Genomic DNA, 281,269 nt, shown 5'->3' on the forward strand with positions numbered 1-281,269 from the left:
TATATGTGGAATCTTAAAAAAAAAGGATACAAATGAACTTATTTACAAAACAGAAACAGACTCACAGTCTTCGAAAACAAACTTATGGTTACCAAAGGGGAAAGGTGGGGGGAAGGGATAAATTGGGGGTTTGGGATTAACAGATACACACTACTGTATTTAAAATAGATAACCAGCAAGGACCTACTGCATAGCACAGGGAACTCTGCTCAGTATTCTGTAATAACCTAAATGGGAAAAGAATTTGAAAAACAATAGATACATGTATATGTATAACTGAATCACTTTGCTGTACACCTAAAACTAACACAACATTGTAAATCAACTATACTCCAATATAAAATAAAACGTTAAAAAAAAAAAAAGCTACCCTTAAAAAAGCCAGGGATATTTTCTTTGTACACGGTCAAAATAGAAAACTCCCCACCGTCCATCAATGAGGGTAATTAAATTCATTGAACTCCAGCCATGTGATGGCTGTGTGTGCAGCCGCTAGATTGATGCTGACAAACGGTGCTTAAAGACACAAGAGATGCTTTGTATATACCAGTAAAAGGGAGAAAAAATATAAAAACCATAGGTACGGTATGATCCCAATTTCATACGTACATATTGATTCATAGTGTTTTAATATATACACACAGAGAAAAACAGACTGGAAGAAATACAACAATGTTTAGCCCTGGGTGGTGGAATTTGGGGGAATACTTATTTTCAACTTTATATTTCTACATAGTTTCACATTTTCTACAATGAGCCTATATTAGGATGGTAACCTGAAAACTACAGTGAATATTAAAATAAAGCACTTGACAGCACTTGAGAAAGTGCCGGAAGGAGAGACAAGAAGTTGTTTCATGTTTTCTGCAAGGTCCAGGGCTCCAAGCGCCCACAGAGGCCACGTCAGGCCAGAGCTGACCATTCGTACAGCCCAGTGAGCACAAGGCTCACCCTGCTGATGATACAGGAGAAAAAAGCCACAGGCTGAGATTCCTGGGCCCAGGAAGCCCCCCAGAGTGCGCAGAAGTAGCCTTCCCTCCCTCTGCGTCCACTCACCTCCATCAATTCCACCTCCCACCAGATCTTGGGAGTTTCCTCCCCAAGACAAAGAGGCAGCCAAGCCCCCGGAAGAGCGCTGGTATTGAAGCCAACCCCACACAGGCAACTCCCTGAGAGCCCCTCAGACTCAGGGAGTTTGGCACGTGGGAGGTTAATTCTCTTATCAAAACTGTACAAAATCCTAATTTTGCAGAGTGGCAATTTGGGGGAAAAAAACCCAGCAATGGGAAAATGTTGGTTATGCAGCACTAGACGTTCAGTTCTCAGGGGATCAATTATAAAAACACTCATTCAGCTATTTCTATTCAAATGAACACCTGAAGAGGAGGCCTCAATGGTTTTAAAAGTGTGTGGATATTACTGGATAAATGTTAGTCCAATAAAAGAGATCATCATCTGCTATTTGTGTACATTTAAGTTGACACCAAAAAGATCTTTGTGGAGGATCGCTGCGGCTGCTTCTTTTCCTGCATGCATCTTTTAATCTCCTACTCCCTTAACACTTTAGGGACTGAAGAAAACAGACCAAATGCGGCTGGGTCATGGGTTTGGGTGTTTTTTTTCCCTCCTTCTTCTTCCCCCAAGATTAAAGGGACCAGGGTGCTGCGACGGCCATACCTGAAGTGGGGAGCTGAGGTCCGTCACACTGATGAATATGCAATGTCCTGCTCGGAGGCACAGTCACCATCTCTAATAAGAATTCACGAGCCTGTGTTTGAAAACAGACATTTGCATTTGCCCTGCGGTCACAGTACATGGACCATTCTTATTCAAAAATTTATTTTTCTTCTTTTTTTAAGGCCTGGAAATATTCCTTGCCCTCACTCCCCACCAACACACGCGTCCTTCGTTCTGTGTTCCCTTTAAACAGAAATTAAGAGAAGGGAGCCCAGAGACCCCGCAGCCCCTTCCCCTGAAGCTGCCGGACCTGGGGGAGGGCTCCAGCTCCCAGGAAGGGACCCCCTAAAGCCTGATTCCAGCAGATATACATACATTTTTCACGTCCAGCACGTTTCTCAGGCCGGAATGAAAGGCAGAATTAAAAGGAAGGGGAGCAAAACAAATGGGGAGGGATTTGGGGGTTCAACCAGCCCCCCTATGAGAAGTCAGGGTGGGATTCTCTGGCCGCGCCTGGGTACCCGGCCGTGTCCAGTGGTGGCCGGTATTTCACAGCCAGTGCAGGACAGGATGCCCAGGGCGCTGTGGTTTCTGAGTTAAAAGTCCCTGGAAAAACAGCACCCAGCGGGTTGTTTTGAAAACCGGACTTTTAAAAGGGGGTCTTTTTCATCCAGATCCATTAACTTGTTGGCAGTATCTGACAGGGGGCGGATGCCACCGCTTGGGCACAAGGAGCCAGCCTGAACACCCCGTCGCTCTCTGGGTCTCTCCTCCCTTGCTGCTTCCTCGGCGAAGGGAAAGGCGCTTGGCCTCCAAGGCGACCCCGGCCCCGTCCGCGCCGGTCGCGTGGCTGCGACCCCCGAGGCGACCCCGACCATCCGCGCCGACCGCATGGACGCGGCAGCGTGCGGCCTCCCGCGGACCGAGCGCTGGTCCCGCCCGGCACCCACTCTCGAATCAGCGTCCCGGCTGGTCCTCGGCGTACCCCCGCCGCGCCCCCCTCCTTCCTGCGATGTCGGCCGAGGTCAAGGGCTGGGCCCAGGAACACCGAGCTTTGCGCCTTCCCCCTCACTGCGGGCGCTCGGAGCCGTGGGCTCGCCGTGTGAGCGCGGCGCCTCCGCGGGGCCCGGACTGTGCGGGATCATCGGTCCTGTCTCCGCTCCACCCAGGGGCGCGGCCGGGGACAGGGCGGCGGGGGAGGATGGGCGCCGCGCGGTTCTGGGCCGAGCCCGCTGGCCGGAGAGGGCAGGTTCCTTTGTGGGCCGGCCTGGGGCCCGCGAGCCGAGCCCCCATTTCAGGGCTAACAGTGACACCTGCAGTTTAACCCGCCACATGTCACGCCGCGGGACAGCCGCCCGGGAGAGGCTGGGCCTCCGGGCTCCACCGCATCGCCCACCTGGGGCCAAAGGGGCCAGGGTGGCCAGGGATCCCCAGGGAGGGGGCCAGGCGACTCAGCCCTCTGGGCCCGATGAAGGATCCAGGGAGGCGGGGGCCCCACCTGCTGCCCCCGGTCTGCAGCTGGGAGCCTCCAGGATCAAGGACCTGGCTGGGCTGCTCTGCCCCGACCAGGGCCCCATGGAGCAGCCCTCCGGCCACCAGCTTGGGCCAGACGAGCCCAGGGGTCCTTACTGGGAGGAGGCGGGGCTGTGCAGCGCTTCCTCACCCGCTCCCTGGTCCTCCCGGACCCCACTCAGCGACGGAGACGACCAAGTCCAATGCCCTCATTTTACAGATCAGGAGACAGGACCACAGAGGGAAGCAGCTTGCTCACGGTCACCCAGGACTGCCACGGGCCCCTTCCTGGCATGGCCATCATGGGGAAGTGCAACTCAACTTTTCCATAGAGGGTCCCCTCTCCGCCACAGTCCACCCTCACACCCGCATGCGCGCGCGCGCGCGCACACACACACACACACACACACACACACACACACGCGCGCGCGCACACGGTGTGAGGGCAGCAGGTCAAAGCTGAGCTCTTCTCTGAATTCAGTGCCGGGTCCTGAGGCTGGTTTCAACAGCATCAGGCCTACTTCCTCCCGGTAGCAAGTTCACAGAAGTCTGAGAGCCAGGGCTCAGGGAGGTGGGAATGAAGATGAACCGACAAGAAGATTTCTTTATAACTCTGCTCAGTGTTCTGCTGATTGCTAGCGCAGTAGCAGATGTGGTATGCCTAATGATGCAAAGACGAGAAGCAGCCCCTAATCCCTAAATGAACTTATCTCTAAATATATACAGGGGAGGCTATATAAACTCCATTGAGCCCCTCTGCTGTCCCTTCTGGCTACCCGAATTGAGGAGTGACAGGAGGGAGAGGGCGCCTAGGAGAGAGCTGGCAGGGGCACGAGAAGGGCAGGGAGGGGAGGGTGGCCACCCACCACGCGCACCCCGTCGGTCACGTGACCAAGCCGGCCGGGCAGACAGGCAGCCCAACTTCCTCCCCATTCCCGCAGCGGGATCTGAGGGCCTTCCTCTCCAGGAGCCTACAGTGCCAGCCCTGCAACAACCGGCACTCTCTCCATGTAGCTGCTTCCCATTAAAGGTACCGAAACAACCCCCTCAGATTGGCTTTTCTTCCCAGTCTTGGTCTCTGCAAAATACTTCTGTGGCAAAAATCAGCAAGGTTTTCAAACTGCATTTTTGATAAAGGAGGTTAAAAGGGCATCAGCCCTGGGCCTTCTGTACTGTGTGCAGGCTCTGGGCCGGGGCCAAGGAGGGCCCAGCGGCCAGCGGGGACAGATATGAGTCCCAAGTGCAGGTGTGTGCCAGAGGTAGACCACTGGGCTCTGGAAACACAGACTGGATGGACTCTGCATCCTCCTCTCTGCCCCGGGCCCTGCAGGAGTGCCAGGGAGAGGGCAGAAGAAACAGCCAGTGCAAAGGCTCCAAGGCAAGAGAGGCCTGGCCCGGTTCGGAGCTGGCAGGTAAGTCTGGAGGATGGAGGGCGGGGGTGACAGGGAGCCTGGGAGCAGCCGGGGTAGGGCCTCCAATGCCAGGAAAGGAGCTTGATCTTTATCCTGCAGGAGGTGAAGGGGATCCTCGGTTCCCTCAGGTTGCTGCTGACAAATAAAGGCTCTTGCTGCCATGCTGAGTGGGTGGGCAGGAGGGTGGGTCCCAGTTCAAGACTCAAGTCCCAGAGATCTCAAGACCCCAGTCAAGCCACTTCAAATAGCTGTTTAGCCCAGATGGCCTGCTCATCTTGAAGGAAACCCAAGGAAGCACAAAGACACACAGTGGAACAGAGAGTGAAATCACACTCCGCCCAGCCCCTAGCCAAAGGAGAGCTTATGCATATGCAATGTGGGCCCACTCGGAAAGCTTTCCATTAGCCGCGTGGAGAAGCCGAGGCCGGGCCAGGGAATCTATATTTCACCTTACGTTGCACACAGCTGGGTTCAGACTGGCACCAGTGCTAATATGCAAAAAAGGCAGTATCTGTATTCATCAGGACTCTCCCTGAGAAGCCAGGAGGGGCTGGGCTTCTCTTGCAGAGCCAGCAAACAAAGAGAGGTGGGTGGGGCATGCCAGGGGGGGTCAGGCTGGCAGGCTAGAGCCAGGAGGGTCAGAGGCCACTGGAACGGCAGGAGAGACCAAGTCTTTGTCAAATCACAGATTTCAGGGGGGAAAAACATTCTTGATCAAACTGGAGACTTAGAACCCAAAGGAGCTTGGAGCTGGAAGCACCTCCAGGAACCCCCTGTCAATTGGCCTCATTTTATTGATGGAAAAATTGAGGCCCAGAGAGAAGAAATAATTTTCTGAGAGACACACAGCCAATTGTGATTTTTCTTTTTTTGGTTAATATGCAAATACTGTTGTGTTTAATTTTTGTTCATATAGACAAAGAAGATCCAGGAGATGCTTCGAAGGTCAGTCCTCTCCAGGCCATGCTAATATTCTGCTACGCACTGTGCGGAGAAAGAAAGAGCTGAAGGTATGATCCTTGCCTTCAAGATGCGTACATACTGTTGAGAATAAAAAGCCCAGCTCCTATGCAGAACACTTAGCAAACAAGAAAAAGCAAACTGTAATAAGAACTTAAAGTATGGGGCTGTCTGCGGCCTCGGAAAACGTCGTAAGAGGTACACACGGACGATCTATGGACCACCAGCCTGCTCGCAGGAGTCCCCTGGGTCGGCATCGCATCAGAGGGTGCGGTTCGAACGTATCCTCCAACTTGTATGTTTTTTTCACTTCACTCTGAGCCCACTCTTGACTCCCCTTCCCCAAACCCCTTCTTTAGGGTTTTCTGGGAGAAATGTAAAAATCTCACCAGTCTGTATAGAGGGAGGGAGAGAATGCGTCTCAGTTTGGATTTCTTGATGAAATATTAATTATCTGTGGTGTTAATCTTCAAAGTCAGATTCAAATTGCACACCTTCCAGGAATCCTTCCTTAACTCCATACCTGTCAGCATTTATATATGTATTTACAAGAAAGATTAAGTCAGGCACGGTCTCGTGACTTGACATTTTTCAGTGTATATTGGGTTGATCCGGTAGAACTGAAATGTTTTCCAAAAGTAAAACCTTGTCTTTCATTGTCATACCTTCTCGATCTCAAGGAGTTGAATGGGAGAGGAATAAGGTAAGATAAAGGTATGTCCCTCAAAACACTAAGAAAAGACGCAGCCCCAATGGTTCAAAGTGTGCATTTCTTAAAAAGTCGCTGCTTTGTGACCACCAAGAGGGGTGGGATAGGGAGGGTGGGGGGGAAAGAGACGCAAGAGGGAAGAGATATGGGGACATATGTGTACGTATAACTGATTCACTTTGTTATAAAGCAGAAACTAACACACCATTGTAAAGCAATTATACTCCAATAAAGAAGTTAAAAAAAAAAAGTCAACTGAGGCTAAAAGGCAGCCTTCCTTCCCTCCCCCGGCACAATTAGCAAATCGATGAGCAAAGCAGGTGTCTATGCCAGACTTAGGCATCTTACAAGCTGGACACCTCTTATCTGAACTAGTTTCCTGATCTGTAAAATGCAGTTAACAGGGCCTACTTCACAAGCTCTTTGTGAGGAGTACAGGGGATCAGGTAGGTGACATTTAACCGGGGATACATGAAGCCTGCTGAAGTTAAAGGCATCTAGGATAATCTGGTTCGAGCTGTGAAAACAGATACACAAGCATGTCCACAAATTCGTACCCACGAATGATCCGCAAGGTAGCCACGAAGAGCCTTGCTAGGCACCTGAAGAGGCAGGGCGCAGCCCCGGTGATGGGTGTGTGACGTTCTTCCCAGAGCTCGGAAGCCTTTTCTGCGCACTGCTTGGTTCAGAGATTTAGGGCTGAGTTCCAGAGGAACAGTGTCAGCTAGCCAGACGACCAGATAAATAGGCTTTCACTGGTAGCCTAGATCGCCTGCCCTCCTTCCTGAGCCTTCCCTTTTTTTATGCCAACTCCTTTTGTGATGATCGCAGGGATTACTCTAAAATCAGCCCGTGCTCCTCAGAAGGACAGACAGTTAAGGCTGAATGGGAATCTGGCCTTGCTCTCTCTTGAATGCTCTTAGCATCCATTTAAAGAAATGGGAATTGGGGCAGTGATATCATATTCATTTTTTTACTACAATGACTCATAAGCCAAGATTGGGGTTTTTGGAAATCACTTAAGTTACAGCTTGAGTTCCTTTACCAGCACTGGTCCAGAGCTATGCCACATTTTCTCTGGCCATTCTCAGGAATCTGCTTAGCCCCTGTCATTTTACTCTGCAAGACCTGCCACAGCCAGGGAGGTGATGACCTGGAAGACTTTGGGTAACCAGCAATTAGTCCTAATCCAAGGAAAGGGTTTGACAGTGACCCCTGAGATCTATAAGGACCTTCTAGTTCCAACCCACATCCCCATTAGCTGGGCTCCCCGTCATGGTTTATTCAGTAAATGACGACAAGATTTGTCATGTCAGAGTCTCTTCCCAGTAAGGGGGAGAGACCACAGGCAGAAAGAGCTCCTGCCTTGAGGAACCCCCTTGGCCATCAGGGTCCTCTCTTCAGTGTCTGTCTGCTTAGGGCTGGTCAGAGGGTCTGAACTCCCACGTGACTGCTTTCTGGCTGGTGCCCTTGAACAAGTCACTGAGTCTCTCTGAATTCTTAGGTTCCAGGCAACAACACTACTCCCACAGGGCTGTTTTGAGAACTGAGTGAGAGATGCAGAGAGTGCCAAACAGAACCTGGTACACAGTCAGGGGCCCCTGTCCTCCAATCCATCGCCCTAAACATTCCCGTCATAGCGATTGGCTCCATCATCTAGAAGCTGTGGGACCCTGGACAAGCAGGTAACTGCTCTGGGCCTCAGTTTCATCAGCTATAAAATGGGAACCATAATATTTATCTGCTTAAAGGATTGTTGATTCAATGAGATCATCCATGTAGGACATTTAGCACAGCACCTGCTACATCAAGTCTTAATAAATGTTAGCTGGTGCACGCTCCCTCACGCCACCCCCGGGACATCAGAGCTCCTCGGAGCAGGAATTGGTCAATCCTTCATTCCCTGAACTTATACTGGCAAGCATCTACCACATGTCGTGGGCTGTGGCTCTAGGTGTGTATCAAGACACGGCCCCAGCTTTCAAAGAGCTCAGCTCCCAGGAGGGGTGAAAAGGAATAAGGCAGATGCTAAGAGACGGAGTCACAGATTGCTTCAGGAGTGGAGGGGTCTAACCCAGCCTGAGGGATCCAAAGACTTCTCGGAGAAGGTGATATCTAAGCCACAACCTGCAGGAGTGAAAGCCAGCCAAGCCCAAAGGGCATGGAGAGTGGCCGGTCAGGAGGGGGCCTGCTCTACCGCCTACATCTGACCCACCCAGAGCTCGCGCCAGCACCTGGGGCTTGGGAAGTGCTGACAGAGTGATGCCCCAGCCTGCTGCACAGTCAATGCCCTCCTCACATCTGGCTCACGGCCTCTCCCACCGAGGAGCAAGTGGGTAGCTGTGGTCCTGCACCGCTGGGTGTGCCAGGCCGGGCTGCTCCAGAAAAGCCTCACAGACCCCTGGGGAGCTGCTCACACACCCAGGTCCTCAGGTCCCCAGTCAGAGATGCGGGTCAGGGCCTCAAGCTGTGCTGCGGAGTGGCTTGGGTTTTGGAACCAAGGTTCAGGGCGAGGCTGTCCAGGGGTCAAGCAGCAGGGGCCGTGAGGTGTGTGTCACACCTCGGGCCACACGCCCCTGGCCTCTTTCTAGCAAAGGTCCCCAAAGATCTGTCCTCATTTCTCCTCTCCGTGCCTCCCCCTCGGCGCCCCCAACCCTCAGATTTCCCTTCCCAGCTGAGAGATGTTTATTGCTGGCTACTACCCTCCCCTCCAGCCTTCAGTGGAGGCTGCAATTAGTAGCAGCAGACAGACAGCTGCGTCAGGACGGCACTGCCCCAAATCCTGTTGGGCTGTCTTCACCAGTGTCTCCCACTTGGGTCACGAGGTGCCTTGGGACTGGAGTGCCCTTTGGTCAAACTGTAGCATCTCCCGTCAGTGGTGGTAGCAATGCCTCCCACCTCCCCTCCACGACCTGGGGGCACTGAGAGCGATCCAGCCTTGACCGCTGACTGCTGGGTGGATGGGCGCTGGAGTCCTGAGGGCAGCCGGCAGTGCAGCAGGAAGCGGGGGAAGCAGCGAGCCCGGGCCGCACCCGGCCGTGGGCTGTGACTGGGAGGTGGCAGTGAAGGCAAGTAGGGGCGGCTGCGTTATCAACGAACATACGCAGAGCCATTTCCAGCCTTAATGAAGACTCACAGATATTCGGCTTAGCAAAGCTGAGCCCCCACAGTGACGGATGTCAGGGACTAAAAGGCTTTCTGGGGGAGGACCCTGCAGAGACGTGGGCCGCTGTCTTCCTAGGTCCCGTCACGGCACCCACACAAGTGTCGCAAGGAAAAGGGCACACTGCTCACGGCCTCGGCTGGCCTCAGTGACGTACCTCAAGCCCCGTGAACTTGCTTCAGGGACCACAGCAGCCATGAGAAAAGTGCCACTAGCACAGACCTGGGTGTCGTAACCAAGTGGCCAAGGCAAGGGGCAGGATGGCCGCGCTGGAGGGGGTGACCCAGCGCATGGAACGAACCAGTGTCCAGCTGCAGGTGCCATGGCTCCGTGCTGAGCCCCAGCGCACGGAATGAACCACGTTTTCAGTCAGGACCACGGGATTTGGAATATCTCCTTCGTGGGGTTGGAAGGATCATATGAGGTGGGGTCGACAGAGCACCTACTGCAAGCCTGGCACTCAAAAAGGTTGGTGTTATTCCATCTTACAGGGCAGGGTGGTCTGTCCCCAAACCCCCAGATCAGGGAGGAAGAGAGGGCAGGGGAAACCTGAGAGTACTAAGTAGTTGTCACAGACTATGGGTGAACAAGAGCGAGATGAAGGGCTCCAACCTGGATCTGGAACGAACTGAGGAGCAAGGGCAAGGGCAGGACAGCGAGAGGGTCCGAGATGTCCCAGTGCGGGCTGGGCACTGGCAAAGGACGGTTTCTCCTGGCCTCCCGCTGACCCTAAGCGCAACACAAGCACAGAGCGAGTGCCTGGAAGCAGGGTCTGATGCAAGGTCGAGAGGGGCTGAACCCCGCCTTTTGCATTCAGTTTGTGCTCCACGCACCACCACCCCCGCCCCGCCCATCCCCACTGTAACCCACCAAGAGCTTGGGCCACGTCATGGTCACGTTCACAACACAGGTGCGACATCTCTTTCTGGTTACCCTACCATGACTGCTTCCCAGCCACGCCACACACAAACCCCGCCGTGCCTTCCCGTCAGTGCCTCCGCCTGGAACGCTGTCCCCTGCCCCCGCCAACCCCTTCTGGCCCTGTTATCACACCGTGACACATCTGGGCACTTCTCTCTCAGCCCCAGCTCCTGTGCATCCTACTTCACAAAACTCTGCCACCTTCCTGCTCCACTGAAGTCACCAAACTCCTTGTTGCTTCAGAGAAGTGCTGCCCCCTCTCACCGTGCACCTGCCTCACTGGAAGCCTGTCTGCTATAAAAGAGAGCTCCTGCCCTTTTGGAAGCACTGGGTTCTTTTTCTTCAGAGCCTTCTAGTGGTCTGTAATTCGTCTGTTTTGTGGGCCATCCTTACTCCCTGTGAACTATAAGCTTTCCTAAGGACAGCGGCTATTGCCAGTTGCGCTGACCGTGGACACCCAGGGCCTCTACACAACTGCTGAATGAATGAGCCAGTGTCTCAAAACAGAAAGGGACTGGGCTTTGGAAACAGACAGGTTCAACCCATTACTGACTCCACTGCTTGTTAACTACCACATAGAGCTGTCACTGCTGCTAAGGGTGGTGACACCAAGTGCCCAGCACAATGCTAACACTCAGTCTCAGCTCCTGGGCCCTGCTTGCCTGATTCGCTCTCACTGCGACAGCACCCAGCAGGGTAGGATCAGTGACCGCTGGTTAAGTGAATGAACATTCTGAGGCACAACTGTATCCATCAGAATTACACTACTGCACCATAAAAATAAGAGGGGGGTAGAATCGGGTGGAAAGACCTGGCTAAATTAAGACTTTCTGAACTTGTTTGTTCTAACCATCTGATGGGGTGTTCATTTCAACATAAAGCCAATCATCACAGCGAACCACCAGAATTCTATCCTCTCCCTAAGAATTTCAGGGAGGACTTCCCTGGTGGTGCAGTGGTTAAGTCCGCCTGCCAATGCAGGGGACATGGGTTCCAGCCCTGGTCTGGGAAGACCCCACATGCCGCGGAGCAACTAAGCTCGTGCACCACAACTACTGAGCCTGTGCTCTAGAACCCACGAGCCACAACTACTGAGCCCACGCGCCTAGAGCCCGTGCTCCACAAGAGAAGACACCGCAATGAGAAGCCCACGCACCGCAACAGAGTAGCCCCCGCTCGCCGCGACTAGAGAAAGTCTGCACGCAGCAATGAAGACCCAACGCGGCCAAACATACATACATACATACATACATACATACATACATACATAAATTTATTTAAAAAAAAAAGAATTTCAGTAAGTCTTTGACCACCACACAGCCTGTTCCCCCTCTCATCTACCCCTCCTGGGTCCAGACACCACCACGTTTCTCCAAGGCCACACTCCAAAGGGTGGTTCATTAGGACACAAGGTATTCTTGGGTTCTTCACTACACCTACTCAACAGCCATGACAATTTGTACGGAAAATGCTTATGACATAAAACTGCTTAGCTAGTATCGTGTTAAAAAAAAACAAAAAGGGCACGAGAGACAACATATATGAAGAGATCTTAAAAACTAACTTTAAGAGGCAGGATTATGGATAATTTTTATTTTCTTCTTTATAGTTTTTTGCATTTTTCAAGTATTACAGTGAATATGTATTCCTATTATAACCAGAAAAAAATCAACCAATTCTAGGTAGCATAAAATGTGCCTAAACTCAATTCACCTAATAACGAATTTGCCAAATGACATATTCACCCACAATCCACATTGTAGATAACGAATGACAGTCATGGCATTTTATATACAATATAATGGACAAAGCCTTCCCTACAAAAAATGTTTTCAGATACCAATTTGTGTTTTTACCTCTTTTTTTTAACATTAAGTATGGTTTTAATTTAATTCCTCTAAGGGCACATCTGCCTTATTTTTATGTTTTTAATAACAACTTATCAAATGAGTATCTTCAGACATGATACAACAGTTACAGCACCTCCTGAGCAAGCTCTAAGGTCACTGTTGATGTTTTTATTCTACTCTGAAGCAGTTTAAAAATTTTTAGCACTTCTTGCAGGTACTATTCTGTCTTAATTGGCTAAAAAAGAAAAATATTTATAAGAAATCATCTTAATATGGAAAGTTAACATTTTTTTTAAAAAATCCTAATTTAAGACAAACCAATTGTTAAGAGAATTGGGTGTGAATATAGATCAGTTCACCCAAACTAGCAAGAGCCTGATCCTCCCCAGCACTAATAAACACACATTCATTTCCTCTAGAGTCTTTGAGGTTCATCTCCCACTGCAGCCTGTCTTTGCATCACCTGTCTTTGCAGATTTCCATCCCTCTCACCTTCAGTAGGCCAGCTGCAGGGGCATCCAAATAGCAGAAATGCATTTGCGCTGTTCTGAAACTAGAAGCTTATGCAAAAAAAGAGCTAATAATCCTGGCCTTCCCTAATGATACCCAAAGAAATACACTAAAAAGCAACATTGTCGAGTGGGAAAACACGAGGTCATGTTTCAGGATTAAGTCCTTAGAATAAAGCAGGTTGGAATCCCAACTGACTGACCGCGGGCAAGGTGTTTCACAGACTAAGCCTGTTCTCCTCATCTGTAAACGGTGGCGCCATTAGCTATGTCAGGAACAACCTCATAGTTTGCTCTAACAATTAGACCTACGGCTTTGACACCATTCACTGTCAGAAATTTTTCCCAGGTCCATTTGCTGTGTCTGAACCCTCAGCCAGGAGCAGGCAGGCATGCTCTGTGTCCTCTGAAGCTGTGTGCTGCATCGCTCTTGGCACTAAGGCAGAGGAAAGTCTTCCGATGAAGAGGCCAATCTGCCCCCACCCCACAAAAATCTAAAAGAAGAAAAGAAAAAGGGCTTTACCTGACTCAACTTTTTTCTCCCTACCTTGGTCCTGCCCAAATTTCACATCAGGAAAACAACTCTGGGAATTAGGAGCGGTGGTTTTCCAGATATTCCTTTGCCGACTACAACTGGCCTTTGTGCCTGCTCTCTAACAAATCCAAATTAGGTTTAACAAAACACTTAAAAATCTGTGATTCTCTAAACGTGTTATTTACCTGTTAATCCACATTGAATTCCAAAAAGAAATAAAAGACATAAAGAGTCATGTTTTACTCAGAAACTGAAAGGAAAGCTTTAAACAACTTGCACAGGGTCACCAGGCTCTGGTGGACAGGATAGGATTAGTACTTCCTGAAGGCCTGGGCTTTTTGTTAACTGGTGACAGTAATTGGCTGAAATAATAATTTACAAAAAAAATCCAGCCTCAGGTTGATCTGACACAAAGTTTAAACTTTAACAGAATCTCAAATATTCAACCTCTTTCCAGTGTTAAGATTCCCTAAGTCCTACCTTGGATCAAAGCTCAAACTGCCAGAGACCATTTCGGCTATAACCCAACGAAGAACTAAAACTGTCAAAACTTTAAGGCCAGTGAGTGTTCAGGGTGAAAGTCTCATGTTAAAGGAAGTACAGATTGGTCAGAATCTGCTTCTAAAGGCAACGGTAAGATGACTGCAGATCAAGGAAATCACTATGAGCCCAATCTAAAATTTTAAATACTGCCCAGCAATGGAGATGATGAAATATGGACTCCTCCATCAACAGAAATGGATAAGCCTGTCACAGATACGATGAACTAGATGTCTCATTAGGTTCCTTCTAATTTTGAGATTTTATGAACATGTTTTTTAAAAATTTTAAGCCTTATGATAGATACACATACACATACTTCCAATCCAACCATGTTTGCAGAGGCAAAGACCATACTTGCAAAATTAACTTTTTCAAAAATTTTCATTGTTAAGAAACTAAAGTGTCCACATTTGGGTCATTTATTTAACAAGACAAAGGCCACAATAATACAGTAGTTTCCTTAAAAGAGAAAGCTGTCCAAGACAGTCTCATATTCAAGAAAAATAAAGTAGAATACATGTAACCTAGAATGGTTTAAAACAATCATAGGCAGAATCTCTATCTTTAAAGCAGTGTTTATTAGAGAGTGCCAGAAATTCTTGTGGACTATCAGGGAGACCACACAAAACAGCGAACAGCTTAACCGAATGCCAGTCACCCAAGCTTACTAGCAGTGATAGATGAAAAATATATACAATGATAATCATTATGACCATGATACGTACGTAACACCCCGTGACCAGTACTTACTGCAGCCAATGCTTATTCTCGAGGCCGTCAGACTTGACTCCCGTAAGACTCTAAGGAGACCGCTCAACTTAGGCTTTCTATAAGAACTGTAATATTTTCTAAATAAAACTTAACTTTACTAAACCAAATCAGAATGAATTATGAGTGCTTTTAAGAATGTGCAAAAATAATTATTTTACAGTTGGGAAATGTGTCATACTCGCAAATGTATTTGTCCTGAGCATTCCACAAACTAGATAAAAAATGGCAATGTGAGAGACCAAGCTTAAATTACAGAGCTGTAGCGGCCTAGCAGTACACTAGCGCTCCTTCTAACAGTCCTGGCACAGGGTCCAGGCATGGCCGGCTCTCTGCTGGGGGCGGCTTTCTCGACTGTGAAGGCAGATCGTGCCCTCTGTCACTCACGGGGAGCAGTTCTGCCCAACTGTCTCCTTTCCACAACTTTATCATCAATCTCTTTATTAACAGCTCCGCTGCAGTCAGAAAACGCAAACAAGGAGCAATTTTCATGCCAGACTTCTGGAAAGCGCACAGCGCCAGGTCCCACACAGTGTGAAAGCGTGTAGGGGCTGTTCTGCCGAGGGAGAGACAGCCTCCACGAGGAACAAGCACAAGGCTGGGACATTTTACATTCTTATACTAAAACACATCTACCCACTTTCTTACGCCTAAAATCTGAAAAGAACCCAAATATTCACACGTGTGTGTGCGTGGCGACTGGAGAGGGGCACAGCAGTAGAACAAGATCATTTTACTCTCCAGAGATGACTGTATTATTTTGCATTTCCATAAAATGTATCATATCCCCTGAAAATATCTTTAAGGACTATATGACATTAGAAAACATACAAGGCTGAGATAAATGTCTGCAATGACCTGAAACCCATAAAACTGAAATTTTGAATTATTCAAAATACATATTTTCGGATTGAAATCTGTTGGTCAAAAAATAGCATCTTACAAAATAATGAAAGGAAATGCTTCTAAAAAGCTTGCAAAGAATTTGTAAGGGACTTAAATATTTTTTTTAATTGGGTCATAATCACATGACTAATATGAAATTTAAAACATCCAAGTGAAGTAAAAACTGAGTATACTGTCTAGATAGTTCCAAATACTGAGATGCACGGTACTTAGAGTGATACTTTATCATTGCAACTGTTAATTACATTACACTCAGCCCAAGACTTAAACCCACCATAGGGCAGAATTTACCTTTAATGGGTTTCCCTTTAATCTGTTTTGTATTTCAATCTATTGATGTGATTGTTTGAAAAATATTCCGTATCTATAAGTAAAACAAATTTTTATGTTTTTCAAGATTCTGATACTATACAACTGAATTTACACTGTTCTAAATAATGCATTTTGCTGTAGTGCGTCTTAGGTAAACTATCTGAGGGCTGTGATGTCTGTGCTCAGGTGGAAAAGGACCTGCTATGATCAAAGTGGTAGTGTTAAGTTGAAGGCCAGGGTCAATCAGCTCTGGGGCTTCTAGACCTCAGTTTATTCTACAATGTGAAACAAAACCAACACACCCTTAGGCTTTCCCTGGTCAATGCTGGAACCCATAAGATGGACTGTGGAGGGTTTAGCATAAATCCATTCTCCCCACTAAAAAACAAAAACAACACTTAAACAAAATCTCTAAGCTGGGTGGCAAGGAGGAGACTATTTTTGATTAAAGGCATTATCCTTTACCTTAGAAATATCATAGCAAAAACTATAAAGCTTTGATTGGAGCACACACAGAGACTGTTCTGTTCTTCATTTCACCTACTAGTGAAATTTAAAGATAACCCAAAACAGGAAAAAAGTGTCTTATTTACATTATGTTAAAGTAAGAATATTTTCAACATTAACATTTTAAATATCAGGTGGTTAAACTCTATAAACCCTAAACAATACTATGCCCTTTGTAGATATGATGTTTAGCTATCTGAAAATGTGAAGTATTTAAAAAGGTGATAACTGGAGAATAAAGTACAATTACAGTCACAACCCTTCACGAAACAATGTGAGCTTTCTGAAATGTAAACTTGAGTACAGCCTCAATTCTACCCTTTCAAGGAAAGTCCTGTGAATTGGGAGGCGGTGAGGAAAGGAACAATGCACTTAAAGTTCAATCCTTTTCAACAAATATGTGTATGGTTTGATCAGCTGCAATGATGTTCCCAGAACATTAAGACAAAAGCATGTCTCTAAGGAAGAAAAGCAGAAATTTAAATGACTTCCCAAGTATATGAAATCACTTCTAGAATTAAGTACATACGATCACTTCCAAAATACATGGCTCAGAAATATTGATGCCATCTTTCTTGGCGCCAATAAAGCTATATAAAATGTCACAAGAATTTTTAAACTGATGAGTACGGAGAAAGGATGAATAAACTGATTCTACAAATGAGAAACATATCACACAGAATTAAACAGACCACTTCTCTCTATATGACTGAAGGTCATGTTTATTATAGAACACGCTTAGTATTTCACTTGCCAAGTTCAGGTCTGCACTGAGACAGCATCCATTTGTGAGTTTGGTTTGAAGAAAAGCTAACAGAAAAGAAACAGAGTGGAGAATTTTTTTAAAAAAGCAAAACATACAATTCAGGCTAAAAGGTAACTAACTTTCCTTGTACTATTCTTTTATTAGAATTAAAATAGGCAAAAGTATAACCGAAGGATTGTTCAATGCCATTTTAGGTAAACAGTTTATCTTTTTGTTTGAATGCACTGAAGTGCACTAACAGTTAATATTTTCAGGGCTTGGTCTACGAGTTTGTGTGTGTTAATGATTTATCCTTTCATATATCAATTACTATTTGGAGCTGCTGATCATTTATCGCCACCTTGAGTGCAGCCAGAATTAATACTACGCAGAGCTCTAAAACATTTTCTGTGTGGAGAAAAAAAGAGGTGTTAATTAGAAAAATACAAACTTTATTCCAGAATATACCCAAAGCCACAAAACACAACTTTCAATTATCATTTTACTAATTCAGCAAGAACCATGAAATGCCAAAAGTCTATGTGGGTGATAGAACTCAGAAAGCTGTGATATTCATCCCCATGTTTAGGTGTCTGTCAAAGTAGAGGAAGTATGGCAAGCTCTATCCTGTAGGTGTTAACAATGGCATCGAGGGTAATTTTTACAATATTTTCCCTCTTACTAAATAGTCCCAAAAGTTAAGTGTTATTTTAATAAAAGGTTATTCTGCATTGCTGTCATATATTTTTACATATACTAAAGGTATTAGAATTTGGAATTTCAGGAAAGAAAATATGCACAATTGCATGTCCCTTGAAATAACCTAACATAAGGAGGTCCATCCCTCCATTCAAAGCATTTAAGATAACCATACTCAAAAGCTGGCCATCACATGCATACAGAGCAGTTCATTCCTAACCCTGCTAACCCACAGTTAAGTATGTTGACCATTTAAGGGTTTAAGAAATGTAGAATCTGATTTGCGTTTAGTAAAATGAGAAACAGAGGATCCTAAATTCACTGAAAAACAACAGTGCCACCTGCTGACATTGGAGATAAAGCACCAACTGCTTTGAAAACCACCAGCTCTGAAAAGGAAGCATATCAACAGCACACTGTCTACATGCATGGAATAAATACAAAGAAAAGATACAGTGTCTATATAAACAGAATAAATATTTTGAAGAGTGGGTCAGTTACAAGTTAATTATTAAGTACTACATTCATGTTTTCCTCCCTAATGATCAATTATATGAAAAACAAATACCTGATTATGTGAGATATCAATTAACACTAGGCTGCTGCTAACGGCACAATTAACCAGATATAGATCTTTTCTAAATGTAACCAAAGTAAATTCTTTCGCAAATCTTCACTTAGAGCTATAACTTACAAGTAGAAATAATAATATCACTGAAAAAACCAAAAACAGTCAAAAGAAACCAGCCAACTGTGGGATTGTGCTGTTTTTTTTTTTTTATTGTGTTTTCAATGGAGAAATACATCATCTGTTTACAAAATAGCTCTTGAAAAATACAAGGAGTACAGATACTATAAAACAAAGCAAACTCCAGTCATGAGACACTACGTACATCATGCGAAAGCAACAGTCTGATCTCCAAGTTATGAAAACTAGAATTAAAAAGTCACTACACAGAAAAGGTCCAAGTTCCCAGCTTGGCAAAACTTGGGTTCAGTTACATGAAACATTTAATAAACTGAATTCTTTTTCCCCAATGTGTAAACAAAATGACAAGACTAAATCTGTGCCTGGCAATTTCAATCTAACTCTGAAGCTACACAGAACACACAGACACCTTGTAGACTTCACCTGTTAGTCTGACCATCTTTTCTTCTTAGGTGGTAGGAGGAAGGGCAAGGTGACTGTGCAGAGCAAAGATGTGGGAAGTAGAAATACTGTATACTAGACATTACAAAGTATGGTGAAAAGAAAGCCTCAATTAATGCATAGCCTAAGGGGGAAAAGACTACACTCCAACTTCGGAAAATTAATTTAGAAGGATAGGGGAAGAGTTTAAGTAATTGCAGTTTAACATGAAAAATGCACGTGTGATAGAATGGAGCACAATGGAGGATTCATAAAACATGCTCATCAGAAAAATCTGTTAGGTTTGCTTTGTCCAGATTAAGAAAGAATAACTAAGCTTATCAACATCTGGCATCCCTCATATCCTGTAAAGATGAATGCTCTGCTGCTTAATTATGTGGAATTATTTATTGATAGGATAAAACAAAACGAAAAAAGGAGTAGAGAGCTGACTAGATGTCAAGTGCTTGCTAGAAATGATTTTTAAATGTTTCTACATGTAAAATTTACTGACAAATTTTGGTCAACCATTTAAAAATAAAAATTTGTTTAAAATTCTTGGAGAAAATGCCTTTTTGCCCACATGTTTAAAATTGAAAATCAACTTTACTATGGTCAGGAGTTCTGTGGAGTGTACAAAATTCCTCATATTTAGAGATCAAATGGCCGTCCAAGATAGATATCATGTTTCACAGGCATTATTTTTAGTCACCCTAAAATTTCAGCCATGGGACCAAAATTTAGTGTTCTGTGCCATGTGGCCACAGGGTCACTGGTTTCACACCATGGCTTAAGAAAATACTGGCATTTTGTTTTTTATGAAAGAAGTCCTACCTTATGCATACAAGCAGAAAGGGGAAAAGAAAAAGAATGGGGAGGGAGCGAAACCTTTGTTTCAAAGACAAGATACTGAAGGCAAAAGAATACGGAGCTTTAACAAGCTCAAAGAAAAATATTCGTTGGCTGATCGCTGATTTGTATGCACTCTAAACAATTCTATAAATAAAACCAATATAGCATTTCTTAATCATGACCCCCATCAAAACGAAGTATCTCCTAATTATTCTTTCAATGTCAAATATATACCCTAGAGTCGACATTTCATTTTTAAAGGTTACAGCTACCTCATAGATGTACTCTTATCCTTTCTCTGAAGCATAACAGTACACCACTGCACAGTGGCATCCAATTTGAAGACTAATGGTAAAGGAAATTCTTCAGGAAAAAGTGAAAATCCATCAAGCTGAAAATCTAAAATTAGTTCTACTTTCTAATAAAAAAAAATACATAAAAGTGCATCATCACAATAAGGAATTCTTATGCCAGTTTGTATTGCAAATTTTCCAAACAATGCAGCAAACATAAACCCAGTCCAGATGTCAATTATGAATACAAATATAGCTTGAGGTTTTTTTTTTTTTTAAAGGCAGTAATTTTTTGAAATAGTTAATGTAACTGTTGCTAACACAATAATAATAGTACTCCTGGCTTCACATACTAACCTGGACTTCCGATCAAGTGCTGATTAGCCCAGTAAGGGAGGTCACAAAAAAAACCTAAATCCATTTTCAGCCGTGTCTAGTCTTGTACCCTCCATTCTCCTTTCTTAGCATTTGAAGACAACAGGTTGAGTTGGCAGATATTGTTTATGGACCCCTGAGGTTGTTTTTACCGATTCAATCTCAGTTTTATTGAATTCTTGATAACAGGAATAGGATTTGCAGGGAGAGCAGGGATATCAGAAAGGTCTGTACTGGATGTTTTCTGAGAATAAAAGCAAAGAACACAACATTGTTCAAAGTACTATAACTTAACAATGAGATCTACTTCCCACTGCTTTACTTCCTAAGAAATAGATAGGACCTTAACATAACTATTAAAAATTTAAAGAAAAACACTCCAAAATGTTTTCAAAATGGAGTGTAAATAAACATGCCTATTACTATGAAATTGTTTGTTCTAACACTTGTAGAAATTTTCAAGTAAGTAGCAATATTTTAGTAATATTTTAGCAATATACAAAAACTAATTTCAAATACAGCTTTAATAAACACACTCCTCCAACAACCACCTATAATATACTTATTAAGTTCATGTTAAGTTACGTTTACTTGTAATAACACTAACAGCTGTAATATTAACTGGCATCGGAGCACCCCCATGTGGGAGAATACTTAAAGTTCACCTTACACACAGGAGCAGCAGTAGCAGTTAACAGTAGGGAATGTATTATTTTCTGACCCTGTAAATTAAAAATTAAATCTATACAACTGAGCAATAATTTGATTATTCAAAGTTTAGGGAGGTTTTATTATGTTAAAAACAATTAAATCACAAAGCCTTCTTTAACATCCAAAAACATAGAGATGGCATTTTTAAGTGTTTTATTATGGAAAATTCCAAACATACACAAAAATAAGAGCATTATATAACGAACATCTATGTATTCATTATCCAACTTCATCAACTGTCAAATCAAAGCCAATCCACAGTCCTCACACCTTCACTCCCAGATTATTCTGAAGCAAATCCCAGAGATCCTATCATTTCATTTGTAAATATTTCAAGTTTATCTCAAAACAAGGATTCACTGTTAGACACAGTCACAATATTATAATCACCTCCCCAGAAATAAATATGACCCTTATATCACCAAATATAGGGATGTATTTTTTAAAAACTTTTAAAATCAATATAATCATTCCTTTTATATTATATAACTGGGTGATTTTTCTCTCAATGGCTCTAGGGATCTTTTCATTAGAAAGAAAATTCTAATTCCTTATAAAAATATCTAAAAGGCAAACACCCACGGGTACGAATCATGATAGTGATGAAGTCAATAAGACAAACTATGAAAACAGTTCCCTAGAGATTAATGTGGCAAACCAAAAGGCATGCAATTATAACCACAGAACTTAAGTTTGACAAACAAGTTTGTCCATGTATCAGTATTAAGCACAACACTTCCTAATGTTGTTGGGAGTTACTCCACCCCACAAAATTTTTATTTGGTAAAGGCTATGAAAATAAAAGACATTTCAGAAAGTAGTCATAATATTTATATCACTAGGGACTATGAATGTTAACAGCCAGCAAAAACATGTTGTAAAATGATCACATTAAAATAACTCTGAACCACAAAGCAGCACAGCATCACTGTATCATCAGTTCAGCAGCATCACTGGGCGGCAGTTGTCATCTCAGTTATTTTGTAACCAGTCTAATGTCTACTTAAAGAAAATATTTCCTTTATGTCAGAGTTTGACCTAGACTTTGGAGTGTATTTAATTTGAAAGGATTCAAGAAGAAAACAATTATTTCACAAACAAAATGAAGGTTCACAAATCAATGAAAAGAGTCCAGATGCCTACTGTATGCAAGGGACTGTCACAAGTAGAATTTCTAGGACAAATGAAAAAATAATTTTAAAGAACTATGGATTACACTAAATTAATAATTGAAAATCGGAGGTGAAAAGTGAGGCAGAAGCACATTTTGAAAATTAAAAGGTATGTTTTTAAAAACCCATGAAGAATGGTTTTAAGTTCTAACTTAAATTTCACTCTCTGACCTATGAACAAAACCTCTACGTGAAGACTACACATTGTGCAGTGACAATTTAAATGATCTGCAATATCAAACAGCATGTAAGGGGAGGAGTTAGCATCCTGACAGTGCGGAAGAACGGTTCCATCATATCCACCGCTCTACCTCTGAATACAATAAATACATCTGCAGGCTGGCAATTACTTTCACAAAGATAACTTTATTCAACTTCTGGATATGCTCATTTTAATTCATTATACAACACTAATCTTAACAACATTTATAAAATTCTCCTTGCTTTTTGCACTTAGTACCTGAGAGGCCAACAGGGAAGCCGCTGTCTGAATGGTTTCTGATTGAGTTGTACTTGTCTCTGTATCAAGTTGTTCCTGTGAGACAAAGAGGACGGGGGAGGAAAGAGACTTAAAAAAGGATAAAAGAACATAACTGGGTTTGGTGGCTAATAAAAAAGACAAATTGGAAGACAGGAGGGATCAAGAGAAAGATGTGACTACATTACAAAATCATCTATCATCATCAAAGGGTTAATCATCAAAAAAAGCCTTGTAGGTTACTTAACCATTTCAGATACACATAAATGTCTATCTGCCTACTTAAACCTTATAAGGCATGGTCAAAATATCTCATGACTTTTCCAACCAACTCCAACTTGGACATTGTAAACAAGCACTAATTAAAGACACGTACATGCATATTATAAAACGTTGCCCAGACAATAATTAACAGAATATAAACCCAAGCTCAGCTTTAGCTATGTGAAAAAAAATAAAACTCATTCAGTATTATTAAATAAAACTACCCAGAAGCACAAAAACAGCTCCCAGGCCTTTAATTAAAAGTAGAAAATGTCTCTAAAACATTCCTCCTTCCTTTTGGTTTCTCTTGCCCTTCTCAATAACCAATGCACTGATTCTACTCTAAGAATCATCAGAAAATACAGGGTGAACTGTTGTCATTCCACTGCTCTAACCTTTTTTAAAGCAGTGCCCAAAAATAATACATATACACACACACACAAATGAAAATAAACATACAAAAATTTGAATTTCTATAAAACTATATAATAATAATACAATGAAATACCAAATTTCTCCTATGAAATTGAAAAGGGTAAACAGTGTACTAGAAATGGAAGACTGCAGTCTCTCTGAAGCACAACTTAGCAATACATACTAAGTTTTAAAAGCATCTATTTGTCCCAGTAATTCCTCTTTCATTAATTTATCCTAATAAAATAAACATAAATGGATGGCAGGTATTTAGCTACAGCCAACATTACAGTAGAAAAGGGCAACTTCCTTTTTTAACAGAAACAACTGCTAACAATAGGGAACTGGTTGAATAAAATATGGTAACAGCCTTAAGACAGCATTCCATGCAGCTATTAGTAATATTTGTCGATTATTCAATAGCATGAACAATTTTTCTTGGTTTACAGAGTGAATAAAGATTTGAAAGCAAAACGCACTGGTATATATATGCACACACAAAATCTATAAAGACACCAAAAGAATACTTGCTAAAATATCTATCATGGAAATCAGGATAATTTGGGGAAAGGAGGAAGATTTCCAGTTTTTCTACAACAAGGACAAAAAAGTTAGAAGTCTTCAGTACATTTCAGTTTCTGAAAAAATGACGTTCAAAGTCTAATACGTTGGCTAAACCAATCTTTCCTACCCCATTTACCTTGATTCAAGCCCCTTGCGCCACAGCTTCTAGCCAGAACTGTGTGCCAAAAACTGGTTCTCTAAACATACCACACTCTTACCCCAATAGTGAGATGAACTTCTCATCCTGTCCTACCCCAAATCCTCTGTATCCTTCAAGGACTACCCCAAATCCTATGTTTTCCTTCTATGAAGCCTTTACTAATTCTGCAGTCTTGCCTCTCACCACCCCCACCATCCTCAATTACTTTTTCTCTGATAACGTAATTAACCACTTCTACCCCTTATCTTCTCTACTTAAATATAAGTTCCATTGAAAACAGGAACATCTCACTCATCACTCTATTCCATTTGGTATCCACCAGATAAGCCCGCATCTAGTAGGACCTCATACACTTGAGGAATTAAATTTCAGTGCTACAAATTAACACTAAAAAGGGACAAACACTTCTCTAAAAACAATACTGAAAACCTAAAACCTATAGAACGAAATACAGTGCAATATTATAGACATATCTATCACATCTCTGTACTCTTAATTGTGTATGTATTCCAAGGCTAAATTAGTATACCTTTGTTTCTGTTTTATCATGTCCACTCAAAGCAAGACAGTTAGCATCTTCACTTGTTTCATCCTGTTTTTAAAAAAAAAAGCTTTATTCTCTAAAATGAAAATTTAGATTATTTGCCAATCAATGCTTTAATTTATAAAATTTTTTAAAGTATAAAAATAATTAACCTGTAAGATCGATCAAGTATGTCCTTAAAATAGGTTACTGGTTCACTTAAATTTTTTTTTTCATTTTAACCAATTTGGCTTCAGTTTCTACCAAAATTTTAAAAAAGAACACGAGGAAAACTGTTATTGTTGATCATCACCACCTGAAGTATATTCCCCAAACCACTAAGTTCATAAAATATTTTTTGTAAGGAAGAGAAAAAAAAGAGTTCCTTAATCAAACAACTTAGGAACTTGGAATACTATCACCCCCTTTCTGGGAGATTCACACACATTAGCACATAAAAGGTTCTGAGAAGTTCTAGAAAGAATCTTTTAACTTTCCTAAACTTAACCACAGAATCCCCTGGCTTAGTATGTCTTATTAACATCCTGAAGGAGGTCTGAAAAATGTTCTCCTCAGGTCTTATTTTTTTGATTTATTATAATGCTATTTAAAACAAACAACATATTTTTTTGGTAAAGAGGGAAAATGGGAAACCAAAAATGGTTATACTTTCCCATTCCTGCAGTGACTTGCAATAAACATCACTTTCTTAAGAAAAACAATTTCGGCACTAATTTCTCTGCTCTCTTTACTAGGTAGAACTAAAATTTAATTTTAAATGTGGCTTTAAAACAAGACATAGAAACCACGGCTAACCTACAGAGTAGAAAAGATTTAACACCAATATCAACGAATTCCCATAAGAACTTTATTTGTATCCTGCAAACATACAAACTTAAAAAATACTAACGTAAGTTACAACTGGGCAAATTTCAATACCGACTGGATATGTGACACTATGGAATCATTATTAATATCGGTACATATACTGATCGGTGTATACATACACCGATCAGTATATGTACCGATATATATATCACACACAAATATATATGGTGATAATATACTATAGATGTGTTTTTGAAATATTTATGGTTGAAATGACATGCCTGGGATTTGCTTCATAACAATGGGAAAGGGAGTAGATTTACAGATGAAAGAAGACTGGCCTTGAGTTGTTAACCATTAAAGCTAAGTGATGTAAATATAACTTGTTCATTACAATTTTGTACATGTTTGAAATATTCCATAACTTTAAATATATATATATATACATATAACATCATTTAGCCATATAATTCAGGTGACAAGGCAAACTTTTTTGCTATTTTTATTTTACATTTCTACCATCTATATGTATTTGAAAAGCTTTAGTATGTGATAAAAATTAAGTAGAACTAAAGTACTTGACAATACCTGAAACTCTCCTATCTGTATACATGTTAGTATATTATTAATTGAGTAGGACCAGTGTTTCTTTCTGGTTTACTAGAATTTCTAATACCAAATACTCATTAACGGAGAATGAACGACCCACTAGGAGACCTTCAAAATCAGAATATTTGTAATAATCTTCTTCAACTTTAGCACCATGAGATTTAGGCCTGGGTTCTAATCCTGGCTCTGACTTTAATTAGCTTTGTAAACAAGAAAGCTATTGAACCTCCAGTTCTTCTGGGAAAGGAGATTAGTCTATGAGATAACCTAAAGTCCTAAGATCCCTTACATATCTTGAAATGCTATTTTTGTTAGTCAACTCCATGGAGCTGCCATAAGCAGGACTCAAACTGTGAGAAAATACATAGCACAGAAGATTGCTGGGGGCAGGGGGCAGGGAGTGATGAACCTATATTTTTAAAGATACTTAAGAAACATGAATCAAGGATCTTAATTTACTTACAGATTTGAACAAATAAAAACTATTAAAAAAAAAAAGCAATGACATAATCAGGGACATTTGAGCCCTGACTAGATATTTGATATTAATGAATTGTTCACTTTTTTAGGTGGGTTTACTTTGTTTATTCTTTTCTCTTTGTAATTATTATCTTTTAGATACACGATTTTAAAAATACTAAGGAAATGATATGACTGAAGTCTGGATTTTGCATCTAAATAATGCAAGTACAGGGAAAATGGAAAGGAAAAATAATTAAGGGTATAGTGGCTGAATTCACTATACCTGAAATTGCATGATGGGTACATGGGTACATGAAATGATTCTCTTGTGTATATTTAAATTTTTCTGTACTAAGTTAAAAAATCCTATATTCCTATTGCCTCTCTAAACTAGACATGACACATGAGTGTTTTCTACCAAGGTAAGTGCTAACGAAATTATAAGCATTGTACTGATATATATTTTGGAACTCTCACAGGGTAAGGAATGAAGCCATTAACATTAAGGAAACAGAATGACACGTATCTAGAGTTATGCTTACATATACCTTACTAAGGCAAAAAGAAACGTGAATTCTGAAATGCTCTGACAACTCCCAACAAATATCAATAAACAGAAAGTGGCATTACACCAAAACTACATTCTTAGGTTGCTGTACAACACAATCATGTAGAATGGGGGCTTTTAATAAAAGATTACTAGGCCTGGAGAGTCTGATTCAGTGTATCTGGAGGAGGCCCTAAAATCTGTATTTTATAAAACAAAAACAAGGGCTTCCCTGGTGGCGGAGTGGTTGAGAATCCGCCTGCCAATGCAGGGGACACGGGTTCGTGCCCCGGTCAGGGAAGATCCCACATGCCGCGGAGCGGCTGGGCCCGTGAGCCACGGCCGCTGGGCCTGCGCGTCCGGAGCCTGTGCTCCGCAACGGGAGAGGCCACAACAGTGAGAGGCCCGCATACCGCAAAAAACAAAAAGCAAAAACAAAAACAAAAGAAAAACAAAACAACAAACCCTGAAAAACTAATTCTGATGTACAACTGAGGTTGAAAATCACTGCCTTAAGAGATAATTACAGAGACAAATGTATTTCAGAATACATGGTGTAAGATATGATATACTATGCCCATTTTTCATTTGCATTTAGCATCATCAGAGTGACAAAATTCATTAAATTATTCATGTGTAGTTAACAGTGACTGTTTCCAAAAATCTAAAACAAAAGGATTCAGAATAAGCTAGGAGTAATACTTATAAAGACAATAATCTTTCACTATTAAAAATCAAAACACTGCATAAGATACCTAGTTTTTTCCACCATTCTAAAGAAACCTTCATGTAATGCACAAATTCCTAAATAAAAAATTATCAACCAAAAATCACAACAAAATTGGTGTTTTTTGGGCTATCATCTCTTGGACAATGGTGAAAGTTTAATTAATAGAAAAACACAATGAGAGTGACTCCAGGGAACAATGAAAGTGTGTTATAAGGCTACTTCTATTTTAACACAAACATCAAAATCAGTGTACACTTTTAATGGTTTTCCTAAAACTATCTGAGACTTTGACAAGGTAAACCAGCCACTATAAAAAGTGGAAGTATTGTTAGAAAATTTCCTGAAGGGCTGGAGGACACAATCATTCAAGGTACCAAAACTAATCTGACTTCGCAGCTTATGGTCAGTCATTCAATAAGAATTCCCTGAGAACCTCTCATATTCAGTGACCCCGTAATATCAAGTACAGTGTAGAGGCTCCAAAACTCCACCTGGATCAAAGAAGCAGAAAACTGTGTCCAAAGGGGCCACCAAAGAATTGGTACACATGAAACATACAGTTATGAGAGAATAATAAATTAAGATGAGATGTAAATCCATGCTAAGTTGTGTTACAGCCTAGACATGCTACAGAAATTTAAACAAGAAACACAGCTTTATGAAAGAGTTAGACACTGAAAAGAGTAGAAAAGGGCGAAAAGAACTCTGGCACTAAAGCACTACCTAAAAATAATCTAAAAGCTTTCCTCCATGCTGCCTCTCAACTTGGGCTCACAAAGGTTTTCTTCCACTGGATTTTAAAACAGGTAAGGTGGTATTCCCATGGCTAACTAACATATAGATACCTCTTCTGTTTTGGTTTTCTTGGGACTCTCCTCTTTATGAGGTGAGGATGTCCTCTTGACTCCTACTATAGGACTAGGTGTCTTTGTTGCTGCATTTCCTGAAGGTCTTGGTGGTGGGTTTACCAGACGTGTTGAAGAAACAACTCTGGAGACCGTAGGCTTTGGTGGTGACGAAATGGCTGGTTGTGTGGCAGTTTGAGGAATGCTTTCACTCGATGTACCTAAGTAGTAAGTACATAAATACATAAAAGTTAAATCACATCGACATCAAGTTACAAGTAAAGCTTTTTTATTTTATTCATAAGTTTACAGGTAAATAATAAAATGGTATTAAAAAACTGAATTCAAGCTACTTAACTAACGAAGCCATCTTTCAAAATGAAGGCTAAAACCAAATATAATGCAAGTATTTTCAAATCTGTCAATCTCCTTACCCCCTGAGCTTTCACTGGAATTTACTTGTGGCACAGAAACTTCAGTAGCCTGTATGTTGGTCACAGATGCTGCTGTTACAGCTGGAGCAGGACTGTTTCTGCTAAAAATGGGGAAAAAATTAAAAAGTGAAAAAAGCAAAGAGAGATGTATAAAATTCAATAATAAAATGTAGTATGTGCAGAAGTTATTCTCTAAAGTAAATGATTCTTTAGTTTTACTTCTCATACATATATATACATCAGTAACTAACTTTATTTCATAAAATATAATCAACAATCAAAAACACAGGAACATTCTAAAGCAGTGCTAGTCAACAGAACTTCCTGTAACTATGACCTATATACCTACGCTACCCAATATGGTGGCCACTATATAGATGTAGCTACTCTACACTTGAAACAGAACTAGTGGGAAATGGAATGTTTAATTTCATTTAATATTAATTAAGTTTAAACTGCCGCATGTGGCTAGTGACTAACGTATTTGACAGAACAGCTAAAAAAAATCTGTTCTTATTTGACTTGGGGTAACTGACTTAAATGATTTGGGGTATAAGAAAATACGATCAAAATCTGTGAAGAAGAAAATGGTCTGAGAATTAGAAATAAGTTTCTGCATACAAAACGTAAAGGTTCATGAAACACTAAAAGCCCATCCAGTGGCCCATATAAACAACAAAGGATCTCAAAACCCAATCCCTCCTTCAATGTTCTGGATCCCACTCACTCCTGTCATCTCAGGAAACTCAAATCACCCCTCCTTCACTGTCCTATCCATTCAACTTTTCTGTCTCAAATAAATCCTATACATTAGCGTTTAAATAATCTCATTTTTATTATCTCCTGAAAGAAAAAAGCGAAAAGTCCTCTGTGGTTATTCAGTCTCCTTCAACTACAGCTTATTCAACTCCCAACTGTTGAATGATGATGCCATGAAAAGGTGGGCAAAGCTAGAGGACTTAGACTTTTGGTGCATACATGACATTCACAAAGCTCCACAGAGCTTTGGAGCTCTCTGGTATATGGAAGTAAATGAGGTCAAGAGAGTGGGTGATGCCACACCCCCAATAATACAAAGAAGGCATAAAGGACTAACGAGAGAGCCCCGAAAGGCACAAATATCTAACGATTAAACAGAAAAGAAGAACTGGTCAGAGAACCACCACAGATTCAGGAGAAAACCTGAAATAGCAAAGCGGCTAGTACATAATAAATACTCAGTATTTGTTGAGCAAATACACATCCATTTTACATTCATGTGCACAAACTCAAAAGTACAGAAAGGCTTTTATATAACTCCCAAAATTCTTGTTAAAATTTTTGCTTCACTCAAAAAAAAGATGATGAAACCATTAAAAATAAAAACCTGGAAGCTAATGCTGTACAAATGAAGAATTGTTTTAAAACTACAAGATTTAGGGGCCACGTTGATGCCTAAAGTCTTCGGGTTACATATGACTGGTCTAAAAACATATCACACATTCAAAGTCCAAGAGAATAAAACTAAATTCATCATCTACTGCACCTCGGCATGTTCTATTTCATACGAATCCAAAGATTCATCCCAACCTTCATCTTTGCCATTGGTTATACTTTAACAATCCAATTTTTAAAACTGCTTTTTTCAAAACATTAAAATATAACATGCATTCATAAAGTGTTCATGGTTTAAGTATCAACTCATTGAACAAAGGGATGGGCATAACCGTCACAATTTAAAATAATAGCAGTACCACCAGAATCTATAATAAACAGCTCCCTTTGAAAATACAGTAGTGTATCCATTAAAAAATAAATCTGCAATGATTTATGGAAGTTAAAGATAAATATGGCTTTTTGTGTTTTAATTTTTGCCAACATAGGCCATGTTTTTCTTTCGAAATAAAAATGTTTAGCTCCTTTAAATGTTCCTAAAAAGACACTTAATTCTTCAAAAGAAATTTCCACTAAAACCAGCCCACATAAATCTCACCTTCTTTAGAAGACCCCTAATATTTTTCATAGATATTTTCCCCCTGCTACACAGGTAATAAGCATCTCCAGGACAGAAACGTGATCTTGTCCCTCTTGTCTGGTTCTCCTTAGCACACCATACAGTTCACCACAGGCAGTAGGTATTTCAACATATGAAACTGGAAGGGTTATTCAAACCGCCACTCCACTTCCTTTCCCTTTTTCCTTACCCCTGAGAGCTGCCAGAACTGTTCAATGGACTGGTCTTCATAGCACTGGTAGGTGAAGGCACAGACATGCTGTTATCACTGTCCATAGACAAGTCGAGGCTGCTGTCATTCAGAGGTGTCAACCTGACACCTTCTGTTGAATGCTGCAATTAATAAAATATTTAATCAAATATACCTTTATTTTATCTAGACCTTTTAAAACATAAACATCTTTTACTTAACTGATAAATGATTTCTACTAAAGAGCACAAATCAATATGTTTATGATAATCAGAAGTGTCATGCTGACTATAAAAGGTGAAGAGTTGGGACACACATACTTCCTGACTTCTAAGGATGCTCAACTTAACTACCGTTCTTCAGTGGGAGAAAAAGCGAGAAAAAAATGCTATAATAAACCTACACACTGAATGTAAAATACACTGCAAATTAAAAAGCACTTTAATATGAAAACACATGTATCTTAAATCAGAGGACCATTAATACATACACACACTCACGTATATATATTAGAAAAAAAGTCAATGGTAAAACACGATAGTAACAATGAGTATCTCTGGCCAGTCGGATTAGAAGTAATTTTTTGTTTATAGATTTCAAATTGTTTTACAATGAAGATAAAAATGTGTAATTTCTAAAAAAACTATCATGTAGGTACAATTTAGTGCCACTCCTAGCTATTTGTATGAGTCTCTCAAAAGCAAGAGATTTCCAGTGCTCTATCTGCAACTTAGGATTTTAACATGGTACATTTAATAGTGTTAACTATCCTGTTAGAATAAAAGCAAAACTAATTTTCTGAAAACTAAACTTCATGACCACATACAAATCCTAATGTTGGTCCTGCTTCTTAAAAATCAAAGCACTCAAAAACAGCTACATGGTGCAGGAAAAACCAAAAGCTAAAAAACTATAAATGGTGCTATGGGATAAAAGTTGATTTCTAAATTGACCCAAGTTTCTGTTTTTGCAATCAATGCTATTATAACATCAAATTGATCTCTTCAGCTTTTTTTTTCAGAACACTTTTAGTTTCAAGTGTTCGCTTACCTACAAAAACATTTTAATGGAAATAATTTGCATTATTAATAAAAACCCATACCCCGTGTGTGTGTGTGTGTGTGTGTGTGTGTGTGTGTGTGTGTGCACGTATACACCCACACTCCAATTCCCCAAATGACAAGATAATCTAAATCTTTGAGTTAGCACTACAGAGACACCACCTGTGTACATAAATCAATATTAATCAAATGGGGAAGATGAGATTTGGGAGAAGGGAGAGGAGAGAAAGGAATGCCTTTCGTCTATGAAGTCAGCTGTAAAACGAGTTTTCTTAATATTGTAAAATAAGCATCTTTCCTATGCAAAAAGCTACCACTCTCTCTCCCTACCAGACAAAAAATTTGTTCAGTGAGTAAATTACACTCCATTTCACACAGTTACCTGCCTGACCAGGTGATCAAAAAATAACCTGTGAAGTAACAAGCCAGTGTTGGGGATGATCAGTGAACATGAAGGTTTTAACTGGTTGGTCTGAACACATAACCTTCAAGCTGCTTTGCTTTGCCTCTGTGTCTATATCAAGTTTGGCACAAGAGACTTCAATGCCACAAAATCATAAATATTCTATCAAACTTTCTAATAAAAACAAACAAAGACAGAACATACTACAGAGAAACAAAGACACATTCTTTGCATGCAGACTTAGGTCCAATTCACATCTCATAGTACATGACCCTGGGCAAATGTTTGAATCACTCTGTTTCTTCTATAATAGAGACAATAGCTACAGGTTACTGTATCATTAAATATAGAATACCCATCTTCTTTACTGGTACAGTGCTTTGCAAATAGCAGTTAATAAAAGGAAACTATTAATAAGAGTGCAAAGAAAAGATAAGAGTGCAAAGAAAAGAGCATTTAGTGTGTGCCAGGCACCCATCTAAACTACCTCTTACACGCACTGGCTCATTTTAACCTCACAAAATACATAACGAGGTAGGTAAAATTAGAATTGTGATTTTAAGGCAAATCAAGAACATGATATTTGTAATACAACTTGCCAAAGTCTCACAGCTAGGATGCAATGGAACCTGAACCTGAACCAGGTAGTCTACTGCAAAATCCTTGCCCTTGATTTAGCTACTTTTGTATCATAATATATTCTATGTTTTAAGAAACAAAACATTATGAAGTTATATTAACTTCATTCCTCTCCTCCCAATCCCAGCCCCAGATAATGAACCATCATCGCAGAATGCAGCAGTTTTCATGCTCTAATGCATACTTGTATTTCATATTCTATCTTAAAAGATATATTGTAAACTTTATATAAAAGTATCAAATGATATATATTTATCTGTACTTTTTTTTTTTTTTTTTTGCGGTACGCGGGCCTCTCACTGTTGTGGCCTCTCCCGTTGCGGAGCACAGGCTCTGGATGCGCAGGCTCAGCGGCCATGGCTCACGGGCCCAGCCGCTCCACGGCATGTGGGATCTTCCCGGACTGGAGCACGAACCCGCGTCCCCTGCATCGGCAAGCGGACTCTCAACCACTGCGCCACCAGGGAAGCCCTATCTGTACTTTTTAACCCAATACATTCATATATGTATCTCTAACTCATGTATTTTCACTGATCTAAGTATTCCATTTTAAGAATAAGCCACTTTTTCGGGTTCAAGCCCTGGTCCGGGAAGATCCCACATGCCACGGAGCAACTAAGCCCATACGCCACAACTACTGAGCCTGCACTCCAGAGCCCGTGAGCCACAACTCCTGAAGCCCAGGCTCCTAGAGCCCGTGCTCTGCAACAAGAGAAGCCACAGCAATGAGAAGCCCGTGCACCGCAACGAAGAGCAGCCCCTGCTCACCACAACTAGAGAAAGCCCACGCAGAGCAACAAAGACCCAATGCAGCCAACAATAAATAAATAAAAGAAATAATTTTTTAAAGTTATAAAGAATAAGCCACTTTTGAAACCACTTAAAGTAAAAATATTATTGTTATTATTTATTTCTGCACTAAAATCTCAATACAATTTCAAATTTAAAAGTCCAAATAAGAAAATCATGGCTAATAAGTTCTACAACAGGAAGCATCAACACCAGAACATCATACTTGAGGTTACCACTGTCAGTGATCTTATAGCCAATAACTTTTAATTTTTAAATAATATACGTGTATAATCCTTATGAAACGAAAATGATTTTCATTTAAAAAGTCACACAACTTACTTGATCCACATATTACCTAATTTAACTTTCTTTACCTTTAAAAGGAAAGGAAATTACATACTGATGTGGGCTATTAAATGGATACCAATAAGAGACATTGAAAAGAGAATATAAATATATATAAATTAAGGATATGAAGCGTTGCCACTAATCTGAAGTCTGAAGGAAGTGTGTGCAAGAAACCTGATTAGGAGCAAGGTTTCACATAATGGAATTTCTCCATGTAATAGGTTTTCAAAATGCTGTGATCTATTTCAAATATGACTTATTAACTCAGCCTAAATTCTGAAACACTGATAGGCTGGATACATAAAACATTATGTTAGTAATGCTTTCTAAAGTACTTTCTCAATTTACCTTTTTCTTTTTCTGAAGCACATGATTAGGCAGTAGTTGATGGAGTTGCTTTCTTCTTACATGCATTGCAGCAATTTTCATGTCAACCTCAAACATCTTGCTGTTTATTGCTTGCCTATAAACTATACAATTAGGAAATTGTTACAAGAAATAGAAACATCTTCATAAAGGCAGTTAAACTAACCCAGGAGAAGCTATTCTAAAGTACGGATCCGTTTTCCATCAATATTGCCTATCTATAAAATTATCAGGTCAAAACCTATCTCACAAGTGTCTCTTACCACAAGGTGTACATAACGAATAAGAACACATAGTATATTAATTCTTCCAGTGTAAAAACTCTTGAAGTAATAAAAGAGTTAACTCCTTAAGAAATGACAGAACTGGAGGGCTTCCCTGGTGGCGCAGTGGCTGAGAGTCCGCCTGCCAATGCAGGGAACACGGGTTCGTGCCCCGGTCTGGGAAGATCCCACATGCCGCGGAGTGGCTGGGCCCGTGAGCCATGGCCGCTGAGCCTGCGCGTCCGCAGCCTGTGCTCCGCAATGGCAGAGGCCACAACAGTGAGAGGCCCGCGTACCAAAAAAAAAAAAAAAAAAAAAAAGAAATGACAGAACTGGACAAAAGGGGTTTCTTAAATTCATACTTATTTATGCTACCAGTATAATTTAAAATTCTAGCTCGAGTATGTAACAACCACAGCAAAACAACAAAGTGGAAAATTTCATTCACTCAGTCATAAAACGGTTTACTGGGCACCTATACTGTATCACATGTTCTAGACGTGGGGGATATAGCAGGAAATAAGAGATCAAAAACTTCAGAGTCCACATTCTAGGGGAGAAACACAACAGAAAAAAAGGTAAAATATATTTCATATCAGATCGGTGATAAGAGCTATGGAGAAAAAATTTGAGTAGGGAAGACGACAGGAAGCTCAGCCTGGAAACTGAGATTACAATTGAGTGAAGACTCAAATTAAAGTGAGTAAATAAACTGTGAGTACCTGGTGGAATCTACTCTTAGGAAGAGCAAACATCAAGGACGAAAGGTCCCAAGCATGCCTGGGATGTTTGAGGAGTAACAAAAAGGCCACGGGGAGAAGGGAAAGTAGAAGATCCATAATCCCTTATCTGCAACTGTAAAATCCCCAAAGCTCCCCAAAATAGAAGTTTTTCCTAAGACTGGCACCAAACCTCAACTGGCAACAAACCCTGATTTGAACTATTTGTAGCTATTTAATCTCTCTACCTATACCTTATGTAAATATCTTACAGAAATGTTACGGCCTTTGACTACCAAATGTCACTCCAGACCCCACTGGGAATATTATTTACTAACTTTGTTACCTTACTGGCCTCAAGACATATGGATAAAGGATTCTGAACTTATTAAGTTTTATATATGTCTATATATTTCTTATTATCAATATAAGAAATGAGGTCAGAGACATAATAAGACGACTAGATCACATAAAGGCTTGCAAACCACAGTAAAGATCTGGACTGATCCAGAGTGAGATGGGTAGCCATCATAGGTTTTAAGCAGGTGAGACATGATTTGGCTTAATGTCATTTTGGATGCTGACTAAGAACAGCTGAAGGCAGAACAAGAAAACTACAGAAATGACAGTAATCCAAAAGACCAGTGATAAGTGGCTTGGACTAGGGGTATAAACAGCAATTGGTAGCAGAAATCTCAACATACTCTGAAAGTAGGGACAGGAGGATTTTTTAATAGATTAATACCAAGTATGGGGAAAACAGGATTCAAGGAAGACTGCAAGACTTCTAGCTTGAGCAACTACAAGGACACAGCTGTCACTGCCTGAGATCAAAAAGATTTGAAGAGAAGCTAGAGGAGACCGGGAGTAAGAACTTTGAGTTTTCAACATGTTAAATATGTTTTATTAGAAAATCCCACAAAGTATTCCATTAAAATGTTTCAAGATACAGGACAACTAAATATTTCCTTCCCCAAATATCTGAAAGTTGCTTTAAAATCTTGATGGTTCATTAGCACAATCTTTGATAAGCAGTTCAATTAGGTATAATGTCCCAAACAAATTTTCTAGTCTAAATATCTCTACATGATTTGTTAGTTCATAAATAGTTTAAGTTGACATCAGAATTTTTACTTTGGAAAAAACCGCTACTCTGGTGTTCAGCAAGTGGAGTTTTCACACTCCAAATCACATCCTATAAAATCTGTATAAGTGCTTTTGTTGTCATAATGATTAAGGGCTACTACATGATAGGGACACTAAATATCCTTGAACGTGGACAGTTCTTTGCAATGCACTGTACCACGTCCTACTTACATTCCTAAAGATGAAAAACCTACTTTATCAATTATTTGAATAAGAACTCAACTCAATTTTACATAAAAACAAAGTATTTTTAAGCTGAATTTTCTAGGAAAATTCATGTCACCAATGGCAATGCTGCTGATGGTCTCTGAATCACAACAGGTAACACCTGTATCATAGGAATTCCGCTACCACACTGCTAGTGATTCTACATATAGCTGCAATTACCTCCTTAGGTATGTCTTCTAGTCACTGTACCTAAGCATTTACATACTGAAATACATTCTTTTCCTTTTATTTCTCCTTTACATTTAGTGTATGATACTGACATTTAAAAAAAATGTACCGACTTTTGTCTCTCCTTCTCCAAGGAGGTAAAAAACTTTTACTGTTACGTCTGAATGTCCTTAGGTGAAGACTCCTTATTGTGGGCAGGTGAGAAAAACACACACTAAAATTTTTTTAAATGGAAAGGAGAGATGTACGAAAGAAAAAATAATTAGTCCCTAAAGAAGACGCACATTCATCGTTGTCGTTAAGTACATTCACCATTCCCTTGAAAATTTGCGTATCTACATAGAGTCTTAGCTTCTGTCAACTATATCCACCAGATGGTCTTTAGTTAAAACATACTACCTTGTATCTCAGGGTACAGGTCAATCCAAAATGAAGCCTTCATCATTGTATTTCCCACCCATGAATTAACATTTGAGTCTATAAATGACATAGAGGATAAATTTTCTCATGTCACCAGAAGTTTAGCTTCACAAATTTCTAAGGTTCAAGATTATTAAGGCAATCAGACACAGATTCAGTCTTTTAAGACAATCAAATATTCAGGTGGTTTCTAATTTCATAAGTAATCGTGGGCAAATTAAAGTGGTTCAACCATTTAACTTTAGGTCTACCATAAGAGGAAAAAAATCATTTATATATTAGACATGACTGAAACTAATAACTAATCCAAAAATATTAAGGTAATTTTGATGATCATTGTAAAATATTCCCAAGTAATTTTAACAGTTATTGCAAATTCCACTATGGTACACATGAAGACAAATTCAAATATGCAAGTACATGTTTTGATTATCTAAGTAGAGATATACCTGTATCTGTGAAAGACTGAATATCGTAGGTGAGATCAACACTGAGATTTTCAGAGTTTTCTGTTTTTTTAAACACTAACCCAATCACCCACATTGTGCGAAATTCTTCCCTGTAAAATAAGAAGCGTATTACTATAGTTTATCAGGATTTCATGAAAACAGTTATCAATGTGGTTGACAACCTGAGATACATGGAAATACTCAGAATACAAATATATAAACAAACTAAGTTCTAAACCAAACTGCATCAAAACTCAAATTCCTCCTCCATACCTGCCCTCTATATTCCTATTGCTATATAAAAAACTGGAGTCCTAGGACAAATATACTCTTCATTATCTATGTACTGACAGCCAATATTCTTAATGATAATCCTAAGTACCAAAGGCACTGCAGAGAAAAATTATGTTCATACTAATGAATGACATGTTTTACAAAAATTTGAAACAAAGAAAAGTAGTGTAGATATAAAAATTTAACTAGACCTTAACATACATTCCTTAAACTTTTAAACTCAAATGAAAAGGCCACATGTACAGAAATCTGACCGCAGCATAATAATGGGTGATTCAGCTACTTTTCAACATTTAATGATATATCTACTGAATGGATCAGTCTTTTAGTAATTTAGATCGCAGCAACAAAAAAATTTATAAAAAGCTCAAATGCCAACTCTTTTACATGAATGCAAAATGAAATAATCTGTAGAATCAGAGAAATAGCTATTCTATTACAGCACAATCTTAAATGATCCATTCACTAATATTGTTCAATCTTTAATGCTACTGCATTTTTTTGAAAAAGCTCACTATTAAAACTCCCCTCACCCTCTAAATAAACCCAAGTGGTTATAGGCAAAGTAGAATTTCATATAGGTAATAACACAGCAACAATCAAACCAGAAATTGACCTACAAAAAGATCCTTAAAAGAATAAGGCAAGGCAGCTTTTAATAACGTATCTTCTCAATGTTCCAGAACCTATCACAAATCAAATTTCTGCAAGGTCATATCAAAGCATGTTTTCTTTTTCAAAAAATTAAGATAAAAAGCAAAGATCCATGTTTGATATAGCAGCTATCCTGAAAACCACTCTACAAAAAAGGGGACGTGTGTTCAGAAATGCTAAAGTGCAGACCTACAGAATCTGAACTCAAATTAGTTAATAGGCACCTCATCATTACAACTTATTTCAGGGGTGATTTTTTGCAAAAAAACAGTGTTTCTCTTCAGTGTTTCTGATCAGGAAACCCTAAACCATAAATTTCAACTTGGTCTGACCCATATGTAATCAACAGAATAGTAACTTGAGTTAATAAAAATTGCCTATAAAACTTCCATGAGCAAAAGCTGAAAAGGGGATGAGGAAACTGGATTAAATTAGAGGACTGCTTACTTGTCAGGATTTTCTTTGGGTGCTGGAAATGACTGGGGATTCACATGAGCCAGTGTAATAAATTCATTCTTCTCCAAACTTCCAACCAGGATTCGGATTTTTGATTCCACCAAGCCCACCCTGAACAAATGTCACTCATTATTAATGAAAATTCTGGTTAATTTTAAAAATAAAATAAAATGCAGAAAATCAAGTATGTTTGTGTAAAGCTGTAATATGAAGATCATAAAACACACATATGAGGGCAGTTCAACTGTCTAAACTCCCATAGATAAAACGAAAGGCTTATGTTCTACCCCAAAAATGAAGTGAAAACTGCTGGAAGAAGAGAATCAACCCACATTTCAAGCCAGGAAGGTTACAAAAGACAACCCCACAAATATTTAAAGAAAAAAAATCAGTAAACTAAAACAAAGCACTTTAAATACACAGTTAAGAAACAATACATGGATCTCTATAAGGCAAATAAAAACAATTGTACATATGGATCTCCAAATTCCTACGCTTCCATTACAAGTAGTAAAGCTCCATTTATGAACAAAACCAAACGTGCTGTTTTAAGGACTTCCACCTCCTACTGTGTGCTGTGGCTATCTGATTCATTTTGAAGTTTTGTTTTTGTTGTTTTTTGTTTTGTAAAATCTAATCTTATACTCACCATTCTAGGCGTTGTTTTTCAGTTGGTGCACTTGCTAGAAGTACAATATAATGCCTTTGAAGATAAAGACAACATGCTATTTATTTCATTTAAGTGCTTTGTGCTGGATATTAACACCATAATGTAATAAGCTTTTTGACAGTTACAGATCAATTTAGCAAGAGAGAACTGAAATCTCAGTTTGCACATAAAATCATAAATGCTAAATTCCACAAGTTTCTAACTACTGGCAAGTTTAATTCTTCTGAAAAAGATAGTAATTTTATGAATAATTACCCAAAAAGAAGCTTAATTCAAAAACGATGACTAAATATCAACTGATAACTTGGTTCAATGGTTCTGGTGGAGTGCTTTTTCTATAAAGAGCTACCTCACTAAAATATAACCTATTAAAGCAAAATTGCTTTGATGGAAATAAAGCATCAAGGCTTTAGCCACAAAAACAGGGTCACTAAATATACATACATCAGTAACTTAAAAAATAGTATCAAACACATCATGCTTTTTAATTCAAAGGTAGCAAAAATTAAACTGAATACTTAAGTTAGGCCTCATGATTTTTTTCAAGCAACAGTATGAACTTCTATAACAAAGATGCAGACATCATTAATGTGAGAGCAACAAAGAAATGTGATTTCTATGCAGAATCCAATTCCATTCAAATTAGAGCAAAATCAAGTTTTCATTTCAGAAAAACACCATCATGACCGACTATTTTAAATCTTTTTAAAACAAACTATTTACAACTAAAGAATTTCGTAAGACTAAAAAAAAAAAGTCCAATCCAACATACTTTTCTACAAAATCCATTTTAGAAGTGATAGAAATCAAACTTCTCACCAGAAACTTTACCTCAAAAAGCAAACTGATAGTAGGTGGAAAAGTCAGAATTATGACTAAGAATTTTAAATTAACTTCAAGTATTTATAAACTTAAGGTAACAGAGGTAATATACATAAATATGAAAACACGTAGACAGAAAAGTAAATGTGCAGTCCAAATCCATACAGACCAACCAATACTTCGTTTCCTTTACCAGTTTAATCTGTTCAGCAATTATTTAGAGCAAACCAAATATACAGAACAAACACAGCCCAAATAAATAAAAGTTAATAAAAGCACTAAAAGCTCATGCATTTTACATATACAGAAAACGCTCTTGGGGCCCTAAACTCTCTTATAAATCAAACAAAATCCTAATAAGCTCAGTAACCTGATTTCCAGTTCCCTGGGAGTTTGAAAATGGACAACAGATTTTAAAAGGGGGGGGCGGAGAGGGGATGGAGAAAAAACTCTGACTAAAATATAACAACTTATAAGAGGATAAGACAAAGTATAAAAAGCAGGCATGCACACAAAAACTCAAAACAGCAAAGCTGTCTGGGTTCACCTAATATCAGGACAAAACTCAAGTCTCTAAATCACTCTTTTAGAGAAATGGATACTCTTAATGACCACCTGAGTCTTGAACAAAAACTTAAATGATAGATAATGTTCTCTACTTATGCAAAATATAAAATCCATTTGAACATAATCTTGTTGGTAACTCAAAGTTTAGTTTTAAAGCTTAGAGTTCAACTTTGGTTCTTACTGAAATCCAGTGGAAAGGGGGGGGGTGTCTACTCTGCACATCGTTTATAATAAAGGCACCTGTTTAAATAAAGCTCAAAGTGTTAAACAGCTTAGCAAGTATGTATGAGAAGTCAAATGTCCTTCACTCAGCCAAATTTAAGCAAATGTGAAATGAGACAAAATACAGTAATCATGTTTAACAGAAATAACCTGTCATTAATTCTTAAGTTACCTATCAGAGCACAGAGACCAAGCAGAAATAGGTCTAAATTTAGACTATTTTGTTGCTGCTCCAAAAAACGCCATCCCCTACTTTACAGTGCCACTATCGTGCTTCAGGTACTCAAATGCCTTCATGAAACACTGAAGCCAATTAAATAATGATTAACTTTCCCCAAAATTTAAAGATTATCAGTTTCCAATAAAAAAAATTTAACTATAAAAATGTACCACAGTTGAATTAAAACCTCTTTAAAAGCTTCTAAAAACACTTAATTTAGTTGCTATTATTACCTCACAAATATTTACTCCAAAAAAGCATTTTGTAAGTAGGTTTCCTGGCCATTTCATCACATTAATATTTTTCCCTGGGTAGGTAACAGCTCAGATATGTGCACCGAAAATCTAATTATCTTAAACAAAAATCCTTGCAATTCCATCTTCAAGTAACTCAGGTCCAAGAATTACAGTTCACTATTTTTAAAGCCTTTAAAACATTATGAGGCTAAATTATTCTATACATACATACTCCTTGAAATTATAAATTATTAATCCTATTCCTGAGAACATGTGGCTTTTTTCCCTAATACCTTTGCTTCCTCGTTTCCTAAGGAAATGGAACATCTGAAATAAGTATTCGCATTTCCTATGTCAATAATGATTTATTTTACTGCTGGTTACTTACTTATGTGAGCTTGAATATATTAAAGGTAAAACATGAAAAATATTTTCTTAGAACTATAAAATTTCACAAGGCAGTGTTCTCCCTTTTTCACAAGAACACTGATATCTTCTGAAACATGGTCTGCTTTCTAAGACAACTGAAATTTCCTTCACGGCTTCTTCCCTTCCAAGAAAGGCAGGCAGGTATACTATATGACTTAAAATATTTCACATAACAAACACAATACTTTCAGGATATACTTGAAATAAGCTTAACCAACTCTGACTCAAGGCAAAACTAAGGATTTCAGTTCAGTTGTACAGCTAATCTTTGGAGTAATTCATATGTTAAAAGAAAAATTCAAATCTGGGAATACTTGAGTATAATGATAGCAATCACTAATTCTTTAACAGGAAAAATGTTTGAAATAAGTTAAAAACATAAGTAGAATTTGGTATAGGTAAAATTAGCTCATTGTTGTCACGTTTTCAAATCCTTTTTCGCAGGAGTCACAGCTGAAATTTAAATTTTCCTGATATAATTTCCTCTATTTGTTGCTACATCCTCATATCTAATTATGTTTAAAGTTGTTTTTAATAACCTAAAATAATTTGATTGTTTCAAGAGAATTCAGTAAAGACAGTAATCTATAAATCTTTTCATCAGTCAACTGAAGACCTTATAGGTACTATTTGGCATAGACTGAAGGACAGCCTAAAAGTTTTAAAAGAAAGATTTAAGCAAGTTAAAAAAAAAAAAAAAAACTTCCAAGTTCTAGTTAATACAAATTTATTCAAATAGATGACATTATCAAGGTTTCTTCAATTTCAACACTAGTCTTTCTTAAAGTGAAAGAAACCAGTTAAGTGGGTACTTAGAACTTCATTCTACCCACCTCTTACTCCTACAAGAAAGTGAGACAGGAAAAATTATCTAGCTTCCTCTTGGATTCTCGGGGATTAAGAGATGCTGGCACTTTTCTATGAGACCAATTTCTTTATTCTCCTTACAAGTAATCATGTACTCTTTCATGATGTAGTTTTTAAAGCATCAGAATATGTATTTATTAGTTTAAATGTTCAAAGGTACTTCCTCAACAGTGGTTAAAATAAAAAACAATGGAAAATTATCTGCCAAATGGAAAAGCACAACTTATGGGGAATAAGTAATAAACAAGAACATTCAATGTTATGCTATTTAAATTTTTACTGACAATGCAGTGCTCCCAGAACACAACAATTAAGCTGGCTCCATTATTGCTTTTTCATGCAAAAGATACAGAAACAAAACACAGAGACATCATGAAGGTCATCATTCTTGTTTTTAATTGGGGAAATAGCATAGAGCAATCTTGCTTAGATTATTACAAAACACAATCCAACACAAGATCAAATGGTCAGGAAAATTTCAAGCATTAAAGAAAAAAAATTTTTTTAAGTGGGACTTTGGCAAGTTTTCAGCTCAGGGCAAATAAAAGTGCAAGTCCATTTTTTTAAAAGTAAGATTTATTATAACTTACAGTTTTCATCAAAACCAACACAATCAGGCTATTAACCTGTACTACGGTATTAAACCATTATACTAAAACCATTAGTAAAAAAATATTACACCCACTGAGATTCCATGAAAATTATCTGTAGAAATATTTGAAGGGGATTTATTAACATTAGGGGGAAATGGTAGGCCAATCATGTGCTATAACTACTGAAAACATTTTACTGACTACATACACTGACATTTTATTAGCTTTGCCTATGTTATAGAGAATCTTAATGATAAATCAGTTTCCAGAACTGGCTGAAAATACTTACTTAACAGACACTATTAACTACAGATTTTAACAGTTCACTCCTTTGCCAAGGTATACAGATTTAGAGTTTTGGGGATGACTAACAAGCCTTCAGAACTGATGTTGCTACAAGTGTAGAAATTCGGTTACATCAGGCAGCAAAACTGTATGGACTACACTTTACCTTGATAAAGAAATAATAAGGGGTTTACTAAAAACAGTATGCCCTTTGTGACAGGAAGAAAACTTGTATAGAAGATGTTTAAAGGAAAATTCAAGACTACATTAGTCTAGCAAAAAGAGATGTCACGTATGCTACCATTAAACCATTACTTAAGAGAGCAACATGTCCGACATGCCTTAAAATACATACTTGTACTTTTGAAAGAAGTTTGGAGCTTCAAAAAGTTTGGACCACTCTGCCTTACTCAGCAAAATTTCATCTGTGATAGCAAGACCTAAATTAAAAACATATTAAAATGTTTGCATGCTTCAGTCTAAGAATCTATAATTTTAAAGATCTTAAATATACCACATGCATTCACTATATTCCTAAAATCATAATTTTAACATAGCAAGTTTAGTCTATGACTCTAGAGCATACAGATTCTTACATACACTCTTTTCAAAAAACCTGGAGGGTTCCTTTCAGATCCAGTTTTCTGGCAAATTGCCATTACTCTAAAATGCCATGCTCATAGAATGACTCTCTCCTAAAACTGAAGCACTGGAGTTACCCAAGAAAGAAAACTTTCCCATAAGCTTTGCTTCCTGCCTTTCTAAAAAAACAAGTTTCCCATAAAAGGATAGCGACATCTTCCCATGAAGAGCCCCTGTAGACTACAGAAAAGAACTTTACACTTCTGAGTTTGACGCTGGCAGTCATACAGCTGATTCTATTTCCTTGACTTGTGTCAAATTAAACAATCCAGTTCTAGCTACTCCCCTTAAAGACCATTTAGCAATAGCTACTCCTTCAAATTAGCAGTACTACTGGGATTCAGAAGTTTAGAGGTTATTCCAAAACAGTGGGCAGTTTGGTCAAAATCCTGCTCAAAGCTCTTTTCAAGTATACTGCCTGCTAAAAGCCTCTCATGTCACCCACTAGAGAGAAACTATGACATCATTTAAAATTTCACATGGCAATAGTATGGAACTAAACCATAAAGGCCCAGCTAAGGATACAATTTTCAATTTTGGTTAATCTTCCAATATATAATCAAAAATAAATTGCTTAAAAGAAATTAAACTGAGTTTTCCAAGTTAATTCTCAAATATAATCTGTAATCAATAAATAAACACCAAAATCCACTTCGGTGAATGCTTTCTCCAATTTAATTGAATACCCGACTACGGGGTGTACAATGGTATGTAAATCCTTTGTGTATAAAGGAGAGCATAAGGATAAACACTTACCTTGTTTAAACTCCTCAACCATGACCATCCGTGTTGAAACGGACACATTGTACGTGGAGTTCTGTTGTGGGTATGCTGGTGTAATTATAGGCATAAGATGGTACCTATCACTGGGGTTTACCTACATACAACAACAGCCAATCAGTTTCTTCAAGTACATATGCAACAGATACTTGGACTTTTTACCCCTTGTTAAACTGAACCAATGATTAAATTTTATTTCATTTCACAGCTGGAGTTGAGAAAGAAAAACCATGTAAAGAGACACTGTTTTTACAGGAATTCTTTACAGAATCTGTGATTTGGTCTAATGTTTTGTTTCAATCATTTGGGCATGACTGTTTGGGCAATCTTACTAGAAATAGTGTGCCTGTCAAGCAAAAAAAGGTTCTAATTGGGCATCTACTGATGTTTAGTTTTTCTTTTTTCTACAACAGAAATAGGGATGTACACACAATTACACTTTTGAGAAATGTCATAGTATGTTCTGTGTAAAACGAATTTTAAACTTAGTTTTTAATATACCCTTAATTTATCAGGAGTAGAAGCTTATTAACACATGGTAAAACTACTTTATCCATGTTGGTATCATTTTAAGGTATAATGAAATGATTAATAACTATTAATTTTAATCTGTATACTAATGATAAAAGTGGCATATTTCCACAGAGGAAATTGTAAATTCATATCCCTCCAAAATTAAATGTCTTGAGGTTCAGAAAACTTAAAAAATTCACAGCTTGATGTCATTAACAAAGCTTAAAACTGACAAAATTTTTGATGTTGTAATAAAATAGCAAATTAATGTAGAAAAATAGAATTTTATAAACCTAGAAAGCCTTATTCAAACCTAAATTTATTTTATCAATTAATAAAGTGCATGTTAAACATTTAAACTGAGTAAGCAGTAAAGGTCGTAACTTCCAAAGAAGCAGAATGGAAGCTCCTCTTCAGCCCAACCATGCTTTTGTAATCTGAATTAACCAAACCAATTTTTACAATTACATCACAGTAATTAAAGTGATATTCCTTAGAAGTTATCTGCCACGGTTAAACATTAAGCAACAGTTTTCCTACAATAACCCAATTTTAACAGAATATTTAGATCAAACAAAAAAAAATACAGGGATTTTTAGTATCCTTTTATTTTTTCTTTTAAGCACAAATGCCCACACAACTTTGACTTACAAGGTAGTTCTATATAGAATAAATTAAAATTAGTGATCTTGATATTATAAACTATGTACAATTAAATGTAGTTTACAGGGTACATAATTATGCTTCTCACATCAGAGGAAAATTATAGTTGAGATTAAAAAGAAAGTGTAATACGAACATGTCCACTCATACGTAACAGGATGGGAAGTCTCCCTGAAGTTTATGCAGATGATTTTTACTTGTTATTGCACAGTGTGAATTTGTAGGGGAAAAAATAATACACTAACCCTTGGGTCCCATACAGGCAAATTAAGATTGCATTCTTCAGGCTGTTTCAATAGGACTGGATTTGGCCATTCCCTGTTTAAAAAGATTGTAGCACTTGATAAGACTATTGGATATTACCATCTACACGTATTTTGTTAAACATACAGCATTTGTGAATGTGATCCTTCTTCATTCATTTTGCACTCTTGGTATATATAATCTTTTATTCCTTTATTCCTTTCTGTCGACGTTAGACTACTTGAATTACATTTCCTCTATGAAAGTAACTTAAACCATTTGGTAGCTTTCTCAGACTGAAGTCAAATATCTTCTCTGCCTCGCAGAGAAGAACTGATAAAGCACTATTCAAATTTAAAAGTACTATTCCGAGACATCTGATGTGTTCACCGCAAACTTGAACAGGATAAAATCTCCCTTGAAAAGACAAAGATCCTGTCTTTAATTCATTATAGGCAAAGGAGCATGAATAATTATAAAAATTGATTAGGAAAATTTTTCTCTATCTCATGACAAAGGTTATTAATGTGAATATGTGTAATGATGTGAACACACTGTTTTCAAGATATGTTTTGTGAGTTAGCTACTTCAGTCCTTTATAGAAGAGATTAAAAACTGGAAAACATTTGCCATCTTTAGTATCAAGGTTAGCTTCTTAAATATATTACTTGCCATGTATGTGTAGCATTAAGAGAAATTCTGACATTTTTCTCATCAAACCTGGTTATATATAATTAAGTGCTATCAAATCCATAATTACAGAATGTGTATTGAAAAGTGTGGCACAGTTCTAAATTATAAATTGTCTCCAATAACTCTAATTTTTATAAAATAACTAAAACTCTTTTTTCAGAGGGAGGAGGTACAGAGGTTGGCACAAATAGGGAAGACAAATCTTTCAGATCAATTTGATTAAAAACCAAGAACTCTAACCTTTTGGGCCAAAGCAACTAATGTGAAATAGCAATCTTTTATATTACTTAAAAGAAATAATGGTTGACAAATGTGACCAGGCTGAAATGAAGGAGAGCATTAAAAAAAAATCTCTCCTGGGTTAATGACTAATCTCAAAGGGATGCTCAATTGCTTTCCAAGCACTTACAGTTATCCTTAAAAGCTTTATATACATTTACATCCTTAACATTCTACCAAAGATAAATGGGCAGCTGAAAGCAAAAAACAACCACAGGAAACTAATGGCCTATAGATCTAGAAGAATTCAAAGAGTAAATTAAAAGAGGTGGTATATATAAAGCTTTATCCAAAGTAACTGATATCCCAACCTACCAACTCATTGGATTTTAGCAGACATTATAGCTAAAATTCAGTTTATTTAGAGAGTAAGTTTACGCATGGAAGTACAAACAGCACCTGCCTTGCTATCCTGGGAAAGCTAGGGAAAAGGAATGGAATTTAGGTTTGCCATTTTATACACAACATGATCTCCCCAAGGCTACCTATACTGCTACATCATGAACTAAAATTTGAATCTGAGACCAGCTGCAGAAATGTCATAGAAATAAGACTAAACTTCAGTGTCTACAATCAATTTTATTTTAATATAATCTAAACACATACCATTTAGAAAATACCAAGAAAAATTTATGTACAAGAGTTGATGCTATTGCATTTGGATAAAGCTGGCAAGTTCTTGCTACTAGCATAGCCCAGGAAACACCACCGAGGAAACCTAATATATTGGAATAGATGTTGTGGCCTGTTGATAAGGGAAAAGCAAAAAGAAAAGTTAGTGTTGAACAAAAGCTTAAACATTTTTAATAAGCTAGCCAACAAATTCGGAACTCACGTTTGGCCCACAGTTTGATAGCTCTCAGGGTTAACCTGAAGTTGTCAATGTTTGGTACTAGATGTAAAATTTCATCGGTTACCCTGCAACCTGATTAATAGGAGTAAAGAAAAAAAAAAAACAGAACATTAAATTATCAAAAGTTTAATGATAATATTTCTTTTAAATTTTCTGAGACTAATGTCAAATTAAATAAAAATTTACTGTGTAAAATCAGTAATGTTAATAAAGAGGCAAATAAAAAATATAAAACTTTTACCTTCTATCACAAACACTACTCTAAAACCAAATAATCTGAACTGTAATCTGCTTTATTTCAAAAACTTTCAACCCATAATTAAAATGTGCTCCAGTTCAGAGATGGTGAATAGGGCTTGATCCATTTAAGTTTCCAGGAATTGTTCTTCAAGAGCATATTAACAAAACAATGCTAAAATAAGTGTTCAAATGTAACCCTTTTAAAAGCACAACAGTTGAAAATGTTACAAAGGTTATCAGGATCAAAATTAATAGAGTTACAAGGTGAAACCTGAGCCACTAGCAATAGAGTACAAACGTCAGACAGTATTTAAACATCCCAGGAAGAAAAGAAATAATAATGCAAGATACCAATGATTTAACAAATTACTAAATGCTCCACTGCAGTCTAACTATTAAGCAAAAAGTTCATTTTATTTGACTCACTATGGATAAACAATATGGCCATTAAAAGCTTCATTATGAAGCTTGAGTTAAAAACTATTTCATATTTGACCAAAACTGCTACTATGCAAAAGGAAGTAGGTTTTTACATACCGTTAAGACTTCTTATGCATCTTATATCTAAATTTTTAAGCAGACTGTCATCTCTTAAGTCCAAGTCTTCTGGAATAGTCTGCAGTGCTAATCTTGCAAACAAAATATCAATCTAAAACAAAAACAAAACAAAACATTCCATGTCTGCCTATTTTTAAGGCATTTCTTTAAAAAAGAAAACACTATTAACTCCTTAAGACCAGGATCTTCTCATCAGCTGTTAACATGACAACACCTCCAAAAGTTCAAACAAAATTCTTACCACAGGTATTTTAACCAGATGTTAAAACATGGTAATACTAAATAAACAGAACTTGTATAAATAGCTACTTGTCATTTTAATCATACTAAGTTTAATATACTAAGTTTGCTAAATGCAGATATACTGGATTACTTAAAACTAACTGTTTAGTTCTCCACCTATATGAACTGTGAATTATATCCTAAAAGGTGCTCAAATATAAGGCCAATATAGTTATATGTAGCCCAAATATACCTGTCGTAAAAAGGGAACTTCTTATATTTAAGAACTTATGTATCTATAATATTCCAGTCTGTTTCTCCAACTTAGTTTTGACTAAATAGAAACAAAACAAAAACTGGCTAATTTTGAAGACTTATAGAATGTAACTGACAAAATTTTTTTTTTCAAGGAAAGGCTGGGGGCAAAAGAAATTTGGCACAGATTCGGTAATTATTCCTGAGGGTCTGATTTCATGGTTCCAACCTTTGAATGCTGCTAGAGAAACAAGCCTTTTATAAGATCACTTTAGAAATCAGTATTTTATATTTGCAAACGAAGCAACTGACAATGGATTAATAAAACATAAATAAAATATACAAGCAGCTCAATGCAGTTCAATATCAAAAAAACTGTACAGCTACATGTAAAAGAATGAAATTAGAACACTCCCTAACACCATACACAAAAATAAACTCAAAATGGATTAAAGACCTAAATGTAAGGCCAGACACTTATCAAACTCTTAGAGGAAAGCATAGGCAGAACACTCTATGACATAAATCACAGCAAGATCCTTTTTGACCCACCTCCTAGAGAAATGGAAACAAAAACAAAAATAAACAAATGGGACCTAATGAGACTTAAAGGCTTTTGCACAGCAAAGGAAACCATAAACAAGAGGAAAAGACAACCCTCAGAATGGGAGAAAATATTTGCAAATGAAGCAACTGACAAAGGATTAATCTCCAAAATATACAAGCAGCTCATGCAGCTCAATATCAAAAAAACAAACAACCCAATCCAAAAATGGGCAGAAGACCTAAACAGACATTTCTCCAAAGAAGATATACAGATCACTAATCATTAGAAAAAGGGAAATCAAAACCACAATGAGATATCACCTCACACTGGTCAGAATGGCCATCATCAACAAATCTACAAACAATAAATGCTGGAGAGGGTGTGGAGAAAAGGGAACCCTCTTGCACTGTTGGTGGGAATGTAAACTGATACAGCCACTATAGAGAACAGTATCGAGGTTCCTTAAAAAACTAAAACTAGAACTACCATACGATCCAGCAATCCCACTGCTGGGCATAAACCCTGAGAAAACCATAATTCAAAAAGAGTCATGTACCAGTGTTCACTGCAGCACTATTCACAATAGCCAGGACATGGAAGCAACCTAAGTGTCCATCAACGGATGAATGGATAAAGAAGATGTGGCACATATGTACAATGGAATATTACTCAGCCATAAAAAGAAATGAAATTGAGTTATTTGTAGTGAGGTGGATGGACCTGGAGTCTGTCATACAGAGTGAAGTAAGTCAGAAAGAGAAAAACACTGTATGCTAACACATATATATGGAAAAAAAAAGGTTCTGAAGAACCTAAGGGCAGGACAGGAACAAAGACGCAGACGTAGAGAATGAACTTGAGGATACCTGGAGGGGGAAGGGTAACCTGAGACGAAGTGAGAGAGTGGCATGGACATATATACACTACCAAATGTAAAACAGATATCTAGTGGGAAGGAGCCGCATAGCACAGGGAGATCAACTGGGTGCTTTGTGAACACTATAGGGGTGGGATAGGGAGGGTGGGAGGGAGACACAAGAGGGAGGAGATAGGGGGATATATGTATATGTATAGCTGACTCACTTTGTTATACAGCAGAAACTAACACACCATTGTAAAGCAATTATACTCCAATAAAGACGTTAAAAAAAATCTGTATTTTAAGAGCTTGCTGTGAAAAATCATTTAAACATGCACCTATAAGACAGGAAAAGATTGTACATTTACACAAATAAGTACCTGTGGTATAGCCTAAATTTTCCAATGATACACATTCCAAAATCCAGCATCGCCCCTAATTTAGACAGAAATAAAGACTATATGCTCACAGGAAAAAAAAAAAAAAACCCAGGTAACTCAAAAAGCAACTCAGTAATAACAAGCACATTAAATATTTCTAGTAACCATTTGACTTTTATCTCCATCCTGAAAAGTTTACACAATTAAGTTGGTTCTCCACCCCAAAAAATCTCCCCTTTGTTGGTTAATGTTCTTTCGGGGAAAAAAAGGCATCACCTACATTATGGTTGTTTTATATTTATTTAAACACTGACAGTAAATCAAAGCTGCCTGAACTTGATAATCCTTTACTAAATTTAACATCTTATGTCTACTTATTAAGATTACTCATATTTCATAGAAGATAGAGTTGGGCACCTTATGCAACAATTATAGAAACCACTTTTTTTTGCAGAACAATGAAGTATTATTCTTCCATTTCTGAAATTTTATAACCGTCATTATTACTATGAGTGACTTTCCAGCACCATTATGTATGGCAGAAGTAACATAAATAACTAAAGTTGCTTCAGGGTCAGCTTTGTTACAACTACTTTCATCACACACATTGAAAACATCAAAGAGAACTGCACATCATCTCAAGAACCTGAACTCAGAGCTTCCCTGGTGGTGGCATGGTGGTTAAAAATCAGCCTGCCAAAAAAAAGAATCCGCCTGCCAATGCAGGGGACACGGGTTCAAGCCCCTCGTCCGGGAAGATCCCACATGCCGCAGAGCAACTAAGTCCGTGTGCCACAACTACTGAGCCCGCATGCCCCAACTACTGAGCCTGTATGCCACAACTACTAAAGCCTGCATGTGGAGTCCGTGCTCCACAACAAGAGAAGCCACTGCACCGCCCCTGCTTGCCACAACTAGAGAAAGCCCACACGCAGCAACAAAGACCCAAAGCAGCCAAAAATAAAAACAAATAAATAAATAAATAAATTTATAAATAAATTAAAAAAAAAGAATCTGAGCTCATATATCCTTCCCTATCAGAAAATATTTCAGCATACATGACATCAGGTCACAATTTTCTCTCAACTCTAAATATTTAATTTAAATGAAGCCAAAGTTCCACTTGCAAAAATATAGTTATATTACCTTAAGGAGACTAAAAGCATATAAAATCTGCCTATGGAAAAACTATCAATTAAGCTGTTCTGTAGCAGCCATTTCACAGTCAGTACATTTCTGTCTATATTTTAACTCCTGGTTTCACTAGGCTCTTTTTTAAAAGAGACTACAAAGAATAGGCTGTCACTTCCATTTCAAAAAAAACTTAATTCGTATTAATATCATACCAACTCACCAATGATAAACCTTTGAAATAAATCAAATTTTTAACCTACACCTATCAAAATAACACACAGTAAGAACTGTCTATTTGAACCTTACCTCTATCCCATCAAAACACAGTTTGATAACTGGTACAAATGCCTCTTCAACAGCCTGTGGGAAAATTTAAAAATCAGTGTCTCTGAAAGTATACCTTAGGGCTACACTAGCTTTAGTGCTCTTAAATGAATGCAGTACTGACATAGCTTAAATATAATTTACCACAACACCTGACACAGACTAGGTTCTCAGTAAACAGGTTTAAGACTCGAGAATCCTAAGTCGCACCAGCCTAGGTTCAAATTCTTGATCTCTGCCACTCAGATATGTGATGGTGGCCAAGTTCCTTAATATTTACTTTGTTTGCCTCATTTCCTACTCTGTACATGAGATTACAGATTTATGATTTTAGACTGCTGTAAAGAATAAAATGCAAGCATACACATTAAGCTTAAAAGGGTCTGGCAAATTGCAAGAGTTCAATAAATTAATGGCTATACCATAAAACTCACTCAATTGACTAAACTGATTTTTATAACTCCTCCCCTTTCACTCTGAACATTTACGCACTCTTAAATCTTTTACTTCTTCCTGTAATTTCAACTTATCATAGAACGAGGTGAAAAAGTCACTTCGATCAACATGTCTTGGTGCAACACACAACGCATCAATATCGGCACCTAAAAAAAAAATTAAGCCCATCAACCACTAGTTACCATTACAAGAAAATTATTTTGCATCTTATCATGGCAGTATTTGATGTTGAAAACCTGTTAATGTTACACTGATGAGCCTCTAAATGCACCCCTCTCCTTAAAAATAAAATTACCTGTCAGTATAAGAAAAACATGACCCTAATCGATGGGATATATTTTTTCCTGCAGCATCTTCTATTTGTAGTGGCCCAGGTGAACTGGGAGTCAAAGAAAGGTGACTCAGATAGGAACTCTTATGGTAAGAGAGGCAATTATGCAAGAATACACCCAACATCTTGGTGTCCTTAGTCACAGCCATGTTCATTAGTGAAACAAAAAAATACAGTTATCATTTATACATTGTGACTGGTGCTTCCAGGCTCCTACCTGCACCTAAATGGGACCTATGCACTTCAAGAAGGACCAATGGCAAGAATCCAAAGAGGCAGACCATGGTAAGAACAGTTGTTATTAATTTAGTGCTTGATAGGAGGACAGCACTGACTACATAGGGAGAGCACAAAAAAGATGATTAAAATCAATAACTGGGATCATAAAAAGAAGAGATCAATACGGAATCTGGTCAACATAATCATTTTCCTAAAAGACTCAATACCTGAGGCACTAACTCTGAAGGCTGTTTATCTGGCATATTCATGAAGGGGGAGAAGGGCATACAGTTCACAGGACACATCAAAAGCAAATGTACTACTTCCAGCACAGAGTAGTGGGAGATGGGCAGAAGGAATAATGCCACAACAGAGAGAACCAGAGACCGGCAGATACTTTTAACAGAGGCTAGTGGCTAATGGTTGAAGAGTACAGCCTCAGACTGCCAGTTAGAATCCTAGCTCTGCCAAGAGATGGCTGGGAGCAACCGTTCAAGCTGTATTGCCTTTTTAAGTCTCAGACTCCTCTGTTACATAAGAATCAATAAGATTATGAAGACCAAAAGATTACTAACTATGCTCAGTAAAAAAGAAAGAGTTCAATAATATTCTCTGCCATGATAACATTCTTATTGTATATTTATTTACACAGGGGAAAAAACCTACAAATGTAACTAAGAAAGTATTATTAGTGATTGTTACTGTGTTGCAGATACACATTTTTTTTGGTTTGTTTTTTCCTTAACTATATTTCACGACTATAATACAGATTTTTTGCAAGCTTTAATTCATTTTTCTTCTGATTTCCAGAAGATATCATTATTTTAATATCATTTTCTTCTGATATTCTTCAGGTAGAGGAAATGATATACAGAGCAGCACTGTCCAAAACAACTCCCCAAGGGGAAAAGTGTACTTCATGCGCACTTTCCAGTACGGTAGCCACTAAGCATATGTGATTATTTAACAATGAAAATGTGGCTACTACTACTGAGAAACTGAATTTTTTATTTTACTTAATACTGCACTGGAGGGCACAGGTATGAAAGGTATCATTTTATATCTTTCTTCTTTTACCAAATTTAGGCTCCCTGAAGTCATCTCTTCCCTGCAAACCTAAGCTGTATAATACACTGCAAATAACTGAGATGGATGTGTCATTATAATTTTTAAAAAATTAAAGAAGTATTCCTTCTCAAGATAATTAAAACAATATAAACAATATTTACCTTTTGTATGTACTCCTAATCTATAAGATCCAAATGTAAATATTTTTCCACCAACATTTTCAATTACAGATTGTGGAAGATTCTGTTGAAGCAAACAAAAAATAGTTATTTTGCCAGTGGAGCACAAAGGTAACTATTTCAAATAACACTACATTTAAAAAAAAAAAAAAACCAAGTAAGATTTCTATGCAAATTTATACAGAGGGTAAACAAACTATAAGCTGTACAAAATACCAGCCCTTCACAGATCAACCTAACTTGAAATTTAAGCAATTTTCAACTTTCAATTAGTGTTAGAATTTTGCCACATTTTTGGAAACTGCTACAAAGACTGTGGTAGAGGAAATCATGTGATTCCACAGAAGCAATGTTAGAATCAGAAATTTTATTCATGATAAGGTGCTGCATAAATCATGAATGTTAGAATATAACAAAAACACATTCTGATTGCTTAAAAGACTGTATTCAGTGATTATACCAAATATGTCGCAGTACATTAGACTATAATTTTACTGTATCAAAAGTGACTTTAAGGCCAATAAGGCTACGTTTAATAGTTTAGGAGGCTTCAGTGGGATGATTTTGAGCAGAACTAAACTTATTGATGATTTCTTAGAGTAAAAACACCAGGAATGAGGAGAAAGGAAAGCACTTAGAAATCATCTGACCCTGGTATGACTATAAAGTACTATGGAGAATATGTTTAACCACCCTTGGTGGTAAGGATAATGTCTGTCCACAAAAAAAAAACACCAAATCTTAATGTGTGCTAGATCAATGTTTCTCTTTACTTTCTAATTCCTCAGTAAAGTCTTACTCAGTAGCAGAACATAAAAGAGACCACTCTTCCCCACCACCCTCCCAAAGTGACATAAATTGTTACTTCATATTCCAACAACCCTAAAAATAAATTGTAAAAGGCTCAGGGGATTCCCTTGTTTTTTAAGGGCACACTTAATCATCACTTATAGAAAACAGGCAATCTAAATGTGTAGTATTACATTTTTTAAAAGGAGACACCACCATCTCTTCCTATGTTTAGATATTTTAAAAACCACTTGTACAGTTGGCTTGGTTATTTAAGTTAAGCCAGCAAGGTGTGTACAGAAATATGCCTACAAAGGAAGATAGGAAAAAACTACCTGAGAACAATGTTCTGTGGACATCTCTAGTAAAATACAAATCTTTCGGATAAGCGCTCTCCAGGAGAACTGTCCAATACAGTAGGCACTAGCTATATTTCACTACCACTTGAAATGTAGCTAGGGTGGCTGAGGAGCTGAATGTTTAATTTTAGTTAATTTAAACTGAAATGGCCGAGTGTGGCTGGTGGCTACTGTATTAGACATTAGTATGTTTATAGCTATTACAGTTGTAATCCAGAAATTAAGATTTATTAATTAACATCACAGAAGAACTTTTCAATTGCAAATATTTTTTAAGTCTCAGGATATTAGAGGGCAAACAAATCAAACAACTTAAATAAAATTCATATTGTATATAAATTTTCCCCAAAATATTATAAATTAATTGTAACTATACATCAAAAACCAGTGGTTCTTGGGACTTTCCTGGTGGTGCAGTGGTTAAGATTCCATGCTTCCACTGTAGGGGGTGCGGGTTCAATCCCTGGTCAGGGAACTAAGATCCCACATGCTACCCCCAAAAAAATCAGTGGTTTGCTACTGATTTAACTGGAGATATTTTTGGTTGTCACAATCTGGGGAGACCAGACAGGCAGTGCATCTAGTTGGAAGAGTGCTGCTTAACAGCTTCCAGGACAGTCCCTAAAAAAGAAATATGTGAGGAATTCCCTGGTGATCCAGTGGTTAGGACTCCACACTTTCACTGCCGAGGACGCGGTTTCAATTCCCTGGTCAGGGAACTTAAGATCCCACAAGCCAAGCGGCGTGGCCAGAAATGAAAAAAATACGTGGTCCCAAAATATCAATAGTGTCAACATCAAGACATCCTGTATCAGGTCTTAAAACCAAGCAGCTTAGGAAGAAATTCTCCCTAGGAAAACAGATATGAAAGATCGAACTTGTAGGGCTTCCCTGGTGGCGCAGTGGTTGAGAGTCCGCCTGCCGATTCAGGGGACAGGGGTTCGTGCCCCAATCCGGGAGGATCCCGCATGCCGCGGAACGGCTGGGCCCATGAGCCATGGCCGCTGAGCCTGCACGTCCGGAGCCTGTGCTCCGCAACGGGAGAGGCCACAGCAGTGAGAGGCCCGCGTACCGCCAAAAAAAAAAAAAAAAAAAAAAAAAAAGATCAAACTTGTAAAGCCCCTGAAGTCCCACTCTCTAACCAATTTACTACCTCCAGAGTTAGGCTACAGAGAAAAGAACACTGACAAATTTGATTAGGAATGAGCATTAATTTCATTAATCCAAATAATTTTTCTTACCCTCAAGAAAACCAGCAGGAAGAACTGTATCAAGAGTTACCAGATAGGGCTTCCTTGGTGGCGCAGAGGTTACGAATCCGCCTGCCAATGCAGGGGACACGGGTTCGAGCCCTGGTCCAGGAAGATTCCACTTGCCGTGGAGCAACTAAGCCCGTGTGCCACAACTACTGAGCCTGCGCTCTAGAGTCCGTGAGCCACAACTGCTGAAGCCCGCACACCTAGAGCCCGTGCTCCGCAACAAGAGAAGCCACCGCAATGAGAAGCCCACGCACCGCAAGGAAGAGTAGCCCCCGCTTGCCGCAACTACAGAAAACCCACACGCAGCAACGAAGACCCAACACAGCCAATTAATTAATTAATTATTAAAAATACAATTACCAGTTAAAGAAACTAACCAGGCACTCAATTACTGAAACAAAACTATCAATGAGACAGTACTCGTTTCACATTAAATAAATCTAAGTTCTGGCCTTATAACAGTTTTCAACTTAAATGTCTAAGAAAAAGCCATTAAAAACAAAGCTGTGTTTCCTATGCAAGATTAAAGAATCACTAAGTTCAATAAATGAGTAAAAATACTTAAACCTGGACATCCTTTGCTCAGCTCAAAAAGAAATCCTTTGCAAAATATCATTTTTATCAAAATTCTATCAATGACAAACATGTAGTATACATGGAGTCCCCAGTTTAGAATATTCTGGCTGCTGAAGTTTTAATCAGTTGCTTTGAAATATATATACACTGCTTTAAGAAAACAGTATTATAAATTTGACTAAAGCCAGAAGACTTTAACTTACTTTTCTTCTACCTTGATACCTTCTCTCAGGTTTTCTTCTACCTTTGGTTCTCTTACCATCAATTTTTCAGCTGTATTATAGACTAAATACGCATTTTGTACTACCCTGGAAAAATGACCACTATTTACAGAGTTTTTAAAAAATAGCTTCTAAACACAACTTTACGAATACATTTCCAGAGAACAAACATATGGACACCAAGGGGAGAAAGTGGCTGGGGTGGGGGTGAATTGGGAGATTGGGAATGACATATATACACTAATAAGTATAAAATACATAACTAATAAGAACCTGCTGTATAAAAAAATAAATAAAATAAAATTCAAAAAAAACACAAAAAACTACATTTCCTTTACCAGAAGCCTATTCATGGATTCAACAGTTGTATGATATTCTTTTAAAAAGTTATTAGAAACTCAAAGAATATTATTATAAAAAACTGAATAAATAATTCAGTTTGAGTCTAACATCTGAAGGCCTAAAAAATGCTCATCGTTGCAGAATTCCTTAAAAGGTAACAAGATTCTCAAATACTTAATAAACATGTTTAATACATTTTTTTTCCTAAGTGAAGCAAACATTTTATCGAAATCAATTGTCAAACCACAATTTATCCGAATGACAATGCTACATTGTTCTTAAAAGAGTGGGCACAAATATGGCACAGACACAATCCAGCATCTATCAAAAAGCATCTGTAAAGAACCTGACTTATTTCGTGCTGTGTGTGAATGTGGTCCAGCATATAAGGTAGACTCAAAACCAGTCAATTTTTTTTCTTGATAACATGAAAAACATTTCACTATTTTGCCTCAAAATTAAGCACACTCATCTGTCTGTAACAACCGTGTTTAATACATTTTTTAAAGCACCTTTTGTGGGAAACATTATTTCTGTAAAGCGTGTAAGTAATTACTGAGCTTTGAAGTGTTACAACCAAAAGTATTTATAAAATCACTGAATTCAGTTCAGTTTTTCCTGCTTTCAAAATAGCTAGGTACCGGGACCTTCCTGGCGGTCCAGTGGTTAAGACTCTGCCCAATGCAGAGGACTCGAGTTTGATCCCTGGCTGGGGGACTAAGATCCCACATGCTGCACGGTATGGCCAAAAAAAACCCCCAAAAAAGCTAGATACCAAATACAAATTCTGCTGTCAACAGTCTAAAACACCTTCCGCATTCAAGACTCTAAATAGTTATATAAGATAATTGCTGCATTCAGCTGGCAAATTACTTCCTAGACAATTAAGTCACCTTACCTTGATTTCACTGATTTCTCGTATCCACTCTTTTACCAGGTTATTTAATTTTCCCAAAATTAAAATCCTGTTGATAGAGCAAATATCAATCAAGTATCAAGTTGTTTGTTATTCTAGATCACTACTAATTAAAATGAAAAAGCTTTAATAGGTGGCTTCCTAAATTTTAACCAGTCTTTAAGTTATCAGAAAGGAAGTTTATAGTATTAGCTATATGTAGGCACTGTTACACTGGGTGAGGCATTCCTCTAGCTTACCAAGGCATTCCCCTTTCTCCTGACAATGCTGTAATACTATACTAACCAAAAGTATCACAAATCAAAATTAAGGGAATAGAACTTTATATAGACGAAAAGTTTTTTCTAGGTATCACTCTTGTTTGAAACAGACATATATTGGGGAGAATAATTCTGACTTGCTGAGTTCCTCAAAACTAGTTTATTATGTTAATAAAAAATTGTAACTTAAAAAAAGATATACATATACACTAATACGTATAAAATGAATAACTAATAAGAACCTGCTGTATAAAAAAATAAAATAAAATAAAATTCAAAAAAAGAAAGATATATACACACACTGACCTGCGCTGCAGTTCCTCTTCCTCTTCAAAAACGCCAAAAGGCTTCAGAGTCTCAATTAGTTTCTGGGTAAGTAGGCAGTCAGTCTCCTTGGGGGCTGCTAAGCTGATGGGAGAGGTAATGCCATAGTGCTTCTGTGGTGGCTGTGTTTGCTGTGATCCCTGCGTTGTAACTGGACTGCAAACAGAACTGGATAAAATTACTGTCAAAAAATTTCTACAATTTAAAACTAATCAGATGACTAGAAAAAAATGCTTTAGTAAAATGCATTTCTAAACATAGTTGGTTCCCTGCCTTACCCCAAAAAACTTTCAATACATTTTGTTCGTTTTAAAACAAAAAGTAACACAAAAATTAAGTGATGAAAACATTAGTTCTCCTCCCACTCCAAGGATTTTAACTTTGTCACTATCTAAATATCTAAATAAACTATAAATAAGAATCCAGATCAGGGAATTCCCTGGTGGCGAAGTGGTTAAGAATCCGCCTGCCAACGCAGGGGACACAGGTTGAGCCCTGGTCCGGGAAGATCCCACATGCTGAGAAGCAATTAAGGCCGTGCGCCACAACTACTGAAGCCCACATGCCTAGAGCCTGTGCTCCGCAGCAAGAGAAGCCACTGCAATGAGAAGCCTGCGCACCACAACGAAGAGTAGCCCCCCCGCTTGCCACAACTAGAGAAAACCCACACGCAGCAACAAAGACCCAATGCAGACCCAAAAAAAAAAAATCCAGATCAAATAAATTGCTAGAGAAAATGCAATCTAGGATATAGTGGACTTCTGAGAAATTTTACTTACTCCTTACTTCTTGAAAAGGAGCCAAAGTCTATTAAATTGTTATTTCTAAAGAGATGAGGATATATATAAAAGCACTATTTTACCAATACAACAGACTCCCCAAATGGAATTTCACATCTGACTTGCAATGAATAAAACTCTAGATAATGAGGCAAATAACATAAACATAACTTGGAGGGGAAGAACTATATTCACACTAAGCTTGTTACAGAATTTTTGGTAAGAGATTTACACTTCAACAATGACTAATCAAAAGTTTTTCTGTTTTAAGAGCAATTCCTGATTTTTACAACCAAGAGTGTTTTAATATAACTGGTAAAAAGGTATGGCATGCTCTAAAGAAAGGTTTTAGGAAATTAATCTGACTCAATTATTTTTTGGTGAAACCAATTCTTGTTTTCTTTTTCTCCCTTTTTAAATCAATGGACAGGGACTCTAAAGATAAGCAGCACAATTATTAACTAAAAACTACCTGGTCAAATAACATACAGAACCAGGTAAGGACTAAGGAAGAAGCTAACATCTGAATCAGTTATTTGCCCCAAATTCTGTTCCTTAAGAAATAATTTATACACACACACCCCTACTTTTTTTCAAGTTCTAAATATATATATATATATATATATATATATATATATATATATATATATATATATATATATACACTTTTAATTAAAGTGCAATAATCTACTAAAGCAATAAGATGCCAGAATCCCATGGCAGGTAAGTCCCATTATGTATTTACTACCTATCCCTGGGTTCTGGTTTATACTATGACTGCAGGACTACGTTTTATATTGTCTTCTGATATCAACAGAAAACCTAAGAATGCCAGGAAGCCCATAGTGTTTGTTACTAATTAGTCACTAGGCTGTATAGCATTTAATCAATGCTTCCTAAACTAGTTATACATTGTCTCAATTTTAATTCAGATTTTATAGTAACATTTGCTGAATCAATATGAGTCAGATTTATCATCTCTTACAGCAATTAACTTATGTCTCATCACTTCCTCCTACTACTTTAAATTGCACAGCTATACAAGGCTATGGTGTTAATTCAGAGCTGTGGATCCACATGAGCACCAAGCATCCTCAAAGACTAAATATCTTAATGTTCTATTTTTCAAATTTATGTAGCATCTCCCATGGTTAGAATATACAAATTAACATTAAGTGTAAATGCATTCATAATATCTTGGTTAATACATATTTTCGTCAATCAACAAATAGTTATCATCAGGTTCCACCAAGCTGACACCAAAAAGGTGGCCCTCAAAACTGCCTACCATTTCTTCACACCATGCTCTAATAGATTCCAGATAAATTATGTATTGTTTAAAAAAATACACTTAACACATATCTTAGTATAATTATATTTTCTTGCATTGTTCATTGCTTCATGTGAGTTTCTCCAAGTAAACTATAGCCCTTCATGACCACCCCAGGATTATGAATACTTTTTATAAATGATTTTAACATAAGTAGAGCCAGATATGAAAACAAGTGTAAAATCCTTTCTAGCTAGACTTGGTTCATGCAAGGAGAGCTTTCAAGTCAAATGTAAATTGAATTCATGTTTTCCTACCTTAAAATAATAAACCTCTATTGGATTGTTTTGTTTTGAGCAAACATCTGCATTCTTTTCCTTTCTGAAGGGGCTAAATTCATTACCAGTTGAGTTTGGATGATCACCAAAATGACTGCCCATTCTCTGTGGGGTTAAGCTTTCTTGCAGATTCCCATTTTTTCTTTCTCAAATATTCAGGTTCTTCATTGTCATACAAAAATCAATGCTTGGAAAGATCCTTGTCTACTTCACCTGTATTACCAGAATATTGGATATAGACTCAGATTGCTTTCTTTTTTAAAAAAATCTATTTATTTATTTATTTTTGGCTGCATTGGGTCTTTGTTGCTGTGTGTGGGCTTTCTCTAGCTGCAGTAAGCAGGGTCTACTCTTCGTTGCGGTGCGCGGGCTTCTCATTGCGGTGGTTTCTCTTGTTGCAGAGCACAGGCTCTAGGCGCACAGGCTTCAGCAGTTGTGGCACAAGGCCTCAGCAGTTGTGGCTCACAGGCTCTAGAGTGCAGGCTCAGTAGTTGTGGCGCACGGGCTTAGTTGCTCCACGGCATGTGGGATCTTCCCGGACCAGGGCTCGAACCCATGTCCCCTGCACTGGCCACCAGGGAAGTCCTAGACTCAGATTTCTAAATTCACACCAAGTTTGTCTACTTTAATTTGAAAAAGAAAAATTGATGTCTACATTAGTTTCCACATGAACATTTTGATGGGGAAACAAATCATACTCCAGTTGTAAATGTTTATTTATTCAAAATGTAGTCACATCATATAAAACCACATTTACTTGTCCCATCTAATTCAAAATAGAACATTATAGGGGGGCGTTCCTGGTGGTCCAGTGGTTGAGAATCCGTCTTGCAATGCAGGGGACGCCAGTTCGATCCCTAGTGGGGGAACTAAGATCCCACATGCCTCAGGGCAACTAAGCCTGCACACCGCAACTACTGAGCGCACGTGCCACAACTAATGAGCCCACATGCCACGACTACAGAGAAGCCCATGAGCTGCAAGGAAAGATCCCGCCTGCCGCAACTAAAAAAAAAAAAAAAAGAAAGAAAGAACATATGTATCACATATCTCTGTATGTATACATATCTAATACAAATTACATATAGAACATATACTAATTCAAGAACACATATGAAAAGAAATAAAAGTAAATCACAACCAAATGAAAGGAAAGAAACAAATACATGTTTTGAAAGGTACAAGATACCTGTGTCTCCAATAGAAATGGCTTAATCTTACGCTAAATGGCTAGACTAGGAATTCTAGGCTGCCAGATGCTCTGAATGTCCAAAATGTAGAAATATTAGCTATGATTGAGCTTTAAATGGAAGAAGTCAAAATTTTCCATTTAATTTTTCATATTAGAAATTAAGTAGAGTGATAAAACAATTTAAGGATCTTTTTGTTGCTGTTCTGTTTCTAACAAAACAAATATACACACTCCAATATCAGGTAATGTGAAGGACTCTGCTTTACAGACTTTCTCCTGGAACTATACACCAGACAGCTAGCTATCAATCCCAAGAATGCAAAGCTCTCCCTCAAATTTCTGAACACATGAAACACCTGCCCATGTCCGTCACTTTCTAAAGACATTTTTACCAGTATTTAGTTTTCTTCAGACATGATTTTAAAAATAACTTCTACAATTATATAAAACAATGAGAAAAAAAACTAGATACGGAGCCACAGTATTTGTGATCCACTGAAATTTCTTTCTGGTTTTCAATTTAAATATCAAGTGTGCTTTTCCTGAGTAACTGGCTCATTTTCATCTCATGAACATATCTGTACTTACCTTTAGGCTACTGCCTGAATTCTTAGAGCAAAACTGGTGGCCACCCAGCAAGTTCTCTACAAAAATCCAAAAATCACTGTACTTCTGTAAGAACTGTTTTAGTACCCTAATTTCTTGCTGTTTTATATCTCTATCCGGATTCTCCCTTGTCATCCACCTTTAATGCAAACACCGTGCTAGTTTTAAAATGTGACTAAAGCATTCTTAAAAGTCTCAGTCCTTTCTGGGTCAGAGCAAGATATAAATACCTATACATACAGTACATATACGAATCTTGCCCCCCTCCAAAATTACAAAAGACAGCCAAACACTCTTCCCCCCACCCCACTTTTTTGGGAGTAAGGAGGGAGAAACGAAGAGGGCACAATACTAAAGATTTTCAGAATTCTTCTCTCTCTTAGAACATAAGGCATTTTCTTTATAATATTTAAAATAATTTTCATCAAGGCAAAGCTTACCCAGGACATATACCCACCTTTCCTTTTTTATTATTATTTTTAATTTCAACAACATTCTATATAACAAATCCATTCCAACTACACTTGTTCTGCCTCTTGGCATCTTGGTCCCACCCTTTCTACTCCCCTGCTATGCCAGACTACCATTCATACTGCTACCAAGTGCTACCTTCCTAACACACAGCTTCCTTAAAAACCCACATGACTTCTAGTACTGGCATTCAAAACTCTGTCCACAAAAACTGCTCTCAACCCAGAAGCAATCTGAAAAGAGACAAAGCAGGCCTGATTTCACTTCTACTAGTTATACCACTCTGGTTTCACTTCTGCCACTAGTTATGTGATGCTTGTTAAGTTGTAACTCTATGGATTTACCTTAGAATTTATTATATCTCTTCTCTACTCTGGATGGCAAACTAGAAATTTAAATACTATAACATGTTTATGACATGAAAGTCCAGTTCCCAAACACAAAGTTTTTAAACCAATACTCAAAAGAAAGGTCCATCCTTTCCTCATGCTAGGCTAAGACCTAACTCTAATTAGTATAAATATTTTGGTACTCAGAAATGGCAACATTTTTGTGAAACTAGCATATGACTGTAGGCTGCTTATTTTGGCCAGATACTTGTTTCAAAAGTTTAGGCATCCAATTTAACCAATACATGTGCTCTGAAATATCAAGAACCACTTTGATTACAGTAACTATAAAGCTAACTCAAATAGTGCAAGTTCCTATGATTTGTAAACTATAGTTTAGTAGCCCTACATTCAAATAGTCGAAGTATGATCAATCTTTGGATGTATCATATTGACGACCACTTCAAGTCAGTGAGGAAAGTTAAGGAATACTCAAATGAAAGACCTATATTAGTACCTGTTTTCACTAAGTGAATGAAATCCAAAGAGGACTTTCACTTTTACGAAAAAAAGGCAAAAAGCAAAAGCACTCTTCGTTTGTTTTGCAAGCGGTTTCAGAGGCAGCGTGCGCCCTGAGTAGCAAGAGCGACACTAACAAGCTTCTTCCCCAGGATATACGTATATTCAGCATCAAACTACCATAGCCTGGAACTGTGTCTGTGAGCAGCAATGCTTTATCTCAATTTATTCTATGCATCTGTTAGCGAGATGTGTATAAGGTAGTTGCTTCTTCATTTTATGCCGTTTTGGCTTACAAAAGCTTTCACAGGACCTTTCTACTTTTGGATAGGGAGGGAAACCTGTATTCTTAATATGTTCTTAAATCAACTTTTAAAAGTTTCACTGCAAATCAAGGAAGCACATTAAGACGATCACTTTTTCTGTCAGACTGGAGAAAAACAAAGCTGATGTACATCTGGTAAAAAATGAAAGACTTATTATAAACCTCCAAAAATGAGCACTCTCAGCCATCACAAAGGATGTGAACATGGTATATCATTTTAAAAAGCAATCTGGCAATATTCATCAAATTTTTTTTAAAGCTTATGTCTAGCAACTTCATCTCTAGCAATCTCTTACAGAAATACTAGGACACAAGGACTCAAACTGAAGGTCCTGATGTTGGAAGACATAGCCTCTTTAATTTACAACACATTTTTAGTATATTAAATGTGTACATTAAAGCACAAATTTCTACTGCTCCTGGGGTACGAATACAATGGCTTAGAAGACAGGCCAAATACGGGCCCAAAATCCTGTTCAGCAACAATAAGCTTGAAATGAACAATGTCTACCCCAGCATTATACTTTATAGAGGGAGCATGCTTGGTATTTGTAAATAAATACCTCTCTTGACCCTACAGATTCTGGAATTTGACCCTTCTTATAGGAATAATACAAAAGATACCCAAGGTTGTTCACTGGAGCACTGTATACAATGCACCAACAAACTGGAAACCACCTAAATATCCATTAATATGATATAGGACTGGCGAATTACAGTACATTCTTACAACTTAATACTATGCTATACAAAAAGAATGAGGTCGTTATCCCATGTAGTAGCATGGAAACATGGCCACAATATGTCAGGTGAAAGAAGTTGTAGAATATAATTATGATAATAGCTAATATTTACTGAAATCTCAACATATTCCAGTTAGTGTGGCAAGCACTTTACATTATTCCTGACTATTCCAACGACTCTATTCACTGGGTCAGGATATGATCTCAGGCATCTGACTATAATCATAAGCCTCTATACATCTTTCACAACATACAGTCTTGTACCTTTAAAAGTTATTTGTGTATTATGTCTATACATGCATAGAAACACACGAAGCAAAACTGACTGTTGGAAGAATTCCATCTTCTAGGATTTTGTTTCCATTTGTTAAAGTACTTTTAAAGATAAATATTAATGAAGTCATACAAAAGTTGAAAATCATCTAATTCTACTATTCACCATTAAGCTTGTGATAGTAAAGAGACTAAAACCACCCCCTAAAATCATTCCCCAACAGCAAGGGACAGCAAACAAATGTTCAATTTAAATCAATAATTAGCTTTTTGATTATTAGCTTTGTAGTTTATGCTAATCAAAATGTTATTTTAAAGAACTGAAAAACCTTAAAATGGATTTTTCAGTATAACGCTTTGTGATTAGAAAATTAAATACAAAGCAAATCATGATTTACAGCTCTAGAAAACTGGTAAAGCACCAAAGCTATCTATCAAACTTCATCAATCCAATTTTCCTAAAAGCACCTTTTCCTCATTTAAGTTATTTTTCCCAGAAAGTATTTTATTAGGCTGAAATTTACTGAACTAGGATCCTAAATATGTATGAAAGACAATGCTAAAATCAGGAATACAAAAATAGTCTCTAACCTCAGTGACAATCTCAAATTTGGTCTGGGATTCAGATCTTTAAACAACAGATCAGTGCAAAGTAAAAGCTTAAAATAAACATTACAGAAACAAAGAATCAAGGATATACCAAAGGAAAAGGTTAAGGAGGTATGCACTCTAAATGACTTGCAGAAGGGGAAAGGAGCAGCCTCTGCAGATGACTAACACACAAAGGAAAGGACAACAAATCACCAATGGTGTTTTCTGAAATAGTTAATATTTAACAACTTTCTTCCCAATTTAAACAAAGCTCATGCTACTGATGAATCTCTGCCTCCTCACATTGGGCGTATGGAATTGGTGGCACGTAGTACTAAAAGGGTCAATTGCCTCAAAATATATAGATCCTAGCCAACAGAAAACACTGTCATTTCTTGCTAGTTTTAGTCAGTGAAGTTAAAACTGAAAGCTTAACTTACTTGATATTCTTCTTTAGAAGTAATCAGATAAATCACAGTAACACTTAATGGGTACATCCCAGGTGGTCCAGTAGTTAAGAATCCATCTTGCAATGCAGGGGATGCCGGTTCAATCCCTGGTCCGGGAACTAAGAACCCACATGCCACAGAGCAGCCAAGCCCACGCTCAGCAACTACTGAGCCCATGCACTGCAACTACTGAGCCCGCACGCCACAACTACAGAGCCCACGCGCCACAACTAGAGAGAAGCCTGTGCACCGCAACAAAGAGACGGCGCACAGCAACAAAAGATCCCACATGCCACAACTAAGACCCAACATAGCCAAAAAATAAATATTTTTTTAAAAACCACAGTATGTAATTTGCTGTTTAAAGGCCTTAACCTTAAACGTAATGTGCCCATTCAAATTAAGCAGGAAAAAAGGACATTGAACAGAATAGGAATATGGGATCTCTCTAAAGTATTTGAATACACATTAAATATTAATTCTTGGCAGAAATAATACAATCTCCTCTTTCACAAGAAGTTTAACACATATTTAAATTTTACCTGTAGCTTAGAAGTCAAGCATATAGTCCAGACAACGTATTTGCTCACTAAGACATTATTCTAAGGATGGCTAATTCACCTGCCATCCTGTGTAACTGGTACTAAACATAGTTAGAACCTAACTATAGTCTTAAAATATGTATTCCAGGTGGATCATCCAGCCAATATTTAGTAAGCAGCAGCAAAGGCTCAAGTATAGATGAAGCAATAGTTTACGCTCAAGGGGAATAAATTATGATGAATCCCAACGCCAAACTTTGGAAATAAAAGGTTGATTATACAGAGAAAGGGTACTTGTTACCGAATTGTAACAATGGCCAGGTTATTTTTCCTTCCTTCCTAAGGGCACTTCCAACTGTCCCTCTGCCCTCTCTCCAAGAGGGGCTAGAAGCAAAAACAAAAAACAGCCAAACCACAGCATTCCTGCATCAGTATTTGTCAAGCACAATTTGAAAATGAAAGAAATGTAAGTAGAGAATCTAAAAAGTACAAAAATGTATCAGAAAAAATAGTCAAAAATATATTAAATCATAGTATTATAAACAGGAAATGCAATTTAGATGTTTCTGATAACCAAAATGACAGGAACACTATTCTTAAGTAAAAACTTATTTAAAACTATAAAGACTACTGTAAAATGCAAGAAGCTGGTTTCTGAACGAAATATAGAGGGAACAGAAATGTGAGACAATTCTGTGACAGAAGAGGAATAAAAATATCAAATTTAAACTCCTACATTTTTTTCTTCTGCAAATCCTTAAATTTGCAAGTGAGAATGCTATAAAATTCTGCAGACCTGCAATCCAACGACTAAAAAACAACTATCTTCCACACAACTTGATCTTGAAAATTAAGTATACTTAAGACATACAAACAGACTCCCACTGAGCTGATGAAACATAGTTCTCAACAAGATACACAGTAAATGGCACAGTACTAGAATGAGAATGAAACATGGAACCCAGAGTTGAATTCGGCTGCAGTCTATAACTTAGCACCCTTAAGACCTTAGAGGAGTGACGACTTTGAGCCTCACTTTACAAGAACTAATATCTCCTGCAATGGTGCTGTTTTATGAATCATAGACTCAGATTGTACACTTATTTAAAAGCTGCTGAATAATCAGAACGATGAACATACCAAATAAAAGACATGCCTCTTCCACCAACCAAAAATGAAATATAGCTAGGACTCCAACTGGCCTCATTTTGCCAAAGAGTAGCTTTTATAAACCTGCCTAGATGCAACTCAAGGTGAAATTTAATTGTAATGTTAACTTGAAGTAGCTTAGTTACCAAGAAATGGAATATTCTGATGAATCAAAAGTTATATGTTTTCAAGCCAGAAGGCTTTGGGGGGTTGAGGGAGGGGGTGTCAGGGAGTGGGAACTGACTTACAAATTCACTCAAATCCAATTATCTTCCCTCCCAACTTCTCCATCAAAAAGCATGAACCGACAACATGCTTAAAGTAAAATACCACATTTCAAAACCATAACTTTTATTAAGCAGCAAGAAATTCATTACAAAATCTCTACATCTTAAAATCTGAGAATCAAAATCTCTCAGTTAGAAGTTACCTTTCAAAGGTTATCTAATACATTGTTTTTCATTGACAACAAAAAATATCTTTAAATCATGTGTGTGTCCATTCCTCCAGACCATTCAAAAACCACCAGAGATGCTGCACAGACACCACCACTGGAAACAGCGCAGCTTGGGGCAGCTGTCAGTTGTTACTATACATCAGTTTCTCGAACTTTTCGGTCTTAGGACCCTTTCACAACTCTTAAAATTTATTGAGGACTCCAATGACCTTTTGTTTATATGGATTATGTCTGCCATTATTTACTACATTAGAAACTACAACAGGGAAATTTTTGTAGAGTAACAAGAAATCTATTACATGTTAACACAAATGACTTTTTTAAAAATAACTGGTTTCCAAAACAAAAAACTTAGTGAGAAGAACAGCACTATTTTACATTTTTGCAGATCTCTAACTCTGGCTTAATCAAAAATAGCTGGTTCCCGGGCTTCCCTGGTGGCGCAGTGGTTGAGGGTCCGCCTGCCCATGCAGGGGACACGGGTTCGTGCCCCGGTCCGGGAAGATCCCACATGCCGCGGAGCGGCTGGGCCCGTGAGCCATGGCCGCTGAGCCTGCGCGTCCGGAGCCTGTGCTGCGCAACGGGAGAGGCCACAACAGTGAGAAGCCCGTGTACCGCAAAAAAAAAAAAAAAAGCTGGTTCCCATATCTGCTTCTGCATGCAATCCCTTTTGATAACTTGTTTTGGTAGATGCACAGGAATAAAACCTGGCATTACACCATTATAACTAGAAAACAGTGTTCTAATAGCCTTTTCAAATAACTTTGGATGTTGTTCTTTGATATTACACCAAAATGCCGCAAGTGGTAATTTCTTAGAGACTACAGTATGAAAGCAGAAACTACAGCAATAAACCCTTTGCACTCTTGCATTAAAATCGACTGGTCCACCTTGCACTTTAAATGTACCTTTACCCATGCATGATTTTATTACATCATGATTGGTGGTTTGGAAAATGTGGGTTCACTTAAGATATGCATATCTTCCAAATGTTGGCACATTATTATACAAAATCAAAAAAAGTTCACTAATATCACCATCGATCAAATCAGAAACATTTTTAATTACTGGGAGGCTGTCAAGCTCACAATGACAGAAACAAGCATTCTAAAATTCTAATTTTTGCTTGAAAGCTCAAATTTTATCACTGGCCACAAACACTGTCAGTTGTTCTTAAAGAGACAGGCTCCATTTTTCAAGTAAATGCTAACTAGTCAAGTATGAACATCATTAGTTCATCAATTGTTCTTTCAGGTAAAAACAGAGCTCAATGAGAAAAGCACTAGCTTAGCTCACAAATCAATCATACATGTGCTCTTCGCAAAACAACCATCCTACTTTTTAGCATACAGCTTTAAGTGTCCTTCCCATTTTATCACAACATACTCAAAAAACTCAAGGGTCAAGACTTAATAAAATTAACATTTTTTACTGCTTCATCAAGGACTTTTTTTTCAAACTGTGTGTGTTTGTGTGCATGTGTAGTGAAGTAATACAATGACAACTAGTAGAATACAGTGCCTCTGCCTTGATTCTTCCTAAAGCATCACTACCCACCACTGCTTTTGCACCACTGGTGCAAATGTCAACAGACTAAAAAGACGTAACATCTCAATATGATGAAAAGTTTGGATTTTATGTACTCCCTAAAAGGATCTCAAGGACCCCCAACATCCAGGCTTCTACAAATCACACTCTGAGAACCACTGCTACACGATATTACTACCCACCAAAAGGTCTCAGTTCTACCTCTTATCACTACATGAAACTACTCCACTTCCCTCTTTTTTTGTGACAACCCCAAAAATATGGAAGAAAAGCTATTGTCTCCCCCAAGTCTTGCTAAATATCTCTTCCAATAACATTCTACAAATGTGCCATGAATGCTAAGTCACTGATAATGTTTACTCCCCTTAAAGTCTTTTTTATTACCAGTGTGATAACTAGAACTGAGCTGATGCAAATAATGATCTGACCAGCACAGAGTAAGGCAGAAACTGGAATATAGTTCTCATACAGGTCTTATACACTGTATTAATGCAGTAGTTGTCAACAAGATGTTGGCCCCCAAGGTACATCTGGCAATATCTGGACACACTTTTGATTGTCATTACCAGGACATGGGGGGTGGGACTCCCACAATCTAGTAGGTAGAAGTCAGGCATGCTGTTAAACACCCTGCAATACACAGGACAGAATTATCAGCCTAAAATGTGAATAGTACCACCATGAGAAATCTGGTATTAACGGATCCTAAGACTACCAAAATTTTGGAAGCTTAATCACCATGGCTCTTAAACCATACCAGCTTTTCAAAACTATATGTGCAATTACATATGCTTTTGGACAATATATGGAGACCTGCTCACAATGTTTTCTAACCACGTAACTTCAGTAATCTGTTTTGATTTCATCCATTCTGACAATTTACCTATACCTTAACCCCCCCATCCACACACAAAGACTTAACAGCCACACCAAACAGGAAAGTGGAAGTCAAACACAATACAGTCTGGAAATCACAACTCAAAACATCAAAGAAATAAAATTAATGACACCAGAACATGAAAAACAAAGAAAGCAAACTAATGAAAAAAAAGGCCTACTTAACTAGGCAGTCTATGGTCTTTTAGTTTACTTTAAAAGGACTATAGTACACATAGGGTTAACAATAAGAGAAAAGCTAATGAAAAACTGGCCATATTGTTCACATTTCAAGAAACACACTAGAAAGACAATATCCGTGTGTGAGAATCTGCTGCCTTCACTTTGTCTTCCATTTTAAACATCTGCACTAACTTCCAAAGAATGTGAAGCACTTAGGTCTTTAAAGGAAAGGTATACCTCCCTTCCTCAAAGCATGTTGGGAAAAAGCAGGTATAAAAGAACTTTTAATTTCTAAAAAGACAAATTATTTCTTCATTAAAGCCCTTTAAGGCATACATTTCCTATTACTGATCAATTTTAATACTGACATGATTATCAGAAACAGCAATAAAATGTGAGCTAACACAAAGAAGTCACATGGCATTACTGCAAACATTTAGGTTTACTTTAATTGCTGCTGAATTGAAAAATGCCACAAAAATCTTGCTTAGACTCGGTTCTCCTAGTAACCCTTTTCATTGTTCCATAAAAGTATGATTCAATTAACAGGGACCTTGCATCTTATAAGATTTTAGGTCTGCTATATTTAATTAAAATTAACAAATATCCTCATTACAGAAATAATATGTTGATAGGCCTCTTAACAAAATGACTAGAGTGGGTGAGAAGGAAGGAGCATGAAATTCCTTTTTAAAATATCGTGTAAAATGGGACAGATGTCTTTAAAGCCTGTTTCAAACTTAGAGCCTCACCTGTAAACAGAGACATACACACATATACACATACATAAATAAAACTGTAAAACTATAATCAGTGATATTTGCAGAAAATAAGGTGTTTTTACTTAAAAAAAAAAAAAGCGTAAGGTGACCGTTAGGTGTCTAGAAACCCCAAAATCTTTATTCTGCGTTCAAGTAAAACTTCAAGGGTCAATTACATGCTTCGGGGCTACAAAGAGAACTCGGCCCCCCATCTCTCACCCTTGAATCTTCAAAAATGGAAGAAATGCAGTCTCACGATTTAGGCCTCTACTCTGCTGTATACACGCAGGAAAAAAGGCTGTAATCTTTCGATCAACAATGAGTTCTCAAGTTACATCCCATTCTTTGAGAGAAAAAAGAAAAGGAAAACTTCTTTAAAAAACCCAACAAGGGGAAAAAAGTATAAGATACAGGCCTAGTGAGATTAGAAGGCACAGATGGACTACAATAAGAAAAAGTCTACCATCAGAAGAACAGAAAGTATCACTGCACATGGAAAGACGGAAGCAAGATGAAATCCGGCGACCCTATCGAAACAAAACCAGGAGAGCAACACGTAACGCAACGCCTTTCGACGGGGGGCACCCGGGAAAGTGCCCCTCTCCTGGCAGCCGAAAGGCTGGAGGGAACGGAGGCGGGGGGAGGGGATGTTCGAACAGCTGGACTCGACGCTCAAAACTGGGCTTTTAACTCGCGCTCAGGCAGGCGGGGACGCGGAAGTGGGTTAACACTGGCGTACGAAGTGGGCATCTACGAAACGTGAGGGAGAGCTAGGCCGGGAACAGAAGCAGCGAAACGAGCCCGAACCCCGTGTGCAGACCCCGCGAGGAGCAGGGCCTTCCTCCCCGGCAGCTGGGCACCGGGTCCCCCCCCCCCTTTCTTTTATCGGACGAGGCGGAGGAGCGGGAGCACTAAGGTTAGAAGCTCCTCCGGCCCTTCCGGAAGGGGAAGGCCCCCGGCCCGGCAGCCGCCGAAGCCAGGAAGGGGTGGGGGGAAGCGGGAACCGAACACAAGGGGAAGTGCGGCGGCGAGTGGGAGAGGAAACAGGAAGAGCCCCAGTCCCGCCCGCCTCCCCTCGGGGCGAGGGCCCGGCTCGCGCGCCCCCCTCCCCCCTCCCCTCCCCCGACGCCCCCAAGGCCCCGCCGGCGTGCGAGAGAAAACAGAATACAAATCACTTACAACGGCATCGTCTCCGGCGCCGGCACCGCCCAGTCACTTCCCCCCCGCAACCGCCGCCGCTGCCGCCCTGGGCATGATCCACTGAGGCGGGAGGGAGGGGGGGGGCCTGCCTCAGCCCTGGGTCCAACCCCACTCCCGCACCCGCTCCCGCCGCTTTAAGCGCTTCTCCTCCTTCCCCTTCGTCCTAACATGGCGCCCGAGCGCTACCACAGCAACGTTCTAGAACCGCTGACGCCGCTACACACGCTATGCGTGCGCCTGCGCAGCAGCCGCCCGGCCCGCCGCGAAGCCTCACGGGAAGGGTAGTTCGTGCGCCGGCAGGCGCTCCGGCGGCTTCCGCCGCAGTTGTGTCCGGCTTCCGCGGCACACGTAGCGGGTATGGGAGGTATCCGATTGGGAGGCTCTGGGCTCGGGGGTGTCCCTCCTGCCGGGCCGCTCTTGTCGCCGATGGGGGCGATGCAGCCCGGACGGCGCGAGGAAGGCCCTGGAGAGGCGCCGCTTCCGGTGCATTGTGAGGTCCCGCCGTTCTCTCCGCCCGAGGTCGCGGCGGCTGCGCTTCCCCTCGGACCGCGTCGGTGGAGGCGCTTGGAGGGGACCGAGGCGCCCACGCGTGACCCGGGCGCTGGGCTCAGCACGGGGACACTGGGTTGTAACAGGTTACTCAACCTCTTATTTTTTGCAAAGTGAGAGTAATGCCTGCTTCCTAGGGTAGTGGCGCCTATTTAATGTGATAATGCAATAAGGGTGCTTGGCACTAAGGGGGACAGAGGGCGCAGAGACGTCACTAGGACTCCCGCCTTACCCGCTAGACTCGGTTCCCCCGGTACGGAGCTTTGGAGTTGTTCTGTCCACTGAGGTGTACACAGGCGCTCAGGAAATATCTGTTGAATGAATAAATTTGCTGGATAGGATTGTGATGACAGCAGATTCGAGAACAGGAGCTAAATTTATTTCTAACAGTTGGTACACTGGAACTCACTGTAAAGCTGTCATTCAGTAGAAACGTAGGTGGCAGTAAGCCTTGGGATAATAGCAAAGGCCGTTTCGCCCATAGTTTCCCTGAGGTTGTGTTTTGCAACCCCTTCTCTCCGTGGGGTGGGACCTGGGAGTCACCTGCACACCTCCAGCAAAAGTTGAATAAAGAATACCTGAGACTGACTTGACTCTGATATTCTTTCCCTCTTCGAATATAGAACGCGTTCCAAAGTGTCACACAGAAGATTAATGGAGGGAAAGGGGGCCATCACATATGGGAAAGTTAAAGTTCTAAATTCTTTAAATATGCACTTGTAACTCTTCAGGAAATTTGACAAAAGATTTCCATTTTTTCACAGAAAGTCTAGTGGGATTAGCGTTCTAGGACTAATGAGGGGCTCAGTGGGAAAAGCACAGGATCCAAACCCGCATTGTCCAATAAGGTAGCCATTTGTCACATGCGGCTTGCCGGCACTTGAAATGAGGCTCGTTCATTTAAGATGTAAGTTCAAATCACGCGCACATTTCAGAGATCTTACTATGAACAAAAGAATGAAATACCTCACTGACAATTTTTTTATATTGTGTTTTGGATATAGTGCATTAAAGAAAATGTGAAAATTTCAACTGTTTCTTTTTACTTTTTAAAATGTGGCTACTAGAAAAATTTTAATTATGTATGTGCCCATCATTTCTACGGAACAGCAATGATCTGGAGACAGACTTGTATTTGATTCTCAATTCTACTTATTCCCTTACCCTCTTGTGGCTTTAGGTGGGGGCCCAGCAATAGACCTGTCAAAATTTTTGAAAATCTGAGGTCCAGTGGAATCAATAAAATATTAAAGCTATGGTCTTAAAAATTGCTCATAAAGATAGGCACTGATGATTGTCAAATACCAACACTGTCCCACTTAGATTCTGTGGGGTGGGAGCAGATAGACACCTGAAGAGGTAAGGGAATTATAGATTGTAATAAGAACCATGAATAAAGTAAATCAGATGATAAAATTACGGGGCAGTTTAGATAGGGTGGTCAAACTAGGCCTCTCAGAGGAGCTGATCTTTGACCTGAGACCTGAAGCCTTTCTGAGAGATTTGGATTTTATCTTTTTGTGAATGGGGAAGACATTGGAAGTTTTAAAACGGGAAGATTACATTGATATTTGTGGGAAGATAAAAGGGTAGGGAATCAATTTGAACTTCCCAGACAGGATCTTCCCTGGTGGCGCAGTGGTTAAGAATCCGACTGCCAATGCAGGGGACACGGTTTGAGCCCTGGTCCAGGAAGATTCCCACATGCCGCGGAGCAACTATACCCTTACGCCACAACTACTGAAGCCGGCGCACTCTAGAGCCCGTGCTCCGCAACAAGAGAAGCCACCGCAACAAAGGGTAGCCCACACACCGCAACGAAGAGTAGCCCCCGCTCTCCACAACTAGAGAAAGCCCGCATGCAACAACGAAGACCCAACGCAGCCAAAAATAAATAAAACAAAAGATAATTTTTTAAAAAATATGCTGTGAACTGCCAGACGTTTTGAAGTTGGAGGAAAGATGAGGTGGCTCTTGCCATATTCAGGTAAGAGATGCTGAAGCTTGAAATAAAAAAGAAGGGACCAATTGGAGAGAGATTTAGGCGATGTGGTTAATCCTAGTTTCAAGAGGGGAGGGGAGGAAGAAGACAAAGATGATTACGAAGGTTCTGGCCGGGGTGGGGGGGTATTAAATGAAATAGGAAACAAGAGGATAACGGGGCACGGGGATGAGGTTGTGAGAGTGGTTTGATATGGGTTGATCCTGAAGTGCTTGTGGGACCTTCCGAAAAGTCTCTGAGGCTATTGAAAACATACTCCAGGAGCTGAGGATGGAAGTCAGGGCTGGAAACAGAGATTCTAAACTCCGAAAGCAACTTGCTCATATTTCGGAATCCTGTTTCAGTTCTGGAAGGGCCTTACATACACCTGGCCACTACAATCTGACCCAACTCCTGTTTCACAAATGAGTAACGAGCTAGGTGGTCACAAATCCCCAACGTTTAGAACCCAATTAAGGATGTAATTCGAGCCAAGGAAAGTGGAGAGTGAAATAAAGCCAGTTACCAGTGTTTTGGTTAAGACACTATCCACGTTGTGGTAGCCTTGCCGTACATGTTCTTAGAGTCCCTGCCCACTCCCTCCAGCTGCTGCTGAGGCTGCTTTATAGCTGCAGACTTTGCCTTGCCCCAGGGCCTGCTTTCCACCAGCAGCTAAGAGAAGGGGCAGATGTTTTCTACCGATATTTGAAGTATTCAGATTGCATTTTCCACACAACAATGTCATAAATGGTGGGAAGATTTCTAGACTGGTTCTCTTAGGACCACAGTGCATGCAAATCACAAAAATGTACAGAAAATATTTTTGAATCTCTTCACATATTGGGAACTACCTGGATTGTTTCAGTGTCATTTAGGAGGTGATCGTTGGAGATACTGTACGATATGGAGATTTTTATCCGAATAATAAACTATAATGACTCATTTGGCTACTAATGGTGCATACTTTTTAAAAATGTCAATCAGGGACTTCCCTCGTGGTCCAGTGGTTAAGATTCTGTGCGTCCACTGCAGCGGGGGTGGGTTTGATCCCTGGTGGGGGAACTAAGATCCCGCATGCTGTCTGGTGTGGCCAAAAAAAAAGGGAAAAAAATTCCAATCAAAAAGCAGACTTACGAGTCACTAAAGTCAAAATAATAACATAAGCACTTCCACCTAATAGTTCTGTACTTATGAGCTGTCTTTTTATTAAATTCTCATTCCTCTTTTAGATGTTGATGTTTTGAAGAACGTGTCTTCTATCATTTGCATGAAAGGAAGTGTTACCAAAAGCTTGGCCTCTCTGTATACCGGTGCCAAATCAAATCCTGGAGACAGAGTTTTGGGTGAAGTAGAAAAGAATAGCTTTATTGCTTTGCCAGGCAAAGGGGGACACACCAGGCTTCTGCCTCGAAAAACTATGTGTCCCAACCCCAGAGGGTTTGATAAAGGGCTTATCTGACAAGATTCGAGCGTGAGCAAGGCTTGCACTCCCTTAATCTCGTGTCAGGAGGTCTTCTCTTAATCTTTTGTGGGTTTTTTTTTGGCTGCATTGGGTCTTCGTTGCTATGTGCGGACTTTCTCTAGTTGTGGTGTGCAGGCTTCTCGTTGCGGTGGCTTCTCTTGTTGCGGAGGACGGGCTTTAGGCACGCTGGCTTCAGTAGCTGCAGCACACGGGCTCAGCAGTTGTGGCTCGAGGGCTCTAGAGCGCAGGCTCAGCAGTTGTGGCTCGCGGGCTCTAGAGCGCAGGCTCAGCAGTTGTGGCTCGCGGGCTCTAGAGCGCAGGCTCAGCAGTTGTGGCTCGCGGGCTCTAGAGTGCAGGCTCAGGAGTTGTGGCGCAAGGGCTTAGTTGCTCCGCAGCATGTGGGATCTTCCCGGACCAGGGCTCGAACCCGTGTCCCTTGCCTTGGCAGGCAGATTCTTACCACTGCGCCACGAGGGAAGTCCCTTGTCTCTTAATCTTGATGAGCTTCTCTGGTCCCTTTAATCTTGCCTCAGGTGGTTTCTCGGCTGCTCCTTCCTTGATTAGCAACTGTTCAAATCTGCCCTTTGGAAGAACTCAGGGAAGGTCACGGAGGCTGGAGTCTTGCCTATAAGAAATGGTGGACAAAAGGAGGCCTCCGTGCCCAGGCCTCCACTCGCTTTCAGTACCCGGGGGCCCTCTCTGCCTGCAGGCAGAGAGCACTGGGGGATGTCTTGCCTGCCATACCAACTAAACTGACTTTGTGCCACTCCCAAATACACTCTAAATAAAGAATTTGAATGGTGCTTTGATTAACTTCCTTTTTTTTTAATATAAAGTACTCCAAAAAAATTTTATGGGTATTCAACTGGTATTTTTCTTTCCTGAAGTGGATCTAAGGAACTCTATGAACAAATCCATATTTTGAGGAACAGTTTCTGGGTTTGTTATTTTTTTAACTTTAAGGAAACATAGTATACTTTAGTATTTTTTAAGGTAGATACCAACTCCTTTTTAAAATATTATTAAAGTACGACTTATACAGTAACGTTTACAAATACTAAGGCATCTGTGCTTGTTCCCCATCTCTGTAGCACTCCCTACTTAGTGGAATGAAGTTTTATCCATGTACATGCCAATGTAATTATCACTTAAATCAAGATGTAGAAAATGTCCAGTCTCCCAGCAGGCTTCCTCCCAGCGGATAACCCTCTATTGCCACCAACACCACCATTACCTGGTAATCACTCTTCTGACTAGTCCACTATTGGACTAGTTATATCTGTTTTTCAACTTCAGATACAGTATTTACCCTTGTATCTAACTTCTTTCACTCAACATTTCATCTGTAAGATTCTTCATGTTGTCAGAGGTAAGAGTCACTCTTTTTCATTTCAGTGTGGTACTCTATACTACGATGATACATCTTTCTCCTATTGTAGATACCACAGCATATCTTTCTCCTATTCATGGACATTTTGGTTGTTTCTAGTTTGGGGCTTTTGTGAGTAATGTTGCTCTGAACATTTTTGTACGTGTCTTTTTGAAGATATAAGCAGTCTTGGGTATATACCCAGGAATGGAATTGCTGGGTCATGTGTATACCTATATTTGACTTTATTAAGTCCTCCCAAATGGTTTTCAAAGTGAGAGCACCAATCTGTATTCCACTCTATAGGTGGGTTCCAGTTACTCCACATCCTCATCAACACTTGGTGTTATGAGTTCATTTAATTTTGGCCAAAGAGCAGTATCATAACGGAATCTTATTGTAGTTTTCATTTGTATTTCTCTGATGATTAATGACTTTCAGCCTTTTTCAATACGCTGATTGATCGTTTGGATATTCCCTTTCATGGAGTGGATACTCAAGTCTTCTGCCTACCTTTAAATTGAGTTTTCAGTCTTATTGACTTGTAGGAGTTTTTAACATATTCTGAGTACAAGACCTCTGTCATTTGTATGTATTGCAAATATCTTCCCCATTCTGAGGCTTGTCTTTTCACTCTTAATGTTGTCTTGAGAAATCTTTGCCCACTCCAGGGTTACGAAGAATTCCTCTTATGTTTTATTCTATTCTAGAAGCTTTATTATTCTGGCTTTCACATTTTGGTCTAAGATCCATCTCAAAGTGATTTTGTATATACTGTGAGGCAGAGGTCAAGGTGTTTTTATTTGGGGGGGGTTGTTTGTTTATTTGTTTTTAATATATAGATCTCCTAATGACCTGCAGAATTTATTGACAAGACCGTACTTTCCCCATTGAATTGCAATAGGGCCTGTGTTGTAAATCAAGTGATTGTAAATATGTGGATCTGTTTCTGGACTCCTTATTCTGTTCGATTGATCTATGTGTCTGTCTTAATTACTGTAGCTTTATAATAAATCTTAATATTTAGAGTGAAGTCTTCCAGGTTTGCTGTTCCTCAAAACTGTCTAGACTATTCTATGTTCTAGGTCCTTTGCATTACCATATATATTTCAGAAACAGATGATCAATTTCTACCAAAAAGAGAGAGAGAGGGAGGGAGGGAGGGAGGGAGGAAGGAAGGAAGGAAGGAACACACTGGGATTTTGATTGGGACTGCATTGACTCTACAGATCATTTTGGAGAAAAATTGAAGTATTAAAAATATGAGCTTTCGGGGCTTCCCTGGTGGCGCAGTGGTTGAGAGTCCGCCTGCCGATGCAGGGGACACGGGTTCGTGCCCCGGTCCGGGAGGATCCCACATGCTGCGGAGCAGCTGGGCCCTTGTGAGCCATGGCCGCTGAGACTGCGTGTCCGGAGCCTGTGCTCCGCAACGGGAGAGGCCACAACAGTGAGAGGCCCACGTACCGCAAAAAATATATATATATATATTGAGCTTTATAAGCCATTAACAGTATATCTCGGGACTTCCCTGGTGGTCCAGTGGTTAAGAATCCGCCTTCCAATGCAGGGGACGCAGCTTCGATCCCTGGTCGGGGAACTAAGATCCCACATGCTGTGGGGCAACTAAGGCCCAGCACCACAACTACGAAGCCCTTGCATTCTGGAGCCCGTGCACCACAACTAGAGAGAAGCCCACGTACTGCAACAAAAGACCCTGCATGCCACAACGAAGATCCCACGTGCTGCAATTAAGACCTGAGGCAGCCACGTAAATAAATAAATATTTTTAAAAAAACAGTGTATCACTCCATTTATTTCATTTTTAATTACTATCAGCAGTGTTTTTAAATTTTCAATGTAGAGGACTTATACATCTTTCTTAGCTTGTCCCTAGCTATGTTATTGTAAATGATACCAGCTCTTTATAAGTAATATAGGAATATGCTTATCCAAAATGTAGGTATATATAACAATGTCTATCAAAATTACAGGTATATAGGACATACTGTACAGCACAGGGAATTATACTCAGTATTCTGTAATAACCTATAGGGAAAAGAATCTGAAAAAAATAGATATATATGTATGTATAACTGAATCACTTTACTGTACACCCGAAACTAACACAACATTGTAAATAAACTATACTTCAATTTAAAAAAATTACAGGTATATACAGAGGAGGCTTAGCAGTGACAAGCTGGCCTACTCAGATTTGGGGGGGGAGGCAGGAATTGACTTCAGAGAGCCTAATTATAAAATGACACAATGGATCAAACCAGAAACATGAAAAGTCACCTTAAAGAAAGTAAATGCCTCCTAACCTACAAAGACCTGGGAGAGTGAATATATTAATATATCTGAAACAAGAACATGTCAAGGGGAGTCACAGGGGTAAACATCATCGCTGCCCATCCAAACGACGTCTGGGAAAGCGCATCTTGTCGGCAAGGACTAGAGCAGCTTGGCCAGCACGGCAGGCATGGATCTATCAAGCCAGGCTGCACTCATGCCTTGTCCTGGTTTTGCATTCACCAAGCACTTCTGATCATTTGGCTTCTGCTATAACCTGCTTCCAAGAAGAGAATGTACTGCTGAAGCGGGTGCCAGTCTCAGCTCACTCAACTATGTTTCTCATTGTAAATAAATTGGTACTCTGTCTTCTCTGCTGGTCTCTTAGGAGATTTGTTAAGACATGTCAGCGTCTCAGGGTCCTATCTATCCTTAAACGCTACTGAGATCACTCTTCTAAACTTGCACGGCTGAGGGCCAGACTCCATAGTGAATTCACCAAAATTGATGCCACTTAGTGAAGCATCTTGGTGACCCTCAGAGTTACTTAAGTGTTCTGTCACAGCCATATAGAAATGTAAACAGACTACGGACTTTGTTGAATAACTAGAGATTTGATTTAGTTATAAAAAACATAGCTGTGTAGCAAAATTTCAGCTAAACAGCTTCATACACTGATATTTATCGTACCTCTACCATGTGCTATGCAATTTTTTAGTCTGTAGAGAGACAGAAAAACAAAACAAAATCCCTGCCTCCGTGGAGGCTACATTTTAGTGAGGGATATAGACAATAAGTACATGGGCATATAAAATGATGCCGAGTGTCAGCAGAGAAAAGGGACAGCGTGGGATGTCATTGGGAGGACAATCTGGGGGGCCTCTCTGAGGAGGTGATATTTGAGCTGAGCCACGGATGAAGTGAGGGTGAGCCACGTGGATATGTGGGAGCCAAGTTTTCCAGGCCGAGGCCCCAACACGGAGTGCACTTGGCAATGAGGATTTTAGTGAGGGGGCCATGAGGTCACGAGGGGTCAGACTGTATCAGGCCTCGAAGGCCCAGGTCAGGACTTTGCCTCCCCGTCCGTGTGAGATCGGAAGGCACTGGGGGGCTTTAAGCAGATCTGACTTGTGTTTTAACAAGATTCCCCTGTTGGAATGTTGAAAGAAGTCACAGAAAGGAGCAGGCCAGGACAGTAACGCTGGAGGGGTAAGAAGCAGACAGACTTCAGATATGTTTTGAAAGTTGGGCCAATGTGATGAACTGATGCATGGAATATGGGGTAAGAGAATAAGAAAAGAACCAGGGATGCCTCCACAGTTTAGGGCCTGAGCGGCTGGAAGGATGGAGTTGCCAATACCTGAGATTGGAAATTGTGGGAACAGCAGGTGAGGGGAAGGAAGACAGGGATCTGCAGCTAGACTGGCTATGCTAAAGTTCGAGGGGCTGTTAGACGTTCAGGTGAGGGGAAGAGAGGGTTTCAGGAGGAAATGATCAAATGTGTCAGATGATCGGAGAGGGCAAGGGAGATGAGGACTGAGAACTAACAATTAGGTTTGGAAATGTGGACGTCACTGGTAACCTGGCTGTAAGGAGGACAGGAATTTTGGGCCCGCGGTTGGAGGAAGATGTGGAGGTCTAGGAGGGATTTTTCATTTGAATTGGGTTTTTGTCTTGTCTTGTTTTGACGTATGGGAGTTAGTAGGAGAATAAGTTTGAAGCTAAGGGTGATGATCCAGAGGAAAGGGAAAAATCAAGCTGTGAGAGAGAAGGGATGATTACAGGAGAAGAATTGGATTATGTGAGAAGAGGTGGGATTCAGGGCACAGGTTGATCTTAGGTGGGAGCACAGACCGTTCTCTGCAGCAGAAGGGAAGGCAGGGGTAGGTTTGCAGTGGGAGGATGTAGAAGTTCTCTTTCAGTTGCTTGGGTTTTCTCAGTGAACTAAGAAGCAAGGTCACCAGATGTAACCATCCTGAAGGCCTGAAAATGTAACTATTATAAAGACCAGTGATTTCAAACTGTCCAAAAGGTATTCTCCTTAGTTACTTAGTGTTTTCGGTTAAAATAAGGATCAAAAATAGTGCAGTGAAGTAAAGGAAAAATAGGTAAATTGACTTCATCAAAATTTAAAGTTTTTGTGCATTAAAGGGCATTATCAAGAGAGTGAAAAGACAAGCCACAGAATGGGAGAAAATATTTGCCAATCACATATCTGATAAGGGTCTTCTATCCAGAATATATAAAGAACTCTTACAATTCAGTAACAAAAAGACAACCCAAATAAAAAGTGAGCAAAGGACTCGAGTATAGATTTCTCCAAAGAAGATACACAACTGGTCAGCAAGCACATGAAAAGATGCTTAGTTACAACGTGGTACTGCTACACACCCACTCGTCTGGCGGTTCCCCATACAGAATTACCGTATGACGATATTTCCACTCTTAGGTTTCTACCGAAAATTGACAACAGGGGTTCAAACAGGAAGCTGTACTCAAATGTTCATAGCCGCTCTATTCACAACAGCCAAAAGGTGGAAACAACTTAACTGTCCATCAACACATGAATGATTAAACAAAATATGGTCTATCTGTACAGTGGAATATTTTTCAGCCATAAAAAGGAATGAAGTATTGATAGATGCTACGACATGAGTGAACTTTGAAAACATGCTAAGTGAAAGAAGCCAGGCACAGAAGGCCACATATTGCATGATTCCATTTATATAAAATATCCAAATTAGACAAATCCATAGAGACAGGAAGCAGATTAGTGTTTGCTAGGAGCTTGAGGGGAGGGGATAATGGGGAGTGACCGATTAATGGGTACAGGGCTTCCAACTGGGGTGATGGAAAAGTTCTGGAGCTAGATTGTGGTGATGAGTGGACAGTATCATGAATGTACTTAGTGCCACCGAACTGTACACCTTCACATGGTTGCAATGGGAAATTTATGTTGTGTGTACTTTGCCACACAAAAAAAGAGTGCAGTTATATTCAGATTTCATTATTTAAAGAAATGAAATATATATGCCATTAAGATCAACCTAAACTGATTTCTCATCCAGTGTAATTCTGGGAATTATAGGATTTTTAGAGCTGAAAAGGCCATAGTGGTAAAGTTAGTTGGTTAAAAATATTTAGCAACTTTCTAATTATCACAGATATTAAAAATTATTCATCTTGTTACATGAATCTTTCTACCAAGCAGTTTAGAATTCTCTCTGACTCATAGGTTGGGTGCTGACCTTGAACTCAAAAAGCAACCTTGCAGAAAACAAACATGTCTGACTTACTGTGACTCAAAAAGCATAAACTGTTCTAATTTATTTCCGTTTCTAACACCACTAGTATTGGGGACATAACAAATCACATAAATTCATTAGTTTACATGTTAGAATAATACATAGTCTGATTTTCTTCATGCTATAAATTAAATTACTATAAACATTAGTGTACAGAATACTCAGACAAAGAATGAAATATTAAATCAATATTTATTCCATGAGCTATGCACAGATACTTTAACAATTTACCTCTCAAAATATGGTTTTAATGAAGTAGTGACTCGTTGCCATAGAGCTTTTTATAATGAATCTACTTAATAAAATATTTGTTTGCAGGGAGAAAAAAAGAATTTCCCCAAAACCAGAAAATCATTTTTTAAAGAAATTTTTCAAATTACAATGTTAAAGTCATCTCCAGCTCTGTAAAAGTATATGACATGAGATCTTTAAAATTTCACTGCATTTCAGGATTGTTCTTGAAAAGATACTCTGCCTGTAATTGAGAAAAAAGAAAAAAAAGTCAACAATTTAGAATGTACTATTAATTTAGAATTAATAGTACATTAATTAATTAATTAATTAAATTAGTAATTAATTTAGAATTAATAGTACATTAATTTGTACTATTAATGTTTACAATTTAAAAATGAAAGTGCACAAATTTTTTCTTTGAAATGAGTAACAAAAATCTTATTATAAAATGGGATAAAAAGGGATGAGGCTATTTCCCAAATAACCAGACACACAATTTCTCTGTCTCAACTGGCTTTTCATTTAGATTTGGGTATATTTTATTTTCAAATTGATATAAAAAAAAAAAGCCTTCAATCTCTTACCAGAAAATCAACAGGATCATCGGGTCTGATCTTACAACACTCATTCAGACCTTGCATAAGCGTTGGCATGACGTGGGTCATTAAATAGTTTCTCAAGGGAATAGACTGGGCCTCCAGTAATTCTTTTTCTTCTCTTTTAACTTCCTCTAGTCGTTTACTCTACAAATAGAACATTCGGGGGTGCAATCAATAGATGGAAAAAGAAGAACGGTTTCATACGACTCACCCCAGAGTGCACTAGAAGTAGATACTGCTATAAATGTTCATCATGTTATGATAAAGATGGTATTTCCAATTGACAGGGAAAATATGTAAGTGGTGTTTTAACAACTGCCTAGTCATATAGAAAATAATAAACTGGACCCCTACTTCACTTCTTTTTTTCTTTTTTCCAGCATGATTTATCTTTATTAATCACCCCTTTTGTTCACTTTCTTTTCTTTTTTAACATCTTTATTGGAGTATAATTGCTTTACAATGGTGTGTTAGTTTCTGCTTTATAACAAAGTGAATCAGTTATACATATACATATGTTCCCATGTCTCTTCCCTCTTGCGTCTCCCTCCCTCCCACCCTCCCTATCCCACCCCTCTAGGTGGTCAAAAAGCACCAAGCTGATCTCCCTGTGCTATGCAGCTGCTTCCCACCAGCTATCTATTTTACGCTTGGTAGTGTATATATGTCCATGCCACTCTCTCACTTTGTCACAGCTTACCCTTCCCCCTCCCCATATCCTCAAGTCCATTCTCTAGTATGTTCACTTTCTTAATTACTTAGGCAATCCAAATCCCTCTAGGACAGGCAAAAAGATGATGCTGATGATATTATGATGATGATGGTGATGATGATAATGATGATGCTGATCCTACCTCACTTCTTAAACCAAAATAATTTCTAGCTGCCCAGATGAAGCAAAGTGAGAGAAAGAAAGAGAGAAAGAGAGAAAGAAAGAAAGAGAGAAAGAAAGGGAGGAAGGAAGAAAGAAAGAAGGAAAGAAAGAGGAAGGAAGGAAGGAAGGATGGATCACAGAATCATAGAAGTGTTAATAGGGACTTCCCTGGCGGCCCAGTGGTTAAGAATCCACCTGCCAATGCAGGGGACATGGGTTTGAGCCCTGGTTGGGGAAGATCCCACATGCCGCAGAGAAACTAAGCCTGCACGCCACAACTACTGAAGCCCGCGCACTCTAGAGCCTGTGCTCTGCAACAAGAGAGGAGCCACAGCAATGAGAAGCCCGCGCACCTCAATGAGGAGTAGCCCCCGCTCGCCGCAACTAGAGAAAGCCTGCGCGCAGCAACGAAGACCCAACGCAGCCAAAAAAAAAAAAAGTGCTAGTAGAAACTCTCGAAGGTATTGATCTGGTAGACTTGTGTTATGCTCAGCATACAGCCCCCCTCTCTCAGGACTAATAATTCCAGATTTCCTTTGAGAAATCTCCCTTCTCAGCCTAGTGGATTGGGTGGGACTTAAGCCCATCAGTCCGGCCCACTCCTGGCCATGGACATTAGTTAAATGTGCAGCCAAAAGACAAGAAACAAGATAAAGATATAAAATACATTTACTGCCTTAAGTAGAATAAATGCAAAGAGGGAAATTAATTTTTTTTGTTTTTGTGTTTTTTTGGCATGCAGGATCTTAGTTCCCCCACTAGGGAATTGAACCTGTGTCCCCTGCATCGGGAAATGAGGAGCCTTCACCATGGGGCCTCCGGGGAAGTCCCAAGAGGGAAATGTAAAAGTATAGAAAGGGATAGGACGTGTTATGCGGTGGGGCGGGTGCTGAAATTTTAAATATGGTGTCCAGGAAAGGCCTCATTAGAAAGATGACTTTTAGCAAAGACTTGAAGCAAGGGAAGAAGTTAATCACACAGATGGAACTTTATTTAAATGCATGGAGATGTCAGAGGCAGCCAGGTCACAGAGGACCTTGGGGGCCACGGTAAGGAGTTTGGACTTTCATCGAACAGCGATGAACAGCCTGTGAAGCGTTTAAACAGAGAATTGACGTGCTGAATCTGTATTTTTCTTTTTTTTTGGCCCTGCCAAGAGGCATGTGGGATCTCCCCCGACGAGGGATGGAACCTGTGCCCCCTGCATTGGGAGCACGGAGTCTTAACCACTGGACTGCCAGGGAAGTCCAGATCTGTATTTTACTTTTTGTTTTTTTTAAATAAATTTATTTAATTATTTATTTATTTTTGGCTGCGTTGGGTCTTTGTTGCTGCGCCGGGCTTTCTCTAGCTGCGGCGAGCGGGGGCTACTCTTTGTTGCAGTGCGCCATTTTCTCACTGCAGTGGCTTCTCTCGTTGCGGAGCATGGGCTCTAGGCGTGCAGGCTCAGTAGTTGTGGTGCACGGGCTTAGTTGCTCCGTGGCATGTGGGATCTTCCCGGACCAGGGCTCAAACCCGTGTCCCCTGCGTTGGCAGGTGGATTCTTGACCACTGCACCACCAGGGAAGCCTAGATCTGTATTTTAGAAGGATCACCTGGCAGCAGCAGGGAAACACACTGGAGATGGAGGGTGGAGCTGGGGAGACCAGCCAGAAGGCATCACATCATTCTGGCACCCTGGTCAGGAGAAGGGAGCCCTGCAGGTGGATGTGAGTGCTGTTTTAGGAGGCAGAATAGATAAGACTCAGTGATTTGGAGAAGAAGGGTAGAATGAGGCTGACCACCCAAGTTGGATGGGTAAATGGAGGAAAACCAGATGAAATCACCAGGTTGACAGGCAGCAAATGGCACACTTTCACAACGATGTGTATTGTTAATGCTATGTCAATGGCTAGCTGTTATTATCCTTGTTATTTACCCTAAGCAAAAGACCGGGGCATCTTTTAAAAAATGGTACATATGAAAGAAATTTTAAAAAAAGAAAAAGAAATGGTACATATGACAAAACAAACAAAAACAAAAAAACAACAAAAATTTGTTTGGGGTATTTCCGAGACATTTCTCTATTAGCCGGATGGGAAGCGCGAGAGGCCGGAATGGTCTTGCCAGCCCCCAGCCCCCATCCCCCACCCACTCCCCCGCCCCGACGCGTGTGCACATACTCACCCACTCCTCCCAGCGAGCGATCTTCTCTGCCATCTCCGCAGCCTCCTTGTGCTGTCGCTCTGCCTCCTCCATGGCCTCCTTGGCCAGCCGTTCCTCAGCAGCCCTCCGCTCCTCTTCTGCCTTTTCTTCATCCGTTAAACCATAATTGCGAGGCTCCCCAATCTCTTTGATGAGCTGTTTGATAGCAAGTCTGTTCTGAGCGTCTTCGAGTTTTCCTACATCTTTAAAAACCAGAAGAGAGGAAGAGAGCAATACAGACATTTATAATCTGGTCCTGGGGCTTCCCTGGGGGCGCAGAGGTTAAGAATCCGCCTACCAGTGCTGGGGACACGGGTTCGAGCCCTGATCCGGGAAGATCCCACATGCCGCGGAGCAACTAAGCCCGTGCGCTACAACTACGGAGCCCACGTGCTGCAACCACTGAAGCCCACGTGCCTAGAGCCTGTGCTCTGCAACAAGAGAAGCCACCAATGAGAAGCCCGCGCACTGCAACTAGAGAAAGCCCGCGTGCAGCAAGGAAGACCCAATGCAGCCAAAAATAAATTTAAAAAATATATATAATCTGGTCCTGCCTGCAATCTATTCTGAGTCCATTTTTGGGAAAATTCTATTACTATAATCTTGTGATGGTAGATTGCGTAAATTACCATAAGAGTGTTTCTTTTTTTAGTTACCAGCACAGTTTAGAATTTCTGGTCTCACTGGCAAATATCAGACTGGTCTCTGGGGGTCACAGGGAGCAAGATTGGGGCTCAGGTCTGAGCTGTGACGGTCGCTGCTGATTTGAGTGGTTGGATGGGCGTGTGGACCTCCTCAAAAGGAATGAGTTCTCCACCCCGGGAAGCATTCAAGCAGAGACTGGGGCACTTCACTTGGGGGTTTCCACAGAAGGAAGTCCTGTACTTGGAGGCCGGGCTGGGTGACCTCCAGGTTTCTTTTGTTTTCTGTTTCTGAGAATCAATGATTCTGGGACACTTTTTTTTTTTTTTTAATTTATTTTGGCCGCGTTGGGTTTTCATTGCTGCACATGGGCTTTCTCTAGTTGCAGCGAGCTGGGGCTACTCTTCGTTGCGGTGCGCGGGCTTCTCATTGCGTTAGCTTCTCTTGTTGCCGAGCACGGGCTCTAAGTGCGAGGGCTTCAGTAGTTGTGGCTCATGGGCTCTAGAGCACAGGCTCAGTAGTTGTAGCGCACGGGCTTAGCTGCTCCGCGGCATGTGTAATCTTCCCGGACCAGGGATCGAACCCATGTTCCCTGCATTGGCAGACGGATTCTTAAGCACTGCACCACCAGGGAAGTCCTGATTCTGGGATTATTATTTTATTATTTTATTTTATTTTAATTTTTTGGCCACACCACCCGGCATGCGGGATCTTAGTTCCTGGACCAGACCAGGGATTGAACCCATGCCCCCTGCAGTGGAAACACGGAGTCTTAACCACTGGATCACCAGGCAAATCCCTAGGATACATTTCCAATTCATAAAAAATTAACTGTTTCAGTTAGCCTACTTGAATAGAAAAAAGTCCAAACTCCAGAATACGTGACTAATGTCAATATTAAGACCAAAAGAAGGAGAAGGAAAAGGAGGGGGGAGGGCAGGGGAGGAGAGGAGGAGCTCTAAGCCTCCCAGGACTCCAGGATTCAGATGCTGTCTCAGCTGGTTCTGGGGGATGAAGAGAGGCCTCTGGAGGTCCCAAAGGTCAGCCTGGCTGCTAAGCTTCCACCAGGCTAGCAGTTTCTCACCAAACCCAAAGAAGAGGTGTCAAGACCCAGAAAATCAGAAAGGAAGTTCAGGGGCCCATCAAGCCAAAGGGAGGAGAAACAGCTACAGCAGATTGGATTTGGAGGCAGGGACGATGATGGCGGAGGTGAGGCTGATGAGAGATCATATTCACTGGATGCCTGCTGGGTGCTCAGCCCTGAGTTAAGTGTTTACAGGAAACAGGAGGAATACGATGAAGAGCTATTTGATTTCTGAGTAGCTAAGGGGCCAGCTGGCTGGTCTTAAAGGCCAGGAGCGGCTCTGTGAAGAGCACCAGTGTCCTGCAATGCTAGGGGGACAGGACGCTGCCCCCAAGGACACTGGGGAAATGGCCCAAAGCAGCTGGCAGCAAACCACATATCTTTGAAGTGCCCTTTAAAAAATGCCAATTTGGGGGCTTCCCTGGTGGCGCAGTGGTTGAGAGTCCGCCTGCCGATGCAGGGGACACGGGTTCGTGCCCCAGTCCGGGAAGATCCCACATGCCGCAGAGCGGCTGGGCCCGTGAGCCATGGCTGCTGGGCCTGCGCGTCCGGAGACTGTGCTCCGCAACAGGAGAGGCCACAGCAGTGAGAGGCCCACGTACCGCAAAAAAAAAAAAAAAGCCAATTTGGTAAAAAATTAAAAATAAATAAAAAATGCCAATTTGGTATTCAACTTCATAATATATCCGCATGTTTTCATATGACAATAACACCCGCCACACCACCAAATCCTCAAGTAGACAACTCCTCTGTCTTACCCTGTGACTTCCCAGGCCCCGGGCACACGGTTACACTGACCCGCCCTCCCCCAGCCCTATGAAAGCATGCACGCAGTTGGCCGGGAGTCCTGACACCGGGCAGCCCTGCTCCACTTGCAGGTTATCCTTGAGTTTATTTCATACCAATATGTATCGGATAGATTTCAAGTTCGTCAAAGTAGTTGAGGACAGTCTCATCTTCAGTGTTCCTGTCCCGGTAGCTGCTCAGAGCCCGGAGGAACTGGCCCTGGCTGTAGTGGGTCCCCGCCACGATGCTCTCGGGGAGATTCATCACCCGCTCCTTGAGGAACTCATCTGAGGCATCCAGCGAACAAACGAATTCTGGAGAGAAGGAGAAGCTCGTGAGTTAACACCGTGACTGCGGAGCTTGCAAGCATGTGCTGGTGGACGGGCCACTGCTCGACCGAATGTCTGGTTACCAGGTGGGATCTCCTGTCACGGCAAAGGGCCTGACAAGTTGGCCTTCTTGCTGCCTCTCATGGAGGACAGATGCATGCCAATCACCCATGTTTCCAGAGACCACACTGTGAAGCCCAATCAGTGGGCATTTTGTGAGATCTATTATTTTTCTTTCCCTTCCTTCCTCCCTTCCCTTCTGCTTTCCTTCCTTCCTTCTTCTTTTTACTTTAAATAAAAACAGCAGAAATTGTAAATGCAAATCTCTAATAACCCTATGATACCTGTCATCATCTTGCCACTTTTCCAGTACAATATCACAGGCTCCCAAAGAGACTCAAGGCTATAAGGGAAATGCCTTCATGGCTGATTCGCCAACTTAATAAAAATAGAGACTCCCCTGGGATTTTAATTTTCCATGAGTTGAGCTCTTCCCTCACTTCATGCCATGGGCTATGAAACATCTATGGTCAGTAAAACATGGCCAACGCTTATCGAATATTTGATACACGGATCATATTAATGACAGTGATCATTTCACCCACCTGCAATTTTCTTTTAAACTGTAAGAGCAGCTGTTTCTCCAGTGCCTAGCACAAATTCAGTGGATATTTGTGGAGTGAATGAATGAATGAGTGAATAATTAAAGTGTAGATCTGTGTAATAAGCTTTCTAGGCGAGTTACTGTTCTCAGCTGTTCTCAACAGGACCAGAGTACCCTGGCACCCAGATCAGTAACCAGGTGTATCGAAAATAACTTGCTGCCTATAAGAGCCTGGCAAAGCTTGGGACTGATTTAATTTTTATTCTAAAATTGGATTGGTTTGCCACATAAAAATGCCATTCTCACTTAACTGCATTCTAATAAGCTTTCTTGAGTGGGTGAGAAAAATAAGTGTATCGGGTAGAGTCCATAGTGTGGTGCTGACCAGGGGGCGTGGAACACGTGTGAACTTCATCTGCTTCGTGTGAAAGCAAATAGTGAAAACAAAGGCTGAGGACAGAGCTTACGGAATAAGATCCTATAAACTCATAATCATTGTCTGATATGACCACTCTTCTGACCTATTTTACTTTAATTTCAATGCTCATCCTTCACCATTTGATTTGCACGAGTAGCTATATTTTTCAAAAGAAAGGAGACATCTGGAGCCCCACATGCTGGTACAGTACTTAAATTGAAATTATGTCAATAAATTCACCAGAAATTGAATCTATTTAAGCTCTATGATCTAAGACGTGTAGATCAAAACTTAATAATTCTAAGAATTATATATCATAATCTAAGAATTTCATGATGTAGTACTGTATCTTTTTTTCCAGTGATTGGGGGGGATGAAGATTCTAGTTAATACAATATTGCAAATAATAAGTGATATACTTGGCTTCTAATTTTCAGAGTTTTAATATGATGAAATATATTTCCCACTAGATGATATATTTTTTAAAGTCCTTTCTCTTTTGTGATTCAGAAAGAACTTCAAGATTTTGCAGTGTCTCAAGATAATTATTCAGGACATCTACTGTCCTTGAACTGGCTGACTGTAGATAACAAGGAATAGATTTCTGCTTGGTGAGATTGTATACGACAAAGAGGTCTATCTGGAGCCATGTGAAAAATCTATGTCTTAACACATTTTTCCATATTCATCACATAGGTATAGCTTTAAACTTGTCTCCTTCAACTAACAGATCTGAAAAGAATCAAAATGGATATACGCTAACAGTGATAAAATGCAATGATTTATCAATGAGAGATAATACCACCTAGGACTGAATTACTGTACAATCAAATGTTTCATCATTCAAATCAAGCACTGATGCTGATATTAAGCATGCTTTTTATTTTCTGTATCTTATGATGTTTTTGCTTACAGACCTAGGGAGAGAATGCCCCTCCCAGGGCTACCTCTGAAGATAGTAAACAATTCATTTGAAATGAGAGCACGCCTCACATATGCGAGCCAACCACGCCCTTTATATAACTCAGATAACAAACCAATATTTCTCCTGCCTTAACTCATCCCAGGGCCAGGACCAGGCAACTAGAGACCAAAGCCCACTGCAACTACTCACACTAGTCAATCCTCTAAAAAAGCTGTTTACTCTGCCCTGCTTTGCCTTTCCCATGGAAACCCCAAGAAAGGCTGTGTCCTCGACTTTCCCCTCCTCCTGACCAAGCCTGGTGCTTCCCCACGTGGCCCTGCATGGTGGCCACACTTCCTTCTCTGGGGAAATGTGAGTAATAACTTCTTCTTTCAATGGCGTTAGCCTCACGTGTCTCAGTCACTGCCACAAACTAAAATCCCGCAGCACAAATGAGACAATGATCTGATTTCTTTCAGGAAGATAGAAAATAATGACAATTTCTAGAAAGAGGCTAATTGAAAAGAACAGACTAAACATTCCAAAGAGATTACATCTTAGACATGTTTGGACCGCATCCGACAGAGAGGGCAGCCCAGGGGATCAGGACTAAGAATAATGCACCATTTTACCTCCTGCGTTTCCATTTTCTTATCTTAGGGAGGGGTTTCATTCATTCTGGTTTTTGGAGGCAGTGGCATGAGAAGACCTGAGTTTGAATCCAAGCCCTGCCGTTTACCAGCGAAGCGGACTTGCATTAGTCTCTGGGCTTCAGGCTCTGGATCAAGTAAACATGGGAGTAATTCCTGCCTCACAGGCTCGTGGAAAGGCTCAATAAGCTCCCATCTTGTGTGGTGCCTGGTGCATGACAGATGTTGGGTTGGGGTGAATTTTATCCAGCTGCCTCAGGGGGAATGGGAGGATTTACCACGGGGTTTGCAATGAATGACTGTCGCCCAGAAGTGATCAGCTCTCATAAACTGGACAGACTTGGTTATTTAGACTAATCAACTTTACTTTTTAACTTTTTCTGAGGCAAACACATAAATTAATAGGAAATCTAAGACAGCCCATTCCTCCGGCATTTCATGTTCCTGCCTCAGGCAAATGGTAAATATCCATCCCTGAGGATGACTGCTCTCTGATGGTCTCTGCTTCCAGAAGCTTCATCACAAGCTGTGCCTGGACCAGGGGCAGGAGAGGATTACAGCTGTGAACCGACTCTCCTGGGGACTTGACACGGTGAGCAGGCAGGCCCTTCCGAGTCACAGCCTTGGGCTAAGTTCCTGAAAATAGCTGTTCTTGTATTTACCACATGACCAAAACTTGATTAAACCTCATGCAAACTGATAAAAAAAGAAAAAAACCTTTAAAGTTCATGGCAAAGTCACAAGAAATGCCTGCTCAGCAAATCCTTTTTTGTGGAATAAGTTGTTTATATTTCTCTTTCAAGGGTATGTTGTGAAAGCTCTGTGTAAATATGTAATAGGATAAACTTGCTGTGGAGTTAGGGAACCAAGCAGCTTTTTCCTGCCCAGCCTCAATTCTGGATTCTTTTTTTTTTTTTTTTTTTTGCTGTACGCGGGCCTCTCACTGCTGTGGCCTCTCCCGTTGCGGAGCACAGGCTCCGGACGCGCAGGCTCAGCGGCCATGGCTCACGGGCCCAGCCGCTCCGCGGCATGTGGGATCTTCCCGGACTGGGGCACGAACCCGCATCCCCTGCATCGGCAGGCGGACTCTCAACCACTGTGCCACCAGGGAAGCCCCAGTTCTGGATTCTGAATGTCCTCCAGAAAAGATTATGGCGTGGCTAGCACCTGAAGCAGAACAGAAAGGAGGGGCAGTGATCTAGTCCCTGGGGGTCTTGCCAACTGACTCAGAAGCCAAGACACTGTACAGCACAGGGAATAGAGCCAATATTTTATAATAACTACAACTGGAGTATAATCTTTAAAAATTGTGAACGACTATGTTGTACACCTGAAACTTATATAATATTGTAAATTAACTATACCTCAATTTTTTTTAAATACAGAAAGAAAAAAGTCAGGGCACCAACAGATTGGCTAATCTTTTGCTCTCTTACAGGAAGGAACAGCAGAAATGAATGCTCTCAAAGGGACTTCTGTCCATTTCAGAATTTTAATATCCCTGATATTTACCCCCAGTGAATTCTTTAGTTTGGAAGTTTGATTTTAAGTGTATCATTTTACTTTGTTCCTAAAACAAACAAACAAAGCTATTTTATTCACATCAAAAGGATTGTTTTGGTACAAAAGAGATATCAAATGGCATTCCTTTAAATATGACCTTGGAGAAGTCTTTTAAACTTACCAGGTATGATTAATTTATCAAAGGGAAACCTTTTGCCTCTGGCTTCTTCCTCTTCCTCTTCCTCTTCTTCTGGTAAAACAAAATATACATCGTCAAGTTTATTACATATTATTACTAAGGATTGTGCAAAAAAATTTAAATACTTTGGGACTTCCCTGGTGGTCCAGTGGTTAAGACTCCACACTCCCAATGCAGGGGGCCTGGGTCGATCTCTGGTTGGAGAACTAGATCTTGCATGCATGCCGCAACTAAGAAGTCCGCATGCTGCAACTAAGAACGGGCCCAGCCAATAAATAAATAAATAAAATTATTTTTAAAATAATTAAATATTTTAACTAGTAGTCACTAATGAAAACTAGCCATAACTAGGAAAGCCTGCATTTTAGGTATAGTCGCTCCGATTTTTTTGTTTATTTTAATTGTGACTACTGTTACTCTGAACAATAAAGCTGTGACTTAATTTGAATGTAAACATTCAAAATAAAGGTAACACCCACACTTACGGTTGAACAGGTCTTTGGCTTGATCATAGGTCTTTGGGAATCCATCCAAAATGTAACCTTGATTTTTGCAAGGCATGGATTTTAGCTTTTCTCTTATAAATCTAATTATATATTCATCTTCTAGTCGACCTAATAAAAAGAAAAAAAATATTACTGTGCAGTCACATTCTACATAACTAAATTGAGTTATTTGTAGTGAGGTGGATGGGCCTAGAGTCTGTCATACAGAGTGAAGTAAGTCAGAAGGAGAAAAACAAATACCATATGCTAACACATATATACGGAATCTAAAAAAAAAAAAAATGTTCATGAAGAACCTAGGGGCAAGACAGGAAAAAAGATGCAGACCTACCTGAGAATGGACTTGAGGATATGGGGAGGGGGAAGGGTAAGCAGGGACAAAGTGAGAGAGTGGCATGGACATATATACACTACCAAACGTGAAATAGATAGCTAGTGGGAAGCAGCCACATAGCACAGGGAGATCAGCTTGGTGCTTTGTGACCACCTAGAGGGGTGGGATAGGGAGGGTGGGAGGGAGGGAGACGCAAGAGGGAAGAGACATGGGAACATATGTATATGTATAACTGATTCACTTTGTTATAAAGCAGAAACTAACACACCATTGTAAAGCAATTATACTCCAATAAAGATGTTAAAAAAAATTTAAAAAGTAAAGTGATCTCAAAAATTCTTGTGTAGTCAAAATTACTATTGAAAATCTCTTATTTTTGCATTAAAGTGAAAAATATGTGGTTTTGTATTTTGAGCACAACACATGAACTCTCATGCCCAATAAAGGAGGAGAACCCAGTGAGCCTGTCTGCAGGAAAGAACAGAATCGGATGCTTATGTCTGCGCTTCCAGAATGTTCTTCCATGGTCACAACTTTTGGTTGAAGTTGAATGAGGAGTAATTGAAGGGATCCAGGGTGTTCTCACTTGCCAGCAGGATTTAATCAATTCTGTTTTGATATATGCTTCTATAACCTTAATATGTGATAATAAATGCTTCTGTTGTGAGAATTCGGTGGGATAGTATCCATGCGTGCTGATGCCACATGATTTATTTTTATTTTTTATTTTGGCTGCACCGCACGGCTTGTGGGATCTTAGTTCCCCGACCGGGGATCAAACCATGGCCCTCGGGCAGTGAAACCCCAGAGTCCTAATCACTGGACCGTCAGGGAATTCCCTACACACAATTTATTAATAGTAGGTGCCCAATAAATATTTGCTACATTTGAATAAGAATCAATCTTGATCTTGACCCTTAAAGGCACTGTTCTCTTTAAGGCTGCAGAAAGGAGTGTGGCCCCCTCTTCCCTGCCTTTTCCAGTGGGCATTGCAGACCTTCACCCCACTGGACAGTTCCCTCTCCAGCCATGGGCACAGGGTTCCTGCAGTTGCTTGGAGGAGTTTGTTCTAAAACTACCACAGTGTTTCCAAGACAATATGATGTAACTCCTCCAAAATATTCATCTATCATGTAATTGTTGAACAGCTATCATTTCCGAGACACAGCCCTGCCCTTACATGGCTTAATGTATACATTACAGCAATACAAGCTTGACGAGTTTGAGAAATTGATCTCCAAAGCTCTTTCTAGGGTAGCACTACACTTTCAGTTTATTGGTGGGTCTACAATAGAAAATAATTTGGTGTCTCTTTTTATTACTCTGTTAATGACAGTAAAATGATCTAATTAAAACACCTCTCCTTTCTTCTACCTTTCATTGCCACACGAATCATTAGGCAGTAACTGATTCAGAAGATAACTGTGTCTTTCAGAAATTTAAATATTATGGCAGAGACAAAAAAAATAATCAAAGGTGTTATTTAACATAATGAAATTCCTCGAAATGATTTGATGTTACTTCTCAGTAAGGTTCAAAATGCTGTAAAGAAATAAAGTCACATTCTTTTCTTGTTGTTTTTTTTTTCCGCCGCTCAGTGCATGCGAGATCTTAGTTCCCCAACCAGGAATCAAACCCATGCCCCCTGCAGTGGAAGTGCAGAGTCCTAACCACTGGACCTCCAGGGAAGTCCCTAAACCCACATTTTAAAAATGTCAAGGGGGGACTTCCCTGGTGGTCCAGTGGTTAAGGATCCGGCTTCCAATGCAAGGGATTCAGGTTCAGTCCCTGGTCTGGGAACTAAGCTCCCACATGCCATGGGGCAACTGAGCCCACACCCCACAACTAGAGAGCCTGTGTGCTGCAACTACTGAGCCCATGCGCTCTGGAGCCCATGTGCCGCAACTACTGAGCCCTACTGAGGGATACACTAATATCAAAAGACAATTTTTATTTAAACATTCTATCTTCAATTTTCAAAAGCTTCGTTGGTAAGGAAAGGCACATACTCGGAAATCTAGCTTCGGCCCCCTCCAAGGCATCCTTTGGTTTATTTCAGGCAGTGAGCTTTGCCGTTCATTTGTTTGTTTTAGAAATAAGTGTTCATTATGCCAGAAGGGAGCTTGAGCGGCAGTTTATGATAACTATGGAATGTGAGTACGCAAAGGGCCAAGCCCAAGCGCCTTTTTCCAGAGAACTGTGACCTCCTGGAGATACACTCGTGATCTTGGCCGGTGGCGTTGAGCATCTCGGAAGGGGATGGTCACTTCTGTTTTAAAGTGAATGAGCACAGCCCTGCTGGATGGCCTTTAAAACACCACACTGCTTCTTCTTCTTTTTTTTAAATTTTAAGTCTGCCTTTCAAATAACAGTAATGTTTAAAATGCTAATATTAATGCATATTCATAATTACTAAAACTTAGTTTAAAAACAGATAGCTGCAACCAGGGTTTTTAAAATAATCCACACACAGTAGAGACACGATGCTATCGACATAAAAGTTGATACATTCACATACATCCCCCTCCCCAACTTTTCATTTTCAAACTCACAGAAAAGTTGAAAGACTGGTTCAATGATCACCTGGAATCCCACCAACCAGTGGGATTCCGTGCATTCTAGTGCATTCACCGAGTCCCTAGTTTAGCTGAATGGTCAGGGGCCGACGGGAGTGGAATCATGAATAGAAGAGGATACGGAGGTGTCTCACTGTGGGATTGTGAGATCTGTCCTGCTGGAACCCTTAGAATCACATGATGACACATTGGTTCACGTGAGGGAGAAGTGTGCTAACCTCTGCGTCCTCGTTCTGTGAAATTTCTACATAGGTTAATGCCATGGGTTCACAGGTGTTATTTTGTTTAAACATGACCGGGGTCCGTGTTTCTAGTTTCAGGTAAATATGAATAGGAAGGCGTTTGGGACAAACTTGAAGAAAAAAAGTACTTTCCTAAGGTTAAAGGGAACTGACTGTACCATCGCCACCTTGTAGGAAGTGGGTGGGAGGGCATACTGACAGTAGGCAGGTTTGTCTCCCTCCCCGTTCCCCTCTGAAGACAGAGGCTGCTGACCCAGTTTGGCCTCTCTTGCATCTGCGGGAAGAACAGACTCTGCTGCCAAGGACAGGCCCTTCTTGAACTTGGGTGACGCAGTGACTGCTCTCAGCCATAATTCTTGTTCTGTGTGGTCACCTCCCTGGACGTGAAAAGAGCCCAGTCAGTACTTCACGTCATCCTGTTACACGAAGTCCTTGGATAAGACTTTTGGGTCCTTGCAGAGACCAGTTATATGTTCCTGTCAGCAAATGCTGTCCCATGTTTGTTTCTGGCCCTACGCCCCAGGCTTACAGCGTATGTACACGTGGCCATGTTCACCTGTGGATTCCTAAAACTCCCAGTCCCCTGCCCTTTCGTGTGGCCTTGCCAGACTTCCTTCCACAGGTGTCCTCACAATGGAGTGTCTTATTTTGTTTTTTCCCCTCTCCCAAAAGGTAGGAGCCAGGATGCTATTAAACTCTAAAACCAAGATAGTGATTCCCCAGTGTCACAGGCGAGGCAGGGGCAGTGTCATATCTCAAAGTGTTGATCTGCGTTTTCTGCGTACCTTTTCCTCTGGGCCATTGATCTGGGATTCCAAATTCCATATCCTCCTGGCCCAGCCCACACAAAAGCAGAAACCCAGACTCAGATGATGAGCTGGTTTAAGTGAATGCTCAGTGTATGCAGACAAAAACATTTTCTCCACTCCATAAACTAGATTGGAGTGGCCTGGGGGAAGGAGAGGAAAAGGGGTAAACAGGACTTCAGAGGAGGGTGTGAAGGGATTACTCCTGAGGAAGAGCAGCTGGGTCTAAGACTATGCCTTGAGGGACAAAGGGTGGGGTGCCAGAAGACCCGAGAGGGGAGGGCGGTCCAGAGCGGGGGCCCCAGGGGAATGCAGTGGGCGGTCCTCAGGGGGAGGGCCAGTTTGTACCTCTGTCCTTCTTCCCTGACCCCGACTGGCCCCAACTCAACCCTGGAGGATCAGAGACAGCCACCAGCAAGATGGGAGAAGTAAGAGGCAGGAAACCAGATGTGATTGATAGGATGGGAGGGGGGGAAATTCTCCACTGAGTCAGAGTCCAAACTTGCTTACACGTTGGACTGGTTTATAGCCAATGCCAGTATTACCAGTTTGATGGAGGTTCTCAACTATCTAGCTGTAAAAATGAAATGGTTTTATTTTTCTCATAACTGCTGCTGACTGCTTTCCTGATGGGTGGCAAGCTCCCTTAAAGACATCTCAGTTCAAAACTTAGTTTGTGATTGGAATGGACTTCTGAAAGCATGAATAAACAGAGAGCCCACTTACTTATTATCTAAGAGCTGCAGTGGGACCAGCCTGAAATTCCATCCAAGGGTGGGGAAAGAATGAGTCCGGAGCTTGAGTTTAAAGGGACACCTCACTGGGATGCAGTGTTCAACAAACTGGTTCAAATTACCCCGTGGGCAAGAATATTTTTCTATTTATTTGTATTTCTTCCTGAATGAATTAATTATTGGTCCAAGTTATTCATCCATTTTTTTCTCTTCGGTGTTTCATGATTTTCTAATTAGTTTGCCGGAACGTTTTATGCATGAAGGCTATTAACTCTTTGTCATATTGGTGGCAAATACTTTTTCCTGATTTGCCCTTTGCCTTTTAATTAATGTTTTTTGATGCTTTATAAATATTTATGACTACACATTTGATTGTTTTAAAACTTAGGTAATTCTTTCCCATCGTATAACCAATAGTCAACAAAATGTTAATGGGGGGGGTTCCCTGGTGGCGCAGTGGTTGAGAGTCTGCCTGCCGATGCAGGGGACGCGGGTTCGTGCCCCGGTCCGGGAAGATCCCACATGCCGCGGAGCGGCTGGGCCCGTGAGCCATGGCCGCTGAGCCTGCGCGTCTGGAGCCTGTGCTCCGCAATGGGAGAGGCCACAGCAGTGAGAGGCCCGCGTACCGCAAAAAAATATATATGTATATATATTAATGGGGATTTTTTCCCCCAGGGTTGAGATAGTGAATGATTTTGTGTGTGTGTGTGTGTGTGTGTGTGTGTGTGTGGTTGTTATAATTTCTGTACTTTACTTTTAATAGCAAACAAGTAGTTTTTTATAACAAGGAAATCAATCCCACCGTTACAAAAGCAGTGCAGCCGTGTGCTGTGTGGTTACCTGCGTTGTGCTCCAGGCTTTCCTTGATGCCATCCAAGAACTCCTGAGCATCCTCCACGGTCTCCGCTTCCTCCTCCTCTTCACCTTCTTCTTCTCCTCCTTCCCCTGCATGCTTAGGTGTAATGATCGCCTCCTACATACCACAGGGATATTCAAATCAGATGATGCCCTGTGTTGATTGGCTGCTATAAATCATCTGGCGAGTGATCCTGGAAAAGGCTGGTACCCAAACAGGGGAGGTGCTCAAGGACAGCTGTGCAAAAGTGGTCAGGATGCGTCTATCTATCTACAAAGACAGATAAGAGCCTCGGGGGGGTTTCTTACTCTATTTTAGGAGAATAATCTATTTCTGTGCTAACGCCAGAACTACTTAAGAATCAACACTTTTCTAGGAATTCCCTGGCGGTCCAGTGGTTAGGACTCCGAGCTTCCACTGCAGGGGGCCCAGGTTGGATCCCTGGTTGGGGAACTAATCCTAATCCTGCAAGCTGCATGATGCAGCCAAAAAACAAACAAACAAAAAAGAATCAACACTTTTCCAAGTATCAGGTTGGATCTTACTTGGGGGGACACACATTTTGTAGAAATCAAGACTTTTAATAATCATCTTTGGAAATGCACCTCAGTACCTACCATTCCCAATAAAATGATAAAAAGCAGCTATTTAGGGAGAAGGAGGGACAGCAGAGCACAGAGACTTTTCAGGGCAGGGAAAACTACTCTGTATGATACTATAATGGTGGACACATTTCATTATACATTTGTCCAAACCCATAGAATGTACAACAGCAAGAGTGAACCCTAATGTCAGCTACGGACTTTAGGTGATATGGTACGTGAATATAAGTTCATTGATGTAACAAATGTGCCACTCTGGTGGGGTTTAATGATAATGGGGGAGGCTGCCTGTGCAAGGGGTAAGGGATGTAGGGGAAATCTCTGTACCTTCCTCTCAACTTTGCTGTGAACCTAAAACTGCACTAAGAAAATAGTCTTTTTTTTTTTAAGCTGTTGATAAATGGTCTGATAATACCCTGAGAAACATACATCAAGAATAAAAAAAACCTGGGTATATATCCGAAAAAAACAAAAACTCTAATTCAAAAAGATATGTGCACCCCAAAGTTCATAGCAGCATTATTTACAGTAGCCAAAATATGGAAGCAGACTAACTGTCCATCAACAGATAAATGGATAAACAAGATATGGTATGTATATGTATATATATATATACACACACGCATACACATACATACAATGGAATACTACTTAGCCATAAAAACGAATGAAATGTTGCCATTTGCAGCAACATGGATGGACTTGGAGGGCATTATGCTAAGTGAAATAAGTCAGACAGAGAAAGACAAATACTGTATGATATCACTTATATGTGGCATCTAAAAAATACAACTAGTGGGGCTTCCCTGTGGTGCAGTGGTTGAGAGTCCGCCTGCCGATGCAGGGGACGCGGGTTCGTGCCCCGGTCTGGGAAGATCCCACATGCCGCAGAGCGGCTGGGCACGTGAGCCATGGCCGCTGAGCCTGTGCGTCCGGAGCCTGTGCTCCGCAGCGGGAGGGGCCACAAAAGTGAGAGGCCCGTGTACCGGAAAAAAAAAACAAAAAACGAGTGCATATAACAAAAAGGAAGCAGACTCACAGATGTAGAGAACAAACTAGTGGTTACTGGTGAGGAGACGGAAGGGGAAATGGGCTAGGTAGGGGGCAGGGCATTAAGAGGTACAAACTATTAGGTATAAAATAAACTACAATAAGGATATATTGTACAACATGGGGAATGTAGACAATGCATTTTAATAACTATAAATGGAGTATAAGCTTTAAAAATTGTGAATCACTACACTGTACAACTGTAAGTTATATAATATTGTACATCAACTATACTTCAATTAAAAAAAAAGAATAAAGAAACAAATGAAAATGTGCCAGTCAATAGAGAGAATGCAAGATATATTTTGAGCAGTAGCTGGAGAAAGACTAAATTTTAAGGGCGACCCATGAAAGACGCTTCCAGAGGAAAAGCCATGTGGGTTTCTGTGTTTTCATAATGGAGCCAACAACAAAATCCAACTAAAATAACAAATCTCTTTGTAGGATATGCCATGGAAAATTAGTGATTTCTTAATTATGAGTAAGACAAAGCATTTTTAAAATATAAAAATTCACAGTAAAGTAGTTAAAAGTGTTACCAGTTTTGCTATGGCTTCGGAAATGACATCCTTCAATTTAATGTGATGCAGTTTGTAGTATTTGGACAACACTTCAGCGATGCTGGATTTTCCCACAGCAGGAGGACCAAGAATGCAAATCTTGATGGGCTAAAAGAGGAGAATAAGCGTCATACAGGGAGCTCTGAACCATCTGTAGCTAGACAGTGTTCTTTATTTCAAGGGTCGCGGCCCTTTTAAGTCTCGGGATCCTGCAGGCTGACTCTCACTCCTCCATCAAGACCCCAGAGTCACTTCCTCCTGGTGTTTAATGAGCATCCACTACGTGCCCTGAGCTGGGCACGGGGCACACGACACTCAGCAGGATGTGAACCAAGTACTCAAGCATCACATGCTACCAGTTTCATCTTTGTGGTGCTACTCCTGTAAAGACAGCAGAGAAATAGAATTTCTGGTCCACTATACAGGGTGCTTAATTTACTGCCTGATGAACATTGTTTCTGGACTAAACTTGGTCTTTAATTAAACTTTTCTTTTTAAAAACAGTTAATTAAAAAAAAAAATATGGCTTCCCTGGTGGCACAGTGGTTGAGAGTCCGCCTGCCAATGCAGGGGACACGGGTTCGTGCCCCGGTCCGGGAAGATCCCACATGCCGCGGAGCGGCTGGGCCCGTGAGCCATGGCCGCTGAGCCTGCGCGTCCGGAGCCTGTGCTCCGCAACGGGAGAGGCCACAACAGTGAGGGGCCCGCGTAACGCAAAAAAATAAATAAATAAAAATTAAAAAAATAATAATTAAAAAAATAAATGAAAACAGTTAATTTATCCTAGTTTTTAAAAATACACTCATTTTTTTACTTTTATTTTTTATTAATCTATCTTATACATATTAGTGTATATATGTCAATCCCAATCTCCCAGTTCATCCCACCACCACCACCCCACCCCTGAACCCCCCGCTTTCCTGCCCTTGGTGTCCATACGTTTGTTCTCTACATCTGAAAAATACACTCATTTTTAAAAAAAGTTTCTAGAAGCTCATCACATTCATAACTGGTGAGCAAATGTTTATTTCTAATAGAAATAAAAACATCAGTGACAAATAGTCATTTCTTTCAAAATGGTCCAAACAGTTGTGAAACTAAAGCCTGGTATTTTGCAAGGCAAATTTTTTATTTAAATCATGCCATTGAAAAGCATTTCCATGGGCAGAGTGTCCATGTGCTTAAAGACTACATAATTTCATGCACAGAGTTGGTTATTGTTATTATTACTACTATCATTATTATTAATACTACTACTATTGTTATTATTACTATTTGTCAGATGAGGCAGCCAAGGCTGTGAAGGGAGTGAGCAGGGCTACTGCAGTGGTACTGGGTAAGGCGTGGTGGACGTGAATGACCCTGTCTGCTTAGGGACAGGCTCTCTCAGGGTGATGGCAATGACCAAGATGGCGGGCAGTGGAGGGTGGCAGCGGTCAGGAGAGCATCTCTGGCGCTGATTCTTGATGGACAGGGCTTGGCTCCGAGGTAGGCATGGTGCAGTCACCAAGGCCTGTTGTGCGGCTGTCAACTGGGCAGGTTCATGTGCCTTGTTTCATCCACACACCGAGGGCGGATCTGTCTCCTGGAGTAAGCTCACCTCATCCGGGTACAAAACCAGAATGGTAGTTTATTCAGTTATAATGAGAAGTAGGGTTGCCACTGAACTCAGAACACTCCAAGTGCACGTGTCTGGCACATTTACCCCTCAAGGCAGACACGTTTAGAAGGTAGCTTGATGAGCTTTGATCAGACCAAGGAGAGTTGGATGGATGGACTGTTGAATGGTATTAGGTCAAGGTGATTGGATGCACCTGTCTCTGCACAGGGATGACTTTGCCTTGCTAAAGGAACTGGAGTTGTGGAGGCCCTTGGCTTGAGGCTCCATCTTGCTGGATGTCGCTGGTGTGGCACTGTCTACATTGTCCTTGGTCGTGTTTCCTGTTCTATGTTGCCAAGCTGACCAATGCCCCCAGGGATGGATAGACTCAGTTTAATTTTTAGATATGCTTACTCCTTCTATCATGTCCTGTCCAGTTTTGCTAATCAGGAACCGTATGGTCTCTTTAAGGTGTCTTGTCCCATCTCTACTCTGACTGGGTGTTGTTTTACGTTGACCCACAAATGACAACACTAGTCTAACCTCTCAGGTTGCTCTGTGCCTCGGGACAGCCTCCAAGTAGAGCCGTCGTGGGTGTCTCAGATGCTTCAAAGGATCATTGTTTCTTTTTTTTTTAATTTTTAAAAAAACTTTTTGGCCGTGCCACACAGCATGTGGGATCTTAGTTCTCCAGCCAGGCATCAAACCCGCGCCCCCTACAGTGGAAGCGCCGGAAGCGCAGAGTCTTAACCACTGAACCACCAGGGAAGTCTCCAATCATTTTTTTTTTGTAAAGTGGTACATCTTTTTTTTTTTTAATTACTTACTTAAAATTTTTTTAAAATTTTTTCTTTCTAGGTTTTAAAGTGGCACATCTTTTACTGCTTCTCAACAAGGCATGCTTTGCAGGAGAATATTGTTCTTAGGATACAATGGCAACTCGACTTGCTTTTACGCAGTATTTCCATGCACGATGGCAATTCAGCTATGACGGCACCTGTCACTCATAGACTGTAGCTTTCGAAATGCCTTCTCCTGTCACATTTACTCTCATCTTCGGAATGCCTCCCTGGGATAAATCCAAAGATGTGGGCAAGTGATGCATTTGCCTGATTTCAGAGACGGGTGTGTGGAGGCTCCCATAGTAAGGCCATTCTAGCTAAGTTGGCATCTTAGCTAATTTGAATCCCTGACTAGCTGTGAGACCTTGAAGAAATTGCTCCATCTTCTAAGCGTTGGCTTCCTCGTCTATATATGTAGATAAGAATATCTATGAAAAGTTGTGGTGATTAAAATGACTGGCAAATCCCGTGGCCAACAAGAAAAGGTCAAAGTAATCATCAGACGTCCCCACCTCCTACCTACCCTTTTCCAGATGTATACCCGGGGTGAAAAAGGCAGGCCAGTAAGGTACCAGACATTTTCCCTTATAGGGACAACTCTGTGACAGTCAGTCTGGGGCTTCCTATCATGTTCAATTCGTGTTAAGCATAACAATCATCTCTGTCAACTTAAAAATTTTTAATATTCAGTTGGCAAGTATCAATAGAATATAGAGGTAGATTTTTTTGGCCTGGGCAATAGGTCAAATTTGAAAAAGAACTTGAGGGAATTCCCTGGCGGTCCAGTGGTTAGGACTCCATGCTTTCACTGCAGGGGGCATGGGTTTGATCCCTGGTTGGGGAATTAGGATCCCGCAAGCTGCGTGGTGTGGCCCAAAAAAAAAAAAGATTGAAAAAGAACTTGAATTTAGAAATTCAGACGTTTGAAAAAGTACTTTCATTGGTGTAATTACACCAAAAGTTTCGTTTACTTTGCTTAAATCAGAAGCTTACACAGGAAGTGGTTATAGTTACCAATAATCTTCTGCTTTGCTTGTACTCTTTGAGGATACTGTTGATATTTTCCACAAATCCTGCTTGGGCGAACCATCGAATGTTAAAATTTTCCTTCACAATGAGTGTTTCCATTCTCAAATTGACGAGTAAATGGTCAATATCCTCTTGCTAAGAGATAAAGGAACATTAGAGATTTGTCCTTTTTTTTTTTTTTCCACTTGAGAGTTATAACAGACACAAATCACTGAAGTTACTGAAGAAAAAAATATGAACACATTCACTAAAGATGGCCGTCAACTAAGGCAGCTCTAAGTTTTGACAGAGCACATGCTGTGAGACTCTGTGACCCTAAACTTCCCTCACATCTGCTCTCCTGTGACGGGCAGCATCCTGGCTGGTACAGTGACACAAGCAACTCAAAGAGTAGGGAGATACTAGAAGCCCAAGTGGAAGGTTTCCTTCTTCCTTTTTATTTTTTTTTAACAAATTTTAATACTACCTATTTTTTGAGTAGTGAAATCACACGGTTCAAAATCCAAAAGAACAAAAAGTATAGGGGAAACTTATACACACTACCATATATAAAATAGATAACCAACAAGGACCTACTGTATAGCACAGGGAACTCTACTCAGTATTTTGTAATAACCTATAAGGGAAAAGAATCTGGAAAAATATATATATATGTATAACTGAATCACTTTGCTGTACACCTGAAACTAACAGAACACTGGAAATCAACTATATTTCAATTAAAAAGAAAAGTAGAGGGGAAAGCACTCCCTTTGGTCCCCATCACCACCCATCCAGTTCTGCTCCTCAGAGGCAACCAACGATATCAGTTCTTTCAGAAACATGTTCCAATGCACCGTTTTGTTGCAATTTATTCCTAAAAATATTATATTCCAAAACAAGCTGGAAGAATGCACTGTATGACTAAAACTGTACTTTCGGCGCTGCTGTGATGGAATCAGAAATTCAGCCTCCTGTTTGAATTTTTGAAAGAGGCCAAACCCAGTGTTTGTCTAGCATTTTACACATCAGACAGCTTTCAAATACATTTTCTGACCACAACCTCTGAGGGTTTTCAAAAAAAGAAAAAACAGAAACCAACAGGCTCACAGAGGTGAAGAGGAAGTTGCGATAGCTAAGATGGCCAGCTGTGCAGGAGGAGGTGAAATGAACTTGGAAGCCAGGTCTTCTGACTCCAAATCCCTCAAGAACCAACACCTTTAGGACAAGAGTAGAAAAAAAGAATCTCTTATATACTAACTGTTAAGTCCTTTGTTAGGAAAGCATTTTCTTTGGGTACTTTCTGGATTTTCCCAGGGCCAGTACTTTTACTGATGCACTGTTAGAGAAACACAGAATTATTATTTGGTTGACCTGTAAGATTTCAATATAAAATTTCTCAAATGAACATAAACGTAACTGAATAAAAAAAAATTTGCAAAGCAACGGGGGAGAACACTGAGGGTATTCACTGGTGTATTTTTTCCACACGTGGTTAAAGAGCACAGAGATGAGTAAGGCCCGATCTCTGCCCTCAGGCAGCCCCCAGCCTGAAAAGGGAGAGACAGATGCTTGTGTGTATTGTCTGATCTAGGCGTCTGGAAAAGAGGGGCTTGCCCATGGGGGAGGTGGGATGGAGCCAGGAGGGTGCAGAGGAAGATGTCTGAGCTGAATCTTAAGAATTAGTGGGAGTGGCCAGGGAAAGGGCGAGAGAAGGCCGCACTGGCTGGGCCAACTGGGCCATAAGGTGACAGGTGGCTTTAGCCAGAGCAGCCCAGATAGGAAAGGGGGCCCTCAGAGACCCAGATCTCCTGGAAGCCGCCAGTAGGTTTGGTGAACTTGACCACATGAGTACTTTGGGGAACAATTCACAGATAGATTTTAGTATCGCGGTGTGTGATTTGTGTGTGTGTGAGTCCTACAGTGGACTTTTTTTGCTCCCCTCTGTGCGTATACTGGAGATAAAAACATTGTGGTTGTAATTTCCCAATACATATACTGCAGATACAAACAGCAAGCTTGGGTTTAAGGATATTGTATTTTAGGAGTCCCCAGTCTTGTCAGCACTCCTGATTCCATAATTATAATACTTTGGCGGGGTGGGGGGTGGGTAAAATGATTTAAGAGATGCCATCCAGTCTGGCTGGGATGACATGGCTATACCTTGACAAAGTCTTCCAGAGTATGAACTGACTCGTCCACAGCCACCAGGTAATGGAACTTTGGCACGTGGTCTATGACGTTCTGTATCACTCTGCAGACCACCAGGGAACATCGCCCCCAGAGGGAATAAACAAAGGAGATGTAGTAAATAGAATTCAATGGATGCCACCCTCATGGACCAGATGCCAGGTTTGCTGATTTAGCAATTATCTTACTTTCCAACAAGGTCAGGGCTGGGATGATGGTCCCCACTCTACAGTGAAGGAAGCTAGTGAAGAGTTAAGTGACATTTCTTGGGCTGAAGGGCTAATGGGAAGGTAGAAGGGCCGGGATGGGAAGCCAGGTCCACCTGGCTCCAGATTCGCCCCAGGTACAAGAGTAGCTGAGCCCCGACAGGACTTGCGTTGATGAAGCCCGCTTACCCAGTGGCTCATTAAAGTCCCCAAACAATGCTTTGGGGAAGGTGTTTCACAAAGTAAAACACAGATTCACAGAAGCTGTGGCTCCTTAAGTCACATAGCACGGAGTGGCTTAGATTTCCTGCCCTGGATTAATTATGAATGATGGCCAACGTGTCTGAGGGCTTAACTCCGTCAGGCCTGTGCTCTGGGCTTTCCAGGTGTTACCCCATGGAATTCTCAGAACCACCCTCTCAGGTAAGGCTATTATCATCCGCATCTCACAGAGAAAATCAGACCCAAAGGGGTTAAGCAACTTTCCCAAATTCACACAGCTAGTGAGGGGCAGAATAGGGATTTGAATACAGATGAAAAAATTTCCAGAGAAACAATAGTGAATGGAAAACTGTCACAAGACGGTAGATTCTACCTCCATCTCAGCTTCCTTTTCAGTCAAACGATAATAAAACAAACGCACCTGTCTAAATATCCATTTCATATTTGTTTTATATTAATTTCACAGAACATTTCCTCTTGTAGCTTCTTTCTTTGTTAAATAGTTGACAGTCTTCAAGAAACTTGTTGGAAAAAAATGCTCCCGCAAGGGCCCCCGAGTCCTTGTGTAATGGGAATAATTTAATTAATTTAATAATGTAAGATTCTTTCACAACTTAAAACCTGATAATGTAATCATGTAAAATCTCTGCAGGAAAAAAGGGTCCGTGTCAGCCCTGTCGTGTCCAGTGTCAATGTTGGCTGGAGCAGATCTAGGGTTTTTTTTTTGTTTGTTTTGTTTTTTTGCGGTACGCGGGCCTCTCACTGCTGTGGCCTCTCCCGTTGCGGAGCACAGGCTCCGGATACGCAGGCCCAGCGGCCATGGCTCACGGGCGCAGCTACTCCGCGGCATGTGGGATCTTCCCGGACCAGGGCACGAACCCGCGTCCCCCGCATCGGCAGGCGGACTCGCAACCACTGCGCCACCAGGGAAGCCCAGATCCAGGTTTTATGTAGAGTCTGAAGCTCAGACAACTTAGGGAATCCCTCTTTGAGAACAATAATAAAAATGAAGTTTAGGATCGTGGAAGGGACCCATGCAGGGGAGGGTCTTGATTAAGCTTCATTGTTTCCCAGTAAATCTGTAAATCTGCTTGGGATTGAGACTAATTTAATAGTGGCTGGTGGATGAGAGAAAGAGGGGGGGATCTAGAAACCAGAAAGAATCTCAGAGAGGTGCTGCTCCCTCCTGTGGGGTGAGCTGAGGGGTTGACAGAATAAAGCCCCTGGAACTCGAAATGTACAAGCGATGAACTACAAATAAACTGAACCCTATCTTTGAGTTAGTGTTTAAGTCAGTGTCTGCAAAGAAGGAGAAGGGGACCTGGGGATACTCTGTGAGTCTGAAAAACACGTGTTAGCATCACTTAACAATTGCCAAAAAGAAAAAAAGCTTCTGGTTTATAGTTCACAAATTTCTGGAATTTAAGTTGGTGGGCTGGACATATCAATCTCATCTGGGACAAAGGACCAGGTCCCCAGAACGCATATAAAGAGTTCTTTTCCCAAACTGGAAGACATGCTATTCTGCTGGTAAGGTTTCTAAAAGGTGAACTTGAACTTGCTATCAGAAGTGTGGCGCTTTTAGGTGATGGACACAATTTCATCAGATGCAAAGTGGAGATGATAAAAGTACCTTCTGCTTAGGGTCGTTGTGAAGAAGAAATACAATAATACACGTGGGGGTCTTAGCACTCGGTAAGAAACAAACACGGTAGTCAGCTAATTCTCGGGAAGTCATATATCTGGTAGAATACTTACCCTGCTAGATCAAGAACGTGAATTGCTGGAATTACATTTGTTCCATCTCCAAAAACTGGTAATGCAGGGACCTCACCCGACCAAGCTAGCTAAAAGAAAGAAAAGCAAAAGCATGTTTTCCCCAGTTATGTGTGCCTGACTATTACAGCTCACAGACAGAGCCATAGTCAGAGGCATCCAAAAAGATCTATCTATCCGATGAAATAATAGCCTTCAGATGTTTTGTAAATCAGTTCTGACGAGATTTAGTTGCTGATCAAATCCTATTAAGAGAAATAAAGTGCAACCTCAGGGCTGAAATACTTTTCAAGAAATAATAATGTCATCAGCTGTCTTTAGTGGTCATCTGTAGAGAAAGAAAATCCTTTAGTATGCACGGTGTCTTTAATTCTCATAAAAGTGAGAATTTAAAATTACCCCCACTGGCTGGGGGTAATGATCGTCAGTTTGTAGATGAAATGCTTAGTGCATAAAGTATCCTCCAGGACATTACACTTCCGATGAGTCCCTTTGACTGGATTTGAACCCTGATCTTCAGAGTCCAAACCTTTGTCTTTTCCCTTCATTAAATATTTCAGTAAATAAATAGATAGTCTGGGTACTGTTTAACTGTCATGTACTAGATGATTTTATATCACTTTTCAAGAGTGAAAGAGGTAGGAGTGGGGGCCACAGCAGACCACTGGATCTTGTAAGATATTTTGGACTTGGGGAAACCTTTGAAGGGTTTTAAGCAGGGAAGTGACATCACTGGATTTGCTTTGGTTGCCTTATGAAGGGATGATGAGAAGTAAGAGTTTAAATGAAGAGACGGAGGTCATGACAGGTGAAGACAAGAGAGGGTTTTTCCTAGCCTTTGGGTGGGGAGTTGGAGGCGCTGGGTTGGAGAGAAGGGAGATATTGGGGAGGTCGTCTCTAGAGGACCTGGGGATCTTGTGATGGATGAGATAGAGGAAGGAGTTGGGTTCTGATTGGTGCAGCTGGGTAGAAGGTGGTCCAATTTCCTGAGGTGGGGCCCTGGAGGAGCTGCAGGTATGGGGGTGATTGTCGATGTAGTTTGGATTTGTGAAACATCCAAGTTGAGTTGATGGATCTGCAGAGTGAGAACTAAGGAGAGGGAGTCACGCTGGAGACTGATGTTTGAGAGTCACTGGCACCAGTCATGGGATTGAACAGCCCAACCCAGGGAAAGAGTGTAGATGGAGAAGACAAGAGGGCCCCGGGCAGAGGCCTGGAAGGCCAGCATCCGGTGGTCAGTTAGGTAAAAGGTAGCTGAGCACGGGCAAAGAGAAAGAGCTTTCTTTAGCTCATCCTCTTCAGCTGTCATATCTCTTGTATTAAAAAACCAACCAGCCAACACTTTCCTGAAACTTCTTTTGCTAGCTCCTGCCTTCTTTTTCTGCCCCATTTTACAGTAAAATCTCTCAGAATGCTCCTCTGTTCTCACCATCTCCACTTCCTCTCTTCGTGCTCCCTCCTTGAAACTACACATATCAGGCTTTTGTTCTACCCGATTCCAAAAATATCCAGGTCAATCCTCCAGTCTCATCTTACTTGATTATCTGCCGTGTGTGATATGGTTGGTCATTATTTCGTTTTAGAAACACTTTTTTCACGTGTCTTTTTCCACACTCCCCTCTTGGTTCACTGGGAACTCCTCCTCAGCTGCCTTTCCCGACTCCCTCCCATATCCTTGTAAATCTCCAAATATAGGAGTGTCCCAGGACTCAGTCCTCAGACCTCTTCTCTTCTCCATACTCATTCTCTAGGTGATGTCATCCAGTCTTGTGGTTTTAAATTCCACCCATATGCTGGTGGCTTCCAAGGTTATAACTCTAGTCCTGACTACCTCCATAATCTCCAAACACACCTCCCACCTTCCAGTGCAACGTCCAACTTCCTCCCTGCTGAGTATCGATATCTGGATGTCAGCCATCTCAAACTCAACGTGTCTAAGCTGAGCTGAACTTCCCACTGATTGCATACCTCGCCCTAATCTGTCCCTTCCCAGTTTTCCCCATCTCAGTAAACGGCAACTTCCTACTTCTGGTTACTTGCACCAAAATCCTTAAAGTCATTTTTACTTTCTTTCTGTCACCCTTACATCCAAGCTTGGCGCCAATCCCATTGGCTTCATCTTCAAAACATCCCAAATCCCAACATCTTCAGTGTCTCCACCATTTCCACCTAGGTCTTAGGTACTACCCTGCTCTTGGCCCCCTACAGTACATTCTCAACTCAGCAGAACAGCGTTATCCTTGAAAACTTAAGACAGATTAGGCCACTTCTATGCTCAAAATAGTCTGTTTCCCAACCCACTCAGAATAAAAGCCCAAACCCTCACAATGGGCTACGAAGCTGGGATCCATCTGACTCCTCCATCACCTCTTTGACTCCATCACCCCCCATCCCCCAGCACTTTCAGCCACATTGGTCTTCTTGCTGCTCCTTAACCCAGCCAGCATGTTTCTGCCTTGGTTCTTTTTTTTTTGGTACGCCGGCCTCTCACTGTTGTGGCCTCTCCCGTTGCGGAGCACAGGCTCCGGACGCGCAGGCTCAGCGGCCACGGCTCACGGGCCCAGCCGCTCCGCGGCATGTGGGATCTTCCCGGACCGGGGCACGAACCCGTGTCCCCTTCATCGGCAGGCGGACTCTCAACCACTGCGTCACCAGGGAAGCCCCTGCCTCGGTTCTTTGCACTTGCAGGGCCCAGTGCCTTTCCCCAGGAAGCCACTTAGCTGGCTCCCCATTGCCTTTCACTGTCTGCTCAAATGTCACATCATTAGAAAGACCTTCCTCACATGAAAAGATGCTCAACTAATTACTAGAGAAATGCAAATCAAAACTACAATGAGGTACCACCTCACACTGGTCAGAATGGCCATCATTAAAAAGTCTACATATAACAAATGCTGGAAAGCGTGTGGAGAAAAGGGAGCCCTCCTACACTGTTGGTGGGAATGTAAATGGGTGCAGCCACTATGGAGAACAGTATGGAGGTTCCTCAAAAAACTAAAAATAGAGCTGCCATATGATCCAGCAATCCTGGGCGTATATCCAGACAAAACTATTACTCAAAAAGATACATGCACCCCTGTGTTTATAGCAGCACTATTCACAATAGCCACGACGTGGAAACAACCTCAATGCCCATCGACAGATGAATGAATAAAGATGTGCGACATATATACAATGGAATACTACTCAGGCATAAAAAAGAATGAAATAATGCCATTTGCAGCAACATGGATGGACCTAGAGATGATCATACTAAGCGAAGTAAGTCGGAAAGAGAAAGACAAATACCATATGATATCACTTATGTGTGGAATCTAAAACATGACACAAATGAATTTATCTACGAAACAGAAACAGACTCACAGACATAGAGAACAGATTTGTGGTTGCCAAGGGAGAGGAGGCATGTGGGAGGGATGGAGTGGGAGTTTAGGATTAGCAAATGCAAACTATTATATGCAGAATGGATAAACAACAAGGTCCCACCGTATAGCACAGGAAACTAGATTCAATATCTGGTGATTAACCATAATGGAAAAGAATATGAAAAAGATTATCTATATATATACATATATATCTGAATCACTGTGCTGTACAGCAGAAATTGACACAACATTGTAAATCAACTATACTACAGTAAAATAACTATAAAAATAAAATAAAGTAAAAAAAGAAAGGCCTTCCTCAACCATCATATAAAGACATGTTAACCCCCAACCCTAGCCCCACATGCTCTATCTACCTTTCTCTGCTTCATTGTTTTCCAGTTTATTTTTCAACACCTGAAATACTCTGTTTACTGGCTAATTTGTTCATTAGCTATCGCTCTTCTTCTCCACCCCCTAGAATGTAAGCTCCACAAGGGCAGGGACTTTATCATGTTGTGTTCCCAGTATCTACACTGGTTTCTGGTACATGGTAGGTGCTGGATCAACATTTGCCTCATGAATGAAAGGAGATCCATGTTTTTCTTTATTATTCTGAGAGTGGGAAATACAAGAAAAAGAGGTAGTTATGTTGGACATCCATATTTTCCTTAACTTTCTGCTATTAAATGGGCCTAGCTAGTACATAACCTTCGAATTGTGTAACCTTAGTGTAAAACACTTTAAAAAAAAAAGTTATAGTCATGGAAAAGTCATACCTTAAAAAAAGCATGTAAGATGCCTCCTTCCATTCCATACTGAAGTCCGGCAGCAACTACGTAAGTGGCAAATTTTCTGACCTATTAGATAAAATACAAGAAAAAAGCTAAATATATTATTATGAACCACGTTGAATCAGATTATTTTTAATGATTATTTTAAATGAGCACTTCAGTAAGTCTCATCACCTCTTTCAAGCTCCTAATGTACTGTTTAGGACAAAAAGAGTATCTCTTAAAAGGCAGGGAACTCAACCCCACTGACCACTATTAAAATTTAATTGGGACTCAATTAAATGAAAGCCAGACTTTATTATTGTGAAGACTTCCCACCTTTAAGTGCTATGCCGGGCACCTAAAGGCAAAGGAAGATGTAAAAATCTGTCCATCCATGATGGTCTTTAATTACCGAGTAGGCGAGGGGACATACATAGAACCAAGGAATTTCGTGATGGGCCTTAATAGGAGGATATTAATAGACATGGAGTTCCCTTCATCCAGGAGGAGTAATTTAGGTGCTGGGAGAATTTGCCTCAATACTCAACTATTTTTTACTGTCATCATGGTACTAGCAGCTACGCTGTGTAGAAACAGGCTTTTGGGCATGTTGAAAAGCTTAAGGCAGAGGTAATACTTAGGGATACCTGGGCACTGATTCTCTTCCTCTGATGCTCTCCACTCTCATAATCCAATAACCACGTGGCTTTGATGATGTTTAACTTAACGATCCAGAGAGACTCGTGCAATGGTTGGTGCAATTGTTTCTGTATTGCTAATGTGAGGTCCAGGTATAAAAGGTGCAATGACCCACAGAGATCTGTTTAGGTTCCGTGAAACACTGGACTCATGAGCCGTCCCACTTGAGATTTTTAATCTTTGGTTAATTACATTGGGGATTTAATCTAACCCGAGACAGTATGATTTGTGAGCATATGTGTGCTCTGACTGGCCTCTTCTTGCTAATTCTTCATCCAATTAGAACGCTGTAGTTGGTGTCAGAAGTAGAATTATCAATACAGACACCCTCCATCACCACTGTGATTCGATTTGGGAAGGTTGGATGTTGGTAAGTTGAAGAGATAATCATGAACTGAGGATGGAACCCAAGTAGAGACCAGAAAATCCCCCACACACACCCTCATCCCTGATATGAGAGAACTGGGGTCTTTGAGTGAGCTTTTTGAGGAGGAACCGTATCATCATAATTGATCTACATTCCTGTACATCTGGACGAGCGGATAAGAGAGGCAAGGACAAGGTGACCCAGTCCCCTGGGTTTTCCTACCTGTCCTAGGGAAAGTGATACGTGAAAATGCCCCAAAGGATTTAAAAAGCCTATGAACTTGCCTCAAAAACTAAACTGGTCCACCTTCTTGTGTTTATAATATAGCATGTAAATATAAATGTGATTACTGCAAATGTGGTGACAGTTGATGAACACTGGACAACCAGCCCCAGGAGGGCAGAGACCACATCTGTTTTGTTCATGGCTGTGAGGTCAACTCTTAGCCACAGTGCCTGTTACATAGCAAGATCTTAACGGATATGAGTTAAATGATTCCTTCGAAGGTTCTACCTATTTGATGAAAAACACTAGGTTACAGAAGGGTTATTAAGATGACCAAGTTGGCCAGATCAACCTTATCTTATTAATTGTTCAGAAAAGAGTGATTAGGAAAGCTTGGGCTTAAAAAAATTTTTTTTTGAAATTAAATTTTGATCGTATAATTTAGAGCATGGGACATACTTAACGTTTTTATGATAAAATAAAGATATTAAGATGACACTATTTCTCTATTTAATTAAATTTATTTATTTATTTTGGCTGTGCCACACAGCTTGTGGGATCTTAGTTCCCAGACCAGGGATCAAACCCGTGGCCCCTGCAATGGAAGTGCAGAGTCCTAACCACTGGACTACCAGGGAATTCCTTATTTCTCCATTTTAGACTATCATTCACATCTATTATTTTTGCATGTGTGATCATGCCTTCTCAATCAGTGAATTTGAAATAAATGATGAAGAAATCATGAATTTTCTATTTGGTGCAATGTTCAAAGTTTAATAAAATAATATAGCTGTAGGATTTGGAGTTGGAAGAAATTTAATTTTCTAGTCTAACCCCTTTATTTTACTTATTTAACTCCAGAAGTTGAATGACTTGGCTAAGTTCATAAATTAATGGGTAGAAAAGTGACTAGAATGCCTAATCCCATGTCTTTTCCTTCAAATATTTTATACTCACAGTGTTTGTATTGCCAAGTAAAAGAAAATTTTTTTTAATAAAATAAAAACATTTACTAGTAGGACAGAATTTAAGCACCAAGTTCCTACTGTAATATCCTCTGAGACCACTAGGTGTCATCTTAGAACTATCATTACATATCACTATCGTAGGTCTTCCGATAATGGGAAAAAATGCAGTGGATGGAACCTCTAGAGGTTTAGGGGTTCTGTATAAATTCTACCTAACTTAAATGAGGATGATGATGATAGTACTTAATTCACAGAATTGTGAGGATTACATATGAGATATAGGAGGATTACATGAGGTACTGTAAGTAATACATCTGGCGCAGTGCCTGGTACCTGGTAAGCAAGCCCTCAATAATTTTTAGTTGTTACTACTTATTCATCACCAGGGCATTCCTGTCATCTATTTTGATTAAAGAGAAATAAAACAATTTTATAATATATGGATTTCAAAATGATAACTTTTGCTGCAACAGAAGGCTAATAAGCTATTCTTTTTGTTTACGTGAACTTCCCAGCTAGAGGCATGTCAGTAATCAATGACACGGATGTGTCAGGATCAACTCTACTGAATGACGGAGTTTTGGAGTCAGGAGAAAATAAGAACAAAACCCACAGGCTTTGGTATCTGATGGATCCAGGTTTGAATCCCAGCTCTGCTCTTTCCCACAGTGTCTGCATCTGTGAAATGGGAATAATTATGTATGTACACGAGACAGTTGCTGCAAGGAGTAGATCAGATGAGGCTAAGAAGTGCTCAGCACGGTGCTCAGCAAACGCTAGCTATGCAACCTTGAGCGAATTACTTAACCTCTGGAAGTTTCTGTCTCCTTGTTTGTAAGATGAAGTTTATTTTTATTTATTTATTTTGGCGGCTCGGCTTGTGGGATTTTAGTTCCCTGACCAGGGATTGAACCCGGGCCATCAGCAATGAAAGCGCTGAGTCCTAATCACTGGACCAGCAGGGAATTCCCTGTAAAATGAGGTTTATATGCACTTTTCAGAGCTGCTGTAAGAAACTAATGAGATAGAGTCTGGAAGAAGGGAAAATGTGGTTCCCTCTTCCCCATTCCCACTCTCAGCTTTTTGACTCTTCTGGACCAAGGGACTCTTTGGACCAACAGACCCCTTAGGAGGTGAGGGCTTGAGCTCTGCTGGGGACTCCATACAAGCCTTCCATCTTAGGGGGCTGGAAAAGAACGTGGGGCAGGACCTGGGACAGTGCCTCTTGGGGGAGCCTGATGCTCGGAGCTCTGTGGGTATAAGGACGCGGGAACTAAATACAGAGGTGGGGAGCGAGCTGACATGATACACATAGAGTATGTGGAACAGTCCTGACCACGTGCATTGTAAGCTGCTTCCAAAAGAGCTTTTCTTACCCTAAAGGTTCTACTACTCGAGATTTACCTTTTTCCCTAACTTGAGAACCAGTTTTTCAGCATTTATGTGGTCCAGAAAATTAGGATGGTGTTTTCTTCTTCGATAATCCTCTTCAGTAAATGGAATCTCGGAATCACCCTATGAGAGAGAAAAGACCAGACTCCACGTGTTAGAGCTACGGAAACTGCTAAGCCCACAGATGCCAGGGAGACTATGTTCCTTTAAGCTCAAATAAAGCATTCTAAAAACTACTGCTTATTTTTATAGTGATTTAATTTTCTTGAAAATGCTTTAGCTAGCCAGATTCTATCATTTAAACTTAATTTAAACAAAATAAAATATTTAAATGTCTTCTTTTATTTTGTAGAGACAGTGACATGTTGTCACTGTGATTCCATAAAGGCATTAAAAAACCCATTTCTTGATAGCTCTTGCGATGTGTGTACTTTCTTTTTTTTTAATGTGTCTTAAAAAATGTTTTTAGTTCTTTTATTTATTTATTTATTTTTAATTAAGTAATTAATTTATTTTTGGCTGTGTTTGGTCTTCCTTGCTGCACGCGGGCTTTCTCTAGTTGCGGAGAGAGGGGGCCACTCTTCGCTGTGGTGCGCGGGCTTCTCATTGCGGTGGCTTCTCTTGTTGCAGAGCATGGGCTCTAGGTGCTCGGGCTTCAGTAGTTGTGGCGCACAGGCTTAGCTGCTCCGCGGCATGTGGGATCTTCCAGAACCAGGGTTCGATCCCGTGTCCCCTGCATTGGCAGGCGGATTCTTAACCACTGTGCCACCAGGGAAGCCCTCATTTTTTAAATCTAAATTATGTGTGTTTTTTCTCTCTTCCACATTGCCTCTGTCCCTAAAATTCATCCCACATTAATGAGAACATACCATGTGCAAGTTTCTGTCTCAGGCTTTAAAAACTGTCTTCATCGGATAAGATATCAGTTTGTGGGTTTCCTGGTGGCGCAGTGGTTAAGAATCCGCCTGCCAATGCAGGGGACACGGGTTCTTGCCCCAGTCCGGGAAGATCCCACATGCCGTGGAGCGGCTGGGCCCGTGAGCCATGGCCGCTGAGCCTGCGCGTTCGGAGCCTGTGCTCCGCAAGGAGAGAGGCCACAGCAGTGAGAGGCCCGCATACAGCAAAAAAAAAAAAAAAAAAAAAAAAGATATCAGTTTGCCCTAAGAATCAGGAAAGAAAAAGAAAAATATATCCGTGTACTGAGCTGTTCATCACTCAGTCTCTCCACAACTCACCCTGCTGTACACTCCTCCCATGGAAGGACAATTAAATAAAAACTTCCTGGAGAATCAAAGGGAGAAACTGAGATCCATGATACAGAGTGATTTCCCCCAAATCCATCCAGATTTAGAGGTCCTATTTGGAGTAGGATTTCTAAAATATACAGTCCAGTCAGGAGCCTTTCAATCACATCACGTTGGTATAAGTTAAATAACCAGCCCAAAGCTTCTGGGTCCAGGGCTTACACGAAATTAATCAGAGAGGCAGAAGAAACACAAGGATGAGGACCCTGAGGTAGGACAGTCATTGCAGATTTGAGAAATGGGAAGAAGGGCTGAAATGACTGGAGCCAAGCTGGGGATTGGTAGAGGAGGAGGTAGGTAATGCCAGGGGACTTCCCTGGTGGTGCAGTGCTTAAGACTCCACGCTCCCAATGCAGGGGGCCTGGCTTCGATCCCTGGTCAGGGAACTAGATCCCTCATGCCACAACTAAAGATCCCACGTGCCGCAACTAAGACCCAGCACAGCCAAATAAATATTTTAAATAAAAACCTTTTAAAAAAAAAAGGGTAGGCAATGCCAGGTTGCCAGGGTTTGTGGACCATGTAAAGGAGTTTAGATTCATTCTAGGAGCATAGAAGGGTCTTAAGCATTTTAAGCAGGACTATAACACAATGTGAATTATATTTTATTTTACTTATTTGGCTGCGTTGGGTCTTTCTCTAGTTGTGGTGAGCGGGGGCTACTTTTAGCTGCGGTGCATGGGCTTCTCACTGTGGTGGCTTCTCCCGTTGTGGAGCACGGGCTCCAGGCACGTGGGTTTCAGCAGTTGCGGTGCATGGGCTCAGTAGTTGCAGCACGCGGGCTCTAGGGAGTGCGGGCTTCAGTAGTTGTGGTGCACAGGCCTAGTCGCTCCGTGGCATGTGGGATCTGCCCGGACCAGGGAAAGAACCCGTGTCCCCTCATTTAGCAGGCAGACTCTTAACCACTGCGCCACCAGGGAAATCCCTGAATTATATTTTAACAAGATCACTTAAGCTGTTTGTTGGAGATTGGACTGGAAGGAGGCAAGGGCTCATTTGAATTAATTAGGATTTTTTCCCCTGGAGCTGGGGATAGAGACTTCCTTCCCTGGGTCTCGTGGGCAGCGTGGACACCTGAACAAATCAGGACTCTGATGGGAAGACAGGAGGATGGCTGTCTGACCGGAAAACAGCAGCATCTACCCCAATCTAGTATTCACTTTTCTCTTTTGAGTTGCATTACGAAGTCATGACTTTTCAAAAGCTCAGCTGACTTCAGTGAACCATGAAGTATCAGTCAGGGTCCTAGCATGAAAGAAATGGCACATTCAACGTGGGTAATTTGAGGAGGGTTTAATAATAGGACTATTTACAAAGATGTGGGCAGGTATAGGGAAATCACATACCCTGGAGTCAGTAACAGGGTGCTCTGGACCACTCGAAGGTCCCAGAGTATAGAGGGTGCAAGCGATAATTAGGACCTGGGGGTGAGCAGCGTGGAGAGGGCTGCTTGGCAGGAGCAGTGACTCTGGTTGAAGGGCTCAGCCGGCCAGTAGCAACTGGGCAGAAAGGAGTTGGAGGACTAATACCGTGACCTCACTCTTTTCATTTTCCCCATCCTTCACTGGCGCTTCCCACTGGCCAAACCCAACGGGAAGCAGAGGGCAAGGTTGCTTGCCGATCTAGACGTGAGGTCAGGGCTGGGTGATCACCCCTGCCTCTAGTAGTGGGTACGTGATCCCAGGTCTGGCCAATCAGAGCTCTACATTTCCCTGGCCACAGTGACTGTTTTAGGGTTTGGCCTGTGACCTAAGACCTGGAAAAACAGCATATTCCAGTGCTGGGTTGGGACATGGTCAAAATGGAAAAGACACTCAAAGTTCTAGGGATGTAAGCCTGGGAGCTCCTGGGGGCCAGAAGGAGGGGACAGCTTACCTGAGAATGAAGCCTACTCAGAGAGGAAAAGAAGCAGGTGAATAGAGAAAAAGAGTAGGTGATTTCTGAGAACACTCTTTAAGCCTCTAGATCCAGCTGTGCCTGAAGTCCATTATTGGACTTACCAGTTATATGAGTCAATTAATCCCCATTTTGCTTAAGTCAGTACAAGTTAGTTTATAACTGAAGGAGTGATGACGATCAATCAGGCCAGCAAAATGATCGTCCAGTCAAATGGCCAATGATTGTTTTGTAGCAGACACTTACTAGACTCTTTGAGGGATAGAATTCAACAGGAATGAAATGACTGGCCTGCTCCTTGAGATGATAGCAACCAAATGGAGTAGTAGGTGGGAGAGCTTTGTAAGAAAAGGTCAGGAAACCTCTGGTCCCTGCCCTCAAAGACCTCCCAGTCCACTGAGGGAGAGACAATTAAACAAACAAACGGCCTTTGATGCAGTAAGTATGATAAATCCCTAAATATTTCCTGATTATAAATAATGTATTCCATTGAGTCTAACACGTGCGTTTTTTTTTTCACATTTTAACATCTCTGAAATTAGAATGTGTCTTGTCATCCATGGTTTATCACAATGTAGAGGAGCATCTGATGCTTCAGTCCAGAAGCATCCCTGCTGTCCTCGCTGGAGCCTGGGTCACCTTCAGGTCACCTTGAGCACATACTGTCATCCTTAAACTGAGTTAGGTACTATGCATTTTGGTCTAATTGCCTTTCGCAGATGTCTTTAAAAAGATTAGAGCGTGACTCAGCACTGAGATGAAAAGGTAGTTCATAGGCACAGAGGCACTGGGGCAGAGAAGCAAATGGAAATCTGGTCTCAGGGGAGAAAATAAGCAATACTAGAAGAATGACTCTGAATCCATATTTTTTGCAAAATAATAACCATGAGCTTTATAGGAAACTACCTAGAGATAAATGACATGACTCAGGTTTTATACTAAGTTATTGTGTGAAAACAGACAGAATGCAGGTGTGATTCAGAGAAACTGGACTCTGAGTTTGAAGAAGTTTGGGGAATACTATAACCACCGTATTTTGCTTATGTTTTTCCTTTTAATGTATGCACAGGAATGTATATGACAAAGATATTGGTCTAAAAAAGTCTAAAAGAGAGGGCTTTCAATACATTTAAAATAAAAAGTGATAAGCATTGTTATACTTGACTAGGCGGCATTTTCTGCTTTTTTTCTAAGGGGCATGTAAAACAATGTGGCCCCTTAGAATGGAGTGTTCTTTGAGCCTGTGAACTCTGCAGAGTGTTTATTACGGGGTAGGGTTCAGGAGTGTAAGAATACACCATCCACTGTAGAAAGGTCTCGCGTGCAGATTACAAGGAATCGGGGGTGAAATGTTGCATAAAGGAAAAGCCAGCACACTACTTACTGGGTCCAGGGGTTTGGACCGCGCCCAGGTCATCACCGTGGACACTAAAATAAACACCTTCCGCTTTTCGAAATGGCTGATTTCTTCATTCAGGGCTGTAGGGCCAAAAAGCCAAGCAGTTACTTGGATCCATTTAGAACGTGTTTTAAAACCATGTGTACTTTTAATTACCAGCGGGACTTGAAGTGACTCCTCTTCCAAGGAGTGGCTTTACCCCAGGGGGGCATCCCCTCTGATGCTGCCCCCTCCCCATCTCTGTCCCTGGCTGCCCCCCTCCAGCTACCCGACCTCTTCTGAGCCCAGCTCAAATCTTCAGCCCCTTCCTATTTCCTGGCCTGCAGCGGTATGCTTTCACTTTTGGGGAGGGCTCGTGATACTGATGATAGCTGACACGGATGGGAACAGTTCATGGGCTTTATCGAATTCTCACCATCAGGGGATAGATACTCTCATCTCTGTTTCTACCTTCTAAGGGAGCTGAGGCACAGTTTGCCCAGGATCACGGAGTGAGGTGGTGGTACAGAGTCCGATCCAGGAAGCCTGGTTGCCCGGCCTGTGGCCTCCCCACTATGCACCCCCTCCAGCTGCATGGAGAATGGAGTGGGAGGCCCCAAATCAGAAAGCAAGGCCCTCTTTTTCTTTTTTAACCATTTAAAAAAATTAAAGTATAGCTAATTTACAATGTTGTGTTAGCTTCAGGTGTACAGAAAAGTGATTCAGTTATATCTATCTATATCTAATATATTCTTTTTCAGATTCTTTTCCATTATAGGTTATTACAAGACCTTGAATATAGTTCCCTGTGCCATACAGTAAGTCCTTGCTCTTTATCTAGTTTGTATATAGTAGCGTGTATATGCTAATCCCAAACTCCTAATTTATCTCCTTACCTTCCCCCCTCTGGTAACCGTAAGTTTGTTCTCTATGTCTGTGAGCCTATTTCCAGTTTGTAAATAAGTTCACTTACATGATTTTTTTCCATTCCACATGTAAGTGATATCATGTGGTATTTGTCCTTCTCTGTCTGACTGACTTCACTTAGTATGATCATCTCTAGGTCCATCCATGTTGCTGCAAAGGGCATGATTTCAGTCTTTTTTATGGGCAAGGCCCTCTCACGATTTCACATGAAGCAGTGCTATTTAGCCTAAGCGCTTGCAGAAGGAAGTAATTCCCTCCCCCTCCACTCCCCCTGGCTGGGGGAGAGCAGCGTATGCGTTGGGGGCTCTGGGCTGTGTGTGGCGGGAGGGCTTTGGTAACACTCCGATGCTTGATTAGGAACCATCTGTAGAGATGGGAATTTAGAATAGTGGTGGCCTGGACCTGGGAGTGTTTGGTTTCCAAAGGGTTTGTCATTCCCCAGGAGGGCTCCCCACACATTTAAGCACTGAATCTCCTTGAATACTTTCTGGCATGTGATTCCACTAAAATATTTTTCATAATGTATAACTTTCCAGGAAAAAACAAAAACTAAAATGAGATATACTTAAATTGTCAGAGGATCTAAGCGACACAGTAGTCATGGTAAATTTTAGTCTCATGAGCTGATTTCTCGAACAAAAAGGAAAACAATAAAATACTGATATCCTAAATCTAATAAACTCATGGAATCCAACCGTAAGGTGAGAGAGTATTATTGAATTAAGTCTAGGAACACTATGTCCACAGACCTACTAGAGAGTGGACTTGAGGACACGGGGAGGGGGAAGGGTAAGCTGGGACAAAGTGAGAGAGTGGCATGGACATATATATACACTACCAGACGTGAAATAGATAGCTAGTGGGAAGCAGCCACATAGCACAGGGAGATCAGCTCGGTGCTTTGTGACCACCTAGAGGGGTGGGATAGGGAGGGAGACTCAAGAGGGAAGAGATATGGGGATATGTGTATATGTATAGCTGGTTCACTTTGTTATAAAGCAGAAACTAACACACCATTGTAAAGCAATTATACTCCAGTAAAGATTTAAAAAAAAAAAAAGAACACTATGTCCACATATTAATCCCAATGAAATGCTAACTTTAGTTTCTATTTTTATTCTATTAACAAAAACCGCCTCTTCAATTTAATTTTGTTCTTTACCCTTCCTGCTCTGCTGTGCCTCAGATTGGCCTATTTTGTGAATGCTTGGCACACTTAGAGGTCTTCTAACTGGGTTATCTTTTTTTATTTGTGATCATTTTAATGGGTCTAAAATGATCTGCTTGTTCACTTGTGAACGAGCAGCACATTTTATCCATATATACAAATGTTTTCTTGCATTTCTTACACTTCATTTCTTTCTCCAGTTTTGCCTTCCTTTGATAGTATCTGTGAAAGGCAAGGTAGAGGAATTCTTTTATATTAAAATATTTGAAAATAGTTCAATAAAACATCATTAAGAAGTAATACATATCCACTGTAAAAACAAAAAACTCCCCAAATCTCAGAAAGTACATGAGGTAAAGTGAGAAAGTTCCCTCTACTATTCCCTCTATAGCCCCACCCACCCCATGTCCTCCCCACTCACCCAGTCCCCCATGACTGACCAAGGGCTATACTTTCTTACAGACACAAACACTTTGTATCCCAAAAAAGAGGTAACACATTTAAAAGTTTTTCACCAAATAGAGAATAAAATTGTCCTAATTATTTAAAGCTCTTTATTAGAATGAAGAAGGAAGCAATATAGAACATACTCTACATTTTAAAGCTCATGAAAAGAAATGCAGTATCAAAGTTTGAGAACTACTATCTTCCCTTGATGATTAGTGGGAGACATCCTATTAGGTGCTGAAGCTCATCTGTCATAGCAGGAGCTCAGTGGTTAATGTCTAAAGTTCATAATCAGAGGACATCAGTGCAGGCATTTTTGTGTATTAAAAGGAACAAGTGGGTTAAATGAGGTTCCTTTTTTGTTTGTTTGTTTGTTTGTTTGTTTGTTTGTTTTTGCGGTACACGGGCCTCTCACCACTGCGGCCTCTCCCGCTGCAGAGCACAGGCTCCGGATGCACAGGCCCAGCGGACATGGCCCACGGGCCCAGCCGCTCCGCGGCATGTGGGATCCTCTTGGACCGGGGCATAGATCCCCAACCACTGCGCCACCAGGGAAACCCGAGGTTCCTTTTGAACAGTAGAGATGGGATGGAAATGTAATGCAGGGAATTGTTGCTTTTTATTCCAAATCCTACTGTGCTTTTTAACTTTCAAAACATGTCCAGGTTTTATTTCAGAAAAAAAATTAAAATGTAAAGAAAATTGTGAGTATACATGATATAGAAAAAAATCAATTTCCAAAGACTGGCACAAAATAAGAACTCCATAAACATTAGTTCTGATTATTATTTTAGGTGGTGAAATTATCTTAGATAGTGCAATTACACATCATCTGTAAATATTTGCAAAGGGATAAAAATGTGGAGAGTAGGCTCTGTTTCAAAAGATGACACATTGTTCATGTTATTGATTTGTCTCTTACTGAATGAAACTTAGGCCCACAGGGATAAATGAGAAATCAAACATTCTGAGCTCCTGAGGACTCCAGCACATCCACAGAGAGTACTTTTTCATCATGATTTTTCTGAATATGGTACAGACATGACTGAGGCTTCATTCCATTTCTCTGAACATGAGCCAAAATATAGCTTTGCTATTGGTCTTATTCAGGGGTTGGCAATGTACCGCCTGTTTTTGTAAATAAAGTTTTATTGGAACCCGGCCCATTCATTTACATATTGTCTAGAGTTGCATTCTAGCTACAACAGCAGAGGAGTTGGCTTGAAAAGCTAAACATATTTACTATCCGGCCTTTAACAGAAAAAGTTTGCTGACGCCTGAACTCATCTGCCAAAAACCAACATACTGAAGTGTAAAAAATACTGCAAAGTAAGGTGCTTGTGTCTTTTTGGCTGTCCTCCTAGCCTAGAATGGCAATTCAAATAAGCGGATTTGCTCTCTCCTTTGATCCGGACTTAATAAGGGGATGAATCACAAAGCACCAAATTGCTAAACATCATCTTGTCCCTTAGAGTTCATTACCTTTTTCAATGCATTTAAAATATGAAAGTGTTCTCTGCGACCCCCTCCTGACCCTTGCTATTGGGGAACACTTGTTGAACTGAATCAAATCCTCACGGTTAGAAATAATTCCTTTTCTCCTGGGGTTTCCCGGGTGGCGCAGTGGTTAAGAATCCACCTGCCAATGCAGGGGACACAGGTTCAAGCCCTGGTCTGGGAAGATCCCACATGCTGCAGAGCGACTAAGCCCGTGCGCCACAACTACTGAACCTGCACTCTAGAGCCCGCAAGCCACAACTACTGAGGCTGCACGCCACAATTACTGAAGCCCGCGTGCCTAGAGCCCGTGCTCTGCAACAAGAGAAGCCACTGCAATGAGAAGCCTGCAACGAAGAGCAGCCCCCGCTCGCTGCAACTAGAGAAAAGCCACCGTGCAGCAACAAAGACCCAACACAGCCAAAAATAAAAAAAATTTAAAACTAAATAATTCCTCTCCTCCTAAAGTCACATCCATCTTGTGATAGCTTTTGTGTCAACATGCCATTCTCTGCCCTGCATGAAAGTTTCTCCCGAGTCCCTTAGCTCTCTTGTGGGCTTACAAGAGCCTTGAGGGTATCTTTTTTTTAAAATTTGTCTTTGTATCTTCCCAATACGTTCAACCCCACCTCCTTAAGCCATGCCTGTGGAATGAATAAAGGTTGAATTTTGAAAGTTAATGTTTCATTTCTTTTAATGATTAAAAATATTCTATTCTTTGGACACATAAATCAATGGAACAGAATAGACAGCCCAGAAATAAACCCATGCACGTATGGTCAGTTAATCTATGACAAAGGAGGCAAGAAAAGACAGTCTCTTCAATAAATGGTGTTGGGAAAAGTGGACAGCTACATGTAAAAGAATGAAATTAGAACATTCTCTGACATCATATACAAAAATAAACTCAAAATGGATTAAAGACCTAAATGTAAGACCAGAAACCATAAAACTCCTAGAGGAAAACATAGGCGGAACACTCTTTGACATAAATTGTAGCAGTATTTTTTTGGATCTCTCTCCTGAAGCAAAGGAAATAAAAGCAAAAATAAACAAATGGGACCTAATTAAATTTAAAAGCTCTTGCACAACAAAGGAAAACACTGACAAAATGAAAAGACAACCTACTGAATGGGAGAAAATATTTGCAAATGATATAAATGATAAGGGGTTAATATCCAACATATATAAACAGCTCATACAACCCAACATCAAAAAAACAAATGACCCAGATTAAAAAATGGGCAGAACTAAGTAGACATCTTTCCAAAGAAGACATACAGATGGCCAATAGGCACGTGAAAAGATGCTCAACATGGCTAATCATCAGGGAGAGGCAAATCAAAACCACAGAGATACCACCTCACAACTGTCAGAACGGCCATCATCAAAAAGACAACAAATAACAAGTGTTGGCGAAGATGTGGAGAAAAGGGAACCCTTCCTGCACTGTTGGTGGGAATGTACATTGGTGCAGCCATTGTGGAAAACAGTATGGCGGTTTCTCAAAGAACCAAAAACAGAACTACCATATGACCCAGCAACTCCACTCTTGGGTCTATATCTAAAAAAATGAAAACACTAATTCCAAAAGATACATGTACCCCAATGTTCCTAGCAGCATTATTTATAATTGGCAAGATATGGAAGCAACCTAAGGTCCATCAACAGATGAATGGATACAGAAAAATTGGTGAATATATATACAATGGAATACTACTCAGCTATAAAAAAGAATGAAATTTTGCCATTTGCAACAACATGGATGGACATATTATGCCAAGTAAAATAAGTCAGACAGAGAAGGACAAATACTGTATGATATTACTAAAAAATACAACAAACTAGTGACTATAACAAAAAAGAAGCAGACTCACAGATATAGAGAACAAGCTAGTGGTTACAGTGGGGAGAGGGAAGGGGGAGGGGCTTTATGCGGTAGAGGATTAAGAGGCACAAACTATTAGGTATAAAATAAGCTACAAGGATATGATGTACAACACAGGGAACAGGCAGTATTTTATAACAACTATAAACGGAGTATAACCTTTAAACATTTTGAATCACTGTATTGTACACCTATAACTTATAATATCGTACATTAACTATATTTCAATTTAAAAAATTCTATTCTTCGGAAGCTCCTGTTGCTAAATTAATTAAACAAGGAAGCCATTAGAATGAGGTGGCCCTAATAGCTTAGCAGCATAAATAAGCAAACCCAAACCTAAGAACAGCTAATCACAAACAGTCAACTAGGCTCTCCCAAATAAGGGAAACACTTAAGTTACAGCCCGTCAAATAACTGCTTTTCTCTATAAAAGTCTTGTCCCTAGCTGCTGTTGGTGGAGCTCCTAACCACTTCCAACATGAATCGGATTGTCTTTTGTTTTATCTGCGCCACGTGGCTTACAGGGATCTTAGTTCCCGGACCATGGATAAAACCCAGTTCCTCCGCTGAGAAAAGCTCAGAGTCCTAACCACTGGACCGCCAGGGAATTCCCAATATGAATTGAGTTTTGTTCATATAAACTCTTCTTTTTTTATATATAATAAGAAACACTGTCAAATGCAGTAAACATCAACTTTATTTTTATGTATTTATTTATTTTGGCCACCCTGCACATTATGTGGGATGTGGGATCTTATTTCCCCAACCAGGGATGGAACCCATGCCCCCTGCACTGGAAGCACAAAGTCCTAACCACTGGACCACCAGGGAAGTCCCTCACATAAACTCTTACATATTTTCATATGCCTCCCTTTATGTTTTAATGCTATCCACAGGCGTATCCACTAGTCTGATTTCACTTCCTGTTTTAGGTGAATTTCAGATCAGTGCTTCCACGGTCCTAATTTGCCTAGTGTTCCTGAGATGACTCTTAGGTAAAGTAAAAAAGTCCCGTCCCTGGAGATCAAGGGTGCATCTCACTGACCAGAGACTGCCCAGATGGCTTCCTCCACTTGCTGGGGGTTCTCAGTGATGTTATAAATGATAACATCACACTCCAGCAGGTGCATGAGAAGGTCTTCTCGAGAGATAGCCTGAAAAAGAAAGTTGACAGTCATTTGTTGCAAGAAGCGCACAAAGTAACCTTAATATTTAGATGGGAGTGACAATTTCCAAATGAGATATGTTGCCTGGAGAGTCCCACAGGAAACATTCGCAGAAGGATTTTTTATTTAAAATGAAATTTTGGCTCTCTTCTGTGTGTAGTTTTCAAGTAACAAAGTTTATGTAAATAGCCTGGAACAGATGAATAAGAAAATTGCATAATGATCTTAGGTACTATTTCTGCATGCTGTTTAAACCCCGATTCAGGAGGAAAGAATTAGAACACACTGGAAGAAAATGTGTGAGGCATTTAAAACAAACTCAAGCTCTATGCAAGTTTCTTTGAGCAACTATAGATCATGAATCACTCAGAAGTGCTGATAAGCGATTAATATGGATTATTTCAGAATCCTCAAAATGGAATTAATCTGGTCTCATTCGAGATGTAAGGTACCTTATTACAGTTGACAGCAGGGAGTATTTAAAAAAAAACAGAAACTTTTAATGGTTAAAAATACCAAGTTCTTATATGGGATGAAAGTAACTTTGGTGATCATTGTGTCCAAAGGAAAACATGCACACTTGGTAAATCATGATTGGAATGATTGAGGATGAAACAGGCACGTTTTCAGGAGAATGGTCATCCTGACCAGATATTGAGTGACCATGATTGTGCATTCATTTGTTCCCCCAGTAAATATTTGTGGGCCCTCATTTTCACCCCAAGGGGAAAGGCAAAATAAATAATGTATGATTGTTGATACTACAGATTAGCGCGCGCGTGTGTGTGTGTGTGTGTTGTTGGCAAAATTTTAACAAATAACTAGGGTCTAATGTGGACGAGGGCACAACTAAGCACATATGAAGCCTTTGTACAAATTAGAAAAAGGAAACCTGCTCTTGGTGGAAAAATTATAAGGCACCCAGTCTGGGACACACTGTAGCCAGCAGAACACATCACTTTTCAGCCCCTACCCATGCCCATAGCTGGGCAAACTTGGGCAGTGTGCAATCTGTACAGCCCTACATGGCAGCCCCCAATGTAGAAAGGGCTATCATAGAAGTACATTTGAGGTTTGATGGACTAGGTGAAGTATGGGACTATGGCTCATAGGAGTTGACATTTGAGCTGGGCTGAAAGGGTGAATACAAGCTCACTCAGCAGAGCCTGGGAAGTTCACGGACTAGCAGGCCATTTGCTGAGCCAGGCAAAAGCACCTTTGACAACCTGGACCAGCCTAATGTTTTTCCATCCTCCATTCTCTCTCACCTTTCATGCCACTCTTGCTTCTTCCCCTTGGCTGCCCAGAACCCAAGCTCTAGCTATACCGATGCTTTCTATTCCAAAGCACACCATACACTTTGCCAGGTGCCCCCTTGTGTGTCATTTCCTTGTCCTTTTATCTGCTTGGAAAGCTCTATTCAGCCCTGGAGGTTCAGCCTTAGTCCCAGCATCACCAGTAGACCCCAAGCTCCCAAAGGAGGGCCAGCTGTGCAGAATCTCCCGAACAGAGGAGGTTAGGGGGTCTTGCTCTGCATGGCAGGGAGGCGTCTGAAGCTCCGTTTGCCTGGCTCTATAGATAAGACTGAGAATTCATACTGCCCTGTTCAGAGTGCTCTGCACGCGGCTGTGCACACACCTGTCATCATGTCACTGTCCTGCTCTGGAGCCACTAGTTGACATTGCAGAGTTCCTGCTAGGCTGTGAGCTCCGTGTTTTTCTGCGGGTCTTCAAAGTGCTCAATACTCATTCACTGAATCAAATTCAGGTATAAAGAGTGACCAGTGATGGAGATCTGAAGCAACGCAAATAGCCAGGAGAATGGACAGTAGGCATTCTTTCGAGAGCGATTAAAGACACGAGCTGAGGCCTCCCTTCCTTCAGCTGCCGCTAAGGTGCTCCGTCCTTCCAAGGAAGCTAAGGCCGCGTTGGGGCGAGGCCCTCACTTCATCTGTCCAGCAGCCCCCGCCTAGCACTGGCCCCGCACCATGGCCTCCGTCTCGGAGCTCCCCTGCATCTACTCGGCCCTCATCCTGCATGACGATGAGGTGATGGTCACAGAGGACGAGATCTATGCTCTCATTAAAGCAGCCGGCGTCAATGTTGAACCTTTCTGGCCAGGACTGTTTGCAAAGGCTTTGGCCAAGGTCAGCACACAGGGAGCCTCATCGGCAGTGCAGGGGCTGGTGGAGCTGCCCCAGCAGGAGGTCCTGCCTCCTCCACCGCTGCTGCCCCCGCTGAGGAGAAGAAAGTAGATGTAAAGAAAGAAGAATCTGAAGAGTCTGACGATGACAGGGGCTTTGGTCTTTTTGACGAAACCTCTTTAGTGACATGTTCAATAAGAAGCTGAGCTCTTTAATTTGAGGTCAGCAAGGAGGCCCTCTGTGCTCTGGAAAAATCTGGCAGGAAAGGACTTCAGACAGACATTTGCAGGAGAAATGTTTATGAACCCAATATCGTGTGTCTTCTCGTACCTAGAAAAGTACCAAAGTCATGACTGGAGAGATCTGCTCCTTGTGACCAGAACTGACCTTTTGCTGAGACGTGTACTTGCTTGCACGTGGCCCCTTCACCCAAACCATACGCGTACTGACTCCCCACACCCCAACCTCTTTGGAGCAGTTCCTCAGAGCTCTCTGAGAGGCTGTCCCCCAGGCTATAGCCCTCAGTCAACCCCAAATAAAACTGAACGCACAGCACTCGCAGTGTGTTTGCGTGTGTGTATGTGTGCGTGTGCGTGTGTGTGTGTTTTCCAGTCTATACTGGGAAGCCAAGAGCCCACAGCAATACCAGGCTTGCAGCTGTGATGGGGGCAAGTGCGTGATGAATGGTGGAAAGGACACTCTGGGTTGTCTACAATCATCCATCTCCTTTTCTTCTTTCCCAACAGAACCCCAATTTTGTGCAGATACGCCCCTTCTCAGCCTGTGGGAAATTAACTCCACCTTCTGGTTTAAGGGATGGGCCTTACTGATCTCAGGGTAAGTGATTGGTTCAGGAATCAGCAAGTGACTCAACTCAAGACACTGAGATTCAAGGAGATACCTGTGGGGTGCTGCTGGAATGTTCATCCTCCTTTTTCTGAGAACTTCTGGAAGTTCTCTTCATCAGAGCGTTGCTGCGTTTGTGTGCAAAGCCCTGGAATGTTGCCGCCTTGCTGCCAACCTGAGGATGAAGTCCCTCCCAGAGGAAGACAGAGCCCAGAAAAGGGCTGGAAAAGGAGCTGCAGCCCCTGGGTCATGCCAGGCCTGAAGCAGGTGCTTCCTTGAGACCACCAGCCACATAAGTTGATGAATTCCTTATTGGTTACTGATTTGCATTGTCTTTTTTTTTTTCCTATTACTTGCAGCCCCAAACAGCCTAAACTGATAATAGACAGCAAGGCCCTTAATACAAATTAGGGCAGAGTAGTGTATTTTTTTTTGTTTTTGTTTTTGTTTTTGTGGTACGCGGGCCTCTCACTGTTGTGGCCTCACCCGTTGTGGAGCACAGGCTCCGGACACGCAGGCTCAGCGGCCATGGCTCACGGGCCCAGCCGCTCCGCGGCATGTGGGATCTTCCTGGACCGGGGCGCGAACCCGTGTCCCCTGCATCGGCAGGCAGACTCTCAACCACTGCGCCACCAGGGAAGCCCCAGGGCAGAGTAGTTTTGTAGAGGAGTGTGAGAGACTTCATCCTGGGTAAATTGATATAGAAGTGCTGCAGGACATCTGGGGGAGTGGACTAGGAAGCAGTTGGATGTGCAGGTTGGTCAACAGGGCTGGAGAAGGATTTGAAAGGCATTGGCTTGTACAGGGGAGCTGGAGCTATAGGACTGAATAAGATTTAGAAAGGATGCCTATTAGGAGAAGGGAGGGAGCTCTGAGAAAAACTGCATTTAAAGGGAAGGAGTGGATGCGTAAGGGTAGTCTGCCAGCTGCTGCTGCTGGGAAGCAGGGAAGAGAGGCCCTTGGTAATGAGGGGCTGGCTGGTGACAATGGCCAGGGCATCTCCTGTGAAGGGGTGGGGGCTGGAGAGTGCAGGAGTGAGGCCTGCAAAGGTGGCTGAGCCCTCTCTCAAGTTCAGTGGTGGCAGGGGCCATGGGCAGAGAAAGAGGCAGGGAGGCCAAAGTAAGAGTGTGTGTGTGTGTGTGTGTGTGTGTGTGTGTGTGTGTGTGTTTTTCCAGCGAGAAAGATGTGAGCATACGTAGAGGTGGAAAGAAAGAAGCCAGTGGCGAGTGAAGATCCAGAAGAGGGTAAAAGGGGGTAAGTGGTGAAGAAAGTTCCCAAAGATGGTAGGAGGGGACTCATTCATTCATTGACAAATACTTATTGAGGGCCAGTGCTGTCCGTCACCGTGCAAGGATACACATGAGAATAAATGGGGTGCTGTCTCTACTCTCAAGGAACAGATACTAATAGTGTGACCCACAATAGACAGATAATAACAATGGAGTGAGAAAAGTATAAGAATCTAGGCAGGTAGAGAGCTCAGAATCTAAACTGGGAGTGGGGAATCATGGAGGGCTTCCTGGAGGAGAAGACAACCCGAATTAAATCGTGAAGGATGAATAGGGCTGGTTGGAGGAGGGAAGAGGGAAGGCTATTCCAGGGTACAGCATGTGCAAAGCTGTCTCCTAGGATCTAGAGGGCTGCAGGCAGGGTGATGGGAGGAATTAGGCTGGGAGGGTCACCCTTCTTGCAGGTATTTAAGTCCTTGGATGAGGACTGTGTAGAATTTGTCATGTGAAGGCAGCAGTATTTCTCAGTAAGACAGCAATATAATGGTGTTATCCTTGAGTGGCTTATTACCCAAGGAGATGTCTCTTTCACAGATTGCGCCGGCCATGGCCCAGAGCCATGTTGGGGTGGTGCAGGGCAGAATACATTCTAAATACAGGGCAGAGAACTTTATGAGTCTGAAAGTCCAAATGAGATCCATACTTTCTAAGAATATCTCATTTAAGTTCTCTGCTGCAGGCAAGACTTGAAAGTGGAGAGACAAGCGTTGTTAATTTCCATCGCAGGAGGAAGACCTGCCCTCACCTCTCTCCTCAACTTCCCCACCTTCTCACATTGGCAGGAGAGAGGAGACAAGGAGCAAACACAGTGGCAGGGCATCGGAGCAGGGGGTGGCCCTCCCCTTCGCCCCCTCTCAGCAGTCCCTCTGGACTTACGTAGTAGGTCTCCATGGCAAAGTTGGGGCAGGGGGTTTCGAGCGTGGAAAGCGTGCCCACTATCTGGAACGTGCCTTCCTTCAGGTTGGCTGAGGAGGCTTCTGGCACGGCTGATTTATCTTCATCGTGCTTTTCCTCCTCTTCGGTAATTTCTTCAAGTGAAGCCCCGACCACAGAGGTAGAGAGAAACTGCAAGCAAACAGGAATTTCCTGAATACTAAGAACAACGGAGAGTAAGGCCAGTCAATGAATGACGATTCTAAAACCTGACCTTTACTGAAGGCTTGCTAGCGGTGCCACTCATGCTTTGTACACCGGTATCTCATTGAAATTGGTTTAATTCCCGCAACGACACAGTGAAGTGTCTATTCACGATTATGACTCCCCATTTCATAGGCGAGGAACTCAGGCTCAGAGAGCTTAAAAGCTCCTTAAGGGTATTATCCTTCCCTAGCATCAGGCAGAGCTAGGCTAAATTCACGATGGTCGTTTTGTCCAACAGATAGGTAGAAATGTAATGCGATCAGCTTAGGTAACTTAAATTTGCTAGTACCACATTAACAAAAGGAGAAAGAAACAGGTGAAGTTAACTTAGGTAAAGTTTAAATTTTTAAAAATTTAGGTAACATTTTATTTAACTCAATATATCCAAAACATTATCAGTTTAACATGTCATCAATATAAACATTGAGATATTATATATTGTTTTCTTTTCCCATAGTAAGTGTTTGAAATTTGATGTGCATTTTACACTTACAGTGCATCTCCATTTGGACTAGACACTTTTAAACGTTCCATAACCACATGGGACCAGTGGCTATGAATAATGAAATAGAATGAGGTTGGCAAAGTTTCTTTTTTTGGTTTTACAAAAGCTGTCTTTGTGAGTTGTTTATGCAATGTTCATGGGTTTCATATATAAAGAGAAATAATTTTAATTTATATATTAGACATATAATTTATAGTTTAAACATGTGTAAATAATCATGACGATATCACCCCTTGGGAGTAAAAACACAACAGAATGCCCCACCCCCTTTATTTTGATAAAAAAACAGTCCAAGTTAATAGACAAGGTGTCAGGTTCAATCTCTTATTGGAATCTATTTTTCCCAAGTATGCCATATATATTTTCATTTACCTCTCAAACACACATATTCAATTTATTATCCCGTTTCACAGATGAGGAGATTGAGGCCCAGCAATAAGTAATTTGCCCAAGATTGCACAGGCAGGAAGGGGTGAAGTTGGACCTTCTGATAATGACACCCCGGCTGTACAGGTGCCCTGCCCTGACACACTACCCAGAGACCGGGGGAGAAGGGGCTGTGGTGGCATTGCTCAGCTAGGCCTGAGGACAAGAGACATGGTTTCCACGTTTTTTTAGATGCTTTATATTTCTACTCCCATATTGCTTGGTGCAGACAATAGCAATTACTTGGAATTTGAGAAAGTCAAGTTTGTTTGTTTGTTTGGTTTGTTAAGGAATTTGTTAAGGTTTGTTAAGGAATAACCGGAAATTCTGTTATTGATAAGCTTTGGAAAAAATCTCTCCCAACAAAAAGTTTTATTGTAAAAATATTATGTCGTAAAAAATAATCAGAGATCAAAAGGGGATAAAGTAAAAAGTTAAATTCTCTTCCCTCCCTCCCTCCTAATTTCAATCATGTCACGTCCCTTTTTAAGTACTCCAATGGCTATCAATGGATTTAGAACATAAACCAAATTCCTGACCAAAGCCCCACAAGATCTGGGCCTCTGGGCTTGACTCTGCTTTGCTAATTTACACAATAAATATCGATGAACTGCTGACCACGTGTGAGGCACTGTTTAGTTGCTGAGCTGGGCCACATTTTGACTTTCACAGCCCCTTTCCACCAAAAGTATATTAAAAATGATATTTTATGACTGTATATCTATAATGACACACTATCTTTGACTGTAAAATTTAATTTGCTTCCTTCCTATTTTAAGAGAAATTATAACATTTGTGTGGGCCCCAAAGCCACATGGGTCCTGGGCATGGTGCCTGCTGTCCCCTGGAGCCCCTGGTTCACTGCAGCCTCACCACTCTGTCCTCTGCAACCTTTGCCTTTGCCGTGCCCTCTGGGAACTATTTCCTCGGGCTGGACCCTCATCTTGTGTGTGTCAGATTAAATGTCACCTTTCAAGAGAGCGCTTTCATGCAACTCTATTGAAAGCAGCTGCGCTCTTCCCCAGTCCACCTCTTCTATTCTCTTTCCTTCAGAGTACTTATCACCTATTGAAATATCTTGTTTATTCTAGTAATTATTTATTGTCTGTCTCCTTCCAGAGGGGCAGGGTCTTCAAGGGTCAAAACCTTTTTTGGTCTTATTTACTGTGCCAGCCTTTTAGTAGGAGTTCATGAACGAGTGACTCCCATCCTCCAGAGGTGATAACGGTTAAGTGTCTTGTGTATCCTTTGAGACGTTTTTCTGTATTTAGGTTGTCTATCTATCTATCTATCTATCTATCTATCTATCTTCTCTATATTTGTATCTATCTTTTTGAAAGACACAAGTAAGTTCATACTACCCCTGTCTTTTTAATGCTTTGCTATTGCATTTAGTTTTGGACTTCTTTTTCCGTCAGTTGCCTGATACAGACGAGTTGGCGGGAATGGAAAGAGAACCCGGTTAGGAGGTCAGAGACCTGGCCCTATGTCCAGGTCCTGCCCCCAACTCGCTAAGTGATCTTGGGCAAGCCCCTTTCTGCCTCGAAGCCTCAGTTTCCTCTTACTAACAGGGGAGGAACCCCGGCTGGAACGGAGATCTCCAAACACCTGGGCTTCCAGGTGGGGCGCTTGTCTAGCCTGGGTGCAGACTGGGGAGCAGGGGGCATTGGCCGTGCCCAGGACGAGGGAGGGTCCCTTAGGGGAGGCCCTGATAGCGTCCGGTGGTGCAGGCCCTCGCTGGGTTCCGGGGCTGGGGCGGGGGACTGGGAGTTGGGGGCTTGGGTTCTCCAAGTCATCCACCGCCGCTCACCTTCCCGATGTTTCTGCTGCTGTATGAGTCCAGCAGGTTTATAAACACCCTCTGGATCCGTTTAACTTTCTCCGTCCGGACAGCAACTTCCTCTTCTTCAGCCATGGTGGGAGCCTCGCTGGTTGCTAAGGAGAAAGCGTCCCTTTGGTTGCCAACGAGATGGAGCCGCGGCCCTAGGACCGCGGGGCCAGGCTGCCCTCCGGGGCTGGGGCTAGGGCGCGGGGCGGGGCGTTCCCGGGGCGGGGGGCGGGGCCTCCGGTTTCCGAGGCCAGGAGGGCTCTCCCTGCCCAGGGCGCCAGGGAGGCCTGCGTCGCCGCCCGAGCCCCACTCTCCCCTGCTTCACGCCGGGGGCCCTCGGGCAGGGCGCATCCTCCGTCCCTTTCCTCTCGTTCATTCGGTAACTCCGGAAACACGTCCCAGTGTCCACCTGACACGGAGCACTAAAAATACTGATGAATCTGAGGAAAAGGTAAAACCGCAAGCCTAGGCTTCCCCTGAAATGTCGGAGTGAATTAACGTGCCCCTGTGGGGCGGTCTGACCAGGCGGGCGTGACATAATCCTCTACTGTAAAGAAGGGCTGTTGCCATGGAGTTTCGGGGTCATGGTGTGGTCCCCACTGTGCTGCCAGTCGCTGCTTGGTCCACTGGGCTCAACTGGTTTAGCAGTTCCAGGGCTGGGGTGGGAGTGACTAGCAGCCATTTGTGCTGGGGATTCACCCCCATTCACAAAGGGATAGAATTCAGACTTTGCCCTTTCCAAATCAGGTTAGACACGCAGTTGCCCAGATAAACCGACAAATTAAAAGATGCCATTCGATTTGTCTTATCACAGAACCACAAAGGTCACGGTGGACTAGATATATATATATCCTGTTATCTTAGAATAGTAAATATTTTTGTGCTTTAAACATTAACTTGTTGAATGTACATATTTAACACATGGATTGACTGTGTACCTTTTTTTTTTTTTAAATACTGATTGCCTCAGAAATTGGAGATGGCCAGGGAGCTCCAGACAGCCTGGAGGTTCTGGGCACTCAGGCATTTGGGAGACTAGGCTTTGACTTCCAGCTCTGCAGCCATTTGTGAGACTAGGCTTTGACTTCCAGCTCTGCAGCCATTTGTGGGAGACTGGGGCGAACCTTTTAACTTTACCCAAGCTGTTAAATTGGCTGTAAAACAGGGGTGAAACCACCAACCTAACAGGGCGGTCAGGATCAAACAAGATATAGGAAAGCACCTTCTGAAGTGGTCTCCATAAGTGAAAGTGCTTTTTTTCTGCAACGCTGAAGCACGCTTCTACCAATGGGAGTTTTTCATTCCTTTTTTCGTCCCCACCCCGACTCCCTTTCCTTTTATACATATGTCTCATTGAAACTTGTTTTGATAAAATAACACTTTGAAATTTTGCAGATTTAATTTGGGAACAGCTTGCTCACAGCAACATTCTTTTTTTTAGTATCAACAAGAAAGTGCTGTCAATTTAAATGTAAAAATACTCATGTAAGACCAGTACAAAACTTGATGGAGGGCTTCCCTGGTGGCGCAGTGGTTTGGAGTCCGCCTGCCGATGCAGGGGACGCGGGTTCGCGCCCGGTCCGGGAAGATCCCACGTGCCGCGGAGCGGCTGGGCCCGTGAGCCATGGCCGCTGAGCCTGCGCGTCCGGAGCCTGTGCTCTGCAACGGGAGAGGCCACAGCAGTGAGAGGCCCGCATACCGCAAAAAAAAAAAAAAAAAAAAAAAAACTTGATGGAGTAAGTACTCTTCAGCATTCTTTCAAAAGGTCTATTATATCAAATATTCTAGAGTTCACTAGTTGCCTCATTTCCAGATTTTCAGTTTGACCCTACTGACACGCAGTTAAGCAGGTAAGTACTTTTATTCAACCGGTCATGCTACTTTAACTCATTTTTGTTTCATTCTTGTTTACATTACTGATAACATGTAAATGAGCTAGTTACAAGGGGATGGCTTCCAGAGAATTTTGTATCATATTGGTGTGTTAGGAAAGGAGATTCTATTGATCAATTCTATTATGCCTACTAAGGGATCTTTCTTGTTATTCCTTTCCTCTTTAAAATTTTTTTTAATATTTTAGTTTTCATTGAAGTATAGTTGATTTACAATGCTGTGTTAGTTTCAGGTGTACAGCAGAGTGATTCAGTTACATATATAGGTTATTACGAGATATTGAGTACAGTTCCCTGTTCCTCTTTCAAAATCAGCTTTCATGTAACCACAAAGTTCAGGGGATGCTTTTATTGACACATATGGGGATGGTTGGCGGAGTCAGAAGACTTGGGTCCTGACCGTACCCTCCTGCTCACAGGTGGGCTGCTGAGCAAGTGCCGCAACCTGTCCAAGTCTCAGCTGTACACGTCACACACAAAATGAAGGGGTAAAGGGCAGAGTTCTTAAGTCAACCTGGCACATATCAGAATGTTTTCCTACCCTGTTCCCCCTTAACAATCAAACCACACATTTCGTGTTTTTGAACACTGGCGAGAGAATAGTGCAGTGTTGTTATGGGGGCAGGGAATGAATGCTCAGTACCCCAGTAGCTGCTGATTAGCTGTGTGGGATGTGTAATGATTGATTCTGGAGGAAAGGTGGGGAGCGTGTCATTGTGGGAAATGAGGTGTGCATTCTCTTCATAGTCATACTGCCGCTTCAAGGATCCTGGGAACAGGCACAGCTCAGCACAGATTGGTGCTTTTGCTAGAAAGGGATGTTCTTCAGCTGGTTTGAACACCGTTATCTATTGCATTTCCCTTCTCTAATTAGTATATAAAAGCTAATGTAGAAAATATGAAAAAGAAAATTACTTATCTTACCACCTAGTGATAGCTACTATATTATTTCATTTTTCCTTCTGTTACATATAAGATTATTTTTCAAGGTGTAGTTTTAAATCCCTTTTTTCCTGTAGTATAATTTTCTCCAATTTTAATGGCTGCATAGTTTTCCATCAGGAGGATCTGGCATAACTTAACCACTTTTTAGAGCCTTTTCAATGTTTCATTAGCGAAAATGACATCCTTGTTGTATATCTTCTGCTGAATCATGTCACTATGCTAGATTTCTAGGCTATTACCAGCACAGAAGTTATAAGCTTTGTAAAGGCTTTATTACCACTATTTTCCAGAAAGGTTTCACCAATATATCTTCCAATAGAGTGTAACTATGCCTCTCACTAAATCTTTATTGATATCATTATATTTAAATAAGAGAAACTATTAAATTATTAGGTAAAATGGCTTAACATAGCTAAGCCTATTTTCCTTTCTTGAATTACTGGTCTGGTCGAACATCCTTCAAGTGCTTACTGGACATTTGTATATTTTTCTGAGTTGATCTTATTATTTGCCCCTTATTCTCATTTTTTTCTTACTGACTTATAAGAGCTACTTATTTGGAGGTTCTTTCTTTTTCTTTTGGAAGTGAAATCAAGGGTTAATTTATCTGGTTAAATTCTTTTACAAATCTAGGTAAAATGAAGGTTTTAATATCTAGTGGAGGTTTTGATATGTGTAGTTCTATTAATGTCTTCTCTCTCTGTTGCTCTTTCATAGTAATAAAAAGAGCAAATCACTTCACACCGAAATGGAACAATACAGAATTCAAAAATGGAAACGGAATCTCTCGGAATCAAACATTTATCACAAAATGAACGCTTTCAATTTTTAAACATACAATCACTTCTCTTCATACTTAACTCAAAATTAGTAAACAGAATTTTATTCAGACTTTACAAATATCCTTTACATTCAGCCTGAGATTAAGCATGAGAAAGTTCAACCTGAAGTTAGACTTCATTACCCAAACACTTCAGCATCTGAAAATAAAGCTGAGGATGAATGTTCATTTATCAAACATAATTTAAGCATTCCAGTAAACTCTGACAATGAATAGTGACCCAAACCGAACTTTAACTTGCTCTGGTCTACATGATCTTCAGAGCCTAGAAGTACCTATTATTTAATAATGATTTTAAAAAGTCTTCAAATGACAAATTATGAAGGTGTGTCCAGATGTGGAATTTTAGTTCAACATTTCTATAGTTGCTGCTTTAGACTAGTATTAAAAAAACAACTCCCCAATCCTTATTATTCAACATGTACTTGAAAACATGTAGCAGCATGGTATAGTTTATTTTTATAAATATTAGTACCTGTAATAAAATATAAAATACAGAGTCTCCGTTTTTCAAATATTAAGTCTCTGAATGCTTCATTCATCCTTTGGTTTCAAACCCATACGATGCACTCATATGATATTGCAGATTTAGCATTCAGACAGAACACTGTACATCTGTTGGGGAAGGAGGGGTGCTGTGGGAATACCAAAGCGCTACATCATAGAAAGGAAACGTTGAAGCAAAAATACTTTCTGAATATATACTATACATTATGTAAACAAACATTCATAATAAGAATCAACACAGGCCAAAATATTGTTTTCTAGGAAATCAGAGTCTTTTTTCTTTTAAATCACACACACTGAAGATGCTTTTTGTTCGGAAAAGAATGGAGCCTGTTCCTATATTTGCTTATGTGCTTAAATATCTTGGAAACAAGTAATTGTTGCATTCATTTGCTAACGGTTTGTCCTCTTACTTGGCTGGCTGTTGCAAACAGGAATACAGTACTGTTTCAGTACCTGTTCTTCACGTAATACTAGCTACGTAATATAGAATTAATTCATCTTTATCAGTCCATATTAATAATATAAATAGATTACATGAAGCAGTGAATTTCAAAATTTGTGCAGGAGAAACTAGTTGATAATTTGTTTCCAATAAGGCTAGTAGCAAAATAATTACTACAAAGTCAGTCCAAGCTAGTAGCAAACCCCTGATTTAGCAAGCTGAATCAAAGTTTGAAGTTAGTTTATTTCCTATATTACTGTGCAAATCTAGAATTTCCTATGTAAGAGAGAGTGCTGGCAGCATCAAAGTCCTGCAATAAGAGAATGAAATACTGATTAGGTTTTCAGAATGCCAGAGATACTATATGAAGAAATCTGAATGTCTTAATGATGGTGTCACAGCAATGGCCTCAGGATTTCCTTAATGAATCACAAACTAAGAAAGACAATTCATTAGTCAATAAAGTTCTCAATCAAAAGCCTAAATGTGAAGCAAAAAATCATAAAGACACAAAATCAAAGATGCATTTTCTACTATGACCACCTGGAAGAATTTCAAGCTTTAGGTCAACATTGTGTACCAGCAGCAGCCTCTCTAACAGGAAAAAACTTAGTCATGACTGTCCATCCCTTTTCAAAGCTTCCAGTCTTTGAAGGAGTGCATTTCCAAATGCTTCCCGGTAGGCAGGGCTAAGTGTATCCAACAAGGAGTAGACTGTTTCATGGTAGGGAGTCTGTAAATGATCGTCCACCTGGTCAAAAGCATAACCTACCACCTACAAGAGAAATGCAGTAGTGAATAAATAATCAGATTTCATCTTGGTACAGAAAGCAAAAAAAACCCCAACTTTTTACATGGGTCATTCTCTAACATTATGTGTTTCTCCATCAATAGTTAGAATACACATTTTTAATACAACCTGTAATATTTAAGCAATTCGTAACATACAGGAACACCACCAGCAAAATGCTCTCGTTATAATTTTTTTCTCAAAATTTAAAAGGTCTGTTTTACCTACTTTTGATCCTAAAGGAATGTAAAATACAGAAAGAATTTAAAAAGCTATACAAAAATAGTATTTCATTTTCATGGTCTAAAACATACTTCTATTTATTTTGGGTTTTTTTTGGCTGCACCACACGGCATGTGGGATCTTAGTTCCCTGACCAGGGAACGAACCCGTGCGCCCTGCATTGGAAGCACGGAGTCTTAACCGCTGGACCGCCAGGGAAGTCCCCATGCTTCTATTTAATTCCACATACATTGAGGGTCTTTTTATAAAGGTACTATAATAAATAATTATACTTATTATTACTACAGTGTTATTAGTCCATATTGTTATAATTTATGTGATTTGGACTTTGTATAAAGAATTCTAAAATTTATTTGAAGTTTTAATTCTGCCTTATAATTAGTTATCTGAAATGCCACTTTCATTACTAATACATTACTTATCTGCTCAACTCTGTGAGATAAAAGGGAATGTTATTCTGTGTGCTTCTCTGTGTGTTTTTTCCCCTTAAACACAGCTAAAGCTTTTTTCTTCAACAGGATTATAAGACCTATATCATGGTTCACCAGCACAGTGTAGGGCAAAATCAACTTAGGTTTTGCTGACTTCATTAAAGCTTGTGAATTCCCCATATGAACCCCACATTTTATGACATCTATTCAAGCCATAGGAGATGCAAGTTTATGTTGGAAACAGAAGCAGAGTTGTTACTGCACCACTTCGGGACCATGCTCTGTCCCAGCACTTTCTACAACATATTACAATTTTGTTTGCCCCTCTCTTATCCCCACTAGACTGTGGTCTACCTGGGGACAGGGATCATGTCTTATTCGCATGGTTTGATTTCTAATTCCTGACACAGGATAGTTACTCAGTAAATGTTAACTGAATCAGACTGAAAAAATAAATATTTGAGTACTTACATGTCAGGTTTTATAACTGATCCAGATCTTTCTGCAAACTTTATTCACATAACCATCCCCCAAATCCTTTTCAGTTTTTTTTTTTTTTCATCTCCAACTTACAGATAAAGAAGTAGGGACTCAGGTTGACTGACTCACCCAAGGTCACTCAAATTCACATGTAAGACTTCTGACTCTCATTAGAACGTTTCCTACCTCACCAGAATTAAACAGTGTCAGACAGAATTAATTTACCTGGGGTCATTTATCTCTACTTTCGATTTGCCTATTTCTATTTAACATCCACTTCTAAAGATTGCAAGTTTTTGGTACAAATTTAGGAAGGGGAGCACAAAGATTAGTTAATTCCGGGACTACTCCCAAAGCCAAGCCTCATCTGTTGGGGAACTAAGGGTAGTGACGATGCTGGCCTTGCAATCGGCTTCAATGTAAGTGATCCTCTATCAAGGGATACACAGAACACACGATCACATACATCTTAGGTAAATTGAATCTAGTGAAATAAAGAGATGTTCATGTGCTTGTTTAATGTACCACATGACATTTTTACTTGCTTAAACCCTGTGCTCTACTTTATGATACTGCGTATCTTTGGGAGAACTATCTATAGAAACAGAAAAGTCAGAGATTTTTGACCAAGACAGAAGGTTATTTATTTATTTTGGCTGTGCCGCACGGCCTGCGGGATCTTAATTCCCTGACCAGGGGTTGAACCTGGGCCCTTGGCAGTGAAAGTAAGGAGTTCTAACCACTGGACCTCCAGGGAATTCCCTCAAGTATGTTGTTTCAATAGAAGAGACATTTATAAGAGGTGGGAAAATATTCAACACAGTGGCTGCAAAACTCATCCAATGCAGAGAATGCATTATTCTGGTAAACATATTTAGCTAGAGATAAGAAATAAGTTAATCTGGGGGGTGATGGTTACAACAAAATAACTCTGCAAATCAAATTTGTTTCTTCTTTTTCAAAAAATCCAATTTTCCCATGTTGGCTGAAAGACTTTAGTATTAATAAAAATTCCTAGGGAAAAAAGCTTTCCTTAAAAAAACTTAGAAGCTACTGAGTGTCAAGTTCTCATCTAACACTCTTTCCCACTCCCTGACTCCCTGCCCTTTTTGATTAAGTGGTAAAGATGTAATTTTTTTTTTTTTTCCTAAAGAGAAAATGACTTACCCTGAGCCCGGCTTCAGTGAGCTCCAGGCAGTATCTATTCCTTTCTCTTGTTTCCACATTGATATAGGCCACATCGTCTGCACAGCGCAGGGTTTTTGAGACAAACATGGTGTTAACAGCAAAGAGAACATCATTTACAACTGCTTCAGCTTCCAGTCTCATGTCTTTCATATCTGTTCCTTCAAAGCCATTAAGCTCTGCATCTTCTTCAAATCCTGACACACTGCTCAGCTCCATGGGATTACAGTCTGTTTCCATTCTGCAAAAATCTGGATATAAAACTGGCTTATAGAAAGACACTCCACATACTAATGTTTGATTAAAAGCAGTTATGCCTTACAACTGCTACTTATTGGAAAACATTAATGAGTTAACAACTTTTAGGGAAAATATTGCCTAAAACCATTTTCAGTAGTTTTTCACAGCAAAATTACAGATACCTATAGATTAAAAAACCCCCCAAAAACAAAAAACTCTTGTTCTCCACTTCTCGTCAAAAGGTTAATCCCCATATTGGTACAAATTCAGAATATCAGTTTTTAGCTATTTCAAACAATGCCAATGTAAAACTCCTAGTACCTACTTCTTTTCAAATGTATTATTATTTTTCTAGTATAGATATTTAGAACTGGAATTGCTGAGTCAAAGTATATACTCATTTTAACTTTTAATAGATACTGCTGAGTCACCCTTCAAAAAAGGCTGTACTGACTGATACTCCACCAACAGAATATGAAGGACTGTGCTCTTTTTCACCACACCCTTTCCAACCCTTTTTAACATTTGCCAACTTGAGAGGCAAAGAATGATGTCTCATTGTTTGAATATGTATATCCTTGATTAAACAACCTTTGGGTATTTATAGGATATTTTTAGTTCTAAGATCATACAGCTATTAAAAAAAACAAATAAAAATGAACTAAGTAGTCTGAAATCAAAGTTTAAGTCTTTACCTACTAAGGTACACCCTCAATAGTTCCTTTTATGACTTCTCAATTTGGGGTTTTGCCTAAGAAGCAATCTTCCCCATTCCACGATTACATTTTAAAATGCTCTAAATTATCTTTTGAATTCTCATTCTCTATATTTAACTCTTTGATCCGTCTGGAATTTATTCTGTGTAGCTTTATTTTCCAAGTGGATAGCCTATTGTCCCAACACCACTTACTGAATAACTCTTTTTACTATTTACTTGAACTGGCTCACATATTATACACTGAAAAATATTATTTCTTGTGCTAACTTGACCCAATATTACCGCCAGTCTGCTATGTAGTTCTTGCTTCTCTTCTGTGACTGGGGGAGCAGTTTTGTTAAAAATTCTAAATGTATGGATGAGAAAAGTTAATAAATGTGAGATTGCTTTGGAATGTAAAAACAGCTTTTCAGAATAAGATATACTTTCTTTTTACCTGTAGGCTTTAAAAGTAAATTAAGATTTCATTTCTCTGATATGGATTAAGCACCCACTGTCCTAAATGCAGGACGACTGTTCAACTTGTTATGAACATTTATTTGTACTGTTTGTCTATTACCTTACAAATTCCATCCCTTTTTCTAAAGTTACCAACTTGTGCCCTATCTGTGTGATGTTCAAAATCCTTTAAATTAGTGGTCCTCAATTGTGGCCAAAAACCCCACCTGAGAAACTGAATCAAAACCTCTGGGAGATTTTTCTGGGTATTTTTTCAGAGTTTCTGGGTGATTCTACTGTACAGCCAATGATCTGAATTATTAGCAAAAATCTTAAGGTGCTAGAGTTCCTATAGCTGCAAGTCATTTGCACATTATAAAAGTCAAAACTATTTGCTAAAGGCAACTTATGATAAACTATGTAAAGCTCTTTCAAAAAACTACATAGAAAACTGGTACAAATAATATAATCCTCCAATCCTATTTCAACTAATGATATGTTTTAAGGGTCCTTTATCTTGTCTCCCACAGCACTTCATAGGATTAGTCACTCACTACTAACAATACAAGTTAATTATAAATTTATCAATTATTGCTGGAGGAATTTGTCAGGTAACTGAAATCTAATATTGACTTAGTATATATGAAAGTGAAAATATTTGATTTTCTAAAAATGTCTACCTTCTCTAGAAATAATCATTATATTCCTTAATATTACACTTGGTTTTATGTATAAGAAATGAGACCATTTTATTTTTTTACAAAGTCAGTTCTGAAGATTTTGAAATGTGACTGTCTACCATAAATCTCTTAACATCCTGAATGGCAAACATCTTTATTTTGCTCAAGTAATCAAGTACCTTAACTACAGATGACAGAAATAGTAACTGTTACATGAAAAAGATGTTTATATGAGAAAGCTTTTAAAGAAAGAGCCTAATTCATTGCAACTAGGACCATAGTGATATGATAAGCCAAAGAATCCAATACTAGAATATAAGACCTCACAGGTCAGTAAAGCAGGTCATCAAACTGTGGGTAGTAGTTAGCACCAAGGGGCAAAAAAAGAGAAAGACACCTTTCCTGAGACTGTGAACTTTCAGGAGATTTTTCTCTGAAATGCTTTTGAATGATGCATTAAATAGCAGACACATCCAGAACCTCTGATGATACATAAGAATTGACAGATTTTAGTACTGAAGCATTATACAAGTTAACATTTTAAGCTATCAGTATTTTAAGGTATTATTACAATTATCTTTTGTTGGTATGACAAGCTCTTGATTATTTATCAATACCCTTTCCCCTTCCTAACAGCACCCAGATTTTCCAAGAGGAATCATAATACCTCCCCTTCCCCTATTTTTTTTTTTTAAAGTTTTTGGCTGCACCCAACGGCATGTGGGATCTTAGTTCCCCAACCAGGGACTGAACCCACGCCTCCTGCATTGGAAGGAAGAGTCTTAACCACTGGACTGCCGGGGAAGTCCCCCCTTCCCCTATTGAGTAAAGTAACCAAGCAATTTGCATGAGATTGACCCCAATCCCAACTGAAGACTGTCCTGAACTTATCAATACACTGAATTCTTCCTAGTCATTTTATTTTTAAAATTTATTTATTCATTTATTTATGTTTTGCTGCGTCAGGTTTTAGTTGCAGCACCCGTGGTCTTCATTGAGGCATGCGGGATCTTTTGTTGCAGCACGGGCTTCTCTCTAGTTGTGGCATGCGGGTTTTCTCTAGTTGTGACGCGCAGGCTCCAGGGCACATGGGCTCTGTAGTTGTGGTATACGGGGTCCAGAGTGCGTGCACTCTGTAGTTTATGGCACACAGGCTCTCTCATTGAGGCACGCAAGCTCAGTAGTTGTGGCATGCGGGCTTAGTTGCCCCATGGCATGTGAGATCTCAGTTCCCTGACCAAGGATCAAACCCATGTCCCCAGCACTGGAAGGCGGATTCTTTACCACTGGACCACCAGGGAAGTCCCTTTTCTTTAATGCAGAATAGTTTACAGCACACACTTTAATGCAGAATAGTTTACAGCACACAGCCCCGGCTGTCCCTGGTAGCCATCCCAAGATGAGGGAAACTCAAGGATGCTGCTGACAATGGGAAAACAGAGCCAAGAGATTCACAGAGAAATGAAGCCCGAGCCCTGACAGCTGCCCAACCTTTGCACTTTTCAGTTATTGCAGCCAATAAATTCATTATTTTACTGGCAACTGAAAGCATACTGAATTAGGAGTTACCTAAAATAAAAAGCACTCATTAATCTCGCTCTTCAACAGCTTTACACAAGAGGTTTAAAAAAAACGGAACCATGATGATATTTTTGTGTCTGTCATGTAGAAAGTGCTTAATAAAAGCTTTGTGGACTGAGTATCAACATGTGTATTAGTTTCCTATTGCTGCTGTAACAAATTACCACAAACTTAGTGGCTTAAAATAACATGAATTAATTTTCTTACAATTCTGGACGTGAGAAATCTAAAACCAAGGCGTTAGCAAGGCTGCATTCCTTTTGGAACCTTCAGGGGAGAATCTGTTTCCTTGCCTCTCTGGCTTCTGGAAGCCTCCCGCATTCCTTGGCTCATGGTCCCTTCTCCCTCCACCTTCAAAGCACATCACTCCAATCTCTGGTTCTGTGGTCACATTATCTCCTTTTTCTGACTCCTGGCACCCGCACTCTTTTATAAGGACCTTTGTGATTGATTATATTGGCCCCACTTGAACATTCCAGGATAATTTCCCCATCCAAGGCCCTTAACTTGAACAAACCTGCAAAGTTCCTCTTGCCATATAAGGTACTGATAATACATTCACAGTTTCTGGGGATTAGGACATGGACATCTTTGGGGGGGGGTCATTATTCTGCCTACCAGTATCCATATCCTATCAGCAGGGAAAGGAGTATAAAGGTAGTCAAAGAGACTTCATTTTCTGACTTTCCTTTTTGGAACAGTCATAGTTTACTTTTAAAAGGAGGTCCAGCGTACTTGTCAAGCTCACTGCCTTCTTTGGAAACGTTCTTTAGTTACAGCTTTCATGATTTGTATTCTGTAACTCCAGCACCGTGATACAGCGAAATGAACTGGATTTGGGTGTTACAATTAAAGTCACCATTTCGAGGCTGGCAAGGGGTTTATGAATTGTCTTGAATCAAGAGCTCTGTCCAACTACCCGATTCTGGATGGTGACTGGTTCATCCAATCAGATCCTCTTTTGAGGAGTATGAACACAGAGCCAAAAAACATGAATTCAGTGTGTGATGAAAGGAGCTACAGAAGCAAAGCAGGGAGCAACTGGGTAGCCTTACCAATGGGGCACTAGAGAAGTGGTTTCTATACTTTGATTATTCATCCCAATAACCAAATATATTTTGAGCAGATACCTCATCATATGTATATTTATTTACATATCACAATTAGCGTATCAAAACACATAAATATGAATTTAAAGAGAAGGTAAACTATGAAATATAAGCTTATTTTCTTCTTACTTCTCAATGGATTATCTTGTGTACCCAACTGTAGAAGCCTGCACCATTGAGGATGGGGACATATACGTCCATGTTGGTGAAGGGACAACTGCTAAAATTACTAATGAAACATTAGAGATGCTGTCAGGTTACCAGAATGGTTGACTCATCAATGTGATTCCTGTAAAAATCCCTGGATTCTTCTGTAGGCTAAACAACTTATCATTGTATGAGAAATTCTAGACCAGTAGAACTCTGTGCAATGATGGAAATGTTCTTTATCTATGCTGTCCAATACAGTGGCTACTAGGCACACGTAGCTATTAAGCACTTGAAGTTTCGCTAGAGCGACTGAGGAACTGAACTTCAAATTTTATTTAATTTTCATTCATTTAAATTTAAAAAGCTAGTGGCTACTGTATCACATAGCACAGGACTAGACCTTTGTGAATACTTGTGGATAATATAATGAACTGAGTTTATATTACTGTTGAAAACAATCAAGATATAAAGGTACTAAATTCAGCTTATTTTATATGAGTACCAAGATTTGGAAATAGGTATGTTAGAAAATCTATTTTGAATCTTAGTTAATCTATGGAGGGAAATTAACTGTCAGTGTTTCATTGGTAAAAATCAATGAATTACTTCATTTTTTTATCTTTTCAATTTAGACTCTAAGTTTATTTATCTAGCACTTTTCTAAGCATTAGAATACTAATTAAGTATGTTTACTGGTAGTTTACAGCCTAATTTGAGAAATAAGACAGGCACATGAAATACGTACACAAATATTAATGCCACGCACATGAATCATAACACAAAAAATGTATAATTAGAGAAAACAAAATGTCTTGGTCCTACTACAATCTTACCACTCAACTTGTATAAACTTGGGCTGGCCATGTAACCTCATTGGTTTTCTCACTTACAGAATAAGGGGGAATGAATGGGAAATTCTTTACTGTTCTTGAGAGCTCTGACATTCCATGATTTATGACATAATTGTTAAGTTACTATGGGGCTTGACTCATGGAACAGGTCAGTCAAAATTGGGCTTGAATGAGCACAGATGAAAAGTTATGGATAAGCAGAGAAGACTTGAGAGTTGTGAAGGATTCTTCAGAGAGAACAATGCATAAACAAGGCCCAGGGTGTGGCAGGAATTGTAAGGAAACTGGACTAGGTAGTCTACTACAAGGAAAATGCTAAGAGAATAACAGATAGGAATGGCCCAATGTGACAAGGTGCTAATACCTAGACAACAGAATTTGATTTTGGTACAACAGGCTGTTTTAAGCTCTTGAGAATGGGAAGAGCAATGTCTTTATATTTAAAGTAGGTTCCTTGTAGGCAGTATATAGTTTGGTCCTGCTTTTTCATCCAATCCGATAATCTCTACCTTTTAATTGGAGTGTTTAGACCATTTACGTTTAATATGATTACTATGATTATTGATATGATTACTATGATTGATGTGGTTACTATCTTGCTGTTTGTTTTCTATTTGTCCCATCTGTACTTTATTCCCTTTTCCTTATTTTTCTGCCTACTTTTGGACTGACCACTTTTTAGGATTCTTTTTTTACATCCTTTGGTGGTTTATTGACTCTTTGTTGAACGTTTTTGGTGGTTGCTTTAGAGTTTATAATATACATCTTTAATTTATCACACCTTCAAGTGTTCTTATACCACTTCATGAATAATATAAGAACCTTACAAGAGTATATTATACAGTCTTTGTGCTATTTTTGTCATACATTTTACTTCTACATATGTTAGAAACTTCATAATACATGTTATTTTTGTTTCATTATTATTGTTTTTAACAGTGTTTTTTTGTTTGTTTTTTGGCTACACGTCATGGCTTGTGGGATCTCAGTTCCCTGACCAGGGATTGAACCCAGGCTACAGCAGTGAAAGCCTGGAATTGTAACCACTAGGCCACCAGGGAATTCCCATTATTTTTGCTTTAAATAGCCAGTTACTTTTCAAAGAGACTTAGGTAGTAAGAAAAATGCATTTTATATTTAACCATATGGTTACTATTTCTGATGCTCCTCATTTCTTTGTGTTGATCTACATCTATAATCTGTATAATTTTTCTTCTGCCTGATGATTTCCTTAAACATTTCCTGTAGTGTAGGTCTGCTGTTGATGAATTCTTTCAGCTTTTCTACGTCTGAACAAGTCTTCCTATCACTTTCATTTTTTTTTTTATAAACTTATTTTATTTATTTATTTTTGGCTGCACTGGGTCTTTGTTGCTGTGCACAGGCTTTCCCTAGTGGCGGCAAGCAGGGGCTACTTTTCATTGCAGTACACAGGCTTCTCATTGCAGTGGCTTCTCTTGTTGCAGAGCACAGGCTCTAGGCGCATGGGCTTCAGTAGTTGTAGCACGCAGGCTCAGAAGTTGTGGCTCATGGGCTCTAGAGTGCAGGCTCAGCAGTTGTGGCACATGGGCTTAGCTGCTCCACGGCACGTGGGATCTTCCTGGACCAGGGCTCAAACCCATGTCCCCTGCATTGGCAGGCAGATTCTTAACCACTGTGCCACCAGGGAAGCCTCACTTTCATTTTTAAAAGATATTTTTGCTGGGTATAGAATCCTAGGCTGACTTTTTTTCTTTCAAGAAAAAAATGTTTCCTTCAAGCAAAAAATCAAAGATGTTTCTCTACCGTCATCTTATTCGCAGTTTCCCATGAGAAATGTGATGTCACTGTTATCTTTGTTCCTCTTGGTGTAGTTTTTCTTCATGTTTCTTTTGCTTGGGGTTCATTGAGCCTCTTCCATCTGTGGGTTCATAGATTTTAGCAAATTTGGAAAAATTTTGGCCATTATTTCTTCTAACATTTGTCTCTCCTCTCTCTGGAGAGTCCAATTTCATGAATATTAGTCCAAGTGAAGTTGTCCTACCCCTATGCTCATTTTTTCACTCTTTTCCTCTTTGTGTTTCACTTTGAATAGTTTCTATTGCTATTTAAAGTTCTTTTCTAATCTTTTCTTTGCTGTATCTAATCTCTTATACTTGGATTCTTCTTTAAAAAACATATTTTTTATGTATCTACTTCATTTGCTCAATCTTTTCTCTAATTCTTTTAAACATATGGAATAATTATAATAAATGTTTTAATGTCACTGTTATTTCTGGGTTAGTTTCAATTGCTAGATTTTTCTAATCGTTATGGGTTGCATACTGCTTCTTTGTATGCCTGATATTTTTTGATTGGATGCCAGACTGTGTGGATTTTATCTTTCATGGTGCTTGATATTTTTATATTCCTATAAATATTACTGAGTATTGCTCTGGGATGTAGTTAACTGGGAAAAGCTTGATCCTTTCAGGTCTTGCTTTTAGGCTTTTTAAGGCAGTATCAAAACTCATTTAGTCTCTGGTTAATTTTTTTCCCAACTACAGAGACAAAACCTTTCTGAGCACTCTACCGGATGGCCTATGAATTATGAGATTTTTCATTCTGGGTGAGAGGAACTGGAACTATCACTGGTCCTGTTTGAGCTCTGAAAATTCCTCTAATTCTTTTGGGTAGTCTCTTCCCCAGCCCTGGGGAGTTTCCTCACAACTATGTGTTGATCAGTATTCAGCTGCAGACGGGAGGGGGATCCTCTGTATTTATCCACGGCTCTAAGAAGCTCCCCTCCTTCTAGTACTCTGTCCTAGCTGCCTTGGCCTTCCTGGAATCCTAGCTTCTTATCCTCAATTCAGGTAGACTGCCAGTTCTACCTGGGTTTCTCCTCCCAAGGCCATGCCTAGAAATTCTCTCCAGGCAATAATCTGGGGCAACAGTTTGCATCTTGTCTCTCAGGGATCACTGTCCTTCACTGCCTAATGTCCAAAGTCTTAAAACCATTGTTTCATGTATTGTTGCCCACTTTTTTTGTTGTTTCAGGTGGAAGGGTAAATCTGGTCCCTGTTACTCTATCTTAGCCAGGAGTGGAAGGCTTATTAACCAGTTTTCAGCTAATTTTGGAATCTATTTCATCAGTTTTTCTTTCATTGATTTTGGTCTCTCCTATATTATTTTGAATCAACTTCACCATCTTGTTGGTTCTTTTTGGCTGCGTTGGGTCTTCGCTGCTGTGTGTGGGCTTTCTCTAGTTGTGGCGAGCGGGGGCTACTCTTTGTTGTGGTGCATGGGCTTCTTGTTGCAGTGGCTTCTCTTGTTGTGGAGAATGGGCTCTAGGCGCACGGGCTTCAGTAGTTGCGGTGCGTGGGCTCAGTAGTTGCAGCACGTGGGCTCTAGGGTGCATGGGCTTCAGTAGTTGTGGCACGTGGGCTCAGCAGTTGTGGCTCGTGGGCTCTACAGTGCAGGATCAGTAGTTGTGTCACAAGGGCTTAGTCGCTCCTCAGTATGTGGAATCTTCCCAGACTAGGGATCGAACCCGTGTCCCCTGCACTGGCAGGCAGATTCTTAACCACTGCACCACCAGGGAAGTCCTAAGACAGTTAAAGTAACTGGCAGCTTCAGTTTCAAATGAAATGAGAGCTTTGAATTTATCTGAATTTCAAACTACTGTTTTGAAAGTAAAGATGAATAAAGTTGATTAATTCGCAACATTTAGAATTCAGGCGAAGCTAAAGCTAGTTTAAACTTTATTTTCTGTAACACATAACATTTAATGTTTTCAATAGCTCTGAGATGCTTATTTTGAAATTAAAAATTTTAAATCAGAATCATTTGCATTACAGACATACATTATTTGTAATTCAAATAAAAAGGGCTTATCTTTCCATTTGTACACTGATTTATAAAATTACTCTGCACCCCACTTTCAACAAAGACACACATACACAAACTAGTAATAACAAATCAAGCCACCAGAACTGTATTGTGCTTCAGCTGATTAAAGAGGAAGGTGATGGTGAAGAAATATATAATGTTCATTTGAGAAGTCTTTTTTTTTTAAAGATTTAATTGGCTTTATTAGGCAGTTCATGAATCAGGCAGAATCCCATCTGGCAACTAGAGCGGTACTCCTGGAGAAGTCTTTTAAACTGTAAAAAATAGGCAAGAACACTACAACCCTGTAAACAACCTTTCCTTTGAAACCAGAAATAGTAAATGAGATTCCAAGACTAAAAAATTGAATGCTTAAGAACTAAAACCAAAATAACTCCAGGAATTAGTTTTTTGTTTCTATATAACCCACTAGGTTATATAGAGGATTTGGTATTATATTTAATATAAGGTACATTCTAACCAACATAAATCAATATCTAAAGAGATATGAAATAGAAAACCTCTTTGTTTTCCATTTAAACTCTAAATTGGCTCTCTACCAGACTCTGAGCAATATTCTGTTGCCAGCACCTTCAAAAATTGGAATACCTTATGGTTGCTTTTAGTTATTCTGGTAGATTGCATCACCTTGCAAAAAGTTTCCAAATGATTCCTTATAACATCATCCATAAATTATTTAGGAACCGCTCTTACTTCATCTGTTGGTATAATTTTTGGACTGTGTTAGTGGTCTGGGGAGAATTCATGAAACTAGTTATCAAGATATTGTTCACTGAATTCTTTATTCTCTACTTCTTAATTTAGTAGACTTTGTTTTGTTTCATCACAAATTTACAGCATTAAAGAGCTAGCAAAAGACTAGATTTGTCCTTGATGACAAAAGAACAGGCGTAGAAAGACATACACGACTGTCTGCATGTCTACAGCATGGCAAAAGAACAGAGCCAGAATGACTTCAAGAGCAGTATACAGAGGTCAAATTTACATTTTGAAAGAAAGTTCGATTTTTCAGTTGCCATTACAACAGTCGGCTGAGGGTTAGAATGTAATATCTTAATGATGATTACAGCTGACCCTTGAACAACGCAGGTTTGAACTGCACAGGTCCACTTATGCATAGATTTTTTTCAATAGTAAATACTACAGTATTACACTATCCATGTTGATTGAATTGGCGGATGTGGAACTGCGTATATACAGGGCTGACTACAAGTTACACGTGGATTTTCAGTTTTGGGGGGGTTGGCGTCCTTAACCCCAGCGTTGTTCAAGGGTCAACTGTACTTTTATTTATATCATACATCACAGTCTGGAAAATCCTCTCAACATGAATAAGAAGTGGCCATATGGTGTGATGGTTAAAGGGCTCTTTTGAACAGACTGATCGGGGCTAGAGTCTCAGTTCTGCCACTTACTCTGCGACTTGAGGCAAGATATCTTAATCCCTCTAGTCACATGTTCCGCCGCCCTAAAATGAAGCCAACAAGAGCATCTACCTTAAAGGGATCCCAAGAGAACTAAATGAGTGAATATATGGAAAACGCTTAGCATGGTGCTGGACACGCAATAAGCTCAAGAAATATTATCTGTTAATTGTTAAAAATAGAGTATTTAAATATCTTTAAAGAAGAAAGAGTAAACTCTGACCTAAGCCCTTTGACTCCAAGTTCCGTGCTCTTTACAGTATGTGGAGTGGCTGCAGCTGCGGCCTTTCACGGCTCTGAGAAGCATGAGACGCAGGAACACTATTATCTTATTCCTGTTACCTCAGGCACAAGTCTTAGAAGGACAAAAACATCTCAGCTTTTTTTTTCTTTCACATGTTAACGTGGATTTCTTTCATGGATAATTTTTTGACATGACTCATTCAGCCTCTGGTATATAGCCTCTAACCTGTCATTTCAAATCTTTTCTAGAATTTTTTGGAAGTTGACAATGTTTGGTTGGTAATTACCTTCATCGTCCTCCCTTAATTAGTGTTAGCTGTTAACATTTTGTGATAGTACTTTGTCTTTGATAAAACACAAAACACTGTTAGGATGAGTCTGTACTCTATTTGAGCTAGAGGTATAATAATGACAGATCCCAAACCTTAACAATTTATGCTGAATTTCTCCTACAAAGCATAAAACGTACCCGGCAACACACTTAAGACTGTGAAGGGAGCATGTTTGTTTTTACAAAATCTTCTAATTTTTATGTCCCTTTTCTGATATTTGAAATTTCACACATTCTATGGACAGTCTGAATGTAATTCTGTATTCCAAAAGAAATCACTTACTTAACATTTCAACCTGAAAAGAAGTCAACTGTACTCATTCATCAAAAGTCTGGTTCAAACCTCCCAAGGTCTAGTCTAACTCCCTGCCAGATTGGATCCCAGTTTCATACCACTTTGTTTACACTCCTTTTATGGTAAGCATTATAATTATTCATAAACATGACTTATTATCTTCCAAATATATCCAGAATCCAACTGCTTTTTCCCATCTTCACTTCTATCACTCTAGTCCAAGCCACTGTCATCTCTGTCTGTATTACTGCAATATCTTTCTAACTGGTCTTGCTTTTTCTCCTTTGGTCCTCTCCCCTCCACAAGTCTATTCCCAACACAGCAGTTAGCATTGATCCTGTAAACATTTTGGCCAGATTATGGCACTGCTTTCCTCAAACCCATTCACCGACTGAATAAAAAGGCAAAGTCCTTATAGTGGCCTACAAGGCCCTATATGACCCCTCCCCCCGCAAACCCCCAGCTTCTCCTCTTTCCTTCACTCCCTCCTGAGGTTCCTTGAACTCGCTAAGCACGCTCTTGCCACGGGCCTTGCGTTCTGCTGTTCCCCCTGCCCAGAAAACTCTTGCAGGTATTCACTTGCCTTGCTCCCCAGCTTTCCCTAAGTCTCTGCTAAAATGTCACCTATTAAACAAGAGAGGCCTTCCTTTATCCCCTATATAAAAGTGGCAAGGGCTTCCCTGGTGGCGCAGTGGTTGAGAGTACGCCTGCTGATGCAGGGGACATGGGTTTGTGCCCCGGTCCGGGAAGATCCCACATGCCGCAGAGCGGCTGGGCCCGTGAGCCATGGCCGCTGAGCCTGCGCGCAACAGTGAGAGGCCCGCGTACCGCAAAAAAAAAAAAAAAAAAAAAAAGAAAAGAAAAGTGGCAAATCTCTCTGCTCTCCATTCCCTTTATATTACTTTATTTTTTTCTACAGCACTTATCACCACATGGCATATGACATGTTTGATTACTGTTTGTTTCCCCTCCCTTCAATAAAATGTAAGCACTCCATGAGGGCAGGGACTTAATCTGGTCACTGCTGTATCCCCAGTACCTAGAACAATCCCTGGCACATAGCAGGCAATCAGTAAATATTTACTGAATTAAGGAGTGACCCCTTCACTATAGAACATAAGCTCCTTGAATGCCTCTTTACCTTTTTCACATCACCAACTGTGGAGACTTTCATTCAAAGGACCCTTAACAAACATTTAAACATGCATGAAGAGCAAGGGAACTGAAGTTACCAAGAATGCTTGGGACAAGTCTACAAAGAATGAGGGGTAGCAACAATCCCAGCACCTACGTACAGTGGAAAGCACCCTGGTTCCAAAATGAAAAGGTGAAAAGGTGGAAAGGGGAACCAGAGCTTTCTCCATTTGCCAACACTTGTGGGCTGTGTTAGTATTTCTAAGGCACTGGTGAAAGTTATCAGCATACAAACAAAATCTTCTTAACCCGGTCGTCTTAATTCACTATTTTTTTTTCTTTCGACAGTTTCATTTATTAAGTAACCATGAACCTTTTTACCCACAGATAAGATAAATCAATAGTGTTGGCAAATTTAAAATCATTTACTAAATCTTACTGAACGGGGCCTTGAGGCAAACATCCCCACTTTTAAGCTCTCTTCTAATGAGGTGACAGACTCAATTATTTGGTAGAAATACCAAATAATTTAAGCAAAACCGGACGGCTAATAAAATTTACAACTTTAATTAAACTTTCTACACTCCGAATACTAGAACTGCTTAGTGACAAACTCCACAAGACTTTCCAGTAAGCTTATTACAGTTTGTTTCGTCTGACAGGTTACAAGACAAACACCCAGTCTGCTTGAGTTTTAAAAGGGTATTTCCTTTGCTTCCCCGGAATAACCAAGAAAGACAGGAGTCCAACTGGTAAAGCGAAAGTCGGGTTTAATTCACTATTCTTGATTAAACTGGATGTATCGGGACTCCGCTGGTTCCCTACGTATATCGTTTAAGTTTCCTAACAATATTTGGAGATAAGATATTACTAATGTGCTCACAGTTGGCGAAGACTCCGAGAGGGCAGCGGCCGCTTCGAGGGGGCTCGGCTAATGAGCGCCAGGGGCGGGATTCTAACCCAGGACACTTGGCTTCCGGGCCACGGAACAGCGGCACGCAGGCCTTCTCGGGGGTGGACCAAAGTTAAGGGCCGGCTCCGCCTCTGCAGGAGTTGCCTCCTAAAAGGCAGAAACACGGCTGCGCAAATTCCCAGAACCGCACAAGTACTTTGCCCAGGTTTCCGCGGGGTCGGAAGGTTCTGGTATCGATCAGAGAGAGCAGTTCTGCCTAGAAAGCTCAAGTGTCTTGGTCGCTGGCGCAGCACACGCAGGATAAATAAAGCGCTTTGGAAACTGCAAGCCTCTAGACAGACAGCGAAGCTGAAGCTCAGGAAAACAATACCTGAATGAGGCGGGCGACGAATAACTTGCTGACTATGGGCACCGGCCAATACGGGGGGTGGGCGTGTGGGGGGAGAGGGATGCTCGAGAGGGGCTGCAGCCCTCCCCGTAGAGCCGGCGGCGTCCGAGCGCCCGTTTCCGGGGTCGGGGTCTAAGCTGCCTGGGACGGCCCAGGCCGGATCCGCCCCCAACCCCACCCCCTCTCAGCCCGGGCACCGGGCCGCTTCTGCCGTCGCCCCTCACGGCCCGGCCTGCAGAGCCACGTCCGGCTCAGAGGGCCCCCAGCTCGCCCTCGAACCCCCCTCGACCCCCGGCCGGCCTCTCGCCGCCGGCCCCGCGACTGCTCACCTGCGCACGCCCCGCGTCCTCCTCTCATTCCCTCCCCAGGCCTCTGGAACCGTCCCGCGGCACCACCCCATCTCCTCCCCGCCCTTGCCCCGCCCCCTCGGAGCCGGAACTGCCCCCTTCCGGGTCCTTTTCCCCGCCTCCTTCAGCCCCCTGTGTGGCGTCACTTCCGCCTTGCCCGGCCGCGCGCTGGAGTCCGGGTCTCGCGGACGCGCCGGTAGCGTCCTGCAGTCGGGAGCGCGCCCCGTGGATGACAACAAATTCGTCGCGCAGCGGCGGTGGAGGTGTCCGCCTCAGCCCCGGCCTCAGGCCTTTCCGTCTCCCCGCGTGATCTCTTGCATCCTCTCTCTGGGCCGACTAGGACCCCCTCGGAAGCCCCCGGACTTGGGGTCACGGGGACTCCTCTGCGCCTTGTCCCCGCCAGGCCTAGCGCGAGCGGCGCGGCACAGGTGATGGGGTCTCCCTGAGGGATTCCCGGCCCCGAGCGGGCATGGAGGGGCCTCCCCGGGCTTAGGCTTCGCCGCGGCCTGGGCTCGCCGGCCGGGACCTGAGACGCCGCTGCAGCCACAGCAGCGGCCTGGAGCCGGAGCCTGGACCCCCCAGGCCGGAGCCGTCCGCAGCCCCCGCCGGCCCAGCTGCCAGCCCTCGTCATGCCTTGGCCGTTTTCGGAGTCCATCAAGAAGAGGGCCTGTCGGTACCTCCTGCAGAGGTACCTGGGCCACTTTCTGCAGGAGAAGCTGAGCCTGGAGCAGCTCAGTCTGGACCTGTACCAGGGCACCGGGTCCCTCGCCCAAGTTCCCTTGGACAAATGGGTAAGAGCTGCCGGCGGCCAGCCGGGAGGGACTCAGTCTTCTCTTTAGCGCGATTCGAACGAGTGTCATCCAAGATTGGTGACGTTCAGTCCCTCCCTGGGGATTGTTTGGCTCCAGGTGGGGCAGTACTCCGAGAAATGTGTTCAAGTGTCGTGTAATCTGTTTCTAGCAAGTTTGCTCTCCCAAATCACGTGTTCAGAAACTTAACATAGGTAATGGAGTCTACCCTGTGGGAATCAGCGGAGTCAGTGGTTTGGGCGGGGGTGGGGTGTCTGTGAATCTGGCTGAAAGGGGTCCATGGAAGGAGGTGATCAGTGCTGCCCCTTTGGGGAAGGACGGGTCTCGGGGTTCTGTGCAAACAAGTCGTATTTCATGGGATGACACTCTGGAAAGATTAAGGATGAGGAGGACCTTTGGGGATTTCAGAATGCCTAGGTATTCATTTATTTACTTGGGGTTGGTTACTTGCACACCGCGGCCTCCGTACAGCGTTTGGCATCTGGAAGAAAGTTAGGCGAAGGCCTCCTCTGCCGGTTTGCCTGCTTTTGCTTGATACTGTGTGTAGAAGGCCAGTCGGTGAACGGTAGTGTGGCTCTAATAGTGATGCTTGGTTGTGCCTGTTTGCTTCACGTGACAGATCATAACAGCGGGTGTTGCAAAAGCGCTGAAGCTGCAGCGTTCAGACATTTAAAAACCTGTTTTCCGCTTGTCATCCAGAGGTTGTGAGTTGACTCGTCTTAACAGGTGCTTCATGTACAGTTGAACCTGCATCTGTATGTTTTCAGTGCATAGTATTTTACTTCATGTGTATTCAGCCTTGAGTTTGGCAAGAATGGAGTGGCTCTCCCACTTCCCCCAACTCTTATTTGTTCCACTAGAGTTTGTGGCTTACAGTTTGTGTTGGTTGTACCATTCTAAAGTATTACTATTCTGAAAACATTCCAACACGGTTTACATTTAGGAAATCATCAATATAGGTAACTTTCCTGTGGTAGCTGGGCAAAACAAAAGGAAATATTTTTTTTTCCTTGATTTAAGCTGTGTAAAAAGCTTGTGGGTTTTTTTTTGTTTGTTTTTCTTTTATGTAAAAGTATTTTAACAGAGTAGTGACTTCTTTAGCCGTAGAAACCTGAAAAACTCAAATTATGCTGACACCTTACTATGACCCTTAAATTAATTTGTGCTGGTGTAAATAAGCATGTAATTTTATCAGCAAGTGGATGACCTAAACTAGGGAGAGTACACAGGATAGTGGGAAAAGCCTTGGCTTGAGTAGCAGAAGGACCTAGTTCCAACCCAGGCTAGCCCATGCTGCCACAGTTAGCCAAGTGACATTGGACATAGTAATTCACCCGAGTTCAGTAAACATTAATGGAGTATCCACTCCGTGCCAGGCACTGTGTCAGGGTACTGCATTGCTGTAATTCGTACCAAAAGATAAGGATTCTGATGGGTATTTTAAAATTCATTGACCCATAAGTCTATCCTTTGGGTACAGTTATGAATAGACTGTCTTTAAGGAGGAAGGTTGGATATTTATTAACAGTCTTTTTTGGGTTGAAGGACTTGGCTGCATTATTCTTTTTTAATTATTTATTTATTGAAGTGTAGTTGATTTACAATGTTGTGCGTATGCATTATTCTTTTTTTTTAAAATTTATTTATTTATTTTTGGCTGCGTTGGGTCTTTGTTGCTGAGCGCGGGCTTTCTCTAGTTGTGGCAAGCAGGGGCTAGTCTTCGTTGTGGTGCGTGAGCTTTTCATTGCGGTGGTTTCTCTTGTTGCAGAGCATGGGCACGCAGACTCAGTAGTTGTGGCTTGCCGGCTCTAGAGCACAGGTTCAGTAGTTGTGGTGCACGGGCTTAGTTGCTCTGCGGCATGTGGGATCTTCCCGGACCAGGGCTCGAACCCGTGTCCCCTGCATTGGCAGGCGGATTCTTAACCACTGTGCCACCAGGGAAGCCCCTGCATTATTCTTTAATGACTTTTCACATTAACCCTATATGGTGGGTATTATATCTATTTTACAGATGGAGTTAAATAATTTGCCTCAAGTCACACAGCTAGCAAGTGGTATAGTGAGAATTCAAGTCTCACTCCTAAGCGTGTTATTTCTTTATTAATCACATGGCTTCAAGCCAAGGAAAGAGCAGTTAATGTAACTGAGCATTTGTTTATTTCAGGCACTGTACTAGGCACTGTAATTTACGAGGTTTTATTTAATCTTCATGGGAAATCAGAGGTGGTAATATTTCAGTTTTACAGTTTGACTTCAGGATCATTGGAAAAGTAACTTATGGTTGGACTTAATCTGAAGGTTATATTTTGTTCTGCTTCTTGAAGGTGAGGGATATGCCCAGCCAAAATGATAATGTCAAATAAAGTATCCAGTAAACATTGGCTGTTGCTGGTTTCTTTATTTCATTATAGTGTGCTGTGTTTATGACTAAGATAAATCTTGGTGTGACGTTTAGATACAACTATTTAAACTTCTGATTGCAAATTCAGTTACTTTTGACATTTGATTTGAAGGACTTTCATGACAGATAAAAAGATACCTCACAAAGATTCATAGATCCAAACGGGAGAATCCTATTATTGACAACATTCCTAATGTTTCAAATCTCAGTCATCAATTATGCGCAGGATTGTGTTGAAATCACCTGTGAGATTCCCTTCTTCCTTGATCTCAGTCAATTATTCTTGCTAATTAATTGGGACATGTTGCATTTATATATATATATGTGTATATATATATACACACATATATATATAGTTAACTTTAAAACTCCTTTTAAAAAACTGTTTTAAAGGGCTTCCCTGGTGGCGCAGTGGTTGGGAGTCCGCCTGCCGATGCAGGGGACACGGGTTCGTGCCCCAGTCCCGGAGGATCCCACATGCCGTGGAGCGGCTGGGCCCGTGGGCCATGGCCGCTGGGCCTGCGCGTCTGGAGCCTGTGCTCCGCGGCGGGAGGGGCCACAACAGTGAGAGGCCCGCATACTGCAAAAAAAAAAAAACAACTGTTTTAAGAAGACTTTAAATTTACTGAGTTAATTTTTCATGTTTTCAAACCTTTGTAACCTGTGTAGATAACGACTTAAAAAAATAGTGTTTTTAATAGACATTTTTTCAGCAACGAGATCATGTAACAGTGGAAACATTTCCAAATATAATTTTTCAAAATGTCCTCTCCATAGTACAAAAATCCTTTGAAAAGCAGCTACTTTTCTCACTCATTAATAAAGTGGTATCTTTACTTTGAAAAGACAGATTAAGTGTGTTTTGTGTTTGGATTATACCTGCTAGGTAGCATGTACTACTGATAGCCATTTGTCATCACATAAAAGGTAGGCATATTTAAAATTCTAATCTTTGTGAAGCAGAAAATTACTTATTATCTTTAAATTCAACTCCTAAATGTTTGGTCATAAGAAAACCCAGGAAATCAGAAAGTTACTGTCATTTTCTGTCTCTCACAAAGATTCAGTTTAAAAGTCTGTTTTTCTTATGTAGACTGTAAGCTCAAGTGTCAGTGCACTGAAATGGACCATCCAGCCAAAGGTACCACCCTTCCCACTGTGGAACTGCTAGTCTTCTCTTTGTTCCAGTCTGATGTATGGCCTGAGTGAGAGTGCAATGCCCATTTGTACATTAAGTATAGTACGACTTTTAAGTCTGTTTTATTTGAATTCTTACGCCTGGGCTTAAACTAATAAGGATGTATTCTTTTCCTAGTTAGTCTTACGGTATCAAAAAGAAGCATATAACGTAATGTTTGCTTTTCTTCATCCTGCCAAGCACACCTTGAATTCCTAGTAGTGCTCATCATTGTACTAGGTAGGCACTGTGGAAGGCAAAGAACAATAATCAGCATTTACAGAGTGTTTACTTGGTACCAGGAACCATGTTGGTAGCTTTACACGTTATTTCGTTTACACTCACAATAACCTTAAACTGGTAGTATCGCTATTTTATGGATGAGGAAATTGTGACTCAAGTTAAAACCTTGTCCAAAGCCACCCAGCTAGTAAGTGACCGAGCTACTGTCTTTTAAAAGACTGTGTTTTAGAAGACTATTCTTCAAATATGTTTGCCCAGTTTTCTTTAAAAAATTTTTGAAACACTAACATATTCCTTGTACATTTTAAAATCGACTTTAAAATGTTTTCATTATAAGTTTAAATAGTTGTAAGGATAATGTAAATACTGATATAATAAAAATATAGTTTTTTTACCCAGTAAGATCTAAATACCTGCCATTATATATTTAAATATGCTTGAATAAGGTCACCATTAATAGTTGGAAATTTAACATTGTATGTTCTCCCATTGAACTCATATGTCCGTCCAACTTCCTCTGCAAGATTTTATTGTAATTTGTATATTTTATGCTTATATCTTTTATTGATCATGCTGTCATTTCTCTATAATAAAAACATGTAACTAAATTGAAATCGATCATACTAAAAATTTGTGTCACAATTCAACTTTCTTTTGCATTAAGTGAATATTTTCTAGTGTAACTTTTTTTTTTTTTTTTTTTTTTTTTGCGGTACGCGGGCCTCTCACTGCTGTGGCCTCTCCCGCTTTGGAGCACAGGCTCCGGAAGCGCAGGCTCAGCGGCCACGGCTCGCGGGCCCAGCCGCTCCGCGGCATGTGGGATCTTCCCGGACTGGGGCACGAACCCGTGTCCCCTGCAATGGCAGGCGGACTCTCAACCACTGCGCCACCAGGGAAGCCCGAGTGTAACATTTTAATTCCCATAATGATTTCTTCACTATTGATTCTTTTTTTTTGAGTTTTTTAGTGGTTGCTCTAGGGCTTTTACCATATTGATCTTATCAGTATCTCCTTCACATAATCATTGGGTTTTAAGTGAATTTTTCCCCTGGATTGTTCTGTTATTACAATGTTAAGGGCAGTTGATCAAAACAATGTAAATATATTATACATTTGAATAACTAAACATAAAAACTTATTGGAAATATATTTATTGATGTTATGGGTGTGTTTCCCCCTCTTCCCTGATTTGTTCATGTATCCATAGATGAATATACTTACAACTAGAATTTGATAGGGTTCAGCATAAATTTCACTCTAAATTTTTAAAATAGTTATAAGCTTGAGAAACACTGCTGTCCTAAATAAGTAGATGAGAATTATAGGGATTTTGCAGTAGCAGTATCACTTTGTTCTTTGAATTTCTTTGAATAGCAATGCCAAAAATACATATAAGGTGAGGAAAGACCAGAAAACTTATTGCTGGTCCTGCCTGAAGATTTTTATATCCTAGGCAGTGCGTAAGGGAGGGTTCAGGAAGGGAAAAAGATATGCCATTTTTGGCTCAGTGGGAGAAGGGAGACTGTACAAGGGAATATGGGAAAGGAGACCCAACATGATGCCAGTGCTTTAAGTACCCTTCTCAGGAAGGTCCATTTTAGGAAAGAATATATTTGGAGATTGGGGATCTGGAATTTTATACCTTAAAACCATCCATGCCCATATACTCTTTAGGAAGTCTGTAGGATCACACAAACACCATTGTGAAGAAAGTCTATTAAAATAGTAACTTCCAGTGACTTCCCTGGTGGTCCAGTGGTTAAGACTGTGTGCTTCCATTGCAGGGGCCACGGGTCCCTGGCTGGGGAGCTAAGATCCTGCATGCTGTGGTGCAGCAAAAAAAAAAAAAAAAATCAAAGTAGTAACCTCCAGTGATAGAACGTGAGCCAGTCTAGATCTCAATGTTCAACGTTAGGTTTGTAGACAAAGAATTACAACACTACCCTTATGCAACATAGCATACAGGAAGCACATTACGTGTAGGCTGGCATTTAATAAATTTTTGTTATTTTAATTTAAAAAGTATATTGTCTGTCAAAAAAAACCCATTTAATGATTCTACTAACTGTATTTACATCCATCTGTCTTCCTTTTGTTGTAGTTAAAACTTCACTGAAATTGCTGTCAGTGGGATTACCTATACGCTAAATGTCACTAAATTCAGTGGACATTTAAAAAGCTTTGACTTCTTGTTAGTTCTCGTTGCACTTGACCACTCTTTATGTTGTCTTTCCACAATTTTCTGGGGCAAGAGGCTCTTGATTTTCTTTCTACTTCTCTGTTTGCTTTTTTTGTTGTTGTTGTTTGCTTTGCAGGTTCCTCTTTCTTAACCTTTTTCTTAAATGTTGGTGTTTATCAGGATTCTGTCCTAAGCCTCTTGTCTTTTTACTCTACATTAGTTCCCAAAGGCTGTCTCTGCTCACCCCTGTGGTTTCATTTACCCTCTGTGTTTATAAAGCCCTTCCGTATTATAAGCCCAGATGGCTCTCCTGAGCTCTGGACCTCCTAGACATCTCCACCTTGATGTGTGCTCAGATATTCTCTTTGGAACTGAATTCTTCATCTTCCCCTTCCCCTGTCTCAGTATATGGCACCCCTATCTAAGCTGTTGCCCAAGCCAGCACCCAGCGAGTCATTCTTCATTCCTTCTTGTCTTTACCCCTCAGGATGATAATTAATTCTACTTCCTAATATATTACAGAAATCCATCTTCCTCTAACTTGCCTCATTGCCACTATCCTTGCCAAAGCAAACTTTAGTTTCTCTTACTTATAACATCCTTTCTGCTTGAGTTTTGCTTTCCTCCAGCAGGAGTGGCTCACTAAAAGTTCTATCTTCATCATGGCGCCCTTGCTTAAAATCTTTCACTGGCTTCACATTGCCCTTGAGATAAATTTCAGACTCTTTAACATTAATTACAAGGCTTTTTGGATCCCATTCACCCTTATCTATGTAGCCTTATCTCTGGCTCGTCACCCTGGCATGCTCGTCACCCTGGCATGCTACAGGAAAGCCTAAAGCAGCTTTTTCCACACCTGCCCCCCACCCCGCCCCAAACTCTTGTATCTCAAATATGTGTGCTTGTACACTCTGACGTCTGCCTTCTTTGAATCCTTCTACATGCTATTGTCTCTCTCTGGACCACTGTGTCCAGTTAACCCCTCAGCCTTCTGGTCTCAGCTTTAAATAGCACTTCCTCAGGTGGCCTGCCTTGTATCTCTAGGTTAGGTTCTTTTACACGTTCAGATAGTACAGTGTATTTCCTCTGTCATGCAACTTATCCCACTTTAGTTAAATGTGTCTTTCGTGGTAAGCTGTTTTGTCAGCTTAGTGAGGGCCAGGAATCATCCTTATCTTGGTCTCTGCTTTCTTTATCCTGAGTGCCTGACACATGTATGAGCATGTTTAGCATCTCTGAATAAGTCAACAATTTTAAGTTCTTGTTCTTGTGATTTCAAAATGCACTTTTTTTTTGTCTTTAGTGTCTCAATGAGATCCTGGAGTCAGCAGATGCGCCTTTAGAAGTCACTGAAGGATTCATACAGTCCATTTCTCTGTCCGTTCCATGGGGCTCCTTGCTGCAGGATAATTGTGCACTGGAAGTGAAAGGGTTAGAACTGGTCTTCCGACCTAGACCTCGCCTAGGTAGGTGTATATTATGTGTTTCTGTTTGTTTCTATTTTTAATTTTCAGAGATTGGGAAAGTAACCTGATGGCGTTAAATTCAGTATTAATTTTGCATTGTATTTGTGAGATTTTCAGTAGATATAATATTAGGGCGTGGTCCACGTGGGGGGCGTGTGATTGTATCTTCAGAGTTATTTCTGTCTCTATTTACCTACAGGAACTTTAGTATATAATGATTGGTTTAATTGTTTGTTACCAATTATCTAAAGTGACTTATGCTTTTTTTTTTACTTGAAGTATAGTTGATTTACAATGCACAGCATTGTACAGCAAAGTGATTGTTATACATATTTTTATGTTTATATGTATATATATTATTGTCCAAATTCTTTTCCATTATCAGTTATTACACAATACTGAATAAAAAGCGACTTATGTTTTAAAGATTCAAAGTATTGTGCCAGAAAGCAAGGAGGTGCTCCAAGATTGATGGAGAAATGTTAAAAGGACACAGGATTGGGCTTGAAGGGGCTCCCATTGGCCAAATCTGGAAAACTTGGGCATCAAAAAGGATAATGAAAATAATGGATTATAACACACTAAATAAAAACAACCCCTAAGTCCATGTCAATACAAATAAGTATGTAAGGGGGGCAAGGAGAAGGGAAAGCTCTTCATTGCTACTACTTAGAAACATAAAAAAAATGCTGGAATATCCCCATGTTTCCAGCCACCATAGTAAAAATTAATGGTATCAAGATCATCAATGAATGCTGATACCGTTCGGTGAAGGGTTGTTGAAAAACTGGGTAGATATTTAGACAGTATCAGAATATCTCCCACTGTTTACATATTATTTGCAGAGGGAAAAAGTTTCTTTTACCGTGCAGAAAATTGACAATCACCACCATAACTGAGTGATCAAGCTTAACCTCATCAATAATGGGTTAACCTGACATCATGTGTGTCCTGACTGAGGGACTGAGAAAGACGTGATCACTTATGTATTATTCCTGCTAAAAGTGCTTAATCTGAATCAAATCACAAGGAAGCAGTCAGACAAATCCAAAATAAGGGAAATTCTATAAACTAACTGGTTGGTACTGTTAAAAAAAAGTCATGAAAGACAATGAAGGTAGAGGAACTGTTCAGATCAAAGGAGACTAAAGACAGGAATAACTAATTGCAGTACATAATTCTCTTTCTCTCTCTTTCTTTCCTATGAAGGGTGTTATTGAGGCAGCTGGGGAAATTTGGGTATTGAATGTATGTATGATATTTTGTCAATGTTACGTTGCTTGGTTGTGTTAATGGTATTGAGCTTTTGCAGGAGACTGGTCCTGTTCTTAGGAGTTACATGCTGAAGTCATTAGGAGTGAGTGTTATGATGTCTGCAGTTTACCTTCAAATAGTTCAGTGAAAGTTGGAGAGTGTGTATGTAATCTTTTTTTTTTTTTTCCTGGCTGCACTGGGTCTTTGTTGCGGTGTGTGGGCTCTTCGTTGCCGTGCGCGGACTTCTTTGGGTGTGGCATGCGGGCTCCAGAGCACGCGGGCTCAGTAGTTGCGGCGTATGGACTCTCTAGGTGTGGCACGTGGGCTTAGTTGCCCCGCAGCATATGGGATCTTAGTTCCCCGACCAGGGATTGAGCCCACGTCCCCTGCATTGGAAGGTGGATTCTTAACCACTGGACCACCAGGGAAGTCTCAGTGTGTGTGTAATCTTGATGAATCTAGGTGTAGGGTATGCAGGTGTTCACTGTACACCTCTTTCTTAGGACTGAAAATTTTCAGAAGAAAACTTTGGGAAGGAAAAGATTTAAACTGGTAGCAAGTCATTGTTTACAAATATATGCGTGTGGTAGCTTTAATTACACATATGGTGTTTTCTGATTTATCAAACATGTATACTGTGCTTCTTGCATGCCAGATACTGTTCTGGGTGGTTTACAAGTACTATCCTCAGAGTAACTCTTTGACATAGATACTTTTAATTATCTCCATTTTGCCGAATAGGAAATTGAAGCATAAATACTAGGTTTAATAACTTGTCCAAGGTTATAGCTAATTAAATGGAAAAGATGGGATCTGGATCTAGGCAGTCTAGTTCTGGAGCCCCTATTCTTAACCACTGTGCTATGTTGTGTCTTGGATTGTCTACTGCAAAGAGTGTGTGTTTATGTATAAGCTAGTAAAGTCATGATGGTGAATCATGTTAAATTATGAACTTAAATTCTTTCAGTGACAAGTGATGTTTGTAAAGATATATTTGAAGAATTATGATCCCAAGTGCTGCCTGAAACACCGTTTAAGTTATGCTTAGTAAAATTTAGTATCTGTATTTTTAAAATTGGTAATCTATGCATGGAAATTCTTAATAATCTGGTATTTAATTAACAAGAATATTTTATATTTTAACCAAGCTGAGTAGATACAGTAATACTTTACTAAGGAAAGTCAAATATTTTATCCTTATTTTAAAAACATTTCATTAAAAGGACTTTTAATTTTAGAAGACAATAATTCTAGTAATCTCTGTCAGTTTGTTTTGAATAACATAAGGAAGTGTGGTGGAATTCTCTCATAAGGGAGGATCTGGAAAGGACTCTTCGCAGTTCGTGTGTTCCTTCTCCAAGGATGCTCTTCTGTTTTATCTGCATTTATAGTAACCTTCTGAAGCCTAGGCCAACTGCTCTCTCTCCTTTCCTGTGAATTCCCTCAGCCAGAAGATTTAGCCTCTTCTCTTAGCTAGCATAATATTTTCTGTTGACACTCAGTAGTTGGCTATTAAATCTTCTTAATTTTATCTCATTTCTTCTACTATCTTGTAGTCTCTTTGAGGGCAGAATTAATAATTATTTTATTTTTCTTTCTTTTATAGCAGGGTCAGCTAACTATGGCCTGCACACCAAATCTGGTCTGTCATCTGTTTTTGTAAATAAATTTTTATTGGAACATCACCATATATACACATATTCATTCATTCATTCTCTCTGGCTGCTTTTGTACTAGAGTGAGAGAGTTGAGTAGTTGTGATAGAGGCCATATGGCCCACAAAGCCTAAAATACTTACTGTCTGATCCTTTGCAGGAATTTTGTTGACCCCTGCTCTACAGTATTTTGAACAATACCACTCATATAAAATATCCATTAAATACTTGAATGAATATGTGAATTAATATTTGTCAGATATATATCATGTAATGAGAACATGTGTCTCTGGACTTTTATCTGTGATTTTTTTTTTCCTTCTCAGTTATTATAAGGTGATGTTTAAATCTTAGGAGTAATTTCTAGACTATTGTATCCCTGGGTGACACCATGATGCTGAATATCTCTTGGAGGATTAAGAATTTATCTGTTTGAAATGTGTGATTTTAAGAAATGGCTTTGTTGTAACTGTGAGAAGTTATTTAGGATTAATCTATATTTTCTGCAGCAACTGGTTCTGAGCCTATGTATTGGTCAAGTTTCATGACCAGCAGTATGCAATTGGCAAAAGAATGTCTTAGCCAGAAACTAACAGATGAACAAGGAGAAGGATCCCAGCCTTTTGAAGGACTTGAAAAGTTTGCTGAAACCATTGAAACAGGTTTGGCATTATTGAGTATTTTCAAAAATTTTAGATTTTACTTAGTAGTAAGGCTTGTATAAGAAAAACTCATTTGAGTGATTTTAAAAGAATTGTTATTCTTACTTCAGAACTTTAGAATTGAGGTTATTTTAAAAATTGTACAGTAAATCCCCCACATACAAACCTTCAAGTTGCGAACTTTCAAAGATGTGAACCTGCGTTCACATGTCCAATCACGTAAGTTAGTTCACGTGTCTGGTGTACATTGTCACGTGTGTGCATCCTCTTCAAGTGACTGTGCTTTTGTGTACTTTACTGCACAGTACTGTGTAGAGTACAGTAATACAGTATCTTTATTTCAAGCCCAGGATGTCTGGAAGCAAGCATAAAAACAGCAGTGATGTAGCTGCTGGTACTACTACCAGCCCCTGTGTGCCAGCTGTTGTGCTGGACTACTGTACTTTTCAAGGTACTGTACTGTAAGATTAAAAATGTTTTCTTTATTTTTTGTGTTTGTTTTTTTATGTATTATTTGTGTGAAAAGTATTAGAAACCTATTACAGTACAGAACTATATGGCCGATGGTGTTAGTTGGGTACCTAGGCTAACTTTGTTGGACTTAGGAAAAAATTGGACTCGCTCTCGGAACGGAATTCGTTCATATGTAGGGGACTTACTGTATTCAATTAAATTTCATGTTCTTTTTTACCCTAGTTTCTCCTCTGTTTATTTTATTATGCTTGCATAATGAAGGGATTAGAATTCAACAGATAGTGTTAGTCATTGCCCAGGTTGAGATGTAACATGGGTGAGTGCTCAGCAAGGCAAAATATCTATTACAAAGCTCAAGATTTGGGGATTTTTTAAAGGAAAGAAATTCAACTTTTATTTTGTAAGTTCTTATTAAACTAATTTAGTATTTATTCCTTTCATTAGAAGTTTTTATTTAGTATACACATGGTCTCATGTTGACGGTTACCTGTTTACTCTAGTACTAAGAAGAGTAAAAGTCACTTTTATAGACACTGTCTTGAGAATTGAACATGTGCCAGAAAATTCCAAAACTGGAACTGCACTTGAAATTCGAATAGAAAGGTAAGACTTCTTATATCTGAAAGCAAATTACCCTGTTCTTTTCTTTGTAAATAATAAAATCTGACTCTCATTAGATTTCAGGATGCTTTTGGAGTTTAGAGGTGCTTGTATTAAGTTAATATATTACATTATTTCTGAGTAAAGTGCTTTTCTCCAAGTTGTGGTCTAATCCCATTATTGAAAACTGAAAGTACCAGTTGGGGTATAATTGTGTATAATATAATGCTCTGAATATTTGATTTCACAAAGCAGGTAATTCTCTTTTAGTTAATATCAAATTGAAATAATGACTATTTCAGTGGTACTAAATTTAAGGTACTCCTGTTGGAGAGTTTCAGTTTTTTCATATGAACAATGTGCTATTTAGATGTGTCTCATTAATGTGATAGGCTTTTTTGCTTTGCTTTATTTGGTCTATGTGCTGCTTTAGGCTAAGACTGTTGTTTTCTTTGAAGATTCTGTGAGGGTATTTTAAGGTCAATATGTACAATAGTGATTTACTTAAAAAGATGTAAACACATCACTTTTCGTTTTCTGTGTTTGCCCACTTGGAGCACCTATAAATAGCTCTAAAACAGGGATTGATTTACATACCCACTACTGAGTGTTGTTTTGAGGTAGTAACTCTTCACCTGTGTCTTAATGCCACATGAGCTGCCAGCAGAGATAAGCAGAAAGAAGTAGGTACACCGAGCACCAAAGATACTTTGTATGTGGATCTGTTGGGGGCCTTTATTGAGTTCTGGTTTCTGTCTTTCACAAAACATAGCTATTAGTGAAACAGTTACTGTTAACAGATCTTTGAAATTAGGTTGCATTACCTTAAAATGGTATATTTAAAAAATTTCTAAAATCTCATGCATTTAGCACCACAATATTTTACTTAAGCTGAAGATGAGTCATAAGGACTCATAGAATAGTTACAGGAATTCAAGAAATGTCATGTCAGGGGCTTCCCTGGTGGCGCAGTGGTTGAGAGTCCGCCTGCCGATGCAGGGGACACGGGTTCATGCCCCAGTCCGGGAAGATCCCACATGCCGCGGAGCGGCTAGGCCCGCGAGCCATGGCCACTGAGCCTGCGCGTCCGGAGCCCGTGCTCCGCAACGGGAGAGGCCGCAACAGTGAGAGGCCCGCGTACCGCAAAAAAAAAAAAAAAAAGAAATGTGATGTCAGACTTGTGACTTGGAGCCAAATGCTGTCACTGTTAACCAAGAGATGTTTGTGAGGGAGACAGGAGTTGTTTTCCTTGAAACTAACTTTAGGAAGTTATTAATTTTTCCCCCCAAATTTAGGAGCCTCAAAACATTACCTTGTTGGGCTTAATGTCTCTTCGTGAAAATATTTACTGTAGTAAAGCATGGTAATGCTGACCCACCTTTTAGATATATTCTAAGAAGAGCTAACACTTGAAAAATTCCTTTAACTTCAACAGCGATGTGCATTTCTTATAATTGCAAGTAGGTTTTCCTAGGAGTTTTATGCAAATGCTCTTTTTGTTTTTAACTTTCAGAACCATGTACTGTGATGAAACTGCTGACGAGTCCTCAGGTATTAATGTACATCAACCCACAGCTTTTGCTCACAAGTTACTTCAGCTCTCTGGAGTGTCTCTCTTCTGGGATGAGTTTTCTGCATCAGCAAAATCTTCCCCAGTTTGTTCAACTGCACCAGCGGTAAGGAAAACAAAACAAAAAACCAAAAAACCAAGATCATAGATTTTTGAAAGGTTTACATGAGGGTTTTTAAAATTTCCTAGGATATGTAATATGTACTAATAGGTTTCCGTCTGATGTGAGAGTTAACACAAATATTCAGTAATGGGGGCATATATTTTGGAGATTTAAGAATACTCACATTTATAATTAATGCCATTTCTGCCAGTTTGCTATGTATTACTTAGATAAACACTGGATTCTGTGTCTTAGAGGGAAATGATATATTAACATCTAATACCCTTTTTACAGTAAAAACATAAAATCAAGTAATGTTCACATTTACCTTACATGCTGAATGTATTACTGAAAATGTATCTTACAAGTCATATCTTAAAGAAGTTTTATAATTAAGGAACTCTTTGTTAATCCCTTCTAAGATTGGAGAGTCCTTTTATAAATTAGTCACTCAATGATTTATCTTTTACTTTATTTCACAAATCTTATTTTCTTAATTATAGAATGTCTATTAAATTTCCTTATTATGGAACTTGAACAGAGACTGTGCTTTACTCATAAAGTCCTTTTCCATGATTTGCCTTTATTAAGGTACTGTGCTGTTTCATGGTAGCTCTACAATACTGGTTTATCCATTGTCACATCATACAGTTTTCATGTCAAATACTTTATTCTTCTTAAACTGACAATTGTATTTTGCATTTCAGTTTCTTTACATTAAGGTATTTTAAAGAATTGCTTTTTTTCTTATTGCCTTACTGTAGGAAGCTGAGCCAAAGCTGTCCCCTAGCTGGAGTCCCAGAATTGTTTATGAGCCACACCCACAACTAACTAGGAGTTTGCCAGAGGCAGCACCCTCTGACCCGGTGCAGATTGGAGGGCTAGTCGGTAGTTTGGGGTTGAGTCTCACATTGAAACAGAATGAGGTACTTCCTGGAGCTAAGGTAAGTATTTGTTCTATTTTCTGTAGATAAAAACAGAAGAAAGCCATAGGCATCCTTTACTCTATGCAGGGACCCACTGATTGGTTGCTGTAAATTACCCTGTGACGAGGGGGCCACGGTCTTGGAGTCAGCGTTTTTACTCTCAGCTGGTGCTTCTGTCTGTAGGTGACAGAGTTCGGGTGAAGACGGGCTTTCTGCCCATCTGCTGCAGCTCAGGATTTGAAGCTGTCTCCTATGCTTACTTTCCTCCACTTTTAGAAACATTCATTAGTTCAGATAACTGGGAATATCTTAAAGAATCTCTATCGTCATCAAATGATAAAGTTAAAGGAAGGAGAGATTGGGAAAGCAAGTTGACTGAAGGGGATGTTTAATCACATGTATGTAAAACTATCCACCTATGTGTATTTTGAATGGAATGTCCATTTTTATAATACTTATGAAAAGAAATTGATTTTTTTCATGATGTCTCATAGCTTTTTGAAGACAGTGTAAAGACAACTGTACTCATTTCTTAGGGAACAATATTGAACAGTCTGGAGAATCAGGAAACTTGCATGTATTTAGTCAGTTAACAATGTGTCTGTCAGGTATTATTTTCAGACTCTGAAAACTAATCTTCCATATAATCTGTGTAAAATGTAGTTTGAGAAGATATCGGGGTTTATTTATTTGTATATTCACTTATCTAACTAGCTCTAGACATTTGAGTGACTACTGTATGCCAGACCCCATACAAGTTCTTGGGACAGATGCAGAGATGAACGGAATGCAATCTTTGTCTTAATAAAAGATAAAATAAGGGCATAGACATGGCTGTGGGAATGTGGAAGAGGGAGCCACTGAGTACATGTGAACATACATAGAAAGGTTTTAAGTTCAGCATATAATCAAAAAGAGATCTTCCCACTGTCCCCAGCCTTAACTCGTTGTTGATTTATGGCCTGGGATGTCAGCAGTCAGTAAGGAGGCCCCATGAAACCAGCACTCCGCGGGTCAGCTTAGCTTAAAATCCTGGCTCTGGATCTGTTAGATGGCCTTGCGCAAATCACTTAATCTTTGTGAACTGTTTTCTCATCTGTAAGACAGGAACAGTACTAAGAATTAGAGGAAATAAAAGCATCTAACACAGTGCCCCAGTACGCAAAAAAAAAGTTGGTAATAATGATTATTATTATTATTGGAGAATGTATTATTTTATTAGTTAGATCATGGAAATTTCTCAAAGTCACTATGTAATTTATTTTATTTTTTGTTCTTACAATCAGAAGAAATTTGTTTTTCGCCTGGGAAAGATGCCATTTCCCAAATATAAGTATTTTCTTAATTGAATTATTTTTAAATTGTATAATGGCATATAGATAATAGGAGTCCATGTTAACATTAGAAATAAGAGGAGGTGAATGAAAAGTAAGGCGAGCATATTCAACTTTCCGGAATGTGATGTAGAGAACAGAGTAATTGCTTTTGTCAGAGTATACTCCAAAAGAATCAGGGTGAGAGTGGGATCGGGCTTTTATTTCTAGAAGGAAAAATGGACAGGGAGTTGGAAAAGAGAAGGGAGTTCCACATGAGCCCCCTCTTTCTGCTGTGGCTCCATGCCCAGTGGAGAGTGGGCTTTGTGGAGCACAGAGGGCATTCACAGGGACACACTGTTGATAGAGAAGGTCCTTGCATGTTCTACAAAGGAGTGTGATCTGTGGGCAAACTTATGAAAGCCAACTTTATTTGCTCTTGGCTTGAATCAAGCTTTAAAGATTATGATTTGGGTCTTTTGAAATCATGATGGGAATGATTACTCTGTTACTGCTATAGATATTCTTTCTTGGAGACTGTATCTTAAGGCCTCCTCAAATACCTGAAATACTCAGAAAACTCAGAGAGACACAAAGTATGACATTGGACTTGCCAACATGGAATTTCTCAGGAGGATTTTCCCTCTTAAAACAACAGTTGTTGGCCTTATATCTTTTCATTTAGATTGTGTGGATTAGTAGAGAGAATAGGTAAAGGAATCCAAGGCTAAATGATCAGTATTCCTCTTAGTGCATTAAAATGTACTGGGATTTGTCATGATGAGTTTATAAAGAGTATTCATCCTGAGTAGTTTTCTTTTTTTTTTCAAGTTGGATATTGATGGACAGATAGACTCTATACATCTATTCCTGTCGCCAAGGCAGGTGCACTTGCTTTTGGATATGTTAGCAGCTATTGCTGGACCAGGCAAGTATAACTCTGTTATTATTTCTAATTCTTTAAAACTTTTTAGCTAAAATGTATAGCATACAAATAGGGAATTGTATTACCATATAGGAAATGTGTGAACTTAAAGCTGTTTTTTAGGGACTTCCCTGGTGGCACAGTGGTTAAGAGTCTGCCTGCCAATGCAGGGGACACAGGTTCGATCCCTGGTCTGGGAAGATCCCACAAGCACGGAGCAACTAAGCCTGTGCACCGCAACTACTCAGCCTGCGTGCTGCAACTACTGAAGCCCACGCACTCTAGGGCCTGCATGCTGAAACTACTGAGCCCGTGTGCTGCAACTATTGAAGCCCACATGCCTGGAGCCCGTGCTCTGCAACAAAAGAAGCCACTGCAATGAGAAGCCCACGCACGGCAATGAAGAGTAGCCCCTGCTCGCTGCAACTAGAGAAAGCCCGTGCCCGGCTTTCTTTTATCGAAGACCCAATGCAGCCAAAAAAGAAAAAAAACTGTATTGTATTGTGAATAAGAATCCTCAATAGTTAAATTTGATTGGATCTTTCAAATTGTATTATCCTGGCACAAATTGGAGTTCAGATTCTTTGTATCATATACATAACATTTTCAGAACTGACTGGCTTACTTCCTTGGTTGGGGGTAGTACTTCATACAACTGAGAAGGTGTAATTCTTAAACACATTCAATAGCACGCACTTAAAATTTTTAATGACTTATCTATCAGAGATCAGATCTTCTGATTCCTAGCTAGCTGCTTAGAGCTATTGCTTAGATCTCCAGTTAATATTAAATAGTGCTGGTTTTGCACTGACTGAGTTGCCATTGATATTGGATAAGTGGGTTGGGAGAGAAATGATTAATTAACTCCAAATTTAATTACTGTTTTGCTTTCCTTTTGTATACTTGTAGAAAATTCAAGCAAAATCGGGTTAGCTAATAAAGACAGAAAAAATCGACCCATGCAGCAAGAAGATGAATATCGAATTCAAATGGAATTAAACCGGTATTATTTGAGGAAAGATTCCCTCTCTGCGGGTGTATCCTCAGAGCAAAGCTTTTATGAGACAGAAACAGCTCGTACACCTTCTAGCCGGGGTAAGCAACTCAAAAAGTTGACTTCAGAATCATACATTATCATCATAGAGCAAGGTAAACTTAATTTTGGCTGCTGTAAAATGGAGTTTAGTAATGAAAAAACTGAAGATCCAAGAAGGTTTAAATTTATAAGTTGATCCAACCACAGCCTTACAGTGATGCACTGGCACGCATGTGCTGCAGTATCCCTTTTGATTGTATAGTTTTGTTTTGTAAATCATGATTTATTCTAAGGAAAGTCAATTAAAAATGTGGATTTACACAGAAGATAAATTGGGGGTAGTTATTCATTTTGTCAAATTCTTATGTGCTCACATAATGATTTACAGTAGTTTTCTTTACATAGAAACCTTTGTCCATTAATCTTTCTATCAATTAAATGTAAATATAATCTTTACCCAGTTTACTTTGCATTTCAGAATGTGTAAGCACTAATACCACGAATAATAAGAATCAATTTAAGTATGGAATTTTGATTAAATAAAAAATTCAAGTCTACTCAATTTTTTGATTCAATTTTTGATTTGAATTAAATAAAAAATTCAAGTCTACTTATTTTGGCCATAAGAAACTTCATTTGCATGAGGGTAAAAGAGTCTCTAGAAAGAAGTAAAACATAAATAGAATTCTAAATAAAATATTCAACTCTTTTTTTTTTTTTAAGAAATAGCTGTATCCATATGAAACCAGAGATTGCAAGATATTTATACTATTTAAAAATCTGGATTATTTTAAATCATATGACAGTTAATGACATTACATTATACCATGTAATGCAGCTTATCATATATTTTTTTAAAAAGTTCACCAGTGGGCTAGCTTAACCTTTTGTTAATCTATATTCAGTTGAGTTTTTACTATGACATTAATATCTTGGTTCCAAAGAAATTACCCCATTTGAAGTAACATAAAATTTAGGACATCACTATATCTCAGATAACCTGAGGGAAGAATATGATATTAATATATATGAACTTATTTAAAGATGTGAATTGGAATTATAATAAAACTGACAAAGTTTAATTCTGTCTAGAAGAAGAAGTTTTCTTCTCCATGGCTGATATGGACATGTCCCATAGTCTCTCTTCTCTTCCACCCCTTGGGGAACCCCCAAATATGGACCTTGAGTTATCATTAACTAGTACATATACAAACACACCAGCAGGATCTCCGTTAAGTACTACTGTGGTAAAGTATTAATTAATTTTTGTTCTGTTCTTGAAAAGTTGCTTCTAAAATTTTGCACTTTATTCATGTGCTTTAAAAAAATTATTTTATAGCTTCAGCCAACTTGGGGAGATTTCCTTGATCATCATAAAGAACAGCCAGTAAGAGGGTCAGCATTACCATCCAGCCTAGTTCACCCAGCATCTTTACAGAAGACTGGTAAGTAAAAAAAAGACATTTGTTGATAGTTTCCCCTGGAATTTTTAAAAACTTAAAAATTAAATTGTTTTTAAAAAATGCCATTCTATTCTTTTTCATAAAATTTTCTTTGGTCTAGGCTATTTAACAAAATTTAGAAACAAAATGAAGCATTGTTGAACAATTCACTGTGAAGTGTTTCCGAATAGGTGCCTATTTATTGTATTCTTTGTGTATTTAAATACTTAAATATTTTTAGTAAAAAGTACGCCAGAAGTTTCATATTATTATTACAGTTTAGGGGTCTCAATCAACTATCTGATTTTTGTTTCACGTTTACACTTTCCTTGAAAGAGAACCTCAAGTTTCTTTTCTGCAAAATTTAATTGAAATAGACACAGGCTTAAAGGAAAATTTGAAGAGCAGCTTTTGGTTAATCTCTGACTTTTTCCAATACAGTTTTATTAATGCAAAAGTTTTGTTCATATGTTTCCTATTGTAACAATTTTTTTTTTGTACTTCAAGTATCAAGGATCTTGGATATAAAATGCAGAAAGATTAGTTTATTTTACTCGTTTACTATCACTCAAAATGTGTGATCACATGTTTTTTGAGACTAAAACCTCAGGTTTAATTTTAAAATTAACACACGAGTAAATGTTTTATAATTAACACATGAGTAAATGTTTTATAATGTTTTACTATTTTGATATAATGGATTGTTTTAAGTATTAACTTTTTTATGAATATAATTTTAACACATGTATTTCAGCTCTCCCCTCTAGATCTGTTTCAGTGGATGAATCCAGGCCTGAATTTATTTTTAGACTAGCTGTGGGAACTTTTTCAATCTCTGTGCTTCACATCGATCCTTTATCTCCACCTGAAACATCATTGAACCTTAATCCATTGACACCTATGGCGATAGCTTTCTTTACTTGTATAGAAAAGATTGATCCAGCAGGATTTTCAACAGAAGATTTTAAGTCTTTCCGAGCGGTATTTGCAGAAGCTTGCTCACATGATCACCTTAGGTAAACTCTTGTATTTATTAATGATCCTTGAAAAAGAACCAAATGTGGACTTTTCATTTATCTACAATACCTACCTATCTCCATTTGTTTTTCCAATTCACATTTAAATATTTGTAAATGAGTGGAGTGAGTGTGGTTTTCTTGCAGTGCTGCAAAGATGTTTACCATAGAATCTCTCATTCAGGTTATTTGGCATGTGAAACATTCAGATACAAGATCTATATAATTTGGGGTTGTCTAAATTATCTTTTCTTTAGTTCCCTGCCCTGCTCTTGTCAAGTTTCTTTGCCCACATTTTGCCTTCATTCCCCACTGACACCATTATGATCATAAAAATAGTTCTTACTGTCACAGGTTTAGTAGAGATGGCAGTGGTGGTGAGCGTAGAATGGGCTAATGCAAAGGGACTTGAAAGTGATTCATACGCTGCTGGCCATGGGGTGGGAAATGATGCCAAGGCTCATCCTGAGCTTGGACGCTACATTTTCAACTTCTGCTTAAAAAAAAAACAAAAAACAAAGCTGTTCAAATAGCCACTGATCTTTTTATGGGTTGAGTCCTAATAGATGAGGAGATAATTAAGTTTATCAGTACATATAATATTGTTAATGTGCAAATACTATTCATTTTAACATGAGAGTGACCTATAAATTGTCCATTCATATGTTATTTTATGTAATGGCTTAGGCACATATATTACTATTTTTAGAAAACGCTTTGGGCTTTCATTTTAACTTTAACTTTTTTGAAGTATTAAAATTAATATACAAAGTAGTTTTTATATCTAGCAACAGAAACTCTACAGGTTAGGACCATAATATTTATAATAAAGCTGCAAAAACATTTTTTCTTCATATTTTTGATAAGGTTTCAAATATCTGCCAGTAGGAAATACAATAAATGCAACAAAAACTAGAGGTAGACCTTCATTTGAGTCCCACTGACTAAAGTTTTAAAAACATTGCATGATCCTTCTAGATAAGTTTAAGAAACTATGTACATATATTTTACAGATTTGGAAGATTTTATCCACTGAAGCATAAATTTTTTTTTTTTTGCGGTACGCGGGCCTCTCACTGTTGTGGCCTCTCCCGTTGCGGAGCACAGGCTCTGGACACACAGGCCCAGCGGCCATGGCTCACGGGCCCAGCCGCTCCGTGGCATGTAGGATCCTCCCGGACCGGGGCACGAACCCGTGTCCCCTGCATTGGCAGGCGGACTCTCAACCACTGTGCCACCAGGGAAGCCCTGAAGTGTAAATTTTAAAATGTAGAAGAGGGAAGGGCAGTGTTGGGAAATATGTCCTGGGTGATTTCTTATCAGCAGATCTGATTTCTTTATCTTATGTCAGGGAATGGGGAATTTGAAGCAGTCTTTCTGGTTAATATCCTTAAGAATATTAGTTATTAATAACAATTTGAACTTGTCAGAACAGGTAGGTATTAACAGTTGGGTACTATTCTTTGACACATTGTTTAATCTAGAAATATATGGATACTCTTAAATGATACATTTTTTTTATAACAGATTTATAGGTACTGGCATCAAAGTATCCTATGAACAAAGACAAAGATCAGCTTCTAGATATTTCAGTACTGATATGTCCATAGGGCAAATGGAACTTTTGGAATGCCTGTTTCCGACTGATTTTCATTCTGTTCCTCCTCACTATACAGAGGTAAATGCTGATACTTTTCTTTTAGGATTAGTCTTTAAATGTCTTGCTTGTTAAGAATTGTGTGAACAGCAGTGATTTTCTTTAAAAAGGCATAGGAAGTTGTATAGGAAGAAGTTTTTTGTGGTGTTTGCATTTATATTTTGTTGAAACAGATTTAAAAAAAAATTTATTTATTTGGTTGCAGCAGGTTTTAGTTGTGGCAGGCGGGCTCCTTATTTGCGGCTCCAGGGCTCCTTAGTTGCGGCACATGGGTTCCTTAGTTGCGACAGGCGGGCTCCTTAGTTGTGGCATGTGAACTCTTAGTTGCAGCATGCATGTGGGATCTAGTTCCCTGACCAGGGATGGAACCTGGGCCCCCTGCATTGGGAGCACAGAGTCTTACCCACTGCGCCACCAGTGAAGTCCTGAAACAGATTTTTAAGTGTGGCCTTTAAGGCCATTATAAGAGTGTGTTACATTTTTAGAGTTGACTTGTTTTAGAGTCAGGTTATGGGACAAATGACTTAATTTCACTCATTTTCCAAGCACTCTTAATTTCAGAAGAATTCTATTATTCAGCAAATAGTTATTGAATGCCTACTATGTGCTAAGCACTGTTCAAGATAAGTGAAATGTCTTGTGCCCATTTGTCGTTAACCTGATTTTTTTCCTATCCTAAAAGCATGTCCTAGAGAAACTTTTAAAAGCTATCAAAATGACATTTTTATTGCTGTTACTTTGCCCTTGTGACTTATTTTATTTTCAAAGCGCTTTATTTGAATCCTCACATAACATTTTGCAGATGTGATACTAAGTATTTCAGAAGTTAACTAATTTGTCTAAAAGTCACATTGCTAGTAAGTGACAAAACTAAAGCTTAAACCAGCCTTTCTGACTTCAAAAAGCTCTGTCCACTATTATATTAGCTCCTCTATTAATTCATGTGATTAATTATAGCTTAATATTGTACATTTCATTTATCTTCATCTTTGTTTTTAAGCTTTTAATGTTCCATTCCAAAGAACAAACTGATTCTCACCCCCCTGTGTGTCTTCAGCTTCATTATAAGCATTCTGAGAATAAAGGACCCCAGGTAAGAGATCTTTTTGTGTGATTAGCACCTGTAAATTTTCATTTGATGTATATTTTATCACAATCACAAGGTTTTAATTTAATTTTATAGAATTGTTAGTGATCATATTAATGCTTTCTTTTTCTTTTTTTTTTTCTTTTTAGGGTAGTCAGGCAAGACTTAGTTCTGTTCCTCAGAAGGCAGAATTACAAGTTAAGTTAAATCCAGTGTTTTGCGAGCTGGATATCAGTATTGTGGACAGGTTGAATTCTTTGCTTCAACCACAGAAGCTCACTACAGTAGAGATGATGGCATCACACATGTATACTTCATATAATAAGCATATTAGTCTGGTAAGTATTTTAAAAGTTGCAAATACACATCGTGATCATAGCTAGCTAATAGGCTTATTGGATGATTTCTGAGCTGAAGTATTCTTACTAGGTTAAATAGCATATGTTATTAAAACGGCATCATTTGTAATAATGAAAAAAGGAGGCATCTTTAATGTCTACATAGTAGACTAGCTAAGTAAGTAGTGCTAATGTACTGAGTGCAATTTTATGCTGCCACTTTAAATGATGGCTATAAAGAGGGTACAGCAACATGAAGAAGGCTCATGAAGAAGTATGAAGTGAAAATGTAGAATATATTATTCCACATAAACTTTTATTACAACTGTGTAAATAAAATTGTATAGAAAAAGACTGGATGGAAATATACCATTTGGTAGCATTGATTATGTAAGAGTAGTAAAATTCGATTTCCTTTTCTGTGTTTATCTGAATTTTATAAACTGACTATAATATCTTGATAAAACTTTATTCACACATATAATGAACTAGGTGAATCTCCTGTAAAATGCAGCCCATATAATGTAGAATATACTCTTGAAATTGGGAACATAATTTATCATATTGTGTTATGGAGCATCACATTGTATCACTTTTACTTAGATCTGGTACCTGGAGTCTTTTCTAAGCTAATCAAGTAAGTCAGGTTTGTAAGGTGTCTGTTAGGAATTTTAGGATTAGGCACAGACAGAGACAACTTTGTCTAAAAAGAAAAGGGAAAAGATATTTTTCTATATATTTGCCTCTCCCTTGATTAGTGGTGAGTATTCACATTAAATCAAGATTCTTTAATTTGTATTGTCAACAATTGCTATTTTAAGTTCTGTGGGGCAAGTGTTTATATTTGCTGTTAGCCATAGATGTACTGGGATGATGATTTTATCTCTTGAGCAATTTTTGCTGAGAGTGGGGGTTAGTATTAGAAAGTCAAATAAGGGAGAGAAAAAATAGGATCCAAGTCTTAGCATAAAAATGGAACTTTCTAATCTAGGTGGTTAGAGACTGATCCGTGAAATTGAGGATTGTTGTCACCTACACTGTACGCTGGACTAAAGCTTCATAAGTTTTAATTCATTTTAGAGAAAAAATAGAAATAGACTTTTATCTGAAGGGCATGTTCTTTGACCCTTTTATTATAATGTGGCTTTAAGTAACTGGTGCATACGTGTTTTGGTTTCTAAGAGTCATTTGATGGCATCATACCCTTGGGTTGGATGGGAGCTCAGAGTGAGCCATTTAGGGGGGAACTCAGAGTGAGTCATTTAGGGAATATTTATTTAGAACCTGTGATGTGCCAGGCCTGGGCTTAGTCCTGGAAATACAAAGATGAGTCAGGGATGGGCCTTTGCACTTGGTATAATTCATCGGATTTCACACTGAAGTCTTTAAGTAGCATGTTGGTGGATAAATCCTTCAAATTGAATGCTGGGTACTATAGTGATTTTTAACCATATTGAGATTGTTGATAAGCTAATTTACACATTATTCTTTATAGTCTGTAGTAAGATACATATACATGTATAGCACCTGTGTCTTCACTTTGGTTCAGTTTTTATTTTAATTAATTTTTTTATGTGAGGATTTAACTTTTGCCAGTAGTTTTGACTTTTGTCAGTAGCTGTTGCATTATAAAATTTCACTACACTAAATTAATATGATAGTAGTTAATATGAATTGTGTGTTAATACATTATCCTGAATGAGGAAATAGTGATTATGTATATTGTAATGTTGAATACTAGTGTCATTTATGTTTATTTGCTTAATTTAACATTTTGGCTTATTTTTGATGTTTTGTGTTTTAGCACAAAGCTTTCACTGAAGTCTTTCTAGATGACTCACATAATCCTGCAAATTGTCGGATATCAGTACAAGTTGCCACGCCAGTATTAAACCTTTCTGTTCGCTTCCCAATACCTGATCTTCGCTCAGATCAAGAGAGAGGACCATGGTTTAAGAAGTCACTTCAGAAGGAGATTCTTCATTTAGCATTCACAGATCTAGAATTTAAGACTGAATTCCTAGGAGGATCAACCCCTGAACAAGTTAAATTGGAACTTACCTTTAGAGAACTAGTTGGTAAGATTGACCATGCCTGTAAAAGAGCCAGACTAGAAACTAACAACTGCTACTGAAACTTACATTAAGAAAAATATATGACAGCCCCCCAATACAATAAAATTAAAGAACATATGTTAGAAAGCAGGTGTAACAGCTTTTTTCTAATATTGTATGCAAACGTGATGTCTGTCAGTTTTTGAAAAGAAACTGCAATGCGTGATGACTTATTCACTTTGAGAATATAGTGCTTTAGCCTACATTTTAATACCACCTACTACTTACTTGTTGTAGGGCTAATAGTAGCCAAAATTTACTGAGTGCCACTCTATGTTTGCTGTGTGCTGAGCACTTCACACACATTATCTTGTTTCCTTTAATCATCATAGTTACGGTAGGCTTATTATTTCCAATTATTTTTATCATTTATAAGTGAGGAATCTGTCGACTTCCGAAGAGGTACGTCCCAAGGTCAATGTAGTAATAAATGGTGGAATCAAGATTCAAACCCAAGTCTGACACTAGAGCTTGAGCTTTCAACCATCATACTAATAGTGACTTTTCTTTGTAAAATCTGTTTTAAGTTCCCCTCTCCTCCTCTTTCTGCTCGCCTCCTTCTCTGTAGGCTGCAGTTTTCCTTCCCTTGTTTTCTCTGAGTTTTACATATCATTAGAGGTATTTAAAATGGACTTGCCAGTTATGATTTCATGGAAAGGCCTTTAGGGGTTATCTGGAATCTTCCCTTATCTCTAGTGATAAGAAACTCATTATTCTGGTGGAAAGTCATTCTTTGTAAAATGGAATGAAAAAACATATATGGGGTTATTGTGAAGAAGTAATTCTTACAGTGCTTGGTACAAAATAGACATTTAAGAAATGTAGTTATTTCTTAAAATAACTACATTAAAAAAATCTGTTCCTAGACTAACTGCATAAACTTTTATGAAGAATAATCACTAAGTGGCACTCAGTAAGTGGTAACTACTATATTTAATATGTTATGCTTATTTATTTATTTATTTATTTGGCCGTGCCATGCGGGATCTTACTTCCCTGACCAGGGATTGAACCTTGCCCCCTGCATTGGGAGCACAGAGTCTTAACCACTGGACTGCCAGGGAAGTCCCTTATATTTAATATGTTATGATTATGCACCTTACACGTTAAACATTCATACCTAAGAATTTGAGTTTGAGCAGAAAACAGCATTTAATTTAATTTATCTGCTTATCCTGTCTCCCCACATGGACACCTGCAGCAGGAATAAATGAATAAATGTTGTAGAACTTAACACTGCATTATGTCCCTGATTTAGAGGATCTTTGCTCCTCGAAGGAGGAAAGTATCTTTTCTCTTAGTATTGGAGAAGAAATGCATCTCCATGAATCAGTCTTGTTTTATTAGGGTCATTCCAGGAGGATAAAGGAGAACCATCCATTAACTTTTTCCACGTGACCAGTGGAGGAGATGGAGACACAGCGTCATCAGATGACTTTGACTGGCCGCGGTGAGTAAGCAAATGGACATGATACATACATTTAATGAGACTTTCCTTTCAGAAACAAGTTGCTATAGCTTTTTTGACTGACATTTTGGCTATTAAATTTAAGCTAAAAATATCCAGCCTTGATGAGAAAACCCTGAGGAAGATGGAAAAATTAAATAAAAAATATGTATTACTTTATCAAAGGTGCCTGTGAGATACTGACAGAGATGGACATATAAAATGTGTTCTCCGGCCTCAAGTTACTTAGCCTAATTAGATGGACAAAAGAATCATAACCCTTCTAAAAATAGTTCATTTTTGAAAAGGGCTTTAGTACAAGAGGTATCATACAGCACCATTTGGTTAATTATCAGATGAATTTTATAGTCAGTGATTGTTTTAGGAAAGTATTTTCAAATCTGGGGAGCTTTTACAAAACACTGATTCTTGCGCCCCACGTTGAGATTCTGAGATAGAACCTGGGCATCAGTACAGTTTAAAAATACACCAGGTGATATGTTCATAGCAGCACTATTCACAATAGCCAAGACATGGAAACAACCTCAATGTACACTGACAGATGAATGGATAAAGAAGATGTGGAGCATATATACTATGGAATACTTCCCAGCCATAAAAAAGAATGAAATAATGCCATTTGCAGCAACATGGATGGAACTAGAGATTATCATACTAAGTGAAGTGAGTCAGAAAGAGAAGGACATACCAATGATATCATTTATATGTGGAATCTAAAATATGACACAGATGAACTTAACTAGGAAACAGAAATAGACTCATTGACATAGAGAACAGACTTGTGGTTGATAAGGGGGAGGTGGGATGGGGGAGGGATGGAATGGGAGTTTGGGATTAGCGGATGCAAACTATTATATATAGAATGAATAAGCAACAGTGGCCTACTGTATAGCACAGGGAACTATATTCAATATCCTGTGATAAACCATAGTGGAAAAGAATATGAACAAGAATATATATATACATGTATATGTATAACTGAATCACTTTGCTGTAAATTAACACAACATTGTAAATCAACTATACTGCAATTAAAAAAATGAAACTACAGTAGGTGATACCAATGTGCAGTTGGATTTAGAGAACCGCTGCTTCAGGATTTCTTGGGCAGGAGAAATCATTCTTTAAATTAGCCTGATAGTGGGCTTGGATTACATTTTTTTTTTCTCTTTTTAAAAATTTATTTATTTGTTTTTTGGCTGCGTTGGGTTTTTGTTGCTGCGCGTGGCCTTTCTCTAGATGCGGCGAGCGAGGGCTACTCTTCGTTGCGGTGCACAGGCTTCTCATTGCGGTGGCTTCTCTTGTTGTGGAGCACGGGCTGTAGGCGCGTGGCCTTCATTAGTTGCGGCACGTGGGCTCAGTAGTTGTGGCTCACGGGCTCCAGAGCACAGGCTCAGTAGTTGTGGCACATGGGCTTAGTTGCTCCACGGCATGTGGGATCTTACCAGACCAGGGCTCTGAACCCATGTCCCCTGCATTGTCAGACAAATTCTTAACCACTGCACCACCAGGGAAGTCCCTTGGATTACATTTAAAAGAACTTAGTTTACCCAAAATAATGATCCTTTATTATATTGAAAACTGAGTTCATGAATCCTCTCTTAAGAATTAAAGTGATCTTTCTTGTGCCACTTTCTACCTGCCTTCTTTTACACCCCCGTACCCTATATGTCAGACCTATCAGACTCCTAGGACAGGCCTGGTCGGCGCACAGCTGATCATGAGCTTTCATCATAAGAAACGAATCTACTTCAATTAAGTAATTTGAAAGCACAGTTTACATTAGGATATCTGTAAATTAGGAAACAGTTGTTTTAGTTTATAACTAGAACCAACTGGCAATACCTTCTTAGGAAAAAGAAAACTATTATAGATGCTACACAGCTGTTTTGTTTGAGCGTGCCATGTCTCATCATGACGGCAGGCTGGTGGGATAAAAAGGAGGCTACAAAGCCTTGTGCTAGTGACATGCTGCAGAGAATTAGGAAAGGACTGGCATTACTCTGGGGCAGAAGCTAATGTCATCAAAGGCTGTTAGCTCTTGATATTTTGAGTTTGTAGCTACAGAACACAAGTCTAATAACACAAGTCTTTTATTATTGAAATTCCTAAAGGAAAAGATTACTTTGTTGTTGCAGTTCTGAAAATATTCTCTAATCAAACTCTCCTTCTTCCATTTGGACAATTTATATAGCATGAGGTTTCTTAGGTATGCAAGTATTTCATAATAGCCGAACAGCTGGAATGTAGAAGGATTTGGTTTAATGATAATAAATAGAATTCTTAGGTAAAATTTGCTCGCTGTTAATGAAATTAAAAAAAAAATTTTGTTTAACTGATGTATAGTTGATTTACAATACTATGTTAGTTTCCGGTGTACGGCAAAGTGATTCAGATATATATATATGTATGTGTATGTGTGTATATATATATATATATATATATATATATATATATATATATAACACATACACACACACAGACACACATATTCTTTATCATATTCTTTTCCATTATGGTTTACTACAGGATATTGAATGTAGTTGCCTTTGCTATACAGTAGGATCTTGTTGTTTGTCTACTTTATATATAGTAGTGTGTATCTGCTACTCCTTATTTATCTCTCCCCCACCCCCTTACCCCTTTGGTAACCATAAATTTGTTTTCTACATCTGCGAGTCTGTTTCTGTTTGGTTCTGTTTCTGTTCTGTAAGTTTGGTAATGAAATTTTAAAATAACCCTTTTGTTCTCAAAAGATCAGATTTTCCAGTTATCCAAGTATAAAATGTTAATGCCTTTCTTTTATTTGCTTGTTTCATCAATTCCACAGTTTTAAGTTTACAGCATGCTCAGGAGTGGGTTGCGTTAGATATAATTAGACTTTGTAGAGAAGTTGACGCCTATCAGTAATGATTTAATCAGCGGGCTTTCTATTAGTTTGTTTTTGTTTTTGAGGTACGCGGGCCTCTCACTGTTGTGGCCTCTCCCGTTGCGGAGCACAGGCTCCAGACATGCAGGCTCAGTGGCCATGGCTCACGGGCCCAGCCGCTCCGCGGCACGTGGGATCCTCCCGGACCGGGGCACGAACCCGTGTCCCCTGCATCGGCAGGCGGACTCTCAACCACTGCGCCACCAGGGGAGCCCTGTATTAGTTTGTATACAAGTTAGTTTTGCAGTTTACACTTAGATCTTGATTTTTAAAATTGTCTTTGCTATCAGAATTGTACTGAAAGTAAACCCACCCGCCATGCATTCCATTTTGGAGAGAATAGCAGCTGAGGAAGCAGAAGAGAGTGATGGCCACTACCAGGAAGAAGAGGAAGGAGGCGCTCATTCCCTGAAGGACGTTTGTGATCTGAGAAGACCAGCCCCGTCTCCCTTCTCTTCTCGTAGGGTGATGTTTGAGAATGAACAGGTAAAGTAGCGGTGTGAGCAAAGCAACAAAGGAGTTGCCCTCTGTCAGAGAGCTCTTGGTGCTTCTCTGTAAGAGCATACTTTGTATACTGTTTTTTGCCATGTTTTTAGCTCCAAGATTGAATAATATCTATTTTTTTCCCTTGGTTAAAAGTTAATGCTTATTTATTTGCCCACATACAAGTCGTATGGGTCGGGTAAGAAGATGCTACTACTATTTTAAATATAAAATGGTGATTTGATGCTTTTTTTCTTCTTTTTTTTGCACTAAACTGTTATGTTTTAGATGGTGATGCCAGGAGACCCTGTAGAAATGACAGAGTTTCAAGATAAAGCAATCAGCAATTCTCACTATGTGCTGGAACTTACATTGCCCAATATTCATATAACACTACCTAATAAAAGCTTTTATGAGAAGCTTTATAATAGGTGAGTTTAAACTCATTTAGTTGAATCTTTGGGATCGAACTTTCCTGTCTAACTGCCTCTCTACTGTCCTATCTCCTTGTTTTCCCTCTTCCTCCTTTTCTTTCCTTGTTTTAATATTACCAACTATTTCAGTGTACTTTGTATGGTGTTGATTATAGACCTATTACCGTTATGATGAGCTATTGTCATAGCAGATTTTCCTAACCAGTGTGTCTGGTAACTGGGTTTCTTGTGTGTGAGATGTATTCCCTCCATCCTAGGTTGGCTGGTTGCCCTCTGTCACCTTACCACAGAGTACTGAGAAAGTATCTCTTTGTGTATAATGACATGAAAAGAGTTGGGATATACTTGTATAGAGGGCCAAGAGATACTGGTGTAAAGTCAGAGTCCTAGAGTCTTTGTACAAGGAGCATCCCTTCTCAGAGTCTAAAAAAAAAGCATCTTGTTAGAATTAGAAACTCTAACTTATAAACTTGTCTATAAAAACTTAAATTTATTACATTTAAATACCCTTAAACATATATACCAAGAAAATATGTTGAAATAAATGGCATTCTAGAGTAGAAAGGTCATAGACTCCAAAGATCTTGGACAATTTACCTAGTCCCCGTGAGCACCATTTCCCCACATATAAATTGGAGGTGATACTTGTACAGGCCTCAGTGGGTTGTTTGGAGCATTAAATGATATAACATTTGGGAAAGTTCTGAGAACAGTGCCTGGCGAATAGTAAGTAAGAATGTTATCATTCCTACCCACTCTGGCATAGCTGAAAGGTGGTCCTGTGGGTTTCTGGAAAAAGACACGTCCTTAGTGTCTGTTATTGCTAGCTTCCCACTTGTAAACAAGTCATCGAAATTTTTGTTAATCTTCAGAAGCTGCAGACTGTTGTTTCTGCTGTAGATTTACTTGGTACCAAATAGGATTCGGATTTATACAGGAAACCACTGATCTCTAGACTGCTCTCCTTATTTTATAGTTGAGGGATATCTACCAAGAGCTAACGAATGTGCAAGGCTAAGACTGAGCAAAATGAAACAACTAGTTCAAGGTCCATCCCAGAGGTCAGAAGGGCTTTGTCCATTTCTTTCTCCTTATGCATTGATTGAACAGGTGGCTATTGGTTAGATTGCAACATCAGAATAGTAAAACATACCTTAAACATTCCATTTATGAATGTATGTTCATTTACCACTTCTTTTTAAAATATAGGACAGGGCCTTTTTTTGATTACAAGCCACTGGTTAGAATTTTTGCTTAATGTGTACCCAGAAGGCTTTGTCTACAATTCTCAGTTTCAGTTTATTTGAAGTGGAGTGAAAAAATAGTTTCAAAGCAGTCTGAGTGCAGAATCCTTCCAGGTTTTTAAGATTTTTTTCTCACTTCAGTGTATATACTTAAAAGTCATCAGTTAGCACAAGATTGAATTAAACTATGCTTACAATAACATACAGCTGGGATGAGCAGATTTGGGGCCAAGCACGATTTACCCGTGGCGACTATACAGAACGTGTAATTCAGCGGGTGGGAGCAGAAGTTCTCAGGTGGGCTAGGGAGTTGTCTACCAGCAGCAAGCAGGTAGCATGTGGGGGACGTCAGTCAGTAAGGCAGGGTAGCTTAAATCAGGGAACTGGAGAGCATCTTCTCATCTGGGGAGCTGGTTCAGGGGTGTTGCTCACGAGAGTTTCTGTTCTCTCTTACCCTGCCCACTGTTCTGTGTCTCAGGCCCCTAGACTTACATAAATACCGCAGTGTTCCCCGGCTGTGGGTCATATAAATCATATATCTAAGTTAGCATGTGAATTCTTTGCCCTCTGTTTGGCTTGGTCTATATATACATATACATACTTTTTTCTTCTAATTTTCAGACATTCTCAGACTTATAGGTACGTTGGAAGTACAGTACAAAGAACGTTTTTTCCCTGAACCATTTGAGAGTAGTTGCTGACTTGATGTCCCTTCAGCTTTGAGCAGTTGAATGTGTATTTCTCACAAACAGGGACATTCTTCTATATGACCATAATTCAGCCATTAAAACAAGAAAATTAATATTACACATTAGCATCTAATCCTCAGACCCCATTCATGTTTTGCTAAATGTCTTAATAATACCCTTTATTATACATAAAATTTACAAGTATCTTTCTGAGCAGGAATTATAACCAATTCTGCCTTTACTTCGTACATTTGAAATATTGGTTTATTTCTTCATCAATTGGCTGTTTTCAGAAAGATAGTATCAGGTACAGGTAGATTTTTTTTCTATGTCAAAAATCCTTTAGAATAGAATATAAAAAATATTCTACCTGGTTTTATTAAATCAGATATCTTTGAGCTTCTATAATGTTTCAAGCTCATCGGCACAGAATCATGGTGATGTGTCCTTAAACATCTTAAGTGGTTTTTTTTCTTGATATTAGAAACGTCATTCAGTGTTTTATAGTATTATGGTATCAAGACTGTGTTTAGACCAAAATGTAAATAAGGAAAAATAGTAAAATCATATGAAACATATTTGCAGGACATATACCATGAACTCCAGGTTTTATTTAAAGTAATAGTTTCTCTTTAACCTGTGAAGATAAGAGAATGGTTGGAGGGAATAAGGTAAAGAAAAATTTCCTGAGAAAATTCTTCATTTTATACTTTCACTATTTATTCATATAGGAATTTAGACTAAGATCTGGATTTAGACTCTTGTTTCTTTTTTTTCAATAAATTTATTTATTTTTGGCTGTGTTGGGTCTTCGTTGCTATGCGCGGGCGTTTTCTAGTTGTGGCGAGCGGGAGCTACTCTTTGTTGTGGAGCTTGGGCTTCTCATTGCAGTGGCTTCTCTTGTTGCAGAGCATGGGCTCTAGGCACGCGGGCTCAGTAGTTGTGGCTCGTGGGCTTAATTGCTCCGCGGCATGTGGGATCTTCCCAGACCAGGGCTTGAACTTGTCCCCTGTATTGGCAGGCGGATTCTTAACCACTGCGCCACCAGGGAAGTCCTAGACTCTTGTTTCTTTGTTCTGTGAGTGATGCACCCAAGAGGCAGTGAGCCAAATGAGTACCACACAGTTCTGGGCATCGCTGTCAGTGTGTCTGAGGCGAGACATGCGTCTGCCCTGTGTCCCTGGTATTCTTCATCCAGTGATGCTTCCAAAAAGAGACCTTTTGGGTGGGGATTACAATCTACTGAGAGTGACAGTACTCAGTCCTCGTTTATACTTTCTAGGCCCTCAGAAGCTCAGGAATTGGCCCGGGAAGTTCCTAGACAAGTGGCTTCTCACAGGAAGGGGCCAGGGCTACATCATCGCTTGGCACCTTGATTGGTGTTCACACTAGGCTTTATGACGAGTCTGTGCTTTTGGCAGTCCTTCCATGTGAGTCATCCACTGGTCCTTTCTTCAAACCCTCAGAGCCTGCTGTGTGACAGCCACTATGCTAGGCACATATAAAGATGACTAAGACACAAGTCTTAGTCTAGGAAAGGGAAACAAGAAAATGGAGTAGTGTTATAGGTGCAGTGATTGCATTATGCATGTGAAGGATATGCTATGGGTCCAAGCCTAACAAAAATCTTTGTAGAGAACATTGTAAAGTCTCAGTTTTCATGACAACATAGAGGTGAGTGGTGGGGGTGGTGGTATCTGAGAAGTGACAAATATTTCTTTGAAAAAATAGGATGCGGTGGTGGCCTAGCTTGACATGTATCACCCCAGTGGTCACCAGTATTGACTTGGCTGTTGGTCTGTTCCATTAGTTAGAAGGGTTTCCTCTCTTTGTTCCCTGTTCTGTATGCTGCTTTATCTCATGCAAGCTTCCCAGCGAAGCTGTGCTTTCTGTGGAAGAAAGAAAAATCAGATATCCCTAGGGAAAGTGAGTAATGGAAGAGAACTGAATTGGGAGCTGGACATAAACTGGGCTCTGGTTCCACTTCTCCCACTAATTAGCTGTGTGACCTTGGGCGGGTCACTTAACCTTTATGATGCAGTTTCTTCCAAGTGTAAAGTGAGAATAATAATTCTGCCTTGGCTTCCCCAGAGGATTGAGGGGAGTCAAATGAGACAGTGCATAATCTATTATAGTTTATAGAGTGTTCTCATATACGTGAACAGTCCTTTTGTTTTTTATGGGTTTTATGTTTAATAAACCTCCTCCTTTAAGTGCATTTAGATGTATGTAATTTGATGCATATAACACTGGTGAAACTAGGAGGATATCTAATTAGGTATCTAATTGTCCAGATTCCTTTCTCACTGCCCTGATAGCCATAGCAGTTATTTTTCCATTGAAAGAAATTCCATTTCACCATTTGGAAAATTTATTATTCATGTGATTTCTTAAAGGGATATTCTTTAGTTTGCCTTCAGTTGAAGTAGGAGTTATGTATTTATTTTTCAACTTTTGTCTTTATAGGATCTTTAATGATTTGCTGCTCTGGGAACCAACAGCTCCTTCACCAGTAGAGACATTTGAAAATATTTCATATGGTATTGGGCTTTCAGTAGCCAGTCAACTGATTAATACCTTCAACAAAGATAGTTTTAGTCCATTGAAATCTACAGTTCACTATGGTAATATATTTTAAATTTCTTCTGAATTAAAATGCCTGGTTTATCAATAAACAAAGTAGTAACCTTTCAAATTGATGGATTTAAAAATGTTTCTTTGGTGTTTTCCATTTATAACTATATTTTATAATATCTTTCAGTAATTTACAGTATTTCCCCACTTCTAGCTATTTTTTAAGAGTTATTAATTGTACTTCCCCACTTCTAGCTATTTTTTAAGAGTTATTAATTGTTATTTTATAGTATATTCATTGTCTGAAGTTCAGTGGTAAAGAGAAAGACACTACATTTTTATTGTCATACCAGATTCTTTGTAAAAATAAACAGGTTATAAAATAAGTAAATATTCTTGTGGTAACATTCAAGGTTGAATGCTGTTTTGTGTTAATAAGCTGTTAGAACAGCTGTAATTGTGCAATTTATTTCTCATAGATGAGGAAAGTGGATCTGAGGAGGAGACTTTGCAGTATTTTTCCACTGTTGATCCCAATTATCGTTCTCGTAGGAAGAAAAAACTAGACTCTCAGAACAAGAACTCGCAGAGTTTTCTCTCAGTTCTTCTGAGCATTAATCATGGATTAATGGCAGTGTTTACAGATGTAAAGGTAAGGATTTACAAATCCAAAGTGATTTTTCAAGTGCATCTTATTATAAATCTAGCATGATATACGCATTCAATAGTTGAGGTAGTTCGAGGTTGTTTCAGTGACTGATGATGAAGGTCAGTTTTCTGAGGCACACCACGATGACAGCAGCTTGGGAAATTTAGCTTTCGTTGCAGATCAAAAGACAAACATTACACGGACCTTCTTTTGGAAAACGTGCTGGTCCCACTCCTGAGGTGGTAACAGTAATTTATCTATTCCAAAGGGTGGTGAAGTACCAAGGTTCATTTGGCAGAAGAGGCCCGGCCTAGTGTTTAATTATGCAGTTCTTAATACCACCATGTTGGATGGTTCAAGAATCAGACCGCTTTGCTGCAGTGTGGGAGATCCTCCTAAGCTGAATCAAGGAGGAGCATCTCAAGGGTCGTTCTTACTTTTCTGTTTTTAATTAATGACTTCTCTGTTTTTTCTGATCTTCTTATTAGCAAGATAATGGAGATCTGTTGGAAAACAAGCATGGTGAATTCTGGTTAGAATTCAACAGTGGTTCGTTATTTTGTGTGACAAAATATGAAGGTTTTGATGACAAGCACTATATCTGCCTTCATTGTAGCAGTTTCAGTCTCTATCACAAAGGTAGGACAAATGTTAAATATGTGTGTTTTGTTCACTTCTGGTTAGACATGTTTAAATTTTGCTTAATAAAGAAAATCTACTGAGAACAGAATTCTTTTTTCTTTTTTTACATCTTCATTGGAGTATAATTGCTTTACAATGGTGTGTTAGTTTCTGCTTTATAACAAAGTGAATCAGTTATACATATACATATGTTCCCATATCTCTTCCCTCTTGAGTCTCCCTCCCTTCCACCCTCCCTATCCCACCCCTCTAGGTGGTCACAAAGCACCAAGCTGATCTCCCTGTGCTATGCGGCTGCTTCTCACTAGCTATCTATTTTGGTAGTGTATATATGTCCATGCCACTCTCTCACTTTGTCACAGCTTACCCTTCCCCCTCCCCATATCTTCAAGTCCATTCTCTAGTAGGTCTCTGTCTTTATTCCTGTCTTACCCCTAGGTTCTTCATGACATTTTTTTTTCTTAAATTCCATATATATGTGTTAGCATACAGTATTTGTCTTTCTCTTTCTGACTTACTTCACTCTGTATGACAGACTCTAGGTCCATCCACCTCATTACAAATAACTCAATTTCGTTTCTTTTTATGGCTGAGTAATATTCCATTGTATATATGTGCCACATCTTCTTTATCCATTCATCTGATGATGGACACTTAGGTTGTTTCCATCTCCTGGCTATTGTAAATAGAGCTGCAATGAGCATTTTGGTACATGACTCTTTTTGAATTATGGTTTTCTCAGGGTATATGCCCAGTAGTGGGATTGCTGGGTCATATGGTAGTTCTTTTTGTAGTTTTTTAAGGAACCGCCATACTGTTCTCCATAGTGGCTGTACCAATTCACATTCCCACCAGCAGTGCAAGAGTGTTCCCTTTTCTCCACACCCTCTTCAGCATTTATTATTTGTAGATTTTTTGATGATGGCCATTCTGACTGGTGTGACATGATATCTCATTGTAGTTTTGATTTGCATTTCTCTAATGATTAATGATGTTGAGCATTCTTTTGTGTGTCTGTTGGCAGTCTGTATGTCTTCTTTGGAGAAATGTCTATTTAGGTCTTCTGCCCATTTTAAGATTGGGTTGTTTGTTTTTTTGTTATTGAGCTGCATGAGCTGCTTGTAAATTTTGGAGATTAATCCTTTGTCAGTTGCTTCATTTGCAAATATTTTCTCCCATTCTGAGGGTTGTCTTTTGGTCTTGTTTATGGTTTCCTTTGCTGTGTAAAAGCTTTGGAATTTCATTAGATCCCATTTGTTTATTTTTGTTTTTATTTCCATTTTTCTAGGAGGTGGGTCAAAAAGGATCTTGCTGTGATTTATGTCATAGAGTGTTCTGCCTGTGTTTTCCTCTAAGAGTTTGATAGTTTCTGGCCTTACATTTAGGTCTTTAATCCGTTTTGAGCTTATTTTTGTGTATGCTGTTAGGGAGTGATCTAATCTCATACTTTTATATGTACCTGTCCAGTTTTCCCAGCACCACTTGTTGAAGAGGCTGTCCTTTCTTCACTGTACATTCCTGCCTCCTTTATCAAAGATAAGGTGACCATATGTGCATGGGTTTATCTCTGGGCTTTCTATCCTATTCCATTGATCTGTCTTTCTGTTTTTGTGCCAGTGCCATACTGTCTTGATTACTGTAGCTTTGTAGTATAGTCTGAAGTCAGGGAGCCTGATTACTCCAGCTCCGTTTTTTGTTCTCAAGATTGCTTTGGCTATTCGGGGTCTTTTGTGTTTCCATACCAATTGTGAAATTTTTTGTTCTAGTTCTGTGAAAAATGCCAGTGGTAGTTTGATAGGGATCGCATTGAATCTGTAGATTGCTCTGGGTAGTAGAGTCATTTTCACAGTGTTGATTCTTCCAATCCAAGAACACGGTATATCTCTCCATCTGTTTGTATCATCTTTAATTTCTTTCATCAGTGTCTTATAATTTTCTGCATACAGGTCTTTTGTGTCCTTAGGTAGGTTTATTCCTAGATATTTTATTCTTTTTGTTGCAGTGGTAAATGGGAGTGTTTCCTTGATTTCACTTTCAGAGTTTTCATCCTTAGTGTATAGGAATGCCAGAGATTTCTGTGCATTAATTTTGTATCCTGCTACTTTACCAAGTTCATTGATTAGCTCTAGTAGTTTTCTGGTGGCATCTTTAGGATTCTCTATGTATAGTATCATGTCATCTGCAAACAGTGACAGCTTTACTTCTTCTTTTCCGATTTGGATTCCTTTTATTTCCTTTTCTTCTCTGATTGCTGTGGCTAAAACTTCCAAAACCATGTTGAGTAAGAGTGGTGAGAGTGGGCAACCTTGTCTTGTTCCTGATCTTAATGGAAATGCTTTCAGTTTTTCACCGTTGAGGAGGATGTTGGCTGTGGGTTTGTCATATATGGCCTTCATTATGTTGAGGAAAGTTCCCTCTATGCCTACTTTCTGCAGGGTTTTTTTTTTGTTTGTTTGTTTGTTTGTTTGTTTTCATTATGCGGGCCTCTCACTATCGTGGCCTCTCCCGTTGCGGAGCACAGGCTCCTGATGCGCAAGCTCAGCGGCCATGGCTCACGGGCTCAGCCGCTCCGCGGCATGTGGGATCTTCCCGGACCGGGGCACGAACCTGTGTCCCCTGCATCGGCAGGCAGACTCTCAACCACAGCGCCACCAGGGAAGCCCATCTGCAGGGTTTTTATCATAAATGGGTGTTGAATTTTGTCAAAAGCTTTCTCTGCATCTATTGAGATGATCATATGTTTTTTCTCCTTCAGTTTGTTAATATGGTGTATCATGTTGATTGATTTGCATATCCTGAAGAATCCTTGCATTCGTGGAATAAACCCCACTTAATCATGGTGTATGATCCTTTTAATGTGCTGTTGGATTCTGTTTGCTAGTATTTTGTTGAGGATTTTTGCATCTATGTTCATCAGTGATATTGGCCTGTAGTTTTCTTTCTTTGTGACATCCTTGTCTGGTTTTGGTATCAAGGTGATGGTGGCCTCATAGAATCAGTTTGGGAGTGTTCCTCCCTCTGCTATATATTGGAAGCGTTTGAGAAGGATAGGTGTTAGCTCTTCTCTAAATGTTTGATAGAATTCGCCTGTGAAGCCTTCTGGTCCTGGGCTTTGGTTTGTTGGAAGATTTTTAATCACAGTTTCATTTTCAGTGCTTGTGATTGATATGTTCATATTTTCTGTTTCTTTCTGATTCAGTCTCGGAAGGTTGTGCCTTTCTAAGAATTTGTCCATTTCTTCCAGGTTGTCCATTTTATTGGCATAGAGTTGCTTGTAGTAATCTCTCATGATCCTTTGTATTTCTGCAGCGTCAGTTGTTACTTCTCCTTTTTCATTTTTAATTCTATTGATTTGAGTCTTCTCCCTTTTTTTCTTGATGAGTCTGGCTAATGGTTTATCAATTTTGTTTATCCTTTCAAAGAACCAGCTTTTAGTTTTATTGATCTTTGCTATCGTTTCCTTCATTTCTTTTTCATTTATTTCTGATCTGATTTTTATGATTTCTTTCCTTCTGCTAACTTTGGGGTTTTTTTGTTCTTCTTTCTCTAATTGCTTTAGGTGCAAGGTTAGGTTGTTTATTCGAGATGTTTCCTGTTTCTTAAGGTAGGGTTGTGTTGCTATAAACTTCCCTCTTAGAACTGCTTTTGCTGCATCTCATAGGTTTTGGGTCGTCGTGTCTCCACTGTCATTTTTTTCTAGGTATTTTTTGATTTCCTCTTTGATTTCTTCAGTGATCACTTGTTATTAAGTAGTGTATTGTTTAGCCTCCATGTGTTTGTATTTTTTACAGATCTTTTCCTGTAATTGATATCTAGTCTCATAGCATTGTGGTCGGAAAAGATACTTGATACAATTTCAATTTTCTTAAATTTACCAAGGCTTGATTTGTGACCCAAGATATGACCTATCCTGGAGAATGTTCCATGAGCACTTGCGAAAAATGTGTATTCTGTTGTTTTTGGATGGAATGTCCTATAAATATCAGTTAAGTCCATCTTGTTTAATGTATCATTTAAAGCTTGTATTTCCTTATTTATTTTCATTTTGGATGACCTGTCCATTGGTGAAAGTGGGGTGTTAAAGTCCCCTACTATGATTGTGTTACTGTCGATTTCCCCTTTTATGGCTGTTAGTATTTGCCTTATGCATTGAGGTGCTCCTATGTTGGGTGCATAAATATTTACAATTGTTATATCTTCTTCTTGGATCGATCCCTTGATCATTATGTAGTTTTGTTCTTTGTCTCTTCTAATAGTCTTTATTTTAAAGTCTATATTGTCTGATATGAGAATTGCTACTCCAGCTTTCTTTTGGTTTCCATTTGCATGAAATACCTTTTTCTATCCCCTTACTTTCAGTCTGTATGTGTCTCTAGGTCTGAAGTGGGTCTCTTGTAGACAGCATATATATGGGTCTTGTTTTTGTATCCATTCAGCCAATCTGTGTCTTTTGGTGGGAGCATTTAGTCCATTTACATTTAAGGTAATTACCATTATGTATGTTCCTATTCCCATTTTCTTAATTGTTTTGGGTTCCTTATTGTAGGTCCTTTCCTTCTCTTGTGTTTCTTGCCTAGAGAAGTTCCTTTAGCATTTGTTGTAAAGCTGGTTTGGTGGTGCTGAACTCTCTCAGCTTTTGCTTGTCTGTAAAGGATTTAATTTCTCCATCAAATCTGAATGAGATCCTTGCTGGGTAGAGTAATCTTGGTTGCAGGTTTTTCTCCTTCATCACTTTAAATATGTCCTGCCAGTCCCTTCTGGCTTGCAGAGTTTCTGCTGAAAGATCAGCTGTTAACCCTGTGGGGATTCCCTTGTGTGTTATTTGTTGTTTTTCCCTTGCTGCTTTTAATATGCTTTCTTTGTATTTAGTTTTTGACACTTTTATTAATATGTGTCTTGGCATGTTTCTCCTTGGATTTGTCCTGTATGGGACTCTCTGTGCTTCCTGGACTTTGTTAACTATTTCCTTTCCCATATTAGGGAAGTTTTCAACTATAATCTCTTACAGTATTTTCTCAATCCCTTTCTTTTTCTCGTCTTCTGGAACCCCTATAATTCGAATGTTGGTGCGTTTAATGTTGTCCCAGAGGTCTCTGAGACTGTCCTCAGTTCTTTTCATTCTTTTTTCTTTATTCTGCTCTGCAGTAGTTATTTCCACTATTTTATCTTCCAGGTCACTTATCCGTTCTTCTGCCTCAGTTATTCTGCTATTGATCCCATCTAGAGTATTTTAAATTTCATTTATTGTGTTGTTCATCGTTGCTTGTTTCATCTTTAGTTCTTCTAGGTCCTTGTTAAATGTTTCTTGCATTTTGTCTATTCTATTTCCAAGATTTTGGATCATCTTTACTATCATTATTCTGAATTCTTTTTCAAGTAGACTGCCTATTTCCTCTTCATTTGTTAGGCCTGGTGGGTTTTTACCTTGTTCCTTCATCTGCTGTGTGTTTTTCTGTGTTCTCATTTTGCTTATCTTACTGTGTTTGGGGTCTTCTTTTTGCAGGCTGCAGGTTCGTAGTTCCTGTTGTTTTTGGTGTCTGTCTCCAGTGGCTAAAGTTGGTTCAGTGGGTTGTGTAGGCTTCCTGGTGGAGGGGACTAGTGCCTGTGTTCTGGTGGAAGAGGCTGGATCTTGTCTTTCTGGTGGGCAGGTCCACGTCTGGTGGTGTGTTTTGGGGTGTCTGTGGACTTATTATGATTTTAGGCAGCCTCCCTGCTAATGGGTGGGGTTGTGTTCCTGTCTTGCTAGTTGTTTGGCACAGGATGTCCAGCACTGTAGCTTGCTGGTCGTTGAGTGCAGCTGGGTGCTGGTGTTGAGATGGGGGTATCTGGGAGATTTTCGCCATTTGATATTATGTGGAGCTGGGAGATCTCTTGTGGACCAGTGTCCTGATGTTGGCTCTCCCACCTCAGAGCCACAGCTCTGACTCCTGGCTGCAGCACCAAGAGCCTTTCATCCACACAGCTTTCTCAGGGCCTTGGCACAAACTGTTCTTGACTTGGAATGTCTCTGCTTGGCTTTTCCCAAAGCTATCTCCTCATTTTCTTGACTTCAATTTCACCATCACCTCCTCAAAGTCATTTTCCCTGCTGGCTCCACCTCTCTACCCAGTCACCCCCATAGCCCCGAGATGTGGAACCCACAACTCACGCTTCTCTCAGGCCGGGTTCCGGTGGGGTCAGTGACAAGACCGACGTGGCGTCCACGTATTGCTCCAGCCCCCAAACGTTGGGTGCGTGTCCTGGCTCAGCCTGCCCCCAGAGAACAGAACTCTGAACATTAGAAATTATTTTCTGTAGGGTGTTCTGATTCCACTGGCAAGGTAATAATTATTGTAAATTAGAAGTTGACTTTATGGTTTTTTTTGCAACAACTTATATTGAGATATAATTCACATACCATGTAATTCACCCATTTAAAATATACATTTCAATGGTTTTTAGTATTCCATAGAGTTGTGTAACCATCGTCCTAGTCAACTTTAGAGCATTTTCATCAACCCCTCAGAAGAAGTCTGCATCTTTGAGCTATAAACCCCCGAGTCCTGCAGTCCCCTCTGGCCTCAAGAAACCACTGATTTACTCTCTGTGTCTATGGATCTACATATTCTGGCTGTTTCGTATACATGGTTTCATACAGTAGAAGGTCTTTTGTGATTGGCATCTTGGCATGATGTTTTCAAGGTTAATCCAAACGTATCAGTGTTTTATTCCTTTTTATTGCCAAGGAATTGGATATACCATATCTTAGTATACATTGATCAGTTGATGGGACTTTACATTCTTTATTTTCTCTTAAGTGGTGTTTCCTTTTGGTAACAAATACAGAATTTGCTCTTCTTTGAGCACATTCCTTGTGTTACTTTGTGAATAGAAATGAGATACTTGCACATTCTTAATGTTTATTAGATTTTCCTATTTAAATTTAACTTTTCTAGCATTTCAGATCTCAAATTTTTTTTTTTTTAACTTCGATAGTCACTTATACCAACATTAGTAGAGGAGAGTGAATTATTAATGTCAAGCTGGTTCTTGGTCATTTTGCCTCCAGGGTATGTTATATTCAATGGAAGTACATGGATTTTTGTTTTGAGTTATAGAAGTTTGTGAATTAATTTCAAATAATCATTTTGTTATCTTGTCACCTCATTGTGGATATAGGCATAGTGGATGGAGCAATTCCTTCTACAGAAACACGACTGCCCAGTTCAACCCGACCACATTGGTTAGAACCTACTATTTATTCCTCTGAAGAAGATGGCCTCAGTCGAGCTTCTTCAGATGGTGTTGGAGGAGACACTTTGAATATGCTCTCTGTTGCAGTTAAAATATTGTCTGATAAATCAGAGTCCAATACAAAGGTGTGTGTTTTGAACTTTTATACCATTAAATACTTGCTGCTGATTTGATTACAAGTTAATAAAAATGATTGCATAAATGTAACACATTTATTTTCTTAGAAAAACTTTTCAAGTTTTGAGCCAGAGGGTTATGTAGGTGATAAATATAATTCTTCGTGTTGCTCTGTAGGAATTTCTCATTGCTGTGGGACTGAAAGGAGCCACTCTCCAGCACAGAATGCTTCCTTCAGGGTTTAGCTGGCATGAGCAGGTAAGAGAGCTGTGATGTATATTTATTGATTTATTTTTTACTTTATGTTAACATATAATACACATAGTGAGAAGTTCACAAATCATAAATATTCAGTGCTCATCGAATTTTCATGAAATAAATACTCCTATATAAATACCACCTCTTATGTTAGGAAATAGAACATTATCACCACCCCAGAATGTAATTGATTTTTTACCTTAAAGTTTGGTCCTTAAACATCTCAAAGACAAAGTTTTATTTTATCATTAAAGGGAAGGGACCTATCGAGTGCCTGGCATAGAGGAGAATAAATGAGTGTTGACTTGCACTTATAACTGTACATTCTTTAAGTGCCGTAATTTCAGAATTATCCCCTAGGCCAACAATATACACTGAGGCATTTATAAGGAATTCTGTAATTAATTTCCAGTGTAATAACTGTATTTGGTTAATTACATTTTTTCAAAGGAAACTTTGGGTAAGAAGTTAACTCTTCTTTATATGAGAATGAAAACTAGCACACTATGATTCTTGTTCATTTTCCTTAGAAAGAGAAACCTTTTCTTTGTGCTTGGAAAATAATAAATTATTTTAAACTTGAATGCTTTCAGAAACATTCTGAAACATAAAATATATATAGAGAGAGAATGAATAGAGTGGGGGGTAGAGAGATGGTTAGTCAACTGGCTGGCTGTAAGGGAGAGATTTAGCCTAACTTTTTTATTTAGATAGAAATATAGAGTAGATGTTGGTGAGAAGGACTGGTTTTCAGACAGATCTGGGTATAAATTAAGGAACAGGAACTTCTCCCAACAGTGGATTTTATAGAAAACCAGATGGAGAGTTTTAAACAGTCTTCGGCAAAATTTGTTTTTTTCAAAAGAATTATTCCAAGCAAAGTAATGTTGAAAGTATATTATACATACTTTGTTAGTTTCATAGGATATGATTTTTCCAAGATCTCTGTAACATTGCAGTTGTTACATGGGCCTCTTCATTTCAAATTCTAGTTATGCAAATACTTTTTGAAATGAATTCCTCAAATGATGATTTTCTTTTAACATTATGATTTTCCACTAAATGGTTGGTTTTTTTGTGAGCTATTTTATTTCATGTTGGTATTAAGGATATCATATCAAAACTTTTTTTTTCTTCTAAAGCAGGGCATTTTATATTTTTGTGATTATAGATTTTATACTTCTTGAATATTGCTGATGAACCTGTTCTGGGATACAATCCTCCAACTTCATTTACAACCTTTCATGTTCATCTCTGGAGCTGTGCACTTGATTATAGGTTAGTTCATAAATGGAGCAAAATAAAGTTTTAGTCTTTAAAATATGTACTAAGTTTTGAGGAAAAATATGTAATTCAGTAGAGTTAAGGTTCAAAATGCTCTTTAAAGGGAGTTTCTTTTCTTTTGCAGCAGACTAATGTTCTCTTGTTTCTTTGTGGTAATAGGCCTCTTTATTTGCCAATCCGATCTCTTCTTACTGTTGAAACATTCAGCATTTCAAGTAGTGTTGCCTTGGATAAATCATCTTCTACTCTCAGGTACCGTGTTAATAAGCCTCTCTGTCTACTAAATGCAGCTGTTCAAAACATACTGACAGAGCTTTATCTCAACCCTTTGATTAAAGTCTCAATCTTTGTTAAAAGCAACATGCTTTTACTATTAGTCATGTTCCTTTATTCAAGTTTTCAGTTTTTCTCTCTCAGATGATTCGTCCCACCTCTTCAATTCATTACTGTATTTCATTTTTAGGGAGGAAATTAATTCTCGAGATTATTGGTTAACTTTTTAAAACATTTATATGTAAACTTCCCATAATACCTGATACACTTCATTTTCCTAATTTAAACCTTGTGAATTTGGGCATCTGTTAAAATTGCTGAAAATGTAAAATTGATTCGAGCAGATGATTTAATCTCATTTATGCCATTTAAATGTTTCTAGTACTCATAAACAGTGAGTTTTAAAGAAATGTTAGGGCTTACCTGGTGGTCCAGTGGTTAAGAATCTGCCTTCCAATGCAGGGGACATGGGTTCAATCCCTGGTCAGGGAACTAGGATCCCACATGCTGCGGGGCAGCTAAGCCCACACCACAGCTAGAGAGCCCACGTGCTCTGGAGCCTGCACACCACAACTAGAGAGAAGCCCGCGCACCGCAACGAAAGATGCCGCATTTTGCAGTTCCCGTGTGCCGCGACTAAGACCCAACATAGCCAAAGATAGATAAAAAAATAAATAAATATTACAAAAACAAAGAAATGTTAGGTGACATTTGTAAGTTAGAAACTGCATATGACTTTGATCATATTTATATCAGAAAGAATGGTACAGCTAAGTATATAGTGATCATGCAGCATATATTCAAGGTTAGTTTTTTAGATCTTGATTTTATCTTTTTTTTGCCCAGAATAATCTTGGATGAAGCTGCTTTACACCTGTCTGACAAGTGTAATACTGTCACTGTAAATCTGAATAGAGGTAAGAGTTAAAAAACAAAATCTGGGATAGATGAATCCTCTTTTATTTTTTGCATCTGAATATTTTTAAGCATTTTAACTCTAGAATAATGCCAGTGAACTAAGGATCTTATCAGTCTGAATATTGTAATACCAGTTTGTAATAGCAATAACATTGGTGAAATGCATCAAATTATATATACTCTTGTTTATTTAATAGAAGGCAAATTTTGTTTCTAATTAAAAATAAAGTGAACTGTAGGATTTTTGTAGGATGAAACTATGTTTCCATTACATTATAAGTATTTGTACTACTACCTGCCATGAATTTTAAAGAAACACAAGTTTTATTAGGTGTTTGTTGGATAAGCATTTTTTGAAAGTTATACTCAGATATTTTATTAATTACTTAAAAAAATTTTAGATTATGTTCGTGTGATGGATATGGGGCTTTTGGAATTAACCATAACTGCAGTGAAGTCTGATTCTGATGGAGAGCAAGTAAGTTATTAAAATAAATGGATATTTTTTAAGCCCTTTTTTTTATAGAAGAGACTAAAAACATACTGAACTTACTGTAAAATTATTTTTCCACTTACCTAATTTTAGTCAGAAATAGATAAAATATTTTAAAGTTAAGATTGAGTTATTATAAATGCATGTTTCCTGTGGCAAGACAAATTATCATATTATATTTTATTTAATGTAAACCGATGCAAACATTTTTTTCTCTTGTTTTGGTAGACATTTTTATCCTTTTTTCCATGTCCTGTCCAGACTGAGCCGCACTTTGAATTACACTGTTCGAGTGACGTTGTCCATATTAGAACGTGCTCGGACTCTTGTGCTGCATTAATGAATCTCATTCAGTACATTGCAAGCTACGGGGACTTACATGTGGCTAACAAGGCGGACGTGAAGTCCGGAGCCCCGCAGAGAAAGATGAAGGTACAGCCGCCAGCCTCATTCATTAGAACTCACTCAACCCCTCCTCATTCCAGACATGCGAGCGACCTGTACATTGGCGAGGTCTTCTTGACAGTCATAGGGTAGAAAGGAAACTTTGAATAATCATCTATCTATTCTTACTTTCAGGGTGATGGGGTCTAGAAAGGTGATTCCATGGGCCTTTTTGGAAAACCATTCTACTGTTTGATGCTCTCGGTTTCAGAACATTAATATTCTCAACCAACATACATTTTTCCCAGACTTAAGTTATTTTCATATGTCCTCAGGGAAGAAAGAAGACATTTATCATGTGAGAGTCTGTTATATGCAAGTTGTATGTAAAAATGCTATGAGAAGGTGGCAGGAATTAGTATTATTACCAGAAGACTTATTTATATGACATTATCTTTCATATTTGTTATCTACAATTCTATCCAGTTTTCAGTATACTTTCTCATATGTGATTTCCTCTTACCCAGTGCAGTTGAGAGGTTAAAGGTTATCATCTCTGTTTAGTAGATGAATAAGACCCAGAGAATTTAGGTAATTTGCCCTAATTAGTAGCAGCAACAATATGCAGGTATTTGGATTCCCAGTTCATTGCTTTCTTATGCCCCCAGCTGTCACCTCTCTGCCCTCTCATATGTCCAGATAGAACAATGTCCAGTTTGTTTAGCATTTGCTTTTTATCAGTCTTTTTATTCTTCTTCATGGCCTCTTCTGTGAACAGAATTCTCAGTCCCCTTAGGTCAATGGATCCTTCAGTAAGGGTCTGACAGGCCTTGCATTATCTTTCGTTCACGCTGGTCTTACACCTCATTTGTGTTACGCTTCTGTTTTTGTTTCCTTGCTCCTGCTGTATTCTCCCTGATAATGAAGTAATTTATGATACTCTCTCTCTACTGTTTCTTCTCTTTCATTCTCCAGTTTATTAAAAGTTATTTTAAATTATCCCTTTCAAATGAGATCTTTCCATTTTAGAGTCATGCTGACATTTTATTTATTTATTTTTTTTATTATTATTTTTTTTTTGCGGTACGCGGGCCTCTCACTGTTGTGGCCTCTCCCGTTGCGGAGCACAGGCTCCGGACGCGCAGGCTCAGCGGCATGTGGGATCCTCCCGGACCGGGGCACGAACCCGCGTCCACCGCATCGGCAGGCGGACTCCCAACCACTGCACCACCAGGGAAGCCCCATGCTGACATTTTAAAAGCATGGTTTGGATTTAATGAATCCACGATTCACTAACAAAAATGGTTAAGCATCAATGTTGGAATTGAACTCCACAAATCACCTTTTAGTAGATTTCCCCTCTCACGTGTGCCCCCTACTGTCTTTAGGTGTCTGTTTGTTCCAAGAAATGAGGCTCTGCCTATAGTGGCTTTGTCTCAGAGGGTGGTCATGGCAGCCATCAGATTTGAGCAGATCGGACTCTTTACAGAGAGACCCCCTTCTCCCCCAGCTTCACTGCAGTGTTTTTCACCTTCCTTCTTTTCGAATGTATTACTTCTTCAAGATTCAGCCCACTGTGCCTGCTTTGAGATGATAACACATTTATTTCTATTTGCCAGTCGTTGTTGGGGTGAAAATACTAAAGACTTAAAATGAAAATGTAACACCTGCTGAGAGAATATAGAAAAATGAATGTGTTCCTGTTTTTGATGTTTTTGTGAAATGTATATTTCTAGGACAAAATAAACGTTGAGTAATTTGCTTTTTAGATCATTTTCAAGTTGATTTTAATTAGGGTTTTTGGCTGTAGGTAGATTCTGCTGGTCGGTCATCCTCACGTGGTCCAGTGCTTCCTGAAGCAGATCAACAAATATTACGAGATTTGATGAGTGATGCTATGGAGGAAATTGACACACAAGAGGCTGCTGCGTCGGTAAAACCACAGTCTAATGGTGAGACAGACCAGGACTTCTTCCTGGGAGCTGTGATGTTGTAGTTGAGGCTGACGTTGTTTGTGTTCTTACAGAGTCCTCAGTAAGCAGCTTACTAAAGAAAAGACAGGTCTGAGTTTTGGTGGGTAATTATTAGTCAGTCAGCTTGTGTTCATTCAATGTTTAGTAGATAAATAATACTGGCCAGAGTGTTGGGGGGTGGCGACAGATAAAGTGGAAGGCAAGGCTTACGTTCCCTGGTAGCTCATGGTCTAGTGCAGCAAACTGGCACTGAACCAGACTGGGGCTAGTGCTTAGAACCATCCAGAGGTGATACAAGAAGACACTTCAGAATGTAGTGTACACTCTAATCACTGGTCGGAAAGGATTTGGAATCCCTTCATTAGACTTCAGTGAAAATGAGATGAGTTGGCTTTTAAAAAGTGTGTGGGACCTAGGCGTGTAGAGGGGAGAGAGAAGATAATCTTGGCAAGGTCACTAACATCAACGGAGGCCCAGAGGCGTGTATGAGCCTTAATGATCTAGTAACTCAGGCTATTAATACTGGAACAAAAGTTCCCTTCTTGTCGAAAAGAATTAGGCAGTAATGTTAGATAAGCAGGGAGGAACCAGACAGTGAGAGAGCTTTACAGCCAAGTGGAAGCATCTAAATATTTTGAAGTATCTATCTAAAAATATTTTTTTTCTAATTGGCTGAACATAGCTCTTTCTATATGTTGTGAGATCTTAATTTTTAAAAATTATTTCATAGTGTTATAGAAGTTTAGCATTCAGTGTTGCTTTCATTCTAATTTAGAATAAATTAGAGCTCAGGAAGCAAATGGGAACTTTTAACTCCCTATGTACTAACATTATTTGTAATAAACGTTAGCAGCTAACCTACTCACGTGGGAAAGAATGTTTAATGAATATTTACCGAGCAGCTTCAACACACAGGACTCTGTACTGTACACTGAGCACTTACAAGGATGAGTGGGTTCAAAGTACTGCCACAGGAGAATGTCTAGTCTGAGAGCCTTGCGGGCTAAGATGTCACTGCATTCATCGTAGTATTCTTAGTTCATATCACAGGGTTTGGTTTGGATGAATGAATGGAGAAAGAATTAGTGAATCTGTGGAATTCCCTGGCAGTCCAGTGGTTAGGACTCCATGCTTCCACCACAGGGGGCATGGGTTTGATCCCCGGTGGGAGGAACTAAGATCCCGCATACTATGCAGTGCGGCCACAAAAAAAGAAAAGAAAAGAATTAGTGAATCTAATATATAATATAAATGTATAAAAAATATATGTTCACATACAGATTTTTGCACGCATGCAGCCTTTTGTGAACTTCATATTGTGAGAGCTACCTGAGAACAGGTGTCCCATTTGGGTATCCAGTGCCCCCAAGGAATCTTTTTATTGCTTGGACTCATTCCCTGGCCTAAGACATGCTTGGCAACTGTTTCCCCCACCTCTTCCCCGAGCAGATATTTCCTATAGTTTTAGGTGAGACGCTGCTACATGTAACTATTTCCCCTCCCCTTGCCATATTGTCCAACGAGTTTCTTCTAGAAGTCCACCTACAGCACATAATTGTCAATATGAAGTTCTGGCTAAAATGGAACTCCAGTCCTCACTAACTAGCTGCTGCTGAATTCCTGAACTTCTCTGACACTGAATAACTAAGAGGAGACTGTCTGTAACTTTATGAGTCCATCATTTACTGTTTCTTAGAAAACTTCATACTTACTAGTCTTTTTATTAGTAGTCAGAAGGTTATTGTAAGAAATAAGTGAGATACTGTTTTTTAAAAATTTTTGGCTGTGTTGGGTCTTCGTTGCTGCGTGCAGGCTTTCTCTGGTTGTGGCGAGCGGAGGCTACTCTTTGCTGCGGTGCGCGGGCTTCTCGTTGCGTTGGCTTCTCTTGTTGCAGAGCACGGGCTCTAGGTGCGCGGGCTTCCTTGGTTGCAGCACGCGGGCTCAGTAGTTGCGGCACGTGGGCCCTAGTGTGCATGAGCTTCAGTAGTTGCAGTGCAGGGACTCAGTAGTTGTGGCGCACAGGCTTAGTTGCTCCATGGCATGTGGGATCTTCCTGGACCACGGATTGAACCTGTGTCCCCTGCATTGGCAGGCGGATTTTTACCACTGTGCCACGAGGGAAGTCCTAAAATGCTTAATAAATGTTATTGTTGTTGATGTTTAAAATATGCCAAAATTGAATGTTGTAATCTTTTCACCTAGGTGTTTTGGATGAAAAATCTCAAATTCAGGAGCCATGTTGTTCAGACCTCTTCCTGTTTCCTGATGAGAGTGGAAACGTGTCCCAGGAGCCTGGACCCACTTACGCCTCATTCACACACCACTTGATGAGTGATGCGGTGACAGGCGTGCCCACAGAAAATGACGACTTTTGCATTCTCTTTGCACCAAGAGCAACCATTCAGGTAATAAATTGATGATATAATTAATGTCTTAAAATAGTGTTATAAATTGAATTGACCAAAGGGCACCTGAAAAGATTCTTTAGGTTTTGTTAACTCTTTACAGTTCAGAATTACTTCCTTTTGTAATTTACTCTTGAGACTTTGTAAATGTTTGTTATACTCTACTCTTTTTATGAACATCTCTCAGAGACTCTCTACTTGCAAAGTCTCCTGCATTGTTTATTGAACTACAGAGTAAGTATGTAGTAAGATACCTCTTCAGGGTTGTGAAATTAAATGGCAGAAAGGAGTTTTGTACAGAGTTGTTAACACCAGAATTGGGAAAGATAAGATGTGATTTGTGAGAAGGCTAATGCTTGGTTAATGTATATATAATTTCCTTTTTAGAATCATGCTCACATTGAAAAAGCATGGTCTGGATTTAATGAATCCACAGTTCACTAAACAAAATGGTAAAGCATTGAATCTGTACCTTTTTATTGTCAAACGAGTAGTAAAAGCCAAATCGTAGACTATAAAAAATTCTTATGGAGTGATTCACATAGAAGAGAGAGTTCATTTTATTGTTAATAAAGCAGAGTATCTTATGCGGTGATTATCGTCAGTATTTATTATTCCACTATATATTGAAATTATTAGAAAGAATGCAGAATCAAATCCCCTTGAGATGCGCACCATAATCAGTGGTTTCTACTTAAATAAGAGAGTATGTGTTACCTCTTCCTTTGTCTTAGGAGAAGGAAGAAGAACCAGTTGTAAAAATAATGGTTGATGATGCGATTGTGATAAGAGATAATTATTTTAGTCTGCCTGTTAAGAAGACAGATACGAGCAAAGCCCCGTTACACTTTCCTATTCCTGAAATTCGGTACCTGGTTAAAGAAGTCTCTCTTGTCTGGCATCTTTTTGGAGGAAAAGATTTTGGAACAGCCCCTCCTGCTTCTCCAGCTAAAAGTTATATGTAAGTTAATTTCTACATAAGTTTATTTGGCGGACCAATATACTCTCTTTGTTGTGGCGCACGGGCTTCTCTAGTTGTGGCGCGTGGGCTTAGTAGTTGTGGCACAAGGGCTTTGTTGCCCCGCAGCGTGTGGGATCTTAGTTCCCCGACCAGGGATCGAACTCGCGTCCCCTGCATTGGAAGGTGGATTCTTTTTTTTTTTTTTTTTTTTGCGGTACGTGGGCCTCTCACTGTTGTGGCCTCTCCCGTTGCGGAGCACAGGCTCCGGACGCGCAGGCTCAGCGGCCATGGCTCACGGGCCCAGTCACTCCGCAGCATGTGGGATCTTCCCGGGCCGGGGCACGAACCCATGTCCCCTGCATCGGCAGGCGGACTCTCAACCACTGCGCCACCAGGGAAGCCCATGGAAGGCGGATTCTTAACCACTGGACCACCAGACCAATATATTCTTTTCACTAAAAATACATAGAATTTATCCTTTTAAGAATTATTAATAAGTAATATTAAAAACTGTAATTTAAATGTTACTCTTTTAAAGTTAAAGTTTTGCATTTGAAAACTTGTTTGCATTCTTTGTATTTTTTTCCTAAAATATGATGACTTAAGGCATTTCCATTCAGCAAAATTTTTCGGGTACCTACCATGTGCCAGAGCCTGTGTTAGAGGCACATTCATTAAAATGAATACGACCCAGACCCTGTCCTAAGTTCAGAAGGGAGAGAGAGTTACGTGAGCCAATGAGGGCAATGAAGTGAAGTGTGTGCGTCAGGAGGTGGGGACCACGCGTGCCCCTGATTCTCTAGCACCCAGCAGGGTGCCCAGCACAGAGTGGATGCTGCTGAAGTACCTGCTAATGAGTGCGTTATTCCATGGTTCTAGAAGGGAACTGGATGGAAAGATGAGGAGAGACTAAGGGTAAACACTCTCAGTGGGGTGCGGAGGGTCAGGAAAGGCTTCACGGGGTAGGAACCTTTGGCATAGCATTGTAATGACTTTTTCTATTTAAAAGTGCTTTAAAAAAAACTTATAACTTTACTATAATTCTTTTTCGTGTTAATTGGAATTTCTAGGACTTGTCCTCTGACTCTCAGGGGTTTCCGAAGTAATAAGGAACTTACACGGAGGTCTCATTTCTAAGTCTATCTTGTGATATGCACACCAACATCATAGTTAGTGTTTTCTGTAGTTTTAAATATTTAGCAAGTAGATGATTGCTGTAATGGCAGTAATAACATTTATGTTCTCAGTGTCTCCAAGAGATAAAAGATGCGGTTTTGATTTCTAGCAATACAGTTTGTGGCAGTGTTTTGCTAGTTCTGTAATCTTTTCTTTTTTCATCCTGTTATTTTTTCTGGTGTCATTCATTGCCTTTCTTTGACTATTCCTTTAACAAAAGGTTTTATTTTTCATTTATAGTAGTCCCCACAGCTCACCTTCTCACACACCTGCAAGACATGGACGTAATGTGGTATGTGGGGGAAAAGGAAGAAACCATGACTTTTTAATGGAAATACAGTTAAGCAAGGTAATGTGACATTTTGAAAGGAAAAATCCACCGAAGTAGGAGCATTAGTGGGCGTTCTTTGGTTACTCCCTGTCCCCTCCCCCATGTGGTCTTGGGGTGTAAGAGGAAAAGTGCAGGGATCTTGTATAGAAACTCTTGCCTCTTTTTCTTTCTCAAATACGCTGAGAAAATTAAGGGTTTTTGTTTTTGTTTTCCCAGGCTACCCCTAGAGCAGTGTCTCGCTGAGCTGAACAAGCATCAGAATCCCCTTGAGGGCTTGTTAAAACACAGGTTGCTGGGCCCCAGAGTTTTTGATTCAGTAGGTCTGAGGTAGGGCCCATGAATTTGCATTTTTAATGAGTTCCCAGGTGATTGAGATACCACTTTACCCAGGACCGTGCTTGGGGAACCACTGCGCTGGAGCATGTCTCTGGGAAGGCCTGCCATTGGATAGCACACAGGTCTGAGGTCCTTTGTGAGCATCTAGAGACCAGTAGGCCAGGCTGCCAGTGCCATTGATGCAGTTAATTCTGTCAGCTTGTCTGGGATTATGCCAAGGGTCGAATATTAGGGCGCTTATCATAGAAATAGTGCAGTGATGACAGCTCCATATACTAAATTGTATCCTTGCGCCCTTTTGGAACTTGAACCTTGCCTCCAAGCAGTTTCATAGGTATGCAAGATAATAATTTTATGACTTATGCCTATTGAGCGTTTTGCTTGAAAAGGATAGGGATTTTACCAAGGTCAAATAAGAAATGTCAGTCAGGCTTTTCCTTGTATGGTCCTGAACACGTGGATTAATAAATAAATACGTGAACAAATGTAGAAATGTTATGCTGTTCTCTGAAAGTGGAATCCAAAATTGAGAATTCAAAGAAAATGAGTGATGTGTTACATTTTAAAGAGAAAATCTGATTTAAATAAAATGTAGAGATTGTTCTGTGTTCTTTCTCTTCTGTAAAGGTGAAGTTTCAGCACGAGGTCTACCCCCCATGCAAACCAGAATGCGATTCTAGCCTCTTGGAACACCCGGTCTCCCGGCAGGTGTTCATCGTGCAGGATCTTGAAATTCGAGATCGTCTGGCAACATCACAGATGAATAAGTTTTTGTACCTGTATTGCAGTAAAGAAATGCCTCGAAAAGCTCATTCCAACATGGTAAGATTTAAAACTTCATATATTTTGTTGTTGTATTAGTTTCAGAAAAGTATTTTTATTATATCTAACTGCAGAAGATTTATTTTAGATTAGGGAAAATTATGGGATTTTTTTTCTCATTTTTATATGACAATCCCTTTTAAATACGCTGCTTAAAGTTTTATGTTTTAAAAATTATTTTGCATGTTGTTTCTATAATTGCCAATATATCAATACCTGAGGAAAACCAGAAGTCCATAGTGATCTACACAAAACACTTACACAAGGAATTCCCTGGCAGTCCAGTGGTTAGGACTCCATGCTCTCACTGCCAAGGGCCCTGGTTCGATCCCTGGTTGGGGAGCTAAGATCCCACAAGCCACGCGGCATGGCCAAAAAAACAAAACACTTAACACGAAATATTTAAACGAAATTGTTGGCAGTATTCCACATTTCTAACTTTTAAATTTTCTTAGAATAGAAATGATCAGCTCAGGACTTGCAGAAGAAGACGTCACAGAAGTTGTCTCTGGAGTGTGGGTCTATGGATTAGCTCCTGGGGCTTAGCAAACTTCTTTGAGACGCGAGTACAACATTATCATTTGCGTTTTTTCCTCTAAAGAGAATTTATATCTTTCATCAGATTCTTTAAAGAGTGTGTGACCCAAAAAAGTTAGATTCAGGATTCTAAGGGAAGAGGGTAAACAGTTCCAGTTTTTGTTCTGATATACGGACTAGATATAGGATTTTTTTTCCTCTTTTTTGCTTTTCTTTGTTTAAATGAAAACAAGGTCATATTATCACTAGGGAAAAAATGTGTTTGTCTGTCTCATCTCGTAGCTGACAGTGAAAGCATTACATGTGCGCCCGGAGTCTGGCAGGTCACCACAGGAATGCTGCCTCAGAGTGTCACTAATGCCACTTCGCCTCAATATTGACCAGGTTTGTATTACAAGCATAAGGCATGGAATTATGTTTAAATATATATCCCACATTCAGAATAAGAGATTTAATTTAGTAGAATTATGTTTATTATTATTTAACTTTTATGGAAGTTGCATAATTAAAACAGACTTCTGCTGGTAAAGAATAGGGCAAATTCATTAGCTGTTTGGAATCTGAATTATTAGTGAATAAACGTTATTAGATTTTGTCCTCCAGTTTCCTGCGCACTGCCTACGTGACATAGCGCTTAATACCTGCTTCTCATGTTCTCTGATCTTTACATACGTACTCCTAATGCAGATATACAGGTATTTTCAGAGGATGAAGGGACTCCTCGATATACACTACTGAAAGATATAGGGGATTGTAATCACAGCATCTGGAAGAGAATTCCCTGCCCTGGGCACAATGACAAATTAGTAAATTGGCACTTGAACAGGTCACAAACAAAGCAGAGATTTATGGAAAGAGGTAAAGAAATCCACTTTCCTATATCCTAGCAAGCACCCCATCAAATGATCCTGGGTTTTGCCTTCCCAGAGAGCTGTTTAAAGCATAGTTGGTGTTTTACAAGCTTTGTTCGGTGTATGAAGATGTGATACTTGGTAGTAGTGCAGTGTAGTGAAGAGTGTGGGTTTAGAGTCAGACCTGGGCTTAAATCTCAGTTCTCTTTTACTAACTGTGTGGCTTTTGGTAGGTAACTTAATTTCCCCAAGCCTCAGGTTCTTCACTGGTAAAATGGAAAAAGTAATAGTACATGTAGCGTCATTTTTTTTAAAATGAGGATTAAAGGAGACTGGTGTATGTAAAACATTTAGCTTGGTGCCTGGCACACACTGTTAGCGAGCAGAAGTGTTAGCAGTTATTATTAACTGAAGCATATAACAACTACAGAAAATAAGTGGAGTTTTTATAATAATCTGCTTTTGAAATAACAAAACCCTCCCCTTATACCTTACATATTGGTGTGAGCTCAGGTTTGGAAGTGGAGTATATGTGGGGTGGTATTATTTGTTTGATTAAATAACATTGATTGAATAATGTCAATTCATTATTTAAATAAGTAATAGATGTATCAGGGATAATCTAAAGTAATGTTTATATTGTAAACAAAATATAGGAATATCTCAGAGAAGATGTGTTGTGAAGCACAGAAGTTTTAGCACAACTTTATGTTAATATTTGTAGCTTCTGAGCTGGGTCATTCTTGCCAGTGAGTATTTTAGATTTATGTTTTCTCATTATGAGAAGAATATCTTTTGAAACCCATATTTTAATTTAATTTATCCATATTGGCCTAGTAGGAATATGATGAAGTATTTATGGGAAATTTGATCTGTGAAAATCACCAGTGTGAGCAAGAATTTGAGATTTATCTTTATGGCATGACTTTACCAGACTTATCAAGCCCAGTTTTCTTTAATAGACCTTTTCTTTAATATTGAGCTTAATTTCTTCTTTAGAACTATAAAGCATTATGATTTTAAAATGGAGGAATATTAACCTTAGCAAAAACAATCAGAGAAATAAATGTTATGACTAAACTGAGAAGGAATGGGAAATAATTCCCCAAGGTATGGGATCGAGGGAAACAAAGCCATGCTGCAAATACGTATGCCTTAACTAGGAATATTACGATACAAAAGAGTCCTTTCTAGTTTGTGTCTTCTAAGATTGACATACCATACCAAATGGTCATCTGAATAGAAAGCCAAATATTTGTGTTCTTTAGTTTTTCTTTTGAAAACGTATCAGTTGATGAATGAGAATGCTTTGAGTAATGTTTTTCTTACCAAGCATATCTCTGACTTTATCTTCACTGGATCATAGACAGTAAATATGAAAGCAATGTGTTGTTTTCTCTTGTTTCTAAGAAGCTGCATTGCTGTTGAAAGTCGGTGCAGTTGCTTGTGAAGCGCAGCGTACCTGTAGGGCAGGCAGGACACTAAGCAGATGGAGTGATTGCCATGTAGGGAGCTAAGTAGATGATGGAGGTTGTGTAACTAGGCGATTTGAGATCCGAAATCTGAAGGGGCCAGATTTCCTGGTCTGATGTTCATTTTAGTATTGAACTACCTGGAAATCTGTGTAGGAAAATATGTTAATTCCAAATCATTTGCTGAATGCCACCCTTGTCCCAGGTCTGAAGTAGGATGCTGGGAATACAAAGAGGAAGAAACATCCCATCCTCAGAGATCTCTGTTTAGTGGGGGAGACAAAGAGACAAATGACTTTAACACCCTGTGATGAAGATAGGCATGAAGATGTGTCCCACCAGAAGAGGGCTCCTAAGCCGGGCTGGGAGTTTGATGAGGGGTGAGCAGTAAAGGCTTTCTGGAGGAGGTGACAATCGAGCTGGGTCTTAAGGGTCATAATAAAAATTATGAATTTTTGTAAAGGCATTGAGAGCCTAATTCAGGTTGTGAGATGCAATGTGAGGCCGTTGGGTAGGACAGGTGCTTGGCTGAGGTTGGAAGTGATGAACATGTAGCAGTACCAGTTGGCATGTTTGTGATTCTTTTCAGCATCACCTGAGCATGACATTGAAAGCATTTCTTTCAATACCTTAAGTCATATCACACTGTTAATATCCTTTACCATGGGACCTTAAAGCTAGAAATAACTATTTTATAGTGAAGTTTTAACAAAAATAATAAACCATATTTTTTAAAGTTAAAAATTGATTTTATTGAAGTATTATTTGCATATAATAAAATGCAGAGATTTTAGGTGTACAGTTTGAGCTTGACAAATATTTCTTGTTTTGGCTCTTAATGAATAAAGCTGCTATGAAATCTGTGTACAAGTCTTTTATGGACATAAGTTTTCAGTTTTCCTGGGTAATTATACACCGAATGTCTGGGTCATAGAGTAGATGTGTGTTTACCATCATAAGAAGCCGCCGAATAGTTCTCCACAGTGGTTGTACCATTGTAGGCTCCCATCGGGAACAGATGAGGGCAGCAGCTGCTTCACGCTCTGACCAAACTTGGTGTTGTCTTTTTAATTTTCGCTACCTTACTTGGTGTTCATTTTGGTTTTAATTTGGATTTCCCTGATGACTAATGATGCTGAGCATCTTTTCGTGAGCTTATTTGACATTTGTATATCTTCTTTTTCTGAAGTGTGTGTCTTTCTAGTTTTTTTTTTTTTAAGTGATTTTTTAAAATTTTAGTTATTTATCTTTGGCTCTGTTGGGTCTTCGTTGCTGCGTGTGGGCTTTCTAGTTGCGGCGAGCGGGGGCTACTCTTTGTTGCCATGCGCGGGCTTCTCTTTTTGGTGGCTTGTCTTGTTGGGGAACACGGGCTCTAGGTGTGTGGGCTTCAGCATTTGTGGCTCGCGGGCTCTAGAGCGCAGGCTCAGTAGTTGTGGCGCACGGGCTTAGTTCCTCCGCAGCACGAGGGATCTTCCTGGACCAGGGATCAACTCATGTCCTCTGCATTGGCAGGCAGATTCTTAACCACTGCACCACCAGGGAAATCCCTGTGTCTTTCTAGTTTTAGAGTTAGGTTGTTTGTCTTATTGAGTTGTAAAGAGTTCAGCATAAATACCAAAATTAAAAATTTAGAGAACATTTTGAAAAGCTGATGATCAGTATCCCTTTGTCTGTTGTTTGTAGTAAAAATGTGTAAAAACCACTGTCTCTTTAGTCTTCCCTTTTTTTAAATAAGGGCACATTTATACCTGGAATTTTCTCTTTGTTTTTTTTTGGAGGCAAAACATTCATAGTATTAAAATATCGCCATCTGGTGGCCAAAGGATAACATTTTATATACTATTAACTGTCAACATGTAATATTGGATATATGTAAATATACACATATATAGTGATTTATAATAAATGTATGTAGTGTAAATAATATATAAATATATACTTAAATACGTATGTGTAAAGCATAATAATATAGTGAACAATTCATGAACTTACTCCCCAACTGCAGATCCAGAATATTTCTAATACTGTTGAAACCGCCTGTTTGTTCTTCAGTCCTAGCCCTCAGTCTCCCATATGCCATGTTATCTAGAAAAATACCTTTCTAACTTCCATCATTTATACTTCTGACAAGTGTGATCAGTAGTAGATCGGATCCTTTGGAATTGCCAGTCAGGCACTTGGTGTGCTGCCACTTACTGTGACCCTGTATTTCACTTTCACATTGCGGTTTGGTACAATATTAACGTTTTATATTAATTAAAGTTTTTTAAAATGGGAGGGAAGAGTAAGAAAGAACAGGCTCTGGTATTTAATTTTCATATTCTCCAAAATGGATTTGTCAGTCTCAGTAAGGCTTAATGAAGCTGCTAATAATGGGCAAATGTGGCTTGCATACACAGCACCAAGAATGGTCCATACCATAGAATTTCAGAAAAGACCACACTGATTGGGTGATTTTATTTATTTTCAATTTTTATTTTGAATATCATGTCTAATGAAGAAAATGTTTAAGGCAACATAACATAGTGGTAAAAGCAGAAATAAGACATTAAGAACTTTTAAGGCACATCTGAGTATCCAGTACATGCTAGCTGCTGTTATTGTTTAGTAATATCACTGCTACCAATTCAGAGTGAGAACTAATGCCAAATTAAGAATGAGACTACTATATTTCTAAGAAAACCAAAATGTACTTTGATTTAGAAATAGCAGTTTAATTTCTAACTTATCTGTCGTAATTTCTGCATCTATAAATTAATTTTCTCCGAGTTGTGAGAATTAACAAGGAAGTGTATGTGTGTGTGTGTGTGTGTTTATGTGTGAGAGAGAGGGAGAGATTGAGAATAGGAACAATGCTTGACACAGAGTAGGGACTGAATAAATTATAGCTGTATATGAACAATGAGTGAAATATAAGACTTCAAGACACTTCGTTTCATAGTTTTAGAACCCTTTAGCTATAATTACATCTTTCAATTTTAGGATGCCTTGTTCTTCCTGAAGGATTTCTTCACAAGTGTTTCCACAGAAGTAGAGCTTCTCATGGCTCCAGATCCAGAAGGTATTAAATATGTAGAGTTTGAAAAAGTCTATAACAAGTACTTGGATTGATTTTGATTGTTATGAGGCCTTTTTGAGAATGTACTTACAAATCTTTATTCTCATTTATATAAATGTGTTCTGTGCTCATTTTTGTTAAGTTGTACAAATGTAGTTTATGTAAAAGTACAGGAGTCCCCCCTTATCCTCCAGAAGTACCTTCCAGGACCCCCAGTGGCTGCCTGAAACTGCAGATAGTACCAAGCCCTAAATATACTAAGTTTTTTCTTTCTATACGTACATGCCTATGATAAAATTTAATTTATAAATTAGGCACAGTAAGAGATTAACAACAGTAACTAGTAATAAAATAAAACAATTATAACAATATACTGTAATAAAAGTTAGGTGAGCATGATCTTTCTCTCTCTCAAAATGTCTTGTACAAATTTAATGCCTTTTCCGTCTTAACTAAGCACTTATCTTGCACTGTGGCTGTAACCTTTGAGGTACGACAGCAAAATGAGTGCGAATTTCTTTTTCCTTCATCACAATTTTACAGATTTGTTCTTACTGTAGATCTTAGTGGCCTGAGCATACAATTTTTTTTTTTCCTTATTAAGTCAAGAGCTTTCACCTTTTCACTTAGAGGAAGCATGCTGCGGCTTCTCTTTGGTGTATCCGAATGGCCAGCATCGCTGTTCTTGTACTTTGGGGCCATTATTAATAAAATAAGGGTTACTTAACACAAGCACTGCAATACCCCAACAGTCGACCTGATAACTGAGATGGCCACTCAGTGACTCACTGGTGAGATATGCTGGACAAAGGGATGATTCACATTCTGGTGGGATAGAGTATGACGAGGCAAGATTTCATCATGCTACTCAGAATGGTGTGCAGTTTAAAACTTAGGAATTGTTTATTTCTGGAATTTTCCATTTCATATTTTTGGACCGCAGTTGATCTTGGAAAGTGAAACTGAAGATAAGGAGGGACTACTGTAATAATTTAAAAGGTGAAAGGTTTCTCTAGCAGTAGCTGTATTTATTAAATGAAATGTAGCAAAACAAGTTAAGTGTAGATTGACTTAAATTGTTGCTTTACAGAAGTATACCTAATTTTTCAAATGTGCACTTTCAGTTAAAAAGTCTCCTGGAGCTGACGTCACCTGCAGTTTGCCAAGGCATTTAAGCACCTCAAAGGAGCCAAATCTAGTTATTTCTTTCCCTGGGCCAAAGCAGCCTTCCCCAAATGGCAGTGCCAGTTCAGTGCAAGTGGTCAATGGGGAAGAAGAGAAGGACTTCTCTGCTGAAGAAGCGTCGTTTAGCGATCAGCCTGTGTTTTTTAGGTAAATCATTTAATTTTGATAACAGATGAAGTTATTGTAGAGTATGAAGGTTGTTCTTTCATGTGTCTGTGTGCGGGAGATCAGGAGGTCGCGTCCCCGTCTCTGTGCGCTGGCAGATCATCACCCGGTGTATCTATTTGTATGCGGGCCCCACCTGCTTGCACCTCCCATTTGTACACATCGTAACCCTGGCTCAGGATTCATCCTCCTATTGATTCTGTAGCAGGAATTTTCTCTTCCCCTTAGGTTCTTCCTTCTGTTTTCCTTCACCTGTCCCTCGCTTTCCAGTCACTTATTATGGCCTGTTTGTGTGTCCTTGAGCGTGGTGCTGTCCTTTTCCCTCAAACGCCTCACCTTCAGCATTCCTCCCTTTTCCCTTATGGGGATTTTCTGTCTACTTTCTCTGCCCTTCTCTATCACTGTTGTGTCCTTCCTGACCCGCCGCTAACTGGCTGAGTTGGAATCACCAGGAAACCCATGTCCCTGTTGACTACAGCCAACAACTAGCTGGTTGTACATTGGAGTTTATCCTCATTTCCAGATCCATTCATTCTAACCGTTTTCTTTCTTTCCCAGCCCTTGATGGTAGGGATGGAGCCTTGGCTCTATTGGAAGGAGAGAGGTTGAAGATCGAAACCACCTGTGTTGTGAGGGACCGTTAGCTCCTTTCCCTGGTTTTCTATAGTCCTCTCTTGTTGACATCAGTGGTCCCCAAGTTCTGTCTTTCTAAGTTCTGAGTTTAGAATGTGACCCAAAGTAGGCAGTATAACTGTTTTAAAGTGTTTTCATGTTTTAAATATCTTGCATATTGATGAAAATAGTTAGAAAATAGAATGTGAGAATTGGAACAATCCTGGGAGAGAGGATCTCTGGTGGTTCTAAACTTTTCTACCATGAAAGAAGAATCTCTTTTATTATTTTCCCACATTTCTTTTTTATTTAAAAATTTTTTTCTAACAAAAACATTGTGTATCTTAAGTAATAATTTGAATTCTCATTTCATATAAGCTACCAATTTGGTTTTTGTGAACACTGGATATCCAGTATAAAAGAAATTGAATTGTTATAATTCTGGCCTGAAAGCACAGAAATTTGACACTTTTTAGTCAGACTACGTAACCTCACTTACTTAGGTAAATATTTGTTTTTTTCCATTTAGACTACTTAAAATAGCTTGTAGATTTCTGTTTCTACTCTCAAAAGCTCCTAGTGTATCTAGGACCCTGGGGTGGTACTTGGTGATATAGTTCAAATTACTCACTTTACAGATGAGGAAGTTAATGCACAGAGAGGAGAGGTGACTTGCTCAAGGCCACACAGTTAGTTAGTGGCCAAGCCAGGACTAGAACAGAGGTCTTCTGAATCCCAAATCCAGTGCGTTTTCCAAGTAATGGCATAATAGTCCCCTCTCCTGCAGACATTTATTCATCCCACGGATATTTATTGAACATTTATTATATGTATGTCAGATTTTGTTCTAGGTGAACAAAGTAGAGAAAAATCCCTATTTAATTGAGCTTATAGATAATAAAAATATATGATTTGGCCTATTACATACATGCCATGGAGGAAAGAGTGAGAATGGAGGAGGCAGAAGTCGAGGGGCTGTCGCCCAGAGAACCCAGTGCAGATGAGTGTTTGGAAGATGAGGGATGACCTGGGAACCCAGACTTCTTGTAGTGATTGATATAAATACAGCACTTCCATTTTACTGTAGGTTAAATGGACTTTTGTGGGATGACTTGGGATGACTTAGTATATAACCACCGACATTAATTCTGTAGTAAAAATGTGTTTCAGCTTCCAATTTACAGTCCAACTTTTGGAAGCCAACTGCTTTTGTTTGATGTGTACCATCAATGTATAATTATAATTTCACTTAGAATTCCCAATATTTGTGTGTCAGTGTCCTATTTGCAAGCGTTAATTTCACGACTGTCCACTAAAATTCACCAATGTAGATGGCATTTAAAAATTTACTGATGAAGACATTTAGGCTCAGAGAGTTTAAGTTACTTGCCTCGACTGCATCCCATGTAACTGATAAAACTAGGGTTCATGTCTAGGTCTTCTGGATCTTTCTGCTCTATCACAGAGCTAAAATGAATACCTTAGCCCTTTTTTACTTTTCGGTAATGATTATGTCATTTGGTTTAATCTTGAAAGTTGTCTTTATTAGTTCGTTCTCTGTATGAATGGAATATGTGCCAGAATAAATTTTCCTAAGATAAACATTGTTTAGTAAACTAGGAAAAGGTTTTTGTGAGAAATTTAATATATAATGAAATAAATAAGATTTATAAGATGATTAACATCTGTTTAGTTGTTACATTGCCTTAAGAAAAGGTAGAGCTAAAAGACATTCTCTTTTATTTAGGCCTTAATATATTCACATTATTTATTTTGTGGCTTTGTTTTTATTCTCCAGTTGAACAAATTCATTTATATCTAATTTCAGCTCTTAGTAATTTTGAATATAAATAACTCCCCTCCTTTCTTTATCTTTAGAGAATTTAGATTCACATCAGAAGTTCCTATTCGACTTGATTATCATGGCAAACACGTATCAATGGATCAGGTCTGGAAACTTTGCACAAATATACTCTACAAAATTATCTCATTTGTGGACTCAATTTTTTAAAAACTTTTTTCCGTTATAGTTTGTATATGTGAAATGCAGTGTAAGATTTTAAAATTTAATTCTGCTTTTAAAGTAAATTAAGTATAATTTTACTTAAGAACCCATGAGTAAAATTTGATATAAATTGGGTCATATAAAATACATGTACTTTTTTGCTCTAAGTATTTTAGGTGTTTTACCTTTAATAGCGATTTTTTTTTTTAATTTAAAGGGTACGTTAGCTGGGATTTTGATTGGTCTGGCCCAGTTAAACTGCTCTGAACTGAAGCTGAAGAGGCTTTTCTATCGGCATGGGTAAGTTGACTTATTACATGAGACTTTAAGATGTAGTTACTAACGTTAGTTTACAGCAAACTAAAAATTGAGTTTTCTTAACAAGCATACATAATTTATTTTACAGTGTTGTTTGCAGAGACCTCATTTTTAGAGGATTTTTACTGGCTAGGGACTAATTTTTATTCTGAGAGAATAGAAGTAGTTTGAAGAGAGTAGTATTTTTCAAAAAACAGCTATAGTTAGGATTTTTAAATAATTTCCCGAAGTTATAAATTAGCCTTTTCAGTGAAAAGACTGGAAGTTCACAAGGTAAACGGTTCTTAGTAGCTAAGAACTGTCTGGCGATTTATAGACACTGAGTCAACCCTGTGCCAAAGCTTTAGATGTTGAAGAAGTAAGAACAGTGGAAAAGCACACTTATATATACTACCTAAGCCTTATATAGAAATTATTAGCATTATACGTGCTAAATTATTAGCACTTATATATACTGCCTAAGCCTTATATAGAAGTGATTAGCATTAGCATTGGGTTAAATGTATGTGTATACATAGATATATTTATATACTTAAATTGAAAATCTATAAAATTTTGTCCTTATAATTTGTACGTTTTCTTTTTTGTCTTTTTTTTAATAAACTTATTTATTTATCTATTTATTTATTTTTGGCTGCGTTGGGTCTTTGTTGCTGCACCACGGGCTTTCTTTAGCTGCGGTGCGGGGGGGCCACTCTTGTTGCAGTGTGTGGGCTTCTCATTGCAGTGGCTTCTCTTGCTGTGGAGCACGGGCTCTAGGTGCGTGGGCTCAGTAGTTGTGACTCGCGGGCTCTAGAGCGCAGGCTCGGTAGTTGTGGCACACGAGCTTCGTTGCTCTGCGGCATGTGAGATCTTCCCGGACCAGGGCTCGAACCCATGTCCCCTGCATTGGCAGGCGGATTCTTAACCACTGTGCCACCAGGGAAGCCCTCTTTTTTTGTCTTAAGTAAAAAAATTCCCCAAACTTGTCTAAACCTATAAATTTCATTTTCCTTCCTGTATACTTACAGTCATTTGCTCTAGTTTGCTAGGTGTTGACAAATTATTCTCATATGCAATCACTGAATGGCTTACTGACATTAAGAAGAACCAGCTGCCAGGAATTCTGGGAGGCGTTGGGCCTATGCACTCACTAGTGCAATTAGGTGAGTGTTCCTTTTTAATTAGAAGATAATTTATTTTGCCTGATCAGTGATTCTTAACTCTTTTGGGGTTATGGATGCCTTTGAGAATCTACGTGAGGATCATCTTTCTAGAAAAACCTACATGTTAGTCGTACAAAATTTTGCCTCCCATTTTAGGAGTTAAAAACCCGAGGGTTGGAATGATAGCAGAGATCTAAGCTCCAGCACGCCTCTTGATTTCTGTATGTTGGCTGCTGTTCTAGTGCAAGGCCTGAAGGACTTGGTCTGGTTGCCAGTTGAGCAGTACCGGAAGGGCGGCCGCATCGTCAGAGGGTTTCAGAGAGGCGCTGCCTCCTTTGGCACCTCGACAGCGATGGCTGCTCTAGAACTCACGAACAGAATGGTTCAAACCATACAGGTATCTTTTCAAAGACCAGCTTGATCTGTACAAAGAGGAAGAGCTGTTGTAAGCAGTTGGCTTATTTTGTTCTCAAAATGTACTGTGAAAGTGTGTAAAATATTGAGAATATTTTATTTGTAATGATTTCATATCATTAACTTTTTTTTTTGATTAGCTGTCCAGTGTTAAATAAGTAGTTAAATAATAAAGCAGTGGACTACAGTGTCAAATTCGTTTGCCTCTTTCAGGTAGATTATAACTATTAAGTTAGCCAAGGATTTATTTCACCACATTTATGTGAAAAGATCATAGCTGAATGTAAAGAAGGCATTAGAGATCTAATAGTGGTCGTATTAAGGTTTGTTATATTAAGTATTAAGCTCCATTTGGCCTTATCCAGTTGTTCACAGACATGCATTCTTGTCTAACCTTGGTAACAGGGAGAGTGTTCTCAGAAGGCAGAGGAGGGGCTGAAAAATTCAGCTCAATCCAGATATGAGTTATTAGTGTACACTTTAACATTCTTGTTATAAAAGTGATACATTCTTGTAAAGAATTCAAATGCTGCAGAAGGGCCGGTCTGAGGGTGTGTGAGTCCCTCTCCTCTTCCTCTCTCCCCGTAGGAAGTGCACTGTTGGAGCTTAACCCTCCAGACTTTCTTCTGATTCACTTTTTTGTTTTCTGATTCACTTTTCACTCTCTGATAAAATGATCCAGGCGGCGGCAGAGACTGCTTATGACATGGTGTCTCCTGGTACCCTTTCTATCGAGCCCAAGAAGGTCAAAAGGTTCCCTCATCACCGCTTAGCCCACCAGCCAGTGGACCTGAGGGAAGGTGTGGCCAAGGCCTACAGTGTTGTGAAGGAGGTGAGTGGGCACCCGAGGGGACAGGCCAGAAGCAGTTTGCGTGCTTTCCTGACGTTCATCTACAGAGCAGCGGCACTTGGGCTTTGTCCCAAAGAAACCCCTGGGGTGGACTTGGGACTGTTCTGTCGCTGGTGAGTGCAAATATCTGCATGAGGTAAGAGAGGAGGCTGTGTCCTGACCTGCAGGCTCACGATAAGAGTAGTGATCTAGTGGGAAGACTGATCTCTTTACATACAGAAGCAAACAAGGAGTAGTAGAAACACGCCATGGACTCACCAGTGGAGTTAACATATGTTTATATTTTGCTGTATTTTCCGCAGATTTGTTTAAAAAATAAAATTTTTCAGGTTAATCACAAATGCTGACCCCATTCCCATGCCTTCACTATCCTGAAGATGGTAGATATTTTTTCTGTGCATGTTTTTTATAGTTTCATGTAAGTATGTATTCATAAGCAAATAATTGCTTATATTTTAAAAGTTAACATAAATGGTATCATCTGTACCATTCTGTAACTTTTGTCTTTCAAGATATATCCACATTGATATATGTAGATCTAATTTAAACTTTTATAGTATTTCACTGTATGAATATAGCATAATTTATTTATCTTCCTATTAGTGGATAGTTTCCTTTTTTAAAAAATTAATTAATTTATTTACTTCTTGTTGGCTGCGTTGGGTCGTCGTTGCTGCGCGTGGGCTTTCTCTAGTTGTGGCAAGCGGGGGCTCCTCTTCATTGCGGTGCACGGGCTTCTCACTGCAGTGGCTTCTCTTGTTGCAGACCATGGGTTCTAGGTGTGCGGGCTTCAGTAGTTATGGCGTGTGGGCTCAGTAGTTGTGGCTCACAGACTTAGTTGCTCCATAGCATGTGGGATCTTCCTGGACCAGGGATTGAACCCATGTCCCCTGCATTGGCAGGCGGATTCTTAACCACTGCGCCACCAGGGAAGTCCCAGATTCCATTTTTTTCCCTGAAATATGGCTATTGGAATGTTCATATAAACGCCCCTTTGTTTGTATGTACAAGAAGTTGTTAAGGGTGGAATTGGTGATTTGTAACTATTTGAATCTTGACACTTATTAAGCATTAACAAATTGTAATTTAGTTGCACCAGTGAATCCTGGTTCTTTATGGGTGTTGACAGGAGCATTCCTTGTCTTTTTTTTTTCTTTCTTTCTTTTTCTTATTCAAACAGAAAGTCACAAAAATTATAATCATCCTCATCAGTTCACTCAGTCCCATGTAATTAATTTGTTTTTCATCTTGATCTTTTCTTAGCACTTTTGTGAATTCATCAGTTTTCCATTAGAGTTCTGAGAATACTTATTCATTCAGTTCAGCAGTATAGTCAGTTACCAGAAACCTGTACTTGTCAGAGTCTTTTCCATGAATTCCTTGAAGGTGAAACCCTTTTATAGGAACATTTTTGCAAAAGCATCAGAGTACACCCAGAACTGTCTGTAAATGACAAAAGACTTAAAAATGACCACGGTTAAAGATTTGATGAAAGTTCATAATAATGCAATTGACAAGGAAATTTAGTTATTTCTGAGATATACATTTTAAAATAATAACTAGAATTATGACTTATAACATTATACCAGAACATATAAGATTTTTAGGAATTTCATGTAATGTCTGAAACATTAATATTAACATATTTCCATACACATAACCCAAAGAAAGTTTAGTATTAGTTTTTTTTCCTTTTTTTAGCATTCCTTGTCTTAATCTTTTTATTTTTTTTGACATAGGACATGAAGTTTGAGGTCATTTTACTTATGATTTGTGTGTTAAGATTTCATTAATGATATTTTTCCCTGTCATATTCTGACAGGCAGAAGTGCCTTAGGACAGTCTTTTACATGACAAAAGAAGCCCATGTGGTCCCAAATGGTGGGAAGAAGACTGAAGTGAGTCCCCCAAGAAATGTGTTAGTGGATAAATAAAGGCAAGACCACAGATCACCTCTCTTGAAAAGAGGTTTAGTCGGGAAAATAAAGAGAGATAATTACCAGTCAGACCTGTTCCTACAGATGTCAGGATTGGGCCAGTAATCAGCAGACATGTTAGAAATGAGGTTTGTAAAAATTATCCTGGGCTTCAAGGCGTAGCAGGGGCAGTTTGCAGCAGGATATAATAGCACTTGGGTACGTAGCACTTTGCAGTTCACAAAATTCTTCCCTAACTTAATCTATGCTCATTTAAATAAAAGTATTTGTGTGCTTACTCTGTGCCAAGAGTATAGTAACCCTTAAAAGATAGGTGGTTTTCCTGACTTAGAGATGAGGAAACGGGGTCAGCAAGAATGGCTTCCCCACTGTACCGTGGCGAGACGGTAGTGGAGCCTGGATCGGAACCCAGGTATTTGGGTCTAATGTTTAGTTCTCTAAAACCATCTGTGTGAAGAAGGGAGGAAGGAAGGTGAGCGTGATTTGATGTGGTAGGTGTGCTTGATTAGACGGAGTCTGAATTCTGTATTAGAAAACTTTTAAAATAGATGTTCCTAGGTGGTGATAAATACTATCTCTTGGGCTTCCCTGGTGGCGCAGTAGTTAAGAATCTTCCTGCCAATGCAGGGGGCATGGGTTCAAGCCCTGGTCTGGGAAGATCCCACATGCCATGGAGCAACTGAGCCCGCGAGCTACAACTACTGAGCCCGCGTGTCACAACTGCTGAAGCCCACGTACCTAGAGCCTGTGCTTCACAACAAGAGAAGCCACCGCAGTGAGAAGCCCATGCACCACAATGAAGAGTAGCCCCCGCTCACTGCAACTAGAGAAAAACCCGCGCACAGCAACAAAGACCCAACGCAGCCAAAAATAAGTAAATAAAATAAATAAATTTATAAAAACAATACTGTCTCTTTTCGTATTATATGTTGGTAACTCAGAGATCAAGAGGAAACATCACATGTGTTTCACAAGATCGAGGGTTGGCAAATGATAGGTCTCAGGTCAGATCTGGCCCATGCCTGTTTTTATATGGACCGTCTAGTAAGAATGATTTTTACAGTCTTAAAGGATTGTAAAAAGAAGAAAACAAGAAGGAAGAAGAAGAGTATATGACAGAGACTGTGCAGCCCGCAAATACTTACCACCTGGCCCTTTGCAGGGACAGTTTGCCGAGCCCTGCTCTGCATGATCAGGTCTCGTGGTAGTTGGGGAGCAGTGGTGAGGGAAGTAGTAGTTGTAGGAGCTGTTCGGTGAGCACTTAGTACCTGCTGAGTTGTACCGGGCTCTTTAGGTGCAGTATTTCATTTAACTCTAACAATCACTACAGCATTTTCATTCCCCTCTTAAAGCACTTGTGTCAGGTCACACAGCTAAATGATGGAGCTGAGGTTTGAATTTGCTTGGTGGTGCTGATCACCACGTTCTGACACACTAACAGCGACTGTTTGTGGGTTAGGGAGGGGACTGGGAGCAGGCAGGAGGAGGATGTGGGCAAATGTGTAAATTGTAAGCATCTTCACTGTGGTGACGGTTTTACTTGTTGGTTGTTATTCTGTAGATAGTTTGAAAAATAGCACTTACGTTTTTTTTTTTAGCTCTTCTGTAACCCCCTCCCCGCCACGGTATTACATGTTTTTTGCCTGCTGTGCTGTGTAAAAATGATACTCGCATCAGGTTGTCAAAGTGAGGGCTAGACTTCGGACTAGGACAAAGCTCCTTGATTTCCCTGGAGAGCCCAAAGTTCCTCTCGTTGTGCCTGTCACTGAAATGGTCACAGTGGAATAGTGCCTCGTGGCCCCTAAGGGATTTTGAGTTAGACAAATGGTAGAGATTTGAAAGTCATGTATGACGTTTTACCACTCTGGCTTGACCTACTCATTTACATATTCAGCTCTGAAGCTCAGCAATCATGATTATTTTAATGTTACACAGTTAGAAGAAAGATGAAAAATGCTACAGAAGCTTTGTTTCTAATTATTAAACATGTTCCTGCTTTATGTTCTCAGAATTTTCTCTGTTTAATCCAGTAAAATGTTCTATTTAGCCTTTTATCTTAATTGAATGTCCCACAGTTATCTCTTCTAGTACATAGCCAGTAATTTAAAACAAATTAAATTATTTTCTGGAGCTTAGTCAAATTAGGTTTTTTGTTACAGTTGAATCACAGGTGCTATCACCATATTCATTTAGTGATTATATTTATTCAAGAAGCTTTGTTTGCTAAGTTTGATTTAACTAGAGTGATTACTGGTGCCAGAAAAGCTGCTCTTGGATTATTGACTATTTCTGTAAGCTTCCCCATGTGAAATTGTAGTTTACAATTGTAGTGTACACAACTGTCACAATAAAATGCTAAATCATAATAATTGCATCTTACTTTCCCTTATAATTAGAATTGTCATAAAAATAATTATCCTGGCTTATCTCAAAAGTACAGGTTCTGTTTTGTTTTGTTTTTTTGTCTAGTTACAAACCTGCTGTTGATTAACTCAACTAAAGTGTGTATTATGAGAGAATTTAGAGAGTTTTCTGACCAGTGATTTACTCCCCTTCTCTCCCCTCCCCCCTTTCAGGGAATTGCAGACACGGCTCAGACCATTTACGAAACCGCAGCCCGGGAGCACGAGAGCAGAGGGGTGACTGGCGCCGTGGGCGAGGTCCTGCGCCAGATCCCTCCAGCCGTGGTGAAACCTCTGATCGTTGCCACAGAAGCAACATCCAGCGTCTTAGGTGGCATGAGAAACCAAATTAGACCAGACGTTCGGCAAGACGAGTCACAGAAATGGCGCCATGGAGAAGACTGACATTTCAGACATGATTCTTTATGAAGATAACGAGGGTGGAAATAAGGAACAGAGTATCCCACTGGCAGCCTTAGGGGGAACTCGTTTAATTTTATTGTGCTCATCTCAGGAACAAAACCATTTCTTAGTGAAATAATTTAGTATCAAAACAACATGCAACCAAAACCTTTTGACATTTTAGGGCTAGTTTGGTACTTGCCTGTAGGATAGACGTTTGGTGGCTGGTGTCAAAAGTCCATGAAGCATTTGCTGCCCAGTTAGTGGAATGTTTGCTTTTATTAAAATGACTGTACTTTTCCGTGTTACAGACAGCTGTCATTGGAAACCTCCTTTTACAGTACAGAGTGCTCAGAAACATTGGAGCACTTTGAAAGCACTATTTACGTTGCTCTAAGGAGTTGATTTTTCTCCAGGTTTGAAGAGAATCACAGCTTCGAAACTTTCATTGAAAATGAGAGACAGAAGCCACAGGGAAAGTAAAACAAATAGGATTTTCAGTATAAATACCCGTGAGGAAAAAATAACCTAGTCTGTTGGTTTTACTGTTCCCGCACTTGCGAACAATGTTTCCATTTGCTCAGAAGAGCCTTCTGTGGGAGTTTGAGAACGTGAATGTCACAGACTTGTTCTGTTGTGTTGCACTTTATTGTGTGTGTGTGTGTCTGTGTGTGTGTGTGTGTGTGTGTGTGTGTGTTTAGATTAATACAAGTTATGTGCTATATTCTACGTGTAATTTATAGAGTTACACAAAATATAAAGAGGGGTAAGTCTGAAGGTTTTTGGCAAAGGAAGGTAACTCAAATGTAATAACTTTCATTCATTCTGAGTGTAAATGAAAGTGTGCATTCTATAATGAACTGGGGCCCATCTAATTGTTTATATATTCAATTATAAGCAGGTATAGTGCAAGGTTATTAGGAATGTGTGGAAAGGGAGATTGAAAGTGGTTTTTACTCTTTTGAAATTAACCAAAAATCCTCCAAATAAGCCCTAGTCAGCTATTTCGAAGTACCATTTTTACTTGGTTAACAATGTACATTTTGATAATCTGTCAGGAATGAATAAAATATTTTTATTTAAAGGTAAAATTGTTTTATGCTTCCATGAATATTTTGCTTCTCTTAGAGCATATTCATAGATGCAATACTAGAATTTATTCCAAGACCCTTGGGAACACTTTCTCAAAATTGATTTTGGTTAATATCAAGTAAATCATTACCTAGGAGTGAGAGGGAAATTGTTCTCAAGAACTCAGCCTCTAACTTTAGATTAATCTAGCAGAAAGAAAATATAGGACTTTGTATTCATCCACTGTTTAAAGTTGCACGATGTACATCCTCATTTTCTAGAGTGGGGGGATGTCATCGAGGTGAATTTGGATTTCACAACTGCTTTCACTTTGGGGTTTGGAAAATTACGTTGTATCAATTTCATTCTCTAAACTTTCTAAACAAGAAAGCAAATGTAAACCAAAAATCTGAACATTTAAAATTTATAAAATGATGTTAAATAGCATTTGATTTAATTTTGTTTTCTGTTTACTGCTGAAAAACTTAAAAGGATAGTGCTTAGAAAACCACCTGTTTAAGCATCACAGGACCATTTATTACCCGGCCCTAGTTAGATGGAGTCCACCCAGAACGTGGTCCTGAACGCTAGCCATGGCTGTTTATTATATGAAGCTTCAGCCTGCTTCCGGGGTGCTTTCCAGGCACCCTCGCATTGACACCAGTATTTTCCCTTATAAGGGAACATGCTGTGTGTGATATCTGTGATGATTAATCAAACTGGAAAACACTTGCTCAAATTTAAAAATATAAAATCTCTTTATTAAATATATTTTCCATACTACATCTAATTGAACTTAAATAATTAGTATAGGGAGAAATAATCATCCTCTTCTTTGTACTCTGAGTTGCAAATGGACCTGTTTTTTTTGACAAATTGGGTTTATAAGTCCCATTTAAACATATGTCTTTATAGTGTAATTTCCATGGCTCTCTGTTCTGCCCTCCTGCACCTGCTTTTAATAGAATCCATGTTTGGGAACAGAAACCTTGTGTCTCCGAAAGATTCAGTGTCAAGAGTCTAGTCATTGTCAGTTTAACCAAGATGCTCTTTACTTGAGATGTTTACATAGAGGTCCTTTCTATATTTGAATACTTAGGCATTGTTAAATATCCTTAATTTTTTCAATAGTGTCTTTTCAAACTTTTACGTCACCATGACACAGTAGAGAGTGTTGGCAGGATCCTCGTGTTGCCAGATCTGTGACTTACCAAGTGGATGCTTTTGCCAAGACATTGAGTTTCTTTGTGCCTCTGGGTCCCTCTCTGTAAATGAAGGGGTTTCTTACGACAAAGCCCAACAGAGATTTTCGGATGAGTAGAGCGTGCGTGTGTATGCATGTGAATGATGACGTGGGATGTGGCACTCCGTTGAGTGCCCCAGGCCTCTGGCACCTGGGACGGGTGGTGGTGTCGAACGAGAGCACTGGCCATATCACACCCACAGTAGCCACGGCTCCTTCAGATCTCTGATCTCTTAGAGTAACGTGTCTCTGAACGGCCATGGTGCCTTCAAGGCTGACTTCTGAATGGAGCAAACTGAGCATGTCCACGTACTGCTGCATTGAGTCCACGTTACGTTTCTCCCCGAGGGGTCCAGGTCAGAGAGCTTGATCAGGATACGTTTGTGAGTTTCAGAACCTCACAGTGTTGCAGGAACATGTTAAGACCACTTTACGTTATACAGGCAGCAGAGGCCATGGTGACATCGTCTCTTGATTAGGATCCCCCAGTGTCCCTTCCTGTCTGTCCACAGATTGCTGTTATTTACAGATAGAATGTCCGCTCAGCATTTGCCTTTTAGGACAGATAGGATGCAATGTTTTTTTCTAGACGTCATAGCGAAGACTTTCATTTTAGTAAAGCTTGGGTTCAATTTGGAGTCCCACTTAATCACATATATTTAACATCAATATTTTTATAATGCAGAACTCCCTTTAAGAAAAAAAAAAAAAAATCTTCCCAAATAGCAATGTGCCTAAAATGAGAAAAAGACTAAAAACCAGGATTTCCTGCGACATGCTATGCGTCACTTCCCTCTCCTTTAAAAACTGTGTTTTGTAGGTTTGGTGCCTTTGTTCAGTTCCCAAACAGTCCAAACAACTACGTCTGCTCCTCGGGGGCCGCTCGCCACCCTCGGGTACTGTTGATTCAGGTTCTGTGCACCGTGTGTGCTCTCACCAGAGACGGGAGACGAGGGCAGAGGCAAGTTAAGCAGTTTTAAACGAGGAATCCACACTTGCACTAAGTAGTTTTAGGATTAACAATTAATTATCTTACCATGAATTTAGATCTTGTATATGTAAAAAGCTGCATGACTCAGCTTAAGAGAAATCATTTACCTTTGCCCCGCCTCAGTTTTCTCACACCTGAGTGGGGTGTAAATGAACTCTCAGCTTGTGGCAGTGTGGCAGGGCTAGTGGCCCGTGGTGAGCAGTCTGTTCCCTGTTTCCCTTCATATCCTCTTGACCTACTTAAATGTCTATAAAGTTCTTTAAGCGTCGTGAAAGTAAGGGCCTGTGCAGATGCAAAGCGATACTTTGCATCTGCAAATGCATCAACTGGACATACCCATTGGTACTAAAGTGAATAACTCAAATATCAATATAAATTTGTGAGTCTTAGGTTAAAAAGGAAGGTTATTTGGGTAGTATATAGATAATGAAGGAAAGAAAAATTTTTTTCCATTACCAAGAAATCTTATTTCTGTGTCCCGGAAGGTATAGTCAGTCTTTTCATTGAGAATAACCAAGTGCTTTAATGCCAATTTAGTTTTATCTCAGAAGTTTCAGGATCATGCTAGGCATTGCTCCCTGTAGTAGACTTTACATGCACAGTGGCAAGTCAGCTAGTTTTAATCAGAAGTATTTTCCTTTCATTGTAGTGTCTGCAAATCAGAGAGAGAGAAGGCATTCTAACACACCACGATCGGCTTCTTTGGGGATGCGAAACTTGAGTTTCAACAATTCATATTTTGAAATGTCAGCAATTTTTAAAAACAGAGGTGTTAGACATTTTTGCTTCCTGTAACCAGTGTTGGCCCCTTGGTTTCAAGCATATTGCTTCATAAAAAGCACCAGATGGCTATCTGATGTATTTCAAGAGATTGTAGATGTGATGTTGGCTGACTCAGTGACATCTCTAATGCTCTGGGGGTGTTGAAATAGCAGCCCCTCCTTTAAGAAACATGTTTACTTTGCTGTTTCACATGTACTTTGTGTATATGAAATGGCAGCTTCCAATTTCTAGTTGGATTTGTCTTACATTGTTTGTGTAACTTGCCGGTCACACAGGACTGTTTGCTTTTTCATTGCGAAATTTGGTAGGGACGCCAATTCAGCTCTTATGTTAATCCATCCTGATTTATTTTAGACATTGAATTGATCTCACCAGAAGTAAAAAGCCTATGTTGTATATGTTGACTGTCGTTGCTAAGTTTCCTAATTGAGGTAATTATGCATATGAATACTTTAAGAATACTGATGCTATATGAGTATTTTTGTGGAAATGTTAACTTGTTAGTGTGACTATTATGAATTTAAGAATATTCTTGAAGAAAATTAAAATATTTACTCTTTGGAGTTTGCTCTAAACACTATTGTCTTTCACCAAGAAATGTTCCCTGTATAAAAAGCCTGTATAAAATACTTTTTGAGGCAGAGGGTAGGTCTGTGTCAGCTCCTGTTGCTGTGAAATGGTGTTCCTATGATCCTGTGCTGATAAGTACTTCTAATAGCAAGTCTTGTAGCTACCTGCCGCTGACTTCTGAGATACATAGGGCATATAATGTTAGAATTTGCCACTCCTTCCCCTTTTGGGATATTAATCACTGCATTAGTTATCTTAGCTCCACAATGTAGACTTGCAGCAAACACATCTTATAGCTTTGGTCTTAGGGGCCTAGATAAATACTTGAAAAGCCTGTTCTTTTTGGAGGAATATTATTATTTATAAAAGGAATATTTAAAAGAAATATTTATTCTTAAAGACAGTACTGTAAAATAAGTTTTGATGCGACAGATGTCATTATATGACCATCCACTGTGAGCAATCATGGAGAAATTGTGAGTCACAACACACCTCACGCATGACTCTTGCGCGAGGGGGGGAGCCTTTGTGAGCTGCTTGCTGTGAGCCAGGCTCTTTAGATAACCTCAGTAGCCCCTCTGAGGGGCGCTTGTAATAATCCCTCTTTTCCAGAGGAGGAGACTGAGGTTCAGAGAGGTCAAGGAAGTTTCTTAAGGTCCCATGGTTTGATTCCCGAAGCCCATGCTCATTCTAGGATTTTATTTTAAGAGGAACTTGTACCGTTGTCTAAATTAGTGAAAACTCTTCACTAATTAGGAAACCAAGAAAGGAGTTTTGCTAGAAAATGGAGATTATAGGCTCTTAGAATACTTCAGTCAGCCAAACTTGCTTATCTTGCATCTCCACCCCTCTCCCCTCTCCGGGCTGGGCTCCAGCCACAGTCGTTGTTAAGTCTGGGAGGAGGGCTAAGTTAGATTCTCTCCACTTTAGAAATCTTACCCTTGGGGCTGGATGAGCCTTTGCTGGGGGGCTGTCCTGTGCACTGTAGGATGTTTAGCAGCGTCCTTGGCCTTACCCAGTACGTGCAAGTAGCACCCCGTCCCCACTTGTGTAAACCAAAAATGTCTTCAGACATGGCCAAGTGTCCCCTGGGTGGCAAAGGTCCCCTGGGTGGCAAAGGTCCACTGGTGCAAACCACTGGGCCGAAAGCTCCCCTGGCGAAACTCATGTGCGGCATGGAGCGAGCACAGTGCGCAAGAGCCTCCCCACATTCCTTTCTGGAATATTCTGCCTGGTTCCTCCTTATCTCAGCTTACAGATTACCCTTCTCAGGCCCAGCCACCCTTACCTCTTTATTACCTCATTATTCATTATAGCACACACTCCTCTCAACAAACTTTGTGGCATTTCTCTCATTTTAAATTCAACATTTGTTAAGTATTTCCTGTGTGATTACTACTTTGTTCAAACCTCAACAACATGGCATTCACATTCCGTACCAGCCAGGGTCCTGGCAGGAAGCAGATGGCCGGCCACTGGGGCGACTGAAGGAGGTGTAAGGAAGGGACTTGATTTAGCACAGGTGGGCAGGGGCAAGGGAGATCCACTGGCACCTCGGGAGCCGACTCGGCCTCAGCTCTGTGAGTCAGTGGTGCTGTCTGACTTTTTCCCGCTGACCTTGGACACAGGAACACGAGGCCGCTCCCCCTTTCCCATCCCATCTATCAGGAGACTGAAGCAGTGCTAAGCCTCACCACAGGCCTGAGGGGACAAAGGGATAGAGTGATTCACAGAACCCGTAGCTGAAGGGGAGGGCTGCCTGATACAGCTGTGGCCTTAGGTGGAGCCAAGTAGCCAGAGGGGCCCAGACCACTAAATCCCCAGCCTCGGGCTCCTGCTTTCCCACCTCCTGCTGGAGCCCCCAATAGGTTGAGCCTAACTTACTGCAGTGTCTCAGGCTCAGCCTCCCGGGCAGAGAGCAGGGGAGAGGGGGTGGAGAGTGGATCTGGAGGGGCAAATGAAAGCTGTCCAGCACTCGGACATGATTTGTATTTGTACTATTGTCTTCATTCTGCAGATGACAACACTGAGGCTTAGGATAAGTGACCTCCCCAAAGCCACACAGTGTACTAGTTAAGGAACACTAGTCACTGATGACAGATAAACCCCCGAATCCCAGCAGCTTAACAAAAAAATTATTTCTCATTTACATCAAGTCCAGTCAGTGCTCCTGAATATCTGGCAGCTCTCCCCTAAGTGGTGCTGGAATAGCCCAGGCCCCTTCCATCTTGTGGCTCTGCCTCCCCATTCAGAATCTGCCTCACAGGAAAGAGGACAGCCTAGTGCTGGAGACTTTTGCCCACATTCTATTGGTCAGAATCCTGTCACATGATCACACTTGGCTTCAAGGGAAGCTGGGTAATGTAGTCTTGCTGTGCGCCTAGGCAGGAAGGAAATGGAGGTTGGTGGGCACGTAGCCAGACTCTTATCCACTGGAAAAAATAATGCACAACCTCAAAGTAGAGAATTATGTTTTATTTGGCAGTCTTTCTGAGGACTTCAAGCCCAGAAGACAGCCTCTCAGTTAGCTCTGAGGGACTGCTCTGAAGAGGTAAGGGAGGAGCCAGGATACAGAGGAGTTTTTGCAATGAAGACCAGGTAGTTGGACTTCAAAAGATTACTGTTAATTAAAGAAAATCAGGTATCTCAAGTTAAGGACTTCAGCACTTTTCTGTGTATGGGAAGATGCAAGAGTCTGGGCTCCTTGAAACCATTCCTTTGATGTGCACCTCAGCTATCTGGGACCAGTATCCCCTGCTTTCCCATCCTGATTCCCCTCAGGGTACACCACTGGGGGCAGATGCCATGGCTGAGGGCTGGCAGCAAGGTCATTTGTCTCCATCCTGAGTTCCCTCAGGGCTCACCATCAGGGCAGCTGTAGTGGCTTGGTGGGTGCAACATCCTTTGTTTAGTAATATGCCAGGCAACATTTTCCACTCACACTGCTACGTGCAGAGATGTTAATCCAAGAATGTCTTGACTCCAGACCCATGCTCTTAGCACAGACTCTGTTGGAATTACAGTCAGTTACACTCCAGGGTAATTTGATACAACCAAAGTTTGGATATTATTTTTTCCTCCTTGTTTGTTTATATTCCTGAAAGCAGTTCCTGCTGTAGCAAACACATTCAATTCAGCAAACGTTGCTGAGTAATGAGGCAGGATAGTATAATGTAGTGGTTCTCAAAATGAGTCCGTGTATGGGAATCAGCTGAGGAGCTTTTAAAAATTCCAAAACCCATACCACACCCGAGACCAATTAAATCACAATATAATGTATTAAATGTACTTTTTGAAGGTGTACTTTTGAAGCTCCCTAGGTGACTAATTGCAGACAAGTTGGGGAACTGCTGGTATAGCGGCTAAGAATATATATTTTTGAGTCAGACTGCCCGGGTGTGAACCCAGGCTGCATTACTTGTTAGCTGTGTGGCTTTGGGGAAGTTGCTTAACCTTTCTGTGCTTCAGTTTCCTCCTCTGTAAAATGGAGCTAATAATAGTGTTGTTGTGAGGATTACGCGAGTTAATCAGAACAGTGTCTGACACAGAGTAAGTACCATCTAAGTGTTAGATACTGTTACTGTTTCTCGAATGCCTGCTATGAGCAATGCCCTGGGCCAGAGATGAAAGATATGGTCCTCGATTTGGGGGAACTCAGAACCCAGTGGGAATACGTCAGACTCTAATATAAAACAGCTTAGACACAGCTAATCATTCCAGCCATTTGTTCCTTATAAATGGAAATCAATTTGTTTTGCTTCTGGGAAATTGAATGGCATTTTACGAAGCCGAGGAAAGGAGCAGAAGCTGCTCAGGGCAGTTTTAGAATTGGAATTCCTGGTTTTGAAGACACCACCTGGTCTCCTCTTTCACTGCCATCCAGACATCTGCTTCCCTGGCGTTAAACACAGATCCGGGGCAGGCTTGGGAAAGCTGGGGGAGCCGCTTCCCTTTTCAGCCTGATGTTCAGGATTGACTGGTTACAGGGAAATTTGAGTTGAAGGGGATATCTTGGGTAGCATCTGGAAATAAAAGTCAAGGAGGGTGCTGGAGGCAAAGTCTTTTGGGTTTCGGGTTTGCTGAGAAAAATGAGTATTAGCACAACCTTACAGTAAGAATTTCTAAGGCTGTCAGAAGAGGGTAAAACATTCTTTTAAATTTAGATTTCACTGAGGTATAAAGGAAAACACGACTGCTCGTTGCCAAGTACTACCATTGCTTCCAAAACCTAATGTGAGCATTTGTCAGCCCAGATGTGGCCCATTTACTTTTAGAGTGATGGACCTCAAGGCTACAACTCAAAAAACACTTAACATTTAGTAAAAGTTAAGCACAATACCGCCCCCCCCAAATATGCTATTTAAAAATCAGTATCAATGTCATAGCTCTATAGTTAGACATCCTCTTTCCATTTACAACAAGCACTTCTAAGGCCAATTAAATACCTCCCTTCCTTCTCCATTTCAGTTTAAACTTAAGCTTTACTTACTTCCCCTCACCCCACCCCCATTTTCTTTAAAATATTCTTTTCTTCAAAACCCTCCTTAATCCTTCATACCAGATTTCATTTTGAAAGCTATCTTCTTAGTCTTTATGTCTTATTTGCTGAGCTGGGGTTTCAGCCAACTCGCTACCCCAAGGATTGACCTTGAGCAAATCACTGAACTTCGCTGCACTTCAGTTTCTCAGTTGTTTTGATACCAGTCAGGGTTCTTGGCTTTCTCCAATCAACAGAAATTGACAAGAGGCCAGACAAGAAATTCGGGCAAGGTTTATTGGGGCCCATGTGGTCACAGGAGGGACTGAGAACTAGTAACAGGTTCCCTTGTTTGCTCCCTGACCGGAGGCAAGCTCATTCCTTACATGCGGTGAGGGTAGGGTTGTGTCCAAGGGTCAGGCTAGAAGGTGGCTTAGGTGGGTTGCCCACCCCTTTGGTGGTGTTGAGTGCAGGGGGCAGTACCCTGCTTTTGCTCCCAGTTCTTCAGAAGTGGCAGTTGGGTTTTTTGGTCTTTTTGTATCTTTTGTACAGAATTTGCCCCAACTGTGCATATCTGCAGTTATTTTTTAGTCTCTTATAGATTCTTTGTATTTTGTAGCTCAAGGAGATGTTTGTCCAGGTGCAAGCATTGCAGCACAGCAGCAAAGGGTCCCAGGTTCCAGCCTTGAGGCAGGAGATAGATGGGCCCCTGGGGCAAACAGTTTGAGTTTGGTCCTGTGGACGGATACTCCAAGACAAGAATAACAGGACAATTGAGAGAGGAGGCTGGGCCCTGCCCAGACAGAAGTTAAGAGACCACATATTCCTCATTCTCAAAGTCAGGAGACCTCCCCAGCTAAACATGCACAGAAAGGCTCGTTGGAGGTCAAAAGGGAAGTGATGCTAAGTGGCTAAATCTACCCATAGTCCTCTTCAGTAGAATCCATCTTGGCTAAGAGATGCACACGCACACGTGGGAAGATACTGAGATACACCAAATACGGACTTTTTGAACTAAGCAAATCAAAATGATTGGCAAAAGGAAACCCAGAAGAAATGCCCCATAAAAGTGATTCAAACTGCCACAAGGGCACGACTCTCTCTTTGAGCCTGCCTGTGTGTCTATCCACATGTACTGTACATTTATTTTCCTAATAAATAATTTACTTGTTTCACTACTTTCCTTCTTTGTGGGAATTCTTTTTCTGCAAAGCCGTAGGGCCAGGGCCTTGTCGCTGACCACTGGTCTAGTGGCTAGGATTTGGTGCTCTCACTGCCGCGACCTGACCTCAAGCACTGGCTGGGAACTGAAACCCTGCTTCAAGCCGCTGCTGGCCGAGGCCACCCAAGATCAGCCTGTCTCAGTTTATCTGTTGGATGGATCACTACAAGGGGAAACACTGAATCAACGATATGTGACACCCATTTAAAATTTGAGTGGCTCTTGCCAATTGCCCTCTTATAGAAGTTGTACCTACTGACGTACCCACCAACAGGGCTCAAGAGCAATTGTTGCCTTTCCACGTTTCCATGTTTTGTTAAGCTTTGTAACCTATCTGTTGTAACCCATTCAAGGACCTGCTTTGAAATTTTGTGCAGAAACATTTCTGGGGAAAGAGCACTCTTCCTTCGAGGCCAGCAGGAGGCGCCCGCTCCCCTCCTGAGTGGAACTTTGGTTTCCAGCATTTGGCCCCTACAAAGCCTCTGCAGCCCGTCTGAGCCTGCGCAAATTCTGACCCCGCACACGGTGGGAAGGTTTCGGAAAAATCCTATCCCTACCCTTTCGCAAGGCTAGTCTGTGGCAGCGTCCTCCTGGTCGAGGAAATAGCTTAAATTTAAAATGAAAATGTCATTTGATTTCACAATTAATTTCTCCCTGTAAATACTGGTTTGAGCGGTAAAGCACAGCCAGCCCCCTCTCAATCCCCGAGGCTTGTGAAAGTTGCCCTGGTGCAATTTTCACAACAGGTTGATAAGGGAATATTTGGGACCTGAGACAACAGAAATGTGCTTTATATTCAGATAAAGTTTTTTTTTTTTTTTTTTTTTTGCGGTACGCGGGCCTCTCACTGCTGTGGCCTCTCCCGTTGCGGAGCGCAGGCTCCGGACTCGTAGGCTCAGCGGCCATGGCTCACGGGCCCAGCCGCTGCGCGGCATGTGGGATCTTCCCGGACCAGGGCACGAACCTGCGTCCCCTGCATCGGCAGGCGGACTCTCAACCACTGCACCACCATGGAAGCACCAGATAAAGATTTCTGTTGTGTTTTCCCAGCAGGCGGTATGTAAAGGTGAGTCTGAAACAGAAGCCTATTTAAGCTTCTCTGCTAATTCGTTCCTCTACTGGGAATGCAGCCCCAGCCCTGAATCCTGCCACTCAAGGCTGGGGCTAGGGTGTGGCGGCTGAGGCCCTCGCCTTGGGCACAAAGTTTAAGGAAGGCGGGGTGAGTACAGGAGCACAGCAGTAGTCAAGATAATAATTCAATGCAATGTTTTTCAAAACTCAAAATGAATGCCAAACACCCATGATGAACAAAAGAGTGACATTTTAAATAAAGACAGGATGACCCATGCACCTCCATGCTCATCTCAGTGGCCTCCCTCTCAGCCGGTTCTGCTGGACCCTGTCTTTCCTTAAAATGTGATGTTTTGCTCATTATGACTGAATCACATTCTTCCCTTTGCTCCCTCTTTCCCAGTCTTACCCGCCCCTCCACCCCCATAATAAGGTTGGCTATAGTATGATGTGGGGGAAATAACATTGGAAGAAGCCACAGGGCGAAGGTGAGGGGTATTTATTGTTAAACACTGGGAATGATGCCAGAATCAATGATGGTTAGTTGCTATAAACGATGTCACTGTTTGGACTGGAGGAGAGCTTCTGCTGATATTAGCAAACATTTATTGCATGTACAATGCTGAGTGATTCTCTGTGTTTGGCTATTTAATCATTCCAACTGTTGTTTGTGCAGAGTCCCCACTCCCCACCGCCCCATCTCCAAGCGGGCCGGCCTCCAAGCCTCCCTTTGCTCACACTTTCCTAGTGCCATGGCTTCTCCCCTTCCCTTTGTTAAGTTCAATCCTTCAAGGTCTGAAATTCTACCACCTCCAAGAAGTCCCCCCAGATCACTAGCCTTTCCTAGAAGTCTTTGTTGAGTAACTGGATCAGATCAGCCAAAATGTGGTTCTCAGCTGGGCATGGGGGATGATTTGCTCCCAGAGGACATCTGGTCATATCTGGAGACATTTTGGTCGTCACACTTGGGGAGGGCGGATGCTCCTGGCATCTAGTGGGTAGAGTCCTGAGATGCTGCTAAACTTCCTACAACGCCCAGGCCAGCCCGCACAACAGAGAGCTATCTGGGCCCAAATGTCCTCAGGGCCAAGAACCCTGCATCAACCTTGCTAAGGTATTTTGTGAAAACTCTCAAGAATCAGATTTGCATTTCACCAACAGGCTTTCATGTTTTTATGCAAGATGTTTGGAACTTGAGTCCCGTGGAGTAAGGGATGGGCAAGGTAGTAGGAGCTGGGGTTTGAGGACACTCCTGTCTTCCTGCCTCAGTTCTGAACTAAAGGAGGCAACAGGGCTCAGCAGATGGGGCCACCACGTTATCTTTTTTTTTTTTTTTTTTTTTTTTTTTTGCCGTATGCAGGCCTCTCACTGCTGTGGCCGGACACGCAGACTCAGCGGCCATGGCTCACGGGCCCAGCCGCTCCGCAGCACGTGGGATCTTCCCGGACCGGGGCACGAACCCGCGTCCCCTGCACCGGCAGGCGGACTCTCAACCACTGCGCCACCAGGGAAGCCCGTTATCTTTGTTACTGAGAAGAACTCACTTGGACAGTGTCACTCAGGCATGTGACAACAATGGGCTTCTTAGTTCTGAATCCCAGAATCAGGCTGACTTACCCACACAGGCCCAGACAGTGCTGACAGTTTCCCGCCTCTGAGGAAGAACCTCATGGCTGAGAGAAGCCCGGGGTCTGCAGACAGCACTTCCCAAAGAGTGAGTATGGAGGAGGGAACTGCACTCTGTAGGCTCAGTTCTTTTTTTATGAAACTGATCAATCAGATAAATCACTTTTCTTCCTTGGAGAGGAGTAAGGGGTGGGCAAGAGGCCCAGAGTTTAGGGAGCAGTCCCTCCTCATTGAAACCTGCTGAATCAGTGAGGATGAGCTAGGTTCTGCTGCAGTAAAAAACATCCCCCAACTCTGTAGCTTAAGAGCAACAAAGGTTGATTTCTCACTCATGCTGCATGTTTAACACAGGGGCCCTGCTCTTCTAGTCCTTCAGGGGTCCAGGCTGATGGGCTGTACATCTTAATGACACCACGGTCTTGACACAAGTCCCCAGGGTTCGCTATGGCAGAGGAAAGGAGGTCACAAAGAATTCTGCACTTAAATGCTCCTGCCTAGAAGTGACACACGGGTGCCCTCACATTGGCCAAAGAAGTGTGAAGGCAACTCTTAGCTTCAACAGGGTGAGGAAGTTCAGTCCTCCCACTTCCCAGAAGGACAGGGAACTAGAATTGTTGGAGAGCAGCAGTCATGTCTCGCGCAGAAGAGTGACGAAGGGTTTCCTGCCCCTCCCACTGCCTCCATCAACACTGGTCAAAGGCACTTCCATTGGAAAGACAAGGTTATCTCAGGGAGTGTTTTCCAGGGAGCCACTTGACAGGGCTGGAGGACTAGACGTGGCAGGAGAAGAGCTGGCCCTGATCCCAGACCCCACATGATGGTGTCACCTCGGGACGGGCAAAGCATTCTGGGCCTCAGTTTTTCCGTCAATAAATTGAACAGGCTGCACTGGCTGATCTCTTCCACGTCCTGTGAACTCTCTGAAGAGATGAAAAGTCTTATTTACTCTGCACCCCTATGCCTCGCACAATACCTGCCCTGGATTGAACACTCAGTATGTGTAGTCAAAGCACTGAATGAATTAGCTGTTCTGATTCCATCTGAGTTTGGGAAGGTCACGGTTGGGGTGCTCCCCAGCCCACCATCATTACGCCTATCCCACTGTGGTTTTTAACTCTATCCAAGGTCATCTCTGTGCCTACTGCACCCCCCGCTCGACCCCCAGAAGCAGAGCCACTAGCTGACTGGCTGCTTATTGCAGGTGGGTGGGTGAACCCAGCCAAGACCAGCAGAAGAACCACCCAGCTGAACCCAGCCCAAGTGGTCAACTACGGAACTGTGAGCTAAGGTGCTTGTTTTAAATCATTAAGTTTGGGGGTGTTTTTTATGCAGCGATAGATGACCGATACGCTCTTCAGGCTATCGTCCATGTTCTAGTGAAGTGATCTCTCTGAAACGCAGCCCTGAATATGACACTCCCCTGCTCAGAGCCTCCATTGACTGGCATGGCCTTCTGATACTTTTCTGTCTCCCGAAACTCCTGGAAAGTAAGCCTGGCCTCTTGCTCATTGCCTTAAATCCAACCCCAGACACAGGGAGCTCTGCCACCATCAAGGCAACTCAAATGGTGGCGTCCCTGGCACTCAGGTCTCTTCTCTGAACTCCCAGCCTCGTGGGCATCCCTGGTCTGGACAGAGCCCTGCCCCAGGAGTCCAGCTCACTGGGTAACCTTGGGTAATTCTCCACCCATCTCCGGGCCTTGGTGTCCTTGTCTGTGAAATGGAGGGGCTGAGCTTGATGATATTTTCTTTTTAAAACTTGTTATTAGATTCATAGCTCCCTCGTACTCTTTACTCAGTATCCCTCATTGGTACTGTCTTACCTCAGTATGGTACAATGTCACAGCCAGGAAGCTGACGGGATATAATTGTTCAGCTTTTATTCAGTGGTACCAGTTTGACATGCACTCATATTGATGATATTTACAGCCTCTTCTAGGTCATAGGAGGGAAATTCCCACCTGCTCTTTATCAAACTTGTGACTCACCTCCGGAGAACAAGAAACTGCCTGTGACACCGGGGAGTCTCCCCAGGCTGGGATTTAGTGGGGCTTAGCGCTTCTCAGTGCCCGTGATGGATGGGATGGTGGATGCGGCAGGGGAGGGAGGCCAGCAGCCGTGGACCCACATGACAGGCCCAAAGCTGGAAGTGGATTGGAGAGGAAGCTCCATGTCTGTACTCGGCCCTTCAGAGAGAGAGAGAGAGTGGGAGCTGGGGCGCTGGAGCTGGGGATGGTAGGAGACCCTTTGCTAACCCGCCATGCCAGGTGTTCGTTAGCCCTACAAGGTGAGGCCTGGGCCTGGACCCAGGTGTGAAATATTCCAGGCAGGCACGTCCACTCATGGGAACTCAGAAATATTAATGTCTCCCTCAGCATTGATCCTCTTAACCAAGACAGGAATTTCCTCATCTGCAAATGAATAATTGACCTTCCCAGTAGAAGAACAGAATCCTAATTGTGGGGTTTGCCAATTTCTGTCCTGCTGTAGGACCGTGCACCGTGCTTTGGTAAATGTGACGGGCATTCCATAAGTCAGGTGTTTGCTTATCAGAGCCCGTGTTGACAGTCTACTGTTGAACTTCAGGCCGACGAGCAATGTTCTGATTTCTCAGGCCAGCACACTCTTCTAGAACGTGGGATTGTTGTTTGCAAGCCCTGTAAGGATTGTTGTAAGTTACAGCTTTAAAGCAGGGGCTGAGAAAGAAGGAAAGACGGCATATTGGGGTCACTGCGCAAGAGACGATGTTATTTTCTCTTTCCAACTCTCTCTTCTTGCCGGATACTTCTGCCTATTCTGGCCACTTTGCTGCGGGGCTTTGCTCACTGGATTCCTGTGCAGGGGCTCAGAAAGTGCATTGCGCTGGAGGCAAGCAAGCCCAGTGAGTGCAGCCTCCGCCCCTGGGGAAGAGGCCTGATCTGTCAGCAGGGGCGCTGCTCCTCGGCTCCCTGGGGAAGCCCCAGGAGGTCAGCTCCAAGAGGACCAGGGATGCTCCTCTGTCTTGTTTCCTGCTTAAGTTCCCTACTTAAGTGCCTGGCAAAAGCAGATGCTCAATAAATATCAGATGAAGGAATGAGTGCAGATTTAGCATTGCCAGAGCTTCCAAGTGTTCAAGGAAAGCCCCGAAGATGGATTTTTTGTATGGAATTTAGCTATTTGTTAAACACCGTGTGGTCCAGAGTAGATACGTGTGGAGGCGGGATCCTGCTTGTTGACCTAAATCCAGGCCACCCGAGCCTCTCTCTGCTCTCCAGGAAACCTACAGGGGCTGGGGCACTGATCAAAGTGTTGTCCCTGATAGCTTATGAGGGCCTGGTGGCCCAGCCCCTGCCAGCTTCTCCATCACCAGGCTCCAGCAACACCGGCGTCCTTTCCATTTCTTGAATGAATCTGGGTCGTTGCTGCTATCGCATAAGGACAAGTCCTTCCCGTGCAGCAGGAGAGGCTGCTCCTCCCCCGTCCCGCACTGTTCCGTGGAGACTGGCCTTGGCACCTGGCCTACTGGCCTCTCCTCCCCAGGTCCTTCCATCATCTTGCCTGCCTGATAACCCATCCCTCACCTCGCTAGTCTTTGACTTTCTTGTCCTTCTATTCCAACCGTGCATTGCCATGGCTGTCCTTGGTCCTTGTCATCTCCTGGATGGCCCCACCTTCGGAAGGTTCTGTGCAAACATTCTTACTCTGTGGCCACAGCCTCCTATTTTTCTTGCCCTCTCATCTAGGTACGCCTGCTACGCCTGTTCTTTAACCATATCAACAGTACTCCGCTTCCCTCATCTCCTATGTTCATTTTCTTCCCCAATTGAGCCATTTCCCATAGTATAACCAGAATCCCCAACACCCTTGAACGTTGGCTGCCCATCTGGCAAATCGCCAACTCTGGAGCAATCCACTGTCTACCGTTCTTGGGCCCGCTGAGCTTGGCTAGAGTAATTCACATAAGAAATGCATGCCTCCTGGCTCCAGCCGGGCCCTCAAAGCCGCTGGAAGACCTTCAGGCTTCCCTCCCTGACCTTGACCATCATGTATCCTCCCAACACCTGCATCCTCCTCAAACCTCGAATCCTTCCAGGGCCGCCTCATCCTTCCTTCCCTCCTTCATCCTCCTCCTTAACCTATGAACCATCCTGTCTCCGGATCTGATTAGTTTCTTTTCTCTGGAACACTCCTTTCCCCCATTTTGCTTGTCCTTTGGGACTCAGCTTCTATGTCTCTTCCTCTGGGAAACCCTCTCGAGCTGTCCCCTCCCAGCACCCCAGGCTGGACACCCCTTCTCTCTGCTCCCAGAGCACCTGCTCTCACCTGACACTGGATCACCCTACTCTGTGACACTGTCCTCATTATCGTCCCTGTTGCCACGGCGTTCTGGAAGACAGACTTGCTCAGGTTCACTGCTGGGACCCTCGCAGCAAGAAAGATACTGAAGCATTAAGTGTTCAGTAGATATCCTTTCACCTGCAGCCCACGCTTTCTACCTGTGTATGCGGTTCTGCCTCTACCAGCCCTTTCTCCCTCTCTCCATGTACCAGATTCTAACCCCTGTCAAACTCAGCTCACAGTTCACTCCCTTCACAGCCTCTTTTTTATTTACATCTTTATTGGGGTATAATTGCTTTACAATGGTGTGTTAGTTTCTGCTTTATAACAAAGTGAATCAGTTATACATATACATATGTTCCCATATCTCCTCCCTCTTGCGTCTCCCTCCCTCCCACCCTCCCTATCCCACCCCTCTAGGTGGTCACAAACCACTGAGCTTATCTCCCTGTGCCATGCGGCTGCTTCCCACTAGCTGTCTATTTTACATTTGGTAGTGTGTATATGTCCATGCCACTCTCTCACTTTGTCACAGCTTACCCTTCCCCCTCCCCATATCCTCAAGTCCATTCTCTAGTAGGTCTGTGTCTTTCTTCCTGTCTTACCCCTAGGTTCTTCATGACATTTTTTTCCTTAAATTCCATATATATGTGTTAGCATACGGTATTTGTCTTTCTCTTTCTGACTTATTTCACTCTGTATGACAGACTCTAGGTCCATCCACCTCATTACAAATAGCTCAATTTCGTTTCTTTTTATGGCTGAGTAATATTCCATTGTATATATGTGCCACATCTTCTTTATCCATTCATCCGATGATGGGCACTTAGGTTGTTTCCATGTCCTGGCTATTGTAAATAGAGCTGCAATGAACATTTTGGTACATGACTCTTTTTGAATTATGGTTTTCTCAGGGTATATGCCCAGTAGTGGGATTGCTGGGTCATATGGTAGTTCTATTTGTAGATTTTTAAGGAACCTCCATACTGTTCTCCATAGTGGCTGTACCAATTCACATTCCCACCAGCAGTGCAAGAGTGTTCCCTTTTCTCCACACCCTCTCCAGCATTTATTGTTTCTAGATTTTTCGATGATGGACATTCTGACTGGTGTGAGATGATATCTCATTGTAGTTTTGATTTGCATTTCTCTAATGATTAATGATGTTGAGCATTCTTTCATGTGTCTGTTGGCAGTCTGTATATCTTCTTTGGAGAAATGTCTATTTAGGTCTTCTGCCCATTTTTGGATTGGGTTGTTTGTTTTTTTTGTTATTGAGCTGTATGAGCTGCTTGTAAATTTTGGAAATTAATCCTTTGTCAGTTGCTTCATTTGCAAATATTTTCTCCCATTCTGAGGGTTGTCTTTTGGTCTTGTTTATGGTTTCCTTTGTTGTGCAAAAGCTTTGCAGTTTCGTTAGGTCCCATTTGTTTATTTTTGTTTTTATTTCCATTTTTCTAGGAGGTGGGTCAAAAAGGATCTTGCTGTGATTTATGTCATAGAGTGTTCTGCCTATGTTTTCCTCTAAGAGTTTGATAGTTTCTGGCCTTACATTTAGGTCTTTAATCCATTTTGAGCTTATTTTTGTGTATGCTGTTACGGAGTGATCTAATCTCCTACTTTTACATGTACCTGTCTAGTTTTCTCAGCACCAATTATTGAAGAGGCTGTCCTTTCTTCACTGTACATTCTTGCTTCCTTTATCAAAGATAAGGTGACCATATGTGCGTGGGTTTATCTCTGGGCTTTCTATCCTGTTCCATTGATCTATATTTCTGTTTTTGTGCCAGTACCATACCGTCTTGATTACTGTAGCTTTGTAGTATAGTCTGAAGTCAGGGAGCCTGATTCCTCCAGCTCTGTTTTTCGTTCTCAAGATTGCTTTGGCTATTCGGGGTCTTTTGTGTTTCCATACCAATTGTGAAATTTTTTGTTCTAGTTCTGTGAAAAATGCCAGTGGTAGTTTGATAGGGATTGCATTGAATCTGTAGATTGCTTTGGGTAGTAGAGTCATTTTCACAATGTTGAATCTTCCAATCCAAGAACATGGTATATCTCTCCATCTATTTGTATCATCTTTAATTTCTTTCATCAGTGTCTTATAATTTTCTGTATACAGGTCTTTTGTCTCCTTAGGTAGCTTTATTCCTAGATATTTTATTCTTTTTGTTGCAGTGGTAAATGGGAGTATTTTCTTGATTTCACTTTCAGATTTTTCATCCTTAGTGTATAGGAATGCCAGAGATTTCTGTGCATTAATTTTGTATCTTGCTACTTTACCAAATTCATTGATTAGCTCTAGTAGTTTTCTGGTAGCCAGAATAGGAATGTATAGTGTATAGGAATGCAGGAGATTTCTGTGCATTAATTTTGTATCTTGCTACTTTACCAAATTCATTGATTAGCTCTAGTAGTTTTCTGGTAGCATCTTTAGGATTCTCTACGTATAGTATCATGTCATCTGCAAACAGGGACAGCTTTACTTCTTCTTTTCTGATTTGGATTCCTTTTATTTCCTTTTCTTCTCTGATTGCTGTGGCTAAAACTTCCAAAACTATATTGAATAAGAGTGGTGAGAGTGGGCAACCTTGTCTTCTTCCTGATCTTAGTGGAAATGCTTTCAGTTTTTCACCATTGAGGATGATGTTGGCTGTGGGTTTGTCATATATGGCCTTTATTATGTTGAGGAAAGTTACCTCTATGCCTACTTTCTGCAGGGTTTGCATCATAAATGGGTGTTGAATTTTGTCAAAAGCTTTCTCTGCATCTATTGAAATGATCATATGGTTTTTCTCCTTCAATTTGTCAATATGGTGTATCACGTTGATTGATTTGCATATATTGAAGAATCCTTGCATTCCTGGAATAAACCCCACTTAATCACGGTGTATGATCCTTTTAATGTGCTGTTGGATTCTGTTTGCTAGTATTTTGTTGACGATTTTTGCATCTATGTTCATCAGTGATATTGGCCTGTAGGTTTCTTTCTTTGTGACATTCTTGTCTGGTTTTGGTATCAGGGTGATGGTGGCCTCATAGAATGAGTTTGGGAGTGTTCCTCCCTCTGCTATATTTTGGAAGAGTTTGAGAAGGATAGGTGTTAGTTCTTCTGTAAATGTTTGATAGAATTCGCCTGTGAAGCCATCTGGTCCTGGCCTTTGGTTTGTTGGAAGATTTTTAATCACAGTGTCAATTTCAGTGCCTGTGATTGGTCTGTTCATATTTTCTATTTCTTCCTGATTCAGTCTTGGCAGGTTGTGCATTTCTAAGAATTTGTCCATTTCTTTCAGGTTGTCCATTTTATTGGCATAGAGTTGCTTGTAGTAATCTCTCATGATCCTTTGTATTTCTGCAGCGTCAGTTGTTACTTCTCCTTTTTCATTTCTAATTCTACTGATTTGAGTCTTCTCCCTTTTTTTTTTTTTTTTTTGTTGTGGTATGCAGGCCTCTCACTGTTGTGGCCTCTCCCGTTGCAGAGCACAGGCTCCGGACATGCAGGCTCAGCGGCCATAGCTCAGGGGCTCAGCCGCTCTGCGGCATGTGGGATCCTCCCGGACCGGGGCACGAATCCGTGTCCCCTGCATCGGCAGGCGGACTATCAACCACTGCGCCACCAGGGAAGCCCCTCCCTTCTTTTCTTGATGAGTCTGGCTAATGGTTTATCAATTTTGTTTATCTTCTCAAAGAACCAGCTTTTAGTTTTATTGATCTTTGCTATCGTTTCCTTCATTTCTTTTTCATTTATTTCTGATATGATCTTTATGATTTCTTTCCTTCTGCTAACTTTGGGGTTCTTTTGTTCTTCTCTCTCTAATTGCTTTAGGTGCAAGGTTAGGTTGTTTATTCAAGATGTTTCCTGTTCCTTAAGGTAGGGTTGTGTTGCTATAAACTTCCCTCTTAGAACTGCTTTTGCTGCATCCCATAGGTTTTGGGTCGTCGTGTCTCCATTGTCATTTTTTTCTGGGTATTTTTTGATTTCCTCTTTGATTTCTTCAGTGATCACTTCGTTATTAAGTAGTGTATTGTTTAGCCTCCATGTGTTTGTATTTTTTACAGATCTTTTCCTGTAATTGATATCTAGTCTCATAGCATTGTGGTCGGAAAAGATACTTGATACAATTCCAATTTTCTTTAATTTACCAAGGCTTGATTTGTGACCCAAGTTATGATCTATCCTGGAGAATGTTCCATGAGTGCTTGAGAAAATGTGTATTCTGTTGTTTTTGGATGGAATGTCCTATAAATATCAATTAAGTCCATCTTGTTTAATGTATCATTTAAAGTTTGTGTTTCCTTATTTATTTTCATTTTGGATGACCTGTCCATTGGTGAAAGTGGGGTGTTAAAGTTCCCTACTATGAATGTGTTACTGTCGATTTCCCCTTTTATGGCTGTTAGTATTTGCCTTGTGTATTGAGGTGCTCCTATGTTGGGTGCATAAATATTTACAATTGTTATATCTTCTTCTTGGATCGATCCCTTGATCATTATGTAGTGTCCTTCTTTGTCTCTTCTAATAGTCTTTATTTTAAAGTCTATTTTGTCTGATATGAGAATTGCTACTCCAGCTTTCTTTTGGTTTCCATTTGCATGGAATATCTTTTTCCATTCCCTTACTTTCAGTCTGTATGTGTCTCTAAGTCTGAAGTGGGTCTCTTGTAGACAGCAGATATATGGGTCTTGTTTCTGTATCCATTCAGCCAATCTGTGTCTTTTGGTGGGAGCATTTAATCCATTTACATTTAAGGTAATTACCATTATGTATGTTCCTTTTCCCATTTTCTTAATTTTTTTGGGTTTGTTATTGTAGGTCTTTTCCTTCTCTTGTGTTTCTTGCCTAGAGAAGTTCCTTTAGCATTTGTTGTAAAGCTGGTTTGGTGGTGCTGAACTTCCTCCGCTTTTGCTTGTCTGTAAAGGTTTTAATTTCTCCATCAAATCTGAATGAGATCCTTGCTGGGTAGAGTAATCTTGGTTGTAGGCTTTTCTCCTTCATCACTTTAAATATGTCCTGCCAGTCCCTTCTGGCTTGCAGAGTTTCTGCTGAAAGATCAGCTGTTAACCCTATGGGGATTCCCTTGTGTGTTATCTGTTGTTTTTCCCTTGCTGCTTTTAACACGTTTTCTTTGTATTTAATTTTTGACAGTTTGATTAATATGTGTCTTGGCATGTTTCTCCTTGGATTTGTCCTGTATGGGACTCTCTGTGCTTCATGGACTTGATTAACTATTTCCTTTCCCATATTAGGGAAGTTTTCAACTATAATCTCTTCCAATATTTTCTCAGTCCCTTTCTTTTTCTCTTCTTCTTCTGGAACCCCTATAATTCGAATGTTGGTGCGTTTAATGTTGTGCCAGAGGTCTCTGAGATTGTCCTTATTTCTTTTCATTCTTTTTTCTTTATTCTGCTCTGCAGTAGTTATTTCCACTACTTTATCTTCCAGGTCACTTATCCGTTCTTCTGCCTCAGTTATTCTGCTTTTGATCCCATCTAGAGTATTTTAAATTTCATTTATTGTGTTGTTCATCATTGCTTGTTTCATCTTTAGTTCTTCTAGGTCCTTGTTAAACGTTTCTTGCATTTTCTCCATTCTATTTTCAAGATTTTGGATCATCTTTACTATCATTATTCTGAATTCTTTTTCAAGTAGACTGCCTATTTCCTCTTCATTTGTTAGCTCTGGTGGGTTTTTATCTTGCTCCTTCATCTGCTGTGCATTTCTCTGTATTCTCATTTTGCTTAACCTACTGTGTTTGGGGTCTTCTTTTCACAGGCTGCAGGTTTGTAGTTCCTGTTGTTTTTGGTGTCTGTCCCCAGGGGCTAAGGTTGGTTCAGTGGGTTGTGTAGGCTTCCTGGTGGAGGGGACTAGTGCCTGTGTTCTGGTGGAAGAGGCTGGATCTTGTCTTTCTGGTGGGCAGGTCCACGTCTGGTGGTGTGTTTTGGGGTGTCTGTGGACTTATTATGATTTTAGGCAGCCTCTCTGCTAATGGGTGGGGTTGTGTTCCTGTCTTGCTAGTTGTTTGGCATAGGGTGTCCAGCACTGTAGCTTGCTGGTCGTTGAGTGAAGCTGGGTGTTGGTGTTGAGATGGAGATCTCTGGGAGATTTTCGCCATTTGATATTATGTGGAGCTGGGAGGTCTCTTGTGGACCAGTGTCCTGAAGTTGGCTCTCCTACCTCAGAGGTACAGCACTGACTCCTGGCTGCAGCACCAAGAGCCTTTCGTCCACACGGCTCAGAATAAAAGGGAGAAAAAGTAGAAAGAAAGAAAGAAAGAAAGAGGATAAAATAAAATAAGGTAAAATAAAATAAAGTTATTAAAATAAAATAATAATTATTAAGAAAAAAAATTTTTTTAAGTAAAAAACAAAAACAGACGGATAGAACCCTAGGACAAATGGTGAAAGCAAAGCTATACAGACAAAATCTCACACAGAAGCATACACATACACACTCACAAAACGAGGAAAAGGGGAACAAATAATATATCTTGTTCTCAAAATCCACCTCCTCAATTTGGGATGATTCGTTGTCTATTCAGGTATTCCACAGATGCAGGGTACATCAAGTTGATTGTGGAGATTTAATCCACTGCTCCTGAGGCTGCTGGGAGAGATTTCCCTTTCTCTTCTTTGTTCGCACAGCTCCCAGGGTTCAGCTTTGGATTTGGCCCTGCCTCTGCGTGTAGGTCGCCTGAGGGCGTCTGTTCTTCGCTCAGACAGGACGGGGTTAAAGGAGAAGCTGCTTCGGGGGCTCTGGATCACTCAGGCCGGGGAGAGGGAGGGGTACGGAGTGCGGGGTGGACCTGCGGCGACAGAGGCCATCATGACGTTGCACCAGCCTGAGGCGCGCCGTGCGTTCTCCCGGGCAAGTTGTCCCTGGATCCTGGGACCCTGGCAGTGGCGGGCTGCACAGGCTCCGGGAAGGGAGGTGTGGAGACTGACCTGTGGTCGCACACAGGCTTCTTGGTGGCGGCGGCAGCAGCAGCCTTAGCGTCCAATGCCCGTCTCTGGGGTCCGCGCTGTTAGCCGCGGCTCGCGCCCATCTCTGGAGCTCCTTTAAGCAGCGCTCTTAATCCCCTCTCCTCGCGCACCAGGAAACAAAGAGGCAAGAAGAAGTCTCTTGCCTCTTTGGCAGGTCCAGACCTTTTCCCGGACTTCCTCCCGGCCAGCCGTGGCGCACTAACCCCCTGCAGGCTGTGTTCACGTCGCCAACCCCAGTCCTCTCCCGGCACTCCGACCAAAGCCCGAGCCTCAGCTCCCAGCCCCGCCCGCCCCGGCGGGTGAGCAGACAAGCCTTTCGGGCTGGTGAGTGCCGATCGGCCCTGATCCTCTGTGCGGGAATCTCTCCGCTTCGCCCTCCGCACCCCTGTGGCTGTGCTCTCCTCCACGGCTCCAAAGCTCCCCCCCGCCCCCGCCACCCACAGTCTCCGCCTGCGAAGGGGCTTCCTGGTGTGTGGAAACCTTTCCTCTTTCACAGCTCCCTCCCACTGGTGCAGGTCCCATCCCTATCCTTTTGTCTCTGTTTATTCTTTTTTCTTTGGCCGTACCCAGGTACGTGGGGAGTTTCTTACCTTTCGGGAGGTCTGAGGTCTTCTGCCTGCATTCAGTAGGTGTTCTGTAGGAGTTATTCCACGTGTAGATGTATTTCTCATGTATGTGTGGGGAGGAAGGTGATCTCCGCGTCTTACTCTTCCACCATCTTCCGAGTAGAGTCCACAGCCTCTTTTTTGATAACCCTAGAAGGAGATCATCCCCTTTCCCTCTGAATGCTGCAGGTACTGGGTCTGTGTCACACGCATGCGATTTCTCATTTACTTTTTTTAAATACTATAATTATTTCGATCTACGCAAGCTCCTTGTGGATAGGCTCTCTAGCTAGGTCATCTCTCTAGTCCTAGCAATTAACTTAGAACATTTTGGATGGACAGGCAAGTGGAAATGTAACAAGAGATGCTTACTGGAAACTTGTTTCCTGCCGCTGTGACAAATTAACCATAAACTTGGTGACTTAAAAACAACACAGATTTATTATCTTCTGGTTCTGGAGACCAGGCATCACTGGGCTGAAATCAAGATGTCAGCAGGGCTGGTTCCAGAAGGAGGCTCCAGGGAGGATCCATTTCTTTGCCATTTCACATCTCGACAGGGGACCTGCAATTCTTGGCCTGTGGCCCCTTCATTGTATCCCTCCAGCCTTCTCTGTGTCTGACACTTCTGCCTCCTCTTTTTATAAAGACCCTTGTGATGACATTGGGTCACCCAGATAACCCAGGATAATTTTCCATCTCAAGATCCTTTGCTTAATTACATCTGCAAAGTCCCCATTACCCTATACACATTTACAGGTTCCAGGGACTAGGTCCTGGTGATCTTGGGGGACCATCATTCAGCTTATTACAGTAGTATTTATTACGTCAGTAATAGTTGATGAGGAAGTCACACTTCTTGGCTCCCTGATGCTTACTTTTTAAAATAAATTTATTTATTTTATTTATTTATTTTTGGTTGCGTTGGGTCTTCGTTGCTGCGCGCAGGCTTTCTCTAGTTGCGGCGAGCGGGGGCCACTCTTCGTTGCAGTGCGCGGGCTTCTCATTGCAGTGGTTTCTCTTGTTGCGGGGCACGGGCTCTAGGTGCGTGGGCTTCAGTAGTTGTGGCTCTCCGGCTCCAGAGGGCAGGCTCAGTAGTTGTGGCGCACAGGCTTAGTTGCTCCGCGGCATGTGGGATCTTCCCGGACCAGGGCTCGAACCCGTGTCCCCTGCATTGGCACGCGGATTCTAAACCACTGTGCCACCAGGGAAGTCCCTCCCCGCTGTTTTAATTCCGCCAGAAAAGTTGAAGGATTTCTTTTCTATGGAACGTGGATATTGGAGTCAGTCATCTAGGGATGCATCGTTTATAAAGTTCCCAGACCTTGGTCCTGAAAAGCCGGCCCAAAAAGACATAAATCACTGGATTCAGGCAGCTGTTCATGAAAGCAAAGAAGTTGGCCCATTGCAGGCCCAGGTCGGTGAAATTCTCCCAGAAGCAGCCTCTGACAGCCCGCACCTCGAACAGGAATTCCAGGAAGGCAAAGAAGTGGTAAGGGGTCCAGCAGAGCAGGAAGGCAGCCACAAGCAAGAGGATCAGGGCCGTGGTCTTGCCATCCGTGGGCCCCCCGTGCCTTGTCTTTCTGACCTCCCCCCTCCCTCGCAGGGCTGCCAGGATGTGACAGTTGAAGAAGACAATTGCAACCAGTGGGAGAAGGAACCCCAGCACGTTTAACTCCACCATCCTTGCAAAGGGCCAGGCCTCGCTGGGGTACAGCAACACACAGGCGGAGATGTTCAGTTCCGGGACAGCTTTGACGGAGCGCAGCAGGAACGTGGGGATACTTAGGAGGCCCCCCATGGCCCAGATGAGCACGCAGGTGGCCTGAGCCCACCGCCGTCGCCGCCGCCTCCGGCTGGCCATGGGGTGCACCAGCACGCGGTAGCGGTCCTGGCTGATGGCCACCACCAGGAAGATGCTGATGAAGAGATTGGCCTTGATGACACCGTTGACCACGCGGCAGAGGAGGGCTCCAAAAGGCCAGTTGAATTCCTTCCAGATGTTCTCTGCCCAGAAGGGCAAGCCCAAGATGAACACCAGGTCGGAAGCTGCCAGGTTGGCCAGGTAGATTTCTGCCGCCTTCAGACGCCGTCGGGCCAAGAGAAAGATGGACAGCACAAAGAGGTTTCCCAGCAGCCCACAGAAGCAGATGGTGATGATAAATGTGGGTAAGACTCTATGCAGCAGGTCCCAGGCTTCCTGAGCGCTGTCGCAGGACGTGGCATTTGGAGGCGGGAGCTGGCTCTGGTTGGAGGACTGGAACTCCAGGAGGGTCCGGGAGGCCATCCACGGTGACCTGCAATGAACATCACAGAGCATCACACGGGAGGCGGCCATTCTAGCCCGCAGCCCATCCAGTGTGTCCCCAGTTTTGGAAAATAAAGTTTTATTGGCACACAGCCGCATCCATTCATTTACCTTTTGTGTTACAACAGCAGAGTTGAGTGGTTGCAACAGTGGCCCTTTGGCCTGCAAAACTGAAAATACTTACCCCCTATTCCCTTAGAGGAAAAGTGTGCTGACCCCGGGTATAAAGGAAAGGACCAGGGCTTTTGAAACCCGAGTTCAAATCTTGACGTAACTACTTGCTGTGGGCCACTTACACCAACTGACTTTTATTGTCCTTTTTGAACGTTGGACCTAATTGTATCCCTCTTGTGGGATTGTGGCAAGGACTGGCGAGTGTATCTGTGGAGAGCTTGGCCTGGTCGCCTGGCTTAGAGGAAGCGCTCAGTGGAAAGGGAGGACGAGTCTTACTTACAACCATACCATTATTATTAGCAGTGTTTCATTACACAAAGTACTGGCACAAAGTAGGTGCTCGTGTTTGATTGAAGAAGCACCTACTTTGCGCCAGTACTTTGCCAGGTGCTGGAGATCCGGGGAACGGGGCCCAGCCCCCTGGAGGTGCTCACCATCTAGAGGGAGGCAGACATGGAGACAGTGGTCAATGACCGCAGATGGAATGAAGCAAGGAAGAGGCCCGGCCCTCAGGGATGCTGATCCACTGGGAAGGGGACCAGTCAGGTGGAGGAGGTGAGGGCAGTAGTAGAAGGTGGGGGGTTTCTGGCACTCCACACCTAAAATTCCTCCTCCCACCTGCATGAGTTAATACATGCAAAGGGTTCCTGGCTCTTTGTAGGCACTTGCTAGTCATTAGCTACTGTTATCATCATCGTTATCCTTAGTGATGCCTAAGAGTCCTTCCGTTCAACTGGGCAAAACTCATAGCATCCAACACAAGATATTGCGTAAGAGAGCTGATCTCGGGAAAACCTATTCGGCTCTGCAGTCTTAGGCAATCACTTTGTGTCTCTGAGCCCGACTTTCCTCATCTGCGGAGGACGTGATGACCTTCTCGCTGTGACACGGTAACCCACACACTGTGCCATTCACATTGGGTAAAATCCACGGGTCCCTCCATTCATTCATCCACTGGACAAGTATGTACTGAGCACACACTATGTGCTAGGCACTGTTCTAGGTGTTTGGGACATAGCCGTGAATCAAACAAGCAACACCCCCTGCCCTCAAGGTGCTTCTAGCCTTATGGGAGGAGAGAGGCGATGACAATAAGTATACTGAATAAACCTGTTAGCCGGGGAGGGGCAGCCTTGGGAGCGGTGAGATGTGATCAGGCTCTAGGTATGGTCTGAAGATAGAATCACCATGATTTCCAGTCGGATATGGGTTATGACAAAAGGGGAATTGCATGATGCTTAGATGTTTGGCCTGAGCCCCCGGAAATAGGAAGCTGCAGTCAACTGAACTGGAGACGACAGAGTGACGGTGGAGCAGGTTTCTTGGCGGGGAAGATCAGGGGTTCACATCTGGACGTGTGAAGGCTGAGCTGTCTGTTGGACATCAGGTGGGGATACTGGGGCAGTTGGCTACACAGCACTGGTGTTGAGAGACCACGTCTGAGACAGTGATACATCATTGGGAGTTGTAATCACATGGATGGTATTTGGTATTTAAAGCCACAGGACTGGATGAAATCACCAAGGGAGAGTGCAGGCAGAGAAGAGAATCAGCTGCTGGGCTGCCAGTTGACAGGTCAGCAGAGGACACGGGAAACGAAGGGTTTGGAGGCTATGACATATCCGTGGCTTACAGGGTTCTGACCCAGAGTGTATGGAGGAGAAAGGACACTCTTCTTCTGTCATTGATTTCAGGGCATAAATCCACAATGAAGTATTTATTTTGTTATTTGGCAATACTTTTTAATTTTGCAATGAGTCCTTCTGGCAACAATGAGCAAAAAAATAACGTTTAATGACAATTTAAGTCCTGAACTTCTGTCTCTCAGGGAAGTCAATGATGAATGTGTAACTTTGCACACACAATTTGTAATTGCATATAAACGAGTTTCAGTATTTTACCAATTGATATGGAGATTATATTTGACAAGATTTACAAAATCCTAAAACATAAGATTTGTAGTTCAGAATTACTGAACTACGAACTTTTGTGCTGAAGTTGATGAGGAATTTTCTTTTTGGCCGTGCTGTGAGGCTTGTGAAATCTTTGTGAAGTTCCCCAACCAGGGATCAAACCCATGCCCTCGGCAATTAAAGCACAGAGTCCTACACACTGGGCCGCCAGGGAATTCCCTTGATGAGGAATTAAAACAACTCTAGCATGCATTTTCTTTCTCTGCCGCCCATCGTAAATCAATTTTAGAAGACACTAAGTGCTGTAAAATGTTACTCAACTGTTACAGCAGAGTTGAGAAATTTTGTAGAATTTTGTTCCAAATCGATGAGGAATCTTCGAACAAGTATTCAATGAGTGGAGCACTAAAGCAGCAGCTTTTAGAGCTTTTAGCAGATTGTAGTTATTGAAAACAAAATTTTATGCAGAAAATAATTGAAATTTATAGCTAAAAAGGCACGGGAGAAAATGATCAAACTAAGTGATGAGTGGTCAAATGGTGCACAAGGTTTAATTGTTGAATTTTATAATGAGCTTTGGAATGTCTCAATTTGTGGGAAGCATCTTTTCAATTGGAGAAGTTCATATTTTGTACAAAATTGAGATGAAATTGGGACAGCCCCTGATCTGCCACATCTAAATCTGACAATGCAATCAAAACTTATAAATAGCTACAACTTATCTGAAGAGTTTAATGTGGTGAAAATATTTGTTGAAGGAACTCGAACTAAGGCAAAAAGACAGCACCCGTGAAAATATCTGGGCTGAAATATTTACATAATTCCATATGCAAAGAATTAGACTTGAGAATAGCCTCTGCTTGGCAGAATTTGCTCAGAGTTTATCAGATACCTCAACACCTGCAGAGAGAACATTTTCTTCATTAAATATTTTCTAGTCCAAGAGGAGAGTCAATTGAAGGTGCTAATTTAAATTTATTAACCATAAAATTTGAAGGAAAAAAAGTTCAGGCAATTATATGGAACCATTAAAAATAATAAGACCATATTGAGAGAAAAATACATTCTCTGGAAAATGCCAAAGACGTATGAGAGTCAGGTACAAGCCCAAGAAGCTAACTGTAGCACTTGCATATGTACCCAAACTAATTATTTTGCTTATGTTATTTTTCAATGTTCAGTTAATTAGCATAAAGAAAATCTTTCATTTTGCCTTAATATATGTAGATGGATGAATATATTTAGACTTTTCTGGAAAAAATATTTTTGACTAGAGCTACTTTATAACTCCATTAATGTAATATAACCAATTAGTTGGGGTGTGTGTGTGTGTGTACATATACATACATGTATATATAATTAAATATACATATTTTTTAAAAATAGCTTTTGATTAGAACTACTTTATAACTCCATCAATATAATATAATCAGTTTTAAGTGTCTTGTAGTAATTTGCTTTGGCAGCCACAGGAAAGCAATACACTCAGATACCTGGTGGCCCCTCCACGCCCCCTCCCCCTGGCAGCCCCCTTGTACTACACACACATGTGGGAACTGCTTCCTAAGACTGCCGTTGGGCCTCATGCCATTCCTTCCCGTGTGCTTCTCTGCACGTGCTAAGGAAGCTCTATGTGCCATGGAAAACCCGAGCATCTCTGTCTCAGCCCCAATCTCCCACCGACGCTGGGGCTGCAGTAAGCCCCTGATGCCAGATCCGGCCCTTCACTGTCAGCCACACCTGTGATCTGTGGGCTGTGCTGGGCTTCAGGTAACCTGATCCTGACAACATGCCTGGGAGGAGGGATGGCTGTCTTGTGCCCATTGTACAGATGGGCAAACAGAGGTGAAGAGAAGTGAAGTGACTTGCCTACATTCATACGGCGATAGGAGCCAGTCTGTTTATACATGGCTCTTCTTCCAGGCCCAGCTCAGGGTCAGGCCTCTTTTACCTAGCGTGCTATGACCGTAAAGAGAATGGGCCTGGTGTTAGGGAGCCTGGGCTTGGGTCCTGGGGTCACCAAACTGTGATTCTGGGCAAGTCAGATAACTTCTCTGAGCCTCAGTTTGTTCGTCTGTAGAATGGGAATGACGGCAGTTATTACAAAGAGTCATGGTGAAGCTTGAAGGAGATTATACCTGTAGAATCCCCTTGTAGGCTGCAAAGCATCAAATATGAAGCTCAAATGATGATGACCACCACGACAATAATAATGGTGATGACTACGGTAGTAATAATGTGACGATAACGTGTCCTGGTCCCTCTGAGTGTAAGCAACCTCTCCTTCATGTGGGCTACTCTGGTGTCAGAACACGAGGTAGGAAAGTACCAAGAGACCCCTTTTCTGCTCTTCCTGAGCTGCGGAACAGTTCAGGGATTACCTGGCACCTAGCACACTAGGAAACTAAGGAACTAAAATTCCGGAAAGCCGAGTTCCAGGAGGGCCTGGCTTCTTGGCAGTGGGATTCTCGTTCGTCTCCAGCCTTGGAGCTTTCACCACCAGGAGGTTTAAGGAGGAGCTGGAAGGAGGGGAGCGGTTCGTTGTGGATGCTGAGACAGACCCCGGATATGGTCTGCTTTGCTTCCCTCCCTTTCCTCCTCCAGGTCACCTTGAACGTGTGAGACAGGGGTCGAGTCCCCTCTGAAGTGTGGGTGTCTGGGCAGGAAAGGGTGGCTTTGGGAGGCAGTGGAGGGGGCCTGGCTCCTGTGTGCTCCTGAGGGACCACAGGTCAGCAAGAGGCAGGGGCTGCCCGGGCACCGCCAGACAAAAACATGGGCTGTACCCCAGAGCCGTGCAGTCGGCAGAATGATGGTCCCCAAAGATGTCCACATCCTAGTCCCTGGAACCTGCAAATATGTTCCCTTACATGGTAAAGGGGACTTTGCAGATGGGGTTGAGGTAAGAATCTTGAGATCGGGAGATGATGCTGGATTATGGAGGTGGGCTTGACGTCATCACGAGTGAAAGTGATTTCATTTATAAGTAAAAGAGGGAGGTAGGGGGCGGTCAAAGGCAGGAAGAGAGTAGAAGATGCTATGCCATTGGCTTGGAAGATGGAGAAGGCGCCATGAGCTAAGGAACACAGGCAGCCTCTAGAAGCCAGCAAAAGCAAGGAACGGCTTCTCCCGTCGAGCCTCCAGAAGGAGAACAACCCCAGCCAACACCTTGGCTTTAGCCCAGTGAGGCTGATTTTGAACCTCTGACCTCCAGGAATATCAGGTAACACATCTGTGTTGTTTGAAGCCGCTAGATTTGGGCTAATTTGTTACAACAGCAACTGGACAGTAATACACGGGTCAAGGCTTCACCCTGCCCAGGAAACCAGGAACTGTCACCTATGCCAGCAGCAGAAACCTCTTACTTCAGCTCGAATCTGATTGGTTCAGCAGACACTGCCCGCCATCCCATGGGACCCGGCTGGGTCTGTGGTCACGGCACGTGTTTGCTCCAGCCGAGCCTATTTTCAGGAGGTCGTCTTTACCAGCTGCTGCCTGTGTTTACATAAAGTTGGCCAGAGAGGAGAAAGCTTCCTTTGTTGGTTCCGAGTCTTAGCTCTGATATTTGCCTGGCACGTAGTACGTGGTCAAAACCCAGCAGCTATTGATATGATTAGTCATATTTGATCTTACCTGAAAAAGTCAAGAGTGACATTGGGCAAGTCTACTAGAGATGATCGATTCTGTAATTTCTATGTGATACTTTCTGAGTTCTGCACATGAGAACATTGGTGCGTGCTACTTCTTCAACAAATTAGCCTTCTTCAAATTAATTCCAATTTCAACCGTGAGGTGATGATAAAGGCATTTGAAATACAGACATAGATATTAAAGGATGTCAACCCAATCACATCATAAGATACTGTTTTCAATCCACAAATAACCCAACCAGTTATTGGCATTGTGAAATTTTGTAAGCGATCCTGGGGAGACCAGTTTGATTTTTATAAATTGGAATTTGTAGACTGTAGCTGGTCAGAGTCCACACAGAGCTCTGATGACTGCATTCAGCTTCTACGTGTTTCATGCGACCTTGAGGTAAAGAGCTGCCGGATGTACTCTCCTCTTTCAAACATCCTTCCTCCTCCTTTTCTGGAAAAGCATCTAAAACCCAAAGTAGGCATGGAACACAGTCTCTTCAATGGATTCAGGATTACAACAACAGAAACAACAGAACAGAAAGCTGAAACAGAGAGCTGAAAACTCTGCCAATATTAGTTGTAAAAGGAAAATTTTTTCCCCTGAGATATGAATCTTCTCTTATATTTTATTCTGATAAGAGAGGGAGAAAAGATGGTCATTTACTTACCCAGACAAAGTGAAAGAGGTCGCAACTTCAGCTGGGCTTTCTGATGGTGAGAGTGGCCTCTGGAGGTATCTTCTGTTCTGGGAAGCCCTGTGGAAGTGTGGTGGCCTTAACTTACATAACTCCTACTCCAGTGATGTCATCGGCTGGACTGCTGAAAAAATGAGTCTTTCAGACAGAGGAGACAAGCTGGAATTTTGAAAGAAAAACAACTTTGCACTTTGGGGCTGAAAAGTGATTACTCAACTACCATCTCATCTTTAATTTCGTAACATCTGGGAAGGTCCCGCGGTCCTGCCCAAGAATGATATGGTGACCAACATGCCCTTAAAACACACTTGGGCGTTGCTGAGTCCCCACAAGTCGCACTGGGGACCTGAACGCTTGGGGCTCTGCAGCAGCTTTTGTGGGAGCTGACTTGAATGTCCACTTTTGAATTTGGGTCACGAAGGGTACATCACCAAGAATCCATCACTGTGGACCCCATTAAACAAACAGTGAGCCACAAAGAGCTTGACTCATGCAACAGGCAGAGCTGAGTAAGGTCAGATGCACTTCTCCATCATCTTCCCTGGCAGTTCTGAAGTCTGTTTTTGATGTAAGCCTGCAGATATCAAGTTGGACCACGCAGGGCCTCGTGTTCAGACAGTCTGACATTTCTGGCTTTTTTGAGAGTCAGACCTCAAGAGCCTTTGACCGGATGCCGTCTACTTTCTATCTTAGCCCCTAAAAATGAAGATGTTCTAATCTCCCTCCCTAAGTGCAGGAGAATGCTTCCACACCAGGGCTTGATTCCAGCTTCTGGAAAGTGACTCCCAAATCTCAGGCCTCAGTCCTCCCTACACCCTAGTCCTGCCTCTTGGACGCTCTGCTTGTATTTCTTGATGTCACCTTGAGCCTGGCGTGTCTGGAGCAGAAAATGTCCCCTTTGTCCTCAGAATCTGGCCTCCTCACCGTGTTTCCCTTTTCTATTACTAACAACTCACTGGAGATAAACTGCACTTTTGAATTTCCTAGCAGTTTTCTCCCATTGCTGGACATCTTAAAATTGTGGAAGCAGGTTGAAAAAAAAAAAGACACCCCAAGGATCAGATGTGTATTGTAGGGAGGAAGCTGGAATTTATCTTTGGGGAAGGGCCCTTCGTATCAGCAGAGATCGGGGACTTTTTCAGTCATGCAGATGTTAGGTGAGTGCCTGCCATCATTTTGGGGTAGATTTTAACTAGAGAAATGTCTCCAAATCCCAGTCGTCAGTCCTTCCTAATTAGTAATGTAGATCAGAGTCTCACCAGCCAGACCCGCCTTTGCAGAAGGTGGTTGGCTTTTCTCCCTTTGATGTGAGTTTACACAGGATTGTTTCTGAGAAGTATCTGCTCTCAGGAGATGTCTGCCGGCTCCAACACAGGTTTACCCACAGGATATCATGACTCCAGCCCTGCCGGGAGGGGGGTGCACAGGCCTGACCTTGGCTTTGCCCCATGTGGAGGACAGACTGTGAGAAGTGGCCTGTGCGTGGCAGGGCCACGTGGCCAGGACTGTCAGTATGTCACATGCCACCAGTGAGGGCTGAGTAAGTGGCGCTGTGACAGCCCTGTCGAGGCCTTGGGGAGCCCCGCCCTGTGGTGGAATGGAAAGTTCTCTGAAGAAAATGGTTGCTTCCACTGTTGCTTTCCGGGATGGGAAAAGGGAAGTGGGCCTTGGTGCAGGGAGGAGAGGGTCTCCTTCTGCCTCTGGGGCTGTGGGGTGTGGGAGCCTGAATTCTGGGCTCTGAGTGCAGGGTGAGGGAACCCCACGTGTAGGAAGGGACCACAGATCCCTGGAACGTGGAGAAGATGGGAGGAGGCTGAGAGTGACATGGCAAAGGCCTGGTGTGAGCTGTTCTGGGTGGAAGTCCCCTGGGCACTGGGACCCTTGTGGGGAGGTGGGCATAGGTATTCAAAAAAGCAATAGATAGAAGTCACAAATATTAGTTGACATGGCTGAAATGAAGACATCTTCATAGATACCCAAGAAAAGTATAGTAACCCATCCCTAAGAGGTAGTAGAAGTAATGTTCATCCACGTTTACTAAATAATTAGGCCCCGTTTTGCGAACCATAGAAATCCCAATTCTCCGATCATTATACCAGAAGAAGAATGCCTCCGAGTTCCTGTGAAATCTGTATTCTGATTGAGGATCGTACAGTGGACTGTGAAGTGCTTTGTTCACTAAGTATGTGAACTTAATATACGTTAGTTAATAAAACTGATTTTTTTTTTATTTTTTTGCGGTACGCGGGCCTCTCACTGCTGTGGCCTCTGCCGTTGCGGAGCACAGGCTCCGGAGGTGCAGGCTCAGCGGCCATGGCTCACAGGCCCAGCCGCTCCGCGGCACGTGGGATCTTCCCGGACCAGGGCACGAACCTGTGTCCCCTGCATCGGCAGGCGGACTCTCAACCACTGCGCCACCAGGGAAGCCCCCTAAAGCTGTTTTTTAATGTGTTAAAAATTATTTTAACGATTTAAAATGATTATTTTAACTAATTTAAAATGATTACAGCAGAGACTGTTATAAGGCACAAAGAGGTGGCTGGTGGAAGACCCAGAAACAGAGGACAGCCTGGCCAGCTGGGCGGGACAGACCGACCCTCCCTGAAATTGCCCTCAGTGTTAACGCAGCGGGACCCCAGGCAGGTACGGTTGGGCTCGGACTATGCTCGATGCAGATTCAAGGAAAGGATGCGCCGGAGTTGTAGGAACTTGGGGACGAAGACGTTATGTCCCCACTCTGGCATTCAGGATCACTTTCCGGCTCTCCAGCCGCTAAGCCCTGGAGTCACTTGGTCTCTTCTCCTTTCTAGTCACATCCAGCATCTTCTTCAAGGTCAAAGACTCTGGTATATTTCATCCAGCGCAACTCTACGAATGATATCTATATGCCTAGCCTTTTGCACGGGGGTGTGGGCGAGGGTCCTACTCAGCCCTTAAAATAGCTGGCATCTCTCTTACAACCTCCACTGCAGTTAGGGAAAGAAAACTACTGCGGGGCGACTTCCCACCAGGATGAAAGGCAGCATTTTCGTTTCCGTCTAGCTAGTGCTCTTCCCCTCTGCCCAAGCCTTCCTTCCCATCTTGGTTTTAGACACTCATGCAGCAAATAAGCCTGCAACAAAGAACCCCAAACCAATCTCCTTGCTTTCTGATTTTTTCCCCTTCAGTTTATCCTTGGGCTAGATGAATATTCCGGAAAGACTTGGATTTTGTCACTTCAACCCCCCCTGGAATTCACAGACTCCTTGGCTGTCCTGCTGTGTCACCCAGAGCCACCTCTACCTGGTTCTTCCATTCTGGCTGAGAGGGAAGTCCCATGGGCCTAATGCATCTGGACTCACCGACCTGTGAGCGTTCGCTAGAAATCACCCTCCCAATCCTCTCTTTCCGCTTCACGGGCATGCATCATTCAAATCCCATTGTAAGCTCTGCTGCTTTGTAGGCGCAGGTCTGAACGTTTTTCTTCCTGTTCTGCGAACACGTGGGGAGCAGCTCCAGGGGGCCAGGGGCGAACTGGGGGCGGGGGGCAGAGAGGACGTCTCAGCATCCGTGCTGGGCCACTCTCGCCCGGGTGGATCTAGCAGGTGAGCAAGTGGACACCTGCAGCCCTGTGTGGCAAAGGCCACAGCAGAAGAGCACCGCACAGCTGCAGCACGGAGTGGGCGGGGCGGGGCAGGGCTGGAGTGACGGGTCCTGATGCCAGCGAGATAAAAATAAACTCCTCCGTGTAGGTTTAACAAAGCGCAAAGACCCAGAAATCAACAGGGAGACAGCTGCCAACTTGAGTGTGTCCTGGGCATTCAGGCGGTGCAGGCGCTGCCCTGGCCTGAGTTCATGGCCGTTTAGAAGCCAAGGGTTCTTGGGGCCTGTCACTCTGCAGAGAAAACTCCGCTGGGACAGGGGTTCCATGGACCACGAAAGTTTAAGAGCGTCCACAGAAAACTCTCCATCCCCACGTTGGTCTTGCTCTGGGAGATCAGGTTTTCTCAGCTGGGTAGTGGGCTCACTAGAAACCTCCTCTTAGGGAAGCTGGGAGGATCCCATGAGCTAACACAGCCTGGAGCTTGGCTCATGCTGGGGCAACACTCAGAAGGGGTCTGCCAGAGGATGGTCAGCTATGTTCCTCGGTGTTCTACAGCCTAAGTCAGACCATGGCATGTCCTGTCTCGGGCCCAGGAGGACACTAAGATTTGACAGTGGCCCTCAAGGCCACAGCGCCCCACGCCCTGATGCATTTCTGAGCAGCCCTTTCACTCTCTCCACCTGTTCCCTGGCCTCCTTCTGAACAAGCCGTGTTGTCTCCTACCTCAGGGCCTTTGCACTGGCCATTCTCTCTGCCTGGAGCGCCCTTCCCATAGGGACCTGCACGCTCACTCCCTCAGGTCCTTCTGGTCCCCACACATCCCCCCCCCTTATCAGAGAGCCCCCCCCTGAAATAGCCTTTCCTCCGCTTGCCCAGCTTCACTGTTTGTTACAGCCGTTATCATCACCTGGATACGTTCGTCCGTTTATCTTTTACTTCCTGTCTCTCCCAGCAGAATGTGAGCTGCACCGGGCAAAGGGTTTATCTCTTTTGATTAGAGTCATGTTCCCAGCTCCTACAACAGGGCTCACATGCTTAATAAATATTTGCTGAATGACTTCATAACTCTATTTATTTATATACAAGAATATCAACAGCTTGTCTCTGTATCAACATGCATGTCCCAAACCCCTTGTGGGTGCCAGGTCCTGTGTGGGCACTGGAGGGACAAAGGTGAATGCTGTCCCCTTGAGCAGCTCTTGGTCTGGCTGAGCACAAAGACAGGCAGACATCCAGTGACTATACTTTGTGGAATGCAAAGTGGCAATGAAGTGCCAAGCTTCTGTCTGAGTGTCAAGACTGAAAGGATTTAATTCTGCTCAAGGCAGAGTTGGGAAAGTTTCATGGTGGAAGGATATTTGAGTGGGGTTTTGAGAGACGAATAGGAGTTTGCAAGTCAGGCAAGCTGAGAAAAATATTGTAGATGGAAGGACCCGCATGCATACCATAAACACACATGTGCACAGATGTGTTTGTGGAACACTCACTTGGAACTTGCAGTCAGAAAGCCCAGGTTCTAGCCGTTCCCCCACCCCACCCCATTTAGTCTTTCTTTATGTGAGATCACATAGCTCCTACCCTGGGGCAGGCCCTGTGCAGGTGTGCCCCCAAAGGCTCTTGGTTTGGTGCAGGAAAGGAATTAAACAGTTTCAGGTCTGAGAGAGTGGGTACAGACGGGGAGGCCGTCCACCTGCAATGCTCCTGGAAGGGAGCTGTGTAACCCACACAACCCTGGGAATGCTCTGACCCTCGGTTTCTTTATCTGAGATCATGCCCTACTTTGAGAGCAGTTCTGAAGATCATACACATGCATGGAAACTGTCAATATCACTTTATACAGATGTTCACAGGGTAAGATGAATGTTTATATATTGATGTAGTTTTCCCACTTTTATGACTTTTCTCTGTGTAATCTAGGAGAAAGTACCCATTTTCTAGTCAGCCTAGATGCCTAACTGGCCCACATGTACCACAAAAAATGGGACCATGAAGTAAAATTCCTCTTCCTTTGAAACCAGTAGTTCTCATATGGTGTATTTAATGGAGATGGAATTGATGCTGTGAGCGTTTGTCTTTAACATAGATCATGTTGGCCCCCATGATGGGGGACGCTTCTTTGAGCTGCAGACTCTGGGTACAGGGGAACTGAATGCGGAAGATAACTTTTACCTTTCCTGTAAGACTCAGGGTCACCCTTGACAGACAAGCAAACAGAGAAAACCACCTGTGATTGTAATTGTGGTGCGTTCTATGAAGAAACAGCTCAGGATGCAGTGTTCCACAAAACAGAGAGGGTGTGAGGACTTGTACCGAGGGAGGTCAGGGAGGCAGAGGGAAAACTGGGAGCAACAGGAGAAACCAATTGCAGAGCCAGAGGAGCTTAGTGAGGCAGAGGGAACAGCATAAACAAGGGCCCTGAGGCTGTGACAGCTCCCTCTGCCTGAGGAACTGAAGAAGCGAACACAGAAGGTGGAAGGGCTGGAGCGGAGGTGGACGCTGGGCAGGGCCAGACCAGACGGAGACTGGGACAGCGGCTGATGGAGTTTGGAGCTTCCCAGGTCCAGTGGCATTGCAGGGTGCAGGAGGTCCAAGGGATCAGGACCTGTGAGAGTAAAAGGAAGGAAGGATCTGGGGCAAAGGGAGAACTGAGCTGCAGCGTAGTCTTAAGAGAAGCCTCTGAAGACCTGTGAAAATTCCTGGATGGGATGAGCCTTCAAAGCTGTCTGAGTTGGGCAAGATGGCTGGGCTTCCTACCTTCTCTCAGCCACTGGATGCAGGATGACCTGGAAGAAGCAGCGCTTAAGGTAAGCACTACCTGCCGGCAGCTTCCCTGGCAGCTGGGGTAGCAGGTCCCTCATTCCCTAAGGAGCGTCCGGGTGGCACATCGACCAGAAACAGGAAGCCACCAAAGGGTTCTAAACATCTAGAACGGTCAGCCCAGCTCTTGTGTGGCGGATGGGCTGGAAGGGTTCAAGGCTGGAAGAGGAGCCAGAGATGGGGATGGGTCTGAGATGCTGTTTGGAGGTAGGGCCGGGAGTGCCTCGTGGTGCATGGGGCAGAGGGAAGCGTCAAAGATTTTTCTAGGAGTAACTGGGTGGTACCATTTACCGAGATGGGGGAGATGAAGGGAGGAATATGTCTCTTAAAAAGAGAATCAAAAAGGCTGGTTTGGGACTTAAGTTGGAGATGCATGTGAAAACCTAAATGGCTTTCCAGTAGGCATTTGGATCAGAGAACATTTTTCAGAAGAGAGTTGTTGGCATAGATGTGTATCAGTCAGGGCTCTCCAGAGAAGCAGGACAAGTAGGATCTATCTATCATCTATCTATCATCCATCTGTCTATGTATCTATCATCTATCTATCTATCTATCATCTATCTATCTATCATCTATCATATCTATCATCTACCTATCATATCTATCTATCTATCTATCTATCATCTATCTCTCTATCTATCTATGGATTTATTTCAAGGAATTGGCTCACATCATTGTAGGGGTTGACAAGTCCAAAATCTGTAGGTCAGGTCAGCAGTCTGGAAACTCAAGCAGGAGCTGAAGCACCAGTCTTGGGGCAGAATTTATTCTTTTTCAAGAAACCACAGTTTGGGCTCCTAAGGCCTTCCCACTGCTTAGAGGAGCCCCACCCACGTGATCGAGGATGATCTCTTTTACTTAAAGTCCATCGATTGGAGATGTTTACCACATCCACAGAATTCCTTCACAGCAGCACCTAGATTTGTGTTTGATTAAATAACTGGGTGCTGGAGCCCAGGTGCGTTGACACATAAGACTAAGCATCACAGATGATATTTGGAGTCATGACCCTGGCTGGGATTAGTTAGGTGGGCCGTGTAGAGAGATGAGAAGAGGGCTTAGGATTGAAGCCTGAGGAATTCCAACATTTCAACTTCACGTGGAGAAGGAGACACTGGGCAAGCAGAGTAGGAAGGAGTAGGCAGTGAAGACCAGGTTCTGTGCCCATCAAGTCCGGGAGCCCATGGGTTAGACAAAGCCCTGCATTAGACAAAGCAGAGTGACTGGCCTCTTGCCTGCAGGTCTTCCCAGGGCCTTTAATAGGCATCTATGCAGCCCCACAAGAAAGATGTAGTAGTTGCATTTCTCAGACTCTTTTTTTTTTTTTTTTTTTTTTGGCGGTACGCGGGCCTCTCACTGTTGTGGCCTCTGCCGTTGCGGAGCACAGGCTCCGGACGCGCAGGCTCAGCGGCCATGGCTCACGGGCCCAGCCGCTCCGTGGCATGTGGGATCTTCCCGGACCGGGGCACGAACCCGTGTCCCCTGCATCAGCAGGCGGACTCTCAACCACTGCGCCACCAGGGACGCCCTCTCAGACTCTTTTGAACAATCAGGAGCCAGATTCTTTTGTTGTTGTTTTTGTTTTTTGAGAAACTTTCGGAAACTCTGCAGAAGGAAATAATGGCATCAAAAGAGCTTAAACATTGGAAGGGGAGCCCTGCAGCTCTAGAAGAAAACGAGGTCAGGACTGACTGGAAGAGAAAGAATTTGGACAACTAATGGAGTGGGGAGGGGTTGCCAAATGAGAGGTTCTCTTCTTCCCGCTGGAGACCGAGGGGGAGGGGTCGGACTAGCCCAGAAGGCCATTCAGCTGTCCAGCTGTCAGCGGTCTCACTGCTTCGTCTTCCTCAAGGGGACTGGTACTTTGTGAAAGAATCTGATTCCAAAGCAAGACCCTGGTCCTTGAGGTCTGAAGCGGAAGTCAGTGTGGGCAGGTCTGGCCGAGGAACCACGTCACGGGGGTTTAATCCCAGCTCCATCACGGTTGAGCTGGGTGAACTTGGGCCATTTTTTATACCATCTCCTGGGGCCTCGGTCTCTTCATTATTTTTTTTTCTGGATTTTTAAAACCGCTTTTAAAAATTGAAGTATAGTTAAATTACAATGTTGTGTTAGTTTCAGGTGTACGTCAAAGTGATTCAGTTATACACATAAATATGTCTATTCTTTTTCAGATTCTGTTCCCTTATAGGTTATTACAAAATACTGAATATAGTCCCTTGTGCTATACAGTAGGTCCTTGTTTTTTATCTATTTTATATACAGTAGTGTGTATATGTAATCCCAAACTCCTAATTTATCTCTCCCCCAGCCCCCCAAGGAGACCCAGTCTCTTAATCTGTGAAGTGGGCCTCTTCTCCGAGTTTGGGCATCAGGTGAGATGGCGATGGAGCAGGCCCTTGGTCAGCAGCCAGCAGGAGGTTTCATCACTTGGTCGTTGCACAAGGCGGTGGTGGTGTGAGCACAGCAGGGTTACGTAAGCTGTCCTCCGCCTTGGCCAGGACTGGGGAGGGGAATAGGCAGGCGTACTTGACTGCCCTGAGTGGGCCGTGCGGTGACTCAGCGTGGAGGGGGGCGTCCAGAGGAGCCTCAGAGCTCCATCTTGGGCCATTTTTCAGGATTGTTTATAAACAATGTCCCACCAAGGTGGGCTTGGCGGTGAAGCTGTCAGGAAGCTGGGAGCTGGGCCCTGTGGCCTCTTCTTAACCTGGTCTGAGACTCCTGGAATTGGCCTGCCTTAGGGGGAAGGAGAGAAACAGGGCAGCCCCAGCCCTGGGTCAGTAGAGATGGTGTGTCGAGGCCTGTGGTGCACACACTCTGGGGGCCTGGGCAGCCCCCAACACGCTATGTTACCTTGAGAGAGGCCTCAGTATCTTCCCTGTGAAGAAATCTCTAAAATTCTGTAAGATGGTGTATCCCATTCTTTCTTAGGACACCTTCTATCACCAACTAGCATCTCTAAACCCCAGGGGACCTGAAGAAAGTGTCTGGTTCCCTCCTCCATTGCTGGGGGAAGGAGTGTGTTTTGGGACTGTGACGGGCACCTCGTGGGTGAGCACGCACTCAGAATTGTTAAAACATCTGTATTCGTCTCCTAGAGCGGCCGGATCAATGTACCACAGACAGGTGGCTTAAAGGAACAGAAATTTATTCTCTCACGGTGCAGGAGGCCAGAAGTTCAAAAGCAAGGTGTCTGCGGGGCTGGTTCCTCCTGGAGGCTCTGAGGGGGAGTCTGATCTCTGCCTGGCTTTGGGCGGCAATCCTGGGCATCCTTCAGCTTGTAGAAGCGTCACTACAATCTCTGCCTCCATCTCCTTATGGCCTTGTCTCTGTGTCTGTGTGCATCCTCTTCTCTTCTTATCAGGATCCCAGTCACTGGATTTAGGGCCCGTCTTTATCCAGTACGACCTCATCTTAATT

General features: G+C 40.9%; 5 protein-coding genes and 1 pseudogene across 15 annotated transcripts; 2 read left to right on the top strand and 4 right to left on the bottom strand.

Annotated features, from left to right (window-relative positions):
* Positions 1-18,498: 18,498 nt before the first annotated feature.
* Positions 18,499-75,889, bottom strand: PAPOLA (poly(A) polymerase alpha). Of its 5 annotated transcripts, none has more exons than XM_082843884.1 (22): positions 75,683-75,889; positions 61,085-61,258; positions 60,501-60,567; positions 56,039-56,120; positions 54,296-54,405; positions 53,786-53,839; positions 50,062-50,173; positions 49,267-49,356; positions 49,038-49,176; positions 47,462-47,534; positions 46,017-46,137; positions 44,974-45,058; positions 40,357-40,410; positions 39,699-39,818; positions 38,304-38,413; positions 34,893-35,014; positions 31,302-31,444; positions 29,119-29,219; positions 28,685-28,905; positions 24,670-24,732; positions 22,721-22,795; positions 18,499-20,621 (listed from the first exon to the last, which is right to left on the bottom strand). In XM_082843884.1, the coding sequence occupies exons 1-22, from the start codon at positions 75,688-75,690 to the stop codon at positions 20,526-20,528; spliced, it is 2,220 nt and encodes a 739-aa protein (XP_082700010.1). In that variant the 5' UTR covers positions 75,691-75,889; the 3' UTR covers positions 18,499-20,525. The 5 variants fall into 5 exon arrangements, with proteins under 5 accessions (XP_082700010.1, XP_082700009.1, XP_082700008.1 ...); XM_082843883.1 differs by having other exon boundaries at positions 29,119-29,216; positions 61,085-61,270; XM_082843882.1 differs by having other exon boundaries at positions 61,085-61,270.
* Positions 75,890-87,097: 11,208 nt separating this feature from the next.
* On the bottom strand, positions 87,098-141,511 carry AK7 (adenylate kinase 7; the record flags this gene model as incomplete). 4 transcript variants are annotated; one of them, XM_082843928.1, is made up of 18 exons in its annotated part: positions 87,098-87,136; positions 87,480-87,638; positions 90,535-90,755; positions 93,181-93,378; positions 97,654-97,722; positions 98,157-98,285; positions 103,710-103,842; positions 105,917-106,045; positions 109,394-109,543; positions 110,649-110,726; positions 111,551-111,641; positions 113,764-113,852; positions 117,926-118,006; positions 121,586-121,696; positions 126,158-126,252; positions 133,127-133,235; positions 138,402-138,590; positions 141,407-141,511. In XM_082843928.1, the coding sequence occupies 18 exons, from the start codon at positions 141,509-141,511 to the stop codon at positions 87,098-87,100; spliced, it is 2,175 nt and encodes a 724-aa protein (XP_082700054.1). The 4 variants fall into 4 exon arrangements, with proteins under 4 accessions (XP_082700054.1, XP_082700056.1, XP_082700055.1 ...); XM_082843930.1 differs by lacking the exon at positions 110,649-110,726; XM_082843929.1 differs by lacking the exon at positions 97,654-97,722.
* On the top strand, positions 135,213-135,596 carry LOC309960128 (large ribosomal subunit protein P1-like; annotated as a pseudogene). Its single transcript has one exon. The product of its transcript is annotated as a large ribosomal subunit protein P1-like (transcript).
* Positions 141,512-145,051: 3,540 nt separating the features above from the next.
* GSKIP (GSK3B interacting protein) lies at positions 145,052-163,894 on the bottom strand. 2 transcript variants are annotated; one of them, XM_082843991.1, is made up of 3 exons: positions 163,875-163,894; positions 149,166-149,434; positions 145,052-146,829 (listed from the first exon to the last, which is right to left on the bottom strand). In XM_082843991.1, the coding sequence occupies exons 2-3, from the start codon at positions 149,421-149,423 to the stop codon at positions 146,668-146,670; spliced, it is 420 nt and encodes a 139-aa protein (XP_082700117.1). In that variant the 5' UTR covers positions 149,424-149,434; positions 163,875-163,894; the 3' UTR covers positions 145,052-146,667. The 2 variants fall into 2 exon arrangements, with proteins under 2 accessions (XP_082700117.1, XP_082700118.1); XM_082843992.1 differs by lacking the exon at positions 163,875-163,894 and adding an exon at positions 163,528-163,613.
* Positions 163,895-164,079: 185 nt separating this feature from the next.
* On the top strand, positions 164,080-242,324 carry ATG2B (autophagy related 2B). 2 transcript variants are annotated; one of them, XM_082843861.1, is made up of 42 exons: positions 164,080-164,683; positions 172,005-172,167; positions 175,586-175,738; positions 176,713-176,815; positions 178,326-178,488; positions 179,250-179,429; positions 181,556-181,652; positions 182,559-182,744; positions 183,778-183,932; positions 184,025-184,130; positions 184,882-185,143; positions 186,671-186,821; positions 187,801-187,893; positions 188,037-188,225; positions 190,030-190,303; positions 191,687-191,789; positions 195,027-195,222; positions 195,508-195,650; positions 200,053-200,210; positions 200,640-200,812; positions 201,298-201,448; positions 208,610-208,809; positions 208,979-209,059; positions 210,231-210,337; positions 210,503-210,595; positions 211,463-211,533; positions 211,936-212,012; positions 212,289-212,459; positions 214,222-214,363; positions 216,587-216,789; positions 217,524-217,750; positions 219,167-219,275; positions 220,221-220,415; positions 221,235-221,336; positions 226,258-226,336; positions 227,458-227,665; positions 230,174-230,243; positions 230,518-230,600; positions 231,642-231,763; positions 232,006-232,160; positions 232,860-233,009; positions 237,541-242,324. In XM_082843861.1, exons 1-42 carry the CDS (start codon positions 164,522-164,524, stop codon positions 237,769-237,771), a joined length of 6,237 nt encoding a protein of 2,078 aa, XP_082699987.1. In that variant the 5' UTR covers positions 164,080-164,521; the 3' UTR covers positions 237,772-242,324. The 2 variants fall into 2 exon arrangements, with proteins under 2 accessions (XP_082699987.1, XP_082699988.1); XM_082843862.1 differs by having other exon boundaries at positions 183,781-183,932.
* A 21,685-nt stretch (positions 242,325-264,009) lies between these two features.
* Positions 264,010-265,008, bottom strand: BDKRB1 (bradykinin receptor B1; the record flags this gene model as incomplete). The annotated part of the gene is made up of 1 exon (XM_082834456.1): positions 264,010-265,008. One exon carries the CDS (start codon positions 265,006-265,008, stop codon positions 264,010-264,012), a length of 999 nt encoding a protein of 332 aa, XP_082690582.1.
* Between the last annotated feature and the right edge of the window lie 16,261 nt (positions 265,009-281,269).

Source organism: Leucopleurus acutus (assembly GCF_964270905.1).
Source record: "Leucopleurus acutus genome assembly, chromosome: 1".
Classification (NCBI taxonomy): Eukaryota; Metazoa; Chordata; class Mammalia; order Artiodactyla; family Delphinidae; genus Leucopleurus; species Leucopleurus acutus.

Coding starts and splice junctions, on each gene's coding strand:
- PAPOLA (XM_082843882.1), bottom strand. Junction 54,406..56,038: donor ATTAGGAGTACATACAAAAG/GTAAATATTGTT, acceptor TTTTTTTTTTAG/GTGCCGATATTGATGCGTTG. Junction 24,733..28,684: donor AGAAAACCAAAACAGAAGAG/GTATCTATATGT, acceptor TTTTAAAAACAG/GATGAAACAAGTGAAGATGC.
- GSKIP (XM_082843991.1), bottom strand. CDS start 149,423: ATGGAAACAGACTGTAATCCCATGGAGCTGAGCAGTGTGTCAGGATTT. Junction 146,830..149,165: donor TCACTGAAGCCGGGCTCAGG/GTAAGTCATTTT, acceptor TTTCTCTTGTAG/GTGGTAGGTTATGCTTTTGA.
- ATG2B (XM_082843861.1), top strand. CDS start 164,522: ATGCCTTGGCCGTTTTCGGAGTCCATCAAGAAGAGGGCCTGTCGGTAC. Junction 175,739..176,712: donor TGCTGAAACCATTGAAACAG/GTTTGGCATTAT, acceptor TGTTTACTCTAG/TACTAAGAAGAGTAAAAGTC. Junction 208,810..208,978: donor AATCAGAGTCCAATACAAAG/GTGTGTGTTTTG, acceptor GTTGCTCTGTAG/GAATTTCTCATTGCTGTGGG.